The sequence below is a fragment of the Pseudorasbora parva genome, chromosome 7, assembly GCF_024679245.1.
Source record: "Pseudorasbora parva isolate DD20220531a chromosome 7, ASM2467924v1, whole genome shotgun sequence".
In the NCBI taxonomy this organism is placed as follows: Eukaryota; Metazoa; Chordata; class Actinopteri; order Cypriniformes; family Gobionidae; genus Pseudorasbora; species Pseudorasbora parva.
In genome coordinates this window covers 17,614,840-17,850,163 of record NC_090178.1, presented here as the reverse complement: position 1 = coordinate 17,850,163, position 235,324 = coordinate 17,614,840, and the positions used below count along the sequence as shown (strand labels likewise).

The window sequence follows — 235,324 nt, the reverse complement described above, 5'->3', positions numbered from 1 at the left end:
AAACCAAGACTGCAATCTAGCAAAACAAGGCAAATTATATACCCACATTACACTACCAAAAGCCTCAGTTTCTTATTTTCTTTGTTTCTTCTTCTACTTCTTTATGCATGTTCTTTATGCATCTTTATGCAAAGAAATGTTTTTTTGTTCAGTTGTTTTGTTCAATCGATAGTATCGCTATTATTTGCACTTTCAGAACAATATAGATACTATTTAACATCAGCGGTAGACATTTAATTATCTATGCACACTGTGTTATCTGCAGGGTTTATAATAACAGGACTTGCATCTTGCTTCCGGCTGTGTATAATTATATTTGCAAAGGTGTTCAGTTCAACGATAATGTTTTGTGATTCCATACAGGAATTCCAGGAGCCTCCTATCACACACTCTATTTAGGCTGTTTGAGCCCGCCTGGTCCTTAAAAACGACACTGAGCTCTTCGATCTGAATCAAAGCCCCAACACTGGCCAGAGATCAGCAGGATGATGAAAATATCTATATAACCCCCAGAAAAAGACAGTGAAGGATGTTCTTGATTACAGAGGATTGCTGAACTTCCTCCCTAACCCCTGAAAACCAACACCTGGTGTTGCTGCAGCTGTAATGTATGATATTAACACAGACACTCACATACTTACATAGAGCACCAAAACACCTAGATTTCCAGGAATGAGGAAATGATACTCCCTTTGCTGTGATGTATACCTGCCAATGCAAACTGCATCAGTGGAGAGTTTCTCAATGAAAACCCACTGTGGGAGTAAGGGGATCCCTCTGCGCTAATAACGGAAATTGCATGGATAATTTGGAATAGGCTTATGTGCTAGAAGGTAATACTGTATTTAGGAACAAAGTGAAAAGGTTTTAACAGTTGATGGTTTAGCGAGCAGTGAGAGAGTAATTGAATCAGAAGAGGTGGGAAATGGAAAGAATAAAGCTTTGAAATTCCATAAATCTGACTTGCCACTTTTGCCTCACTGTTCACTCAGGAATGAAACAATGCACCGTTCGGCTTTAGACAACTGCATACACATAGTGTCTCAATGCAAATCATTGTATGTTGAGGTGTTTGTAGTAGATGTTCCCACTGAGCTCCATCAAACCCTTAAATACATTAGCTCCTCTAGAGGGTTTTTTGCTGATTTTAACAAGCGCAGTCGTTATATCCCATTAAAAACCTCAGCAGGGGTGAGCCGAGGGAACCGCACAACTCAAATCATAGTGGGTTTCTAGAGAACTGACGGAACACACACAGACTTGTGGCCAAGATATCTGTGACAGAGAGAAGGACAGTGATTATAGTTCAGATTGTAGCATCAGTTGTATATTCTGTTCTTTGCATCTGCTTAACTGATAAGAGGGCACTTACAGAGCAGGTTCAATGGAGCTATAAATGAGTGGAACAGCTGTGAAAGAACTCTGATTGATTCAGAAGAATGATTTATGATTATGATTTGAAAAGCCCATGTTTCATGATGCTTGACCAAAAGCTGTCCAGAAGTTACAGAATAAGCTACAGGAAAATAGGAAAAGATGTAAAGTGGCCAACCACAGCTTGATTTCTTTTTACATTCAGTTTAGGGGTGGGTTTATCTGAAATAATAGATAATAATAATAATAATAATAATAATAATAATAATAATAATAATAATAATGAAAAAAACAATTTTAAAGAATCTTTTGTGCATTAAAAAAATGTAGGTTAATTTACTTTAAACATTACTTTAAAATTAATTTATTTATACATGCTTAAATAGAATTAATTCTATACATACGTTATTACATTAAAATAATAAATAACGGCATTACAAAAATAAAAGTAATCTGGAAAAAAATGGCAAAACGTTTTTGATTTTCTGTCATTTCACCTAAAATGAGGACAAAAACAGATTATTTCGCAGCATGAAAACAAAGCAGAATATACAGTTCTGTCTGTGAGCATCTTGATAATTTGGTACTAAGTAACCAATTCCAAAACTCTGAATATATTTCATATATTTTGATAACCTGGCAAACCATGGTGAACTCATCAACTTGTTCTTCATAGTGCTCATAATATCAACATTGGTAAATTGACTGTGATGCTTCTATGATTCATCTTCTGACGTGATCATACAAAGTGTTTGCACGTGTTTGGCGGGGAATAATCAAGCCTGCTAGCACACGAATGGGCAATGCAAAAAATATATACAAAACAGAGAATGAGACAGACTGTGGATAAGGAAAAGGACAACCATCCAGACAGCGTAAACTGAAGGGGGAATAAGACCTGCTTTTAAACTTGATTCTTTGAAGTAATCTTGCACAAATTGTATTAATATATAAATACATGACTTTCTGCCAGACAAGAAGCTTATTGGCAGTTATCTGAATGTCATAATGCATAATGCATATGGTATATTATTGACTTCTGTATTAGCATTGTGTGTTTGTAAAGTGTGGTGTTTGAATAGTTGTTTTATTTTGTTTTGTTTTTTATCTTAAGCAAAGAATGTGTTTCTATGGGTGTTTATGTGCTTCTGTTTTCTAAATGCAAATGTAAAAAGTTTTCTAAATGCAAATGTAAAAAGTTTTCTAAATGCAAATGTCCAGAGTCTGAATGTGAGTGCTTTATATGGAAATCTTATATGCACTTAAGATTTAGCAGAACAACTAAATAACTTGTAAGCTCATCCAACAGGACCCTGGCTGTTAACAAACTCCTGACACCGAAGCGCTGAAGGCAGCAGACTAAGCATCAAAAATCACAACCAAAAATGGAAGTCAATATCTATTTATCCTTTCATTGTAAAATGTTGAACTTGTTTCAAGCCACTAACTTGACAACTCCTATATGTCAACTTGTACACCAAGTCTGGGCCAATAACGGAGCAGAATGACTCACTGTGCCAAATCAGCGTGTTTGCTTAGGAACCATTTCTGTTTAGTTTGCATTAGCTGTTTGCATGCTTGAAGTGCTCTGCTCCTCTCTTGTGTATGTTGGCAACTTCGCCTTGAGCACAGGAGGTCATGTCTCTTAGAGAAGTCTGTCCAAGTGTCTCACTTTAGCAGCAGTCTTGGTGGGCTTCTTCTATTAAGATGTGGACATCCTTATAACTTTCAGCATAAAATTCTTTAACAGGTATTCTGCTTTGGAGAAAAATAAAAATAAATTTAAAAAAAAGATTTCTCTCGAGGGAAATTGTGGCTGGGACCACAGTTCTGGTTGTTTGAAAAATTGTCCATGACCTAAAAACTGATTCCCTTACAAGAAAGTGCCTATATAATCTAAATAAATGCTTTAACATTTTTTATTAAAATTTTACCATTCAAAAGTTTGGCTTTTCAGCTTTGCCATTACAGGAACAAGATTACATTTTCAAATAGAAAAATTGTTATTTTAAATTGTAATATTTTTACTAAGCATTTGCGAGCATAAAAGACTTATTTTAAAGGTCACGTTCTTCGCGATTCAATCTTTCAAACTTTAGTTAGTGTGTAATGTTGCTGTTAGAGCATAAATAATACCTGTAAAATTATAAAGCTCAAAGTTCAATGCCAAGTAAGATATTTTATTTAACAGAAGTTCCCTTTCAAAGCCTACAGCGAACGGCCGGTTTGGACTACAGCAGGAAGTGCAGGGATGTAATGACGTCACTAGAACCGTTTGTCGACTAACCCTCCGCCCACAAGAACACGCAAAAAAGGGGGCGTAGTCTTGTTGCTCTCCCACGTGGAGAAGAGCGCGCATTCAGCGCTTGCATCTCCCATAGACAGTAAAAGAAATGGACACAGCGACCCCATTGACGTCAACGGCGAAATAATGAAGTCAACCTAGGGGCACTCACTTCCTGATGGCTGAGCAAACTGCGCCGGCTCAGACTTAGCTTGAGGATGTAGTTGTGACGTGAGCCTCCTGTCTGACAGTTGTAAGTCTTCTAGTAGTTGTGGAAAGTGAAATGTGAATCACGTTGTTTAAATATTTTCTCCCGTTGCTTTTGGCTTCTCCCCATTCTTCTCCCTTGACTTTATCAGACTTTATGTCTCCACCTCCCCCCAACTGTCTCATAGACAGTAAAAGATTGCCTGCGAGCGTCTCCTCAGGTCTATACGGTAATTTCTCAACTGTGCGACAGAGTCGCGTTGGTTATGACGCAATCGTTAGCCTATTTTTACAAAAACAGCTTCTGCGGGGCGATAGTGTAAGATACAAGGTAATGGAGCCTTTTATGCATTGTCGTGTTTTTTTAGAAATAAATAATGGACAAATGGAGTCTTTAAACGTCTCAGATGTAAAGTTATTCACTGTCAAAGTGACTCAAAAATGAATGGGAGTCAATGGGATGCTAACAGCAGGTGATGGCTTGGTTAGCAATGGCAGCCCCTAGGGGTGGAACGCTTTCCGACCGCTAGATTACCCCCTTGGCATCTCCCCATTATGGTAAGCGAGGCGGGACCTTTCCGGCAAAAGTGCGCTAAGCTGCTGTCCAATCACAACACGGGAAGCGCTGGCCCAATCAGAACTCGTTATGTCTTTCTGAAGGAGGGACTTAATAGAACAAGGAAATCATCAGGCCGTTTTTAGGACAGAGGAAACAGCGCTGTACAGATAAGTAAATTGTGTGAAAAATACTGTTTTTTTACACGCGAAACATGAACTCATGTTATATTGCACACTGTAAACATAATCAAAGCTTCGAAAACACGCGAAGAACGGGACCTTTAAAAACAAAAAAATGACCAGCGTTTGAACTTTAGTGTATACATATGTTTGCTTTGCTGCTTGTATATGTTTGCTGTATAATGAAACAGTAGCCTGACCTTTGACCCATTTGGATGTGTCTAAATATTTGCTGTCAACAAATTCAGTATGGCTAACCCAAAGTTATCTTCCAGCTAGTTTACAGGGGAGAGGGGGGCTGGTTAAGGAAGAGGCACCCTATAAATGGCTCTCTCTGTCTGGGAGGAAGCTCTAATAAGCGATGGAAAGGTGAAAGCCTGCTGAGATGGTTTATGACCATGACCTGCATAAATAAACACCTGACTCTTTAATCTACTTTGCCTTCGTTGACTCTCTAAGGATGCCCATGAGCAGCCACTCAACACAACACTCACGTTGCCTTAAACTCTTGCAAATGGTCTTCTTTAGCATATAGATGGAATTATGGATTAGCAGCGAGTGAAATTCTGCCACAAGCTGTTGGGTAAGATGGAATCTGGACCACAGCTAGACCAGCTCTATACCAGCTCTAACCATCATAAACCAGCCTAGTTTATGCTGGATTTTTCAGCAGAGTAGTCATCTCTTAAGTAGGTCTACATTGGCCATGACTTCTCAAAACAAACGCTAGAGCTGCAATATTCAATAACAGCATAAAGCAGTTCAACCTGGATCATGAAAAGATGACTTTCTTTGACAAAGAAAAGAACCCGCTATGCAAGTAATGTGTCACAGTAATATCCCCCAAGGCCAGTCCCTTTGGACACTCCAAAGACTCTGTAACAATTTATGAGTCCTGTTAGATATGAGATGATAATTTTAGCCTCACAGCAAGTACAGATGCTATAAAAAACAGAGAGGTGGTCCTCATTTAGGAGATAAGAGTTTAATTCTGCTGTGCAAACAGATCCTACTCGCCTTGTCTTGTGTTCCGTCTCTTATCATTACAAATACAATAAATAAATCATCCAAATGTGCGGAAATGAAAAACAAAACAAACAATACACCTCGTATTGACAAAGAGAGCACTCAGTATGATCATTGTTTGAGGCACATTGTCTTAAGTTGAAGGGTGGAGGCCACAGTCTAAAGCAGTGAGATCACCTTTTTCTGTTCAAACTTGACAGAGAACATCACAGTGCTGTGAAGGGTGCTGATGTGAGCGTACATTGTGGAAGAATGAAAGGCAGACCCATTCCCTGAGTTTGATTTGGACAGAGATTTAGAAATCAGAAACAAGGGCAATACCTGAATGCATGATGTGACTTATATAAAGTCAAATCTTGCAAGAGGCAGTTCTGCCTCTTTCAAAATTTTAATCTTTAGTGACCCAGGACTACTCTCATTCACTACCCTCCTCTTTCATTTTTTTAAAGTTAGACATCAATCATCTTACTATTCCTCAATTAATTAATTATAAACAACATAACAAGAAAAAAAGCCTGTTTTCCAATTCATTTTTTGTAAAAATAAAAATAAAATAAAATTGTATAGGGTCGCTAATGACCCAAGGTGTGTAAAAGTGTAATGTATTTTTTTTTTCTGGACAGCAATAATTGAATCTTTGATGACTGAATAAGTGCTATTCACCTTTATTCCACAAGGTGGTGATTTCTGATACACAATGATTCATTGACGTTTCAAACACAGTTGCTGCACTGCATGCAGAAAGCAAAAAAAAAAACAAAAAAAACAGCGAAATTGAATAAGCTAAATTTGAAGTCTCAGTTATTTACTGCAGAGCAGGTACAGAACAATATTTGTGTCACTGTCACTTGATGGTGGATATGGTGAAGAAGGTCTCAGCAATCAAAATATTGGTTTTGAATATGTTGAAATTTTAGTTTTGTACTGTCTTTATAAAGTATCTTCTTATCAAACTGTTTGTACACTTACAAAGTTCTCAATGCTTCGGTTTGCATGCAGGGCCCCTAATTATGCTACCGTGTTAGTGTGAGGCTATTTTGAGCCTTGTTAGTGGTATTAACTAGCGATTTAATTTCACTTATACCCTTTGCCCCATAGACAAGCGTTATAAGCTAATCTGTTTTTAGATATAAATCTCTTTACATTCGATTTTCATGGAAATGCATCCCAGAGAACGATCTACTCGGTAACCATGTGTTAATTACACCTAGGTTCATTTCTCACTGGAGTTGTCCTTTAAGGCCGAATGCACGGATCCAATACACTGGTATATACATCTGATATTCTCCCAAATGTTTACATTCACTTAAGACATAATCAACTTTGTCATGACAAAAAAATGAACATCTTCCATTTTGCTATAAACTGTAAATCATTGTTCAAAAAATTCTGGGAAATCACGGAACTTTATGTGACCCTACAAGAGGGATTCCTGATAGGCTTTCTGCAAGAACCCAAACACCTTTTAAAGAAGAAAAAAAAATCATCCACTCATTTTAAAAGCTGCTACAGAAACTACTTTTGACTTTGAGGACCTTGATAGAAATGTAATGGAGTAAGAAGTACAATATTTGTCTTTCAAAAGTAGTAAAGTTTAATTCATAAGTTTCCAGAAAAGTGGAAACTGTACTTAAGTGCAGTACTCAAGTAAATGTAGGTTAGTTACTGTCCACCTCTAAATGTAAAAATAGTAGGCCTAGTTCATTCTTTTTCATTTCTTTTATGTCTTTTACGACTTTTTATTTCTAATCTATGAATAGTTATAGCAGCCACATTTATGATTTTAGCCTCTCACACACACACACACACACACACACACACACACACACACACACACACACACACACACACACACACACACACACACATATTGGTCTATGTGGTTTACAGGGACTCTCCATAGGCGTAATGGTTTTTATACTGTACAAACCGTATTTTCTATCCCCTTACACTGCCCCTGCCCCTAAACCTACCCATCACAGGAAACATTCTGCATTTTTACTTTCTCAAAAAAACATCATTTAGTATGTTTTTAAGGCCATTTGAATTATGAGGACATTTGATATGTCCTCATAAACCACATTTATAGTGTAATACCAGTGTAATACCCATGTAGTTATACAAATTTGTGTCCTCATAAACCACATAAACAGGCTCACACACACACACATATACAAATAATTCAGAAACTGAAAACATTTTCTCCACAGAAAGTCGAGTTTTGCATGATTTGTAATTCCCCCCAAAATAATCTAATAGATGAAGACAAAAGGGAGCTTGACGTCAGTCACCCACACAAGAATCTGCATAGATGTGCACGCAGATGTATATGCGTCCTTTTGACTCGCAGACCCCCTGCTCGCGTGTTTACCGCATCACGTACATGGACACAAGTGCCAGTGATGTGGGAACGGAACCGAACCACAATAAAGTCGCTGCTTGCGCTATTGTGCGCTCGGTGGAACGAATCAGTGGAAAGCCCCTTTGAATTCTGGACATAAACGACTCATTGAATTGTCAAATAAAGATTTATTCAAATCCAATGATTCATCAAGTGCTGAACGCTTTCTCAACTTCACTTTCTCCGCTCCATCGTTGCAGACAGAGTATGATGGTCCCTCCCATATACGAAACTCTTTGTGAAAATCTTGTTGGGACTTTTTTTTCCTCCCTTTCCCTTAAACGTCAAGTGTAATTCCTACCAAGGGCTTCGTCTCTGAGCTCTCCCTGTCTTGAAGGTGGAGCAGATATGAGAAGAAACGGACTATCAACCAATCCAACAGAAAAAATCTGAGATGAAGTAACTTTTAGACGCTTACTGCTTAAATATCAATCATCTGTTTACGGATAGAACAGCTCCATCAATCGAATGATAGCAGGTATGACGCTTTTCATCAGTTTTTTAATTTTTTATTTTTTTATTATTATTATTATTAAACAGGTTAGGCCTATAACTTTGTGCATCATTCTAACATTTAAAAATAATAAAGTGTCATTGTCATGATCATTCAGAAGCATCTTTAGTCTAATAATGGTTAAAGTTTCTTTGAAAGATGGGCTATAATGAAAAAGTTTATTTTCATGAGAGTTTAGGGAGTTCATGAAGTTGGGAGAAAACGCTTTGAATAATTTGTGTGCATAGCCTATATTAAAAAAAGTAAATGTAGAACTATATGACGGTACATCAGGAATGATAATTATAGCAGTTGGGTACTTGAAGACCACTGATCTAATTAACCCTTGCAAAAAATACAGATGAGGTCTTCTTTGGTGGAAACCATGTTTAGCTTTTGTAAACAAGGGAGATGATGACCCCGCATATAACTTTACATTGTTGGTGTAAATATTCATGAATCCATGGATGATTGACAGTCGTGAGAAGACTTGCACTTCTGGCAACTTTGAATGAATCAATTAGTTTTGAACTTAATCTGAAATGGGACCAATAGCGCCACCATTTGGTTGATCAAATTAGTTGTACAATACACAAATGTACAAGATTGAGATTTCTGTGCCTTGTAATGGAAAAAGAGTTGATGCTAACATGAAGGGGAAAATTTCTGCTTCAACTATAGCAATTTTTTTTTTAAGACCACTAATCTTAGCATCTCTAGATGTATTTATACAGAGAAAATATCATTGGAAACATCACAGTAATATTTTTGAAGTGATGGAGGAATGTCAGGTTGCAGTTGCTCATTTTATGAAAAAAACAAGAAAAATCTGTTGATTGAGAGATCAGACCATATGTCAGACCAAGTTTGCCTAAGTCTGTCGGGTTGCCAACTGCTTAAGGCCCGAACTGTCTGCACATTTTCCATCATAGTCTTACTGGAATTTGTTTGGACCTCAGTAAGTGCTTACCTTCTCACGGCCTACTCCAGTAGGGACACATCTGATTTGTCATTGCCTGAATCCATAACTTTCTTGCCACACATTCATGCACACATATTTTCCCCTCACACTTCCTCTGAGGCTACACAGTATTGTCTGTACAGATTGATTCTCATAGACAGAACGGCTGATGCAGATAATCCACACCGACGCCATGTCAGGGAAGTGTGAGGTGGGAGGAGAGGGATTCCAGCTCTGCAGGGGAAAATGTACTGAATCAAGAATGGAGTAGCAATCTATATTTCAACCCCCACTCTCCATCCTTAAACTGGCTATTGATTAGAAAATGTTGCTACAGTCTGTGTTTTCCTTGGGTAGTGCTCAGCAATCTAACATGATGAATGTGTGAGAATGGTAACTGTGAAATGCTTGGGAGATTTTTTTCGTTTTTTGTGTGTGAATGGTGTTCATTTCCGTCATGCTGCACTTATACGTCCACATTTGCTTTGTAATGCTGGTATAATTTTGAAATGTAGTAATTGTATCACTGCTAATACATGTTGTTCATCCCTTAAAGGACTAGTTCAACCAAAAATGAAATATAATTCCATAATTTACTCACCTTCAAGCCATCCTAGGTGTATATGACAATCTTCTTTAAGACGAATACAATCTTCCAATCATTATAATGGCAGTGAATGGCAGCACAAAATTTGATGCCCAAAAAAGTGCATCCACCCATTATAAAATTAATCCACACAGCTCAGTTAATAAAGGCCTTCTGAAGCAAATCAATAGGTTTTTGTAATAAAAATATCCATATTTAACACAATTATTATAATGTCATTTCTTCATGCCAGTTACACTTTTTCCGTAAGTTGAATGCGAAAGGCAGTCTGCCGGAAGCTAAATAATATTTTACATTATAATGTGTTAAAAAGGGATATTTTTCTTACAAAAACCCATTTACTTCAGAAGGCCTTTATTCTGAATGTCTCATATTGCTGAATATTCACAATGTGCAATATATCACTGCTGTCCATGCCAAAGCTAGACTGGGTAAACCCAGCCTGATCTGCCGACGATTAGATTTCTCAGTCTGGAAACCTGTACATTCATTTCTACGGCTTCTGTTACACTTTTGCGGGAACCAATCACAGAATGGCTTAACCACCTGGCATGGTATTGGCGGGGTTAATATGATGACGGATAGAGAACCACTCTTGCGGTCTGATTGGTTGAAGGACTATCCAATTGTGCACAGAGTAATGTGAATAATGCTCGTTTATCACGCCTCTTGTGCAGTAGAAAATACAGAGCAGACTCCCCAAACCAGTGTTGCCAAATCTGTGGTTTTCCTGCGGAATTAGGCTACTTTAACACTGTTGCCATGGGCAGTTTTTCAAGTCTGTGGGTTAAAGTGACCCCAATTATGTTATATTTAGCCACAAAAATGCTAATTTTAGCAGGGAACCTGGGCAAAAAATATATATTTTACCCCCCGGAATGCTTTTTTTTTTTTTTACCAGGGAAACTGTAGTAAAACTGACCCCAGAAGACTTTGTTTTAATACTGTATATAATAGTAATTTGGTGCAGTGTTCACCTTATCTTATCTTATCTATCCTAAAAATATCCAGATACGTGGATGAAACTTACAGGCCTTAAAATATAATGGAAATGTATGCAATCTTTAAAAATTCATGGAATTCATTATTTATAGTTATGCTCAGGTCAGTGCATGACTGCAAAAGTCATGGAAATACATTGTTGAAAAGCTTTTCAAAATGCTTTTCAAATCACTGCTTTGTTCCCACTATTCATGTGCATGATTTATGAGTTTCGCAATAATTTGTGTGACTTGCACCAAGCACTTTTTCATCCCTGTGTAAATTGATGGCCTGGTGGAAAAATAAAATGCACTCATATCTAAAACTTTTTCAGTTAGAGATGTTACCAGATACACAAATGAATGCAGAGGTTGCTGATTAGATAGCTTTGCGTATCCATATGTGTGTGGGAGCACGTCTGTTTAGTTTATCATGTGATTTTATACTCATATTTATTGGCAATAGCACCAATTGCGTTACCATCCGCAAAACCCAAGTATATACTTATTACTGACTTTTAGCAAGACAGTAAGAAACGTTTCCAAACCACTGACTCAAAAAGCTCTGACCCACTGGGTCAATATTCTTACAGTCCCCACCGCAAACCTCCAGTCTCCACAGGCAGCATCATTTCCCTCTAAAAGCAGATATTTTCTGACAGCAGTCGTTTAAGGACTAATTTTTAAATATGAGCATATTTTTGCATTATCATTTGTTTAGTCTCTAAAGTTAATGCAGCAAATTTGGCATTCAACAATTATATAACTATTTATTTAGTAAAAAAGTTTTGTAATCTGTGGGAATACTATAGTTGATTTAACAGGGACATTAGGATTGGATCTAAATATCTGTGGAATGTGGCGATGGAGAATAGGGTTTACTGTATATACACTCACATACTCTAGGGGTCTTGAAATAGTGCTCCAAAATCTTATTATTTGTCTCCCCCTAGTGGTCATGACTGAATTAAAGGGGTAGTTCACCCAAAAATGTTGACATTTCTCACCATCATGTTGTTTCAAACCTCTAAATCTGTTGAACACAGAAGAAGATATTTTGAACAATGTTGGTAACCAGACAGTTGACGGCACCCATTGTATTTTTTTCCTACTATGGAAGTCAATGGGTGCTGTGACTGTCAAATGTCTGGTTCACCAAATTCCTTAAAAAAAATATCAGAACAGAACACAACAGAAAAAAAATACATAATTTTGGAACAACATGACAGTGAGTAAACAACATTTGCCTTTTTTGGGTGAACTATCCCTTCATCTGTTCCTTATTTCGGTGCTTCCAGCCCTGCTCCACCTGGAGGCCCCCTTAATATTATTTTTGGATGTCTTATTTATCTGACACACATTTCAGGTCTCTACTAAAGAGCTGATAAAGATAAATCAGGAGTGCTAAATAATCAAGACATCCAAAAATGTGCAGTACTGAGACTGGGACCAGGAATAAGGTCCATTAATTTGTAGGACAGTCTGTTAGAAATATACGGCATGCATATTGCATTTATATTCCAGGCTAAATTATATAACTGATACAATTAAATAGTGGCGGGAAAAATGCTATGCAAGGTTAGAAAAATATGTGCATCTACAATAAGCACTTACTATCCTGATGATAAAATTTACATCACTTGCACTGTATAGGCGTAGCCTAGAGTGCGCATAAAAAAAGAAGTTGGCCTATACTTAAGGCTTTAGATGACTGCAAAGTTCATCTTAAAGTAAAAAATTGTATCATATTATAAAAAGAATAGAAATAAAGTGCACAAATAAATATCCAATATCAACCAATGCTGATAAATAACAACACGATATGTTCTCACATTTTGGCTATGATTGTCCTGTGCTTCTGTAAGCAAAGCTTCCCACTGGTTTTGATTGAAACTTGTGCTACATTGACATTTATCTTCTTTCCTGTTTACTTTATAAACTGTAATCACAAGATTCTGGTAGCGGCCGCCCGTGCCTTTACAAGAGAGTCTAGTTCCGCCTTATAACATAGGATGTAGTTGGACTTGCGGTTCAGATAAATAGGGCTGGGCAACAATCTCAAGCTCCTCCGATATTTCTCGTTAAAACTTCTCGTTTTTGACTTCTAATTCATGACCAGTGTTTTGTATTGCTCGATCCTCTGCTTCCCCATTCGTCAATATGTAATGCATTGGGAGGGTACTCTTCCGCCGGAACTAAACTTGTGTATGGCTGTTACTGGAAGCTAGTGATTATATATTATATTATAAAGTTATAATTATTTTTCCTACAAAACAAAGTGCATCCCTTCACTTCAGAAGGCCTTTATTAACCCCCTGAAGCCATATGGATTTATTTTATGATCGATGGATGCGTTATTTTGGGCTTCAAAAAATGGTACCATTCGCTCCCATTATAAAAATTGGAAGAGCCAGGATATTTTTTTTTAATATAACTCCAATTGTGTTTGGCTGAAGGAATAAAGTCATATACACCTTGGATGGCTTGAAGCGGAGTAAAAAAAAAGGATATTTTTTTATTTTTGAGTGAACTAACCCTTTTACTATATTTGAGGTGATATTGATTCTCCTTTTCTCTTTCTGTCTGGTCTAGGGGTCTCTCTGCAATGGGCCCGGTACCCTTAATGCTCCTACTTTCCATCTCAGCGCTGGCTGTGCTGGTGTCTGCAGCAGTGGACGATCCCACAGGTGACGATGACTACACCTGGCCACAGAGGAAAGTACCACTGATACAAGAAAAGCAAACGGTGCATCTAGACAGTTCCGAGTTTTTGGCTAAGGCGCAGAGCGAGCTCCATGGGGTATGTGGCATTGAGTGCCAGCGGGGTCTTCCAGAACCCAGCCTGGATGATCTGGAGCAGCTACTGTCCTACGAGACCATGTACGATAACGGAACGCGCACGCTCACCACCGTCACGGTGCAGGAGCTAAACGGGAGCGAAGATTGGGTGGGAGGGTCTCGGCCTCGCTCTCGCCACAGACGAGAGGTCTACGGCACGGATACGAGGTTTACCATCGCTGACAAGCAGTATTCCATGAAGTATCCTTTCTCCACATCTGTGAAGATTTCCACAGGTTGTTCTGGAGTGCTGGTGTCCCCCAAACATGTCCTGACGGCCGCTCATTGCATCCACAATGGTACGGACTACCTAGATGGGGTACAGAAACTCAGCGTCGGCGTGCTGAAAGAGCGTTCACGCGGGAGGAAAGGCCGGAAAGGGAAAGGAAGGAAAGGGAAAGGCCAGAGGAAACATGAAGAAGAGGAGGAAGAAATCGATGAAAATGGAGAGATTGGAGAGAAGCATGAACGTAGGGGTAAGGGCAAAGGCAAAGGAAGGAGGAACCGTAGTCGCCGCAGCACCGTGTCTGAACAGCCCTCGTTCCGATGGACGCGGGTGAAACAGATGCAGGTGCCGAAGGGTTGGTTCAAAGGCATCTCGGAGAACATTGTGGCCGATTATGACTACGCCATCCTGGAGCTTAAGAGGGCGCAGAAGACCAAGTACATGGATCTAGGCGTCATCCCCTCGGTCAAGAAGCTGCCCGCTGGACGTATCCATTTCTCGGGATTCGACGATGACCGACCTGGCAACCTGGTGTACCGCTTCTGCTCTGTGTCTGAGGAGTCCAACGACCTGTTGTACCAGTATTGCGATGCAAAGCCCGGCTCCAGCGGCTCTGGTGTCTACATTCGCCTTAAAGAACCTGGCAAGAAGAAGTGGAGGCGGAAAATCATTGGCGTGTTCTCGGGTCACCAGTGGGTGGATGTTAACGGGGTGCAGCAGGATTACAATGTGGCCGTACGAATCACACCCCTAAAGTACGCACAGATCTGCCGCTGGGTCCATGGGGACTCTAGCCAGTGTCGGGGCACCTGAGAGACCCCATCAGCGGCCAGCCTGACTGCCTTTGTCCCGGCTCTCACCAACCCTTGTGCCTCCCATTTGTGCACTACACACAACACTAGAGACTACCATTGAACTATTCCAAGCTATTTTGATACCTTAATTTATTTTATTAGACAACTTTTGTTATGAATCTGTTAGAACGAATGTATTTCTAGATTCAGTTGTCCTAACGAGAACTAATTCTGTCCTAAACTGTTGTTTTGAATTAGAAAATGTACTTCAGTCAGTGTTGTTTGCTATGGGAGGCATTTGTTTTGTCTGGTAATCTGTCTGGATACCTTGAAGTAGAAAGCTAGATCTGACAAGTAGACACAAGAAAAAAAACTTTTTTTCTCAGAGAAGCAGCTTTGATGTTTGTTATTTTCTTTTCAAAGAACACATTTGAGTATCAATGTGCTGGTGTTCTTTGAAATTCTTTATTCTTGTTATCACGGTTATTGTTATTATTAAATGTTATGAGTGTGTGCCTTTGATAGCATAAACTGTAACCTGTCTTCATGGGCTTTCATTTACAAACGTTTCTGCCTTTTGTATCTCAATCCAGGCAGTTAGTTGGAGGGTTAAGCTTCGGATGCCCTTGTTGACTTTTGGTGCTAATTTAAGTTCAAAATATAAAACATCTGAGGACCTATCGGAGTAACAGCCTACTGTAGAACTGTAAGTATGTATTTAATGTAAGGCTTGTATTATGAGTTTCATATGATCATGTTGTTCTTTAAAACAAAACACAGGGTTATTTAAATTTAGATATGATTGATGATAAATATTGTAATTGTGAATTGAGAAAAGCAACACAGCTTAATAGGAAATATACATTGAAAATCTTAATATAAAATTGATTTTTCAAAATCGGATTGCATATTTTTTTTCTTTTGTACAACTTTTTCTAAATCTTTGTTATTGAGGACCAAATAAACTTGAGATTTATATGTTATTGGTCTAAGAGGACACAATTGTGTGTTAGTGTGTTTTTTCCATGAAGCTTACATAATCTAACATTTACTTTTTTCAAGTTTGCTTGTAATTTAAGATTTAAAAAAGAAAAAAATATAATAAATTGGCTTGTATGTATATGTATATATATATGTGTGTGTGTGTGTGTGTGTAAAACATTTAAATGTAATGTATATATTTTTTACATATGAATTTAATATATTTTTAAACCATAATTACAATTTTATATATATATATATATATATAAACAGGAAAATATACCGGAAATATATATTTTGCATTCGCCTTTTTTGTTTGAGCTCTCCTTGTGAAAACAGACACAGTGGACACAGGTGGGCAATTCTTCCCATCAGTTTATTGCATCTCAAAGGGCTTACATGCACTATGTAGGGGTGTCAAATATGAATCAATAAATCAAAATAAAATTTATTTCAAGGGAACAGACACTGCAAAAGAGAGATCCAAAGATCTGCCTTTGTCATTTTCATGAGACCTAACGGGGAGAGTGAGTTACAGAGGCTCGGCGATAGTCAGACCTTTCTGTAGCACTGTTTGACAGTGACCTCCTGAAACCTTTGACAAAGATCTAAGTCTATCATTGCTAACGAACCTACACCTTATTACTATCAGTTATTTTCTTTTAAGATATCTCCTCCACACTCCATTTTGCTGTGCAAACTACAGTACCACCACTCACCAACAGAGAGAGCATGAATCAACCGTATAACGTATAACAAACAAGAGTCAGGGTTCATAATGTAGTATGAGAGGGCAAGACTCAGAACCAAACATGTGAACGGGTTCTTCTACAATTATACAAAATAACACTACATGTACCATCTTCAGTTTGGATTTCATACAAGCACAAGTAACTATGAGACTCAAACACAGCATATCACTGACTACAACTTTAAAATCTTGGGGGCTTTTTTTTTTGTGTGGAAACATCACCAGTTGAACAAGTTACTGTACATATTTGTTATTTTAGATACTGCAAAAGGCCTTTCTCAGAGATCATCTGAGATTTGTAGCACTGAGATCAAGTGGAATTAAAATCCAAATTTGCTGAGGTTATCCATGAAGGTTAACCTCAAGATTCTTGCGATATCCATAGAGTATGTAAACAGTGAACTGACAACGCATTGACTATTAAATTAAATGAAAGAAATTTAAACCAAAGAATCAAAAAATATATATATGAAAAATAATATGAGTTAAAATACAAAAATTACATGTAATCACCAAAAGGTTATAGAGGAGCCTAGATATGTTATTAATTTATACATAACTCATATATATATATATATATATATATATATATATATATATATATATATATATATATATATATATATATATATATATATATATATATATATATATATATATTCATATTTCATATATTTATATTTGTAAACAAACATGTCAGTCGATGATGGAAGATGACAATATCATTTCGTATAATCCGATTACCAGGTTCACATCAATTAGTTGTCCACAGATAAAAATTTGAGCAGAGGAGAGACCTTTTCATCAATAAGGATAATATACACAGTACCTTCTGCAAATGATACATTGCACACTGCTCCAAAACTAAACATACAAGAGAAAGCGCTTGAACAACCTGTTTAGGACCTCTGACCCCGAAAGGGAAGTCCTAGAGGAACCAGAATTAAAGTTGAGGGGATCAACACACACCCACACACACACACACACACACACACACACACACACACACACACACAGACATCCTTCATTTCAGACTTAAACATTGGAAAAAGCTGACATACATAAGAATCTTTTATAATATTTAATTTTCATGTGTGTTTTTTAATATAATTTTATTCTGTTTCGGTTCAAAACAAAGGATAACATTGAAATAAACACGTCGTCATTTTTTCTGTTTTCTCTACGATTCACTTCACAGTTTGTGCTACAACATGACACAGGAATTTCTGGGTGGGGTAAAGTGGGCGGAGTTTGGACTGGGAGGGCGGGGTCAGTGGATATCTAGCTGCAGGCTCCTCAGGCGTCTGGGGGTGTAAACAGACAGCAGATCTCTCACTGGAGCTCAGTCTTTGAGAAAACAAATACTGCAAATACAGCACGGAGAAAATGTCATGTTACTAAGTGATTTTGTGCCTCAATTAAGAAGTCCGTAGTAAGACATTGATACCTGGAAAATTATAAGAAGTCCTTGATGTTGAGATCTGCAAGTGGGTCCTTGGTGGCAGGTTTTTTGGGGCTCTGAGCCGCTGGTCCTGGAGACAACTGAGGGGGGAAAAGGGAGGATGAGAAAGAGTAATGGCATTTGTCATTACAGAAATACATTAAATTATAGAATAGAAAAGTAATTTTAAATGTAAATGTAATTATTTTCCCATAGTTTTTGATCAAATAAATGCAGCATTGGTGAGCACAAGATTAAAAAACAATCTTACAGACTCCATACATTTGAATGGTATAGAGTATAGTGTTCATTTTTCCAGTTTTTTTTTTCTTTTACATTTATTAGTCTATATTTTTAAAGTGCAAAATCAAAACAAACATTCTAAAAGTTATGAACAGGGCTGTCAATCGATTAAAACATTTAATTGTGATTAATCACATGATTGTCATGAGTTAACTCGCGATTAATGATAACTTAATCGCACATTTTAAATGTATCTTAAATTAATGTTTTAAGTTTTTAATATTCTAATCAACATGGGTATGGATGAATATGCATACTTTATGCAAATGTCATTTATTATTAGTGAAACCATACTCAACAGAGCATGAAGCCTACTCATGAATCAAAGGTCACAGATGTTTTTCAAAGAACTTGTTCATGTGTCTTAAAAATCAGCTTAAAAAGCTTAAAAATTCTGAATAAGCAGTGATTTCTCTCATATAAGAATATAAATAAAGGGAGTTTTTAGGCTGGCAGTTTAGTTCGGAACAGGACACAGTTCATATGAAAAATTGGTAATGTGAAAGCTGTCATGTGGATCTGGGAGCGCACAAGTACCACACTATACCTGGAGGATGTTGTAACGAGTAGGAATATAGTGTGGCCACTTTAAGAGCTGGAATATAGTGTGGCCACTTTAAGAGCTGGAATATAGTGTGGCCCCTTTAAGGGCTGCGCACTATCTATTGAACTGCCTGTATTTTGTGTGTGTGCGCCGAACTGTGCCGCGATTCACGTGAACAGTGTGAGAAACACGGACTCTGGAACGCTCTTGTTCAGAAAAGTAATCTGCGTATTTGTTTTAGCCGACTGTAATGTATTTAGTTCAATAAAACACATGTACTGTAAGTGGTGATGGTGTTAATGATTTACCTCGGGCACGAGCGAGAGAAAGTTTGCAGTGCATCGCACTCGGACTGCAGAGAATGTGCTCAAGTGTAAAAACGCACTTTTATTTCGACCTGGATTCTAATAAAAGTTAAACTTTTCTTTTCTTGTTTGCTACTGCATCCTTTACGTCTCAATTTCTCCAAATACGAGCTAGGTCACGGATCAAACTGAAAATGCGTGCTGCATTAATCGCACATTAATAAAATTAGTGCCGTTAAAATTAAAATTGCGTTAACACGTTAATTTTGACAGCACTAGAATTTCAATATTAATACAACAATGTGAAAACTGTTCGTTGAAAATCTGATCTCCGAAAATAATAATTGTCATGTACATTTTTCACTTCTTATTTATTATCATTAAACTAAAGATAAAAAATAAATAAATAAATTGTTTACAATATTTCCGACATTAAATTAGTGAGGTTAAAGACACCATTAAATAAAAATCAATTTCCGAAGGACAAAATCAGGTGCCTCGCTACATTACTTTCTTATTCAACAAGTCGTTTCACTCGCAAATACAGCTCTGGAAAAAATTAAGAGACTACTTAACATTGAAAAACCAATGTTAAGTGGTCTCTTAATTTTTTCCAGAGCTGTATTTCATAATAGGAAAGAAATGACTACAGCAACCATTTCATGTCGACTTTCAACAATGTTTGCATGTGCATTTTTGTGTATGTTCTTTACTGGTGCTCCAGGTGTTCCTGTTGCTGCTGGCCCTGTAAATGGTGGTCTCATCATGGGCTGACCCATCATCACGGACTGAGGCATCATGGGAGCTCCTGCTGCTGGGGGCTGAGTAAAACAGGACAAGTAAAACATCAATCTATAAGTGCATACAATAAGTGCAAAATACAAAGATTTTTTTTTACATGTTAAAAAGTGGCTTCTCACCATGCCAAAGCCAGGCTGTGCTCCCATTGGTGGTGCCATTGCTCCAGGTGGGGCGGCAGCTCCTGGGGCTCCAGGGGCGGAGCCAGACTAAACACAATCAGAAAAGAAATATGATAAGTGTGGTGTGACAGGCAGCCGGGCGAGGGACCGCGAGAGCGGGCCGGTGATTAATGTTCACGAGTGCCAGCTGCGTGGCACACCGGTCTCGTCTCGCGGCCATGTGACGGGAGCATATAAGGAGGAGCAAGGGCTGCGGAAGAGACCGGTAAATACTCAATAGATAAATACTCAAACCGCTCGCGCAAAAATAATGATTAATAACATGCTCACGCCATCAGGACACGCGTTTTGCATTTTTCCTTGAATGTGTAGGCTGGTATTTTAAAGTTCTTTACAGATCGTGTTGCATTGAGGATTAAAATTACAGAGACAATTACTTGACTCTTCCACTCAACAGCAAGTATGATCAGAATATATATAAAAATTAACTGTTTTGCATGCATGCACAGCGAAACTAGGATAATTAAGCATCACATTTATGAAAAGATGATTTATTAATCAATAATTACTTAATACTATTTATCAGTTCTACAACTACACAGTTTAGAACATCATCTATATACAATAATGATCATACATTATGACTAGCGCATACGCATTATAAATTAACTCAGAGATCTGTATGAATGACATTGCCATAACGATCCACCATCCAGTACGTATTCGATCTGATCCAGCAACGTCATCGTGCTACAGGCTGCAGCGAGGGGTGTCTCGCTTTTTTAGACAGTTTTATTTCGCTCTCATTAAAAGCATCAAAGCATCGGTTACACTCACAGTGCGGATTAATCGCGTGTGTGAAGACTCAGGATCTATTAAAGAAAACGCAGGCAACGCAGACACTCATACAAAGCGGAAAAAACGCTCGTTTTTGATCCGTTAATGTATCTCTCACTTACAATATGCAATCTCACTGTTTGAAGCGCCGCTGCGTCAGACAGAGAAAAATGCCTATCAAACACGTGCTGTCATGAATAATTAAGCGTGTGCTGTCATGAATTAAGCAACGCGTCTTCTTATAGGATAAACATTTACATTTAATCATTTAGCAGACGCTTTTATCCAAAGCGACTTACAAAAAGGGGGAGAGTAATAGAAGCAACGAAACAGACAAGGCCAACAACCTGTAAGAGCTGTAAGAAATCTCAATTAGCACAGTTCACAATATTTTTTTTTGAATAGACATCTACAACAAAAACTCACGTACGCAAAATGCCGAACACTGGATTTTGATAGCTATGATAAAGACACCCAGTCTCATGAATAATTATGAGACAATAATGAGTCATCGCCATACTATAGTACAATAAACGTCACAACCTATGACGTTGATATGAAGATGAATTTAAACCAGGAAGTTGAAGCTAGAGCAAAAAGGCTTAAAATGAACTAGTTGTCACCCACATTTAAAACTAACAGATGGTAGCATTGTCTTCCATGATGTTCAACACACATACTTCTGTTAAAATCTCAAAAAAAATTGTTTAGGGTTTCATGACCCTTTAAGAAGGAAACAGCCATTACCATCGGAGCGCCAGGTGTGCCCCAGCTACTAGGGGCGACCTGAGGGGTCCAGTTAGCTCCTCCCGTCAGCTTCTTCTCATTCCACTGGTTGTCCCTGTACAAAATAAATAGCTGTCAGCCAACATAATGTGTAAATCATTCATAAACAAAGCTCTAGGGCCACACAAAGTGAACATGATTAAACTGGGCTCCAATGGAGAGGGAATCAATCAAAATGCCATAACGGTCCAAATGAATTGTCAATACGGGTCAGGTTGAGTAATTGACGCTCTCAAATAGACATTACGCATAAGTGACAAGATTAATAGGTGTTCCTGAAGCAACATGGACATAGAGACTCGCTGACACTTACTTCTTTTGGCTTCCCACTCCCAGGTCTACAAGAGAGGAAGAAACAAGATAAGTTTGAGTCCGCATCATGGTACAATGATTCCTACATAATCAGGTCCATCATACATACTTCCGACCAGATTAGCGAGTGAAGTGTCCAAGTCTCCTCCAATAGGTTTAATTGGTTGGGCAGCTGCTACGGGCACCAATGTTGGTGCCATTGTGGGTGCCATGGTTGGAGCCATTGTCGGCCCAGCAGTGGGCACAATCCCAGGTGTCAACGGCATGCTCGTTGGAGCCATAGGGGTCCCGCCTGTGCTCTGAGGTGTTATGGCTGGCATCAGAAGGTCTCCTAATCCGTCAAACACTGCCATTGACATAGAGCAGGTTGGGTTAATATAATCAACATGGATTGGGAGGATTTTAGCCTAGAATTGATTTGGATATATAGTTTGTCAGCAATCCCATAATATACTCGGGCAGATGTACTGTAACAGAACAGGAGTGAAACAAAAGACAGCAACTATGAAATAAAATATACACTACCATTCAAATGTTTGGGGTCAGTACGATTTTTTTTAATGTTTCACTAGTCTTTTATGCTCACCAATAATAGATTTATGTGATAATACAAAAATAATATAAATATGAAAGAATCCAAAATAATCAAAGATATTTGATATTTGACTTTGAACAAAGACATTTGTTTTACTGTGTTTCACCCCCCTCTCTCTTATCAGTGGGGCTGTTTGGGATTCCTAAAGACAAAGAGATGTTGAGGGCCTGTATGCCAAATGGTGCCACACCTGTAGTACAGTGGGGGAAGTTTGGTCTGATTGGTCAGTTTGAATGTCTCAAGGTTTCAGTCACATGGTCAAGAGATGGATAAAAGAAGATTGCAACTGTTGATCGAGGTCTTTTTTCTCTGACGCTGTCTTTTGCTCGGGCTGTCGTTTCTAGGGGCCTTCTTTGGCTCTTCTCTTTGCTCTCTCTTTTTCTCTCTCTTTCTATCTCTCTCTATCTCTCTCTATCTCTCAGGTAACATTCTATACATGCTGGGTACGATTAATGGTATAAATTTTATCATCTCATTCATCTATTTTGTAACTATTTTAAGTGTAACCATAACCGGATTTTGTCATTAAATTCTTTCAATTATAAATGATTTGCTAACTAGTTTTGATTTGGTATTGACTTTAAAGTGCTACCTATTGCAATACAATATAGTCACATTAAAGCAACGCTCTCCCACATATTTTGCTATTGTAACTATGCTTGTTTCCGTCGTTGGTATAAGTTGCAGTGGGTGGTTATAGACAAGAAATGTACAGTTTTCTACCATCACGCTGATAACGTTTCTTTAGTCGTTCGGCAACCCTGCAGTCAGAACCACTGTAGGCGATCCACCCTTACAAATACATAAATAAAAGCGATAATAATGTGAAATATTACTAATAACCATTTCCTATTTTCATATATTTTAAAATGTATTTTATTCCTGTGATTATATTACTTCAGTCCTAAATGTCAAATCATCCTTCAGAAATCAATGCTAAAAACCAATATGCTGATTTGGAGCTCAAAATAAATTTCTTATTATCAATGTTGAAAACAGTTGCGCTGCTTAATATTGGAAACCCTAATTCTCTGATGATAGAAATTCCAAAAGAACAGCATTTATTTGAAATATAAATCTTTTGTAGCATTATAAATACCTTTACTGTCAATTTTGGTTAATTTAACGCTTAATACAAGAAAAAATTAAGAATACAAATCTTTCTGACCCCAAACTCTTGAAAAGCATTGTATATATAAAACATAAAAATTGAGATCAACACATTTATCATAACATTCATGAAGTATTCAAAAGTGACATCCAGGGGTGTTTACTTCATGCATTGGGAAGCCAAAAACTGGCAACACACATTAGCACGTCTTTATAAACGGGATTTTCATTGCATTACAATATGGTTGGACACATCATGTCAGGCACCAAAGAAAATATCCTCACTAAAGAACTAATTGTACCAGATTGGGAAATGGGCTGAGATTTAACACCTCCCAAATCAATGACCCAAAACTTTAACCCTAATGAAAAGGTTTTGGGTCTTCAAAAATTGTAAAGGTGCACCAAGCATTTTTTATTTTTAGCTTAAAATGACTTCCAGCTATTTTTCTAAATAAATCTAAATAAATGAAGAAATGTCACTTTTTAAAATGTACACACTAGAAAAGCATGAAGAATTGACAACACATTTATAAAGTAGCAGATACTTCAGTATACTCATTATAAGTGATTATTTCAGGAGCTAAGGTTTGCACTTTTTTCACATTATATGTTATGTTAATAACCTTTTATATGTTTGACAATCTGAAAAAGGTTAAAAAAAAGCTAGAAAATGGGCAAAAAAAGTTTGGTCTGTTACAATTTGACTTTCTTGATATTTTGCATATGAGTATGGAAGCTTGTTATAGCACAAAATAAACAACAAAACCGGTTTTACTTGTATTTTTTAAAAATATTTTAGGTCCATATGTGTTTGTGTTACGTCGTGAATGTGAAAATGAACTGCGACCTCCTCTGTCTGCTCTATTCATGAGCTCGCCCAGTTGAGACCGCACCCATGCCTAGCTCAGTGACAGTTCCTCTACTTGTTGCACTGGGTAAAGGATACTGAGAGCCAGGCTCTCATTGGCTAGTTGTTAGCCAATAAAAGTCAAGCAGCTTAGCTTGTTGAATATTAATGAGAACTGGCTGCAGGCTTTCTATACTACGCTAGAATGGCTTGAAACAAGGTAACCAAGGCATTTTTTCCATGGCAGAACTTCAGACATTACCAAAAAAGTAATGAAATACGATGGCAGGGCAGCTTTAAAAAGATAATTGCAACTTTTTATCTTCTTTTCTCGCAATGCTGACTCAGTTTTGCGAGTTATAAAGTCAGAATTGCTTGATATAAAGTCGCAATTGCGAGTTTATCTCTCAGTTCTGACTTTTCTCACAATTGCGAATTTATATCTCACAATTCTGACTTTTTAATACACAATTGCGAGTTTATATCCCACAATTCTGACTTCACGTCTAACAAATTCTACCTTTAGATCTCGCAATTCTGACTTTATAACACGCAATTGTGAATTTATATATTGCAATTCTGATTCACAATTTTGAGAATTTTTTTTTTTAAATATATATTTTACTCTGTTGTGGAAACAAGCTTCCATATGTGTGCTATTTACATCAACAAATAGACTAAAATGATTGAATATGATATGATGAAACTGACAAAAAATTTTTAACAATGTTTCCATAAAAAATAAATTAAAAAATACTATGACTAGAACAACAAATACCACTGATAGATACATACACCTATGAAATATGTATACGATGGCATTAGTATCTGAAAAACATATTTCTTTGTAAGCAAGCATTAGGCTCATTGGCATCAATATGAAGTCCAAAATCCCTGTCTACATAGTGCACCTTTTATGAAAAAGCATTCCGGTACAGTACCAACAACACTAAAGCAGGCAATTCATTCTGATGCAGTAATGCTCAAGATCTGTAAAATGGGCGAGCAAGGAAAAACTGCACAGGGAGTTCAAAGGGTAAAGGGGGTAGCAGTGGAAGAACAAACAGTGCTAGAACATTCAAAATTCCCAAACCCTTTGGTGAAATCGGGTACAGTGATACATGCCGCAAAGCCCTGAGTTCTCTCGCCAACTCACCAATCGCACAGCAGGAGCAAGCAATGAGCCAGATCAGTGTGCAAGGAGAGAGTTATCAGAAACAAAGTGCAGAGAGAGAGAGGAGGAGAGAGAGAGAGACGTGACAGAAGAATGGGACAGATGAGAAAAGCAGTATTATAGTAAGAGAGCAAGAAGAGACAGAACACAAAAGAAAATGAAAAAGGAGAAAAAGCACAGGGAGAATGCATTTTATAAGCACTGCCACATCCTCTCTGTATTATTTAAAGGAATACTTCACCGCTTTTTGATATTAAACTATGTTATTCCCTTAACTAAAACGAGTTGATACATGCCTCTCTCGTCTGAGTGCATGCACTTAATCTCTCTGACGCGCGGTGACGATCTGATAGCATTTAGCTTAGCCCACTATAAGCCCAGTTCATTCACTATGGAACCAAACTGAGATCAAGTTAGAAGCGACCAAACACCTCAGATCTCCCCCTTCCTCTCTCATATCTGTCAATAGGGGGGAGAGGGAGATGTAAGGGAGGAGGTTTCAGCCGGGACTTTTTACTGCGCCGAGTCGAAGTACTCTCAAAAGTGCTATTCCGCCATACATTATAGTTCTCCTTTTTAATCCACTTAGAAAAGCGCCACGTTTTATTTTATGTCACCATACTAGGTCGTTCAACTTTTCGTGTAACTGTATTTAAATAGGGAAAATGTGACGGTGTTTGGTCGCTTCTAACTTGATCTCTGTTTGATACCATAGTGAATGAACTGGGCTTAGTGGGCTAAGCTAAATGCTATCAGATCGTCACCGCGCGTCAGAGAGATTAAGTGCACGCACTCAGACGAGAGAGATATGTATCAACTGGTTTTAGTTAAGGGAATAACATAGTTTAATATGAAAAATCGTTGAAGTATCCCTTTAAGAAGGTCAGCAGAAACAGAAGTGCTCATGCAAGATGAAAGTGTGTTGAGAAGCAAGCAAGCTTGAAAATGCCACGCTGTGTTCAAGAGAAAATAAAAACAATTCTGGCAAAAAGGTAATTATCTATGTTTAAGGTGAGAGTATAATAATCTGTTAAAAACACCTGGGGATCATATATAATTTGATTTCTCACCTGACGTATCAAAGCCACTAGAGGGTGCTGCGGAGACAGGGGCGCTGTCTGCCGCTGCTGGTGTGGCAGACACCGGGGAAGTGCCAAAGGCATCGAAATCTGACTCCAGCAGGTCAGCTGGGGCTGAGGCTGGCACTGCTGCCGGGGTTGGTGTAACCGTGGGGGTGACCGGTGAAATTAACCCTGCAGACATTAACAGGTGAGATGCCAAAAAAAGTCTTAAAGGGTTAGTTCACCCAAAAATTCTTTCATTAATTACTCACCCTCAAGTCGTTCCAGACACAATGTCATTTTCTCTCTGAAGACCCATAAAACGTACTAAAGACGTCGTTACAAAGCCCATCTCACTACATTGGTTCTACAATCATTTTATGAAGCGACGAGAATAGTTTTTGTGCGCAAAAAAAGGTCCCATGGCATGGATTGTTTTATTATTTTATAATGTTTCCTGAGGTGTACTTATATTGTTAGTATGTTTTTTACATCAAAAAATGTCATAATTTAGAAATAAAAGGCATTTTTTCTATACTAATATTAGCCCTCTGGCTTGAATGCTCTGTTTCAAGGGGCGTGTCTGCTGTAAGACAGCAGTGAAAACACCCACTGCTGTAATTGGCTTACATCTGCATTTGAAATTGTTCGGAGGGGGCGTGGTTTAAGCAGGAGCAGCTGCAGCGCTGCTGCCTGCCAGTCCAGGCAGAGACAGGGAGAGCTGGGTAAAGATTGCTGAGGAAGTGTTATTGTACAAAGTTGTTGAGAGCGCTGTGTGTGCGCACATTTATTTTGTTTTTATCTGAGAACTCTGAATAAACACGAGTAAACTTTGCAACGTTATTTCTCTCACAAAATTCTTTCACCGCAGCTAACAACAAACAAACACGACATGAATACAGTAAGAGCTTTTGTTGAGCAGCTTAACAGTAGTTTGGACAAGATTCACTTGATTGGCTTGATTCACTGATGCATCAAGACGTCCAGACTGACAGTATTAAACGATTTAGAATGAAAGTCTGTGTGAACTTGAATGATTATCTACACATCACTGATCCTAGATCAGGCATTAATGAACACTGTTACTCACTGTTTGTGGCGGTGCTGTCGAATCCATATGGTAAAGCCTGTGCTGACATCTCGACTGATAAACTGAATCCATTCTCTACTAATTCTCTGGGCGGGCAAAGCAGAGGAAGGGGAGGAAACCTTTCCTGGTATGATGTCATAACAGGAGAATTCAAGATCAGCTCGTCTGGTTAATGTTTTTCTCAAAGGCAGAGAAAGACAGCCTGAACTCGTTTTACACCGATCAAAATTTCTAGCCACTTGGGGACAATATTCAGGCTAGGGGAACTCATATTAATGTTAAAAAACCTCATAAAATTAAAATTTCATGCCATGGGACCTTTAATGAATCAGCTTATCGATTCATGATCCGGATCAACTGCCAAACTCCGAACTGATTCGATACACTGATTCATAACGGTTCGAAGCCTTACGGTTCTAAGTGGTGTTTTGAAATCGGCCATCACTATATAAGTCGTTATTTTGTTTTGGGGGTTTTTTGCGCACAAAAACTATTCTCGTCGCTTAATGAAATCATTGTAGAGCTACTGTAGTGATATGGGCTTTGTAACGACGTCTTTAATGCCTTTTATGGGTGATGAGAGAGGAAATGACACTGTGGTCATTGGTTTCAACAAAAATATCTTAATTTGTGTTCAGAAGATGAACGGAGTTCTTACAGGTGTCGAACAACATGAGGGTAAGTAATTAATGACAGAATTTTCATTTTTGGGGGAACTAACCCTTTAATAGTTAACATCAAAACATGTTTTTTCTCAACTAACTAGTATTTAAAGAATATATTCTAACTAAGGCTATCAACAGATTAAATGTATGTTTATTGTTTAATATACAGTAGGGTCCAAAAGACTAAGACCACACACACACACACACACACACACACACACACACACACACACACACACACACACACACACACACACACACACACACACACACACACACACACACACACACATTTCTATATAAAGTTTTCATTTAAGTAATTTTAGTACTTTAATAATTAAAATTATTTATTTCCTTTAGTTGCTAAGGCAACATTTCTAATATTTGTTATTCATATATTTTTATTTTAGGACTTAAGTACTATTTTAGTTGCTAATATATGCATATATATATATATATATATATATATATATATATATATATATATATATATATATATATATATATATATATATATATATATATATATATATATATATAATTCATATTTATACATAATACTTATATTTCTATATTTAGCTTTATTCCAAGTACATATTTTAAAATTGTTTTATTTAACCATAACTATTATTTTATTCTTAATTTATTCATTTAATCATTCTAATTACAAATTATATTATTGGCATAACAATTTAAGTTACAATTACAATTAAAGTAACAATCTAGCATTATTTTATAGAAAAAATTGAATCTTAGTGTTTTATTATTATTATTATTATTAGATACATTTATACAGTTAAGAAGAAAAAAAAACTGTAAAAATAATTGTTAATATTATTATTACTATTAGGTAACAATATATATTTAATAACAAAGACAATAATGAACAAAGACTATTAAATATTATAATCAGGATTTGTGACCTCACCTCCAAGCAGGTCACAGGATGGTGCTAAGGGAGCAGCGGACTGGGACTCCCCGGTGGTGTCACCAAATGTGTCTGTTCCAGAGACGTCCGTCCAACAGCGCAGCATGAAGGAGGAGAAGCATTAGTCAGCCTTAAAGCTGCATACACACTGAGAGAGGGGCAGATGAAGAAAGTGAGCTGAGATCATAGAACAGGCCCTCACAAACACACCGCTACAAACACAGACACATGGATGTGCATTGTTATGATGTATATATACACATGACAGGTACAGCATACAAACACACAAAACTCAAACACACCAAACAAAAGTCTCTCTTATCAGACACTGACAAAACAGATAGAAGAAACTACCTTCTATAACTGAACAACTGGGTAATATGAAACATCTGATGTACATTTACCAGTTCATACTTTTAAATATCTATGCTATGAAAATGAACTAGATCAGCACCGACATTGTGCAGTCAGATGCAAAAACCAGATCATAATTCACTGCAGAGGAAGCCTTTGAATATGAATATCTCAATATTTTAAGCAGTTCCTCTGGTCTTCTAGATTGGTGTTTTTTATGAGAGTTTAGGAGACACACCAAGGAGGTCCAGCACAGGTACAGGCTCGGCTTTAGGAGGGGAGACAGGAGCGGCGGGAGCAGCAGGTGTAGGAGCCACTGGAGCAACAGCTGGAGCAATAAATGAGTCTATATGAGAGAGAGGGAGAGAGACATTTGAACATAATGTTGCTAATACAGCAGTTTATAACACTTTAATGTGCCACTGTGAGGTATAATGAAAATAGAAATGCATTGAAGAACATCAACTAAATACATTACTAATTAAAGGAGATAATGAAGATTTCATTTCTGGTTTAACATTACTCACCTTCATGTCATGTTAAACCTGCATCACATTCATTAAGGACAATTTCTGAAGACTGTGCTGGTCTTTGTCAAACAGTTGATGGACCACACTGAGTTCCATAGTATCATCAAATAATATGATAATATAATAATAATTATTGGTATTTAGTTATACACCAATCAGGCATAACATTATGACCTAATATTGTGTTGGTCCCCCTTTTGCTGCCAAAACCGCCTTGACCCGTCGAGGCACTAGACTCCTGAAGGAGTTCTGTGGTATCTGGCACCAAGATGTTAGCAGCAGATCCTTTAAATCCTGTAAGTGGCGAGGTGGGGCATTAATGGATCTGACATATTTGTTCAGCACATCCCACAGATGCTTTGTGCTCCACAAACCATTCCTGAACCTTTTTTGCTTTGTGGCAAGGTGCATTATCCTGCTGAAGAAGGCTACAGCCGCAAGAGAATATAGTATCCATGAAAAGGCTGCACGTGGTCTGCAACAATGCTTCGGTAAGTGGTACGTGTCCAAGTAGCAGGACCCAAGGTTTCCAGCAGAACGTTGCCCAAAGCATCACATTGTCTCCGCCGGCTTGCCTTCTTCTTATAGTGCATCCTGGTGCCACGTGTTCCCCAGGTAAGCACAGCACACACATATGGCCATCCATGTGATGTAAAAGAAAGCTTCATCAGACCAGGCCACCTTCTTCTATAACTCTGTGTTCCAGTTCAGTTCTCATATTCATGTGCCCACTGTTAGAGCTTTTGGTGGTGGACAGGGGTCAGCATGGGCACCCTGACTGGTCTGGGGCTATGCAGCACACAACAAAATGTGATGCACTTTGTATTCTGACACCTTTCTATAAGAACCAGCATTAACTTCTTGAATTTATCCAATTTAGGCTTCAGTAACTTGTCTGTTTGATCGGACCACATGGGCCAGCTTTCACTCCCCACGTGCATCAATTAGCCTTGGCCACCCATGACCCTGTCGTCGGTTCACCACTCTTCCTTCCTTGGATCACTTTTGATAGATTCTGACCACTGCAGACCGGGAACACGCCACAAGAGCTGCAGTTTTGGAGATGCTCTCACCCAGTTGTCTAGCCATTACATTTTGGCCCTTGTCAAACTCGCTCAAATCTTTACGCTTGCCTATTTTTCCTGCTTCTAACACATCAATTTTGAGGACAAAATGTTCACTTGTTGCCTAATATATCCCAACCACTAGCAGGTGGCATGATGAAGAGCTGATCAGTGTTATTCAATTCATCCATCATAATGTTAAGCCTGATCGGTGTATAATTATATAGTTATTATTAATTTTAGATTTATTGTTTATTAATACCTTTATTATTCAATATATGGATATAAAAAAATAAGACCACTTAGATGCTTTTATTTCATTTTTTGTAATTTCATAAATGTTCATTACAGTAGTAGTTTTTAGAAAAATATTAAATGTTATTCTTAGTATTAATAATAACAATAATGTGGTTGTTATAAATTCATGATTTATTTCTAAATTGATAATATAATAATAATTCATGGTAAAATACAAAACATGTTACGTTTAAAGAGAAGCGTCAGTCACTCACCAGAAAAGAGATCACCTGTCACATTGGCATCAGGCAATGGTGAGGGCCCGCGTGAGACAGCAGGAAGATCTTCCAGACCAAGCCAAAGCAGAAAGAGGAAGTGAAGGATGAAATGTAAGAGAAGAGACATCAGTAAGGAGCAGAAACACGTAAATAACACAGAGTCGTGCTTTTGAGGGTGCAAACATGCACAAGTCCACGTTCCACTATGAGGACAAACCAATACGGAGTGGGGCAAAAAACAGATGAGAAAGAAGGTGAGACTAGAAGAGACGAGACGAGACGTTCAAAAGAAGTATGGGAATCAACTCCTGTACCTGCACCAAATAGGTCTACGCTAGGAGTGGTTGCTTTGGGCTCTGTGGAGGAGCTTTGCTCAGGCATAGAATCAAACATATCTATAAACAAGGACACACATTTGCATTACGCTTCTAGTCAGTGAATAACATGATAGCTTCAAGTGAAAGAGAGAGAAAAAAACATTTTGCTTAGCTTGCTTTTTTCCATAATCACTTTGAACAAGTAGCACAAAAGACAATTTAATCAAGTCTACAAATGTAAATGCAAGCCGCAGCATTCAGATTATGGTCAAAAAGCTAGAAAATGATTGCAGGACAAATGTGGTCACTGCAAATCCTGGATTTTGACAGATTGCAGTGCAATTTTAGAGGCCAAGTGTGAATCAATGACATTGACCACCCCTATTGATGTACAATTATATATACAGTATATATAGTTTATACATAACAATTGATATTTACAATTATAGCAAAAGTATTATATACCATTTTACAAATATTTATCATATTTACATTACCATTCAAAGGTTTGTGTCCAGTGAGATTTTTTCATGTTTTTGAAAGATGTCTTATGCTCAGCGAGGCTGGATTTATTTGATCAAAAATACAGTAAAAACTGTAATATGGTAAAGTATTACTGCAATTTAAAAAAACTGCTTTATATTTTAATATATTTTAAAATGTAATGTTTTAACTCTGTGATTGCAAAGCTGAATTTTCACCATCATTGCCCCAGTCTTCAGTGTCACATGATGATTAGAAATCATTGTAATGTGCTGATTTGGTGCTCAAGAAATATTTATTTTTATAATATTAATGGTAAAAAAATAATAATATGTTTAATCTTTTTCTAACATTTGGAACGATGCATGATTTTTTTGTATTATTTGATGAATTCTAACAGCATTTATTTGAAAGAAAAAATATTTTGTAACATTATGATTTGAATATATTGATTATATTGAAAATTATGAATATCTTTACTGTGACTTTTGATCACTTAAATACATCCTTGCTGAAAAAAACTTTTTTTAAATGTATTTATCGTGTATTCTTCTGAACTGAAAAGGTGGTAAAGGTCACAATTCACAAACCAAAATGACCAAAAAATAAAATTGAAATCTAAATGAGAGAAATAAAACACAGATCATCTTAATAATGTTGGGGAACTAGCTTAGCAAGTTAATATGGTCATAATGCAGAGTTAAGCAAGGCAGAGGCAGAATTACAGCAGGAATATTACCACTAAAGAGGTCTAAAGTTGGCGGGGCCACAGGCTCAGTTGTAGCAGATGCGGTGGTGGTGGTGGTGGTGGCAGTAGCGGTGGGAGGAGAGGGGACAGCAGGGGCCGCAGTTGGCGAGATGCTCGGCTCTGCGCTGGTAGGGGACGCTGTGGCAGCGACACTATCTACCGGCTTCATGGCAAAGAGGTCCAGCTCTGGGGCAATGCTTGAGCTCCCCTCGGATGTGGCCCAGGGGTCTTTATTAGGGAGGGGTGGGGGTGAAAATGGAATGGGGAAGGTTTGTTACATAACAAACACTGCAAATGAAGAAGAAACACACTGAAAGCTCATAACTTCAGCAGCACTGAAGTCAAGGAGAGAGAGAAAGAGAGAGAGAGAGAGAGAGAGAGAGAGAGAGAGAGAGAGAGAGAGAGAGAGAGAGAGAGAGAGAGAGAGATGGATTTTACCTTAAAAAGTGCCCTTTAAGACACCATTAACTTTAGTACTGCAACCAACAGACTAATTAAAAGGTAGTTAAAAACTGTCACGTTTGGTTTTGGGTTTTGCTTCATGTTTATGTTTTCATGTCTTTTATCTTATAGTTTTCTTAGTCAAGGGCTACGCACGTAATCACACCTTAAAGGGTTAGTTCCCCCCAAAATTTAAATTCTGTCATTAATTACTCACCCTAATGCCATTCGACACCCGCAAGACCTCGGTTCATCTTCGGAACACAAATGAAGATATTTTTGTTGAAACCCGATGGCTCAGAAAGGCCTTCATTGACACCATGTCATTTCCTCTCTCAAGACCCATAAAAGGCACTAAAGACGTCGTTACAAAGCCCATCTCACAACAATGGCGACAATCATAAAATGATTGTAGAATCACTGTGGTGAGATGGGCTTTGTAACGACATCTTAGGGCCTTTTATGGGTCTTGAGAGAGGAAATGACATGGTGTCAATGAAGGCCTTTCTGAGCCATCGGGTTTCAACAAAAATATCTTCATTTGTGTTCAGAAGATGAATGAAGGTCTTACGGGTGTGGAACAACATGAGGGTAAGTAATTAATGAAATAATTTAAATTTTTGGGTGAACTAACCCTTTAAATAGGGCACTTTATGAGTGGACAGCCTTTTGCTGCTGGTGTCTGAATCCATAGTGGACATTATCGAGCACTCTTTCAATCCCATAACACAACGCAATAATAAGTAATACAACTGATGTACACTTAATGGCTAGGTAATTCCCTATAATTCACTGTGATGTTCACGCTGAAATAATTCCTTTTTCTTCATTTGACCAGAAGACGGCACCTGTAACAGGGGAATCCTTCATCCATCCATTTTCTAAACTGCTGAACCAATGTGGGTACTACAGCATAAATTCATACAGATATAAATACTTTATAATTTAGTTAGGGTTTATCCACACTAGTTTCCATGACAAAAATGGAATGGAATCCATGATATAAATCTTTTCATTACTACTGGAGCTGCCAGTTTGCTAAGTTTCAAATGATTATTATACAGCAAGCACTTAGGCTGACAAGCCAGACCCACATCAAGATGTTTGATCTGGAAACTCACCATTGACAGGGCTCAATCCGAGGGAGGAATAAACAGTTGTCTTTCAAACTCCCTCTGCACGCAATAGGATATCGCTACAACCAACCAGAGCAACATGACGCGGAGCTAGTTGATAGATTAAACATTCGCCGTATCCGGTCGGCAAAACTCCGAACACATCCTGCCTTTTTAAGAATGACTTCAGTGCCGTTCTTTGTTCTTTTCTCAGAGAAAAGCTTAACTCCCAAGTCTTCCAGAGTCACGGTCAAAGCTGATTCGAAAGACTGCCGTTCGCCAGTTTCTGTGTTTACTAGTAGCACGCAAGCGCAACTCTGCTGTCATCATGTTAAGCCCCGCCCACCGACTCTAGACACGATGTGATTGGCCTGACCAGAGTTTGGTTTTTACAGCTTAGAACTGTATTGAGAGTTGCCAGACGACACTCGTGGCAGATAAGATTTGCTACCGCTAAGGTGTGTCTAGATTTCTAGGCTAGCACACTCTGTGTCCGAATTTGCTCAATCGCCTTCATTCACTCCTTCAAGTTGACTATATGACTATATTAGTGGAGTAATATAGGGAATAGTGAATGGAGGTATAGGGGGCGAATTCAAACACAACCAAGATTCCTGGTTTTGTTATGCGATTCCTTTGCTCCACATGGGATCTTGCCATGTGCTTCCTTTGTCATGTTATGTGTTATGTTTTGGTTGTTCTGGTCACGGGTTTCAGGTGGGTCTTTGTTTAGTCATTAGTCTTTGTGTATATACAGCCCTCATTTAGCATTACTATTGTCTCTTGTCTAGCTTTGTTTGTTAGTGTAACCACTGTTGGTGAGTTGTTTCAGGTCGGGTCTATGTTCAAGTCTGTTTATATTTATGTTCTAACCAAGTTCAAGTTTTAAGGCCTGATAACTTTAAAAAAAACTGTAAAGATACCTATATTAGCATCCACAACAGCAGACGATTTGTTCTGTTTATTCTAAGTGTGTGCTTGTCTGCCGCTTTAAATAGCAAGCTCTTTACAGCAGGATGGATTCTGATTGGCAGTCAATGTTTTTATCGTTCATCAGCTGGATAAAATCATTCTGAAAGTGATTCAAACGATATCGTTTGTCTATATCGTTTTAACTGTGGTGTGAATTCTTCTATTCTTTAATATTGTGAAGAGTTTAAGAACTATATTTTTATGGTTATCTTTATAGTTATCGTCCTTGGTGGTCAAAAACAAGGAAGTACTGTCTGGATGTCAAAAGTTGCAGATTTTTAAGGTCCTAGCAGTAATGTGGAAGCTAAATTATTTATTACTTATTTATTTCAAAATAACAAAAACTACGACTTTATACAGCATTGTGTTCTCTTTCTTGTTTGTGTTCTAAAGATTCAAACAGTTGTGAATCAGTGAATCGATCAATGATTCGGATCGCATGCCAAACTGCTGAAATCACGACACTGGCGATCCGAATCATTGATCGATTCACTGATTCATAACCATTTGAATCTTTATTTGAGGTTTGAACACAAACAAGGAAGAGAAGACGATGCTGATTAAAGTCGTAGTTTTTGTTATTTTTGGACCAAAATGTATTTTTGATGCTTCAAGAGATTCTAATTAACCAACCGATGTCACATATGGACTACTTCGATTATGTTTTTATTCCCTTTCTGGGCATGGACAGTATAGTGTGCATACACTTGGATGCGCTCTCGGACTAAATATAGAAAGTATCTTAAACTGTGTTCCGAAGATGAACGAAGGTCTTACGGGTGAGGAACGACATTAGTGTGAGTCATTAATGACATCAATTTCATTTTTGGGTGAACTAACCCTTTAGGTGTAACTTTGCATGCACATGTCCACTTATTCTAACACTAACCCTTCTTTTGACAACAGCCACATGCCGAGAAGCAAGAACGAGATCTGCCGTATGCCATCCATTGTTGTTTACGGTGTTGCTTTCTTCTTTGCACGAGAATGACGGCGGTCGCTAGACCATGCCTATCATAAGGGTACTGTTGGCGATGGAAACACAAGCCAGATCAGGGTTTAAGGTCGCAAATCGTACTGAACTGAACCGTAGTGCTCGGTGGAAATGAACCGTGATGAGAGTTAGTTGACGTGTAGTAGTTGCAAAGGAAAGACAATTAGTTGAAGTAGTTGCAAAGTATTATCATTTCTAAAGTGGATTATCGAAATAAAGTGTAACATAAAGTTACAATAAAAACAAATATAAGATAAGGTAAGGTAAATATAGGGTATATTTATAGCTGCATTATGTAAATAAAACCAGAAAGCTTTTGCTCTTCAAACTTCATGAAAATAAAAGTCTAGGTTGTTAGAATGAATCCCTGATATTAAAAATATAAGCTGGAAAGGAAATGAAAATAAGTTGAATTATTAGTAAAGTTAACATAGCAGAAAGTAAAGGCAAAAATCATTTTCTGAAGGATTTTGATTTGTTTTTAAAACATCTAAACATCCTTAAAACAAAGTAAATTTACATGAGAAGCAACACAACATGCATTATTAATACTTATCTTCAGAGAATATATCTTGAATTATGAATAATGAATTTTTAAAAAATATACTTTAAAAAAAGAAGAAACCTATATGCCTAAAGAAGAAACCTAAAATAAAAGGTTTTAGAAAAAATAATCAAGCCCAATAACCTACAGTTTTTCAGTTTTTTTTTATGTTTTAAGGATGTGTACATCATTTTACTGCAAAACAATACCAAAATAATGATTAAAAATGATTTTTGCAACGTACGGAGAGAAATTATCAATTGAGCCTGCAAAGAATGGTGTATGTGTTCAGGCAGATCACAAACAAAATGAGTTTGCTGTATTGTGTGGGCAAAAGCAGGATTAATAGCTGAAACAATACAAACAAAAAGCGCATTGCATGCACTCTCTCTCACACGCACAGACTGCTGACCATAGAAGTTGTTAAACGTCATCCATTCAAGCTAGGGATTATATTACATTTTATATCAATCCATACATAAACACACACACACACAGAAATAAAAAATAAAAGAGCAGGGTACTAAAGGATCTTGTGTATGGATGAACACCCACCAGATCCGGCACATGCATCGGCAGCAGCTGCTGGAGCCACACCCTCGCTCGGACCATCACCTGGGGAGGGCGCAAACGCGTCTGGGCCGAACCAGACCAACAAAACCCAACAGAGAAAAAGAAACGGGGATGAAAAGGCGACAGAGAGAGACTTCTACAAGTGAAGAGAAATACTCTATACAACCCAAATGGCAGTAAAATAGCCAGTCTGGGCTGTATACAGTTTATTTCAGTGTGTCCACACACACACTGAGGGAAATGAGTCAGCCTGCGTGAAACATCCTGTCAATGCCGTTAAGTAAAAAGTGAGTGAAAAGTGTGTGGCTTTGACAGCATTGCTTCTGTTAACTAAAGCCAAGCCGGTGATGAGCACTGTGGAATTTGATATTTCAAACCCCATCGAGACCTGCACGACTCGTTTTTGTGATTAACCGGTAAGAATGAATTCATTTATTAACCGAGAGCAAAAAAAAGCTAGGGTTATCTTTAAACCAACTGCTCATTTAATTAGAGTAATATCAAATGACCAGTCTGCACAGCTTTGTATGAAATCAGGATTCAGTTACTGTTATGGTTGCCAACATCCACATATTAGGGAATTATCCTGCACTTGAAGGAACTGCTTTAATTCAAAACAAGACTTTTGGGTTACATTTTATTTTAAGGTGTCCTTATTACAATGTATTTCTACATTGAAATACTGAGTAATTAACAATATGTACAACATGTTAGAATTAGGCATAGGGTTTTGTTTAGGGTTAATTGCATGCAATTATGCATAATTTATAGTTTACAGTTTCGCAAATACACTAAAATAAATATATTTGTAAAAGTTATCACTTTTGTTTGTACAAATGGGAAATAATTTGGATTAGAACGGGAAAAAATATCATAAGTGTTCTGTGTCTGTAATGTTGTATGAAACCTCAATAGACATTAAACAAACACTTTTTTTGTGTGAAAATAGGCTCATTTTCCAACTCCCCGAGAGTTAAACAGTTGAGTTGTACCGTTTTCGAATCCATTCAGTCGATCTCTTGGTCTGGCGGTAGCATTTTTAGCATAGTTTACCATAGAAAATTTAATCTGATTAGACCGTTAGCATCTCACTCAAAAATGACCGAAGACTTTTGAGTCTAAATAGGAATAGTTTTCAGTCTTTGGTTTTTTGAAAGTGGAGTATTCCTTTAATAGCTGCATCAATATAGTTAACTGAAACTAAAACCACCAAAAAAATATTTTAGACATTGACATTACATTTGTTTTTGCAATCAAAGTGGTTTCATCTGAAATGCATTTTAGTACTTCATTTTTTTATATACAAAAGTTGGCAACCATAATAAAATTCAAAAAAATTGTAATTGGTTGGTTCACTACAAATTTAAACACATTACTACCACATTTTTTGCTGGCAAAGTGGAGCTAGATTTGAGCTGGCCTGGGTTTAAACATTTGCATGGCATGAAATTCGACAGTTCAAGGTGATCTGAAGTCTCTTACTTGTATAATCAGGGCTGTACTGATGTGTCTGCTGTTAGCGATCTAAAGTGAGCTAATCCTTAGCTGGTAGGCCTAATAATACTTCTGTTCTTTTCTCCCTTGGATTAATCCTATCTGCTTGTATTGTTCTCAAAAGCGTCTATCCTGAAAAAATATGGTCCAATGGTCCAGTGAACTAATTATCTTCTACCTACACAATATTGACTTCAGGCCACATATGGGAAAAGCCATGAAAAATATGGCAAATTATGTTTGCCAATAAGGCAAAATAAGTTTACTTTAATACAGTAAGTTATTGACAATATACTGTACCTTCATGAAAAGCCATCATGTGTCCCAAACCTAACATTTACCAAAAAGTGATTCACAAAACAACCGATGAACTCCCTGATAGTTAAACCTGGAGATGACCTGACTGACCTCCAAACAGATCCATGTCTGAGACAGTGGCAGCGGGGGCAGGCACTGGCAGCGAGGCAGCAGCTGCTGGTTCGGCAGAGGGAACCGCCTCAGAGAGCGGCGCTTCAGAGCTAGCGGCAGCAGTGGCAGGAGCAGCCAGAGAGTCTGGAACCCGACCACAGCCAAGCCACAGCCAAACCAAAGCATTCAGGAAGACAGAGGAGGAAAGAGAGAGGCAAGGAAGGGATGAAGACAGGATGAAAGAAAGCTCAGATGAGGTTTTTTGTGGAGAGATTTTAGCAGAATGACTTCATAAAGCTGGATAAAAATTTTAAAAAAAGAATGCTGATTTGGACAGTAAAAAGTTTGTTCAGAAAGTTCCTGGTGGACAAGGCACAAGGGTGTCCTGCCCATTCAAATTTTGAAAGGATTTTCCCCCCAAAAAACAAAATAATTGTTAATGATTAGGTTGCTAAATTATTATAGAAAAACAAAATAACACGTTGGTTTTTGTATGCTACATTTTAAGTCTCGAAATCCTGATTAGAACACTTATGTATATGCAATCTAAAAATAATCTCTACTCACCCTCACCAAGCAGATCTGACACAAAAGCCAAAAAACAGCCAGGAAGAAAATGGAACGGAGTGAGGAAGAAAAGAAGAAGATTGTGTTAGATGAAAACAGATGTTTGAGCTCTCCCTGGATCAGCTGATAACCACATTTTTTCTTTCTAAAGAAACTGCAGCTTACAACTGAGACTTGACAAGCTTGGGCAGAAAAGCAGAGAGGGAAAGACATTTCCAATTAGTCTGTCATTATAACTCATTAGAATGCCCACTCAATATATATTCCCCTAATTGGCCTAATTTGAGCAGAAAATGGTTAATGCAGTGCAGCTCAATAGACTTAGTAGTATATACTGGAGATATGAATGATGAACACTGATAATAACTTTCAGTTTTTTAGTTTTTTGCACAACCCTAACCAGAAATGTGATCAGTTTACCTGCCCTGGTAAAACAATATGAAAGAATGTAATAAAAACACTTTTCAATCCAGTGGTGATTGCTGGTGAACATGGCTTATAGCAGCGATAGGACAACTTCAGCTCACCTCCCCATGATGCTGCAGGAGCCGCCGAAGCCCCTGCGGTTGGAGCCAACAGATCAAAATCCACAAGATCATTAAAGCCGCTACTACAGAGAGAAAAAGACAAGCGAGAGTAATGCAAATACAGTAAAGGCATATCATAGATGATTCTGTTTTATTATAAACAGACAATTTACTTGATGGTGATTGTAGCCGGTGCTTTCGCAGGCTCTGCTGCAGTGGTCTCAGGTACCGCGGCTGCTGCAGCAGTGGGCTCTGCCGTTTTGGAAGGGGTACCAGCAGGCGTTCCATTACTTGTTGGTGATCCTTTCTATATGTGATATGTTGGATTTATCATTTATTCAATTTAATACAATAATATTAATTATTTTGTATAATACTGTATAGTATTATATATAATTCTATATGGTACAATGCAAAAGTTTGGGGTCAATACATTTTTTTAAAGAAATTAATATTTTTTACTCAGCAGGGTTGCATTTAATACATCAAAATTACTGTAAACACCATACAAAAACACTTCTTTTGATTTTTCTTTTCATCACAGAATCCTGAAAAAACATGCATCACAGATTACACAAAATATTAGGCAGCACAAATATTTTCTACATTAATAATAATAAGAGTGGCACATTAGTGACACTGAAGACTACTGGAGTAAAGGCTTTAATTCTGCGTTTTAATCACATAAATAAATCACATATTAAACTAGAAAACAGTTTTTCTAGTTTTCTAGATTTTTTTATTCATTAAAATGGTAATAATATTTCATATTTATATTTACTATTTTAACTGTATTTAATCAATTAAATGCAAACTTGGTTAGTTTAAGAGACAACTTTTAAAAAAATATTCAAAATCGTACTGACCCTAAACTTTTGAATGAAAGTGTAAAACTGCATAATTCAGTAGTCAAAATTTCATATTACTCACCTTAGTAGGTGACCTTGTGGTAGGAAATGTAAAGAATGTGAGAATGTCTTTTTAAATAACTTTGACAAAACATTAGACTCAAAAAGTTAAATAATGGAATTATAATCCATGAATCATTTCAAACAGCAAGCAAGACATTATGCATTAATGAAAAATAGACAGTCTTATTGTCCAACTACTCAATTGAATGTTTTTGTAGGAAACAATCCAAAATAAATCCAAGTTATACAAACCTAAAAATGACACTGTTTCTTTTAAATTCATATATTATCAACAGCTGGCATGCACTGGGTAATATGGGGTGTTCAGTGACGATACAAGTCGCATGACACTGGAATGAAGTCTACCAAATACAAAATCGATCAATTCATATTGAGCAATCGATCAGTTCTAGGTTAGCACTGCTAGTACTGTATATGTATGTTAAGTTCAGTCCAGTTCAGCTTGTACAGAGTGAACTTAATTATAAAGCTGGACAAAAAAATAAGTCATTCTATAGAGAGAGGGAACTTCAGCATTTTAAAATGCTGAAACTTAAAACTAAAGTTCAACCATCAGTCTATAGAACTGTGAAAACCACAATGACGACAACATCACCATTACAGTACAAAAATATAATTGTTTAAGTACAAGGGAATTCTGACAAAGATTCTGTAGAAATACTTACTCATCACTGTTAACACAAGGAAAGGAGGGACAGTATTAATCTTTGTATAGATTTTACCAGCAGTAGAAAAGCTTCATCCATTCGAGGTTAAGAAGAGAGACTTATTTTATTGCTTCATATTATTTCGAAAACTTTAAACACTTACACTTTCTTCCCCTCAAGCGTGTTGAGATGTGTCTCCAGAGATTCCAGAAGACTCTCAGGGGCCTACAAAGCCACAAAACAATGCATTGTTAAAGTGACCTACCAATAAGGACACAGTTTCAGACTACAAAACACAAAAGACAAAGTCAAGCTGATAACAGTGAATAAAGACAAGCAGAGGACAAAATATGCTAAAAGTACTATAACAGAGTTTTTACCGTAACACAATAAATGTATACAAGTTGATAAACTTAAGAAAGTAAAAAATTCTCCCTGCATGCATGCTGGTTTGGATACAGAGTAGTGTTTTAGTTCTTGGTCCCAGTGGGGCCCACAATGCACTGCAGCATGCGTTCACTCATGCATTCAGGCACAACAGAGATTCAGAGCACATTATTGGTTAGACATGCCACATAATCGCAGATGGGTGTATCTCGTGGGTAAAAATGTCATGCAGTTACAGCTAAATAGGCCAAACAAATACATATATATTAAAATAATAATCTGGTCCATTGTTGTGGTTAATTCATGAATAAGAGGTAAATAAAAAGCCTTGGTTCCAGGGTAATATGATATGATAGGAGGATCTATTGATTGTCTAGGTCTTGTAAAAACACACACATCTAACAAACATACATACATGACATCTAATGCCACAAACCCTTTACATCTCTAAAATCTTGATAACTAAATATTGTTTGATCAGGCCAGGAAAAATATCATCATTAATATCATAAATTCAACTACCTATCAGGTACAGATAGAGTGGGGTGCCTTGTCAGATCTGGTGACCCTGATGTCTGTAGGTGTTCACATAATACATCATTTTGTAATATCTGTACAAAATAATAATAATGTAAATTAACAACAAATGTATTGCTGAATTTGATGCATGAACAACAATCAGAATGGTAAAACAAACAGAAAAAATATTACAAATGTATATTATATTGTTATACATTTACACTAACTCCGCCCATAGACGTCTGGTTGTGGAAGACAGTAGCAATAGTTTATGGTTAAGGCGCGTATCAGAGTTTTGTCGCAAATCAACCCAAGTTTGAATCAAGTTTGCTGAATTTGCTAACTGCCTTTTTCATCACATATCAGATTGGAAAGAAGAAAAGTAGAACTAAAGTGACTAACGTGGGTTAAATAATAAAGTGTTTATCGGTTAGGGATAGGTGTGTGTGTGTGTGTGTAGGGGGGGGGGGGCATATATAAACATATATTTACTGTCCCAATAAGGCAGCGTTCCATTTAATCATTTTAACAAATAAGTCGACGCCTTCTGAGCGTCCCGAGTTCGAGTCCCGACTTGTGAACCTTTCCAGATCCCGTCCCCCTCTCTCTCTCCAACCTTGCTTCCTGTCAACTAACTGACCTATCATAATTAAGGAAAAACGGCAAAAAATGTTTTATAATTTTAACAAATATAATACTTTACACTCTAAGTTTTTATTGAATACCGTTTAATGTACAACAACACTGATGTGCAAAAATCAATGTATAGTATATACATATAATCTGCCACTATTTATGAGTATAGCATCTAACTACTACAATTATACACTTATTGCAAAGAAAATGCTATTCTTACATAGTGTAAATAGAACCTATCACTATTTTCACTTAGTGTTAATAGAATCTATTGCTACTTGCACTTAGTGTTAATAGAATCTATTGTAATTAAAACTTACTGTAAATAGCATCTATCGCTAAGCAAACATGCTATTTTCACTTAGTGTAAATAGCATCTATCGTTTAGTTTTACAACTGCCAATAGATCAAAGTAGCATATTATTTCTTGACATAAATAACCTGTTTTACAGCACCACTTACTTGATGCAGCATTTCAACAGACTCTCAGGTCACGCACATGATGAGATTTCTGTAGGTCACTGATTTTTGACATAACACCAGTTTTTATTTACCTGAATGAGCAGTTTGATATATATTATATTAGTTTGATCAGTATTAGGATATATATATATATGACGGTGAGATGCCACATTTGACCAATCAACATAGAGTATTGCAAAGTATAATTACCATACATAATTCATACAATGATTCCATCAGTGGAAGCTAAACGAATCCTTCATGGTAACACTCTCAGACAATTACACTGGGGTCCTAGCAGACAGATTAGTGAGAAGTGCCGCAGAGAATTGAGGGTTCAGCTTAAGTGCTGGCGCAATACACTGATACACTAACCTCAGGCATACCTTCCACATCTCTCACCACCTTTCCCCATTCTCTCTGTCATACAAACACTAACACAGTTTCAGACACTGTCATAAATACTAACAAAGGAATAATGAAGATGAATTTGCATACAATTAATCCATTAATAACCCTGTGCTATATAACGAGCAGATAACAGTGATCCTTAAACAGTGTGTTAAACACAAACGTGTGTGCTGTGTCTATATAGCTCCTGTAAGACATGAATGCTTTTTTGTTGAAACGCACGTTAACAACAAACAATCAAAAAAACGCACAGCTAAAAAATTAGTGTGAAAACATTTCTTTTAATTTCTAATTGTACTGAGTGGGAATGTTTGTATCAGTTTAATAAACAGGAATGGGCTTTTCTGAATTCAAACTCAAAATAATATTTCTTCATAGCAGCTGAAAAACAAATAATCTGCATTTGCATCTACCAAATGTAATAATTCTGTTTGGTTGTGTAAATTGTGATTGCATGCACAACTGATCACTTAAGGATGCAACAAACCTGCAAAATGCAACTATCAAATGATTTCAGTACACTCGAGTCCTTTAAATGGGTCTAAGAGACTTTCTAGGAATAAATTGTGTGAGAACATTAATACGCCCTGTTTAATTTAATCAAATTTCTTGAGCTACACAGCTGCGCATCCCAGGCCAAAACCCAATTACAACCACTGCCAAATCCAGAACCTAGGCAGTCATGCACGTCTCCCTCCAGCACGTCCTGAACTCCGTCGCTGATCCAGAGTCTCTGAAGGGAACCATCCTGCCCTGACATCACGCACAGCATGCTTTTAGAGTAAGCCTTCCTGTTTCTGCCAGCATTAAAAACTCTTCTATTTTCATAACAGAGCTTCCACAACCGCAAAACAATTAGAACCTTCTGTTTGCAATCTTTGAAAGCTTGAATTTGGTGTTTTCCATGAATAGAGCACAAAACAGGAGACTGAAACTATTAAAAAAAAAAAAAAAAATTTTTATTATTTTTAATAAATGTAAAGGTGACACGAGGGTGGGTATTTTATGGCTAGTTGTTTTTAAATAATATTATAATTTAAAATATTTTATTTTATTTTATTTTATAACCTATTAATGTCTCAATGCACTATTGCATCAATGCACCTATATATATAGGTCCTTCTCAAAAAATTAGCATATGTGATAAAGTTCATTATTTTCCATAATGTAATGATAAAAATTAAACTTTCATATATTTTAGATTCATTGCACACCAACTGAAATATTTCAGATCTTTTATTGTTTTAATACTGATGATTTTGGCATACAGCTCATAAACCCAAAATTACTATCTCAAAAAATTAGCATATCATGAAAATGTTCTCTAAATGAGCTATTAACCTAATCATCTTAATCAACTTATTAACTATAAACACCTGCAAAAGTTTCCTGAGGCTTTTAAAAACTCCCAGCCTGGTTCACTACTCAAAACCGCAATCATGGGTAAGACTGCCGACCAACCCTGCCCAGAAGGCCATCATTGACACCGTCAAGCGAGAGGGTAAGACACAGAAAGAAATTTATGAACGAATAGGCTGTTCCCAGAGTGCTGTATCAAGGCACCTCAATGGGAAGTCTGTGGGAAGGAAAAAGTGTGGCAAAAAACGCTGCACAATGAGAGGAGGTGACCGGACCCTGAGGAAGATTGTGGAGAAGGACCGATTCCAGACCTTGAGGGACCTGCAGAAGCAGTGGACTGAGTCTGGAGTAGAAACTTCCAGAGCCACCGTGCACAGGCGTGTGCAGGAAATGGGCTACAGGTGCCACATTCCCCAGGTCAAGCCACTTTGGGCTACAAAGAAGCAGCACTGGACTGTTGCTCAGTGGTCCAAAGTACTTTTTTCGGATTAAGGCAAATTTTGCATGTCATTCGGAAATCAAGGTGCTAGAGTCTGGAGGAAGGCTGGGGAGAAGGAAATGCCAAAATGCCTGAAGTCCAGTGTCAAGTACCCACAGTCAGTGATGGTCTAGGGTGCCATGTCAGCTGCTGGTGTTGGTCCACTGTGTTTTATCCAGGGCAGGGTCAATGCAGCTAGCTATCAGGAGATTTTGGAGCACTTCATGCTTCCATCTGCTGAAAAGCTTTATGGAGATGAAGATTTTGTTTTTCAGCACGACCTGGCACCTGCTCACAGTGCCAAACCCACTGGTAAATGGTTTACTGGCCATGGCATTACTGTGCTCAATTGGCCTGCCAACTCTCCTGACCTGAACCCCATAGAGAATCTGTGGGATATTGTGAAGAGAAAGTTGAGAGACGCAAGACCCAACACTCTGGATGAGCTTAAGGCCGCTATCGAAGCATCCTGGGCCTCCATAACACCTCAGCAGTGCCACAGGCTGATCGCCTCCATGCCACGCCGCATTGAAGAAGTCATTTCTTCAAAAGGATTCCCGACCAAGTATTGAGTGCATAACTGAACATAATTATTTGAAGGTTGACTTTTTTTGTATTAAAAACACTTTTCTTTTATTGGTCGGATGAAATAATTTTTTGAGATAGGAATTTTGGGTTTTCATGAGCTGTATGCCAAAATCATCAGTATTAAAACAATAAAAGACCTGAAATATTTCAGTTGGTGTGCAATAAATCTAAAATATATGAAAGTTAAATTTTTATCATTACATTATGGAAAATAATGAACTTTATCACAATATGCAAATTTTTTGAGAAGGACCTATATCTATATATATATATAAATATTTAGTTTTCATTTTAAATTATTAATTATTAAATAATCACAATAAAAAAAGCAAAATTAATAACAAATTTGCTATCATATTTAGTCTAGATTAAGCTGTCAATAAATAGTGGTTTTTTTTTTAGTGATGAACATACATTTCTATTGGTTTGTTTCTATTATTTCTAAATAATATTTGTTATTTTGTGTGTGGGTTGACAGACGCCACAAACACAACTGTACCTACAAAAAAAATAAAAACTTCAAAAATACAAATAATTTGAAAGAAAAAAGTAAAAATTGGGTCACAAATTTAAAGAATGTAAAAAAAATGTAATACAGAGAAATAATCAAACTTTCGCACAAAAGGCAAAAAAAAAAAAAATCAAAAAACAAAATAAATAGCTTTTCCAAAAGAAAAACATGCAATTTGTGCTTTTAATGTTATGGAAACAGTTAGGGGACACTAAAGTGTTCCATATTCATGGAAATTTACTGAAATTATCAGACATATTAAAATTGTTTTATGCAATTTGTTTCGCTGAATATATTAAATGGGTCTTAATCATTGTGGAAACTCTATTCTTGCTGATTCTTCACCGGGATGCAAATGTGGCTGCAGCTTAAGTTCTTGTCTCAGACAGCAAGCATTGCTGCTACTACGCTCATGATCCTTCAGTCACATCCATGTTCACTCTGAAATTAGATTTTGTGTGCAGTTTATTTAATGAGCACTAATGAGAATTGGCTTTTGCTCTCTCCTCAGCTGCAGGATTTCCCAAAATGGAAAGTACCACACACTACTCACACTCTCAGCCTGTGTGATCAATCTGCACCGCTGAAATAAGAAGACAGGTACAGAATCTGTCAATCAGCCGGGGGGCAGGACAGGATGGATCCATGGAACACACATCCTTCTGACAAATGCGTCATCATGAAAAAACAATTAGCACTTATATGTAGCGCATGGATGTCTATGACTGGCCCAACCCTGGAAAAGGGTAACAACTTCTCAAATGTCTAAAACTGCTGGAATTTCTCGGATTTGACACATGCAACACATATTAAGACAACACCACAACACTGACGTGCATTGTTAGTACTGATGTGGAGAGTGTTGGAATTTTGAGCAACGGAACAAAAAGGCGGGAAATGCAACTTAGACAGAGCCTTACCTGCGTCAGTTCAGGAATATCGTTTTTGTCAATTCCCACTTGCTGTTGGGCAAAAAGGAGATTATATGACACAATCTATGAACCACAAACGCATTCTTCACTGAACATTTTATAATTACATGGTTTACCTCAGCAATTTTGAGGAACTCTGAGACTCTGGTCATTCGTGTCAAGAATCTTTTATAGATTTCCAATGCGTCTTTGCATTGTCCTTTCTTCATCTGGAAAAATTTCTCTAAAAATGAAATCATAGGAAGTCATATAGTTGTGTAAAATCTTGCAGACTGTTAAATATGCCATCTTTGCAATCTGAAAAACAACATTACTAAACATTAAAGAAAGACTTGCCTAAAAGATTAATGATGCCATCATTGTAGCAGGCGTACAACTTGATCAGATCCTTGAAGAGCAACAGGAAGGCAGCATTGATCACCCCGTTCACAAGATCTTTTGGATGAACCTGAAACAATAAAGCAAGAGAATAAGAATTAAAGCTATACTCCTAAAAAGAAAAGTTACAAAAGGAGGATTTCACAGCAATGTCATTACAAAAACATTTCTGGTTACTCAAAGAACCTTTCAGTCAACAATTTTAAAAGAACCATTTGTTTCTTATATAAAGAAACTTTATCCACTATAAAGAACCTTTTGTACAATGGTTCCATGGATATTAAAGTTTCATCATGGAACTATCAATGCCAATAAAGAACCATTATTTTTACGTGCAAGTCAAAGAAATGTTTGTTTCTACAAGCTGTAAATATATTTATTCACCAGCAGTCAAAATTATTGCGCCATCTTACAGCAAAATTCTTTAGTGAACATTACTGTATTACAGTTAAAATTGTAAAAATATCATTAAAATGACAGTATCTCACAGATTTGCTAATGTTTGTCCTGACTAGACGTGATGCTGGTCAAGTTTGAAAGCTGTGAAACAGTATCAGGTGTTAATACAGCCTGTGATGATGACAGTAAGCAGACTCACGTCAAACTCCAGCAGAGCATCGATCTGACTCTGCAGCGTGGGCATGCCTTTCAAGAGCTTGTCTGTAGACATTGTTCTCATCACACCATCAGCACTGAGAAACACACACACACAATCACATGGCATCCAAGAAAAAGAAGAAGAGTCAGATTTAACAATAATTCTTGGGTTAAATGTTAAGCACCATTATTGTCATTTTTGTAGGCCATGGAACATAGGCACATTGATGTACATGCTTTGGGACTGTCCAAAATGTGTGGGATATAGTGCTAGACGTTTTATATAATGTAATACAATAACAATAATACAAGGATACATTTTCCCAGGCATCCTGCTCTTTTATTGGTGAATGATAATTCTCAACTCCCTCTGAGTGAAAAAGATTAGAAATGTTGGCTAGCTGTCATGAATGTTACAAAGAAGATATTAGTTCAGTATTGAAATTTGTCAGATCATATGTTTTTGTAATGTGTTTTGAATTCTTTCTTGATAATAAAAAACTGAATTACACACACACACAAACACACACACACGCACACACGCACGCACGCACGCACGCACACACGCACACACACATCAATCAATCAACTTTATTTATATAGCGCTTTTACAATGAAGATTGTTTCAAAGCAGCTCACAGTGTTAAACAGGACAATATCGCAACAAAATTTGATTTGGCTGTACAGTCGTTCTGGAGAAAACTGTGATGTTATCAGCTCATTTTAATTTATCATAGAGCGACAACGTTGGCAGATGAGTATTATAGTTTATAGAATTGAATAAGACCTAATTCATTAATTTTATTTGTATATTTAGTTGAATAATTTGGATCATAATTTTAGTGTCCATATATAAACATGGATAGATATTTAACATGAAATACATTGGGACATCTCAAAGTATAAACCTTTAAAAATTTATTTGTCATACCATATTAAAATGAGGTAGTGATTAAAAATCGTAGGTAACTACAGCGCCTAAAATACATTTTCATACATACATTCGCAATACATGTAACCTAAAATGTTGACGAAAAAGTCATGAATAGGTTGGCATCTACCATTTATAATAAGTAATAAAGCAAAGCCAAATATGGTCAAATAGAGAGTTCCGTTTTCAGGGAACATGAATACAAATTTCTTAGAGAATTAATGGGCACAAATGTACATTTTTTTGGATGTGTGTGTGTTTGAGTTGTTAGCCATGATGAGCTGCCATTGTGTTTGGGATGTCAGCCAATTTGTATGCTGTAGCTTCTTTATTGTGTTTGCAAAGAGACCTTGATCACTAACATACAGTATAGGCAGCCCTTGAGTAATAGCCCATTTTACTTATCATAGGTCTTTCTCTCTCTCTCTCTCTCTCTCTCTCTCTCTCTCTCTCTCTCTCTCTCTCTCTCTCTCTCTCACACACACACACACACACACACACACACACACACACACACACACACACGCACACGCACACGCACACGCACACAATAGTTCCAAGGGAGCAAGAAACCCGGCGAAAATATGTGCTTTTCTACAGAAGCATCACAAAGCTCTTTTCTGGGACTTGAGGTTGTCCTTGAGTTCCCAGCATCCCACTCAAATCTGTTACTGTGCAGTAGTGTTAACTCGGGGTACAGCCGTGTAGCAGAACATTCATTTACCCTTTCTTCACTCGACCAAAGTCAAAAGCCATCTGTCTGTATGCAAACGCCTTCTCGTTCAGATACCTGCTGTAGCGTCTTATAAACGTTGACATGTCATAACCTGAAACATATACCCAGTGGGCATGACAAAAAAGGTTGAATGAATAAGAACTGTCAACATTTGTTGATTGATGAGTAGTGCAATTCATTTTCGCTATCACTTCTATAGTGTTTTAATGTTACACAAAAATGTTTTGACTGGCAGCTCCCGTCACAGCATGAAATATTACTTACCATGAGAGCCAGTTTTGTCCAAAAAATTACTAAGATTGAATAGGGTGTTCCTGGAGGCCAGGTACTGGATGAACCTCTGGGGAAAAAAGATAAAAATGCAATCTTTTTCATGCGCATTAATTATTATATTTACAGCACAAATGGAACTATAATTCAGATTTGAGACAGAAGGCTACAATTTCAATACTGCACTTGATTAATAAAAAAGGTCAGCAATTAAAAGAGATACATAAGAAATGCAGAACTGCGTATGAATAATTCAGTTCAGTTCAGTGAAGAAACAGAATTCAATGCTTCCTAAATGATATCATCATCTCTTGATTAATCACTCAGAACTTACATTAAACCTTTGAGTGGGAGTGAGTGAAAATATGGAAATAATGCTTTATCAAGAAAGGCCAGCACACTCACTGCATACGAGCAGGGAATACAGCCTTCATTTACAGACACATTTATGCAGCTTGACACATTTAATGAAAAACAGTAGGCAAACAAGACTAGAGAAAACAGGAATGAAAAGCAAATAGGAAATCAAATGGAAATGATTCACTAATGAAAATAATTAAAAATAAACGTACTGTACGGTTCAATGCACGGTATGAATACTTAACTGGAAATAACAGTTGTCTTGTTTTCAAGCCACAGTCAGTAAAAATATGACTATTTCGTGTTTGTATTTTAATTTCTGAAAAAATATCTTGAAATTGCTTTTTTATGTCTTGTTTATTGAGAATATATATCAATATATGTTGTTAGATTTATGCTTAAGACAAGAAAAAATATAGATAGTAGCACATTATTTTACGTACATTCTATAATACAATAACTGGGTTATAACTAGGTACTAACCCTGAACCTAACCCTAAACCTAACCTTAAAGGGTTAGTTCAATCAAAAAATAAAAAAATTCTCTCATTATTTACTCAGAAAGATATTAAAAACATTGTTAAAATAGCCAATGTGACTCCAGTGGTTCAACCTTAATTTTATGAAGCGATGAGAATACTTTTTGGGCGCAAAAATAACAACTTTATTCAACAATTTTGTTCTAGTCTGTCTAAGTATCCAACGCAGTTTCCATTGTAAATACAGCACACGCATGCGTCATGGTGCTCACGTGAACAGCATCGGCTGCCATAACTCGAAAGAGCTGCACGGAAACTGCGTAGGAGACTGACACACATTAGAACTAAATTGTTGAATAAAGTCTTTATTTCTGCGCCCAAAATCTCATTGCTTCATAAAACAAAAATTGAACCACTGGAATCACATGGACTATTTTAACAATGTATTTACTCCCTTTCTGGGCATTGAAAGTGATCATTAAATAGCTGTTTATGGAGGGGTCAAAGAGCTCTCGGATTTCATCAAAAATATCTTTATTTGTGTTCCAAAGATGAACGAAGGTCTTACGGTTTTGGAAGGGAGAGTAATTAATGACAGAATCTTCATTTTAGGTTGAACTATCCCTTTAACCCATTTAGTTTTACCAGTACTTTCAGGTACAAGTACATGTGCTGTAAACTATTTGCCCAAAAAGTAAGAAACATATCCTTAGTTTAAGATATATTGAGATCTTAATAAATCTTAATACTTAATATCCTCTTAATATATATTCTGTACAGACAAGCATTATTATTAGTACGATTATCATTATAAGTCTCAATTTCTCAATCTCAAGTCTCGATTAGATATGTTTTACTGGAAAACAAGACAAAACTACTGATGGATAAAGCAGTTTATTGCATGTTTGGTTTATGAATTCTGGTATAAAACTATTTATTTTATTCTTTTCAAGGTGAATTTTGGAGGGTTAAAATATTAAGATTTCAACTAAAACACAAATCAGATCTATCCCAGCATTACATCATCTCATTGTGCTGTGCCTTTTCAGTTCTGCCAGTCAGAGTTTAACTGATGTGTCAACTGATCAATACAGAAGCTTTTGGGAAGATGACGTTATATAATGTATCCAACAGTCAGGTCAGTTAGGTCAGACTACTAACCAGTTCAAATATCCGACTGCCAAGGTGCACTTCCCTTGTGTATATAGAAGCACAATGCCTGATGTTATAGAACACACACCCTACATCATTTTTTTCTTCCAGACTGTGACCTGTCTGTCCAGCTGCACCTCTGTCTCTCCTTACGTTGATATCCACAATAACGAATTAAACATTAGGGGGAAGATTATGAAGCAGTGCATCTGTCCCTCAGACAAAGTAGTCTTGTCAGGTTGCATTCATAATTGAGCAGCACTCTCAAACTAAAATATAGGAAAATGAGCTCATCTACTATATATTATTGTTATGACATATATTATATATTGTATGTCATAATGTATTTACCATCATTGCTTATTCAGCAGAATGAAAGGCAATGCTTGTAGAAGTAATCAACACTCTGCATAACTTTACATAATACACTTACATAATAACATGCACATGAGGAGACCATCACTTTTAGCCATGGGTGATTTTTTGGAGCTCTCTTACTCAAAATGAAAGTGTTACCACAAGACGAACAAATCATTGTGATCGTATTAAAATGCTAATATATGGACTCATTAACTAACATGAAAAATCTGAGAATGACAGTTGAATATATGGATAAAGATATCAAATTAAATATGTCAAGTTCATGTAGGAATCGAATACATTACTGGTCAAGAGTTTGGGGTCAGTAAGAATTTTTTTTTTTTTATTACATTTATTCAGAGAGGATTTATTAAAATGCTCAAAAGTGATAGTAAAGAATTTTTCATGGTTTCAAAAGATTTCTGTTTCAAATGAATGTAGTTATTTTGAAGTTATATTCATAAGAAATCCTGGAAAATATCAGCATGTTAGAATGATTTCTGAGGCATCATGTGACACTGAAACCTGGAGTAAAGATGATGAAAATTCAGCACTGCCATTAAAGAAATAAAACATTTTAAAAAAATAAAATAAAATTAAAAAAAAAAATTAAAAAAAAAAAAAAAAAAATATATATATATATATATATATATATATATATATATATATATATATATATATATATATATATATATATATATATATATATATATATATTTTTTTTTTTTTTTTTTTTTTTTTTTTTTTTTTTTTGTAATTATATTTCATAATATTTGATAATGTCATAATGATTTCCTGTATATTTGATCAAATAAATGCAAAAGCATAAGAGGAATCATCATTCAAAAATTCATTCATTTTTTATTTTTATAGTTAATTAATAGTGAGAATTGTACCCTAATCTAAAGTGTGACCGAAATGTTTTGGTGAATTATTATTTGTTTGTGGAAAAAGTTTATTTGAATTAATATTCATGCATTTGCCATTCCATGACGTCACAACCAGCATGTCCATGTGCACACTTCCATAATTGTCCCCGCCACTTTTTATAACAGTGACTCTTATTCATATGCAGCCAGCCCGCATATTCAGGTATGTGGCTTCATATTTATTCATTATTATCCCTTGTAGCTGCACATCTCTGAATTTCTATCAGTTCCTCTCAAGCTCTCAATTCCTTCCCTCTCCATTATCGTTCATTTTTCTTGCTCTTTATCTCATTCTGCCTTCCACTGCCATCTGCCCTTTCACTCGCCGATGTCTCTGTCACCGCACAGCGTCAGCCTTGACTGAAAGAGTAAACTGCGCTTTCAGAAAGCGAGAGCGAGAGGCAGAGAGAGAGGGCTGAAGCATCTGCCCGCCTGTCTGTCTCTGCTCCTATTGTGAAGCCTGATGGGTGTGATAATGGTGATGGAGTGGAAGCAGGAAGGCTTTGAGTGCAATAGGTGTGGGTATAAGCTCCTCAGAAAATTGTTAAAATTTAAGGAAAGGCTTAACAAATGCTTGTTTTACTGTTTACGTAGGATAAATATTATGCCGACCTTGCATTAACATCTTTCAGTGATGAAAAACATCTGCACCCCAAGCTAGAATCAATTCGAAAACCACTTTTAAATTACAATGGTGAGACATTTAATATATTCAGAGTATTCTGCAATGGGAATTACGTCTCAAGTTAGTAAGGTATTTTTCACAAACAACAAAAGACTATCTGTTTTTGTGTTTAAGTGTTTAAGTGCCATTAATATAAAATATAAAACTTTGTAATTGAATATATTTTAAAATGTATTTTTCCTGTGATTGAAAACCTGTATTTTCAGCAGCCATTACTCCAGCCTTTAGAGTCAAATGATCTGATTTGGTGCACAACGAGTTATGTTTCTTATTATTATCGATAAAAGTTGTTCTGCTTAATACGATTTGTGGAATTGTGACACATGATTCATTTTTTAAGGATTCTATTATGAATAGAAATGTAAAAAGAACAGAATTCATTTGAAATAATCGTTAAAAAAAGTTTCCCTTTTGATCAATTGAATGCATTTTTTTGAATGGTAGTCTACAAAACCACTTTAAGAAAGAATGCATATTTTGTCTAATTGGGATAGTTAGACTTGCATGGACTGAATTGATCTCAGTATAAGCACTGCACACAACTATCCATAACCTTACCTGATGCTTTGTCTTCATATTAATGTTTCATTCAAAATATCATGACATTGCCTTGAAGCTTTTTACCTTACAAGTATCTTGTAAATAATACCGCAGTGATCAGTTGCTTGCTTCTTACCTCATTGCCATGGACCATCAGGTGGTGAGTGGCGACCAACGCCTTGAAGACCACTATCCAGCTAGCATTGCCTGCTCTCTCAAACAGTGTATCAGCCATCTGGGGAATATTGACATTGGACTCCTGGGTTGCCTGGATCAAGTCTGTGAGGGAATATGAAATGCAAACTAAAGACTTAACTTGAACTCAACAGTTTAAAAGCAGTGGGCATAACACACAGACCAGGACAACGGGGTAAGAATAACACACACCCGGTTTCTGAATTGTGCTTAGCATGCTAGCAACTGAAACATTTAAGACATTTAGGATCAGAGAGCAAAACTATGAGAGAGTTCGCAAATCTCTTGAATTTATTATAGTTAGAATTCTCATAATAATAGCTATAGTTATTATAGACATATAGTATCCATAAAGAATGGCATAAATTCAATAATTGCAGATATGAAGGGAAGAGAATGGGTGATTAATATTACAGCGCTGTTATAACTTTGAATAATGCAGGGTGATGGTAACTGTGATGCAACAGTGCATGACAAAGCAGCTCTTTTGATTTGTCATTCAATGTGACATCTGACAATGCAGCAAAATATGCTAAAAGAGAGCAATAAATAGACATGAGAGAGATGTATGAAAAAGATATAGATAAACAGACAAAAAGACAAACAGATATTCAGATAGTAAGATGGAAGGCAGAATAGAAGACAAATGGACAGAGTTGGAGAAATAGGTAGTTAGATGGACAGAAAGACAAGCTATTAGATAGTTAGGCAAATAGAGAGACTGGCTGACAGAGAGTTGGATTGGTAGGCTGTAAAACAGATAGTTGGAGAGTTAGAAAGACAGATAGTTAAATAGATAGAATGATAGTTGGATACTTACAGTTATATAGACTAATAGACTGTTAGACAGACAGACAGCTGGATAGTTACATTTACATTTACATTTAATCATTTAGCAGACGCTTTTATCCAAAGCGACTTACAAAAAAGGGGAGAGTAATAGAAGCAACGGAACAGACAAGGCCAAAAACCTGTAAGAGCTGTAAGAAATCTCAATTAATTAGCACAATACACAATTATTATTATTTTTTTTTTTAAAGACAGACATCTACAACAAAAACTCACGTCCGCACAGTGCCGAACACTGGATTTTGATAGCTAAGATAGCTACAACCCATTAGGACTAAGGCTGTTGCCACAGCTGTTGTCGTTAATGCAGATTCAGTGGCCCAATGGGTTGGTTTTGTATTCTAGCTAAACGCGCAGCAATAGCCATCTACAACAAAAACTCACGTACGCAATATACAGAACACTGGATTCTGATAGTTATGATTACTATGTAACACACCCGCCTGAAGGCGCAAATCCGGATGAGAGACGTAGATATGATCCCGGAGTGTACGCTTTTGGTCGTTGCTGTGGTGATCAGTAAGTGCTATTCTGTATTGGTCAAGTGCAAATGGAAAAGATGTGTCTTAAGATGTTTTTTAAGAATGGCTACAGACTCGGCAGCACGAATTGAGATCGGCAGGTCATTCCACCAGGTAGGAACGGTCCAGGAAAATGTCCTGTTAGTTAAATGTTAGTTAGATTGTTAGACAGAAAGATTGATAATGTAGACATAAAGATAGTTAGACACACAGTTGGTGATTTATAAAGTTAGATATACAGACAGATACAGTAGACAGTTAGACAGACAGACATAACGACCATCAGACAGACGGTTAAATAGACAAAAAAAGGCAGAAAGGAAGACAAACAGATAAACAGATGGATAGACAGAGATAGTTAGACACATTGTTCAACAGATAGTTGGACAGATAAGTAGGTATTTCGGTAGCACTTTCTTTTACAGTCCTGTACTGTATGTACAATAACCCCTGAACCTACCCCTAAACCTAACCTTAACCCATGTAGTTTTATTACCAGTTCTTTCATAGGTAAGTACACTGTAAGTACATGTACTGTAAGTGCACTGAAAAATAAAGTGCAACTGATATTTCTCTTCTCTCTGTCTATATTTCTCTTTAAGAAATGTTATTGTTTACCACCATCATTATTTTTAAGTCACCATAATGGTGATCAGTCTTCCATTAGCTTGAGATCTTGGACCCTCTGTATTCCTAATCATATTTATGTTCTAGCCAAGTCAAAAATGTGACAATTTAAAAAAAAAAAAAAAACACCTGCTAAAAGTGAAGCAAAACATAAGTTCAGCAGCACAGATAAAATCAACAAGTATCAAGAAACTCCACAGCTTAATATATTCATGCCGCACTACATGCTCGGTACATTTACATGCACTGTAGAAATACAGTATGATGTTGTTTGTTTACAGTAAATTGTGTTTTCCAATACTGTAAAATCACAATAAACCATATTTTTATGTGCAATTAGCAAGCAGCAATCTTCGCTCTTGAATCCAACGCGCCCATGTTAAAATGCCCAACTTCTCTGTAAACTTTTTTTTTCAGCCTGGTACAAAAATTGATTTGATCAATACAGCTAATGTTGCCCTTCATTATGACTGGGAAGGGGGTGAATTTTTTTTTATAACTAATAATAAATTATATTAAGCGTTAAGGTTCTGCATAATAAAGGGTGTGGCCACTTGAGTGGCAGGTGGATTGCCACTATAGATGAGCTAAGTGGGCAGGGTTTCAGCAAGAAGGCCCCTCAGCTCCACCCACGTCCTGCCTCTTTGCCAATTTACAGTTATCAGGGAGTGCCAAGATGGTGAACTACCGACTTTAGGCTTCAAAAATACTCTTCAGAAACCTGTCTCTCACATCACTCCTGTTCCAGGACTCCATTTCCCATGATCCTCCCTGTCTCGCACCTGATCGCACTTCCTCATCCTCTCTCCCGCTCTCCCCGGATTCCCTGCACCCGGTCTTTGTCATTAGCACACCTTTATGTTTGGACTCACTCCCTGCACTCGTTGTCGGTTCTAACGTTTGTATAGTGTATGTTGATCTTGTTTATTTTGAAGTTTCTCTCCAGCGTGTTTGATGTATCTGTTCTGAGTTCTGTTATTAAACAAACCCATTTAGTTTGGATGTCTTGGATCTCTCATTGCCTGACTACAACCACACGTAACACTATGGGTGACGACACGGACACTACATCCATTTTTATTTATTTTTTACAGTCTATGACAGGAAAAGTCCTACTGTGAAATTACCGTGAAAGTAATGCAAATAATAACCTGGAATATACTGTAATTTCACATGAAATTGTTTAACAGATTTTGATTATAATCTAATTAAGAGACGTTGAAACAATGACTTGCAGCCTCATCTCCCATCACACAGGAAATTATATTATAGGGCGGACATACACCAGGCTATAGGATGCAGTCACCTTGACTGAAAGAGAAAGGGTACACACACATTCATGTATGAAATTCAAGATGAGATTACATAATCACATAGTACACGTAATAATAGCCCTCCCTCTAAAAAGGCTTAAAAATCCTGGTTTGACACCTTAAAGCACATTACTGATGGGATGAAATTTGAGGTCAAATCCACCTTGAAATGGTCAACATAAGAGACTTACAGTACAGGCCAAAAGTTTGGACACATTACTATTTGTAATGTTTTTGAAAGAAGTTTCTTCTGCTCATTAAGCCTGCATTTTTTTGATCAAAAATATGCAAAAAAAAAAAGCAAAAATATTAAGTAGCAGAACTGTTTCCAACTTTGAAAATGATTTATCATATTATAATGATTTCTGAAGGATCATGTGACACTGAAGACCGGATTTATGATCCTGAAAATTCAGCTTTGCCTCACAGAAATAAATGATCATTTAAATTATAATAAATTGAAAACCAATTATTTTAAATTGTAATAATATATCACAATATTACACTTTTTTCTGTATTTTTGATCAAATATATGCAGGCTTAATGAGCAGAAGAAATTTCTTTCAAAAACATTACAAATAGTAATGTGTCCAAACTTTTGGAGTGTACTGTACATTTTAAAAATCTTACCAACCTCACACTTTTAAATGACATACATGGCATGTGTATACAAGTGGTCCATTGTGGCTCCTTAACATCATATTTCTTCTGTATATAATAAACCAAATGGCTTCTTAATGAGTTTGGTAATAAAGCAGTTTTGTTCAGTCGCAAAAACTTTGTAAGATGTAAAGAATCAATGCAAAGAGGCAGAAAATCTTCTGATGTACCAGGCATTTTGGGGGGCTTTTACTGGGGAATTATAAAGCAAGGCTGTGCTTGAAACAAATTATAATCACATATGAGTCATACTGTAATAAAAGTTTGAGTTTTGTGCAGTAGGATTTCAGAGGACACAGTATCTCTGACTTAGCCTTCGCTTCCTAAATTATTTACGGAGAGTGATGAAAGGCTGTGGGTGGAGAATCAGTAGTAGAGTCAGATATGACACATCTCACGGTTCTCACTACCCGGCAGGAATGCTAACACAAAATCAAATAATCAAAACTTAACAAATAAACACCTTGCTAAGACGAAGCGCTGTACACAACTGATATCAGAGCACAGCAGTCAAACAGCAAACGTCCAAGTGCACTGCCAGCTCATGTAGCAGGCTAGAAAACTACCCTGCAGCCTCATGGCCTCTGATGTGCTCCCAAACTATAATCGACCATCAACTTGGCCCACAGGCCACTTTCCCTGTTCAATAACAGGACCAAATTACAGTATCGATAGCAGATCCATCGGCCACACACTTTTGTTTTTCTATCATGGCGGCAATTTTCATTGACGTTTGTTTTCTTATTGAGCTATTAATAATCAGCTATTGCTTCCTATGACCTTTGTAACTGATGTTAAAAGTTGATGTCAAAATTCAAAGTCTATCTTAGACAGGCTAGGATTTTTGCTTTTGTCCGTCTGCTAAAATAACACAAAGACAAGCTTGTTTCTTTTAGCCACAATTGAATAAAATCTAATTTAAATTAAAGTATATATAAAATAAATAATTATATTTATCTTAAAGGGGTAAATAATTTGGGAGTATTTATTTGCCAAATACAGTTTTTTTTAGAGTATGGCTTTGTATGACATCATAAAGGGGCAGAATCCTTTGTATGGTCATGAAGGGGAGGCTAAACCCCTTGTCTCTTCCATAATCGGAGCATTAATCAATATTTATCCTATATTAATTAAATTAATGATTTCGACATAATAACTGATTGATATATTATAATTCACACTTGTTCTCTAAAGTTTGTATTTGATCCCTGAGGAGTGGCTAAGGGTCTGGCCCATGCCAGGAGCGCAGTGTTTACTCATTTACCCCGGCTTCCAGAGATGAAATATGGATTTGTCTTTCATTTATATTATTTTCTTTTACTGAAACACTAAAGAATAAGATGAGGAGAAGAACATATTGTATGTTTTGGAGAACTATGTTGTTTTCAGTTGACACTCCACCAACTCTAACCTTGGAGAACCTGTGTATCTGTGTATGTGCGCTCGTATTCTTTGTAACGAGTCAGTATTGGAGGTAGATTTTGAGCATCCAGGAGATTTCTAGGCAAGCTGGCGCCTGCTTCCGACCTGGAAGGTCATTAAGTGCCTAATTTCAGGGATGAAAGCATCAACAAGTAAACTATGGAAACGTGCATCTGATTAACTGACCATTTGTGGAGATTTACTGTCTATCTATTTTCTCTTAGCCATTTAGAAACAATGTAACATAAAGCTAGACCTTGGAAAAGAGTATAATTGCTGTGTAAAGTGTATGTTTGCAGAGAACACGCGGCCTAAAAACTCCTTGTGAGACTTGAAGCTGGCCACTGAAGAAAACATTTTTCTTTAATTAATCGCACTCCTGTTTCTTGGTCTTCATTTTTCACAACTTGGGCCCTAAACTGTGTTCCCTAACAGGCACTTCTCCCGGATGAGCGTGTGCATTTCCTAAAAGCATTGTTAACCAACTATTGTCATAAGTTCCATTGTTATCAAGATAGTTAAATGAGTCTGTTTCCCGAAACCATCGTTCCAAAGAACATTCGAAAACAGCACTGAAACGTGTGTGGTTGCAACGACAGCTCTCCACCTGTGGTTAGAAGCAGAGTTTCTTGTTTGCATGACATGTGGACTTAATAAATCCTTATCTTTAGCAAAATAAGCAAGCTGACATTTAGTGCAATCAAATTAAACAAATGTCACTTATGTCTTTTAAAAGGAACACTCCACTGTTTTTAGAAATAGGGCTTATTCAACGTCTTTCCTACATTTAGATATGTGGGCAAATGCATTTTTGTCTCAGTGCATGCATTGTTTTAGTGTGGCAGGGTTGCTTAGACATTTGTCACTTAGCTTAGCATAATGAATGGAATCCTATGTTGCCAGCTACTAGCATGTCCAGAGTAAAAGTGATCCAAAAAAAAACCCCACCTAATTACTTCTTGTGGCCTACGTATTCACAAGTACACATAGCGATGCTGATTAAGACTAGGCAGATATTGACTCAGGACTATATTATAGGGAAGCACGGACGAAGCACTGCTACTTGGGCACAAAGATATCACGGCTTTTATCATCACATCCTTTGGATGTTGAATGATCGCAATGTGTTGCGTCATACCTTTTTTGAAGTGTGCGCATATGTGGACGTGCTCTAGTATCCTACGTAAGAACAACCATTTGAATCTGTAAAATAAAGCAAAATTACTGAGAAAAAATGAGATAGTTCTCAGGTGACATGTTCATAATTTAAAGCAAAAAAAATCTAGCATGAATTTGATCCCAAAATAATTCATTAAAAGCAGTGATTACTCCACCACCTGTGTGACATCATTAACCAACGTGGTTGAAACGACAGATTTGCGACTATACGGTTTCGGGAAACAGTCATGACTAGTTGATTTCTTCAACAATGCATTGTATGGTAGTTAAGCAGTGAATTACGTCGTTGTACGGGAAACCCATTTATAAATCATACAGAATGAGTTTTTTTTTGATAAGGTAAAAATGCAGAATGTTTCCTGTGATGGGTAGGTTTAGAGGCAGGGGCAGTGTAGGGGGATAGAAAATACAGTTTGTACAGTATAAAAACCATTACGCCTATGGAATGTCCCCCATTTCACAAAAGCAAACGTGTGTGCGCGCACGCTTGTGACTTTTAGCCCCGTCTGCACAAATAAATACATTTGCCAAAAAAAACATTGTATTGCTGAGAAGATGAAAGAAAAATATGACAGTTGTGTTGGCTGCAATAAAAAACTGTCAATGTGAATCCTAAGTTTCAGATTTTTTTCAGATTCAGTATTTATCATTTCTACTAATAGCTCGCTAAGTGTATAACTTTGCAACTTTATGCTAAGTAATGTTATGTTCGCTATATTAGGCAGCTACGTGTGCTAGTAATAGATGCTTCATGAAAACATAAACCAAAAAATGTATAATTAAAATTAAAGATAAGGAGATAAGGAGATAAGGAGTCGCTTTTCAGCCCCTTGAGGTCCCTCAGTTCTCGCCATTGTTGGAAAGCCACGCCGATATTTACTCGCGTTTGATATCTTTGTTTATCAAAAAAAAAATTTTTGCATAGCCTTTTCTTGTACTGTCTTCCTTTTTTGCCTTCTCTGACTGCAAAACCCGGCACTGTGAATTTTGAATGCTCTTTTTCTGCCATTATTTTGCCTAGGTTTCGTGCCTCTTAAACTGCTCAAATCAAACGGGTGCGCGCATGTGGGCAGATCCTGTAGCAAAAGCGGTGGTAGCCATAGGAGCGAGAGACAGTGACAGTCGCCAAAGCCAATCACTTGTTTCGTCCCAGACAAAAATAATGAGTGGTGTTTATTGCAGATTAAAGAGTCACTAGATTTTTATACTCTCTTTTTCAGAGTACTACATTTTAATTATTTATTGACATATAAAGAAAGCTTAAACAAATTTGTATATGTGTTAAATTCTTACCTAACCTACCTTTAGTTCAAGTTCAAGTTCAAGTTCAAGAGTTTTATTTGTCACATACACAGTTATACAGAATACAACCGGCAGTGAAATGTAAACAGGTCCGCTCCATGGACAGCAAATAACAATTAACAAAAAAAGCACAATAAATTATAAAATAGGAATAGGATAAAATAGGAATAAGATAAGGTGCTATATATATATATATATATATATATATATATATATATATATATATATATATATATATATATATATATACATATGTAGAATTATGAATAAATCAAGTAAAAGAAATAAGAGATGTGGAATAAAATAAGGGAGATAAAGTAAACTGGAGACTATAAAAATAAATACGTGGATAACAGAAGTGCGGAGTGTAATGTGCAAACAGCATTATAATGAGTAGTTACATGGAACACAAGAATAAAGTGCAGTGCAATATCAGTATGTGAGTTTGTTAGTACTGAAGTGAGGTGAAGTCACATGTTGTTAAGTGACAGCGTTCAGGAGTCTTTAAAGGTATATTAGTACATAAAGTGTATTGTACCTAAAATTAACAAAAGTGTGCCTTTTGAAAAGGTACCACCCCAGTTACAGCTTTTGTACCTTTTTTTCTGAGTGTAGTAGTTCACATTTCAATCAGCCATCTCAGCACTTTGAGCAAACCAAACCCCAAATTCACAACAGTCTGGTCTACCAGTTCATAGTTCACACCCTATTAACGCACCGAACAGTTTCAGATGCGCATAAAGTGACCATTAGCAAGATAGAAAGCCCAAGAACACGCACTTCAATGTTAACCTACAAAAGCATTTTCACCCAGACTGTAAATGCCATTGTGGTGTAAATGCATGCCGAGATCACTTCGACAAACCAGGCACCAATATAACATTTGTCATGTGTTAAAATGCCCTGAACGGTCCATCGCTGAGCCAGTTATTTTCACTCCTCTAAAGACACGAGTAGGAGGGGAGATAGACACGCTTAAAACGCCCGTTTCCCTGGCAACTGCAGCACTTAGCCTGGCGTCAGGAAACCAGGTCTCCTTTGTTGAATATTAAGACACGGCAACAATTAATTAAGTAATGTATGCAGGCAGTGAGCGAGACAAGAGGCCAGTTAAAAGCCCGTTAGCAGTGAATATCCTCCTAATAAAACAACTAAAGAGTGTACAAGAAAATCCACCACCACATCCACTTGATCTAACAGCAGCTCTGATAGGGGTTGTGACTCAACACATTGTGACATTATGCGCAAAATACTCTTGAATTTAATGAAAACACTTTAGTTTGAAGGGCAAACCATTCATTGGACGGTTAACATTTAATCATTAAAAGATCCTAAACAAGATATTAATATATTATGCATTGTTTTGCGATCGCATTTTGAGAACCGTTCCGTAAGCTCAGTCAATTACCTAGCAGAATATGTTCATTTAAGGTCATTTTAGATATTAAAGATTACAATAAACAAACAAAAGGAAATCCTATCAACACTTCTGAAAAAAAGAATACTTGCAAAAATCTGAAACATTTTATTAGCAACGTTTCGGTCTCATGACCTCCATCAGGCATAAGTCAGGCATCAGTTATGCTTGATGAAGGTCATGAGATCGAAACATTGCTAATAAAACGTTTCTGATTTTTGCAAGTATTGATAGTGTGCGGGATTTCCTTTTGTTTGTTTATTGAGATTTTTGGATCTGGGTATCCTTCGTCCTACGCACCTATCTATTAGCTACAGGTGTGCGATGGTAATTGTGCACTAATAGATATTAAAGATTAAAAACATGAAAATATATGAGCAATATATTGATCCTCATTCACACATATTTAAATAAGGACACGCTATTAAAACATATTAACACTTAAACACATTTAAACACATTAAAATAAACTATAATATAATTAGCATCGAAAACACTTTCCAATAAGTCAAGTAATTTACATAACATTTCATTCATGTAGCATCATTAATTGGACTTAAGTAAATATTATAATTTAATGTGGCTCTTTAACTGAGGTTACTTTTTATGTACTTGGTTAAACAAAATATTGCTTTCACAACAATGTCTCTTGCAAATATCTATATGTAGGCATACATGCTATGCCTCATTATGTACTGGTTTGCTAGTTCCTGTGTTTATTGTCATGTTCATAAATTTCACCTTGATTGTTCCCATGTGTATCTTCAGACATCACTGTTAATTATAAACAAGACCTCACCAATCAATACCTTGTTATACTGAACGATGCTTAACACAGAACATATTGGCTAACAATACACAAGAGCAAACCTGGGGCCCAGTCTTCGTACCTCGCTTAATACATATGAGATGATCTGACAGATCCCAGATCTTTTAATCCTGATAACTGACCTCTGGCTAATGTGGTTCTCCAAACGAATTTGCGGATTGGATTAAAATATCTGGATTAAATTATCTGAGATCACCGTTAGTGTCTGTGTTCCCTTAAGAGGGCAGATGCATCGATACTCGAAACCACGATCAACAATGCAGCGATTGGCTGGTGTCAAGACAACGTAATGACATCATATAATTAAAAAAGCCGCCTGGCAAAAAAACTTGTCAAAGCAAAAAAGAAGAAGAAAAAACACGATTTTCTGGACCTTTATAAGGAAACGACCAAACCAACATTAAAGTTAGATCAATTAAATGTGCACTGTTTTGATGAACATGATTCCCAATTATTTAGGTATATTCACGATTTTGTAATATGTACACACTTTGCATTTTTATTTCAATGTTGTAATTTCATTTTTAATTTAATTTGAAGCAGATTTTTTATGTGACAGTATTAATTAAAGTTTCTTAACGGTCGAGATCAAATTACCTGGCTGCATCTCTTGAGCTGCATCAAGCCACTCCCATATTATCCGTCATCATTAAAATTAATGCACGGCGGAGATTAAAGGTGGGGTAAGTGCTTTCTGGTAACCGTTGTTAATATTTTAAATCACCAAAACAAACACGCCCGTACACCCAAAAGGGTATCGGCCCTATTTTGATAGCTCCGCCCCACACATACATAACCCAGGCAACGACTGTGGCAGAATCTGTGTGTAACTAATCCAGGTTGAAAATTCAATGAAAAAAGTCACCCCTTCCATTACAAAAACACAAACCGTTCTCCTGAACAACTCGATAGAACACGAGCCGACATTCCAGCTAACGACAGATTACAGTTATGACCAGATTAGAGTTATAGCGATCACAAAAACACAAACCGTTCTCATGAACAACTTGACAGAACACGATCACGACAGTCCAGCTAACGACATATTACAGTTATGACAAGACTTGTCGGACATATTTTGTGAGCTGATGCTTGAAGCACACAGGGAGGAGATTTAGATGCTCCATACGGTGTGAAAATGAACGGGTCTTTATCATCGCTGAAGTGAGCCACAATAGGATCACAAATGGACAAACAAGCGAACATGACACACGAGCATAGTGAAGCAAAAGCCAGCATATATATGACTAGTTCTCGGCTAATGTCCGTCCTGTGTGACTCGTGTGTTTTGAATAATGTTGTGCACTGAGCCTCTCTTCTCACCATCATTAGTAGACACGCCCCTTACCTGCTGATTGGCTACAAGTTTGTTATTCCACTCGGCCCGAGTCATTTTACTAAAACGGTTTTGAAATAACACTTACCCCACCTTTAACTGCACAATGGCCCTCATTTATCAAAAGTGCGTACACCAAATTTCCAGCGTACACCTTGCGTACACCCAAACCCACGGTGACTTTGAGATTTATCAATATGGACGTTGGCATACGCCACGCTCAAATCCTACGCCAGCTCAGGAGGTGGTGTACGCACGTTTGAGTTAGTGGGAAAATGCGCAGAAAAACAAGTCATAACACCACATAACGCACTGACAAGATATGCTATATTATGACCCACTGTTAAAAACCACAACAACAACATTCAGTGTTTATTTTTTTGCAACATAAACGTCAATGTTTAATTTGTGTGACTTTACCAAAGCGTTTGATTTGTAGGCATATGTATTCCTCCAGTCGCGAGCCTGTGAGCTTTATCTGATGTTTCAGGACCGCCTGGCCTGGCAGCTGCGCACGGACTGGGACTAAAATAATTCAGACTGACAAAATAATAAAAATGACATTCTTCTTTTAAACAATAATAAAATCAATAAAAGCGACATTCTTCTTCTGAATAACAAGCGTCATTAAGAATAATAATCATAATAATAATAATAAGAAGAAGAATCTTACAAATTGTCATGCGATTATTAATGTGAATGAATGGTAGTACTCCACATCACATCATCATCACTATTGTACACCCCAATACATGTGCCGTGATACGAAATTAAATGCTAATTGTTTCAAAACGTGCTGTAAAATAATGCATTGTGATGGTAATTTATTATCCAAACATATTTAAACTGCTGGAGTGCGCTTCTCAACCTCCTAAGAGTACTCGTAATTTGGGTCCATATTTTGTTTTTGTAGGTGCCTTTAATCCCACTCTTTAAACTCCCAAATAAAACAATTTCGTTTTTTGTTTTTTTTCACTTCCCCGGTGATGGTCTCGATGGGCGCGTCTCAATCATCTCACTAGTCCACTAGTCAGGGCACTGATCAGAGAGTTAGCCCATTGACTTATGTCCTAATCAGTGCCCTGACTAGTGGACTAGTGAGATGATTGAGCGCGCCCGATCTCCACGTCGGAGAAGTTTCGCTTCTTTGCCGTCTTCTGTTTGTCCATGACGTAAAATGAGGGCGTGGGAGAGGCGGAGACTTGAATATATAGGGGCGTGTTATTCTAATGACGATCGTTTTCAGCCGCCGCATTTATCAAGGGCAAGTATTGCGTACACCTGGATTGCAGAGGTGCGCACAGTTTCATAAATCAGGCGGTGAGAGGAGTGTAAGCATAATCTTACGCCAACATATACGCCCGTTTCTACGCAAGATTGATAAATGAGGGCCAATGGCTGACTCCCTGATCAGTGCCCTGACTACTGAACTAGTGAGATGATTGAGACGCGCCCATCGAGACCATCACCAGGGAATAAGTGAAAAAAAAAACGAAATTGTTTTATTTGGGAGTTTAAAGAGTGGGATTAAAGGCACCTACAAAAACAAAATATGGACCCAAATTACGAGTACTCTTAGGAGGTTGAGAAGCGCACTCCAGCAGTTTAAAGCTGTTTGGATGATAAATTACCATCACAATGCATTATTTTACAGCACGTTTTGAAACAATTAGCATTTAATTTCGTATCACGGCACATGTATTGGGGTGTACAATAGTGATGATGATGTGATGTGGAGTAAGATTCATTCACATTAATAATTACATGACAATTTGTAAGATTCTTATTCTTATTATTATGATTATTATTCTTAATGACGCTTGTTATTTAGAAGAAGAGTGTCGTTTTTATTGATTTTATTACTATTATTGTTTAAAAGAAGAATGTCATTTTTATTATTTTGTCAGTCTGAATTATTTTAGTCCCAGTCCGTGTGCAGCTGCCGGGCCAGGCGGGCCTGAAACGTCAGATGAAGCGCACAGGCTCGCGACTGGAGGAATACATATGCCTACAAATCAAACGCTTTGGTAAAGTCACACAAATTAAACATTGACGTTCATGTTGCACAAAAATAAACACTGAATGTTGTTGTTGTGGTTTTTAACAGTGGGTCATAATATAGCATATCTTGTCAGTGCGTTTTGTGGTGTTAGGAATTGCTTTTCGGCGCATTTTCCCACTAACTCAAACGTGCGTACACCACCTCCTGAGCTGGCGTAGGATTTGAGCGTGCCGTACGCCAACGTCCATATTGATAAATCTCAAAGTCACCGTGGGTTTGGGTGTACGCAAGGTGTACGCTGGAAATTTGGTGTACGCACTTTTGATAAATGAGGGCCAATGTGTGTAAACCTCCAATACCACTATTAAGTAATTATTCCATCACAATTCACAATTAAATCTGTCAATCAAGTGACTGTGTCTATAGTATTATACGCAAATTTTACAAAATTTTAAAATATTATTTTCAAATAAACTTTTATATTTATTACTATTTTAAATTATTATTACCCCTGGTTCAGTAATGAAGTCTTGTTATAAAGTAGCAGTGGCTGGGACAGATTTTAAGTATCACCTCAAGATGCAATCTAATCCTGTTTACATGAAAAAAGCCTGCTCCGAGCAGGTTTAAGCTTATGGACCTGTTGCTATGACAGCAAGTCCATGAGCTTTGAAGAACCAAACAATCCGAAAGCAAGCCAAATCGTCTACAATCAAATCCAGCTAACTGAGTTAGCGAAGTACGAAGAACAGGCTCCTGATAACAAGGCAACTGAACAGGAACCAATCACAGTCCACAAAATTTCAAAATAAAAGACACATGAGAACAGAATATAGACTCAATAACTGCATGCAAATAATCTGAAGAGAGATAGATATATATTCTAATAATGAAATGTGCAATTACATTACAATGTATATTGCTTGTGTAGTGTTACACAGTATGCTCTGTGGCTGGGGGAGTTCTGACGAGGTAGGTGTCCATTTACTTACATTTAAGTGCATTCTTTGTTAGTTACAGAACCAGAATTGTTAGTAGCCTAATATTGCAATATCACAAAAACAGGCTGGCCTATATGTTATTTGAGAAATATTTGGATGTCAGAATGCTTTGTGAAGTACAGTATGAGTTAAATATCATGTGACAGTTGTTTAGAATTAGCATGCTAAGATTAGCATGCAATTTTCATCTGGTCACATCGTTGTACAGGTTTACAACGATGTGACCAGATGAAATTGCATGCTAATCTTAGCATGCAAATTTGCATTACTCTCTCCACTTTACCTTTCATAACAAGCAATTATATCTGTACATGCTAATGCTTAATGGTGTAGTTATCTTCTTGTTTTAGACAGGTTTTAATATCTTTGCATAATCTTTACGAACATTCCCCTTGCTCAAAGATGCTAAGCTATTAGCTACTTGTTTTTACTTAAATAATTTAGCCATCTCCATTAAATAGAGCTATGCAAACGGATGCTGAAATGAATAACAGTTTTAAGGTAGAGCGTTTAAGTAAAATGAGAGCTGAATTAGTGTGCTGAATGTGTGTTTTGAGAGCAAAACAGTCATATTCCGCTGCACATGAATGGAGCATGAAAAGCTCTCTTTATTTATAGTCCTCTCCCTCGAGCAAAAAAAAAAAAAAAAAAAAAAAAAAAAAAAAAAACTGAGAGATTGCCCATGTGCCCTCACTGGCAAGCAGCGTGGCGACATAGCATCCAAGAAGAAACCAGCGTAAACCAGCCTGTACAGGAGAATATCTTCCTTTCTGTAGTGCAGATGTGATTTCATGCTTCTATATCATGTTCATATATATATAATCATGATTAAAGCAATCGTTAGAAAACCTGACAACCAGGAAATATTTTCACATTTTACAAATAGTAAATCACCCTTAGCTTGTCTTGAAAAACGATTCTCATTACAAGACAATTTGCTAATAATGTTGGGAAAAAGTCAAATAACGAGTCTGCTCTTTAGCCACCATATAAAAGGCCCATAACTCAATAGTTTACTGTGACAGATTTTGCTTAAATGTGTTGAAGTGTGATTTAATCAAAAGATTTTTGCATTAAATTAAATCCAAATGGACCCTATATCATCCTAATGGACAAAATCAAGTCTCGCCCTACATTTTTATTTCCATTCGGAAATGCATAAAATAATACATCTAAATATAATGTCGGCACACTTTTGCTACCAAAAATATATTTTTCATCTTTCTTCCAAAAAGACTTTATCAGACTGAACTGTGCTCAAAATGTCATCTTTTTGGAGAGAAGATCAATATTTTAGGGAGCAACTTTGTGTCAACATCAGGTTTTAATAATTTATAAATTTGTGCACCTGTATTTAGGGATGCACCAGTATTATTAGCAACCTGGCCGATACTGATAAGTCAATAATTATTTTGATTTTAAGCCCAATTACTAGATTAATTTGTCTAAATAAAACACTTTTTTAAACAATTTTTATTTTTAATGATGCAAGTGAATGTGTTTTAAAGTGTTAATAAAATGTTTAAAATGTTTATTCTTATTTAGAATATAAAAATTATAATTACAATATTCATTTACCTAAATAAACAAATACAAAAATACAAATTTATAATACAAAAAAATGATTTATTTTATAACAATATTAAAAAATGTATTTGTCGACAAAAAAATCGAACTAATTGTTTTAAAGTGTTATTAAAATGTTTTTTTTTACATTTTACATTTTCAGTTTTTATGGATCTTTAAAGGAGAGACGATGGTAAAGGTAATCTTAATGTAAAAATAGAGGGAATGAGTAGGCTAAAAACTAAAATCTAATATTGAACAATAAATGAAACAAATGGGGATATATCACACATCCCTACTGTATTATTTATTTTTGAATGTGTGTAACACTTACTCTGAAATGAGCCACTGTACAAAAGCAAAACAGCTTGCAAACACGCTTTATGTTGACTGAGCATCTCAAAATCAGATAAACATGAATGTGCTATTATAATCTCTGTGCTCTATTTTACCTCTCCAAACTAATCTGTAGTCCTTTGACCTATTCTAACCCCCTTCCCCTTCGGAAAACCTAATCTGTCTCCGGCATGACACGTATAATCTCAATCTGTTTGACTTCTCTAATGTGAGAAAGAATCCTGCGTAGCCTAATCTTTAATGGCAGACCTGGTCCGGTTCCTTGCACCCTGCACCGTCTCTTAAAGGCTCCTGGGGGCCCACCAGACAGATTACACAGAAAACACATCTCTCTTGCATTATTCATGGCACAGCGGTGTACTAACAGCACCCATTGATGCCATGTACATAACTGCCAGTGTGATTGTAGCCTGATTAACCAGGTGCCAAATTTAGCACATTCACCACTAAGCAAACTGCACTCCAAACATCTGCGCAGTGAATGGGCAGAAGAGTCTCGCTACACTCGAATGCAAATATGTGCGCGTGCTTGTAAGAGCAGCATAAATGACTCATTAAATTAGCACACACAGTGACTAATGCACAATGAATATTGCTTCAAGGACGCGGTGACCTCTAAGTCAGCTGTGCTGGGGGGGACTTGAAAAATGGGAATGGACAGACTATAAGAATAGAGTGAGGTGTTAGTTCTTTCTTTTTTTTCCTGTAAGGGTGTCCCTGTCCAGGATGCTGAAAACACTCTGCCAGCCCACTACGCTTTGCCGTGATTGGCCGAAAGCCGCGTTTTAATACTGTGACATCGCAGCAATGCTGATTTCTCCTGCTGAGAGACATCAGTGCAGCTTTCACTCCCTTACTTTCACACACTGCAGACAGAGTATCGCCAACATTGCACCATTTGATTTGTAGTTGCTGAAAGAGTTGGAAAGAAAGAGCGAGCTAGAGTGAGACAGACAGGAAGAGGCAAAAAGAAAGAAAAAGAGAAGGATCGAGTGAGAATGATTCACAGAGCACATTTAAGCCAGGATGCATTATTTTCTTAAGTATATTTTAAGCTAGTATAAGTTTTACGAGTATTAAGCTGTAAGAGAAGCTACTTAAACCAGCACTTCGGTTGAAATGACACACTGGCGGTTTCAATAGCCTCTTAATTTTTTTTGTGGCACTCAGGTGTGGATTGATTCAGAATGATTTCCATCTCCTTAAATCCCTCCCGATTAGCCTGAGTCAGTCAAATATCTCCCTATGGCCTTTAGACAAAATAGATCTTTATCATTATACTGCTGATGTTTGAAACTCAAGTGTGAGTTAGAGCTTGACACTCTGCCCAGATTGTCTAACCCCACATGGTCATTCTACACCTAGTCACTAAAAATAGCATCAGCAAACACTGACGAACCAGATGCCTATGAATATGTTTCATTACTTGATTGTTCGACTCACCTATAAATATACATAGTACAGCAAACATGCATCCAATTAGAGATGATAAACAAAGCAAGCAACATATATAATCAGCAGCCAATGCAAACAATGTTTTCATTTCATTTGGATAATTAAGCATACTAACATTACTAACATTTGCAGCTTTTTCAGCTTTAAAATGCTGAAATAACAGTTCAACAACACTGGAACTTTTCCCGGTTTGTTTTACTCAGCCTTTGTGCGTTTTTGTCAGTCTGTGCATTAGTGGTGGTTAAAGTTTAGTGATTCTTTCTGTAGGTTACATCAGTACACCAGTAGATGGCGATAAGTGACTGTCTTTACGAGTATTTTATGAGAATCATTCAATCAACCAATTAGTTTAAACCAAGCTTGCCGATGTCTTGAAAAGTGAAGCCAAAACGTCTCTATTGACCCCCAGGTGGTTGATCCTGGTATAGCTAACAAAACCCACCCTCTCCATGTATTCTAATGGGACGCAAGATAAACTAAACAACCAAATTACACTTCAAATATTTTTTCCCCACAGATGGTTTCTGTCATTTTAGGTAGTTTTATCATGCTGATTTAAGTTTAAGTGTTTATTTTTTTAAAAACTATGTTTGGTTTTTGTTAGTTATTTAATGCTATAAAAACAGGGGTGTGATGTCATGATTGACGGCTTCTCTGAGCAAAGTTGTCACTGAGGCATCAACAGGCTTTTACCAGGATTTTCAGGAGGAGATTGGAGCTTTAGCTTTAATGTTCATTTCCATAACTACAGTGCGGGTGGGGTTTTGATATCGCAGCTCTACTTCCTGCTCTCTACTGAACAGACTCAGGTCCAGAGTTCACTACTGAGGAGACACAGGTCCCAAATCAGCGAAGATGTCAGTGCCATATTCGGACATTGGCAGCTTCACTTTTCTTCAATGGAAGGTAGTGAAGGGCTGTCATCCATTTTTTTACAGTCTATGGTTAAACGCTGAATCCTTTGGGAAAGAAACAAGTGTCCGTCTTGTTGAGTCGTTGAATCATTCACTCAATCAATTTGTTCACAAACATCAGTTGTGTCTGAATGCTTGGGCAGCTGACTTGTTTCCATGCTGCCCTATCAGGCAATGACTGCAGGCACAAAGGTACCTCATGAAACTGATTTTGGGCTTCATTTAAAACTATTTTCACTGGCGGAGTAAAAACAGACACTGGCAGTATTGTGTCTAAAAAGTAAGTTAGGCAATATTAAAGGGGAGCTATTATGCTAAATTAACCTTTACGTGGTGTTTGAACATAAATGTGTGTTGGCAGTGTTTGTACACAACCACCCAATAATGGTCAAAATCCATCCACTCCTCTCCACAACTTTTTTTGAATCCCCATAAATCATAAGAACAAGCGTTTCTAGCAAATGTTTATTCCCTTTGTCAGAGCATTTAACAGCAGCAGTCAAGTAAGAAATGTATTTTTATTAAAGCTATTAAATCAAGAGCAGTGTTCTTTTCTCTTTTTACTTTTGTTGTTTTATTTATAATAACAGCATATTTAGCTCTAGGCATTGTTATTACGTTGCTTTCACTTTAATACACAGATCTAATGTAGACATGTGATTTATTTCCCTGATTTATTTATTTTTTACATAACCTTGTGTGTATTTGACTTGTGGGACGTGCCGTCTAACCTCCAGCTTTCTGTGTGCGTGATTCCGATGCGTGCACTCAGAAAATCACAAACTTTCATGATGATGAACAACTGCAATGTCACGTGAGCGTGACCGTGATAAAGAGGATAATCAAAACCAAACAGATGTTTTAGTTTTTGGCAGAGTATCCAAGCTATGAGATGCACAGGCCCTGCCCTCTTCTGGAATGTGGGTGGGGAGTAACAGCTCATTTACATTTAAAGATACAAAGCCGTGCATGTGTTTCCTTCAAACTCAAAAATACAACATGATATAGTAAATGGTCTGTGGGGTATTTTGAGCTGACACTTCATAAGACGTACATTTTGTAAAAAAGGGACATAATTGGTCTTCTTGTTTATCTAATTTAAATTGAATAATTTAAATTCAATAAATTCAATAATTCAATATTCTGTTGTACTGTTTGGATCATGGCTACTGCTTCTGGTAGGCAGTTCCAAACACAGGCAATGCAATGTTAAAACACCACAGTGGGGGGTTGGAAATCTCAGAAGTGCTGTGAAGCTAAAAGTCTCTGACTATTGACTACTAAAAGTGTATAAATAACAGATTTTTGAGTGTCCAACAGTGATACAAGTGGTTAAAGTTACGTCGGGTTTGCGGTGGGTTTGGTGATGGGTAACTGAGAATGAATGGGGGAAAGTCACATTGACTGATTGAATATTGTGTTAATGTGATGATAACTAAAAAGTAATTAAACAAGTCACCCACTTAGATAACAACACTTCATGTCACATCACTTTCAAACTTGGAAACACAATCTGTGAGGGGTTTTAGTGAGCAATCAGTTTGGTGAAAATGTGTCAAAATTAAGTATAATTTGAACATAAATTTACATTAAAAAAGGACTTTGCCTCCTCATTTCTGAAAATCGTTGTACGCCACAAATCAACAGCACAATCAACCTAAGGACCCAAGCAACCTTCCTGCTGTTCAAACTGACTATTCTGTTTTTATTCAATGTTTGTTATGTCCATGTAGCAAAATGCAAGTTGATTGCATTGTTAATTTTCTGATTTTCAAAATCAAAATACTAAAAATGACAATTATGCATACATAAGATCTGAAAAGTCAAGACGAGTTACATTGTTACCGAAATGAGTGTACATTACAAAATGGGAGGTGAACTAATGAGTCAGCACATTAAAGAGATTGCTGGCAAGGCAACTGAACGATGAACGCTGCATACAATATAATACTGAATGATTTAAAACTATAAATAAACTCATATTCAGTGCAGGAAGATCTCACGGATCGAAACCAAAGAAAAGCTTTTTAAGCATGTGAATTTGTCCTGAGCACTGCAGTTGAATTGCTTATCTCTGCTTTAATTGATGTGCTCTGATTACCCATGCTCCTCTGAGACAGATGTGGGTGTGTCACAGCACTTAGGAGCTTGGGACACCTGCCACAAACACAGACCTTTTGTGATGCTGATCAGGACCGTTTGAAAGCCATTGATTTAAGAGCTCAGATAGAAACACAATGTGCCATATTTCAAAGAGACACAGTTTACATTTCCACACGAGCCAATTTTAAAAGCTTTTCAAATACTATATTTACTTTCAATATCACATGCACTCAATGCAAAAAGCTTGTTGAATTGTGTTCGTTTTGTGTCCAATTTCTGCTAATTCCTTTTACTACTATAGAGGTCTGAGTAAACAACATGCATATTTGTCAATCTGTATTTTTTTCCCCTACATGACACACAATAAGACATTGAGTTCTAAACTTTGATAGAATATCAAAGCGTTCGAACGTTGGTATCAAATGCTTCACTTAATGTTCTTGGTGACATCCTCACATCCCTTGACCTATGAATGAGGCATGTATAATTCAGCAGAGGTGAATCTGAGAGGCAATGGAAGTGTACTGGGGCTGCCGAAACAATTCCACATGCTACTCAACCTCATTTGGAGGTGGATTACTTTAGTCTTTGAGTGCACTTCCTATGCTATCAACACTGAATAATGTACAGTAAACTTATAGTTAGTAGACAAAAGGTTCCAGAAAAGAGTATGTTAAAATACATTGGCATTCAATATCTGCATGTGTGTGTGTGTGTGTGTGTGTGTGTGTGTGTGTACTATACATACATGATGCACGTACACATGCACACGTATACGGGTTGAAAACATTGGTATATGTATATAACTGTCTATATATTGCTGAAAATCTATTATTGTCCTAACTATATTGCACATGATAGATAGATAGATAGATAGATAGATAGATAGATAGATAGATAGATAGATAGATAGATAGATAGATAGATAGATAGATAGATAGATAGATAGATAGGAGCAAATAGATAGATAGATAGGAGCAAATAGATAGATAGATAGATAGATAGATAGATAGATAGATAGATAGATAGATAGATAGATAGATAGATAGATAGATAGATAGGAGCAAATAGATAGATGATATATAGATAGATAGATAGATAGATAGATAGATAGATAGATAGATAGATAGATAGATAGATAGATAGATAGATAGATAGATAGATAGATAGATAGATAGATAGATAGATAGATAGATAGATAGATAGATAGATAGATAGATAGGAGCAAATATGTATTTTATAGATGCTGTAAGTGTACTCAGTGTTGATTTGCATATCTATCTATATCTTATGTTTCTATCCGTATTTTTCACACGTGTGTGTGAGAGATCGTTATATTTATCCATATATATAATTTATCAATTTAGCTATGCGTTTCATACCAAATAAATCAAATTACTTGGAAGAGTGTGTAATAGTCTCCTTTTCAGGCCATACAGTGGACGGAAGCCATGTTCTCCGTTCACCCAGATAGCAAAATCTTCTGGGCCTTTTCTGGATTAATCTGGCATTTGTTTGGTTTATGTACGATTTTGGCAAATGGATGGCAACCCTGAAGAGTTCCGGAATCGGTGGTGGGGCAGCTGGAGGTGGTGGAGGGAGGGGCATTATTTTATGGCTTTCTTCTGGCAAATATGAAACATGCCAGATTCAACGTATTTTTCAGTTACTGTTGTGGGAGTGATTGTGAAATTATACCCTCATCATATGATTGATATATATATATATATATATATATATATATATATATATATATATATATATATATATATATATATATATATATATATATATATATATATAAACACTAATGGACAAGGTTGTCTTTGTCATAACTAAATTGCACTACACAATTTAATTTAATAATACATTAATTTTATTGAAATCTTTATTTCAGTATTTAAAATGTGTATAGCTAGGGTCTGACCATAATTAACTTGACATAATAAAATAAAAAAATAAAAACTGATACATGATATTAAAAAACGAACTTAGTAAAACATTTGTGATTTACCCCTTGACCTTGCTGCCGCGCCCTTTTAAACGAGTCGCGGACACTTCTCACCCCCAGTACCAGGACAGCGCTGAGGTAATGTGTTGCTTAAGCTAAACTTATGCTTTAATTTTAGTTATTATATTAACTATCGTACAAATAGCTAGTTAATTATATTTTATGTTGTATGTGGTAATTCCGTGTAAACTGGCATTATGAGAAGCATAAACTGTTCCGTTTTTGAATAGTTGTACCGTCAGCAGTTAACGTTAGGTTAACTGTTAACGTTAGATAACATAGCCTGTTCGCATCTTCACCAAACCGAACCCGTTTCTCTGACCAAACCAATGTTCCTGTTCATTTCCTGACAGAGATTTCACCGGTGACTGCAAGAGCCAAGTAAAAGTAAGGTACGTTGTATTTTGTATGTTTTTAACTATTGTTGCTTTTTTTTGTTTCTTTTTTTTGTGCGTAGACTATGTAAACGTCTTTTATCTGCTAAGTATATATTTTTAGCACCCTAATGAACATGCCCTCGGCACCAGGCAGATTGTCATGCAGTTTTAGATGACAGGCATTTGATGAGAAAATTGCATATGGCGTATGGATAGGCAGTTTATTGGTAACCTATAATATCATATGCACATTTTTAGCGTATTTAATGGTTGTTTGGAGAAATCTGTATAAAAGCTACTGTATTCACACTACATGGCGTGGTCAAAATGGCTCCTTTTCCCGCTGCATTCTGTCTTGCGGACATTTTCCCGCTGCATTCTGCCTAGCAGACATTTTCCCGCTGCGTTCTGCCTAACGTTAGCAGACATTTTCCACTATTTAAACATTTCTTGGGTCAAATTATATGTGCCATTCCTTAATATTCACTTGTGAGTGCATCTATAAGTATCATTATTCATTAAAAATATTAGGATGCAAGTTATTCAAGTTTTGAAATTTCACATTTAAAGAAATCTAGTGTTTGATCATCATATCTAAATATTTATTAGAATGCAGAAACAAACACCCCTACATCTTGGATGTAAGCAGATAAACATCACATTTTCATTTTTGGGTGAACTGTCCTTTTAAAGGCCTAAATGAAATTTAAGTTTAAATGGCATTGCCTGTCTTTACTTTGTCTTTTAAAAAGTCTTTTATTTAAACTCTGAAACCTTCCATGATATCTTTGTTTCTTTCTAGAAGCCATTCGGAGAAATCCTGGATGCAGAGAATCCACAAACCAGGAGGTGGAGCAATGGTTGAGGCGTTGGTTGTATTTGGCTGCTGATCGAGATGGGGGTAGAAGGAGGAGAAGCACTGTCCTCCACCACCAGCGACCCACCAACACATAGTCAACCAGCGTCACGCACACACCACACAATGTCAGGCACACACATACACATTCTACTTTCCACCGTTTCTGGCCACACTTTAACATACACTACTGTTTCGTTCATATTTGTTGGTTTGCAACTAAGTGAAGACAAGATTTGTGTCAAATTTAGGTCATGTTTGTTTATGTTGATTGAAAATAAACATACATTTTCAGCAGTTATGGTTTCCTGGTTTGATTTCTCTTTGAATTGCATGGTTGCTGTTGGGCACAGATATTGAATATGGGCCAAATTAGTTGTTTTATGTAATCTGGCAGAGTTGTGGCATGTACTTGGGAGACATCTGGCTTTTCAATGGCAATATTATGGCATGAATATGGGCCAATTTAGGGTCTTCTGGCTCTCGTCTGGTAAGGCATTGGTGTTTTTCCGGAAGCTTTCTGGCATTCTTATGGCAAAACTGTTTGGGCCTGTTTTGGCCCTGCATTCCTGGCGGTATGATTGCCAAAACTAAGAACAGTGTTTGGGCCATAAAAGGCCCGGAACAATTTTGCTATCTGGGCATGTCTCTCTGCTCAGTGACAGACACTGTGAAATGAGGGCCCATTAGTCACAGAGCAATTTCATATCTCCATTTCACAATACTGACACGACACCAGCACCACAGACCTTTCTAACCCATCCAGTGGTGTTGGATGACCTTTGAGGAATGATGATGGGCCATTACGTGAATAAGTGAACAGATGGTGTGGGTATACTTTGATAGACATAAGGCAAAGAAAGGTGTAATCTTAACCTGAACCAACTTACATTCGAGATGTTTCTTTTTAGGTGCCATCACCTCGTGCGTGGTCGCTTTACACACCGCACGAGCCACCTCGGATCCCGTGAGGCTGTACTGCGCCGCGGCGATGCGGTCCGTCAAAGTCTGACCCGACATCTTTCTTCTCTCGCGGAATCAAACGCCCTTACTCCCGTAGAAAGAGACGCGTCGAGTTGCTCCAAAGCGTCCAAAAAGGATGAGGCCCTTTAAAATGGATTCTCGGCCACAGTTTGCGATATTAATATGGTGTTATTGGTATCAAGACCAAGCTTAGATGAAGTCTTTACCGTGGATGATGAGCAACGGTCATACCTAAGGAAATACTAAACATACAGAGCGAGACTTCGTGTTTACTATCTTATAAATTTCAGGTCAACGCCTGCGCTGTGTATTCCCCTCGTGGGGATGCGGGAGATGCGTAACGAGTATTTCAACCGCAAATAGTTCTTCAAAAGAGAAAATGGTGAGCTTGAATAGTATGAAAGACAATTTTTGTATAAAGTCATAAAAGGTATTCCTCGTTATTTCCACTTTGAATTGGAAGAGGATGTTAACGATGATGCTCTCGGCTCAAACAGTCGTCCTTCTCTCCTCCTCCAGATCAAGGATTAATCTTCCCGACAAACCCCGCTGGATGTGCAGTCGCCCGAACCTTCAAACGGCTTGCGTTGTTCTCCTCATCTCTAAAAAAAAAACGCTCGCCTGACTTTTCACTCACCCTGTGGCTATGTCCAGTTTTGGACAATTGCTGAACAAGGAGGATGAAACCCAGCGATAACGGGAAGCCGCGGTCCCTGCTGGACTCAATATTTATTTATTTGTGCTATCACTCCGCCCACACTCATGAGTCAGGTCACACGTCATTAAAAACCCAGATTGCGTTTTACTATCTGCGCCCCACGTAAATGTGCTGTTTTATTGCTATGGTAACTAATAGTGGTGATTTTGACTCCTTTAGGAGAATCGAATCTTCAGTCAGTTCACCCAAAATATCCGTTCAGGGGCTGTTATGCGTGCCTAAAAAGTGAATGTTCAAGAATGTGCAAGCATCATCGTTTTCTTCAAGTTGCTCCAACTGCTTGATATGACTTTTATTAGGTGATAAACACAAAAAAATTAAGTAATAATTCATGTACTTACGTCATTTTGTTTTTATTCTCCATTCCTTTTATAAATTCATAATCTCATTATCTTTTCATTATGGCTTTAGTCAGAGTTTAACGAGAACTATTCAATCACTAAACAGATTCATTCAAAACAACCATTTAGGCTATGAACGAATCTTTAAAGTGAACGAATCGTTCTCTAGTTGAATAGTTCACAAACCCACCTGAGTCCTGACACATTGCAATAAACCGGGTTCACACAACACATCTCTGGTTTAAAATAAATAAAGGCTTATTTTGTTTTTTTCATTTAGATCACTGTTTAAATAAATAAAATAAAAAAAACAGCTGTAGAGCAAGTGAGCATGTGTGTTTTATTTCCTATCTCTCTCACTCTGATATTCAAGACTTTTTTCCATTATGGCTTTGATCATTTTCAAAGCAACATTAATTTTAACTATCCACACAAATGCATGGTGTTTTTCTTAAGCGAAAGGTTTTTTGTTGACAATTGAAATCTAACCCAGAAGGAAACAAATTTTAGTGCAGGTTTGTTTGGTTAGTTGAGATATAAGGGTCTGCTACAAGACATGAGGAAATTCAATAATGTTTTAAATTCACATGATATGTCTCTTTTATTAGGCATGTCACCACAATATGGAATGGCACAGTATAATCATACTATCCTATGGGCTTAAACAGATTAAAGAATTCATCACAGCTGGCCATATTTACAAGTAAAAGAATTTAAATTAAATAGTAAAGCTTTTGGGGAAAAATACATTAATTAGAAATGCAAAAAATTTACAAACTTCTTTTTTTGTTGTTCCGTTTTTTTTTAAAAGGTGAGGTGTTAGTGTTTTTGCTTAATCGTTTCACGTTTTGTTTATGTCAGGTCACGTTTTGATGAGTCCCTCAAGGAAGTCCTTCTCAACCATTTCCTCAATGCTCTGTCTGGCCCGGCTCCAGAAGACTTTCTGGCTCTCCAACTTGCCATCCTTACTAGGGAATGGGCCGTCTCTGGGTGTAGGGCTGTGATATGGTCCTGAGCGGCTGTTGCCTTTACTGCTGAACACCTGACTGAGAAGGTTGAAGAAAGGGAGGAGCTGCTCCATGCTGCGGATCACATAAAGGGTGAGCAGGAGTTGTCCGGGCTCCCAGGAGAGAGTGCGTGTGGAGCAGTCTTCCTCTGGATTTTTCTAGAGTTAATGGAGACATTCCCATAAGGGTAATGAACATCCTATGTTTAGAGAGCATTAGCAAATCTACTGAAAAGTCTATAAATGTTATAGGTCCTATGCTAATCATGTGGAACGAATCTCTATTAAAAAAAAGGCAACAATTGGACAGAATAGATTTCCATAGATTAAGTGTATATTGAGTTGACTTTCTTGTGCTTGTATTACCTTAGCCCTTTTTCTCAACAGCTTGGCCAGTCTGACAACATAGGGCTTGAACTCTCTCTGATGAGTCCCCTGTCTGCGGACCTCCAGACCAGAGTCATCCGAGGCTTCAGGGACAAAAGCCCAGCGATACCTGTGGCACAGTGTATTATTATTTCCTTCAAATTAAAAATGCTCAATATTTGTGATTAAAGGTGCACTATGCAGGATTTTTTTGCAGTAAAATATCCAAAAACCATTAGGCCAGTGTTATATATTTTGTTCAGTTGAGTTCTTACAATATCCCAGATGTTTCCAACTATTTGTAAATTGTGAGAATATTGCTATTTTAACTAAGGAGCCGGGACGTCTGAGGGAGTCGCCTGTCAATTGCATCATATATGTGTTACCCTCGGTTTCTGGGGGTATTTGGCAGAAACGCTTTACTCTTACTGCAGTGTGAAGTGTCACAGTAGCCGCAGAGCGAACGCACAGAATAACGTCATAACATCATTTTAAACATACTCAAATGTATCTAATATGATAAACAGAGCTGTGTTACCTCATACTCATGACCGGAAAAGCGGAAATGGTGAGCGGCGACTGTGTCCTGTCATAATAAAGTCCCGTCGCTCGCGAGCCGTGTGTTGCGAAACAATCGCTCCAGTGGCCTTGCTCAGCTCCAGGGCCGTGCACAGGGGGGTGGCCAGAGCCCCTGCCCCTTTGCCCTCATCGGCTAAGGTGCCCCTCTTGCCCCCTTCCCTCCTTCACCCTCAGAGGATTCCCAAAAAAGTGTTCTGTTCCGCTTAAAATCCACTAATTCCGCTAATCCGTTCCGTGTTTTCCCGTTCGCTCCGCAGCATCGCTCAAAGTCTGCTGCGGTGTCCGCTCTTTGTGGAGACGGCAGTTAAAGAATGTTGTCCCATGTACAGGTATATTACAAACTACAATCTACATTGCAGAGAGTGATTGATCCGCAGAATTAGTAGTTTGTTTGTTTCAACAGTGCAAACATGGATTCAAAGCTCCAGCATGCCAGCGGGTAAATCGTCATACTGTTGGCTATACTGAATATTGCTGACAGTTTGTCACTCTTTAACTCCTGTAAAATAGATTTCTGATTATAATCAATTTTACGAATTCATACTAGTATCTATAACATACTTCATATTTATGATATTTTATTTAGACCATACTAATCATATACACAATAAAAATAGGTAATAAAGGCTATTATAGATATAAATGAGTTGTATCAGGGTATGTGTCTAAAGCACACCCTAAGAAAAATGTGCAACGTTCTCTAGCAACGTTTGCATTATTTTCTGTTTATTTTGATTAATAAGATAATTAACCATTGTTCAGTAAATCAAATGTTAATATAAAAATATTTTTAAAATACAGAAACAAATTTTTAAGTAAATAATCTGAAAACATTAAATGTATAAGATCCCATAATACTTTAATAACGTTTTATCATTGCAACAACTAAATATATTTGTATTATATGATTATTATCATATTTTTATTATAAATCTGATGTTACCTCTAAAATGGACGCCCAACTTAAGATATTTACCATCTGAATCTTAACAATGTCATGTCAACAAATGGAAGTCAGTCAGCTGTTTATCATCATGTTAAATATGCCTTTTATCCCAAATACCATACTTTTACATATTCTTATTAAAAAGAAAATGTAAAATGTGTTATCAAAAAACTGTTGCGTATGATTTACATAAAAATCATAAACAAGACCTTTGTCTCAAAATATATTCAATAATTCTAGTGATTCTCATTTGCTACTTAAATCTCCAATAAAAAATTAAAATAGAAAAGAGATCAAATTAGCCCAGAATCAACTTTTTGGAAGAATAATTAGAACAACATAAATTTAATTAGCACTAAAGCTTAAAAATTGTATTTACAGTATGATTGTAAAAGGTTTGTTATTCATTCTCTATATTAAGATCATACTCAATCCCCTTATAGTTTTTTTTTGGTTTGGGCCACTGCCCCTCAAAATGTCTGTGCACGGCCCTGCTCAGCTCCTTCAACATTCGCTCCCGCTCTGCTTCATACTCCAGTAACGTTAAAAACCGCATCCATGAACATGATTTCTGCTCGAGTCCTATCCTGATTTCACCAGCTGTGAGGTGAAAACCACATGTCCCAAGATTCGGAGCACAAACTTGGCATCATCAAACTACGCCTTTGTTATGAATAAGTGCCCTCTAGTGGACAGAACATGTACATAGTGCAGCTTTAATTTGATCAATAAAGAAGACTGATATAATGTAAAAGGATGAATGGTTTTCTCAGCTCTGAACAGAAAGGTTGAAATAATAACCCAGGATTCTGTTTACCTAGGGTTAACTAAGTTTCACACAGCTCAGTTACCAGTTAATCCTGGGTATGCGTACGCAGCACTGTACATTTCTAAACCCTGTGTTATTGTCCTTATTTGTGTCAATGGACTACTTTTGTAATAGATGGAGGCACTTTTTTGGACTTTAAATTATGGGCTGTCTTTCACTGCATTATAATGCTTGGATTAGCCAGGATTAAATTTAACTCGTCTGAAAGAAGAATGTCATATACACCTAGGATGGCTTGAGGGTGAGTAAATTACAGGATCATTTTTGGGTGAACTACCCCTTTAAGTTGTGTTTAATGTTTGCTATATTCAGGAAGTGTACTTTCTTGGAGCAGATCAAATAAAAATGGAATTCATATCTGACTGCTTTTATTCATTGACAAAAATATCGAATCGAATCGTTGACATGATAATATCTGCACTGCGTTCTTCAGCCTTGACAAAACGTTGCAAAATGTTTTTTACAGAAACGGTGGTGCGTTGAACACCCTGTTCTGATGCCGCAGAAGTTGCAACTATGGCAGCTGAAAAGGCCATTCTTCATGTTCTTTTTGAATAATATTTGGAGCCTGATGAAATCTGTATAAATTCATGTTTAATACTGCAAAATAAGCTTGATATTACAGTCACTGCCCTTGCTGGCCAGAATAAAAGAGTGAAGGGATTTGTCGAAACTGTGGTTCCTAGTTATTGTCATCCAACATTTGCCTCGCATTTCAGGATGAAAAGACAAACATGTCTTCTAATATCTTCAATTGTTGCATAAACCGAGCTGCAGCGGACAGATTTATAAACAACTTTACTTGGACCCAGTGTGCGATCTGTCTCTTTAACACTGTGTGGTTTATATAAATGTTGCTGCTGATTGGGCTGACATTTTTGACACACCCACTAAAAAAAGAGAAAATGCATCTCAAACCATGTTGCACACCGTTTTCAGGAAATACGGCGTTCAACCCGGAAACCGTAGCAAAACGTTGCGCACCGGTTTGAGCTTGAACGATACACACGCATAGTAAACACACACCCAGAGCAGAGGACAGGCATTTTTTGCTGCTGCACCCTGGGAGCAATTGGGGGTTAGGTGCCTTGCTCACTTGTGTATAATGTGATTGGAAGAGAGTGCTGTTGAATGCAGGGGGCATTTCCTGACGGTACTGACACTCAAACCCATGACCTTCGGGCTACAAGTCTGACTCTCTAATCTTTAGGCCACAACTGCTTTGAGTTCCATCCTTGTACTAAAATACATTTCAAACAATTAATGTGTAAAAACATGTAAAAACACCCACATCTGGAACTGAGGCAGACTCTCAGATGGCAGAGCGAGGGCCAGGTCCAGCAGCTTGCAGGCAGACAGGTAGAGGTTGAGCCAGCGCTGGCTGTTGTAGGAGGTAGAGAAGCCATTGCCCCCTGAGTATGTTGTCTCGAGCCCTGCAACCGAGGGGGCTGAGGTCCTAGAGAGAGGACAGAGACCACATTCATCCGTATTCAACATGTACAAATCGCCTAAGGTCTTAAATGGAGCCAGATTTGAATTTTCGAGCAAAAGACAAAAGCTAAAAAAGATTTGATAAATGGATGGATACCTGGTTATGTCCTCATCTGCAGTGAGTTCTTGTTCCATGAGTAAGAACACCTGAACCTGTGGGAAGAAACAAACAAGCCTAATAAACATGTTTGATTCTAAACTCACCTAAAGGATTATTAGGAACAACATACTAATACTGTTTGACCCCCTTTCGCCTTCAAAACTGCCTTAATTCTACGTGGCATTGATTCAACAAGGTGCTGAAAACATTCTTTAGAAATGTTGGCCCATATTGATAGGATAGCATCTTGCAGTTGATGGAGATTTGTGGGATGCACATCCAGGGCACGAAGCTCCTGTTCCACCACATCCCAAAGATGCTCTATTGGGTTGATATCTGGTGACTGTGGGGGCCATTTTAGTACAGTGAACTCATTGTCATGTTGAAGAAACCAATTTGAAATTATTTGAGCTTTGTGGCATTGTGTATTATCCTGCTGGAAGTAGCCATCAGAGGATGGGTACATGATGGTCATAAAGGGATGGACATGGTCAGAAGCAATGCTCAGGTAGGCCGCGGCATTTAAACGATGCCCAATTGGCACTAAGGGGCCTAAAGTGTGCCAAGAAAACATCCCCCACACCATTACACCAACCCCACCAGCCTGCACAGTGGTAACAAGGCATGATGGATCCATGTTCTCATTCTGTTTACAACAAATTATGACTCTACCATCTGAATGTCTCAACAGAAATCGAGACTCATCAGACCAGGCAACATTTTTCCAGTCTTCAACTGTCCAATTTTGGTGAGCTTGTGCAAATTTTAGCCTCTTTTTTCCTGGTTTCACAAATGCTTTGCTGCATACCTTGGTTATAACAAGTGGTTATTTTAGTGAAAGTTGCTCTTCTATCAGCTTGAATCAGTCGGCCCATTCTCCTCTGACCTCTAGCATCAACAAGGCATTTTTGCCCACAGAACTGCCACATACTGGATGTTTTTTACTTTTCACACCATTCTTTGTAAACCCTAGAAATGGGTGTGTGTGAAAATCCCAGTAACTGAGCAGATTGTGAAATACTCAGACCGGCCCGTCTGGCACCAACAACCATGCCACGCTCAAAATTGCTTAAATCACCTTTTTTTCCCATTCTGACATTGAGTTTGAAGTTCAAGAGATTGTCTTGACCAGGACCACACCCCTAAATGCATTGAAACAACTGCCATGTGATTGGTTGATTAGATAATTGCATGAATGAGAAATTGAACAGGTGTTCCTAATAATCCTTTAGGTGTGTATAAGTATTATAATTTGATTCAATAAGTATTCCTCTCCAGATTCTCCTTGGGAACTTCTGTTATTTCACCATTAAGGCCAAGAACTTAAGAACTTAACCATTAAGGCAGACTGATTTGTGAATTGTTGCTTGTGATTATTTGTAACATGTAAATGTGTAAGGTGTCATATCCTCACCAACTCAGTGATCATAGTGGGCCAGAGTGAGGTCAGGTGCTGGGGGGACATGCGCAGTAGCAGCACTCTGAAGAAGAGGAAGACCTGAGCATGGAGGATGGGCACTTGAGGGAGTCGTAGGCTCTCCACAAGACGCTCTGAAATTACATTGCATGAAATGTTAAGGACTGTGTATACCAAGTTGAGAATCTCATCGACAGCGGTCACATTTTCTCTGAAACAGAAGAGCAATAAATACAACAGATTTTTTTTATCTACTCAATAGTGCAGCATGACTCAAGTGATTTAATTATCACCCTTTAATAGTATTTATAACTCCTAACATTAAACAGGTAGTGTGACTATGAGGAACAATTAACTCAAAAATGTTCACTGGTGTGCAGGCGTAAGGGATATTTAAATTAAATCCATACAACTTTCTCACATGCCATTGATTATCTTCTGAGTGCTGTTTGAGCGTTAGTATAGGTTGCAACTAGCCTGACAAGCCAGACCCTCATCAAGATGTTTGGTTTGGAAAGTCACCATTGACAGGGCTCAATCCGAGGGGCGAGATAAACGGTTGACTTTCAAACTCTCTCTGCACGCAATCGGATAGAGCTAAAACCAACCAGAGCAACGAAGAAGGCGAAGCGGAAAAACTCCGAACACAAGTTCCTTCAGTGCCGTTCTTTGTTCTTTTCTCAGAGAAAAGCTTAACTCCAAGTCTTCCAGAGTCGCGGTCAAAGCTGATTCGAAAGACCGCCGTTCACCAGCTTCTGTGTTTACAAGTAGCACACAAGCGCAACTCTGCCATCATTATTTTAAACCCCGCCCACCGACACTATACACAATGTGATCGGCCTGACCAGAGTTTGGATTTTACAGCTCAGAAGTGTATTGAGTTGCTAGACGACACTCTCTGCCAATTATATTTGCTGCCGCTAGGGTGCGTCTAGATTTCTAGGCTAGGTTGCAACTCCCGATTTTGAGCTTATTATGTGTGTTAAATAAATAGGCTCCCCTCTACTTTTTTATGCATTAACTTCCCTCCATCTCATTGACATCATTGCTTACATTGCACTACTAACACTACTTACTATTGTCCACTACTTGCAGTTGGGATCTGTATAAAATACAGTTTAAACATTCTGAACAGAAACACTACTATGAAATGAGCATTAACCGGTTAATAACGTTATTTTATCGTCTTGTTCAAGATTTTAATTTGGCAGTCAACCAATAATTCGGAACACTTCCATAATTACCAACACAATCTACCAAGAGCACCGCAAATTAGCTTCTGGTTTAAGACATGCTCTTTTGGGCGGTAAATAGAGTCGCAAAAAACTGTAAATTGACAAGCGCACACCCGATTAATTTAAATACTCTCCTCCCATAAATGTTGTGTCTACAAATGCATATGCAATAAGGTCATTCACAAAAATAATTGTCCACACCTTTTCAGTGCTAATTTTTCACTAAATATCTTTAGTAAATCCTGACAGTAGTTTAACACCAAAAGGGGGTTTGCTTAGGTGCAAGCTGTTAGTACATCTTGCCCATAAAACACTCTTCTCTGCTCCTCAAATACATAAAACATTACTTATAGACAATGTGTTTTAAATAAAGAAAAAAACTGTCGCTACTTATTCAAAAGAAAAAAAAATCACCCTTGTACTGCAAACAAGCAGAGACAGTCTCCAGTTCATCATAATTTTTGTCATCCTAAACTGTTTTTTATTTAGTTATAGTCTTGTTTTTGTCATTGAAAAAAGGTTGTAGAAGAAAATTATTTGTCAACGAAACTAACACTTACACTAAACTTACTTATAGTTATATAAAGGTCAGTTCAAGCTCTGGTATAAAGTATAGGCAAAATAAATCAAATAAATAAATAACCAGTATTTTTTCCAAATCAAAGCGTTTTCAGAACGATAATGTTACAGAAGGAACACATGAACAAAAAAGTTAAAATACTGATTCTGCTCTGATTGAACTGATTTTTTCCCGTTTTTAGGACCTGAATGACAGTAGCTGTCAATTAACTGAATTTGAACATCGTACGCATGCTTGCTGCCTGAAGTTTTCATACAAGTCGACTCACTTCCCTCATCTACTTGAGGAACTCGAGCACACTTCAAATTGAAGATGAGGATTACCCCGAGGGGAAGAGCTCAGGGAAGTTTGCAAGTGTGTTTAAAAGCGAGGTGGATCGCTACCCCAGAAACTTACAGGAAAGTGTGTTGGGGCAGGTTGGAACTAAATTCAGGACACTGGCCCTCCAGGATTGTACAACCCTGATTTTAAAACCAATGGATTTTTATTAAGTTGCTCTTATGTAGCATATATGTTAGTGTCTGTCTGTACCTTGAATGTCTGGCAAGTACTTCTGGTATTGGTCCACCTCACTACTGTAGATGGTGAAGGCCAGTCGTTTGAGTAGCATGGCTCTCTGCTCAAGCTCTGCATCTCGATTGGTGAAAAGACTCAGAGAGCTGCTCTGAGCCACGGCAACTCGGGCTGCACAAATACAAAATGTTAGCAAGATCCTCTCTACAGCACTTCCACAAAAGCATCAACTTGATGATGATGATAGAGCAATAAGATGGGCGCAGCTGGAAGGCTAAGTAGAAAAGGGAAGACTCACTCATCAGGTCTCTGAAAGTGGTTTTGTCATGAGTCATCAGGTGGTCTATGATTGCTCGCCAGCTGAAAAAGAGAGATGTGGTCAGCTACAGGTCACACTGCCCTGTGAACAGCAGTATAACCACTGCGAAAAGGAGAAAGGACATGTTGTGCTGTAAAGGACTCACTGGCTGACGCAAGAAGAGTCCATCTGGAAAAATGTATGGTCCATAAACAGGTCAAAAGCTTCTTTCTTCCAGGCTCTCCGGGTGTACTGATATCCACTGAGGCTGCTCAACAGCTGGATACATGCACGATAACTGGGGGCATTGTGAGCACTGGCAAAAAGAAGACAGAGCAACAAGATCTTGATCCCTATAATAACTTAAAATTAGAAAATCCAAGACACTAAAGCAGTTTCAGCAACTTTGTGTCCGATTTATTGTCAATTCCTCATCTTCTGTCAACAGTGTTGAATTTTGAAGACTAAATACCTATGGTTACGCAGGTAGGGCACAACGTAATGCATGAGGTTGACCAGCAAAGGGATCACTCTCTCTTTCTCATCACTGTAGAAGACCATATCTAATAGATGAGCAAGCACCTGCAAAGACACCCATGTAAACATGAGCACGATAATTATATTCACAGAAAGCCAAACAACACAACAATGAAAAAAAAAAAAGCAAGTTGAGACAAGTAGGGCAGAGCAGGGCAGAACACGACCTCTGGTGAGCTGTAAATGTTCCTGGTGTGCTTGATACCAGTGCAAAATTCTAATTTACAAATGAGATCTGGTGATCCAGTTGAGGTAGATTTTGTCTTGTTGTGTATTTAAAGAAGGAAAAGAGTTTGCATGTGACATTCTGTGTTTACCTCAGCCAGCAATGTGAGAGCGTGAACACTGTACACAGATGGAGTGAAGCTGGAGGCCTCCATCACTGTGAGCATTAGATCTGAAACACACATACTGTTAGTGAAAGACTTGCCATACCAGCATTGAGCTGTGCATGCTAGCAGGGGTCGATGCACATGGGCTATACCTTACATAAACACAGACACACATAGTCTCTGACCTTCTACATCTGCCTCCAGACTGGCCCCTTCCACCATGATTTGAGGGGAAGGTTTGACCTCCAGGTTTCTCCTCAACCACGTGGTCTGTTCTAAGGATGAGCCTGCAATCGTTCCAATGGCCTCTACAATCTTATGGGTCACATCCTGGAGAATCATGGTTTAATGAACATTTAAAATGAGACATGTAGGAGAAACAGCTGACACTCTTAACAGATGGCAATGCCATTGTACTTTAATGTTTACATTAGTACTGTAAAATTCCCATATTTATATACAATCACCTAAAGGATTATTAGGAACACCATACTAATACTGGGTTTGACAGGCCACGAAGCTCCCGTTCCACCACATCCCAAAAATGCTCTATTGGGTTGAGATCTGATGACTGTGGGGGCCATTTTAGTACAGTGAACTCATTGTCATGTTCAAGAAACCAATTTGAAATGATTTGAGCTATGTGACATGGTGCATTATCATGCTGGAAGTAGCCATCAGAGGATGGGTACATGGTGGTCATAAAGGAATGGTCAGAAACAATGTTCAAGTAGGCCGTGGTATTTAAACGATGCCCATTTGGCACTAAGGGGCCGAAAGCGTGCCAAGAAAACATCCCCCACACCATTACACCACCACCACCAGCCTGCACAGTGGTAACAAGGCATGATGGATCCATGTTCTCATTCTGTTTATGCCAAATTGTGACTCTACCATCTGAATGTCTCAACAGAAATCAAGACTCATCAGACAAGGCAACATTTTTCCAGTCTTCAACTGTCCAATTTTGGTGAGCTTGTGCAAATTGTAGCCTCTTTTTCCTATTTGTAAAGGAGATGAGTGGTACCCCGTGGGGTCCTCTGCTGTTGTAGCCCATCCGCCTCAAGGTTGTGTGTGTTGTGGTTTCACAAATGCTTTGCTGCATACCTCGGTTATAATGAGTGGATATATTAGTGAAAGTTGCTCTTCTATCAGCTTTAATCAGTCAGCCCATTGTCCTCTGACCTCTAGCATCAACAAGGCATTTTCGCCCACAGAACTGCCACGTACTGGATGTTTTTCACTTTTCACACCATTCTTTGTAAACCTTAGAAATGGTTGTGCGTGAAAATCCCAGTAACTGAGCAGATTGTGAAATACTCAGACCGGCCCGTCTAGCACCAACAATCATGCCACGCTCAAAATTGCTTAAATCATCTTTCTTTCCCATTCTGACATTGAGTTTGGAGTTCAGGAGATTGTCTTGACCAAGACACCCCTAAATGCATTGAAGCAACTGCCATGTGATTGGTTGATTAGATAATTGCATTAATGAGAAATAATCCTAATAATCCTTTAGGCGAGTGTACTGTGGTATTAGTAAGTGGTATTGATATAGTGAAATGGTATTACCATGGTACAATGTCCAAAAAAACTAATACAAAGTAACTATGTCAACAAAATATGGCATTTGTATGTAACGGTGGAGACTTTGGAATTAGAGAAAGGTCACCTGTAGCTCACGCTGGTCCTTCTTGCTTTCCAGGGTGGGATTCTTTAGGATAAACTCATTCAATACTCTAAAGAAAACATAAAAATGTATTTGTATTGTAATCTTATAAGTGAATTTACTTAAAGGGATCCCATGGTGTTGAGACTAGTATGGCTTAATATAACATAAATGATGTCTCTTACTGAATTATGTAGTAGAAAACCCATGAAAGTCTACATTATTTAAAAAATCGATTTTATATTTGGACCATGGGCGGCGCCATTTTGTTTGCGTTCTAGGTTGATGACGTAGAGTGGTTGCACTCCTCAATCAGCTGGCGCTACCCGTAGCTATTTTTACCACAACGCAACTCGAAAATTGTTTCAGAGTTAAACAAAACCAATTAATTGCTTTGTAATTGTACTTAAAACACACTCAAACATACATGTGCACACAAACTCACCCACACAAGTCACAAACAGATCAGCGGGCGTGCACACACACCTGAGAGACTGTGCTGTCTCAATCGAGATGTTGGGCTGCTCAGTCTCCACGACAGGGGCTGAACTGAAATCGACCCCCTATACCCTGAAATAGGGCATTATTTGAAGGGACGGCCATTTGTAGTGTTGTCCGACATCATAGTGGACATGTTCGAGTGCACTCATTCAGTCTCATGTTGCACCGCAATAACGAGTGTACAGCCGATTTACAAACAGCTGTCCGACTTCACGCACCCAAACATACATGTGCACACAAACTCTCTCTCTCACACAGACTCACACACACCCCAACAGATCGGCGCGAACACACACACACACTCCCCAACAGATCGGCGCGAACACACACACACACACACACACCCCAACAGATCGGCGCGAACACACACACACACACACACACACACACACACACACCCCAACAGATCTGCGCGAACACACACACACACACGCGCTGCGTGCGCGCATACATAACCCTCAATCCCTGTGTTGATATCATAGATAGACTGTTGATATGCAGTAGATTAACTGTAATGCCTAATGTATCCAGCAGAGGGAAATATCTAGGTAGGACGATGGGATAGGGTAACGTGAGGAAGAGAGGCAGGATGTTTTGGTGATGATGCATGGGATTGGTTTGTGCATTAAAGTTTGAGCACAAGCTCAGCGAATTAACCTCAATCTTTAAACTTTCACCTTTAAGACACAAATAACATTAATTACTTTTGTTCACTAATACAACTTGAAGGAGTGAATGAAGACGAGTGCGTGAAGTCGGACAGCTGTTTGAAAATCAGCTGTACACTTATTGCGGTGCAACGTGAGACTGAATGACTGCACTCGAACATGTCCAGGACAACAGTACAAATAGCCGTCCCTTCAAATAATGCCCTATTTCAGGGTATAGGGGTCGATTTCAGATTCAGCCCCTGTCGTGGAGACTGAGCAGCCCAACATCTCGATTGAGACAGCAGTCTCTCAGGTGTGTGTGCCCGCCCGTCGATATGTTTGTGACTTGTGTAGGTGAGTTTGTGTGCAAATGTATGTTTGAGTCAGAGTTTCCGCTAGAAAAAAATGGTGCCGGTCAAAGTGACCGGCAGAGGTATCGTTTTCCGGACATTTTGATGATATGCCGGTCAAAAACTCCTGAAACTGAAAAAATGACATAGGCTAATCAGGCAACATGTTTATTAGCCTAACTTTCAAATAGACGGAAAAAAACATGAACGTCCGATTGGCGTCAATCAACCAAATTTTCTTTAACTCATAGGCGTCATTTGCGGGTGGGACAGGTGGGACATGTCCCCACCACTTTTTTTAAACATCTTTAACCTAACTAATACAAACAAAACATCTCGTTAACTAGAAGAGTATCATTTCATTCGTTTGTTAAATAAGAGGCGATCGCTCGTTGCCGCTGTTATCAGTGCTGCAGATTTCTCTCGCGGCTCAGTCTTCACACAGACGAGCGCTTTAATCTAACGCTTAACGCCGTTGCAGAGACTTTCTGTTTGTTCCGGTCAGATCACGAAACAAAATGCACAAAAACTGTTCCTGCTCTTGACGTACAACCACTGATGGTATTCGGTTTTGATGAGAGAAAAAAATAGGCTAGGGCAGATTAGAAACGAGAACTTCTGACAAGTTTAACAGACTAGACCAGTGATTAAGCAAAGTGTGCAAATCTATTTGCCTTTATTCACGTGAAAAATCTTGGCACAACACTATTGTGTTTAGATGCAATAATTAAACGCAATTAATACATTTAATTATAAACTCAGTATGTCTCATTTAGTTGGTAACATTTAAATTGGCCACCGTGTGAAATGACAAAATCATATAATAGAATATAACATATGATAACTGTCAGCAGGTAAGCACTACAAGATGTTTTTGAAATCATTAGAGAAAACGACAAAATTACTTATTCACAAAATTGCGAGTGTGAACAAGTGCTACCTGTTTAAAATGTGCTTGCACCCGATCATATTCAGTAGAAGGTAAAAAAAAAAAATCCCTTAAACTTCAACATCCCGCTCATGCCGATCGCCGTGATCATCTGTATAACGCTGGTTGTTTACCGTGTGTGTTCTGAACACTGCACTATATGCTTATTTAAATCTTTTCGTTTCTACACATATTAGGCTACATATTCCTCATGTCTGTGAGGCAAGCCTGCCGAGTTTCAGTTTATTTGAGACGCGCTTCAGTTCATGAGCAATGAAAGCGATGGCTTCAGCGACCTAGTCTAATTATTTATTTCTTATTTATTAAATACATGCAATTAACCAAAGAAACCTTTATTAAAATTAAGAGACAATTTGTACAAAACGAAAGAAGGCTTTTTACAAAACAAAACTTAATATTAAACTAAATATAACCACCAAAATCATTTCTAACCCACTTGCATCTTTGCACTTATAGCCTATCATAATCAGATGAAATCTAAAAATAATATTATAATATTTAAACATAAATATGAAGAAAAAAAAACATTGTTTAATGGCTACAACAAGTAGGCTATAGTAAGCTACAGATTTATGTCATGTCTGAGCTGGATTTGAACGAACATCATTTTACCGGTGGGTTCATGAGCGCGCACCTGCGGATTATTGAGCTGATCAGTGATCACACCGGCTCCGCTCCGCTAATTAGTCATTACAGGCTCGTTCTCGATACTACACGGGCAGGGCCGGTCTCTCGGGTGCATGGGCTCGGGTAGGGTTGGGCTTTATTTTTTTGAGCCGATCTACGCTCTAGTTCTGGCGAAAAATGCCTACTCTGCTTCGCAGGCTGTGGAGAATTGCAATCCTCCATAGCCACGGAGCGCTGTCATGACAGCGAGGGCATCACGTCACAGGTTTACGGTATCGATAAGAGGCAGTTTTAATCTGACAATTTGACCGAAAAGATTTCATTTTGTCGGACATTTAATTTTTTTCCCGGCCAATGTCCGGTAATTACCGGACAACGGAAACCCTGGTTTGAGTGTGTTTCAAGTACAATTACAAAGCAATTCATTGGTTTTGCTTAACTCTGAAACAATTTTCGAGTTGCGTTGTGGTAAAAATAGCTACGGGTAGCGCCAGCTGATTGAGGAGTGCAACCATTCTACGTCATCAACCTAGAACGCAAACAAAATGGCGCCGCCCATGGTCCAAATATAAAATCGATTTTTTAAATAATGTAGACTTTCATGGGTTTTCTACTACATATTTCAGTAAGAGACATCATTTATGTTTTATTAAGCCATGCAAGTCTCAACACCATGGGATCCCTTTAAATATGGCTGTGCTACAATTATTGAAAAAGAACTTACCCTAATATGAGAAACTGTCCTGGAGCAGGCAGACCGAGCTGCACAGAGTCCTTCAGCAATGCCAAGAGTGATGGCCAGCTATCAACCAGACTAGACACCGGAATACTAATAGAGATGAGACAAGAGCAGTGAGACTGTAAGTAAGAGTTATTTAAAGAATACTTTTGGCATATACTGATATTACTATAATTAGTCAGTTCACTTACCTCTGCACATAGGCATAGAAAAACTGAAGCATGCAGACCTCCAGGGAAAGATTCTTCTGTAAAATTAAGAAAGGCAAAGGGGAGTCTTAAATCTACCTGCAAAACCAACAGCAGTAATTGACAATGACTGGAGAGGAATCACGGCAGTTGTCAGTATGATCTAAACTATACCTTCTCTTTAGCGATGGCTGGGGGCTGCTTGAGGACTTCCTTCACTGTCTGTATCACAGTCTCAGTTCGCATGGCACTTACTGAACGAACAAGTTCCACAAGGAGAAGTTGTTCATCACTAGCTGTAGGAATTACCTAAAATACAGACCAACACAACTGTTTTTGTAGTCTCAGGGTACAAAACTAACAAATGACTTCTGGTGTAGTTCATACCTTGTTCCTGGATGGAGATTTAGCCTGCTTCCTTTCATTCCACACATAAGCAATAGCAGCCATGAAGTGAGCTCCATGATTCATTGAGATTGGGCCCAGGAGCTCTAGAATTTGCTGCCTGAGATTCTGTGAACAACAAGTGAAAAACGAGTTAGCCTAACACCTAGACTACACGCAGGACCAAAGCGCAGTCACTACATGTCTTAAGTCATGGTACCTTTGTGGATCCAAGGTTGATGTTGGACGTGGAGCAGGCAGAGGCTGCAGCTGGCCTGTCAGAACTATCAGCCAGATAAAGGACGCCCCACAGCAGGGTTACGGAGGACATGATGGTGTGCAAGATGGAGAGAATGCCTGCACGGGCCTCTGCAAGGTGCTTCTGATCTACATTCGCCTGGAGCTGAGGATTACATGCATATAAGCATTTAGAAAAACGAATACTAATTCAAAGCCAACACCTAAGCACTGATTAAAACTGGGGGGAAAGTGACACCCATTAAATCAATATTATATATACACATTTATATAAAACTAAATAATAATATTAATAGTCTTTATTAGTCAATCATTTATTCACTTTTTTTATTATGTCCATTATATTAAGCATTTAAAAGACAACACAAGCATGAAACACTAGCTCCCTCACCTGGTGATATTGTGATGTTGGGTCTAGCAGACAATAATGGATTATGGCTGTCATTCCTTCTAGTACAGTTAAAATTAGGTCAGGAGGGATACACAATGCCATCCACTGAGGCCTGGAAATATACACACATACACATTGGCTTTCCCCTCATAAACAAAGCAATGCTTCACACATTTATAGTATTTATTTTCATTTATATTCCCTAAGCCCACCATTATAATGCTAGGGCAATAACTAAAGAATTTATAGCGAGCAGCGCCCTCTTGTGGATATAAATGAATATACTAATAACATAATTTTTTGGTTGCTGTGTGAGACCTGTTTGAAGACATTATGACATTTTGAAGATTTCAATACAAACAGCTTTGTGAACTACTGTGTTTTTGCCTTACTTCTCTGCTAAATAATTAAACTGGTCCAGTACCTGGTGTCCGTGAGGCCCGTTTCGTAGCGGTATTGCTGGATAAGGTTGTCAAGGTTTTTGCACAGCTGAAGCGTAACAGATGCAACTACTCGCCGGAGCACTTTTCTCATGTATGGCAAAGTGGCTGTGATAAGGCCAATCCACTGTGGGTGCATCTTGCATGCATGATGCTGATGCAGGGCTCGGATCACAGCACACAGAAACATGCCCTGAGCTGTAATGGGTTGCCCATGCAGGTATTGCAGGGAAGTCATGGGTTGTTGTGGGTTGACATGCTCTACCTCGCCTCCAATCAGTTCAAAACCAGCCCCGGGGCCATTAGGTCCGCCAATAGACCCAGTTGATCCCGGACCTCCCTCTCCACCCTCATCCACTGGGATCATCACACGGTGCTCCAACACCACCAGGCTCTGAAGGAGACGTAAAAGCTGTGACTGTATGGCGCTGCAGTTGTCCAACTGGTCCTCTGACAGATTGATGACGCTGTCCTCTGAAAGGCCCTCCTCAACTGCAGCCACATTGGTGCCACGGGCACGGTGTTCATGCCACTTCTGTACACTAAAGATGGTGGAGAGCAAACAGTGTAGCACTACCTTCTGCACCTTGCATTTGGACAAAACGTCACAAATAAAGCTTGCAAAGCCCTTGGCTGAGCCCCCAGTGACCTTAGCAAGCTCACTGAAGAGCAGTGTCAACACCTCCACACTTGTCAGCTGCATGGCATGGTTGCCTGCCAGGTCCTGTGATGTGGCGGCCACATGGGCCGAGTAATAGCTGCGCAGAAAATAGAGGCAAAGGGAGATGATGATCTCCAGGAACATGGCACTTCGGAAGGAGTGGGAGTGCGAGTCCTGCGGGATGGGACAGTAGAAATCCTTGCCCATGACAGAGACGCGATGGCGTGCTAGCAAGTTCTGCAGAAGAGAGAGCTGTGGTGTGTATGTGTTGTTTATGCTGGTGGTGGAGATGGCGCTCACAAATCCTGCAGGTGAAGCACGTAGCATGGCTGCAATAGCAGTGAGCGCATGCAGAGTCCGAGAGGAGTCATAGAGCTGAAGATAGAGCAGCACATGCTGGTATAGGGGATGGATGTTAAAACGAGGTGACCCAGAAGTGTGAGATCCTCCCACCCCACTAGAAGCCCCACCACTGGGTGAACCTATATCACTTTCAATCTCAGAGACTTCCCCTTCCCCACAGCTGTACCAGTTCTCCAAGTCAAGACTGTCACCAAAGAAGATGCTGGGTGGGCGGCTCTTCTCAGCCTGGTTGGTCTTACGTCTGTCATCATCTTTCCTCTTGACCTTCTTGATTTTAGGCTTGGCCCCTGGGGATTTGTCCACCAGACGCTCCATAATCTTACCCTTTAGGCTGAGCTGGGTGCTGCTGTGGCTACGCTTGCGGTGCTGGCCATCTACTTGGAGACTCTGCTCGGTAGCAGTATTGCCACCAACGTCTGGCAGTGCAATGATCGAAGGGGAGGAGCTATGCCGAGCAATGCCTTCCCGACGATCCTCTTCCCCTGAAGCATCAATTGAGGTCACAGCCAGGAACTCCAAGGTTCCCCCTGCAACCAGTTCTGGGAGCGTTCTAGGTTGGGTGTTGGAGAAGGGGGCAAGGGTGATGCACGGCCCATTAGAGGTATCGGTGGATGAATTAGAACTGTCAGAGTCTGTCTGAATCCAGGCATCGGGAGACGATGGTGTCTCAAAGGACTCTTTCTCCACCGCTTGCACCACTCTGTCTACAAGCTCAAAAAGCACAGCAGAAACTGCCTTGTGCAAGGACTCCTCCTCTAACGAAACAGACTGACAAAGCACAGGATCAGATATATTAACAGTGCTGCCACCTCCCTCCAGTTCATCAAAGCTGCCATTGTCTATAGTGGAGGACTGAGAGCCACTCGAATCTGAGCTCTGGTGCTCCCCCTGCTGATCAGGAGGTTGATATTCGCCACACAGCTGCAAGTTCTCACTACTAAGGCTCAAGAGAGAAAGACTGTCACTTAAAGGGTTGACTGTCAGGCTAAAGGGTTCCATATCATCCAATGGGAGGCATCTGCCATACGCTTGGACTCCTCCTGCACAGGAGACAAAAATTTGATAGCACATTTGATAGCAAATATTTATTTTGATATATATAAAAAAAAATTATATATATATATATATATATATATATATATATATATATATATATATATATATATATATATATATATATATATATATATATATATATATATATATATATATATATATATATATATATATAGATGAACCCTCTTACTTTCAGTATAGCCCATATCCCTCATGTAAATGGGCTCAGAGGACTCTTGTTCCAGTGGGTTGGGAAAGACCTGTGTCCAGTGACGCTGTGCTTGAACCCGCTGTATGGATACACGGTGAGTTTTAGGGTGCAGCAGCAAAAGCAGTAGAGGTTCAAGAACACGAGCTATGTCATGTCTCTGCAAAACCTGGTTCAACCAGGCCCTGCCAACAGCACTTGCAGAGCCGTCCCAATAACTGAGGCTGTCTAACATGATAAAAAGAGACCTACAAGAGGAAGAGAATGGTGAGGCGATTTAATGATTAATTACAGTGTCTCAAGATGATTCTCCCAAGCCATATTTGTTTTTGCATAATTAGACTCTATCTCACATAGAAGTGCTGTTACCTGTCAAAGGTCCGATTAAAAGGGGAGGACTTGGTGATATTCAAGTCCCTGGTTAGGTGCCAAAGAACTGAGAATTTTACATGAGCCTCCATGCGTATTCTCTAAAATAAAATGGGAATGGGAATATGTGAGAAAATATATGTGCATGTATTGTTGTGCAATTCTTGTTTGTGGAGTTCTATGCATACATGACTAACCCTGTCCCGATGCATGAGCTTCTGGCTGATGACATCTTCACAAATGCTGGGGGAGGGAGCCAAATTGTGAAGCTGGTAAAAGAGCTCCACACTGCGCTTGTGGTGCTGGGGGGTCTCCTCTCCCAACTGATCCCATAAGATAAGGGCTACACTCTATTGGAGAGAAGTGAGAAGTTGATCATGATAGAAGTAGACAATTCAAGAGAATGAAAGTAAGCGAAGAAATAATGCAAACCTTGAAGAAACCTGTTTTCTCTGCAATGTACTTCAAGATACCCGGTGTGAGAGGTGGTCGAATCACCACTGCAACACGCCCCTGGCTTGGGCTCATTGGCTGGCCCGAGTCTGGACTTGCCACGCGCTCAGCTGTCACCATAGCTACAGACTGTGTGAGTCCGACAAGGTCCATGACAAGTGAGATAGCTACTGCTTGAATACTGAAATCAGCAGCTGAACAGCATGCGTCCATCAGGGTCTGAAGCCACACCGCTGGCTGAACACTCTCACCTGTTAAGAATTGGCACAACACAAATGTGACATTTCAAGTGTGAAACTAACCCTTTATTTATATAAACGATCCTCTAACTGCCCAATATTCCTTTGTATTGAATGAATGCATAATGCATGTGGGGGTGGGGGATATTTTGCTATCATGTATTTACGGGTTGTATATTAAAGCAATACATATATTAGTTTTGTTTCAAGGTGGCAGAGGCAGTCAAGGATAACAATGTCCAGCAGGATTTGTAATAACAAGGTCACAACTTAGAGGAAGGTGTCTGACAGGCTGACCTTTGGCACACACGGTTAAGAAACGGTAGCAGAAGGTCATTTTTACCTGCCTGCTCCTCTTTAGTGGGTGAGGACTTTAGGTTGCCTTCAGCAATGTAAACTGGAAAACTGGAGCACTCCAAGAAAAGCTGGCAGGCAGCAGTAAATGCAGCTAGACACTCCATCTGCCCAGAAGACATCTGCTCATCAAAACCACTTGGCCATGTTTTATCAGCCACCACTGTTAGAGAGTCCATCTCTGCAGTGCAGCTCTTTCCCTCCTCTGCCTGACCACCAGGAGTGATGTAAAGCATCACTAGGCAAGAAAGGAACTGCTGGAAATGTTCAAGACAGCACTGCATCACTGGCTTGTCCTGGGGCTTACTGTGGGCCGAACTACTGAGCCCAGATTTGGGTTTAGTTTTTGGTTGGATGGGTACATCTTCAGGACTGGACGCATCCTCCTCAGGGTGTGGCATCTTATCAGGTTGCTCGCCACGTTCAGCCTGGTACTGGATGAAATCAGTAAATCCACTCTCTGACAATCGGCTGCTGGAAGCATTGTCGCCATCATCAAATACATCTGTGCTCCCTGGGGCATCAAGGGTGACTGGTAGGGCCTGCGCAAGATAGGAAATTAAAAGGTTTAATTCTCTCCAGCATGGCATACAAAACACAGTATATTCCGAGATGATTATCATTTCCTTCACAGAGATGGTAAAAATTTAAAATGCTGAGCTTTTATCTTTATATTATTCTTCTTTGTTTCCTCTGCAATTAAAATATGGATTTTGTTGTTTGTGATTTTATTTTTTGTTGATTCAGAGTTTTTAGAGTCTTATTATTCTTTCTAAATGAATTTATTGGTAAACTTCAAGAATTTGACATCATATTTAAATATGATATTTAGTAGGGTTGGGGGGAAAAGTCCCAGGAAATCAACGTATGGAGGTGCAGGGAGAAATCACATATATGCTGTAAATAAGAGCAGAGAGAAAACTGATGATAATATTGCCTCAAAACAAGTTACATTTATAAGTCCTTCTTTCATTCTGGACAAGACTTTTTTATACTTTCATGCATGAATTAAGAAAAACATTATCTAGATTTCTTTAAGATTATTTTTATTACTTCAATATGATGCTAAAATTGAAATCCATTTTATTTTTACAAATTTTAGCTTTACCTAAAAGTTATTTAATTGTCCACGTATGTGAACACCATGCAATTAAGGCGTAAAATGGGACAAAGCCACAGATGACAATATATAGAACATTGTGGTTTTTTTTATTATGGCATGTTATGCTAATATATATCATAGATGCAAGATGCATCTTTTCCAGATGTCGATTTTAAAAAATGTCGTTTTTTAAATCCCTATTTGCATCATGTTAACGTTATATTATCATAGTGACTGTAAATCTGCAAAGAATTCAATGCTTGTCAAGCGAGAAGTGATTTCTTGCACAGAACACAGCTCTCAGTCCTACACTTTAACATGAAGCCCTTCTCATCACGCTGTGGGTTGGCTATAAAACATTCAGACATCCACAACTCAGGGATTTCAATCATAGAACCGTGTAGCAGTGCAGAGCCAGACTCAGGTGGCAAGCAGTGCGCTGTATAAGCCCCAGAGGAGGGAGAGGCGAGAGCTTGAGAGGTTGAAGGCTATTTTCACCTGAGTGGAAATGACAGACTTTTGGGCCTCAGAGGCTAGACTTGGCTCCCAATAGAGAGAGGAACTCAGCTGTGCATGAACGTCTCATCCCTATTCCCTTGCTTACCCTCCCTGCATGCTGGCACCATCCAGGGAGTCTGGCATAATTTCAACGAAGCTTCACTTACGGTAGAGACACATAGTCACAGTAAGGTAGCAAACAGGTCATTGGGGCGCCAACACACACAACCCGAACAAACTTATGTTAGTAGTCAATCCGGGAGGACCATTCTGTCTACTGGACCCAGAGCAGGGAGTCAGTGAAGGCATGTACAGTGGGAGACACACACCATCAGGCAGAAAAATTGTTGTTTTCAGGCCAGTGCTTGTATGGCAAACAGGCCATATTGGCTTGACTTTAACAGACTAATGCTGAAGGGACTGCTTCCAAACACTTCAAAAACAATTAAGAGACATTCAAAGTTTACAGAGTACTGTTGATATTGGCAGTTAAATAAAGTGCTGGGTGATGTACAAAAGTCAGAGAAGAAAGCGCTTTAAACTTTGAACAGTTAAGTGAAGGTACTTTTAAATCTACACTACATATTCCCTATGTGGAATGCCTATACAAATTGTACATGAAGCACAGGGCAGAGATAAGAGGAACAGAGACTCGAGCTAGGTCTCTGTGCATTGGTGCCAGTTTGTTCCCTTAGTTTGGCTTGAATCAACGCTTCTAAAAGCCACTAAAATTCAAATTAGATTATCTTACTTTCATTTGATTTATTTCTTCAGTTACCAAGGGAACCCCTATAAATGGCATTTACAGTCAAACCAAAAATTATATTTTTGTACTACTGGGTGCAGGACACTATAGTTCATGTATGTAAGAGAGGATAGCAAAATAAATTGTGACATATTATACTCAAAAAAATCTTCATCCAGTGAACAGCCATTAAAATGGATACAAAATTGGGAACCAAAGTGTTGCTTTTTTTATTGCCAATGGGACCTTTTACACCAGATTGAAAAAAATTAAGCATTGCTTGGTAATTGGTATTATTTAATTGTGTACTTAAATTCAGGAGCTGACAGCTGATTGGATGATTGTAATCCAATATATACCTTTCTATCAAAGTTATCTGACATTATCAAGATTAATTTGTTCTGACATAATTTAATTTTGAGTTCGTCATATTTTAGTTCCACTTTCTAAACTATAGCGAATAAACTGATGATGTGAGAAAAGGTTGAAGGTGTCTGAATAAATTTAGGTTTGACTGTAGTAACATAGGACATTTTCAAGATAGCAATAAACAGCAAGAACAATTTTTATAACTGATAAAATATTGTTTAGAGCTTTTCAAGACTGTGGGGACCCTGCATACATTATGCGTTACCTTAAAGCTACACTGTGTAGCTTTTTTAGTTTATTCTTAGCTAAAAACACTTACTTCTTTCAAAAATATATGTGATTATTAATGTATATTTACTTCTTTCAAGTAATAAAAGTATTCTCGTAAATTCATATTATGCCATTGAAAATACATACGGCTGAGGGGTTCGAATGCTGGTCGCCATGTTGCCCCTCCATCTTGAAAGCACATTAGCCAAAGAGGGACATATCCATAAATTCAAGCTTCGCCTTTCGCATTTTAACACTCGATGGCACCGTGTTGAATGTGAAGAGGGGGATTGCTTGAGACTGCTATATGAAAACCTGAGAGCCTGTTTGAAAGTCTGTTCCTACAATGTAAACTTTGCCTTACGCTAGTGATGTCGTACAATATACAGAATAACAATAGCACTGATAAAAGTTACTTTACTAAGATTAGCTTGCATTCATCTGGCAACCTGGTAGCTGATGTTAGCAATGAAATGGTAAAAAAATAACGAAAACATAAAACTATTATTCATTTTACATATACGTCATAACCTACACGTTAACTGACAAATTAAATAACTGCAAATTATAATAGTTTTCTAAAGTAACCTCATAACTTGAAGGAACACTCATGATCGAGGTCTAACTGGAAGCCATGTTAATCTTGGACTAAATCGACCACCGTAGGAGTTCAAATGAAATCGGAATTGAGAGGAACAGAAACTAATATTCACTGGATTGTCATATACCTTTTCACCGCTAGATGTGGGAAAATATCACACAGTGTAGCTTTAAGCTTATAATGTCTGTTCTGTTAAAGATGTGAATTATACAGAAGTTCAGTTAATTGTCAGGTTTGGGGTATTTATTCACTGAACATGTTTGAATCATTTGATTGTCTGCTCTCACCATTTTCTCATCTTTGTCTCTAGTGGAAGGGGTAGTTGCGGCAGAGGATGGACCAGAGGGCAGTGCAAGGGGTGACACCAGAGGGGGCTGGACTTTGCTGAGGATCTTCGAGCAGAGGCGCAGGCAGTGGGTGAGCTCTCTGAGGCCCAGAGCCTGCAGGTGTGTGGTAAGAGCGGAAACCATTCGCAGCAGCAACTGAGGTAGATGCTCTGTCTGGATCTCAATATACGTCTCCTAGAGAGAAAAGGACACCGGGAGAGATACATGAGGGAGGCTTAGTTCCATGTAAACATTAAGACAGCTGGATGTCCATTCCTACATCACATTCACTGCTATACATTAAAAGTGATGGTTAACAAAACTGAAAAATATAAAAGAACCATTTAGGATTTATGTGTGGTGTAAAAGGGAGTAACAAGCTTTTAAATTAGTGAGCTCATGCAAGTTTATGGTTCTACCTTCCGCAACATCCATAGATAAACATGATGAATGTTTCTTTTAAATAATTATATAAATGCAAGATGTTAGATATAACAATAAATATCAATTTAATAGAACAAACAGGCTTTTTAATATTTGTATTATTCCACTTGTCTGGTTCACTGCATTCCAGACCAGAGGGTGTGAGTGGTGTGAAGCTGAAGGGGCATTTAGTTTTGTCTAGAGCCAAAGTGCCGTTTATTTTTTCAACGCGAGCCGGGAGCAGGAAACTGAAAAACCTGGAGATTACAGGCCGTTAATGGATGTTTCTGGAAAGGTAGCCAAAATATTAGAGTGAAGTGAAGGTGAGGTAAAGAAGCAAGTAAGAGCAGTACTGTACCTGGCAGATAACCCTCATGCTTCTAGTAGGCTTTGAGGAAAGAAAAAGAGAGCAGAGATTTTCAGACAGACAGAAGCGAGCAGAGCAGAGGCCAGAAAACACTTCAGAAACCCTGACTGGTTCATTCACAACCAGTGTCTGAGAAACTTAGACCAAGATGATCTCTGAAACTTTCACAAGGACATAAACACACACATAAAAAAATTGGAGAAAATGCCTAAACAATGAGGCTAAGACAAACCAAGTGTCACTAAAATGTTTAAGTAGTTTAGTTGCCTATAACTAAAGAGGTGGAAACATCAATGGAGATTAGACCATCTAAATCTCAGCATGTTTACATACATTCGTCCATTTCTAGCTGGCATAAAGTCACTTTCTTATGGATAATGGGGATTAATAAAGCAGGAATCTGAACATTTCAATAGTTTATTATCATATCTAAGTGTAAAGTTTACCAACCAAAGACACAATGTCCAATAAGAAGTCCACCAGCTCACAGAACTCAACCAATGAGCGTGCTGATGTCTCAGAGCTTATAGTCTGCCCAGGGGTTTGACTGCTCTGAGTCCACCTACAAAAAGAGAATGAGGTCAAGAAAGAATGGACAAAAAAATGCATTATATTTTTCTCCCATTATCCTACACAAACCTGCAGCACTCCTCAAACCAGTGTGCAATATAGTCCCACATGTAGTAGGGCTCAAATGAATTAAACAAGAGGTTGGCGGTTTTAATGAGCTCTGCTGTTTTCTTGTTTTCTCTGAGTTTGCTGAAAAAGCAACGCAAAAGATAAAGCTGAAAATACTGTCATTGAAAATATTGAAATATTTGTAAGAACTGCATAGTTATAAGAACCATTAGTGAGACAAAAGTAGTACAGACCTGCTAAGTTGAGTTTGGTCTTTGCTGAACTGGTTTTGGTTCTGAAGGTCCAACTCAGCGCGGCACTGAGTGTGCAGGGTGCGAAACACTTCAATCAGTACATCCTCTAAGATTGCTGGGCCTAAATAAAGCGGACAAAAGCATCAAAGCAATTCTAAGCTCTTTGTGCGAGTCAAAGCATACCACAGACATCATGTAGTAATGGCTGTACCCAGCTCAGGCTTGTCGAGAAGGCTGATGAGAATGCGAAACGGCTTTAAGTCGTGCATCAGGATGCTCTCCTCCTCCCCTCCTCTAGCCTTACCCTGCAAGATCCCCACCATGGCCTGCAAACAGACACAGACACATTTAGGGATGCTCAGACTTAAAGAAGCAAAAGTTCTGCGATAAATGGCTCATATTAAATATACTTAAAGGGATAGTTCACCTAAAAATTATCCCATAATTTACTTACCCTCAAGCCATCCTAGGTGTATATTACATTTTTCTTTCAGACTAATACAATTGTCAATTGAATACAAAATGTCCTGGCTCTTCCAAGCATTATAATGGAAGTAAATGCCAGTCTAAAATGTGAAGACCAAAAAAAATACATCCATCTATTAAAAAAGTAAATCTACATAGCTCCACAGGGTTAATAAAGGTCTTCTGAACCGAATCAATGTTTTTTTTGTGATAAAAATATCCATATTTAAGAGCCAGGACATTTTTTTATTAACTCTGATTGTATTCATCTGAAAGAAGAATGTCATATTCACCTAGGATGGTTTGAGGGTGAGTAAATCGTAGGGTAATTTTCATTTTTGGCTGTACTATCCCTTTAAACCAACTGTTTTAAATATTATAAGTAAATGTATCATAACTTTCTAATGTACATTTTGAAAACATATACTCATTTTGAGCTTTGCTTAAGATTTAACAGTGTTCATGATTAAATTATTAGAGTACTTAAAGTTGCAATGAAATGGAACTAGCGACAGATCCTTTTTCCATATCATAACATAGATCAGAGCATAAAAACTTGATGAAAAGAAAATGAATCAAATGCAAGGTGGGGTTAAGCAGACTAAATGATTGGACAAGTCTGGCATCACCAAAGTTTTCACCCAGAAAATCAAGTTATGAACTTAGGTAATAATAATAATAACAACATTCACAATAAGATCTATATAACATGCATTTACAACAACAACAAAAAAAAGAAATAAGAGTGATTTTTTTCATTTTAAGACTTTAAAGATTGACTTTAAAGGGTTAGTTCACCCAAAAATGAAAATTCTGTCATTAATTAATTACTCACCCTAATGTCGTTCCACACCCGTAAGACCGACGTTCCTCTTCGGAACACAGTTTAAGATATTTTATATTTTAGTCCCAGAGCATATGCAGTCTATGCACACTTCACTGTCCATGTCCAGAAAGGGAATAAAAACATCATCAAAGTAGTCCATATGTGACATCAGTCGGTTAATTAGAATCTCTTGAAGCATCGAAAATACATTTTGGTAGTTTTTGTTATTTTTGGACCAAAATGTATTTTCGATGCTTCGAAAGATTCTAATCAACCAACTGATGTCACATATGGACTACTTGGACAGTAAAGTGGACATGGACAGTAAAGTGTGCATACACTTGGATACGCTGTCGGACTAAATATAAAATATCTTAAACTGTGTCCTGAAGATGAACGGAGGTCTAACGGGTGTGGAATGATATTAGGGCGAGTCATTAATGACATCAAATTCATTTTTGGGTGAACTAACCCTATAAGTGAGCGTTAGATGATGGAAAATGTAATACAAAGCCAGGTACAAATTGTGCGATTAATAATGGTCCCTTACGATTATTTCTGTCAGACTGTACAAACATGATCACCTCTGTAAGCTAAGTTGTCTAATGTCAGACTGTACAATAATTGAGGCACGCTAAAATGGATGCACGCAAGAAAAGTCGTACGGAGTTCTATATCATCAATCAATGATGCGTTCAGTGGCAGTGACCTGCATTACACGCGGGATTCAAAATGGTGGCTACAAAGAAATCACTAGCGCTCATTTTGGTTATAGTTTGTCTGGAAAAAAAAGAAAATTTGACAGTTGTCGTAGAAGAAGTCACACTGCAGGACTATGCATCTAATCTTCTGCCAGAATTTCATCTGAGGTAAAATTTGATCGCAGCGGTCATTAATCGGCTGCCGGTGAACATTTCAAACTAACGATCAAAGAATTCAGATTTTAGCCTAGGATCAGAGGAATCTTTTAGGATGAGCAAAATGTGTCTCAAGACAGCCAAATCGTGGCCAAAAATCGCACCATGTGTATCCGGCTTAAATGTAATTAAAGTACTCGAGATGGATTTTCCCTCTGCATTACCATTGAGAAGAAAAGTTCTGTGAGTTATACTGTGAATGCCTTTGCAAGTGTGTGTTTCAGCTCTTTAGGGATTTCACACTTGTTCTAACGCATGGCTGCACAGACAGAGGAACAGACGGTCCCTGCAATAACCTACTTCCCAAACAAGCGAGATCCAACAAGTGGCCCAAACCAGATGGCACGCAATCAAACAATTCCCCTTCCAATAAAACAGAGAGGAAAATGCCAAAAACAAAACTCCCCCTGCTAAAGTCCTAAACCCAACCCCAGGGGAACCAGGACATTTTAAAAGCATGGCCCTGAAAGGCTGTCTGCACATGCATTGGGACCAGTGTCTCACTGCAAGCTAAACCATGCATACGGACCACATGGAGAAAAGTGAAGACTCACAGAGTGGCCTGTTGACAAAATGTGTGCATGCACCTGTGCACCACTGCAGACATAACAAAAACGGCTTTATCTTACAACAAAAGCAAACTCAAACTCCAAAAATGAAAGCGAACTTTTGAAGTTTCTATGACGCTTTTGATTTCTCCGTTTGGACATTTTTGCTTAGAGTACTGTGAACAGCAGAGAAGTCCAAAACAACAAAATTAGTCACATCAATCTATTTTAATTTGTGACAAAAAAAGTACATTTAGATGCTACATTCAAAAACATGGGTGAAACTCTGACTGTTTGGACTCATGTTCTGCTTTGAACGTCTGACCTTACCTGAACGAGCATGTCCTTGGAATAAGTGTTGAAGTAATGTGTGACGTGCTCTTCTGGATTACTGAGTCGAGTGCTACGAGGGCCTGCTTGCACACCATTGTTATCAAAGCCTGAAAACACCACCAAGCACACAATCAACACATGTTCATGGATATTAAGTTTTCCTAAGCACTTTTAATGACTTGGGTACAAGGAAATAAATGAGGAAGTGTTTGTGAAAATATGCTAAGAGACTATAGACTTATAGTTGTCACTGGTACTGTGTTCATAACATACACGTTCACTTACCACAATGTTCATCCACAGCATATGGACAGCAAGTAAGAGACAAAATCAGGTCAACCAAAGCACTTAACATACATTAAGTCAATTTAAAATTCATATTACCAACCTGTCCAGACTGATCATGTGTCATTTGGTTCTTATTAAAACTTAAGAAACCAGAATGGAATCCTAATGTTAAACCAATTGTTTCTAACATTTGGTCCATTTTATTTAGCTTAAATATAAAATGCTTTGCAACTACAAAATGTATGTCGTTTTTGCGAAGTTGTGAAATTAAGTACAGCAACTAGTTAGATATAATTGTTTGGTAATTGTGTCTTTAGTGAGCAAATAAGCTAATAAGCCGTTTTTCAAGGAAATGTTGAAATACTCAGCTTGCTTTTTAGTGCTAATGTACACTACCTTTCAAAATGCAGTTAACATTAAGGACATGATTACAAAAGTACGTCCTAGAATCTACTATCTTTTTGTTGCTAAAAAAGCACGTTTCCCTTGTGATGTTTTAATACAAATATATTTGACTTTTATACAGCCAGTTCTGGGGTATGCTAGACCAGTATGGAGTGGATTACCTAAAGGTCTCTCTGATGAGTTAGAGAGGGTTCAAAAATGTTGCTGCCGTATAATAGGTATTCCGACATCAACACTCACATCGCTGAGTGAGAGAGGTGACGAAGTTAAGAACAGTTCATCACCAATGTTTGCTTTTGTTTTAGCCCAAGAGTAAAATAAAAAGACATTTTCTTGTATCCCACATGCTCTTAAATTGCTTTACAAATAACTTGTAGGTGTTTGATTGTATGATGTCAATATCTGCAGTTTTTTCTCTGTATTTGGTCTGAATTACTTCACAGAATTGAATGATAATATTATTATGCTAGAATTATTTGACTTTACTTGCTTTTAGCTTGTTTTAAACCAGGTATATAATGTTGTTTCTGAGTATGTGTTATGTTTGACAAATTTCAGGGTTTTATGCTGCAATATCCTGCCTTGTCAAACCTTAAATAAACCTAAACCTTCAAATTTGGGGTCAGCAAGATTTTATTAAAGAAATGAATACTTTTATTCAGCATTAAACAGATTAAACATGACATTAAATACATTTTCAACAAAATATTTATAAGAAATGTCATATCTTTTGAAAACGGGAACAACACTAAAAAGGGTGGACGGCATACAGTTTGTGTGTGAGGTGTGGATATCTCACCCAACAGCCAAGCATAAAGTCTACGGTTCAGGGACATGTCTCTTCTTAGAACCACATGAAGTGCTGCAGACAGAATCCTGATCATGTCTGGACGTGTTGCCTGAAATGAACAGAATACAGTGTATTTCATCTAAGTATTATTCATCTTTCCATGTCAAAATACTAACTTTTACATTTTTGTGACTAGAGAATAATCAAATCTACAAATTTCTGTTCAAGGTGAAAAGGTAACACTGCCACCTGAGATGCAACACAGGAAGGACAGCTGGATTTCATAAAGAAATATAAAAAGCATTCCATTAACATTAAATCAGCATTTTTGAATCAGTTCTGTTACCTGACTCATGTGGAAGGGAAAGCAGAACAGGATGAGATCCAGGGTGCTCCTCTGCACTAACACACTGGAATCCTGCACAGATGTGCTGACTGCTTCCACCTGATGAAAACACAAAATCATGATATAAACATCACGCTCCATGTGGTATCCAATAGAGCCATTTCTATATTGTGATTCATTCATTATTAAAGGTTGTTTTGCTTGCATTTTGCCACTATTGATCAGTGTACCATCAGTTCGATGTCACTGCCGATGATGTACAGCTGGTCCTCCATGGATAGTTTTCGGTTAAGGTGCAGTAGGACGAAGGTCACTCCAGGCAAACGCACAGCAGGGCTGGTTAGGATGCTGCCCCACAGGGCACTGTAGAAGGCCGGCTGTTCCACAGCTGCCGCCACCTTTTCAAGCAGGGTATTGGTCCTAATGTTTTTATTAATCGGTATAAGTCAATATGTAGATACGATATATATACACATGTAAACACACACACACACACACACACACGCACATATTTAAATATCTCAGCTGATATTGGATATTTAATTGAGCATGCTCAATAGCTCTTTTTATACATTAAGATTGCCTTCATCTAAAACGCTGATAATTTAATAACACTATAAATTTCTAAATGAATGTCCATGCATATGCATTTAAAATTATTGATTTTATTTTTAATTGTTTTAATTAATTAATTTATTTATTTATTTATTCTTTTTTAGGATTGTATTACATAATATACACTACTATTCAAAAGTTTGGTTCAGTTATTTTTATTAAATTGATCAAAAGTGACAGTAAAGACATTTACACTGTAAAAAATAAAATAAAAACTTCAATTGACAAGGAATCCAATTTTTTTTTTAAATCACATTTTCCACAATACTCTTTATAAATATTAAGCAGCACACATTTTCAACATTGATAATAATAAGAAAATAATTTTAAAAAAATACCAGGAATAAATTACATTTTAAAAATATATTAAAATAAAGGTAACACTTATCGGGAACACATATTAACTATTAACTACGACTTTTGCCTCAAACTCCTAAGTTACTGCTTATGAATAGTTAGTATGGTATTTTTTGTAGCGTTTAAGCATTGGGTAGGATTAAGGAATGTAGAATAAGGTTATACAGAATAAGGCATTAATATGTGCTTTAGAAGTACTAAAAAACAACCAATATGCTAGTAATATGCATGCTAATAAGCAATTGAACCTTAAAATAAAGTTATAAAATAAAATATTTTATCTTAAATTGCAATAATATTTCACAAGATTACTGTTACAGTACTAATATAATACTACAATAGTATACATATTTATTAAATGTGAAACAAGCACATTCTAGATTAAATAAATATATATTTTACCTGTCATAATACTCTGAACCCTCCTCCAGACCAGGCATTACACCGGTCAGGAGTCCTTGCAGGCCTGGTTTAAGAGTTTTCCCCAAGGGCAGGTAGTAGGTCTCATATAGCCCAAGTAATACTGGCTTCACAGACATAGCAGCATTGGATAGTAAAGGGAAAAGTCCAGAACTGAGGGGAAGGAAAAGGATGATGAATACACATTTTAGGCACTAAAAGTCACTGCAGCAGAAAAATCAATCTTGCAATATCTCTACCTATAAAGGAAAAGATCCTTCGCCAGGCGCTTTGGTCCAATGATCTTGAAGATGATTTCGTAGGTCTCCAGGGCTTTGCGGTGAACCCCGCTGGGCAGTGCCGGGTGGAGGCATTGGGCCAGGCGCTTTCCAATGGTCAGTTTCTTGGGCACAACCTGATACTTGCCATTGTTTTGCAAAACCTGTGCACCAAATACAGAAAAAAAAGATCAGTAAAGCAACTGCCAGGTTTGGAACTGCTGCTAAATAGGATCACGGACATGTAGAAAAGGACCTTGTTGAGCTTTCCGAGTGCTGAGATCAGATCAGCCCATTCGCTGGAGTACTCAAAGTTTTTTAGGGCCTTATCTACCGCTGCCACATAGTTCCTGTACTTCGAGTCACCGAGGAGTTCCAACTCCTCTGCATTCATCGTCCTACACGATGGGACTAAAAGCCGATTCCGAGGTCACGCAAAAACATCACACCTTCAGTTTAAAGGAACAAAAGTGAAAAAATGCACAAAGGTTAAACTCAATCAATAGGAATGCATTCAATGAGTAATGTCACAGGGTAGATCACATGCTTGATGATGGAAAAAAAAAAAAAGAGTTCACACCCAGATTCCAGTATACTCAACATTAAGCTCAACCGAATGGTATATTTTACACTCAACCAAACACAGCAGCCCATTAGTGTTCAAAAGAGCTCACTGTCACTGGTGAAGAGATGCTGTGGGAGGCTGTTGAATTATTAACAGGTGTGACTCAGTCGCAGGTGAGACACTTTAATCTATAAAGGGCAAATAATAACAACAAAGCACTGACTGGAAGAAAAAAATACTTCCACATTTTACTTCATTCTAATCTTTTATTAACAGTTATGTTATGAATTATAAAAATAAAAATGTTTCATTGGGGTGACAGTTCACCCCCCAAAAAACATCACTTTCTTACCCTCATTTTGTCACAAAGCCATATGAATGGCCATATCAAAGCCTCAGTCATTGTTTATTGACATTTTCCACACAAAATAATTGATGACTGAGGATGTCGTTCTGCTTAAATTCTTATTCTGTTTTCTACAGAACAAAGACAGCCATATAGAAAACATGGGGGGGGGGGGGGTGTAAATGATGACAGAATTTCCATTTTTGAGGGAACGGTCCCTTTAAGATGCATCATAACAGCCCAGTGTTTACTCTATCTGAAATCATACCAACCAAAACAAATAAATCAGATAAACCCTTTTAAATCGAACACTCATTTCAACTTGACTGATTTAAATAAAAATAAATATCCAACACAATTCACAGAGCATCAATGCATGTGACAGTCTGGTTTGTGATTTCCCATGATCTGCTGATGGGGGGGAACAAGGAACCATTATGTGATGAGAAGGCCCCTCTGAGGTCCTCGAAAACGTTTAGCAATTGTGACAATGATGAATATGTGGTTCATTGTAAACGTATCTTTAAATCTCTTCCCTTGGTACGATACCTCCCCCACATGTTGAGAATAACCATCGAAACACGATCAAATGTTATGAACACTGCTAACTGCTAAGCTACTGTAAGCTCGTTATAGTGCAGAGGATTCTCTCCATTGAACCGCTGCTTACCGTTGTCAGTCGACGACGATTTTTTGAAAAGGTCTGAGCTGTGAGAGTCTGTGGGGGCTTGTTAGTCTTGTAGGCAAGCGAATGTATGGATGTATAGATGGATGAATAGGCTGTGAGCGATGTACGGTCAGGTGCGACGTCGGTGGGTAAACTGACAGCAATAAACGCTTTCCCGGACTCCGCTGGTGAGATCACATATCTGCTTTCAGTAAAACCATCTATTATAAAGATGCGTTAATATTGGCATCAGTACAGGTAGCGTTGACACTCTGCGGATAAAACCATTTTGATTAAAGCCGTTGACAGGTAAAAATGTTTTGCTCTGCGCATGCGCGAGCTGTTCCTAGTTAAACAAAAATACGTCACTCTTTCACAATAAAAGTTCCCGTAATGGCGTCACTTTGTATGTAGCAAGCGCAAGCAAATCCCGGAAACAAATTTCACAAAAGCGATTTTCGAAAATAGGTAAATGAGGAAAATAACATTATTGGAAGGGTGTTTCACGTTTTGCTCTTCACTATGCACATTAATCTTGCAAACTTTAATGTTAAATATACTGTGTTTAAAAAAAAAAGTAAGATACAGGCAAGTTATATAAGGACACTGAACTATAAATCCATATGGACTATAAACTGAATAGTATGTGACGTTACAAATACGTTTAACACAAAATAATTATCTTTTCAGCCTGTATTAAGATTAAATTCCATATGCTGAAGTGTTGTTGTTTCTTCCATAAGTTACGTCTACATCACCGAAACTAGTAATGTAGTGTGTTGCCAGCTGATGGTGCTGTGAAAATCAAAACAGAAACCACTGCACCCAACGTAGCGCACTTTTATTTTCAATACAAATCTTATTTTTAAAAACGTCAGTCACACCAGCAACTTTCAAGATTATTTATAATCAACTGTATTATTTATCCTTGTTCTTTAATCCCAGCTGCATGCTAGAAAACGTAAGCAATAACGTTACATTTTACAATAGTGAAGCTGGCATTGTCTGTGATATGTTTATGTTAGGCCTACAAACCTGTATGGTACAAACTTGTTTTCCTGTATCTTGAATTCTGTCTGTCATAGCACACACACACACACGATAGATATATATATATATATATATATATATATATATATATATATATATATATATATATATATATATATATATATATATATACACACACACACACACACATACATACATACATATACACAGAGCTCCCTGAAAATGCCAGCCATTAATTTCCTGTAGCTGTAAAAATGGCGCATACCCTTTCACCTTTCATTGTGTACTTTTTAAAATCTTTTTTATGATTTCATTTTAAATACTTTATGATTTCAGTGTATTGACATTTAGTCTGCCTGTTTAGTTATAGCCTAGTGTATTAATTATACACACCAGAAAAAAAAATCCCTGAGCATGTTAGAATCTTTCTATCCAATGTCAACTGACAAAGAAAAAGAACATTATCTAGTTAAAATCGTTCTGTTAATGACACGTCATTGTGATAAACCGCCGTTATAAAACGTTCCAGTGATAGCTGCTGTCTACGTGCGTAAACAGTGGGCTCTTGTCCAAACGGATAATCAAGTTTAACGGGCCACAGAGCAAATTACTTCGGGCCCAAGTTCACTTTAAACCTCGGGTGTCAGCTATCTTATAAGTGCATAATTATACTTCCTGTACCAATTGGAGTGGTGTTTATAAGAAAAAGCAATTATTTGTATATCACTAAAACCAAAATATCTACTTGCAAAACCATGCCCAAAAATTGTAGCAGTAGATGAGTATTTTCATAACATTTCAAATTTTTGTTTTGTAAACCATCAGACAACCAATTAAAAAAACAAAAACATATCACACAAAGGCAGTAATGGGGGGGAGGGGAAGGGATTTTATTTTTTTTAGGCAACCAAATTAAACAGTCTTTTAGTATATTCCAATTCTTTCCAAAAGGGCTTTCAGTTTTCATTTCAAGTGACACTTAGGAGGTTGGGATAAATTCAACGCCAATTGTTTATGATAGCCAAATTTAGGAAAAGGACTTTTACACATGTCATTAAAATAATTTACTTCTTACTTGAAAAGGTTAAAATGTAATCAATAATTTCTGGAGCTTCAAACATTGGCCCGCGGAGGTAAGACCAATGATTTGATGCAAATGCAACTCTACTTTATGGACTTATAACAAAAGGGGAATATATAGATATATAAAAAACAGATTTTCTATTTGCATAGGCAACTCAAAAACTGTATAAAAGTCCCTTTCAATTTCAAAACATGTTTTTATTCCATCTTTTTTTTACTTGCACTTAAAGCTTGTTCTGCCCCTACATGGTGCATTATACAAAATAAAATTATTATGTGCAAGATCACTGGCAACAAACCACACAGTGCAGGGGTTTTGACGCACTATAGGCAAAATTTTCTCTTTTTTTCTTAACAAAATATTTTCTTCAGCATTTGAAAACAAGCCACGTCCTTAGCGTGACTTTTACATTCAGTGTTATTACTAAAAATACTTTATCTGCAGGTTTCAAACGTTCCTGCACAAATGTACAATATGCTACAACATTTTATACATTTCATTATTTACATGGCTCCATTACACACATCCAAAACTCATCAGCTTTGTTTTGTCATCTTTAAGATAGCTATTAATATCACGTTCTGCAAGAGGTAGTTTCCACCACGCATAACTAAGTGGGAAGGGGTGCTTCATCACATATCCACAGTTGAAAGAGCAACATTGTCTGAAACTTTTGAACACAAATGAACAGCAGTGCAAGAATAACAACAAGTGAGAAAGGGCAGTGTGTGTGTAAAATGCCGGCATCCTGCCTTTTTTTAAAAACAAACAATGTAAACATGTCCACACTGGACTTGCGCCCTATTTCTCAGTTCTCCCGTGCCATAATACACACATTACATAACATAATGCTTATATCAAAACAGATCCCAAAGCAAACAAGGTTATGAGACAAGACCAGAGAAAAATCCATCCTTTAGTCTCGTGTCATAACCATCCTCCGCATATTTGCTCCAAGATCGTTCTAAAAGTACAGCAAAGTTTTAAAAAAAAAATCCAAAAATGATTTGTCAGCCAAAACCTCGATATACGCTAATGCCTTACCCAATGATTTATGGCACTTGTAACCAGATCTGGATAAACAAAGGGGGATTCCAACAGAAAATTGCTGATTACGTAGCTTTGGTAGACATTAAAAATCACACTTAGTTTTCTAAGCTATAACATAAGGGATGCAAAAAGTAAAAGTTTAACGCAATAGAGCTTGTGAACCTTAATGACTTTCAACACCTATAGTGCAATGCGCACAGCGCCATTTAAAAAAAAGTACAGGTGTTGAAAGCACAAGGTCCATTGTGCCACCTCATTAAGCTTGAGGTTAGTTATATGACCTTTTCATTTAAGCGTGCCCCCCTCCATATTCTGTTTGCTTAGTTCTCCATGCAGAACAAAGTCAAGTGGCTTTTACTTCCCAAAAAGCGAAATGAAGATATACCTGGAAACGCAATACGCACTAGAATGCTACAAATGCTGCTGTGCTTAGCACCAAGAGGTTTCCGCCACTCCCCGCATGATTAAAACTCAAGCCGAGAGTGCGCATCAAACCTCAGCAAGCGAAAAACAGAACGCGAAATATTAGAAAGGAAATTGTGTGAGTTGTCTTGACATCTACTCCTAGGCCTGGTTGAGAAGAAAAAAACACTGTCACAAACAGCCATCAGAAACAGAACAAAACAAAACAGGAGCTTAACAGAGCAATGAGTTATTAAGGAGGACATCCAGTTCATCATGTCGTCATGGCATACAGCTCTGCTAAAGAGTTCTCGACCGCCCCTTAAGGCCTCAATGACGTAATAACTAGTGTAGTGGTTTTCTTTTTAAAAAAAAAAATAGGTGAAGGACATTTAGGAGAAACATCTGCCTGCCAAATGGTCATCACCTTATTAAGACGCAAATCTAAAAATAGCTGTAAAATATATTACGCCGCTGAAGCATTCAAGGGGAGGGCAAAAATCCAAAGCGGAGCCTTCGTTCATAGATTGGCTTAAGAGAGCAGCAGTGAGACCTTGTTATGCCTGAACCTTCAGAAGGCTCTTTAACTGAAAGGTCATCATCTCACGATGATCGCAAGCACCCATTGGAAGAGACACCCAGTGGCTCGGGGGCTTGGGTAGAACACTTGGGGATGGGGGCTCACTAAACTTGGCTCCAGCATAGTTCTGACCACACTGAGCTGACAAAAGTTTGTTCAGATGGGACACGGTCCCCTCCCAATTCTGATCATATGGTGTGGCAAACCGAACCGAGGCGTTCTTCTTGTCTACAGACGCGGCCTGCCGCGCCTCAGGAGACCAAGAATAGCCAGTGCCCTTCTCACCCCTGCGATAGCTGAGGTGATGGGGCACCCCTAAGGCTCCTGAGGAGGCGGAATGCACCACGCCATTCTGGTCTCGACTTCTCTGCTTGCCCCTTCCAATAGGCTGGCTCTTCTTGGGCGCTGGGCGATCTGGAATGTTGTATCTCTCACCACCTCCCATACTGCTTTAACTGGATGTCACCTAAAGACAAAGGAGACACCTTGTTCAATCAAAAGGAAATGAATGCACATTCACAAGGACAATGTTAAAGTGTACAAACTGGTTTAAAACAAACTTAAATGAATTGTCAAATGCCCCAGTGTTGCAGACTGGCAATAACAAAGGGCTACGTGCAGCGCGAGGCTCCACCCATCCCCCACTCGCTTCCTCTGCTTACCTCTCTGTTGTAAAAAAGTTGAGTGCTTGGTTCTCTTCACTTTTTAATTTCTCTTCACCAATCGGGCTCCAGGTCCTCGAAGTAGTTGATCTACTTCTCGCTGCACATATAAGTCCAGCAAGATCTAAGGTTTTCATGTGCCAATGAGCGTTGTTTTGTCGTGTAACCGAGTTGAACATGAATTCACCTCGGCGCACGGTGCTCTAGAAGCCGTGAATCTAACAAAAGAAACATAATTTGTTTAATCTCAGTTCAATTTATTTATACCGCATCTAGCAACATTCATGTTTTCACGAATATCCCATATCTAACTAAACCATTTGTTTGTGTGTAAGAGTAAATAAACTGTATATAATTAAATTAGGGTCAAACAAAGACAATCTTGCATTGAAAATATTGACATAAAAAACAGACCTAACTGAAATGCGGAATATTTTGTGGATGTGGTGTTACATAAACAACATCTAATCTTCATCTGTTACCGTAAAACGGTCGTTATCGACGAAAAAGTACATTCTCGGCCATTTCGAAATTGCAAATAAATCTTACAACGGTTTAATAAATACTTAAGATTTGAACTTTAAAAAATAAGGTATTAGGTCATGTTTTCTGGCACCGTACCAAAACAAAAGACTCTTGAACGCAACATGGCGTCAATACCGTCGACGACTCCCTATGTCTTTAACTCAGTAAAAAAACACTTACCGACTTCCTCAGGCTTTGATGGAAAAAGCCCTTCGTCTTCCCTTGGTCTAGTATGTTAGCTGTAGCTGTTAATGGAGAAAATATTTCCCGATATGTGAATCTTCATAACAATCCGAGGCAACAGTGGAATGGTATTATTCTCCTCCAGTTTGTCTCCGTCTAACAACAAAATGGAGCCTCAACAAAGCATAAGTACTTCAGGCGTGCGTCGTTCTGGCCAATCAGGGAGAAGCACTGTCGACGTGTGACCAATAGGAGCGATGAACACGCCTGTTGCCACCCTTTCTGCGTCACTGAGTGTTATGCATGTTTGTGGGGAATTTTGGTTTTTCCGCGTTACTGTAATAGCTCGAAGCCTTAAAAAAATGTCACATGGTTTTCTTCCGGTTGGTTTAATCTCAAAATGCAAACACTTGAACCTAAAAACCATGATGTCATATATTCGAAAAACGCATAAGGGCACAACATATAACTAAGTGTATGTAAAATTCTGTGAACAAAGACATCCAATTTGCTTGTTTAAGAGAGAAGTTTTGTGGGAAATATATTTAAATAAACACAAGTAAACAAAGGCTCGACTTTCAAACACATCATGTTGCGAAAATGATCATATGGGACAACAACAGAATTTTGAGTAGTTACATTCTGAAGCCAGAATGTTAAAATGCATATTAATAACCTAATAAAATAATCTTAGCAGGCATTGCCATAGTAATGGTGTGAGTGGGAATGGGATACAGGAAATACTTTGTCTTTAAAACCAAGTATATGATGTCATTTGAGAAGTAGCCTATCCCACCAGCTGCTGGCATGTGACAACAAGTAGATAAAAACCTGTGAAGTGGTATCTACTGCCAATGACAATGGAATGGAGAGTGTTTGAAAAGCTACAGAAAAAAGGTGTTGTTTTGGGGGAGTAGCTAGCATCTTCATAAATCAATGAATGGAATTAGAGGAGGCATATGAGCCATTTGGTGTTCTTGAACAAATGTCTACTTAGATTGTTTATTGTGCTGTACCTCAACAGAATGTTCAACAGCTGTTAGAAGTTATATAAGATGTTCTCTGTTTTTCTATTTCCAACCTTATTTCTCAGGAAGTAACTTGGTGTTTCATCAGAACCGTCCAAAATTAAACTAATTGGATTAAAACAAAATTTAAACAGGTTTATTTGATATAGTCTAATTACACAACAACTAACTGCACGTGGCTTGCTGATTAAAACGAATGATTCCCAGTGAAATGATCATATTCCTCACAACTTCGAAAAATCCTTTCGTGTATGCCACATTCGGTCAGACATTACATAAATATGTGTCATGGAAGGAAGGTTTTCTATTCACTTGCAACAGAAAATAAATGTGCTATGAGCATATTATTTTTCTGTCTGCTACATTATTCACTAATCCCAAGTACATTTTTACCTACTGTTGAAATATGTATCTAGAAAGCTCAGTGTGATAGCCTAAGTATTCAGCTAGACAAAACTGACAGTCAGTCCATGAAAAGGTATAAATATAAAGCCTATAACAAACACTTATAGGGTTGACTGCCAAAATAAAATAAAAAAAACATCTACATTTAACCAGGCTATGACACACAATTACATGTTTTGGGTGACTTACTATATTTTACAGACATACAATCGAGTTTTTATGATTTGTCATAAAACAGATGTGACAATTGCACTTACAGTTTAGAGAATGTTAAAACTAATTAAATAAATGAGCTGAAAAACTGTACTTTGCACAAACTTTTGCTTAAGTTGTGGTGGTTCTAAACATTAAAAAAGTTTTCAATTCCTCTTTAAAATCCCCACATCTGTAGCTCATACTCCTGCTTGTCCCACAAACAAACCTGTTGCATAATATGGCACTTGCTGGCCTGTTTAATCAAAATCCTTATTTGGTGACGGAAGTGCACACCCACAGGATGCAACCTTGGGTTAAAGCTTTCAGGGGGGCTTGGCCTAAGTTTGTATCCTATGTTTGGAAAGTAGGTTAGGTTGGGTGGGAGGCACTTGTAGGTCACACACATGATTTGAGAAGAAGTCAAATTTCCATATTCGGGAAGAAACATGTACACAAGAAACAATACAATACTTTTATCATGACACACACAAAAAAATGTATAGTGTAAAGTATATAGGCCTATGCATATCTGTGTGTTATATATATTATGCTGCAAAAATGGAAGTAAATAGTTCATGATCATGACAAAAATGAAAAATTCCCCAAATCTGTATGAGCTTTCTTCTTTTGAACACAATAAGATATTTTAGAGAATGTAACCAGACAGTTGATGGTAGCAATTGACTTCCAAAGTAAGAAGTGCTATGAAAGTCAATGCTACCGTCAACTGTCTGGTTACCAACATTCTTTAAAATATCTTGTGTTCAACAGAAGAAAGAAACTCATACAGGTAGGTGAGTGGTGAGTAGGATACTGAGTAGCCTAGTAATGATGCATTTTAATTTTTTGGTAAACTCCCCTACATAAAAGATTCACAAGCGCCACCTGTTGATTAAAAAATAACGCTACACTCAATATGTAATAATAGCTAGTAAAAATAACATTTTAAATATATAAAAACATTTATTTTTCCTCCGTATGGATATTGGATTACACTATAGAACATCAAGATATTTCTTCCTTTATTAAATTAGCCTATTATTAAAAGTAGCCTACATTTATTTAGCCTATAACTGGGAGCTTAAAAATCCTGATGTACACAAAATGTACTTTCAGAATAAGCAATTACAGCGATCTTAATGAAAATATACAAATTTGGGGACAGTTACAGTGAGAGTTAACCAACGTTTTTTTTTTTTTTTTCTTCTTCTCCATATGCCCCAATGTGTGAATTACATTTTCACATAGGCCTATTGTGAAATAAGTTAGCAACAGCATGAGGAAGCTGTGGTAAAGAGAATGTTTCAGCATTTATTACGCGATTTTTATATTGTAATAATTATATAATTCCTCTTTGGATACTTTGGGTATCTTAGAGACGGCTGTTGCTTTCTTCGCTCAGTAATGGTCACTTTAATCTGTAACCTGCATCTCTGCTCGCGTTGAATACATCACAGTTCATAACAGCTGCTTGGCAGGACATGATACTGAAATGTTGGTTCTCACTCTCTCTCTCTCAGTGGAGGTGTGGCTCTCATGTTTTAATCAGTGGCAAACTGCAGAACGATCATATTTGTGAAAGACAATAACTGGATTTAATACTCTCTTCCAACGGCAAAACACAAAGGTAAGAACTAGTTCATTTGATCAATGTGTATGCCAACTGTGAACTGAAACAACTCTAATGGGTAAAATAAGGAAGGGGAGAGCAGGGGCGAAAGTGCCATTTTTCAGAAAAACGCACTTTTATAAGAAAATATTTGGACAGAGATATACATTTGCTCTGGTCAATAACTCACAAGTGTGGTCTATCAATAGCAGGTGGTATTTTGTACAAATGCAGAACGACTACAGTATAATATCACTTTGAACATAAGATGCAGATTGTTACTTTTGACCCCATCAGTTGGGACGAAAGTAAAGGTGGGTCAAAAGTAACACAACAATATAAGCTAGATTGTTCTGTGTTACTCTTGTTTTTATTAAATATGCCTGACTATGACCTTGTTAATGTAACTGCAAACATATTTTGTAGCTAATTTATCTTTGCACAAACTTGTAGGTTTAGTATTTTTTTTGTGCAATTTCGATCTATTTGATCATTTTTTTCTTCAACAATATGAACAATATGAAAATCAAATTAGCATAATGCATTATATATACAAGTGGGACAAAAGCAAAAGTAACAAGTGTTACTTTCGTCCCGACAGGAAGTCCTGACATTTAAACACGATTTACTTTTATACTGAAAAACTCTGAAAAGACAGACCTTCGTGATGTGTAACAGCAATAAATAATCGGTAGATTGATCATTACTGTGACACATGAAACGAGAAACACAACTTGTAATTAGAAAAAAAAGTACCGCTTCAGTAATTTACTTTTCATACTCGAAAACTATATTTCGGACCCAGCCGTGCATGGGAAACGATGACGAAATCACATGATTTTTGGCAGATCCATCAAGGGTTGCGTGCTGAACGTGGTGTCATAGCTTGGAATGCAAATGTAGTCAGGGCTCTGAGAAAATCGCTTTGTTACTTTCGTCCCGCGTTACTTTCGCCCCGGTTCTCCCCAACTGTATTTTTCTTGTCCTTATTTGTAAGACACCTAAATAGAAGTATGTTATAGATCTTTTTACATTTCAATTGTGTGAGAGTGTGAAAGCTTTAATAAGGATGTGTTTGTGACTCATACATTTTATTGCCAACAGTGTAGGTTTAAAAAAAAAGAAAGAAAGAAAGAAAGAAAGAAAGAAAGAAAGAAAGAAAGAAAGAAAGAAAGAAAGAAAGAAAGAAAGAAAGAAAGAAAGAAAAAATATACAGGAAAATAAAACTCACATTTGGTAAACCACCACAGGTGAAAGTGGTTATAGGAAAAACTCACAAGAATATTTTTGGGAGGAACAAAGACTCTACGGGGAAGCCATTGTATTAGAGCGAAGAGTAGTGACTTTAACTGAACATTTTTTGACATTTCCATTTTTAAGAACACTATAACACAAAAAGATGGCGTGGAGCTAATGCGCTTTGGGGTGAAAATGTGGAAGGATAAGAAAGAAAAATATATTAGTGCTTCCTTTAAGGAAATTATGAAAATTGAGGGAACAATGAAAAGAGAGCGTGCTGTTTAATTGATTTACCCAGAGCATGTATCTGCTTTCTGGACTTTCCACTACTAAAAATATTTAAGTTAAGAGAAATTAAAATGTCTGAGGACAAAATAAAACAATTCTAATAAAGCCTGTGTGGTCTTTTGACCAGCAGAGGGCAATCTGCAAATCTCTAGTCTAATCTATTGAACAGCTTTAGGTCAGATTTAGTGAGTGGTTTATAGACCCATGGGACAGGCTGATTATTTCACATTAAATATCATCACTTCTCTTCCAAATCTAAGCCATGCAGCCTGAATAATGCCGTTTTATTTATAGAATATATTAGCCTAATAAAAAATGTTGCTTGGAGTCATGTTTGACTTTTAATTGGTTAAAATGGTTTAATTCCTCTTAATCATGTCAAACTCCAAAGTCTTTCATGTTACCATTTAAAGTGGACTAATGAAGAATTTGAAATATTATCCACTGTTTTTTTCATCGTTCATCATGTACTTTTAATAGATCAATTCTGTCCTGGGGAAATGGAGAATGGACTGGAACAAGATCAAGAAGCTACTGTGCTTTATTTAAATGAAAGTACAACAACCACTTCAACCACAGGTATAGTTCTATTTCAGATTTTCTATGGTCTCTCTGTGATTGTGACATTTCTTTCTTTGTTTTGATCATTTTTTTAATCCATTTTTTTAAACAAAATTAATTTGAGGTCAGTAAAATTTTGGTTTACTTATATTCAGCATGGATGAATACATGTGATAAAAATGGACAGTAAAGATGTTTACATTTTTATAAAAACTATTCTATTTCAAATAAAATCTGAAAAAGTTGCATCATGTTCCACAAAAGTATGAAGCAGCACAACTGTTTTCATCAATAATAATATTTTTTGAGCACTATCAGCTACCGTCATGTGACACTGAAGACTGGAGTAGTCTAATGGCTGCTTTAAATTCAGCTTTCATCACAGAAATCCATTACATCTTAAAATAGATTCAAATAGAAAATAGCTATTTTAAATTGTAATAATTTTTCACATGACTGTATTTACAGAATTTTTGATCAAAAAAGCACAGCCTTGCACATAAGAGACCAAACATAAAACAATCTTACTGACCTCACACTAATTTAAATAATAATAATGAATCATTGTTTTTCTTAAAAAAGCGATTATTTTGAATAATTTTGATCCTGAATTGTTGCAGATGCAAGCTTGTGCAACAGCCTACAGTGCTACATGGTCCTGAGCCCAGCAGAGAAGAAAGCTATCAGCTCAATATGCTTGCTAGCTGGTCCTGTGACTTTCCTGGAGAACATTTTGGTCCTTTTGGTCATTGCAAGCTCCGCCACTCTGCGCAAACGACCATCATACCTGTTCATCAGCAGCTTGGCACTGGCTGACACTTTTGCCAGCTGTTTCTTCACCATCAGTTTCCTAGATTTCCATCTTTATAGTAAAGGCGACAACGCTAGTACGTATCTGTTCAAGCTGGGTGGCGTCACAATGGCCTTCACGGGCTCTGTAGGAAGTCTGTTGCTGACAGTGCTGGACCGTTATCTTTGCATCTACCAGGCTTCCAATTACAAGGTGCTATTGACACGCAGAAGGGCCAAGCAGGCTATAGTATTATTATGGTGTGTAACGATTATCATTTCATTCCTTCCTCTGATGGGTTGGAGGTGCACAACCTGGTTGGATCCTCCGTGTTCCCGTCTTTTCCCTTATGTGGATCATCGCTATCTGGGCTGCTGGACGGGCCTGCAACTTGGGGTGCTCTTGCTTATCATGGTGGCTTATGCCCTCATCCTGTGGAAAGCAAACCGGCATGAAGCAGCTATGGGCGGATCAAAGTTGGGTAGGCTGAACATAAAAGGACAGGCTCGAATGCGAATGGACATTCAGCTCGCACGTACCTTCAGTCTGATCCTCCTAATCCTCGCAGTTTGTTGGCTGCCTGTCCTGTCCTTTATGATGGTGGATGTCATGGTGACCCTTACGAACAAACAACAGCGTATATATGCTTTCTGTAGCACACTCTGCCTGGTGAACTCGTGTGTAAACCCGCTCCTATACGCGCTACGCTGTCGAGAGCTGAGGGGAGAACTGCTCAAATGTTGCAAGGCATGCAGGGAACGCACTCTGCGAAAAACTCATAGCCAAAGAAATGAAAATAGTTTGGATAAAAGGGACAAAGATCATGGAGTGAGTGATAGCAATCCAGATACTATTTCTGAGAGTGTAGACAACCAGCAAAACAGCATACACAGATTATAAAGTCTTATTTATTTATAAAAGATTTTGTTCCCCAGTCTCTTCCATTTTGCTGGTCAGAAGCTGACATATTATGCAAATGTAGATCTTCTTTATTATAGTAGGCCTTGCATGATATCATGTAAAGTGTGGTAAATAATAAAAATATGAAATGAAGATATGAACATCAAGAAATTAAAGGAACATACTATAGGTGCTAAATAATAAGACTATTGTGATCAGCTTTTGATGTATAATGCTGTTTTTCCTTTCTACAGAGTGAAATTACCTACTTAAACTCAAAACAGCTGAATCACTAGCTACATGTTGTCCCTCCCAAGCATAAAACATGCCGAAATATATATATAGATTGCATTGTGAAACAAAATACCTTCAGTATTATTGATGACAAAAACTATGGCAAAAACTTCACCTTCCTTTTTGATTGATTGTATATTATGTAATACACACTTTCTGCCTTCATCACCATTCTTGGCTGTATGTCTTATATTGCAAAGAGTAATTAATATGATAGGCCTACACAGTATATTCTTATATGTTGCTTAGAAAGAGTCTTCTAATAATACAAAATGCTGTGTAATTAGTGTAATCTTATATTAACTTCTGTTTAAACAGAAGGTCTTCTGCATTAATATAATAGTATGTTAAAAGAAAATACTGTATGCTATAACTCTAAATTACTGTTACATTATTTAAGAAACTACACTGAAAATGTTTTATTTTTGTCTGCTTGTTCAAATTGCCTAATTAAAATTGCTATTCATTTTGTCATAATTTGATTGTGTTCAATCCACTTAAATATAAGTCAGATGGAAGTTTATTATTACCATTTGTGCTGAGATAACATGAATGATTTGTGTTGCATTAACTGAAACTGGGTGGGGCTTGTTCCCAGCATGCATTGCATATGGCTAAATCAAGAGAGAGGAAATGTTGTTATTTTATATACAAAAGTGTAATTTTGTGTATTTTTGAGCAAGATGAGAAAAGGGGAGACTTCATTGTGTTGAATAGTGTTTCATATTAAATTGTGCTGGAATTATTAGAATTTAAATTACAGTGGGTGACTATTGTGGAGAAGAGAGGGCATTTGCGGCTGTGGACAAAAAGAATTTATGTCAGTACGGCTTTACTGTATAAGAGCTTTTAATGCTTAGCTCTTAAGATGCTAATGTGTACTTCTAGCTTCTAAAAGTTTGACATCTAGGTACATTAAAAATATGTGAAAATGAAGTGAATGAATCATGTCAGGGAGTTAACTTTGAGCCTACATAATTGGGTCACTTAAAACATATTCATTCCATGATGTTGATGTTATGAACAAATTATGTTTGTTTAACTTAATTGATTCATGTGGGACCGAAGAACACAATTAAATCATGTTCAATCCAACAAACTTTATTTTTTCAGTTTGTATAGGCTACAATTCAATCTGACCAATGATACTTAATTAAAAACACACTTTTCCTGGATATCAACCATCTTGATGATACAGCACAGTTTGAGGAGCTTTTCAGGCATACAGTAAGGAATGTATTCCTTCCTTGTGAGTTGAAAGACTACTTTGGGGGATAACACAAACAAACAACGTGCAAATCGTCCAGAAATGTGGTTATTGGCCAAATAAACTCAATAAATATTGATCAGAGTCATATGATTGTAAAGCACCAATCAGGATTAAGCTGTTGGAGGAGTGGAAATTGAAAGTGTCACACTTTTCCATAGTGAACTATACTAATCAAAGAGGAGTTTAGGTAAACTGAAAGAGTCCAGTGAATGTGTTAAGATGTTTAAATAAGAAAAATGAATATTGACGAAAAATAGCAAATATTATACAATATAAAAATATTACACAAAATGTATTTACATTCTATGTTTGCCTAGGGGTAATCATTTATAAAAGGTATTCTTTTCTATGCAAATAGCCTTAACATAAAAGTCGGTGCAAGAGGTCTGTTTAAACAGGAAAAGGTAACAATGGCAAGCATAAACCTGAGTAAGTATAACTATCACTTTCAATATTAATAATCGTTGTGTTTTGGAGCAACACATCACTGGAAAGTAACTATGTTAAAAGAGGGCATACAAATAAACCAACAATCACAGGTTGGAACGATTACCGATGTTGTATATGTACTTAAAATAAAAACAATAACTTACATATAGATTATATTTTTGCAATAGAATTTGAACCACGTTAATGTTTGCGTTGCCTAGTAAACACAATAAAGTATGATTTAATGTTATTTGAGAAAAAACAAACTTGTTTATAACATTCTCCCCACCCCATCTCCTCCGTAAATGGTACAGTCCTCGGCTGTGTCGGTTTAGCCTTTTTGCTACAAATCTGGCACTTGGTATTTAAACCGGTGTGTGAGCAGAGGGGGGGCCGCCGAAATCGTGCGAAGCTCAATAAAATCCCCGAAAAAGTTGAAATAGAAAGGGATATCGACGCATTTTATTATAAAAGGGGTGTTATTTTACTGTCGGTATTGTTTATTGTCCCATTAAATCAGCGATCATGGCTTGTGGCGCGACGTTGAAGCGATCTATGGAGTTTGAGGCCCTTCTCAGCCCGCAGTCCCCCAAGCGAAGGAGGTGCAATCCTATACCGGGGACTCCGACTACTCCTTCCCCGCAGAGATGCGGTCTTCGCCCGTCAACAGAGAGCCCGGCTCACTCGATGTCGCCCCAGTCTATGGGTGGAGAACACAGGCTAACTCCAGGTGAGATAAAGGCTTGACTCTCGCCATTTAACGTCGGTTTGTTTGACATGGAGGAGGGGAATGGGGGGGCTGTTTAATTTCAGCTAACCAGCTAACGTTAGTGGGCATTTGAATTTCAACAGTTAATTGAATACCCCTCGAACTGCTTTGAGTAAAGATTTTAATGTGTTATGCTGTTTCTTAATGGATGATATGGTTGTGGTAGGTAGTTGGTATGTAGTTAATTATGCAGTTTGGATGAATAGCTGTTTTGAGCTCGGCTAGCTAGGCTGAAAGCGGCCGCTAACGTTAATACATACTAGCTGACACAGAGCTTCATTTAACTCCCGTGGCTTAGTGTGAACTAACTCACGCATAGTCATCGACCATTACTATCGAAAACAATACACATGACAATGTCTTTCTACAAACGCCTGGATGGTGAACGTTTATCTCCGTGTACACAGCCGGTTAGTTTATCAGCAGGCTTGAACCAGTATGTCCAAACAAAGAGGAAAGGTTGGTATGTGCGCAAGGGGAACGTAGTTTGGCAGTATTTCTTTTTGATTTACCAATTTTCTTTTTTTTCTTTTTTAACAATTAACGAAAACAAATATTTTAGTTTTGTGTGTGCAAATATATATACAGATATAAAACAGGCAGAAATGGTCTTGAAGTAATTTGATAATTAACATTATTAATTTGGTTGAAGCCGTGTGTGTTTTATGTAGTCTGTATAACGTTACTTCCACTGCTTTCATCCGAAATGTATGGACCCTTGGCGAACCCGCCCAAATCCTGCTGTTTAGCGCATGTAAAAGTCATAGCTTTCGTCACGTTTAAAAAGACGCCAAACGGAATGATTTTATATAGGCAATAATTTTATATTCTTATAAAGTTAAGAACAAACTCTAGTGCTTCGTCATCATCGTTTATTTCTTAATTATAGGCGCTGAGTTTGCCTCTCTAGATTGTGAATATAAAAAAATTGGTTTGGATTGATTCGTAATAATTGCATTAACAATTGTTCCTATAGTAGACTATTTTCCCACATGGAAAGAACCTATATAAACATATATGTTTTAATATAGGATTTGATATAGGTTTTTAATATATGTGACATATATAAAATTGGCCGTTTTCCTATATTATATGTACATATATGTACATATATGCACATATATGTACATATATGCACTTATATGTGTGCATATATGCACCTATATGTTCACCTACACTGTAAAAAAATGAATTACAGTATATTAATGTTAATTATAATTTATTAAACTGTGGAAAAACGGATCAATTATGTTAAATTACACATAAAACATTAAATTTTCAATCAAATTTATTTTACAAACCTGCTGTCCATCTACAGTAATTTACTTTTAAAATATATGTTTTCTATGTACAATAACTAAGATATTATTTATAAAAAAGCAGTAAGCACATCAATTCAAAAACATGTTTGCATATTTACAGTATTAATATTTATTTGAACAGAACCACTCACAACTTCAACCTCTAAATTAAGTAGGCCTACTTGTACATAAATAGCAACCTTTACAGCCAATTTCTGTTAAATTTACAAAATATTGTACAGAAACTACACATTTACATTATTAGTCATTTTACATAACACATATGTCAAGTTACTTCAGTTGTAGGAAATACAAGCTTAGTATATAATTTAGAATATGCAAAAATATCTACATTAAAAGACAATTATCTTTCTTTTATACTGTCACATTGCAGTTATTATTTTATACATGTACAATTAAATTTTATCCAAAGCAACTTACAAATGAAGAGTATGGAAGCAGCAATAAGTGCAGTGACAATTTTTAGTTAGTCTAGCAGTTTTGTTAAACAGAAAAGAGCTAGTTTTATGGGTCATGTGTTCACAAAAGAATGCATCTTTAGTGGTCTCCTGAAAATGGCTGGAGTTAGTCAGGTTATTCCACCAGCATGGAACAGTCCAGATAAAGGTCTGTGAAAGTGATTTTGTGCCTCTTTGGGATGGCACCACAATGCGCCATTTGCCTTCACAGCGCAAGTCTTCACAGTGCATCAGCAAACACTGATGCCAGTGGCTGGAACATGAGCTTGGATGAGTTGTGTAGCATGTTTCGATAGGAATGGCCTGATCATCCCAATGCTGTACAAGGAAAATCTAAAGATCGGGCAGTTCTAGCAATGTGGTCTGTGAAGATTAACTGATCAGTTATAACACAAAGGTAGGGCTGGCTGAAACCACGAGCACTTCCGTCTTGGCGAGGTTGAGTTGAAGGTAAAGGTCATCCAGGTGAAGGTCGGAAATTTCCATCAAGCAGGCTGAGATGCGAGCAGCTACGGCTGATCATCCGCTGGAATGAAGGGTAGAGAGCTGTGTCAGGATAGCAGTGATAGGAAAAGCCATGTTTCTGAATTATTCTAGTTGCAATTATAACAAAATACTATTCAAAACAGCTGCATGATAAGATGCAAACAAAGAATTTGTTGAATGAGAAGAACAGTGCCCTTATTCCACACCTGCAATGCTCACCTGCTGTAGACCTCCAGTCTTTCCACAGGACCTGAAATCACACAAAAAAGCATAAAAAAATAATACAAATAAAAAAATAGGACTATTACATTAATTAAAACATGACAGCATGTTTTACTGAGACCAAAAACCTCAACCTAATGTGATCTGGAAGCTGAGCTAAATTTACAGTATTTATAATTAAAGTAAAATTATATTACTTTGACTTAACGTTAGCTGCATCATATAACTCTCTAGGGGTGTAACGTAACTGTCCAATCATCTGGATCGATGATAATATAATATATTTTCATTTTTCCAGATATATATATATATATATATATATATATATATATATATATATATATATATATATATATATATATATATATATATAGGCCTATAGTTAATCGATAACGTTAGTTCATTGTTTCAAAAGTATATAATGACGGTAACATAACTACCACATACAACCTTTCAAACTTTATGAATAGCTAAGTTAATCTTTCTTGGTTAAACAGATGGAAAATTGAAAGAGGCCTGAACTGCTATAATTTTCAGTGTTTTACTCTCAACGCCAGTTATGTGACTGAACAACGATTAGAAATGTTAACAACAGCTTTAAAACAACCAACAACATCAATGTGCAGCCACACGATATAAATATGAGACTCTTACCTCAGCCCAGTGATCGGTTGATATATGGCCGCTGCTTGTCAAAAGTCGCTGTAGTTGCCGAGACATTCTCGCTGAAATGGCGCGTTATTTTTCCTCACATAGTTCCGAGATCCTGCTCACGGCTGCTCAAATCCAGTTAATCTCACGACTCACTTCACGAGTGTAGCTTAGCCTAAAATAAAATAAAATCACCCGCTAACATCACTGTAACGTTACCTCTCCGCAAACTGTTGTGGGCGTGACTAACGGAAAATTAACCGGCAGCAAATTTGAAACTGCGTCACGCGCGCGCGCATGCAAGCACACGCACACACACACACACACAGCTGCATTTGCAACTGGATTTGGAAACCCATCAAATGTACATGAATAGATGTGGTTAGGAAATTTAGGGGAGAATTAGTCAGTGCAAAAAATTATCAAAATTAGCTTCTTTTTTTTGTTTGCAAGGTTAAAGGTTAAAAGATTAGTAGCTACAATCCAATTTATAGTTAGACTAATATGTATAGGCCTAATGTACAAATACTATTATTTAGCCTAAAACAACTCACTAACCAACACATTATCTTAAATGGTAAGTAAAACATGTTGAATGACTGCTGATTTCTGTAGTTAAACATTCGTTTACTTTTTTCTAATTTTACAGAAAAAAATCTGTAAAATATTAATCACACTTTTATGTAGGCTAAAATTACATATTATTCTGTAAAAATCCATCTTTAAAAAAAACAGATGTAATAGGCTACCAGAATACAAGCAATTCCTGTAAATTTAATAGTCGAAATTTAAATTACAGCGAATATCTGTAAAACACCAGGCATTTCTTGTACAATGAAAAAACAGGAAAATTCTGTAAAAACAAAAAACAAAACAAATAATACAGACCATAACCTGTAAAATTACATTGAGCTATGACCGGATCCTGCCATGAGCTGAGACATATCTTGTATATATGGCTTATATGTGGATATAAAGAAGCAATACAGGAGACCTATATGGCCTGATATGCACATATATGCACCTCAATTTTACCTATATGTGGAATATATATGTGCATATATGCAGCATACATATTATCATATATGTACATATATGCAGCATACATATTATATATGTGCATATATGCAGCATACATATTGACATATATGTGCATATATGCAGCATACATATTGACATATATGTGCATATATGCAGCATATATGTACATATAAACTGCATATATGTTTCATATATGCGCATATATCCTCATATAGGTTCTTTCCATGTGGGTTGGAGGAACTATTTGGTGATTAAAGGATAACCAAGATGAAAATTCAGTACTATAAATATGTTCAGACGAACTTTATGGTTCTATTCTCTCTTCCTTCACACTGGTCTTCCATAGAACTACGATTTGGCGGCACTCACAGATTATTTTAAGTGACTGTTTAAAAAAAAAAAAAAAATTGTTCTCGTCTTGTATTTTATGGTGTTTGATAAATACCAGAGAATGCAGAAACATGAAAATATTATTTGACCTTTTCCCATGACAAGCAGGTTAGAAACCGCACAGACATTGACCAAAAATTGTTACCGGAAGCTAGTGACAATTTATAAAGAGAAAATATGGATTGATCGCTTTTATTCCGAAGGCTTTTATCAACCCCTTGGAGCTGTATGGATTACGTTTATGGTGGATGGATGTGCTTTTTTCTCTTTTTTTAGGCTTCAAAGAACAAGGTACCATATTCGCTCCCATAATAAAGCTTATGAGGCAGGATATTTAAAAATATAACTCAGATTGTGTGTTTTTGAAAGAAGAAAGTCTCGTACACCTAGAGTGGCTTGAGTGTGAGTAAATTATGGGATCATTTTCATTTTTTGTTGAACTAACCCTTTAAGCGTTCAATCACATGGACAAAGCTTGCTGTAGTGCACCTGCATAAGTAATGATTATGAATGCGTCTGAAAAAAACAAAGACTGTCTGAACACTGAATAAACTAGTGTTTTCTGAATCCCTTTCTATGATGCAGTTTCTTATTTAGAGAGAAATGCATGTTCAGTAAAACATGTCATGCAGTAAGTACTGTACTAGTTTAGCTTCTACACGCCGCGTGATCACTTCGATATGCTCACATTTATCTAGGTTAAAATTAATGTAAGGCTGAGCAGCTGTGTAAAATGCCTAAAGTTAAGCTACTATTTGCGTGTTACAAATAATCCCTGTTTGATGTTGATGAAAGGGAAATATTTCCTGCTTGAGATAAACCATAAACATTTGCAGTCTTCCTACGAGTCTGGACTTTAGTAACTTTTTTTGAATTTTGTAAAACCGCTTTAACTTTTGGGAAGTCTGTTGCGGGGCTTGCTTCAGTGCAGGCTTGGCAAAAGTAGGCATTGAGGGGGCATATCGACCGCAAAGTGAGCTCTAACATTTCTGACACCTAAAATGAAAAAGCCATGTTAATGGTCTATCCATTGGACTGCATGACTTGAACATTTCCTATGGAGGATTTCCATGACTAATTAAAATTGGGTTAACTAAATTATTGTTGACTAAAGTTTAGTCTATTAGGGGGCAGCCCTAGACTGGCTAAACCCAGCCTGACTTTCGCCCTGCAACTCACTCTAGAAACCTGTACATTAATTTCTACTGCTTCTGTTACACTTTTGCAGGAACCAATCACAGGCTGGCTTATCCACCTGGTGTGCAATTGGTGGGTTTAACACTGACAGATAAAGAAGCGATGGGTCACTGCCCGTTGATCACCCCCCTTTGAATCTGATTGTTTGAAGGACTATCCAATTGCATAGTCATTTGAATAATGCTCGTTTATCACGCATTTTGTGCTGTAGAAAATACAGTGCAGACTCCCCAGACCAATGTTCAGTCTTAAACTGAGCTTTTTTATTAAACTATGCAGTGTTATTTTACATTTGATTACTAGAATAAATATATAAATATATACTTTTTGAGATTTTTTTATATATATATATATTAGGGCCGGGACTCGATTAAAAAAAATTAATCTAATTAGAGGCTTTGTAATTAATTAATCGAAATTAATCGCATTTTAATTGCATATAAATATTTGACCTGAGAACAATGAGAAGTAATTTTTCACATGTATTTTTAGTATACCATTGAATAATGACTGAATACATAAGCTTAATCAACAAAATATTGTTTGTTTATTTATTTCAGTCCAGCAGACCAGCGCAATGTTTGCCATTAAGTTTAGCAAAAGCATATTTGTGATATTTGAGGCTCGATGTGCTGCGGTGATACGCAAATTCCTTGTTGTATAGCTTGCACACAACCATGCTCTTGTCGACGCTTCCATTCTTTTGTTTTTTTAAAACAAAATTTCCCATCCACGGGGCCAAGCAAAGCGGTCACTCATGGTTTGTTGTTGTCGTGACTCCGGAGCGAGCGCTAGTTGGTGTTCCAGTATAATCGGTCCGTCGAAACTCGTTCATTGAAAAATGTTCCGCGGTGCAAAAATAAGTGTGGTTAAATTTTTTTTTTTTCCGTAATTAATTAACGCGTTAAAGTCACGTAATTAATTAATCTTAATTAACGCGTTAAAGTCCCGGCCCATATATATATATATATATATATATATATATATATATATATATATATATATATATATATATATATATATATATATATATATATATATATATATATATATATATATAAGCAGTATCGATAATAGTAGTAATACCGTTAAAACCTTAACGATAGCCATCCCTAATCACGAGTGCAGGTAAGCACATATGTGCCCCGAGTAGGGCTGCACGATATATCGCATTTTACATGAAATTACCCGAGAATTTCTCACCCGAGAATAATATCATCCAATAATATTATAGTTTATTTCGACATGAAAATGTGATAACAACCATATACCGACGTGTGTATGTGTGCGCGTTCGTTCTGCACGATAAATGACGTGCTCTGCTTTTGTGTTTCTTTCAGCTCGGGCTGCTTGAGCTTATGCTTTTGTTCTTTTGGCTTTTTGGCAATGACGAGTCATTGATTTAAAAAAAATGTCTCACTTTTTCAAAATACCTCATTCGAATATTTGATTTTTATGAGCCCAAATATTCGAATACAATATATTAATAAAATGCCCATTCCTATACTGAACCATGCAAATGTACTAATACTAAAAGTTAATATTAAATATTTATACCTTCATACCAAATCATACCTTGATCATACATGTTAGGTCATAGTTCATTAACTAAAGTTAACAGCTACAACTTTACAATTTAAAAATATATTAAATGTTAAAATTAACCATCTAACAAGGAACAATACTTTCACAGCATTCATTAACCTTAATGTTAGAAATGGAATATTATTGTACGCTTAAAGATGTCCAGGCATAGACACCATATCCAAATATCTACAAAAATGCCTTTGGTTTGAAATTAGATGCATGCATTTTGTATACTATATAGTGTCATTTAAACACTCTGTATTTGCCAGCTAACAAGTAATTTAGCTGGGGTATTCAAGTAAAGTAGAATAATAATTTACGTTTAAATAAATGCGAGCCAATTAAATGATTGTCTGTTTAGCTTTGTTTATATCAAGTGATTTGGGACAAGGGTCAAAGTAAATTTTGTAGGCACCATATAGAGCCATATTTCAGCCCATGGAATTACTTTGGTGTACTGGGTGGTTAGGACTTTGCATGACACTAGCTAGACAAACATTGGGAAAATCATTGGTTTTGGTGGTGGTGTTTTTTCTTTTCTTTTTCTTTTCTCCCAAGCTTGGCGATAAGCACCATTGTTAAAATGACAAGGATGGAATGTGACTGCCCTTAAAGCCCACTTCAGGGTTTAGTAGTCTTGTCTTTAACCAACTGTCCCTTGTATTTTCATAGAATAACCTTCATTATCCTCATTTAGGTTTGTCTCAAGATTTGCACATAAAATGGCACATTTACATGTTTTTCTTTTTATTATTATTATTATGAGTTGGTGTCTGATATTTCAATCCATATGAGGTTGCTTGACCCTGTTTGTGCTGTTATAAGTCATTCACATTCAAAAATGAAAGCTTTTTGCTTCAGAATAACGTCTGTAACACACCAAATCCTAAACAAAACCAATCAAGCTCCCTGCAGGAACACACACCCTGGTCTTGAGCCCCTAGCTTGAGGGCACTTCCTGCCAGTTTGGGACTTTAAATCCCCTCCTCAAAGCCCTGACAGTGTAGTGAATAAGATGCCTCAACTCTACACCCACTTAAAGCCCCCTCCCCCAGTCCAGTTCATCCCACACCTCCATTCTAGTTGTATTGTCCCTGTTCTGTGCTTTTGAGCCTTGAAGCGCTCCCCATCCTCTCTCAGGAAGCCGCTGTGATTGATTGCTTGGTTTGACCATATAAGGTTACAGTTGCTAAGTAACCTGTTGGACCTAGTTTCAGCATTTGGCAGCATTTGATAAAGACAGAGGGATTTACCTGTCATTCAAGGGGGCTGGCAACTGGCATTGCCCATTGACTTAGTGTGTGCATCTTTATGTAGCTGCATCTTAAACAGATTATTGCATGATCTGTACTTAATGGGTTAGCTCACACAATTTAAATGTATTTCTATTCAAAACCATTTAGACTTTCTTCTGCAGTAGGGCTTTAACAATTATTTTGCTAGCGAGAAATATTTACGAAAAGTGTATTTTAGTCAGAATCATTGCACTTTAAAAAAAAAAAATATTTTGAATGTTGTTCAGGTCTCCTTTTAGAACAATTACTTGTGCGTGTAACATTCATGCATCCTCACATGTATGATCAATTCCACAGAAAAATATGTCCAAAGGTACAAGGAAAAGAAGAAATAAGAAAATCATTGCACTTCTATTCTATTGTGCTCGGTCTGCCTGACTTTGCAAGATTAATTTCTACCATTAACAGATAGTTTAACTAAACCATTAGAAAGTATGACGTAACCCAATAAGACTTCAAATAAGGATACAATAAGTTATGAGGAACTTGAGGAAACCGCGTCTCAAACACCTAAAACAGCGGCACGCACGTGACACGACAAGCAGTGTTAAAATATGCTTTTGTTTGAAGCGTGTAATATAAAACATTCTCCTGTTTAGATCAACTTGGGTCATGCACTTTTCCGCTGCAGTCCTAGACTGTATTACAGATGCCTTGTCCATAGAAATGCATTGTTCACTGCTGTAAAGTAATGTGACTGAAATATGTTTTCTGTGCATAGTGCGCAGATGCAATAAGCATGTTTGATTAGTTGTTACAGGCCAAGTCTCTAGAACACAAGAAAATAACTGCTTTTACCAATGCATTAGTGTTGTCAAAAATATCGATATTTCGATATATATCGATACTGGAATATCTGAAACGATACGATTCTCAGTTTTTACAGTATCGATATCAGCTGCGCTCTCCTCTCTGACCGTCAGCGAGTTGACACACACCAGCATATTCTCACTCAGCCCAGTTAACCTCTGAGCACGGCAAACGCGCGTTCTGCTGGACTTTTTCCTCATGACAGTGTGTTAGTGTGTGATCGGTCTGAATTTCGCGCGGGATTGCACATAAATTAATTCTACTAATCCCCGCAGATTTCGTGCTCCACATCTGAAGCGCACACACACACAGCCTACCGTAATAAAGCCGCCTCTGACATGATACAAGTGCAAACATTTGCTTCCTTTTCCAGCTTATTATTGGTCAAATACACTCAAAGAATTATCAGTGCACATCTGGAAGAGTATTAACGTAAACGCAGTCGCAAACAGTTCAGGAAGAACGAGTAACAGGATTAGTGTTTAGGATCCGTGCGTCTGTTAGTCTTAAAGGGACCGCAGTCATTTGCTATTCAAACTACAAAAAGACAAACGATCAACTGCTCTTGACTGATCAACTTGTGTAACTTTAATAGTTTCATCTGTACGCTATTGAATTTTTTTACAAAGAACATTATCCAATGTTGTTTTAAATGTAATTACTGTGCATTTTTTTATTCAGTTTCTTATCTGAATGTTAGAGTTACCTGAAAAAATAAAACAGTCTATTTAATTTGTATCTTCTATTCTATTGCATTTATTTGTGCTATTGTTTGTAATCTGTTTATTTGTTCTTATTTTATTACTGTTTACTCGTCTTTTTAAATTCAATTTACCATTAGAAACCAAGCTTTCTTGTGCTGTGTGTAAGCTATTGCAACACAATTACTCCATTGTAAAAAATACATTGAGATAGCAAACATTTGTGAGATAATTTTAATAGTAATTGATCAATAATTGTTCAAATCAAACCGATGCCCAACCCTAAGGAACATGCTGGCCACATGAATTTTTAGTAAAAAATAACAATGAATAATAACAAGTTCTGTTGTCATATTAAGCATCTTATTTTATTTATTTATTTTTTTTTTTACTGTGGTATCGATTTAGTATCGATATATCGATATTTTAGTCTGATATCGTATCGAAGTCATAATTTTGGTATCGTGACAACACTACAATGCATTAATTGGGCTACAAATCAGACCTTTTTCACAATATCACCTTTTGTCTTTCATTGAAGAAAGCCATACAGGTTTGGATCAACATACCGGAGAGTAATGGGAAAACCATTCCCATTTTTGGGAAAGCTGTGCCATTAAGTCTGGTTTATTTAATTTTTTTGTCTGTTTTGGACGGAAACATTTCAATCTAGATTAGCAACGCTGTTGTCAACATGTAGTACCGTTTTTGTAGGGGAATCCTAGAGGGCTGCTTGGTCTCATTTACTAAGCATGCGTTCACAAATTAGTGCGTGAAATGTGCCATTTTAAGATTCAACAAAAGTTTTCTAATTCAAAATTTATGGATAGGAAAAAAAATACAGAAACAACTGAAACTACATGTATGCAAAAAGCACTTTCTCTTTACGGCCTTAGAATTGTTAAGTTGTATTTCATACTAACACGACTAATTATATTGAAGTATGTTGCATTATAGGGGTGTAAGAAAATATCGATACACGTGAATATCGCAATATTATGTTTGGCGATATTGTATCGATTCTCAAAAACGCTGTATCAATATTTATATATTTATTTATTTACATCCAAGATTCGTGGCTTTGTGTTCGGTTTAAACCACAGACTGTATAACACCCAACCGCTAGATGGCAGTGTTATCTCAGAACGTATAACTGACGCGGAGCCGGAGAAGCGCAAGGTGAAAGTGCGCGCATCACTAGTGTTTAGATTAGCAAACCCAGCTCTCAAGACGATAGAATTATTCCGCTCTTGCAGTATACAGAGCTGAAGTGTGGACTCATGTTGGCTTCAGCTAAAAAGAAGCCACTAAGGAAATCGACAAGAATCATTTTGTTTGGAAAATAGACTATATATTTCGTCATATCGCCTAGGGCTGGGCGATATGGCCCAAAAAAAAAATCCCAGATTTTTTCACCAAAAATTCGATTAACGATTTAAAACGATTTTTTTCCCCTCCTACTTAAAATCAGTCTGCAGATGACAAAGAAATTGTTCAAAACAAGTTTTAACTTTATTTTGTTTAGGTAAAATTAAATATTTGCAGCTTGGTAGAAGTGCCACCTGGGGTGCAAAACTTTCAGCATGTGAATAACCCCCGACTATTCCACAGTATAAATGGGCACCATATCTTTTGCAATATACAGTATACATATCAAAGGTTTATGAATTGATATGCAGATAAAATTAACTTTTATTAACAACAGTAATGTGCAAAAAAGTATAGGGAAAATTTAAATGTAGCCTAATGCTCTTATTAAATATAGATTAGCATTGTTCTTCAATAGTCTCACACTGAACTGATCGACAGCTTCAGTGATTATTAAAGGAGCTCTTTACTTTACTGTAATTTAGTCACAATTTGAAGAAAAGTTTAGTTTTTCCTGAGACTGTGACTTCGTACTTTCCATACATTAGGGAGTGGAAATCGCTAATAAATCAATAAGTGCTCTTCTGCTGGTTATAGTGGTGGGCATTTCATATCTTTTTTAAAATAAAAATGCTACAAAATGGATTACACATTTAAAAAAAATAAACTAAAAAAAACATTCGACTATTTCTTTCACAAGACCCCTTTAAACTTTTAGTTTTACAAACCATCACATTAAAAATAACATTACAATCGGATATCTAGAGCTTTGAAGTGCTGGAAATAAGTGTGAAGCTCTTGAAAACCATTGGAAAGTGCTGGAATTTCAATCTCAAAAGGTTGTACGAATCCTGAGATAAATAATGACAACAACAACATTAAATCCATGTGGTTTTACTACAGTACAATCGTGGTAAATGTTGGTGTTTTGTGACTGAAACCCCTGACCTTCGCTCAGCTCTGTTTGATCTGATATCTGTGGTTTATAACAGAATTGTGCGCCGACCGCTTCCACTAGATCACAGTAGCGATGGTGTGTTGATTTAAACGGTCTCTCACTGGATCACCAGCGCTGTGTATCGTGTCTGTCACGAGATTGGCCCGTGTGTGAGCTCGCGCTGCGTTCGTGTCAGCGCAGTTTTAAATGAGTAGCGCCTAGCGCGGTTCCGTTCAGACTTCAAACACACTTTGCAGCGGGGTATTGTTAATTGTTCTGTGAAAAACTGAACCAATTACGAATGACACGGTATGTTGTTAGACGCGATCCTTGTTGTTTGTGTACCTCTGTGGCAAACGCGCGCGGCGAGGGCTGAGCCATTACGGGAGCTCAGAGGGGAGCGTCGGCGGATTTGAAAGAGAAAACCGATTTTCATTCACAAAAATCGTCGTAAACTAAAAACTCGAATTAATTCATAAAATCGATTTATCGCCCAGCCCTAATATCGCCCAGCCCTAGTTACTAGTATGCCTAGTTGGACCTTGAGTAGCTGTTTCGGGTGTTTTTAATTGGGGTTGGAGCTAAACTCTACAGGACACCCCTGCTCTATTGTGATAAACCTACAGGACCACAACAACTCAAGTGAGTCTTTGGTTCTCATATACTAATTTCTAGTGTAAACCCGTTGTTTGGTTGCACATCCTCATGACACCTCTTTAATAGCCTTTAAAAAGCTGTGTGTTTATACAAACAAAGACCAATCAGATTAGAGCTGCATTGTAAACACAGGAAGTCTCTTCTGCAGTTTAGAAGTTTCTCTTCTGTGTTAGGTTGTCGCCACACTGCTTGCTTCACTGGAATTAGGGCTGGGACAACGAATCGGCACGCATATTTTGACGCAAAATATGCGCGTCGATTCTTCAGACCCAAAACGAAGATGGCGGCGGTGGAGAGTAGTAGCAACCATAGATATACATAATAAAGTATATTATGTAATTAGTATATAAGTATATTATTTATTATGTATATCTATGGTAGCAACACGAGTGGCTCCTCAGACTTTCAGAAGTGCAAGGCTTGTGTGTTGGCGTGCGGCGTGCACGGAGCAACTAGCGCTCTTAACACGGAAAACTGACTGCCTGCCAAAATGGCGGCGCTTAGGCTGCGTGACGTCAACCTCCGGCGCTCTACAGCAAAGGCAACGTCGGCAGTAGCCTATATTGGCCATACATATCTATGGTATTGACTGCAAAATAGGCTACAGAATATTTCGTTCTGTGTTGACAGGTTAAATATTTCAAAATCGATAATTATGTTGTTTTTTTATTATTACAATTAGACCTATATCTGCATTTATGTTAACCTACAGACTTTCAAACATGAAAGTGTCATTTATTAATATGTATTTGTGTCATAATGACATAAAAACATCTTTTCCTATATTATATTTTGCCTGGAAGTGCTGTCAACACGCTCGCGTGTCACATGAAAGCTAGGCGTCTCTTCTATTTGAAGCATGCACGTGTTTTCCGTGGCAGTGTGCAAGCTCTAACCTGTTAACATGGGAGCCGAAATAAAAACGGATACGCCACACAGCCAAGACGCTCACGGCACGCTTGCAGTGTGTCCCCGGATTTGATTAGCCAACTTGTAGATATTTAATCGATGGGCAAAGACTGTAGGCTGAGTTGCATGCATAGAAAAATGCATAGAAAATAGTATATTGTGTTTTTGTTGTTGGTTTATATATATATATATATATATATATATATATATATATATATATATATATATATATATATATATATATATATATATATATATATATATATATATATATATATATATATATATATATATAATATATATATATTATATTTATCAATTAATTGCACAATTTTGCTAAAAAAAGTGCATAAGTTCCTGTAGAGATGGCAATACACATTCTCCTTTTTTGACATATAAAGGAAAAGCATGTCGTCAATGTCTTCTCTCTTGCTGTATCAATCATCTGTCCTCAGAGATGGTCAATTTCAGCTTGTGCATCAGTGTTTCCCACACATTGACTAATTTGTGGCTGTCCGCCATAGACTAAAGGAGTGGCTCTGAGCCCCTTCTGGTTTGTGGTGGGGATGGACAGGCTGACAGATGAGGTCAGACAGGAATCTCCATGGACTATGATGTTTGCGGATGACATTGTGATCTTTTGTGAGAGCAGGGAGCAGGTGGAGGAAAGTCTAGAGAGGTGGAGGTTTGCTCTGAAAGGGAAGAGGAATGAAGATTAGTCGCAGTAAGACAGAATACATGTGTGTGAATGAGAGAGAACCAAGTGGAACAGTGAGGTTACCGGGAGAAGAGGTAAAGAAGGTGCAGGATTTTAAGTACTTTGGGTCAACAGTCCAGAGCAATGGAGACTGGAAAAGAGGTGAAGAAGCGTGTGCAGGCAGGTTGGAATGGGTGGAGAAAAGTATCAGTTTGTTATGTGATAAAAGTGTACCAGCAAGAATGAAAGTAAAGGTGTACAGGACAGTAGTGAGACCAGCGATGTTGTACTGAGGAAAAGACAGGAGGAAGAGCTAGAGGTAGCAGAGCTGAAGATGTTGAGGTTTTCTTTGGGAGTGACGAGGATGGATAGGATCAGGAACGAGTACATCAGAGGGACAGCAAATGAGATGTTTTGGAGACAAAGTTAGAGAGGCCATGTTGAGATTGTTTGGACATGTTCAGAGTAGGGCTGAAACGATTAGTCGTCAATAATAAAAATTGTCAACAAATATCTTTGTTGTCGAGTAGTAGTTTGATCTCATGTGACATAATGAAAGGGCCTGCAATATCGCGATTTGACTGCTACAGTGCTGTAAAATGTGATTGTACACCTTAACTATTTTTCAATTAAATGATATTAAATAAACTATATTTTAATTTAGTAATATTTATTGATTATTTTGAGATCTTTTGGTACTAAATACTAGTTTTGCAATAATTATGATCCATTAATGACCACTTAAAATATTTTTCTTCTAATATTTATATTTTTTATATTACAATTAGTGTAGTAATTAAGGTTAAAATAGAGAATTCCAATGCAAAGAGGCAAATTTGTCATTTTGTGGCCAGAAAAATAATTCCTAAAAAATATAAATAAATAAAAAATACTGTATCCTAAATTATGGATAATTAAGTTATATATCATATGCTGAAGGAAATTTCTGGAGTGTTAATGATTAAAAGAAGAAACGACAACAAGAACCGTACAGAACCGAAAACCGTGACATGAACCGAACTGTGGGTTTGGTAACCGTGCACCTAAAACACAATCATCCGTTGCAGTTTTCATCAGTTTTGTTTTTGGTATTTGTTCAAGTGTATATTTTTTTAACAGACTGAAGTTCATTGCCTTTATTGTTTTTGGTTGTTTTGTTCATGTATTGTGAATATTTCAAATGTTTTCAGTGTTAATTAAATGGTCTTTATAATTAAGTTTATTAATCGTTGAAAAGGTGTACCTGCATTATTATGCCATTATCATTATTTTAGATGAAAATGGTCTCAGAACGACTATTATCGCTTATTGCAATAATTTCCTGAGCAATTTATCGAGAATTTTTGATAATTGATTAGTTGGCAGTAGGCATGTGCCGATATCAATTTTTCATGTTGCGATTAATTGATGACGTTTTATCACGATATACGATATTATCACGAAAGTTAAATAAGTTGCAAAAAAAAAAGTGTTGCCATAGCATAACGGCTTTAAGAACTATTTTTGTAAGAAAAAAAATAACTGAATGTTTAAATACAATAATGCACCAAAAATATATACAGCTCTGGAAAAAAATTAAGAGACCCCTCATTGAGAAATCAATGTTAAGTGGTCTCTTGACTTTTTCAGAGCTGTAAAAGTAAAATTTTCAAACAGATTAAAGTGCAAAAGAATTAGGCTATAAAGAACAACAGGTAGGCTTACAAATTACAATAAGGTCTCATTAGTTAATGCATTAAAGGGGGGGGGGGGGTGAAACACTCAGTTTCAGTCCATCTCATGTCAATCTTGAGTACCTATAGAGTAGTATTGCATCCTTCATATCTCCGAAATATGGGCTGTACCGAGTCTTTCCGGAAAAAAACGAGCGCCCGGAGGCGTATCGTGGGCGGAGCTAAAGAATGATATATGCGCAAAGCGGTGACGTCCTCAAGCGTGGAGAAACCCATCTCAGCTAATAGATATGATCCAGAATCTAATTCGGAGGCTGAAATAGAAACAGCAACAGCAGGACGTCCATCTCTTGGTAATGTTAGTTAAGAAATACTGATCATTGTTAGTTTTATCTTAGGTCCTTTAAAAGTTATTTTGATTTTGATTTTAATGTTATTAAAAAGTAACTAAGAAATTAACATAATGATTCATTCTTTATAAGTATTTTTCATTGTCAGTTTGGTAATATTGAATGGTAACATGTTAACTAATGAAGTCGTATCTCAAAGTTATACTGAAAAATAACAAATAATTAGAACAGTTCTAATTATTAGGGTTGTAGTCCAGATTAAAACATAAAAAATGTTTAAATTTGAAAATAAATAGCCTATTAAGTCTTTAAGTATTTGGTGCTGTGATGAACAACATTGAGATTACAAAAACGAATGGCTGTTTTAAAAACTACACAAGTTTTTTTGTTTGTTTGCTGGTTTCCAGGGTAACCGGCTTCATTCTGCAGTTCATCAGCGCCCTCTGCTTTCACTGAGCGGCACTTCACCAGCGCGTCTCCTTCACCGGTTCAGTCCGTCTATGGTTCAGTCATGTGCAAACGCACGTTGGGCTTGTTAATATCTGAGCGCGTGTCCCTTTGAAGCAGAATACAGCGGTGTTGAGCATTTATATGGTTGATGGGCAAAGTATTCTTGAGTGCATTATAAAAAAATTATAAATTGTTAATAAATTATTATTTACGATATTTTAAAGTGCCCACGATAACAATATCGTGCATATTCATTATCGTGATAAATCGCATTATCGAAAATCGGCACATGTCTAGTTGGCAGGTTATTTTTGATTAAAGGTGCACTATGCAACTTTCCGTCCACTGGAGGGCGCCTATTCAAAACAAAGGCATAGTTTGATGATGCCAAGTGTGAGCGCAGTATCTTAGGACATGTGGTCTTCACCTCACAGCCGGTGGAAAATAGGACTCGAGCAGAACTCATGTTGATGGATGCGGTTATTAACGTTACTGTAGTGTAAAGCAGAGCAGGACCGAGTGTTGTGGACCTGACTCGCTCTCTGGTAACCAAGCAACGTAGGGACTGACAGCTAATAGCTAATCATGTAAGTTAACATTATCATATTTGGTTGTGCCGTATCGTTGTCTCGTGTTGGATTCTTCAGTAACCGAACCGTAGTGCATTGATTAAGTTGAAAATAAGTGCTGCAGCGAGCGAGGAAGTTGATAAAACAGGGAATGGCTCCCCGGTATGGCAATTTTTTGGATTTAAGTCTGACCGTAGTTTCGTCTGCAAATTATGCAAGACCTTCATCCCCACCAAGATTGGTAATACCCCTAACTTTCCTTTCCTCTGACTCCGCTGAATGCGTGCCTTGTCCGTTTAGGGAGGTGCTTATAGGTTTATACTCAATGTGCTCGCCTTTGTGCAGTTCTATGACTCGACATGGTGAGGTAACATTACTCTGCATCAGTGCCTTAATGACAAAGCATTTAAACAGTACAAAGGAGTCCAATGGAGGCACTGCACCTTAAAGGGATAGTTCACCCAAAAATGAAAACTTATTTATCTGCTTACCCCCGAGGCATCCAAGATGTAGGTGTGTTTGTTTCTTCAGCAGAACACAAATGAAGATGTTACACTCGAACCGTTGCTCGTATAACGCATGCCAATGGGGTCTAATTAGAATTAAACACACCTACATCTTGGATGCCTTGGGGGTAAGCAGATAAACATCACATTTTCATTTTTGGGTGAACTATCCCTTTAATGTTAAAAGATAATTGTGTTCATTGTGAATTTCAGTGTTTTCCATGGTTGCGTTGACATTTCTGCCTTTATAACTGAGGGAATTATAATCATAGGAAGGTTAAGTTAAAGGTCCCATGGCATAGGTTGTTTTATTGTTTTATAATGTTTCCTGGGGTGTACTTATATTGTTAGTATGATTTTTATATCAAATCATGTCATAATTTAGAAATAAAAGGCATTTTTTCTTTACTGATATTATCCCTCTTTTTAGAATGCTCTGTTTCAAGGGGCGTGTCTGCTGTGAACTTCAGTGAAAACACCCCCTGCTGTGATTGGCTGACATCTTTGCGTTTGAAATGAGATTACGCGCGGAGGGGGAGTGGTCAACTTGAATGATTAGCTACACATCCGAACTCACTGATCCCAGATCAGGCATTAATGAACACTGTTACTCACTGTTTGTGGCGGTGCTGTTGTATCCATATGGTAAAGCCTGACATCTCGACTGATAAACTGAATCCATTCTCTACTCATTCTCTGCGCGGGCAAAGCAGAGAAAGGGAAGGAAACCTTTCCTGGTATGACGTCATAACAGGAGAATTCAAGATCAGCTCGTCTGAGCTCTCATTTTCTCAAAGGCAGAGAAAGACAGCCTGAACTCGTTTTACACCGATCAAAATTTCTAGCGACTTGGGGACAACATTCAGGCTAGGGGAACTCATATTACTGTTGAAAAACCTCATAAAATAACAATTTCATGCCACGGGACCTTTAAAAATAAGTGTTTTAATGTAATATTTTTCTCCTGGTCCTATTTTTTTTTATAAATAGACGTTTTGGACTATAAAGGTAAGAGTGAAATGTAACTTTCACTCCAGTTGTTCTGTTTTCAGTCACTAGCCTATTTAACAGATTTTCTTTCAAACACTGAAACTGTTTGGACAGCCACAGAAACAGTGTGTTGTATAAAGCATAATTATAAGGCACGCTATTGGTTTGCAGTTGCTACGCATGTAGTCATCATTCTAACGCCTCATTTCACACTATACAATTTTGACACCGCAATGCAAAAGCATTGTATTAAAAGCTGAGCTAACCCAGTTTCTAAATTACACGTGAAACGAGTGAAATTTCACACCTCTACACCTTGAGTTTCCCCCCCCTTTTTTCCCCTCCATCCTTCAATTCGCACTTATTTGTATATAGCTTTTCACAATACATTGTTTCAAAGTAGACTTAACAGAAAATGCATGTAATGTTGAAAATCACTTTAAAATTGTAGTTGAAGGCTAATGCCTTTTAGAAGGGAGGAAACTCTGAGCTCCCCACCCAAGATAAGTGATGCAAGCACAGATGTGCCCTGGTGTTTTTGTCCACCCTTGAAGCTTTAAATGACCTACATTCAGGAATCTGAGACACTACACCTCCAAATACTTATTTGTGATGAATTAAGACTGTTATAGAAGATCATTTTAAAGAGTTTGACTCCTGGAAGTCATCCTGGTTTCTAATACTCTTGAGTCATCTGCTGGTGTTAAAGATTAGGACGGGGGACTAAAACCAACCCAGATTTTCCAGAAAGGGGCACAGGAGGATTCTTGTTGCATTGTTGCCCTCCGCATTGCAGTCCCAGCTACCAGAAATAAGTCTGACCCTCCACAAAGCCAATCGAAAGTAACCTGCGTCCCACCCCATGCTACGTGTGTAAGTGACGTTGTCAGTTAAATATTTTTTTTTTATTCTCTCTCCAATCTTTCACCACTCACATTGAGATGAACAAAATACCATTGTGGTTGATGGTAAAACTGAAATGAAACTTATTTCTTCACTCTATTCATCATGTGACCTATGCTGAAAGCAGGATATCCTCTATGAATTGTGCACTTGCTAAAGTAAAGCCAGTGATTGTGGTTTCTCTTCACTTCATTTAAGGTTATTGAAAATTGGCCCTAATATACTCATGGCAAAGTTAAAATACTTGAGCAGAGTATACTGTTAGGGAACATCCCAACACCTCCCATGATGCTGAGTGCATGCTTTTCTCTCAATAACACAGACGCATAACAAAATGACAGCGGTGAGAAAAGATAAGAAAGCATCTGATAAAAGCAATGTGGACATGTTTGCGCCATCTTGGCAATTGTGTATTTAAATCGTCACGTCACCTTATATAGCATTTCATAAACTAGATTTCTTTAAAGCAAGTAGCTTCTACCAGTGTTTCCCAAACTTTTTTCTGTCATGGCCCCCTTTTTTCTAAATTTTGTGGCGCCCCCCGCATGCGTTACACTAGGGGGGTAACGGTACAGATTGCTAACATTAGTTTTTAGGTACAGAAATTAAATAAAGTAATCAAATGTAAAATAACTGCATATTTAACTGTTTAAATTAATGGTTAATCCTTATTAAACATACATAAGCTATTCAATCAAGAGCAGTGAGTGATGTAAATGGACTGCATCTATCTTTTGTTTGACATTAAACAGAGTAAAGGCTACTGCCCCTTTAAGACCTAATGTATGACAATGCATCGTCTTTCTCGACTCTATAAAGTTCACTTAAGGCAAAAACAGACTATGTCTGCTTGGATACTCATCAAGATGGACATGTTGACATACTTTTTGTGAGTTTGTCCGTTCAAGCGCAGCACTTGAAAAAGAACTTTATATTTGTGTGCTGTGAGACGTGTGCCCGCTTTCCAGTGAGTGCACAGAGACGAATCTCACAGTGCACGTGTGAGTTCTCATTCGCGTCTTCTGGCTCTACACACGGGTGATGACGGCAAAAACGACTGGTCATATTCGAACATACAGCAGCACTCGCATGCTTTGAACAAAGTTTACAAAGAGAGATCGTTTTGCCCACGTTTTTCTTTTATTATCGCTGTTGTTTTAGGGTATAGCTGGTACGTATCCATTGACAGAAACACACAAAGCATTATTTTCAAGTTACATTCCATATTATAGGTGCGTCATCAGATGTAAGATGAAGCGCGGTGCAAGTGCGTACCGTCACATTTTACACGGCACCCCTGCTCTCGGCAGACAACACCCCCGGTTGGGAAACACTGGCTTATACTGTAGGGCTGCATGATTTGTGCAAAATATGTAATTGTGTTTTTTTAAACAAATCAAGTGTGTTATAAAATTAAGATATTAATGACTTATAATAATAATAATAATAATTTATTATTATTGCTAAATAAAAACATTTAACTAAATAAATGGTACTAATACAATAAAATGTTCATGATTAACACATCAGATTTTCACATCAGATAAGGCACTAGGTGCATCTACTAATTACGTAATTGCCACGGACTAATTTGTAGTTTGAAGGTGTTTACGGAGTTACATTTTGCCGAAAGGTTTACTTTTGCAAATTGTTTTAAACTCCTGAAACAAACTACTAACTTTGTTTTAGCCTAATTTGGTTTAAAAAAAAACATCACACCAGTTTGATCAAGTTTATTGGGCCTTTAGGGGAAATTAGGAATGGGCTTTTAAAAAAATATATATATTGTTAGAATTTGGGCTCATTAGTTTTCAAGTTTAACGAGAGAATAAATATTAGGATTTGCAAATGTACACCACAAACTTATTTATATCTTCACATTAAACGACTTTAGGGTGTAAAAAGTATTTAGGGTGAAGAAGAGTGAATCGGAAATTATGCTGATGAAGAAAACCGTTATATTGCAGAATGTACATATTTGAATCATCATGTGGTTATCTTGTTTATTTTGTTTCACATGTTCATGTGGAGGAAAAGAATATCCACGTGCTTGAGTGAAAGTTGAATCTTCAGTCTGATAACAGGCTGGGTGCAAAGAAAATGCACTCTGCCGACAAACGTTGCAGGTCAGATAATGGTGTGCTAAGCGAAATTTCTTACAGCGTTTTAAGTTTCGTTGAGGGAAACTGGTTTAAGAACCGAAAACACAAAGCAAGCGTGTGTCTAGTCTTAATCATTTTGCTATCTCATAAGTTATCTTCTCACTCAAGGGAACAGCTGTGCTTGCCTGCATTTATCAATGCAGTGATGCACTCGGTCTTTCCTCATTAGACTGGTTTGGATTTCATGTGATTTCATTGTGATATTTATGATAACTGTTTCACCCAACAAGGTTTCCACACGACATGTTGATCTATTTGATCAAAAGTAACTCCATTTTGTAAGGTAATTTACTCAATAATTACAAACTTTGCTGCTGTGAGTTTGTTTGCATGGATTTCACTGCATTGACGTCCAGCAAAGTAACATGTAGCAACATTTGAATAGTATTTTTATTTTATGAAAAATTATAGATTGAATAATATTCGACTCTTCATGCACACCCCTAGGGGAATCTTATTTTTATTTTTTTAACCACTTAATCTCGATTTGTCTTCCTTTGACCCTAACAGAGCAGATCTTCCAGAACATTCGTCAGGAGTACAGCCGCTATCAGAGGCGACGGCAGTTAGAAGGGGCCTTCAACCAGACTGAGCCCTGCAGCTCCACTGATATCCAGAGCTCCAGTCCCGCACTCACCTCCCCCAGCTCTCCCACAGGTCAGTCCACTAAAAACCTCATGTCCATTGAGACGCTCAAACTTTTTAAAGGCCAGGGCTGCCCAATCATGTTGGTTCAGATCCAACCCTGCTTCAGCACACGTCTGTAATGTTCTTAAATATTTTTGATTGGCGTCGAAGCTGCTTTTTGCTGGACAGTATATCTCTAGGATTGTGTATAAGCAGTATATCTCTAAATGTGATTTTCATAAAAATTAAAATCGATCAGTCAAATTATATACATATCTCTCTCTATCTCTCATATATTCAGCATTGATATGAATGATAATTTTTCTTGAAACAAGTTGCTTATTAGCCTGCATATTACTGGCTATTCTTAGTACTTATAAAGCAGATTAATGCATTTTTCTGCATGACCTTATTCCAAATCCCTTAATCATACTCAATACCCAAACTTATTAAAAACTAGCTTTACTAACTATTAAAAGTAAATTGGTAAAATTCGTAGTTAGTGAGTGAGTGTTCACCATAACCTGTTACCATAAATATAAATAATACATATAATTAAATTAAGGCTGTCAATCGATTAAAATATTTAATTGCCATTAATCGCATATTTAGAACTCATCAGTTCTAAATGTACCTTAAATTAATGTTAATCAACATGGGTATGGAAAAATATGCATGCTTATGCAAATGTACTTTTATTATTAGTGAAACCATACTCTGAGCATAAAGACTAGACATGTATCAAAGGTTATAGATGTTTTTCAAAGAACTAGTTCATGTATCTTAAGCCAAAGCTTAAATTTAGAATAGGCAATGATTTCTCTCATTTTTAGAATATAAATAAAGGGAGTTTTTACACTGGCAGTTTAGTTCAGAACAGGACACCTAAGAGCGCACCAGTACCACACCATACCTGTAGAAGATCCATATTACACGAGAAGGAATATAGTGTGGCCCCTTTAAGAGATGCGCGTTCCCTATTGAACTACCGGTTGTGTGTGTGTGTGTGCGCGCACGCCCTCAACTGTGTCGGGATTCACGTGAACAGTGTGAGAAACACTGACTTGGGAGCGCTCTTGTTCACAAAAGTAAACTGCGTTCTGTTTTAGCCGATTGTAATGTATTTAGTTCAATAAAACACATGTACTGTAAGTGGTGATGGTGTACTGTAAGTGGTTAATGATTTACCTCGGATATGAGCGATAGTGAGCTTGCAGTGCATCGTGCTCGGACTGCAGAGAATGTGCTTAGTGAAAACGCACTTGGAGTCTAATAAAAGTTAAGCAGAAAATATGGTAGCTTATGTAGGCTATAACTGCACTTGTTTCAGAGTAATGTTATTGTTAACCTTTTTTTCCATATTAATGTTTGCTGCTGCATCCTTTACGTCTATGGCTGATCTCAGTTTCTCCAACTACGGGTCATGCATCAAACAGAAAATGAGTGCTGCGTTAATCACGCATTAATAAAATGAGTGCCGTTAAAATGAATTTGCGTTAGCGTGTTAATTTTGACAGCCCTAAAATAAATAAAATAAAATAAAAAAGCCTTAAAGACAAGTAAATCTCATTGATTAAAACTGCACAACGATGCGATTGAAAGTGTTTTAAGATTTTCAGGTGTTCCAGTACAAAAACTAATCAAATGTAAAATAGCGCTGCACTTTAAAACAAGTATTTTGTTGTTTGATGACCGTTAATATAAAGATGGCAGCATGAATATTGGTGCTGATGTCACTTTAAGAGCTGCATTGATCAAATGTACTGCTGTCTGTTCAAGGATATGTTCACATTTTTGTGCGTAGTTTCTCTGTTCAGTATGAGACTTTCTTTGCACACGTTTTGGGTGTGTGTATGTGCGTGCAGCGCAGAAAACAGTGCATCTTGCTCTTGAATGGTTTGAAGTCATTAAAACGCACACAAAGGAATCGATCAAATGATTTCATAGGAAGTATCCGATTTCAGAATTGGAATTGACTTTTGATTCCAATTCTGTTAGTGAGGATGAGAGTAACAGAAAAAGCATTGAGAGAAAAAAGCATTAAGAGAAATCTTACCAACCCTAAACCTCTGAACTGTGGTATTGATATTGTGAACTGGTCAAGAATGGATATTCAGAGAGTTCTTGTGTTTTTAGGTGCCTCATCATTGAAGAAGGATCAGCCACTGTTCACACTGAGGCAGGTTGGCTATTTGTGCGAGCGCCTTATCAAAGATCACGAGGAGAAGATCCGTGAAGAGTACGAACAGATACTGAACACAAAGCTTGCAGGTACAACAAATAGCAGATTCCACACAGTGGTGTGTTGGCTTTGAGTTTTTTGTGCTACATCATCGTGTTTTCTGGTTTCATCACTGTCTTATGTTTGTTTATGGCTGATTTGTGTTCTTAATGTGCTGTTTTACTTCCTTTTCCCCTTAAGAACAATATGAGTCCTTCGTGAAATTCACACAGGATCAGATTATGCGACGATATGGCGCCCGGCCTGCAAGCTGTAAGTATATTAACTTCTATAAGCAGCTAATTAACATTCTGTCTTAACTGAAACGCGCAAATTTATTTTTAAGTGCAATGACTGAATCATTGAAGTACCATTTTTGTCCAAATGCTGATTATTGTCTCTTTATTTTCAGATGTGTCTTGAAGAACAATATAGATGGTAATAGCTACCTCTCTGCAGGTTGCTATAGAACCAGCCCCCTTCGTTTCACTTGAAATTTCCTCCTTCCACTTGATTCTTTTTATTTTTTCCTCCTTTAAAATGCTTGGGTGCCATGGTCTATCCACATTTAACTCATTTTTATTGCTGAACTGTTACTGATGGCCCAACACCAAACATGCATATCTAGATGCATTCTAAGGAAGTTTAATCTGTTTAAGAATTTGTTGGAAAAGATGTCAAACTACCGCTGTAAAAAAGCTTGGCTGATGCGATCATCTCTGTATAATGTAATGTGACTGACCTGCAGCAGATATACCAGACTCTCCCTCTATCCTTCAGTCTGTTTTTTAACTCCCAACTTTTTTTTCTTTTTTGACAAAATAAAAGATCTGTGATAAGTCAACATTTGTTTCGATTCTGTTCTTTCTTGCAAAAAATTTGTGATGAGCTTGTATAGGTTTGTTGTATATCAGTTACTTAGAGGTGGACATTGTCATTTTAATGGATTTAATAACAATGCTGCACTTAAGTTGTTAAACCTTGGAGAAAAAAAAGGTTAAATCTCCATGAAAGTCATTCATGGGATAAGGTGTACGTTTTCTAAATCAAGTCATTGTATTTAACTGAAATTTCATTCTTGTTTGAGTATGCCATTAAAGGGATAGTTCACCTAAAAATAAATAGTCATTTACTCACCTTCAAGTTGTTCTAAACCTGTATGAATTTCTTTCGTCTGTGGAACAAAGGAAGCTATTTGGAATAATGTTTATAACCAAGCAGATCGCGGAAGCCATTGACTGCCATGGTACACACTCACAGAGAGACACAGACAGTGGTTGTTCATTTTTGGGTAAACTATCCCTTGAATAGCTCACTTGTTGTAAAAAATTCAGTGAATAACATTTATAATTCTGTTCCCCATATAAAGTTATTGAATGGCCCTAGAAGACTTGGAATATAGTGCATGCGACATGTAAATTACTATTTTATTCTTTAAAAAAGAAAGCTGTGTATTAAAGGCTTGTCATGTTTGGTCACAATTTGTCGGTGTGAAGAAAAAAATATTTTTGTAATGTTAGACAAATTGTCCATTTCAAAATAATGTTTTTCAGTTTAATTATTTGTGAAAGATTCCTGAAAAGGAAAAATGTAATTTCCACATCACAACCCCATTTTTAATATTGATAAGTGTTTCTTGTTCCAAATCATCATAGAATGATTTCTGAATAATCATGTAATACAGAAAACTGGCGTGTCACAGCTTTTCCATCACAGGAATAAATGACATTTATATAGAAAACCATACAAAAACGAATGGGATCTCATACAGGCTTAAAAACAAATATGAGCAGAATTTCACTTGTCTGAATTGTCTTTTAAGAAACCCGAATGGTTATTATAGTAGAAATGGTGCCATCTAGTGTTCATAAATAATGCTACCATTCTCTAAATTAGTTTATGTATTTTCAAATATTTTGTCTATTTATTAATGTTTAATTGTCAGTGTTTATAGTATAGAGTTTCTGACGTGTATAATCAATCAGACGAAATGTTTAAAACCATTGCATCACGTGACTTCAGGTGTGGCGGTTTGCGGAAGCTCAGGTAAAGAGTCTACCACACTTTGGCGGGTCAGAGGTTGCTTTTTTTGAACAAAAGTAAACATAAAACTATCCTGCACAACCTCCATTTAGCAGCAAGAGGAAGGAGCACTGGAACCGGAAAAGCTGGATGAAGTCTGTAATTATCGTCCAGGGAAAGCGTCTTCGTCTTGTAGCGCCTGGTGGTCACACGACTATTTATTGTTCATTTTTAGTATTTTTAAAACAGACTTTATTACCTTATTATCATTTCAAATAACCAACAACATTAATGAGATCTGTTCGACGCGCGCTCCTCTAGAAATCTCTTGTAGCCTCGCGTGAGAGGTGGATCAAAAGAAAGGGTGAGTTGAGTTATTGTTTTTAAATTGACTATATTCAAACGAGTTTGGGGTATAAACAGCACTTATGCAAATAAAAGGCACCCAGTATATTTGCTTTTTTTTTTTCTTCTCATAAAGTTTCTAAAATGAAAAGTATAAACCTCGTAAATTATTCCATACAGGATGAGTTTGTTTATGCAGGAAGAGCCAATAACTCCGGAAGAGAGAGCCTCTCAAAAAAAGCATGTGAAGCTAAAATCTAAATAGCTTTGAATTACATTTTATATTTCTTTTAAATTTGCTTTTGATTTATTGCAATTTCAACGATTATAAAGAACTTTTATGATAGCCTAATTAAACAAAAAACTTTTTTTGGTTTAATCATTCTTGTCAATTATGCTAAAATGTCTCTTGATTTGCATTTTTAAGCGAAATGGGCGATAATGACATCGAAGAGCGAGACCCTTTTCCAGTGGAGGGGGATGACGAAGGTGGTTTTCAAGAAAATCCAAAGAGAAAACGTCGCAGGGTAGAACAGCTACATTCTAATGTTTCTAAATGGATGCTTCCCGAAGAGTTACGGGAGACGTATTTGGAACGAGCGAACTGCTGTCCGCCACCAATCTTTATCATCCTCATCAGCTTAGCGGAGGTACTATCAATTTTTGTTTTGTTTTGCTAAACATCAACCTTTGCACCCCTGGAATTTTATCTTTTTGGCTCTCTGATGCATTTGAACTGTTTCTGTCACCACTACTGTTTATCTGATCCAATGGCCAGTCAGCCGAAACCCCCTATTTAAAACCAGCCAACAAGCTTTGAGAACAGCTACTAAGACCAGAAAACATTTTAGACTGGTTGTATAATCCGTTAGCAGCAGCCAGTACATTTCCATTAATTTGTGAACGTTTTAGTTGGGATGTCTCACCATGAAAGAACTGAGATTCTTTTGAGCTTAGCTTTCCACTTTTCCATTCCTGTGTGGCAAGTCTTAGCCACACTGTTTGAAAAGCCATATTCATCCTTATTTCTATATGGACATTCCTTAAAATAGACTTCAATGTAGAAAAAAATGGCTGTATAAAATAGAAATTGAATGTCTTGGTAATGAATAAACTTTGAGATCTTCAATTAGGAAGAGTCATTTTTAATTTCTCTAAATATGATATAAAGACTGCTAAACCAACATATTTTCTATTGTAACCTGAACTCTTTCTGCTACAGTAGGCTATAGAAATTAAGGCATTTTGACACACTGGGCTTTTTGGCAACTGGCATAATAAAGTCATTGATGTAATGTTCTGTCTCTCAAAACTCTTTTCAATCTTTGACAGTTAGGAGTGTTTATCTACTATGCAGTATGGAAGCCTCAGAAGCAGTGGATAACTCTGGGTGTAGGGATCTGGGAAAGTCCGCTTACCTATAAGCCTGAACAACGTGAGGAGGCATGGCGGTTTGTTTCCTACATGTTTGTACATGCTGGGTAAGGGGATTTGTTTTGCTACTTTTCTTCATTTTAAAATGACTCTGTATTTTGAGATGTGTGGTTATACGTGAAAGTGCTCAATGAAAACTATTTATTTAGCCCCTTGCCATCCCGAATGAATGAAATAATAAAAGTAAATTTAGCCCCTTGCCATCCTGAATGAATGAAGAATAATACATCAAATTGATTTCTGGATCAGACTTTTGCCCAAAAATGAAAATGATGTCATTAATGACTCACCGTAATGTCATTCCACACCCGTAAGACCTCCGTTCATCTTCGGAACACAGTTTAAGATATTTTATATTTAGTCTGAGAGTGTATGCACACTTTACTGTCCATGTCCAGAAAGGGAATAAAAACATCATCAAAGTAGTCCATATGTGACATCAGTTGGTTCATTAGAATCTCTTGAAGCTTTGAAAATACATTTTGGTCCAAAAATCACAAAAACTATGACTTTATCAGCATCAGTCTTCTCTTCCCGGTTTGTTTTCAATCATCAAATAAAGATTGAAACGGTTGTGAATCAGCAGCCAAACTGCTGAAATCATGTGACATTGGCGATCCCAATCATGAATCCATACACTGATTCACAACCGTTTCAATCTTTATTTGAGGATTTGTCTATATTCAAAATATATTTGTTTATATTCTATATTGTCTATACTTTCAGCCTTGTGGAGGTGTACAGTTTTGTCTCTAGTGTCTTTGGACAGCTCTTTGGTCTTGGCCACGTTAGATTCTTACTGATTGTATGGGGTGGACAGGTTTCTTTATGCAGCTAACGACCTCAAACATGTGCATCTAATTTAGGATAATAAATGGAGTGGAGGTGGACATTTTAAAGGAAAACAGGTCTTTGAGGGTCTGAATTCTACCTGATAGACAGGTGTTCAAATATATATTAATAATCACGGTTCAAAATTCACTTTTTTTGATCACAAGCCTATCTGGCTGGTAACATTCTTCTAGTACTTTTTAAAGTTGCTAGCCAATTGGAATTTCCACTAGCCAAATCTTTTTCCGGTGAAAATAAGAGAAATTATGAGTGCCACTAAATGCATTTGATAATTTTATTAACATTTTTGGCATGAAAAACACATTTAAATTACACAGAGGTAAATTAGAGTACTCAAGTAAATTACAGAGCTTGACATTATGCCATTTCATGTCTTTGTGAGCAAATGAATCTGTCATTCACTTGTCTGAGTAAAAAATGTGCTTGTCTGGAATTATTTTTATTTGTTTTCTAATTTGTGTTGCAAATATAACTTATTCTGAAACAACATTCTCACCAGTGTTCAATCAGCTTTGACATATTTTAAATCTGCATATTTGTGATACTTTTACCTTTTATAAAGGGCATTTTTTCCTTAAACTTATTAAATATAGGCTATGCTTTAGCTTTAATTTTATTTATTTATTAATTTAATCTAGAAATTAAATTAGAATAAGGCACTGTATAATAAGGGATGTTACCAATCAAATTAAATCATTTAAACAAACAAATAAAATACAACTGCATTAAATAATGTTATAAGATTGTGTTAAATATGTTTAAATATACAAATAAGAAATGTTGGAAAGATGAAACTAAACCAACAGTAGGTGGCAGCAGTAACCGTCTTAATAAGTGAGTCACTGAGTCATTTAAACGATTCATTCAAACGGATGATTCATTTAAGAATGAGACATTTGTTTACGAATAAGTATAATTGAATCTTTGATTTAACCGATTCATTCAAACGCTGAATTGTTCAGTGACACACTTTTGCTGTGAGATGTGTTATGGTTCTGCAGTGATCTTTGTTTGGAACTATTTTTGCAGCTGAAATCTAACAAAAACAGTCAGAATCTAAAATGTAAGTGACTTAATGTTAAAGCGTTAGTTCACTCAAAAATGAAAAGTATTTCATTAATTACTCACCCTCATGTCGTTGGACACCGGTAACACCTTTGTTCATCTCGGAACACAAATGAACATATTTTTGTTGAAAGCTGATGGCTGAGAAAGGCTTCAGAAAGGCCTCCATTGGCATTCAGTATATTTCCACTGACCCACTCACAAGACCCATAAAAGGCACTAAAGACGTTGTTACAAAGTCCATCTCACTATAGTGGCTGTACAATAATTTTACCAAGTGATGAGAATAGTTTTTGTGCGCAAAAAAAAACAAAATAATGACTTTATCCGCCAAGTTATTGTCTTCCGTGTAGGTTTCGGACGTGAACTCACGCGATAGTGGCTCCTCTCTTGGGTCATGTCTAAACGGTGGAGCTGCGTCATATTCTCAGGCATGCGTCAAGTTCACGGCAATAACTTGGTGGATAAAGTCGTTATTTAGATTTTTGTGCGCACAATAACTATTTTCGTCGCATTGTAAAATGATTGTACAGCCACTGTAGTGAGACGGACTGTGTAACAAAGTCTTTAGTGCCTTTTATGGGTCTTGTGAGTGGAAATGTACTGAATGCCAATGGAGGCCTTTTTGAAGCCTTTCTCAGCCATCAGCTTTCAATAAAAATATCTTCATTTGTGTTCCGAAGATGAACGAAGGTGTTACGTGTGTCCAATGACATGAGGGTGAGTAATTAATGAAATCAATTTAATTTTTGGGTGAACTAACCCTTTGATTCATTTTTTATGGAACTGTCATATGAAATCAGTGTCATTTTCAGTCGTGATGGTATTCAGAAAAACAGCATTCTTGATTCTGTCATGTTGTTTAACTGTAGGCGACCATATGTTGTTATAAATATAAAAAACTCCACAATTTGTAACATATTTTAACCGTGTGTGTTATTGGGTTTCTTTGTATGAGCTTTTGTCAGGATACGGTTGGGCAAGTGAAATTCTCTTTCACTTGCCCCTTCAAAAAATCCACTTGACCCAGTCAAGGTTTCACTGGAAACTGTGCGCAGCCAATGGCCGTATAAAACGTCATCTCGTAGCATTATGGCACCGTGTTCATGGGAAATGTAGGAAGTGCTGCCAGGGAGATAAATGACCGAAACAGAGCCTTATGTATCATGCATGTAATGCCTCATGCATCACTGGCCAAACTGGCTAGTGAGTTTTTACTAACACCTGGCAAAATGATTTTTAACCTGCATTTGCCGGGTTGGCGGGTTTTAATTTAGAACCCTGTATATAATATATGACCATCTTTCTTCATTTAGGGTGGAGCATATCCTGGGAAACCTGTTAATGCAGCTTCTCCTTGGCATTCCCCTGGAGCTGGTGCATAAGGGCTTTGAAGTGGGAATGGTTTATATGGCTGGAGTCCTCGCAGGTAGGTTTTGTGCATTTTAGTAGTTCTTACTGTAATACAGTATACAATATCTCACATTTCATTGCAATATTTGTTTGGACTGCAAACAGTGCAAGACCACACTAAAGTTGATTGCATACTACAAGTATTGCATTTGGGTCTATTGCAAATAATTGCATTTGGGCTGGAATTTGGGTCCATTTCCAAGTGGGAGAACTTGCAAAATAGCAGGATGTTCAAATACTTATTTTCCTCTCTCTCTCTCTCTCTCTCTCTCTCTCTCTCTCTCTCTCTCTCTCTCTCTCTCTCTCTCTCTCTCTCTCTCTCTCTCTCTCTCTCTCTCTCTCTCTCTCTCTCTCTCTCTCTCTCTCTCTCTCTGTCTCTGTCTCTGTCTCTGTCTCTGTCTCTGTCTCTCTCTCTCTCTCTCTCTCTGTCTCTGTCTCTCTCTCTCTCTAGAGATATATATATAAGAGATATAACCATGTAGACTAAATTGTTACACATTTTGCGTTCAGGTCTGTTTTGTCCCGAAACTGTACTGTATGCAATTATGCTGTTTATTTATTTATTTTAACATCTATTAGTTAGATTTAGCCTCTTTCTTACACTTACACACCACTGGCGCTGAATTTTGTTTATAGACATGCTCGGATGTGCACACACAATAATTATGAAATTAAAATAAAATGACAAACAAATTATCTTAGTGTGATTGTACAGCAAAAGTTCATAGACCAAATAGTCAAAATTTTCATACTGGAAATTCTCATATTATATGTTTTTATAAATTTAATCTAATGATCTATTCAAATAAAATTTCTTATAAATACTGATAAATATATATTTTTCTTCTCACATTACACTGGGTTTTGCTGTAGATAAAAAAGAAAAGAATTTCTCTATATTTTTTAAATTAATAAACAGGAATAAAGTAATGAAGGTAAATAAAGTAATTGCATGGTGAAAACCTGGTAACATTCAAAACTTTAAAACCTTTAGACATTCATTCATTAATGAGAAGTTCCTGATTTTAATATTTTAAGTTGAAAAAATATTATGACTGTTTTATAATTTTGCTGTTGATCCAGATCTTCATATTCTCATGGAATGTGTGTGAATCATGCTCTTTCAGGCTCTCTCGCCAGCTCCATCTTTGATCCTCTCAGTGCTCTTGTGGGTGCTTCTGGTGGGGTTTATGCCCTCATGGGAGGTTACTTCATGAATGCTGTGGTGGTGAGTAGATTTCAATTATATTTGATGCGATACATTAAAAAATATTCAGATTATACTGTATACTCAAGTATCTAAATCAAAAATGTTTTCTTTTTTCCATAGAATTTCAAAGAGATGAGAGTTCTTCTGGGAGTGTTTCGCATTCTGATAATTGTTTTGATTGGTGAGTCAATCTTCACTTTTCACTCTACTATTGGTATATTTTTTGACATCTACTTACTTTTGATGTTTGGATTAACTAAGCATTTTGTTGAGACCCATTTCATTTTTTTTTTTTTTTTTTTTTTACAGTTGGAACAGATGTTGGATTTGCTATTTACAGAAGGTTCATTGTCCATGATGCTGCCATGAAGGTGAGACAATATCATGTATTAAAACCTGAATACTCATCTAGAATGATTTAGACTATAATCTTAAATAGGTTTTACCTCAAGAATTCACTCTGAATATAGTTTTAAAACTTCATTTTATGATAATATTTATTCTTGTATTTTTTGGTTAGGTCTCTTTTGTGGCCCATATTGGTGGTGGTGTAGCAGGCATGACCATTGGTTATGTTTTTTTCACCAACTACGATAAAGCACTCCTCAAGGACCCACGCTTCTGGATGTGCATTGTGGGATACATTGCCTTCTTCTTGTTTGCTGTCATTTTCAACATCTTCCTGTCCCCAGCACCCGCGTGAGGAGGACGGTTGAAGTCATGCATCAGTTCACAATGGACAATCATGGCTTCTTAAAAGAAGCAAGTCTCAGGTCAATATAACTGTAAGACAAGAATCTTAAGGCCGTATGCTAATACACCATACATGTCTAAAGTGAATGTAATTTTTACGGAGATTTTACATTCACATTTTTTTTTTTTGCTTAAACACATCTCAAGTAATGTAGTTTCTCAGGAACAAAGAAATGTTTAAAATTCATATTTAGATTTTTTTATATTTTTTTTATTTCAATTTATTTTGTATTCACAAAATTGAGCCCTTTTCAAGCTGGCATATAAATTGATGTTATGACTAAACAAACTAAGCTCAATTTAATTGAATCTGATTGATTTGAAGGGAGCCGGAAATTAGCTTTGTGGTCAAAAAGAATATACTTGCCATGTAGTTTTTTACTTAGAAATTTTAAATATAATTGTAATTTCTTACTCAGAATATTGGAAGTGTCTTAATAATACAAGTAGAGGGCAGCACTGATCAGCAAGTGGACAGACCTCAACCTGAGGTCACAACAACGTAGATTAAATGTGGTATTGTATTGCATAAGCTATTGACCTATAATCAATAGGAAATGTGTCAATTCCATGCTAATGACAGACATCTACAGTTGTCCATGATTATCATATCATTGGATTATCATGATTATCATATCATTTGTGTTTAGATTGGAAATGTGGTGGAAATGATCACACTTATTTTTTTAAGAATAAAATGCACTAACATTTGAAACAATCAATGTGTTCGTTCAAGGTTAGTCGTTAATTGTATTCATTTTCTTTTCTTATATTCATTTTATGTACAGGGGCCTATTGCACAAAACTAGGATAAGGGATTAAGCCAGGATATCTTGGTGATCCTGGCTCAATGTATCCGCTAACATACATTTATCTTTCGTTATCGTTATTGTTCTTGGTGTGAGTGTATCTTCAGGATACGTTTACATGCCAGTGGTGTACTAAATTTTGCATACAGATGACAAGATCACCAATATATCCTGGCTTAATCCCTTATCCTAGTTTTGTGAAATAGGCCCCTGGTATATTCTGGAGTTTGTGTGTGATGTAAATGCTGTACTGTGCAGAATAGCTGAAGGTAAAATGAGTTTACACATAAAAGCATCCCAAAACAAATGGTGTCCTCTGTCCTTCTGTTCCCTTTGTTCTAATTAGCTGACGGTAACAGCCAAAACAGATCATTAATTGCCAGCCAATATGGGTACAGTGTTTGTGCCAGTCTAAACAGAACATCCCAGGTATTTTCAGTTCACAAAAATCAATTTTCATTACAAATATGTCTGAGCTACTATGATATTCATGGCACTTAAGTGTTCACTTAAGTCTTTCATACAGAGTGTTTACTGGAAGGAAAGCTTGTTAAAAGGACCTCTATTGAGTTTGTTCTTCTTAAAGCCGCACTTGGCTACTTTTGCTCTCGGGGTCCCCCTACAGTTTGGAAAAAATAATGTCCTCAACTACTGTCGTAAGATCTGTCATATGCCGTAAAGCAGTCGAATTTTGTAGTTTTTTTTGTTCTCGGGTTACTACCCGAAACCCGAAGTTGAAAAGTACGATTAAAAACGATACAGACCCCATCAGGCTATGGCAGACGTGTCATTCAACCTATTGTAAGTCGATTTATCATCACAAGAGTCTTAAAAAATATATTATGAAGGTTGAAAAGTTACCTAGTGCTGCTTTAAATTAAACTTCAGCCACATGGCACAAAATAGTTCACTGAATGTTAAGCATGTTTTCATTAAGTGATCCTATTATACTATTTATATAAGGACCTTATTCTAGTCCTCAAACTTTAACTGAATATCTTACACTATGTATTCCATGCATTTTTCTGAAATGTCTTACACCTGATGTGACCTGTAAGTCCTCAACGGGCATTTGAGGATGCGCCGAGGTTGCTTTGAGGCTGATTTTCCACTCTGCTGACCAGTTACATGGTTTGGGAATCAAATCAATGTGCAACATGCCCACTCCTGGAATAATTTGTATTAATCTAATTCTGGGCTATTTTTAGATCATAATTGACTGATGTCTGGGGCTGTGTATTCAACTAAATGTTAATCAAGAGTTCAGTTATTTGCCAACTAACAGAAATGCTGATCGGGCACCACCAGGGACGTTCCCCCTAACAGATTGTTCTAATTTATTTTTAGATGTACAAATACATGTACATAATCTGTGTTGCCTTTCAAAATATTTTTTTTGGAAGAAATTAACACTTGTATCCAACGAAGATGCATTAAATTAATAAAAAGTGACAGATTATTTTTTTTCCCAGCTGTTTTCAAATTGAAAATAATAAGAAATGTTTCCTGAGAGCCAAATCATCATATTAGAATGATTTGACACTGAAGACTGGAATAATTATGCTGACGAATGACGAACAGGCCGACTTCATCTGCAAAACTTGAGCAGTCTGGTTGCCACAACGTGTGCTATGACAAAGCATTCCCCATTTCCCTTATCCGTTACTGGGTGCTGCAGGTCATTTTTGTGTCTCTTTTTCCTATTTGTAGTGGAGATGAGTGGTACTTGGTGGGGTCTTCTGCTGTTGTAGCCCATTCACCTTAAGGTTGCGTGTTGTGGCTTCACAAATGCTTTGCTGCATACCTCGGTTGTAACGAGTGGTTATTTCAGTCAAAGTTGCTCTTCTATCAGCTTGAATCAGTCGCTCCATTCTGCTCTGACCTCTAGGATCAACAAGGCATTTTCGCCCCCCAGGACTGCCACATACTGGATGTTTTTCCCTTTTCACACCATTATTTGTAAACCCTAGAAAAGGTTGTGCATGAAAATCCCAGTAAGTGAGCAGATTGTGAAATACTCAGACCAGCCCGTTTGGCACCAACAACCATGCCACGCTCAAAATTGCTTAAATCACCTTTTTTTCCCATTCTGACATTGAGTTTGGAGTTCAGGAGATTGTCTTGACCAAGACCACACCCCTAAATGAATTGAAGCAACTGCCATGTGATTGGTTGATTAGATAATTGCATTATTGAGAAATTGAACAGGTGTTCCTAATAATAAACAAATTGGCCCTTGTCAAACTTGCTCAAATAGTTACGCTTGCCCATTTTTTCTTGCTCAAACTTGGTCCGATCACACAGACGAGCTACTGTAACTCAAATTGCTCAAGAAGTTAATGCTGGCTATGATATAAAGGTGTCAGAATACACAGTGCATTGCAGTTTGTTGCGTATGGGGACGACCAATCAGGGTGCCTATGCTTACCTGTCCACCACCGAAAGCACCAACAGTGGGCACGTGAGCATCAGAACTGGACCACGGTGGAGCACCAACTGGAAGAAAGTGGCTTGGTCTGATGAATCATGTTTTCACGTTACATCACGTGGATGGCCGGGTGCTAGGTGCGTTGCTCACCTGGGGAACACATGGCTCCAGGATGTAATATGGGAAAGAAGGCAAGCTGGCGGAGGCAGTGTGATGCTTTGGGCAATGTTCTGCTGGGAAACCTTGAGTCCTGCCATCCATGTGGATGTTACTTTGACACGTACCACCTACCTAAGCATTATTACAGACCATGGACACCCTTTCATGGAAATGGTATTCCCTGGTGGCTGTAGTCTCTTAAAATGGTTCAGGAATGATTTAAGAAGCACAACAATGAGTTTGAGGTGTTGATCGGCCTCCAAATTCCCAAATCTCAATCCAATTGAGCATCTGTGGGATGTGCTTAACAAACAAGTCCAATCCACAGAGACCCCACTTCGCAACTTAAAGGATCTGCTGCTAATATGTTGGTGCCAGCTACTACAGAACTCCTTCAGGGGTCTAGCGGAGTCAATGCCTCGACGGGTCAGGGCTGTTTTGGCAGCAAAAGGAGGATCAACACAATATTAGGAAGGTGGTCATAATTTTGTGTGTGTGTGTGTGTGTATACGTATATGGATGCATTATGGTCATTACGTTCTATGATAGACATATTGACTAATCACAACTTATACAAATCTCTGTACAGTATAAAGATGTGTATGTAGAGAATATAAATACTGAACTAAGCTCAAAAAGTTAGTCATAAGAAAAACTGTCTAAAAACAAATTGTCTTCCAAAAACACACATACTCAAATAATGTTTGTAATATATTTTGTGACAATTCCAATAAATGTTTTCTTTTGTTTATAGCTCAACAAGAGCGCAACTTATATTTAGGACAGGAAAAGGATGATGTTTAAACGCATAAAATGTTTAAAATGGAAAGATTGTTCCCCCTTAAGGGAACATGAAAGGCATTCAAGCTAACCTGATGTGCTTCTCTTTTTAAGATACCAAATAATATTTAATTTAGTTATTCATTAAAATCATGCCTAGTCTGAATCAAATTGTGTAATGAAGAGACTCACTCACTTATGTTAAATAGGGCTTGCCCGATATGCCCCTATAGCAGGCCGGGGATGAAATCAACCAACAGTGTTAGTGAGTGTAATGGGGTTGCACCATTGATTTCTTTTAAATGGAATAAAATATCTCCACAACTAGCAGAGACAACTTAATTACATTGGGCTGGACCCAGCAGAGTATGAAATCGGACATGACCGATTGATTGCTTTCCAAAGTATTGACTATTAAAAGTAGTCCCAACATGTTGCCAAATGCCATTAGAAGCATTGTGCTAAGCTGTGATCCCTAAGATAACAATAAAACACTTTTTACTTTTTTCATTCGACATTAGGCTCATAATATCAGTCATTGTTTTTGGTTTTAAGTCGTTAAAAGAACCAACAGGCCTTTATTTCTCTTTACAAAACGTGGAAATAGTGTTGCATGCGTTTTTAGTTCAGGCTTGCTGCGCCGCACAGTTTGGATATTTTTGAAATTCAGCAGAAAAATCATTCTATAATGGGTGAGAACTATAAACATGCAAGACCATCTACTGTGATTAAGTGCGTTTGCACAAGAGCATGAATCGGGCAGAGCCTTAAATCATACAGAAGGGGACTATCGTTCCACAATGTTTTATTTACGCATGGCATACACAATCAATTTAGTGTTCCCTTCATATGTATAGTGGAGCACTGGTTATTGACGCACTGACATACTGAAGCAGTGCGCTTGCCAACAGACCCCTGCACATTTGGAAACCTTCTTTTGGTGCCAACAGAGAGGAAAGAGGGGGGGTCACAAAAGTTCAGGTGATGTGCTGCGTCAGATGTGCAGGGCACCAACGATTTTTAAATATTTTTGGCGGCCTCGTCGCGCCTGTATGACCCGCAGGGATTTAAAGCAGCAGCATTCTGTCCATACTGCTGTAAGGTAAATGATCAGCTACCACATTGATTTCTCCTGCATCCCTATAAGTTGGCACCAAAAAGACCTGCTTGTTTAGTTTTTAGTCGTGAACGAACGATAAGCAGGATGGCATAAGTCTAGCTTATTGTACTTAACAAGGAGTAGGCGTCGGAGTAGCTTTTGAGACACTTTTACAATGAAGACTTACTTCATTTTCTCACTCTTTGTTTAAGGTATGTCAGAGCTTCAGTTTATTTACATATACTTTACTTTCAACAAAAAGATGCTTGACAGCAATGCATTGATTGACTGTATTAGCACTGCATGTTTGCTTGTTGCTGTAATTATACCTAATATAGCCTATAGGTACTTAAGTTATCCTAACGTTGAATCATTTACTCATCCACAAGTTTTATTGAAATAAACTTGTATACATGTCTTTGTTCTGCTGAACATAAAGGAAGATATCATGAAGAATGTTTGTGACTAAAAAGTTGTGGTGCACCATTGACTTCCATTGTATTTTTTTCCATACCATGGAAGTCAATGGTGCCCAGTGACTGGTTACCCATATTCTTCAAAATATCTTCTTTTGTGTTTAGAATAAGAAAGAAACTCATACAGGTTTATAATAACTTGTGGATGAGTAAATGATTATGTAATTTTTATTTTTTGGGTAAAAATTTTTTTTTTTCATTATTTTCATTTCAATATTACTTTTATATTTTTTATATAAAATTTTAAATGATCCCTTTAAGTATATATATTTGAGTAAATACAATGAACCTTTTTGAGAATCGATAACCTTTATTCACATATTATTTAAAGATTTTGTAAGCATATTGGGTAATTGTTTGTGTTTTATTTGTGAAAAAGCAGTGAAACATGCCAAATTGTGCTATTTTCATGATTTATCACATTTTTGTGTGGTACAGATACAATAATATTTTGAGTTTCTATTTATTAAACCAATTTCCTTCAAAGTATCAACTCAAATTTTTAATTTCAATAAACTCAAAATTAAGGCAACCATGTTACTTACTTTTTTAAGTTAAACCAACAATATTTTTACAGTATATATATATATATATATATATATATATATATATATATATATATATATATATATATATATATATATATATATATATATATATATATATATATATATAAAATCACATACCGGAGATGCATAGATCTTTGCAATGGGGAGTTTATGTTTTAGTTTTCCATACATGTTTTGTCTCTTTGAAAAAAAGTTGCACCTTTTTATGATTTATGCATTTGTACAAATATACTGGGTAACTATTTTTTTCTTAGTTTAGGAAATCTTAGCTCTTGGAAAATGTTTATTCAGAAGAAGAAAAAAAGGGACAGTAATGACTATGATAATAGTTTGGTAGTAAATTAGTTTTATTTTTTAATGCACTTTATTTTTTATTCACATAAATGCTACACACAGTCCATTTTCCCGATTCTTCTCTTAACAGACTCAAAAATGCCAGAGTGAAAATGGGAGACTGGAACTTCCTTGGCGGGATTTTGGAGGAGGTGCATATCCACTCCACCATGGTGGGGAAGATCTGGCTGACCATCCTCTTCATCTTCCGCATGCTGGTGCTTGGGGTGGCGGCCGAGGATGTGTGGAATGACGAACAGGCCGACTTCATCTGCAACACTGAGCAGCCTGGTTGCCGCAACGTGTGCTATGACAAAGCATTCCCCATTTCCCTTATCCGTTACTGGGTGCTGCAGGTCATTTTTGTGTCTTCACCTTCGCTGGTGTACATGGGCCATGCCCTCTACCGCCTCCGAGCCCTCGAGAAAGAGCGACAGCGCAAAAAGTTGACACTGAGACGTGAACTTGAGGCTGTGGATGTGGAGATGGCGGAAGTACGGCGCAAAATAGAACGTGAGCTCCGGCAGATCGACCAAGGGAAGCTGAACAAAGCTCCGTTGAGGGGGTCCCTTCTCCGCACCTACGTGGCTCACATAGTTACCCGCTCTGCCGTAGAGGTGGGCTTCATGACCGGACAATATGTTCTGTATGGATTTCAGCTAAATCCGCTGTTCAAATGTGAGCGTGAGCCTTGCCCGAATGCAGTGGATTGCTTTGTATCTCGACCCACTGAGAAAAGCGTCTTCATGGTGTTCATGCAATGCATAGCTGCCATCTCATTGTTTCTCAACATCCTGGAGATCATGCACCTGGGCTACAAAAAGCTTAAAAAGGTCATTTTGAACTACTACCCACAGCTAAGGGATGATCCTGATGACAGCTACTATCCCAACAAGCTGAAGAAAGATTCTGTGGTCCATCAGACGTGCATTGGCACCTCAACTGGCCGCAAGGCCACCATTGCATCTGCACCCAGTGGGTACAACCTTCTGCTCGAGAGACCACCTGATGGAACCGTCTACCCTCCTTTGATTAACCCATCCTCTGCTTTCTTGCCCGTTCAGGGTGATTTACCAGCTAAAAACGGTTCTGATGGACCAAAGTACTTGCAGCACAGTCCCACAGAGCACAACAGCAATTCCAACAACACCAGCAGTGACACGCGCTCGCCACCTTGCAACTCTGTCACGCCGCCGAAGCAAGAAGAGGGGGAAGATTCTGTCCACCCTCCACCTCTGCACAAGAAAGGGCAGGAGTCCAAGACGTCAGACTCATTTAGCCATCCCAGAGAATCTTCTCACTCATCATCCGGCGTGGGAAAGAAGCCATGGAAGGTCAGCGCGCCGTGGAACTGCTCAACGGTTGTAGAAGGCAACGGCTCAGACCTGGATTCCCTTGAAGGAGCTAAAGCCCTCTGTCCCTATGCCGCTGTGCGGGCACGTTCTTCGTCTAGGTCTGATTCCAAGCGGAGCAGGCCCACCTCTCCTGATTCAATAGAAGAATCCAGCTCGGAGTCACGGCATAGTCCACGAGCATCCCCAAGCCATCGCGCCTCATTGGCCAGCAGTTCCAGTAGCAGACGAGCTGCTCCCACAGACTTACAGATATGAGAAAAACTCATAGATGGTAGCCATGTAATTTTTGCAGTTCTAAATTGACGGGACTTGAGCAGAGTGACTGTAAATTAACATTTACAACTTTGATGTTGGCACAGAAGCAATCTCAAGTTTTTTATTCAACTTTATAAAGCAGTGGCTGTCCTTAATGGATTGTTTACACTCTCTTCTTTTATATACATATCGCTTGAAATATTGAAAATAGTAGTATGACTACAATACAGGACAACGGATTGTACGTTTGTGCATGTGTATGCCTTGTTCTCATCTGAACATTTCTCTTTTTGAGTGCTTCCTGCATCAGAAGTCCAAATTGTGTAATGGTAAAACAAACAACAACACAATTTCAAAAAATGTAGTGCTGAATTAGAAACAGCTGAAACAATCTTCAAAAAATATGATATTGTAACAATAAAATAAAAATGTCTATCTGCATGTCATATTAGGCTACAGCCAAATAAACTGATCTAGCTAGATTGAACCTTTCTTTGTGAAGTCTGTCTTTTCTAAGCATATGGACAAAGAGCATTTCTGAATTAGATTTCAACTAAATAGCAAAAGAAGCAGAATAAGTAGGCCTAAGGAATAATTCACGGCCGTTATAGAAAATAATGCACACCCGAGGTGGTAGCTAATGCAGCTACGGAGCGGGCGCACATTATTTTCTAATAATTCAACAGACTGGAGTGAATTATTGAGCTTATTTACAATGTTTACCACACTACAAGGCATTTTTCAGATTTTGTATTTCAAGACATTTGTCAGGTTTTTGCCAAATGCTTTTGTTTGTGTAAGATTAATTTCTTAAGCATATCATCCCACTCCTCCTTTAGTAATTCAAAAACGTAATTTTAGAGCTAGTTATGGAAACTTGCGCCAGATACAAGACTAATGCAATTACTGAGATAAGTTCTGAGAACGTTCTGGGAAGGTTAAGGGAGACGTTCTATTTACGTAAAGAAAACTTACCTGGCTAACCAATAGAGAACGTTAGGATGTCTGTTCAGGGAACCAAAAATTAACTGGTCATTTGTTTTCATTCACTCCTCCGAGTGGTTTATAATCGAGTAATGTAGGGATGAGGGTATGCTATACTTGGACGATTTTGAACACAGTCTGTGCACAGCACTTGTTTAAGTGCTCACAACGCCATCTACTGGACTAAAGCCTATATAGTTGCTATATATCCTTGAACATATAAACTTTGACTTGAGCTATTTTTTTGTTTTGTTTTTGTTGTTGTTGCTGTTTTATAAAAAGAAAGCATAAACGAATAACAAAACAAAATCCAACTACTCAGTTGAACCAAGTTAACTATAAGCACAGTTGCTCAAATGAACTTCAAATCAAGTCTTGGATGGCAAACCTTTACTAGGATTATTTTAAGAAATCTTAACAGATCCCACCATTGCTTAGTAATTTTTAATTGTGTCCTATAACGACAAAAACGTCATTCCAGTGATAAATAAATGCATCTAGCCAATGATCTTAACAGGCAACAATGGATGACAGTATACAGTTATAATAAGAGAAAGGTGGGAAGGAACGGAAGTAAAAATAAAAAAAAAAGAAGAAGAAAATTCCAGAGGCAAGAAATAGAGTTATATAATTTTTAACAAATCATTGTCTAGTTCCACAAGTTCGACACTTTTTTGTTATCGATTTATTTTAGTTTAAGTCACAAAGGTAATTATTCAATTTGGGTATTAGCCTAATGATAAAAATGTGCATTTATGAATATAGTATTTTGCCATCATCGTTGCTAAAAAACTAAAGTGCAGAAGTTTTGCAATTTGACGTAATAGTCAGTAGCATAGTTGTACAATGGTTGTGCATATATTAGTAAAACCGAACATTAACATCTTGGCTTTAGTCTTACCTTAGCCGGATACACGATTTATGTGTGGCACCAACATATTAAACTGTTCAATAAAGTTTTGAATGGTCTAAAATTTAAAACTAAAAAGTCTGTTTTAATTTAATATGATTTTTTTAATGATTTAATATGAACTACCATATTTGGAATGCATAATATTGAAATGGTATTAGCCTATTAATGGATTAATACAAAGTGTCAGTGGTCACTTTGGTAAAACAGGGCTGATATCTTGTTTTAGAAAGGGCAGTTTGTTTAATATCCAGGGCATAAAATGTATCCGCCCACTTTCCCACAGGGAAAATTGAAAGGGATAAACATTTAACATTTACCAACAATTCTTTATCAGCATTTTAAGATAAGAAATACCGTTTCAGGTGAAAGGTCGGGAAAAAAACACCATTTACACGAACCCGTTTGTCAGGTGACCACCAGGCACATGACTTGGAACGAGCCGCCCGCATTTCAACAGCTCAGTAAAGTGACACTTTATTTAGCCAATCAGCATACGAGCAACGGGACGGCCGCCCAATTACACGCGAGTGTCGATTTTAAGTGGGCGTTTCGTCGAGATGGGGAAACACAAGAGACTGAAGATTTAAAGGAGAATCCGTAATAAGTTTGCTTCCATCCATTTATACTATAACGAGGTTTTATGTTGGTTCTCTCGGCATTTATTTTATGCTGATTATATTACTAATAATCGGCCGGGTTATATTTTAAAGGGGTTGGGGAGGGGGGTCAACATGTCGATCCAGTACGAGGCACCGCTGGCGGACAGCTACGGGGTGGCGGACTCGTTTCCCAAAGATTTCGGATATGGAGAAGAAGAGGGAGACATTGAGGACAGTCCCAGTCCCTCCGACAGCAAACCGAGAATCCTTCTGATGGGATTAAGGAGGAGCGGAAAGTCCTCCATACAAAAGGTAACGTTAGGAGGAAGAGATTTTATTTAGACAGTGTACGTTCTTTCCCCCCTGCTGACTAGCCGAGCGAGTTAGAACCGGGTCAGAGCCGCCCGGGCTGCCTGGCTGTCACTGCACGGGCAAGATGACCACCCAGAGTCGTTACAACCAATCCATTTCTTAAGCAGTGGTGGATGTACGGACTTGGATGCCATACAGGCCTAAATACATCACATTCAGTCAGCTGGCTAAGAATAGCATATAGAAGATGTCCTATGTTCATGTTGTGATAGCTCACCCGGCATTGATGTGGCACGTGATGTCTTATAACAAAACCTGAAATGCTTATTCATACATCCAGCATCCCCCACCACATCCTTTCAGCTCTCACACATATGTTTAAAAATGGTTTAGTTCATTCTTAACCATGACCCCCCCCCCCCCCCCCCCCTTAACTATTATTGCGCATAATACTGTATAAGCAAATGCTATTAATTGGGTAGGGTGCATGACATTTGAAGACATTTAAGTGCATCTCTCATGTATTACTCATCTTGGTTAATGTAATTGTAAGTGCACTCAATAATGTTTTGCTAATTAAAAAACGTTGTACACAAAGTAATCAACAGCGATTTTGAAAAATACTATTAAAATTATTAACAATTATATGGGATGAAGTTGATTCAATTGATTGGAATTACTTCTACTGATAATAAAAATACAACAGTCCTAATTCTAAAAGTACGAACAGTGTCGCAACAAACAAACAAGCAGTTCCTTTTGGTTTGACGAAACAAGTCACAACAACCTAGAACTTCCACACCACCAATTGAGGATAAATGCTGCATCATCAAGCACTGGACATGAACACATGACAGTCACAAATGCCACAAAATGAAAAACACACACTTGCTCCGGGAAGAGAATTCATAAGCAGGCATGGAGGGAAAACACAAAAACAGATATGAGGCAGCAGTGCCATGCATCCACACCAGTAGGTGTCAGCAGTGAGCAAATTATACAATGACCTTTAGGGTATATGAAAGGGTATTATAATATGAAATCTGTAAAATTCTGGTTCCAAATGCCAGCACGTAATTTACGCAGTGCGTAAGTTACACAGTTATGTTTACTTCGTGGCGAACACAAAGTGTTTTTTCTTTGGTGACTGATGAAATAAGAATGTAAACTTTTAGCACTACGGAAACAGAAAACCCTTTAAAAATGTTATATTGTTGAATTATATCTTTTGGTTCAAATAATTTTTCTCAGTTTCGCACACTTGGCATCAGTATAATCTAATGATCAAGTGCAGACTTAAATACAATCAAGCAAGAGTGCAACTTTAAAGTGCCCATAATTACCTTGGCTTTAACATTTAAGAGTTTTGATCAGAGGCCTCTGAGACATAAGCCTTGCCACCAATAAGCTCCTTATGAAGCATGTGACTAGGCTTTTTTAGTTTGATTTCACAACTGCTGGTTGATTCAATTACTTACCATTTGGAGGTGAGACATTTTGAGAATGCTGATAATATTTTAAAAATCTTTTACTTATCAGGTGGTGTTTCACAAGATGTCCCCCAACGAGACCCTCTTTCTGGAAAGCACCAACAAGATCTATAAGGATGACATCTCCAGCAGTTCCTTTGTCAACTTCCAGATCTGGGATTTCCCTGGACAAGTGGATTTTTTTGATCCTACCTTTGACTACGAGATGATTTTCAGAGGAACTGGGGCCTTGATATTTGTCATCGATGCACAGGTGAAATTGGGAATTCAAAGCCTTGACTCTAATAACTGTACACACCCATAACATGCTTACCAACAGAACAACATAGTGATGCATACGAATTTGAGATGGCTGGATTATTTTGTGAATTCTTTTGTAATTGCAAATACTAACCAGTTACAGCTCTGGAAAAAATTAAGAGACCACTTCACATTGAGAGGATTGGTGGAATATTATGGTTTTAGTTGTAACTTCTATTATTTCCAGATAAAATTGGTTTTGTAAAGATTGTGATTAACTGCAGTTGAAATGGGTTAATGGGTGTAAGTAGTTAGATTATTACAATTTTGCCATTGTGTCCAGACATGCTAGTTTCATTTAATTGAATTTTGTCTGTCATTGAGGCTTGGCTCATTGTATTGCATTGGCTTAAGGAAAAAATTGGCACATGATTGGCTTTGTGTTTCTGCTGATACAGAGTCAGTCAGTATCTTCTCTCAGCACATAAGTGTTTATTCTAGCTGAGCGGTATTTGAAAGGATATGGTTGATTCGACCACAGATTAGCCAACCTGATAACTAATAGAAGTCTCGACTTCAACAGTGTTTGATATCTCACAAAAGATGCTGTGTTGTTGTGTCAAGAAGAGCTGTTAATGTTCTTGTCTTCTGCTTTTTAGAAGAGACCTATTTTTCTAATTTTGTAATAATGTAAAATGTCATTTTCAATTTGTTTGGTAGCCTCAAGTATAGCTTTTTTGCTAAACCTAGTCAGCTTCTACATTGTACAATGCCATACCATACAGTCATACCGTTTTGTATGTTTCAAAGGATGACTACGTGGAGGCCCTTGGTCGACTCCACCTAACAGTGTCACGGGCGTACAGAGTCAACCCAGAGATCAACTTTGAAGTGTTCATCCATAAAGTTGACGGCCTGTCTGATGATCATAAGATTGAGACCCAGAGAGATATACACCAGAGGGCTAATGATGACTTGGCAGATGCAAGCTTAGAGAAATTACATCTCAGGTAATCATTTGGGAATTCAAAGCCTTGACTCTAATACCTGTACACACCCATAACATGCATACCATACGAGCGACCACGATGTCCACGCGATTTCTCCCGAGAGAAAAATAATAATCTGCAAGCTCGTACGACAGCAAAAATTGCACCGTGTACGCCCGGCTTAATGTGTGAGTATGTGGAAAGGATGTTTCTAATTAGTTTGATGTTTTCTTGTAAGGTGCTAAATCAGAAAGCCTGTTAAGTCAGAGCCACTCTAGTGTTGAATAATGGATTGATGTTAAAAAGTGGTTTGCCAAGTGATCGGTGGTGTTTAATGGGCTCGGTTAAATCTCAGTCATTATAGGCATTCGCAAAAATGAATTTTGTTATGGCTGGATTTGATTACTTGTTTGTTTGTTTTCTGCTGTCTTCACTAATGCTTTAGAATCTCCTGGTACTCTTTACTAAAAGTAAAGATGAATACACCGCTTTCAAATCTCTATTTGTTTAGATAATGATGGGTTATCTGAATACATTTTTTTCATTTACATTTGTATTATTTTTCTGTATCAATGTACATATAGCATCTTCAGATGCTCTAATCACCTTAGTAAACAAACAAAAAAAGATTGTTTGTCTGGCTATCACCAGATCAAGCTCAATTTAAGATTGAACATTGGTCTGGGGAGTCTGCTCTGTATTTTCTACTGCACAAGAGGCGTGATAAACAGAGGCATTATTCAAATGACTCTGTATGCAGTTGGATAGTCTTTCAACCAGTCAGACCACAAGAGGCAAGATATAACGACCCATCGTTCTCTATCTGTCATCGTGTTAAACCCTCCAAATAACGTGCCAGGTGGATGAGCCAGTCTGTGATTGGTTCCCGCAAAAGTGTAACAGAAGCAGTAGAAATGAATGTACAGGTTTCCAGACTGAGTTGCAGGGCGAAATCCAATCGCCAGCAGATCAGGCTGGTTTACCCAATCTAGGTTACTGTACTTTTGGGAAACAATAAGGCCACAAATACCAAAAAGATATTTTGGTATCTGTGAAGGAATTAGCTCTTTCACAAATTCAAGCCATACTGGGAAAGCAAGAAGCTTGTTTTCCTTCAGCTCTGTTCTGCATATCAAGTCAAGCATACAGTTCAAGGGGATTGAGTGGTCAGTGCCTCATAAACAACAGGCAAGGGTGAATTGCAAGCATACTTCTAGAAGTATGCTTGCAATTCACCCTTGCTTGATGCTCACAAAGCACTGACCACTCGGGCCCCTTAAAGTGTACATTTGCCATTCATTTTGCAAATGAATGTGGTTTTTAGATTTATACTCTTTCTCAGTTGTGTCTTGGTGTAATAATTGGCAGCTTCCATGTATTACAAGGATTTGTATTGCTTATTATATTTGCAAAATAGAACTTTGCACATCAGACCTGTCTGATATGAGAGGATATTTTATGAAGTTGGAGGCTGCTGTCCAACACTGCAGAGCCTTTAAGCTACTTCTGTTCTGGCAGATTCTGCTGTCTTTTGTCTCTGTAACACTTCTCTCCATTTGGCAACAGATCTATCTGCAAAAACATTGCATTTTTTTGTCCTCCCAATATATAGCTGGTCACATACCTTTTTTAACCAAGAAGTGGGTTTAACTGTTCTCACACACACAAACATATGGATGTGAGATTGCAGTTGTCAGTAGTGAATGATATGAGAAACGTTTCTTTAGCGACCCTGTAATTTAGTTGAATAGTTGTGCAGTTTTGACCTTTGCAACTAGTCTAATCTGTGAGGTTGACCAGCGAATCTAAGAAAAGCATCACACTGTAATTGCATCACTGTTCATTTTTTTGGTAAAATGAGAATTAGGTATATTAGCTGTGTTAATCTGTCAGATGTTTTGTTTCTCATTCTGTTTTCTTTTGTCCTCTGCAGTTTCTATTTGACCAGTATATATGATCACTCCATCTTCGAGGCCTTCAGTAAAGTTGTCCAGAAGCTCATCCCTCAGCTCCCCACACTGGAGAACCTTCTCAACATCTTCATATCTGTATGTATCTCCACCTCAAGACCCCAATATTTCTAGATGGTTGCACCTTAATGAATTTCAATTCCCTCTTTGGTCACTACCTTATTGTCATGATGACGAATATATAGTGTTGTTGTTGCAGTGGAAATGGCTCTCCATCTCTGATGCAGTCGTGCTCATGCATGTTTTATTATGCTCTCAGTGCTGTAAGATCCCATTTCAAACCCTGCAGGGCATTATGCAATGTGTGAATGTGTGTTTCTCTGCTAATAGAATTCAGGGATTGAGAAGGCCTTCCTGTTTGACGTCGTCAGTAAGATTTACATCGCCACCGACAGTTCACCAGTGGACATGCAGTCCTACGAGCTCTGCTGCGACATGATTGATGTGGTCATCGACGTCTCCTGTATTTACGGGTCAGACTTTGTATATGATTTCCATTTGCATATAGGACTATCTATATATCTATCATCTAAATTTAACTTCTGTAAATGGAAGTTGGATCTAGAATTGTGTAATCCAGTGTTATATTCCATTTTATCAATACACATTAAAACCTCTGAAATAATTTTATGTAACAACATTTCACCATATACATTTCTACATATTGTTAAAATCTGGCCATGGTTGTACCCTTCATTAAAAATTAATTCTTTTTTTTTCTCTTAAGAAGAGGAGCTCACGTTTTCCTAACATTATTTTTAGCATGTTTTTTTGAGTTCTGCATTGTGAGTGTATGTTTTGATCATGTAGATTAAAGGAGGATGGCAGTGGCAGTGCATATGATAAGGAGTCTATGGCCATCATTAAACTCAACAACACCACAGTGCTGTACCTGAAAGAGGTCACCAGGTTCCTCGCTCTGGTCTGCATCCTAAGAGAAGAGAGCTTTGAGCGTAAAGGTACGCCACGGCCATTCTTTTATATTTGTGTCTTTTATTCTAGCTGCAGGTCTTCGGTTGTTTTTAATTATCCTTTTTGTGCCACAGGATTGATAGACTACAATTTCCACTGTTTCCGGAAAGCCATTCATGAAGTGTTCGAAGTGGGTGTTTCCACCTCAAGGACAAGCAACCAGCCAACTGGCACCCCTCTCATGAAGACTGTTGCCTTAAACGGGACCCCCAGGAGCACTGTGTAGATAGGAGGCGATAAAGACAATGATGAAAAGTGTGGAGATGATGGAAAAGGTAATAAGAGAGAGACTACACGATGGGCTGCATTCTGAGTATGCTGACCATTACTGCTCCCAAAAGCTTTATAAGCAGAAGCAAAAGAGTCTGAAAGTCATTAAAATAAACTTGCTGCAGTGGGTGGGGCAGAAATGTAACATGGGTAAGCTTGCAAAGCTAAGATGGATGGAAGGGAAGAGGCACAAAAGAGGGCGGAACACTTTTTTTGTGACTAAAAGGCATTAACAAATTGTTCCTCAAGAGAAGACCGCAAACAAGTAACAAAGTGCAAGTCACTGAGGAAAAAAACAAAAGCACCGCAAGAAACCTCTCACCCTGTCAGGCCAAACCGCCTGACAACTTGGATGAATGCTGTATGCTGCTGGTCACTTAACACAGTAGCCAAGTTTAAATACATACCTGGTTTACTCCTCAACACATGAATGTGGCAGACTTCTGTGAAAATTTGTGGTGCACAAAATTTATGAGTGTATACTTCTGAAGCCTTATGTAGAGTCTGATGCAAGCCCCTAGTGCACAAATGCACACTCGGTCACCCAAACAACCCATGTATTGTGTATGAAAGGTTACTAAAGGGATTGCAATGTGGTTATAATTGGTCTTGATTGTGTGTGTGTGTGTGTGTGTGTGTGTGTGTGTGTGTGTGTGTGTGCACATGTAAATGTATGTATTTAGTGAAGAGGGTGGGTGGGTGTTACATATGCACTGGTTCAGGGCCCAGATATATTACAAAGTCACATGGGAGTGTTTGATAGTCTGAAGACTGAGAAAAAGTTATACCGTTCCATTTGACCTCTGGGACACTGTGATTGCACTTAACTTAGAGGATGTCAGGGATCCTAACTAACAAAATTCAAACTGGTATGCTGTACGGTCGCCCTCCAGTTGCTTTATGGCATCCTTGGCGTGTAGCTCATGCAATCCGAGGACATTGTAGGACGGACCTTAATTACTTACATTCCGGTTCTGAGGTGCCAATGCAGTTGTGCTCCCATTTATAACTCACTAATCTTTGTTTTCACTCTTCTGATCACCAATCACCATGATGTTTTTGATTCAGAGAACATCTGCTGTAAAATTAAGATATTAAGGACAGCTGAAGTGACAGGACATTTGAATCAGTTAAATCCATCCCAAGCATGTCCGTAGAGACGCTTCATATTGTCTTGCAATCAGCTCTGTCATTTATAATTTAATTTAATAGAAACTAAATTAAATATCAAGAACAGACCAACTGATCTTCAAGCCTGCTTGTGATTTTCTTGTTTCTTAGACTACATATAGGACACAAATTATCCCTGTCTTGCGTTTTGCCAAAGGTGTTATTCACAAGAAATAAAACATGTACACACACCGGAAACAGTATTCATGTTCTGTCTTTGACTTGGCCACACACACAAGATGGAGATACTTGTCTTGTAATTATTAAAGGTTTTTAACTGTTTATGCTTAAATTGGACCGGTTAGAAGGACAGTTGCTCAAGGGAGAAAAATATAATAAAATACACAAATGTACTTCAAGGAACAGTTAATTTAAAAATGAAAGCTTTCTTGTTGCTCAAAGCAACATGGACATGACAAGATTAGGATTTTGATCATTAGGAAATTAACAAACTTAACAAAATAGCTCAAATGTATGTCTTGAATGAAATATGTCAGCTAAATGCAGAAATGTAATTTCATTTATTTACGGTGTCGTTCCTAAAATGTAAAATGGACACTTTTACATTTTACACTTTTACAAACACAGCCTGAGACTGATTGTGCTCCATAATCTCGTCAACAAACACTACAAAACTAGAAAAGTATCATAATAGTAGTCCATATGACTAATTTGTGAATCATTCACTTGTGAATCATTCAAAGTCGTATGAAATCTTTGAGCGCTGAACAGACTATTCATGTCCTCGATATTCACAGAGAATCTCGCGCCAATCCTCTCGTTGGCGGGTTTATCAAGTGACCAACCTAAGTGACGGTGCACGATGCCTCGACTACGACCTTCGATGTTCTTTTAAGCGAATTTTCTAATATTTTTAGCCTGTGCTATTTTTTTCCACGTCTGGGGCAACATAAGGGTGAGTAAATGCAGACGCTCATTTAAAATTAACCACACGCCCACGATTAAGACACTCGATCAGTAATAGTGTCTGATTATGAATTATTGTATTTTAACTTTAAATGAATTATTTAGAATCCCGTGTTATTTTAAACGGATATTTTTTTGAACATTCACATTTGAACATATTGGCAGTTGGGGGCGCCAGAGCACTGTAATTAAACGTATTAAACTTTCCAAACGAAAACATGAGCTGGATTGGAAATGTCATACATACCAGTACCATATTAATATGGCAGTACTTGTGGTGGGGTGAGCGAGGCACAACCTTGTAACATGGTGTAAAACTTTCCACACATGCCAGCTTGACAAACTTTATGTATCTTCTAGTTGTCTTATCAACACTGTAGAGAGAGAAAAAAATCGGCTAAATGCAGAAAACTTTGGGAGATACCTGAACATTTATTAATTAATTTATTATTATTATTGATTTACTTTAAGTACATTTTTTTATCTTTTGTTTGTGTTCATTAAAAAAATATGCTGTTCTATTCTATATGTTTTGATTAGATCAGAGAATATTTTAAACTGTCATGGCAGCTTGCCCCTCACTTAAATTGTTTCCCTATGGAGCATGCTATCACATTTAATGTCCTTTCTTTCGGGGGAAAATCAAGAAAAAAACTATACACTGTATTAATGAAACAAAACCTCATAATTGGACTAGACGTGTGCAGTTAACGTGGGCAGAAGTAAATACTCTGAACCCTAAGAGTGGATTTACACAAACTAAGAATATCAAAAAGTGTAAACTTGTCCGCTCTCCCCCTATTATTCCGGTGCTGAGGTAATGTTATGTTCCAAGCATTTGAATAGCCTACCTCAAGTTCCTTTATATTTTGTTTCCTTCATTTTAGGTCCTTATGAACAAGTACAAAAAAGCATAATTAAACAATATAGACCAACACTGTAAACTGCAGTATAATAATGATCTAGGGCATCATTTTTATTTCTCTGATTGTTAAAACTTAATTTAGTTCTATAAAAAACCTGACACTAGCTAAGGCACCATTACTTTAGCAGTCTTGTTAAATACGAGCTTGAATAATGCAGTAACATCACAAGAAGCCAATAAAAGCAGATACGCCTCGCAGCTACTGTCATGACTCATTATGATTGAGACCCCCACATCAACGCAATTTACTGCCAATAAAACACTGACAGCATTTCTGTCCACTTCATTAAGCTTCTAATTTCTTGTAAAAATGTTGCATTAATCTCTTAAATGGCTACTGGCTTGGCACACTTTCGAATTTTTGGCTAAAACAAGCAGCCATGCAACTTGTGAGTTAAACAAATCATATCGATTAAGAGTCAGGCTTAGATTAGTAATACTAATAATATTATTAAAATGGAAAACTATCCACCATATTCTTTTACTGACCACAGTAAATTCAAAACAAGCACACAGAGCTAGGCATGGCTTTTACCTTTTTAACCACAATTTTTAATTTACACTGTTAACCACAAGGCCTAATTACCTCACAGTGTACAGTTTTATTAAAGCAATATCACATGTTGCAATTTTTCTGAAGTAGACTACTGAATATAAGCACAATATAATTATGTTTAAGTTGTTATCTACTTAATGATCCATTAAGATTAGCCTTTAATAGTGAGTTGAACTCAATAGATATGTAGACCCATTTTGTGAACTGGACCAATCAAATTCACTCAAAATATCAGACTAAAAAAAAGAACGATTTGTCCAATTATCTGTCAGACAATGTTGCTTCTCTTACTGTATGCTATGCTATTTAATTGTTTGTAAGTATATTATTTGTAGTGTATGTAACTATTGTACAGTAGACTTTAATTATGCTACTGTAAAACCATGATACAATAATATCTGATGTCCAATAAACATAAGCTTTCAGAATTAATAATTTATTCTATTGTTGTATTGTACCAAGTTATCACCGTTGTTACATAACAATTGCAGTAGGTAACTGAAAACTGTTTACCATGGTCATTTTTTTAAATACAGTCATTCAAAGAAGGCCAAATTAAGTGGGTTTCTAAATTCCTTTATAAAAAACACTAATAATCAGCAAACATTATTAAAAATGTTAAATGTAATGCATATTTTATTTTCAAGTATACTGTTATCTTTATGCTTTTAACATGGCACGATGATGTTTCGAGTCTAATAGACTATTCAGTCAAATAAATTTTCTGAAAGAAGTGTTTGAAGCACGTCGCTTAGAAATGCTGTTTTGAATCCACTAGATGGCGCCAGTGCTTATGAATTAGACCTGAACAACTTTCTCTCGCTTTCTCTGTGCCTAGTTATTGTTTGTCTTGTCTCTCTCTCACCCTTTCAGCGGCGACCAACATGCTAATGAAATGTTAACATCACGCACTTGTACAATGAGGGAGAAACCAGCATGATGTACAACTGTAATTTGGCTGAATAGCAGCGGCTGAAATTGCTTTGCTTTATCAAAACTGACGCGGCCGCACACCCCCCTCCGCTCTCACACATTAATGACCAAACTAATAATTGGGAACGCTTACCGCTCTACACCTCTGCCCGACCGCAATGTTGATGCGATGGTGTTACAGTCTGAACACCAAAGCGCCTCCAACTTTTCTGATGGCTCTGCTAAGTTTAGAAAGTGCCACACAGGATTTGAGAATGATAGACATTTGTCAGCTGCGCGTTGTCTTTTATGTTGTGTCACCGTAGGTGTGCGTTTGAAGCAGATAATACTCTCGGTTCTTTAAATAAAGTGACGTGACTTGAGGAAACCGCACCGGTTGCCATTTCACCAGGTGCTGGTTATTTTTTACATCAAGACAATGCTGTCTGGCTGCTCTGCGACCTGAGCGAGATGTCCTGTGAGGAGAGATCTGTCTTACAGGAGCAGCGCTCTGATTGTGAATTAGGGACCTGATCCGCTGTCCTGTCCTACTCTGGTATGGATCAGAGGAAAGCAGTAGTCATACCTCAGCACTGTCAGGGCCCTCTTTTATTAGAGCGCTGCTTTGCCAACAAAATCCAACACCAGACAGCCTCTAGTCATGACAGTAGGAACGGGGGGAGGGGGAGGGAAAAAAGGGGAAGTAAGGAACAAGACAGGAGCGCCGGTCGGATTCTGTATTTTTTTTTTTTTGTGTTGGGCCATCAGAGCGTGTCGAGCCGGGGCAGTCAGCCAGCAGCCGGCTAATGGGCAGCGCTGGGTCGACTGTGACTAAAGGAACAGCGACAGATGCCATTATCTCAGCCTCGTGCAAATACAATGTCCTGGACAGCTCAGCCCAGTGCCAAAGTTGCGTGTGCGTGCTTGTTTAAACTTAATGGAACACGATGGATCGGGTAATCGCCGACTCTAGAATGCCCCATTCTTCTTCTCGCCTGCCCTAGACGGTGTAGACGAGACACGTCGCTCAACTCGCCCGCTCCTCATTGTCTATTCGCAGGCATCATGAAAAACATATCGCCGGCCTTCCGCCCTCATCAGGCTCGGTTTTAAAACATGTTCTTCTCGCTTCGCCAGGGAAGTTCTGGCGGTGGGGTGGAGAGGGTGCGACCCAGGCTGCGAGGAAAGATTCATTAGGCAACATTTTTCGAGGGTATAACAAATGTGGTCCATTCTCGCTTTGGTGCAGTGATGTGGGACAGCTATATGGCTGTTGACAGTGGATTGGCACCCATCAAACCATTTGCTGGAGTCTCCAGTCAGACGTGAAGCTGCCGAGACTAACCAGAGAGGGGAAGAACGGGCATATGCATTTGAATGCGGTTCCTTTTGCCCTTTTTCTTCCTCTACTTCCTCTTCCTCCATAGGCAGTGGCAGATGAAATGACCAGGCTGTTTTTTCTCCCCAAGTCTGCCTGCCACTCCAAACGACTGCCTCTGTCTCCCTTCTCTCCCCCATCTCTTTTGTTGTCTTGTAGGTTTTTCCTGACACTGTCGAACTAATCAAAGACTTGAAATGTCTCCTCCTCAAGTAACTCATCCAAAAGTCCCATTTCTCTCTCCTGTCCTCTTTTCAGTGTCTCGTCGGCTCAGTACTCCTGCACTAGTGAGTTGGCAGTCCATACCAACACTACCGATGATGGTGACAGATCATGGACATACAAACCGACAAGATGATCACTAAGATCTCACATTCTTATACATCTTATACAGCTGCAATGATAGGTGGTCCAACTCCTACACATTCTCTCACAACTGTTGAGAGAGACGGGTCATGGTTTGGCTGGTTTGCACGGTCTCTTGGCTGTTGCTGGTTGATGTCGTCAACAAGTGAATTTCTCCACTGACAGCCATTAAAAAGCATATTTTTTTGCAAACGACTTGTATATTTTTAATAATTCATTATATCATACCACAGGGTTGTTAAATGCTTGATTCTGATTGGTTGACGAACATTCTAAAGTGTCCAGATATTTTCCAGTAAACGCACTGCTAAAGTATTTCCAGACGAGTCTTTCCATATCACTTTCATCAAATGATTTGATTCTAGTCCACTGAATTATTGAAAAAGAATACACACCTGCTTCGCATCATGGCTGCATTATAACCTCGTGTGTGCATTATTTTCCAATAATTCAACACCCTGTTGTCAATTATTGTAGATGTTTTTAGGTCCCCATCTGATCTAAAATCACATGTCAGATTATCTATTTCAAAAATGAGAAACCAAAAAAGGATGCCTTATTAATTATATACTACCATTTAAATGTTTTGGGACGGTACGATTTTAAAATAATAAATTCATACTTTTATTCAGCAAGGGTGCATTAAATTGATCAAAAGAGATAGTAAAGACCATTATAATGTTACAAAAAACATTTTTCTTTTGAACTTTCTATCCATCAAAAAATCCTGTCGGAAAAAAAGTATTATGGTTTGCAGAAAAATTAGGCAGCAAAATTGTTTTCAAAATTGATAATAAATGTTACTGGTAAAAGTTCCTCCTCAGAAAGTCCCTGTTTGTGATGTAGTACTTTTACAAAGTTCAGGAACTTTCGGGGGTGAGACTTAGGTACTAATTTGTTGAGTTCATGCAACAATTTTGATTGGTTGACTCTGAAGCATTTTATTTAAACCACCATTTCATATATATATATATATATATATATATATATATATATATATATATATATATCTATCATAAAAGTATGTTGTGGTACGTACAGGAAGAGTTGTTTACTTTTCAAATATAAAATGGAGTTTAAAAAATACAACTGATGGACCGATGACAAGGTTCAGGCTTTATTAAGCTTATATGCGGAGGGCAAAATCCAGCGGGAACTGGGAACGCTATGCAGTACTTTAGAACGCAATGGAAACGCAGACAGCAACAGGTCTGGGGGGGAAAACGTTCCTGGGACAATTTCAGTGGAAATGTGGCTTTAGAATGATTTCTGATAGATCATCGTGACACTGAAGACAGGCTGATGTACTACATATCTGACACACAGCTTTTCGCATATGGTAGGGAAATAGGCATATTCGTGTGTGCTGAATGCACTTGTTTTTCCTTTCTACTACCTTTCACATCACAGCTCAAGATAGTTGCTAGTGAAGCTATAGTAACTGCTATTGAGATGAAAAGAAATTCGGGCTTATGGTGTAGATTGGTGAAGAATGTGGGTTGTATTTTACTGCAGTGTAAGAGTTGAGGGCAGTACACACTGTGGTAATAAATCCCACAGAAACCACATCTCAGACTGTAACACCTCTCAGACGGTCAGGAACAGCACGGTCACTGCCGGGGCACTCAGCTGATTCCCTGAGAAATGTGGCCTACTCAAGCAGCTTTAAATGGCACACAGGAAACAGGATGCTTCTGCTCTCAGCCCCTTCCCAGTGCTCTTTTTTTACTGGCCTGTGCTGTGCTCGTTTATGTGTTGTGTATGTCTCGCCATATCCGAAAATAGAGAAAAGTTGCTTCAGTTACTTTGAAGTGTATGGCAGTAAAGGTTCATTGTCACAACGTGCGAGAACGGTTTACTTGGAGTGCGCTAAATCTCGAACCTCGAACCAATCACCTGTTTTAAAAAAAATGGTGAACAGAGGAGCTTCTGCTTGCAAAAAGAGAACTTGACAAAGCTCGCTATAAACCCAGATTCAAGATTGGCTTTTTCTTTTTGGAGATGCTGAGAGCTGAGGGTTTTGATAAATTGTAAAAGTAAGACGCCAACAGAGATGGCATTTTTATTACTCAACAGGCGAGTAAGGTATTTTATTGAACTGATAAACTGCCAAATGTAGCTCTCTAACAGAGTTCATTGTAAAGCATTATCTATTGTGAAGGGTAATTTCTTTTTGTTGTAGCGCTGTGCAAGAATTTATTTTCAAGGAAGTACTGTGTCTATTAATGGGTATAGCTACAATAACGTCTTCAGCTAGTCAGCTTGAGATCCTTTTCATCTAAACTGGTTATATATCTTAAGTCTATGTTTTATGAGCCATAGGACAACCATATTCATCCGCTAGAGGGCCAAAAGTTTCATAAGTAACGTCCCAATTCAGAGGCTGCATCCTTCAAAGGCAACGAAGGTCAGCCCAAGCATTGTTAAATGGACGGTCTAGTCTACAGAGGATTGTTCTTGTCGCCAAGAAACTGTGACAGCTTCCGTTGATGAGTTGCAGTAACGTGGCTTTTTTAACGTTATTAAACTGAAAACAAAACAGGGTTCACAAACTGATGGTCGATAATAAAGAGTAAAACTATAATCACATATTAGTAAGAAATAAGTTTTTTATTTAGCCTTTATTTAATCAAGAGAGAACCTCACTTAAATTTAAAAATCTCTTTTACAGGAGTGTCCTGGTCAAGATAGGCGGCCCAGAAATACAAATACGCATAACAAACAACAACATACAATAAAATATTAATAAAGGTACAGCCGTAGAAGCATTTGCAAATCACTTAATCTTTCTCTAGTGCACATAAAATTACTAAAAGACACCAAAGGATTTAGCTGCTATTTCATTTGAAGATAGTTCCCGTCCGAGGGGGCAGTATATTTTAAGGCAGTTTACAATTTAGTTCTAGCAGGAGGTACATAGAGATTATAATAAGATTGTGACGTACGTTTATAAGTGTAATGCGGCAATTTCTTAAAAAAGAATCCTGTCTTCACAGGCGCGTAATTAACTCTGGGGTTGGCAAGGCCATGAAGGATCCATCTGTTGTATCCTTTATTGCATCAGAAATGAAGGATGCATTTAGAGGCCGCATTTGAAGGAGCCTTTGAATTGGGACAGCCTTCGCCGCGGTGTGACGCAATCAACCTTTGAATGCAACCTTCGAAGGATGCAGCCTCTGAATTGGGACGCAGCTATTTTGTACCATTTAAGTTCTTGAGAGATGTAAATAAAAATTAGTATTAAAGGAATATTCCAATCTCAAGTTAAGCTCAGATGGCAGCATGTGTGACATTGTTGATTGCAACAAAAAAAATTTTTCTTTTTCTTTTTTTTTTTAGAAAAGCAAAAATCAAACTATTCTGTGAGGCACTTTAAATTCAATTAGCATTTCCTATTTTAATTTTTTTGAAGATTTAAAAGCAAATATTTTGTTAATACTTTCATTACTTCTGATAGCATTATATGACAATTTGATGATTAGAGGTGTTTATTATCATTTTACTCTCATTTCAGGGCTAATTTGAGTTTTCGTGGAGAAGTAGTTGGATATACATTAACACAAAAATAAGCATTTTCACAGTAAAATCATGTAAACACATATTGTTTATGTGTTTTGGCTATTCTATTGAACCAATGAGTATTTTAACAAAATGGATTGGCCTAATTCACTTGTTTTGTTTTGTTTTTAATGAAAAGAAAGACAAGGGGAAATCAAATGGGCTTATAAATGTAAAAATAAAAGTAGATTGCTGTCGACGGCAATAGCCTTGATTAGCATGCCGACCAAACCTTCCATTCTCTCTCTTGAATCCAACACAGATGTGACTTAAAGTGCAATTCATGGACTGGCCGTTAGAGACAGGCTCCAAAAGGAAGTCAATCCCATAGACCTATAGACCGTCTAACTTTACAGCAAAAAAAAACAAAAAACAAGATGTTTACAGCCTGGTACAAAAAGAGGTTTTGGTCTATATAGCTAATTTTTCCCTATATGACAACTGTGAGGGGGGTGAATTTTTCATACTTCATCCATTTAAATTATATTATGCCTTAAAGTTCTGCTAAATTAAGGGCATTGCTATGGCATGGGCCTCTTTGCCCATTTTATTGTTATCCGGGAGTGACGCATGTTGACGTGCTGCCAAGATACGCCCACTTTTGGACTTCAAAAATGCTCTTGAGAATGCTACTGGTGATGTCATGGATACTACGTCCATATTTTTTTAAAGTATGGTGCCGACATATAGCGCAACTGAGCCACCGGCGACCCGAGTTCGATTCCCAGCATGATGTCCTTTGCCGATTCCGTTCCCTTGTCTCTCCACCATACGCTTTCCTGTCAAACCTCTACTGTCCTATCCAATAAAGGCTAAAACTGCTGTGAAAATTGTGAAAAATGTGGAAAAAAAAGGCCTGAAATTAAACCTGCATCCCCAACATGAGCACCACAGCTCAACATGTCAGCATCCTGTGTCCTAACCGTGGCAAATGACAGAGACATTGGTGTTAGTGTGCCACTCTCACTCCGGTGAGTCCATCAGCAGATTTTATCATCCCAAAGATTATAATTGAGCAGCCAGTTGTGCAAGGATCTCCAGCAAACATACCATTCCATTGATGCTCTTTTTGCAGGATTTAAAAGTGATGACTCCCTCGTTTTTTTTTCTTGGGGGGGGGGGGGGGGGGGGTGTTTGCTGCAACTATCAGGCTTAAGACCTTCGCAGAATGACGAATAGAGAGTGCGAACGACTGTGGAGCAAGAGAAGTGACAGTTGGAGACCTGCTGCTGTGGGCACAGTGTGCGTTTGAGAGTGCTTACATAGCAGTGAAGCTGCAACCTAAGCAAGAGCAAAGGACGGAGAGAATTACAGGAAAGACTGACTGCACAAATGAAACATACATCACGGAAAACAAGCGATGTAAACACGCTGTGAGGATAAAAGTATGTATGGAGTCTGTTGGAGAGACGGTATTAGTCCAAAGCTGGAGTTCATGGGATGTAGCAGGCCACACGAAGAGAGATGTTTTTGGAGATATACTTCCTGCTAGATGGCATTAGAGTTACATCACTTGCATAAAGAACTTTATGTGCCATTTTTTTTCAGCTTGCTTCTTGATCGCACAAATGCTCGCTAAATCAAGTGTTTTGCCGCTCGTTTGTTTTTCGAGCTTTGGATCTAAACCAGTAGATTCCCTCGCAGCAATTCTCATTTAAATCTTCACCATTGTCCAAGAAACATAAACTGAAAAATATAAAACACAAAAGAGCCATTATTCTCTTTGGGTGAAGGTGATGTCTCAAGGATGTTGAATAAACTTGCTGGTTTATTGTGTTTTATTTTTTTCCTTTTATTTCTATGATTAAAAAAACTTCTTGGATTAACCTTTGATGTCAAGCAAAGTTGTGACCTTGTCTTTCAAAGTTTCCTGGTTTTGGAGCCTTTCCGCTGTTTTCTCTTGTCAAGGGCAATCACAGCATTGTGCCAACACCTGTGGTGATGGGGCGGTTTTACTGTGTGAAAACATTTTGTACTAAGAGCAAATCAGACAGGACAAGCACCCCTGGCTATTAGCTTTTAATCCTATGGCCTCGTTTCTCTCTCGCGCGCTTTCTCTCTCCCTATTTTGTCTTTGTATTTCTTATATTCTTTAGAGTTATGCTGTACTATTTCTGAAATAAATTGATATTCAATTTCTCTTTAGTTCTGTGATATTCAGTGTTTTGTGCTATAATGTTAAACAGGATTTCCCCTCAGGTAAAGAACATCAATGGGATGTGGATGTTGTATTTTGAAACCATATTCTGGTTTCATTCTGCTGGTGTAGAGCCGTAACTATTAAATTATTATTCCCATTGCTGGGTGTAATGTGTTACAAGTAACAACTGCTGTGTAATCAAGTCGCTTTTTGGAAGTAACGTGGTGTTTTAAAATCACACTATCATACCTCACTTATGTTTTCAAATATAACACATATTAATGTTCTATATTTAAAAGAGTACTATTGTGAAAAATGATTACAATTTATAGGACTTTTAAAGGCAATTCTAAGGCCTTGTTAATATATTAAAAATTTAATTTATGGCAACAAAAAAAATGGCAAAGCTGAAATTTCAGCATCATTACTCCAGTCTTCAGTGTCACATCCTTCAGAAATCATTCTAATAAGCTGATTTGGTGCTCAAGAAACATACTGCTTAATTATTTTTGAGAAAACCGTAATACAATTTGTGTAAGGATTTTTTTTTTTTTTTTTTTTTTGATGAATAGAAAGAAGAGCATTCATTTGAAATCTTTTGTGATAAAATATCTTAAATATCACTTTTGATCACTTTAATTATTTTTATTTTTTCAAATGTAGTGACTCCAAAGTTAAACACACACACACACACACACACACACACACACACACACACACACACACACACACACACACACACACACACACACACACACACACACACACACGTGTCCATGTGGATATAAATGCAGTCCATTTACCATAGAAACTCACACAGAAGAAGGGGGTCCTCATGGAGTCAGGTGGACTATTTTAACAATGTCTTACCTACCTTTCTGGGCCTTGAAAGTGGTAATAATTGCGGAGGGGTCAGAGAGCTCTCGGATTTCATCAAAAATATCTTAATTTGTGTTCCGAGGATGAACAAAGTTCTTACGGGTTTAGAATGACATGATGGTGAATCATAAACGGCAAAAGTTTATTTTTTGGGTGAACTAACCCTTTAAGAGAGTATGAAAAGGAATAAGCTATTTCTCTGTGCTCCATCTATTGCCCATGAATAAAGGCACATTTAAATGTAATTGTCTTTATATTGCAAAGGTAGCAAATAAGTCATGTCTCTGCATACCACAAAAAAGTGTTTACACAGACCTTTTAATTCAGAATAAATGCTTTAAAAAATTTTACACACTTGTTATGCACAGCAGGAATGGCAGATCTGATGCATAGCTAACAGGCAAGGGAGTGTTTTATTTGTATTTTTAGTGACACAATATTCACTCTAAAGAAATGGTGCTAAATAGCTCTAAAAGTGGTTAATTGGCTTGTAATCATAGGGGAACCCCTTTAAGTGCTATATAGGACCCATCTTTAAAGGTGTTATACAGCACCTTTGTCAAATGGTGCTATGTAGAACCATAGAACCATCCCATTCTACTACTTAGATTTTAGATCTCCACTCTCAAATGTTTACTATGAACGGAAATTTACTACAATGGCAAAAGCTGTTCTGAATCACTTTATGCTTTTCTTAGGTCTTTCTTAGGTCAAAAAGTGTAGTTTCTGGCATTGAAAGTGTTAAATAGCTGTCTATAGAGGGGTCAGGAAACTCTCGGATTTCATCAAAAATATCTTCATGTGTTCTGAAGATGAATAAAGGTCTTACAGGTTTGGAATAACATGAGGGTGAGTAAATAATGATAGGATTGACATTTTTGGGTAAACTAACCCTTTAATGGAAAAGCGTTTTCTTTTTTACAGGTAATTTTACTCTTTAAAAGAGTTTACCTTTTGCTCAATCAAATGTCTGACATTTTTTATTTTGTTTGGAACATGAGCAGTCTTCAAATCTTTGGTAGACGCTCACAAGAGAACATTTCGCTCTCTTCCTCTCGGATGTATCTTACTGATGTTTTTCTTCTTCCACAAGTAAGCTGTAATTGCTGTGCAATTTGCTTTTTGGTTCCTCTCGCAATTACATCCATTACTCTTTGAGTCACAATGTCAAAAAAAAAAAAAGGTGGAACATGAATGAAATTCAGTATATGCTTATTGCTAGATACGATAGGCTTTTAAGTCAGCCTGGTACATGATGTGTACACTTACAAATTGTGTGCTGCCACCTTGCCTGTTTTATTTCTTTATTGTATTACAAAAGAAATTGTTCACTAATTCGGTTCTCAACTCCGTCAGACAGAACATATTCTGTCGTTATTCTTTGACATGAAAGGAAACGTATTTTAGCAGGATCGCTGTTTAATGTAGACTATATGATGTGTACTTATATGTCAGACAGTTAAATGCAGTTTCTCGTTCTTTGTGCAGCTGACAGCTGTTTTTGAAGAATGCTTGTTGCTTGTTTTTCAGTGATGTCTAATTTGTGTACTGACGGTCTAGTTGGGAGGCACTGGTGGAGCCTGTGAGTGGTTGATGTCAGGGAAAATGCTGTTTTCATAACTCACAGGCTCAAAGAATGAACTGAGGATGTGTTGAAGGGTTCTGATAAGTGCTTCATCTTGGTTTTTAAAAGCCTTTTTTTTGCAGGGCTGTGAACAGAATGAGAGAGATATGGATAAAAAAATATGCAGAGCAGAAAGAGAGAGGAAGAGGGGGTCTGGTTTAGTTTTGTTCAATGAGGAAAGTAGTGGTCTGAAACGGTTTTTCATCCTGAATGTCATAAAAGTATGTATGATTTGAAATCAAGATGATTTGTACCAGGAGTTCAGTACCCATATTATGGTTTTTCAAATATAATATATAATATAATAAATTAGCCACCCCTCAACTTATTCTAACCTACCCGTAACTTGGTAACCTCTAAGAGTTAGTTGACATGTAGCAACGTTACTTATAGTTAGTCGAAGTTTATTATTATTAATATAAAGTTAAAAATTACAACAATAACTCATAACTCACATCACTAGCACAACTAGTCATTGTATATTCTTTATGCACACAAGAACATGATTAGAGACTTAAGTAAGTTTGTGGCCTTGAGGTTTTTATCTTTTAAAATGAGTTGAGCAGGATTATACGAGGAAGTTTTGATATCATAATTTGTGGTTTTTAACCATGGTCACCTTTTGAATTAGGCAAAAAGCCAGAATTTGAAGTCAAGTCACATTTATTTAGCACTTTATATCAAAGGAACTTTAAAAAGAAACTGTAAAATTAGTAAATTATAAAACAACAATATACACTGTAAAAAAAATAATCATGTCTCCAATTGAACATTTTCTACTGACTGATCACATCTATATTTTTAGTTGGCCAAATTGAATTTCTGTGATTTGATGCAATTTAATTCACAGAAATTAAATTTGGCCAACTGAATTTTTTTTTATGTGATCAGTCACTAGAACATTTTCAGTTGAAGACCTGATTTTTTTTTTACTAGCAAGATTTGCCCCACAAAGTTCAAATCTTTTACTCGCTCCTGTCAAATGAAACACACGATTACTGGCCTAATTAAATGGTGTTATTTAATGACACAAACACAGTCACCTCACCTCTTTACTGTTAAAGTCATGTGGAGGTATGTCATATAACTTCACATCACTTCAACAGTAAAGAGGTGAGGTGACTGTGTTTGTGTAACAAGGAAGATGTGGGTTGGGGGGCATGAGCCTATAGGACGAAGGTCAAAGGGTGCAAAGGGTTTAGTAAGGGGTGGAAGGTAAAATACAATTAAAACCAAGCAGGGAGTCAAGGGGAGTGACCTAGGTGAGAGTACTGTGTGTGTGTGTGTGTGACACATAATGAAAGGTTGAACCCTCCGCCGCAGAGATGGCATACCAAATCAACTCACCCTGGGAGAGAGAAGCCACAGCGAGAGAAGGAGGAAGAGAGAAAAGGAGGGAGGGGGAGCCAGAGAGCGTGGTTGCCACGGGGCTGAGTGACAGAAATTAATAATTAGTGACAATGATTGACAGCGCACTCTCCATCTGCGGCCCGCCGCTGCCTCCGAGCGCTTGCCTCCGCCGGCGACCGCGGGCACAATGAGCTCCAGCGGGATTCTGAGAGACGCTGATGATTGACAACTGCCTCCTGGAGAGATGGGGACAGCCAGTGTGTAGGGGTGACGTGGAGAGGGGAGCGAGAAGGAGGAGGAGGAGGGTTGGTTTGGGAGGCTTGTGGTGGTGTGTTGGGAAGAGTGGAGGCGGTTTGGTCAGGATGGAAAACGAGAAAGCTTACCTCAGTGCCAGCCTGACTCGACCCACCTCCTCCCGGTCCACAACACAACGCAGCCGTTATGCAAAGCAGTTGCGCTTTCTCCGGGGAGGGGGCTAAGAGCGAGAGAAGAAAGAAGCAGAAACAGAAATAGAAGAGTTTTGCGTGAAAGGGAAGGGTCAGTGAAAATTAGCCAGCTGTCTGATGCTGATTTGTCTCTCAGAGCTCTCCTCCTTCTGTATCATTATTGGCTATTATTGTGCAATTATTTCGCCTTCATCTTATCGCTAATCTCAGTAATTGTACAAAGCGAGAAAGGCTTAAACAAGCTTTCATTACAGACATTAATATTGTTTCATATTCATATGAATAGATTGTCGCTCAGCTTTCTTTCTTTCTTTCTTTCTTTCTTTCTTTCTTTCTTTCTTTCTTTCTTTCTTTCTTTCTTTCTTTCTTTCTTTCTTTCTTTCTTTCTTTCTTTCTTTCTTTCTTTCTTTCTTTCTTTCTTTCTTTCTTTCTTTCTTTCTTTCTTTCTGCATGCCATTAGCTGTCCTTCAAAGGCTCAATATTCCCATATTTTGTGTTCAAAATCAAAGGGATGGAAGATCATGTTTTATTTTAGTTTTGGGTTGTACCTTTTAAGACCAGTGTTGGGTAACTTTCTTTAAAAAAGGAATTCATTACTAGCTACTAATTACGTCTTCAACAGTGTAATTAGTACTACTGTACACTGTATAATTACTCTCTCTAAAATGTGTTGCATGACTTACTAGCTACTAATTGCCTTCTAAATCCCATATCAACCTTGCCTACTTAAACAATTCAAGGACTGCTTTTTTATTCTTTTAAATAAATAATTTAAAATTACATAAATTATTATTGTACTGGAGAAGGGAGAAGGTTACATTAAAAACATACATTTTAACATTAGGCAAAACATTTTTAGGTTAAATCCACTATTTTGTTGAATTGTTCTGTAATACAGTATTTAATGTAATTACATCAGAAGTAATTCCAATTTAACAACCAATTTAAAATGAATCCCATTCATTACTTTTCCAAGGAAAAAGTAATTAAATGACAGTAATTAATTACTTAGAGGAGAACTGGCCGACTGATTCAAGCTGATAGAAGAGCAACTTTGACTGAAATAACCACTCGTTACAACCGAGGTATGCAGCAAAGCATTTGTGAAGCCACAACATGCACAACCTTGTGGCGGATGGGCTACAACAGCAGAAGACCCCACCGGGTACCACTCATCTCCACTAAAAATAGTAAAAAGAGGCTACAATTTGCTCACCAAAATTGAACAGTTGAAGACTGGAAAAATGTTGCCTGGTCTGATGAGTCTCAATTTCTGTTGAGACATTGAGATGGTAGAGTCAGAATTTGGCATAAACAGAATGAGAACATGGATCCATCATGCCTTGTTACCACTGTGCAGACTGGTGGTGGTGGTGTAATGGTGGGGGGTGTGGGGGATGTTTTCTTGGCACACTTTAGGCCTCTTAGTGCCAATTGGGCATCGCTTAAATGCCACGGCCTATACCTGAGCATTGCTTCTGACCATGTCCATCCCTTTATGACCACCATGTACCAGAGCATTTGAGCGGAGAGTAGCGGTAATATTTCCTCCAGAGCGTTGAGCGCATTTCTGAAAATTCCGCTCAACTCACTCAGTCTGCTCAGCCGCTCGGTCAACCCAGAATGCCCTTTGGTGATATGCTAGTTCGAGAATCTGTGAAATAGCTAAGTAATAGTGGAGCAATAGTTTAAATATTGTTTTAACAAAATTGCAAGCCTTATACCTAACTGCACAGTAAAAATCTAAGTTAAGAACGAGCAGGGTGAAGAAATTGAAAGAGATTGTGGAGAGATTGTGAGAGTTAGCAAAGATTCCTTTTGGAATCTAAAGCGGCAAATTTCCGCTTGTCCCTGGTTAAGTAAATCGTGGTCACGTTTAAATAATTTATTCTCTTATTTTATTAAAACTAGGCAATGGATTATACAATGTGGCCACGATCTAATTAAAATGAGGAAACAAATTATTAAAATATGCTGACGGGAACTATTTTTTTTATGCAATCATCATATCAGTGTAACTAAAAATAACCTATAGCCAATTTGAATTGAACAAAATTGTAGCTCATGTTTTGTTTTTCAGTTAGATAAGGTTATTAAACCACTTTATTATAAAAATATATATATATATATATATTTATTTACAAATTAAATATAAAAATATTTTTAAAAATCTGACCTTCATAATTGGGTAGGCCTATAATTTAGATGTAGGCAACAGTAAATGTACGCTAATATTACATGTGCACATTTGTTCTTTACAGAAAAAACAACCAATCAAAGGGAGACAAAGATTTTTTTTCCTCTCCTGCATCCCCCGATTTCCCTAGTTCTCTGTATCAAATACAAGGAAGAAAGAATTAGATGACGCATTTTTTAAGATGGTTTACTTGGATTATGAACCTCTCACAAAAGAGGAACGAGAGGGTATGCATCATTTTGTCAGCGTTGCCCAGCGCAGCTATACCACACCGGGCTACAATACAGATGATACTCTGATGCCAAATGCCCTTAGCGATATGGAAGGCAGACTTCGAGAGCTTTTGCAGTTAGGAGATGGCTTTGGACTTACTTTAGACATTTGGACAAACAGAAGAGGACACAGGTTTCTGGGTGTTGTGGCAAGTTTCATTGATGAAGCGTTTGGTCGCGTTTTGTGAAGTCCACATGTTTTTCTTCTTGTGTGTGTATGTTTAATGTAGGCTGCATGCTTGTTTTGCAACAGCGAATGTTCACGGAAATAAAATAACACAAATCAAATATACTTTTTTCAGTTATTGCCCTTTATGGGCAAGTTTGCCAAAGGGCTGGCATATTTTTTTAAATTGATAAAGTTAATTTAATGTATTTAAATGAATAAAAACTAGGCTACAGACTGTCACCTCAAAATAACTTCTTGTCTATTGTGGCGAGGTGAACGAGCGAGGGACATGGGAGGAGCGAGTGAGACCGGGGACGTGATTGAGAAGGAGCATCACCTGTGAGCCACACCGGTCTCGAGTCCTCTCATGAGGGAGTTCGGAGGTATTTAAGGACGAGCGACACCAGTCAAGGACGAGAGAGGTCCAGGCCCGGTGTGGCTCGCAGGTGACGCTTCTTCGCAATCACGTCCCCGGTCTCACTCGCTCCTCCCATGTCCCTCGCTCGTTCACCTCGCCACATCTATTTATAACCACTGTATTTGATACATTTATTCAATAAAATAATTCCAAACAGAAAGCTATAAGCCTACTACAGATCAATTTCATGTTGGAGTGGGATCTGAGCGGGATTTCTTTCACCGGTGAGCATGAGTGGTTCATGAGCGAAGCGTTCGTCTGGGCCGTGAGCGATTGAGTGGATCGCGCTGGCATTGAGCGGGATATTGAGCGGAGCGTCACACCGCTCCGCTGGGCTCACATGCTCTGCCATGTACCCATACTCTGATGGCTACTTCCAGCAGGATAATGCACCATGTCAAAAAGCTCGAATCATTTCAAATTGGTTTCTTGAACATGACAATGAGTTCACTGTACTAAAATGGCCCCCACAGTCATCAGATCTCAACCCAATAGGGCATTTTTGGGATGTGGTGGAACGGGAGCTTCGTGCCCTGGATGTGCATCCCACAAATCTCCATCAACTGCAAGATGCTATCCTATTAATATGGGCCAACATTTCTAAAGAATTCTTTCAGCACCTTGTTGAATCAATGCCACGTAGAATTAAGGCGGTTCTGAAGGCGAAAGGGGTCAAACACAGTATTAGTATAGTGTTCCTAAAATTCCATTAGGTGAGTGTATAATTTAATTTTTTTTTTTTTACTTTTATTTATTTTTTGTCTGTCTAATATGTAAAAATGCAAAACATTTCTTTTCACATCAAATTATGTTATGATTTACATAAATCCGTATTTTGCATCACTTGCTATTACTGCTGGTCGCTAAATGTTTTTATTGTAAATGTAAATTTATTGTAAATGATGTATTAAATGATAGCTACTGACATCTTATGACACTCTTTCACTGCTATAACTAAAGTGTTGCATTGGAATTTGCACTAACAGTAAGCCCCGCCTTCTTTGATTTGATTGAACGTCTCACTCATTCTAACAGTGACTGTTAAACCGTTGAGGCAGACCAACCTAAAAATTACACTTTTTTTTTCATTTCATTAACATTCAAAGTTTTTCATTGTAATTTCATTTATTTATTTATTCAATCAATTCTTTGATTAATTGATAATAGCTTTGATATTTGATAATAGTTTTAGCAGTCTGTATGCAACATTTCTTCTATTGGCGAATCAGCAGTGTACATAGAACAAAAGTCATTTAATTAAATTGTTCAGCTATTTGTTTAGTTCATATTCTATTTATGCAAGAATTTGGCATAAACAGATGAGAACATGGATCCATCATGCCTTGTTACCACTGTGCCGGCTGCTGCTGGTGGTGTAATAATACCACTTTTTCTATGCTCCTTAGTTTTTTAAAGACAATCTTGAACAAATATAAAACATTTTGGGTTTTAAGGATAAAAGTCTTTCGGATCAAATTCAAGAACTGAAAATATAATGTAACTGGTATTAAAATACCAGAAAAACACACACACACACACACACAAAAAACACTTGTTTTATATTTCTAATGTATTCGCAATTTGATCAGGTCACAATTTAGAAATAATTGTGAAAGTAATGGTCTGCGGTTGTGAATAGTGGAATGTCAGTCTTAATGGAGCACTATCTGTTCTGACATCACCATGCAGCAGTTCATATACGCACATCAATTCAGATAAAAGAAAAACAGCCAGACGAACTCTGACCTGTTGCACCCTCGCGGGGGCGTACAGGTATCCGTGGCCTGCAGAGGTCCGGTGTGTGGAGAGAATAGCCCAGTGGAATTTATCCACTGCCATGCGTGCTTTAGCCTGCTTTGACATGGGCTACTCTAATACATTCCAGCACAACTCCAGCCTGGAAAGAGGTCTCTAAGGTTTAAACACACACACACACACACACACACACACACACACACACACACACACACACACACACACACACACACACACACACACACACACACACACACACACACACACACACACACACACACACACACACACACACACACACACACACACACACACACACACACACACACACACACACACACACACACACACGCACACTTGACCTCAGGGGAAGAAAACCGGATTGCACAGCAGAGATAGTCCTGCTGGGAAATGATTCATATCAGTGAACATTATTGATTTTTCCAAAACGGGCAATTTTTCCCCCCTCTGCCTTTGTTGTGTCTCTTTCTATTTTCCTCTCTCTCTCTCTTCCACAGCAGGTTACGCATCTGTTGTATTCTGCTGTCAGATGTAGAGAACACCTGTCCATTGTACGATTATCTTCATTTTTTCTTTTCTAGAAGAAATACAATGGAGAAACCTGAATGTTTTACTTCTCTTTTGTAGCATTGATACATTTCACCAGATCATATTTCGTAAGGGGCATTCAAACCCAGAACGATAACTACCGGTAGAAGGATAACTATATTAGTGTCCACACCAGCTGAATACAGTTCTGTTTTTTCTAAGAGTGTGCTGAAATTTTATTGCCTCCCGGTTAAAACTCTTAAACTTTTTTAAGCAGGCTGGATTCGGATTGGCTGTCAATGTTTTTATTGTTCTAGTGTCCACTTCCCTATTATTAGTATTTGAATGATTATTAAAACTTTATTATTATAGTTATCATTATAATTCCTTGTTGTATGTGAACAAATATCCATCCATCCATCCATCCATCCATCCATCCATCCATCCATCCATCCATCCATCCATCCATCCATCCATCCATCCATCCATCCATTCCATCCATCCATCCATCCATCTATCCGTCCATCTGTCCGTCCGTCCGTCATTAGTGCTTTCAAACAGGAAATGTCCCCATGTAGTTGCATGTATTTTCTTGACAACAAACACACACTCTAAAAAATGCTGGGTTAAAAACAACCCAAGTTGGGATGAAAATGGACAATCTCAGAAATAGGGTTGTTTGAACCCTGTGAATGAACCCATTCAAACAACCCAATTTCTGGGTTTGTCCATTTTCATCCCAACTTGGGTTGTTTTTAACCCAGCATTTTTTACAGTGCAGTATCCGGCTCTGCTTGCTTCTTCTCTTTTTACAACTGAGTCATGAAACTTTCCAGAGAATCTGTTCTTATTTGCATTTTCTTTTTCTCCATCTTTCCGTCCCTCTCTCCCCTGGACATCATCACCCCTCACCTCTAAAGAAACACACACACTTACATATAGAGTCCGGTGCACATGTGAGCTGACAGCTGGCTTCCGCAGGGCCCAGCAGGTGCGGTGACAAGGCCCCAGAGGCCCCTGACTCACAAAGCCTGTGTGTGTGTGTGTGTGTTCGCTTGACTGATAGATAAAAGCCTGGACATTTTAGTTGTGTTTTTTTTTTTAATCTACAATGCTTTTGTCCTTTACACAAACATATTTTCTTGCAGTTTTTCCCCCTAATTCGCAGTTTATCTCAGTGACACGTGCGCTACACCCGGGAAGAAATACGCACTGTGGAAAAAAAGTTTACTCCATTGTTCTCTTTGTTTTTCCAACTCTCTTGTGTACGTTTTATGTGCTCCTAAAAGTAGAATTAAACCGTTTTCCTAACACACTGGAGTTGGCACCAAAATAAATAGTTTAATTCGTATCTATGGAAAGTAGATGCTTAATTATCTTGATCTTTGCTTTGACGCTCTATTTCTCTCTCTCTCTCTCCGTAACATGGCTGATATTGGTCAGCGTGGGATGTCTGCACAGTATGAAGTTGAAAGGCACCGCGCGGGCACACACACACCTGGCTCACCGGCTGCCTCTTTGGTCTGCGTCACCTTTTGTCAGGCTCATGTTAATTAAGCCCCGTCAACGACAAACACACGCACACACATGCACTCTCACCGGGGTGCCTTTTAATGAGCCAGCCATTTGATAGTTATAGACACCAAACCAATGTGCTTGTTTTATGTCTTGATGTGTCTGTGTGTGTGTGTGCTTTCCGAAGAAGAAGAAGACGAAGGTGAAAAAGAGGTTTTGGGGAAGATCAGCTGATTGGGGATTGTTTAAGGATAAATACGGAATCTGTCATCTTTCTTTCACTCTCTCTATGTCTCTCTTTCTCTCACTCACTTCTCCTTGTTTTGCGTCCAAGTGAGCCGTGACTCTCCCTTTTCAGTGAGATGAAAGACGCCCGGCACGGGGCTTCCAACAAAAGTGCCGGCAATCACAAACAAACCTTCAAATGAAGAACATCAAAGGCGCTGCCCCAATTGTTAGCCTCTCGTGTCCGGGGAAAATTGGCTCATTAAGGCCAAAAAATGACATTGTTTACATTAACCGAGGCCCCTGATTAGATGCAACCATGTTTGTTATGTTGTGTTGTCCGCCTTCCCTGTTTCCGCTACCAACAGGCCACTTCAGCCCGCCGCCCGCACAATCGTTCCTTTGAAGGCTTTCTCATTGCTGATAAAGAGAGAAAGAACGGGACGACAAAAAAAAAGAAAGCAAAGGAGAAACGGATAAACACGGTCACAATTGCAAACGCATACAGAAGGACATGATAGGCCCATTCTCTCGGTTTCTTTATTCCAGCATCAGTTTTCTCTCTTTAGGACTAATTAGCTTGCCTGTGGAAAGAGTGGCGATTCGAGAGGACAGTTCGGGCCGTGATGGATCTGTTTGTGTGGTAATTGCACCGATAAAGAGTGGGGTGTTTTTGGATGGAGAGAAAGAAAAGGAAAAGACCACAGCGGTGCCGTTGGCCCGGGCTCATCTTGTAAATGAAAATAACCTCGTGTTCGCAAGCTGAAATGGTGGCTAATAACTGTACGGAGCGGGTTTTGAGTGTAGGCTACGCAGTCATGAAGAGATGCGGTATTGGAATCTTTTTATGAGATGCAAGTCTTGATGAAAATCTGGAAACATTTCAAAAAGAACAGTTGCATAAAGGGATAGTTGTCAACATTGACTTACTTACTTTCTTGAAGACATTAGGCCGAATATTCAAGCTGCTGTTTTCCACACAGTTAAACTGAATGGACACATTCCAACATATTCAAATTGTTTATTAAAGTCAAATGTGGAACGATGCTTCTTCGTGTGCCACATTTGAATATGCAAATGCTAATGAGATCAAAGAGCAGAACTCTTGGTGAACTAACCCTTTAATTGCAGTATCGAAAAAGTGTCATGATGTTCTGCACTTCCTTTATTACAAATATGTCATCTTATGCAGTAAAATGTGAAAATATATTAAACCTTTTTTAGTAACACTACAATAATGGTATTTTTTTAACATCTTTCAACAATTTTCATCATAAAAAGAATGCGTTAATTATCATGCACTGGCAATGCACAACATTTTTACAGCATTGTTAATCTAGGCAGATTCATTTTATGTTCAAAATACATAAAATTATGATTTATGTAATTTATAAAGAATTTTCATTATTTGTGTTAGATATTAAATGATATACGTATATGAATATAATAATAATAATAATAATAATAGGCTAATAATAATGATTATTATTATTATATAATTCAATTTGAAATAGTACAATTATATACTGATATACTCTTAATTATATACAGCGCTAACCACTGAGCCGTGCAGTCAAACCAAAATTTATTCAGACACCTTCAACCTTTTCTCACATTATACGTTCATTTGCTATAGTTTAGAAAATGGTAATAAAATATGACAAGAACTCCGAGTTAAACTGTGTCAGAACAAATTCATCTTGATAATGTGAGATAACTTTGATTGAAAGGTTTGTAATGGATTTTAATCAACCAATCAGCTGTCAGCTGTTAAATTTAAATATTAGATGATACCATCAACCAATTATCAAGCAATGCTTAATTTTGTTCAGTGTGTGGTGTAAAAGGTCGCATTAGCAATTAAATAAAAAACACTTAAGAAAACCATGGTCAGGCCAAAGTGTCTGAATAATTTTGGTCCAAAATATTTCTATTTTACTTGTAGTCCACTGTATGAAGAATCTTTGGGTATAATATTTCACAGGTTACTTTATTTTGCTATCCTCGCTTACATAAATGAACTAGTGTCCAGTACCCACTAGTCAAAATTATATCTGGTGTCTGAATAATTTTTGGCTTGACTGTACATAATATACATAAATTAATAAATGATTTCATGTTAGCTATTGCATTAACTAATGTTAACATATAGAACCTTGTTGTACTTTTTATCCAAGTGTAACAACTCATAACTGCAATTTATTCTGTATGGTATTTAATGTGAAGTATTTATGAAGCTTACTCTCATGCCCGAGTAGGGGGTGAGACAGGGCTGTGTACGAGAGAGAGAGAGAGAGAGAGAGAGAGAGAGAGAGAGAGAGAGAGAGAGAGAGAGAGAGAGGGGAAAAGAGTGAAGAAGAACTGTACTGCTAACCACACTGTGACCTCCTAACCCTTCCCTCCCTTTCTCTCCAGGCTCCCTCACCTCTGCGTTCTCAGGGAGAGTGACCTAACCTGAAAATAATTACAACTACTGAACTGTCACTGCACCCTCCACCTCATCTCCAGCCCTTATCGCCAAAAACACGCACCCCACAGGTCAGGTCACCACATTAGATCACCCATACACACTCACACACCCCTGCTCCACAAAAGTTCCTGACTTCCATTAACATATTTTCACTTTTGCCTGTTTTTCAGTCCACACTCTTTCTCTCTTTATTCCCGCTCCCCCCCTCAGCAGGGCCCCCAAAACGGTCGTAATTGCCTTTTAAAATAGTTTAGCATCTCCCTCAGAGAGCAGAAAAGTTTCCCCAGTATGGCACTGGAGGAAGAGTGAGTTGTTTTGCGGCGCTGCCGTGGAAACAGACACGAGAGGAATTGAAATGATCTTGACTTCTGACCAGCTTCGTCTCCTGGGGTGGGAGTGTGTTTGGAACAGGATAGAAGTGCACACTATGGCTTCTCTTCACTGTTTAAAGACTTGTATGGAAAAGATAAATTGGTTGTGGCAGGCTGAGAAAGATGCATTGGCTTTTGGGTTGACTGTAATTCCAACTCATGAAAGTCATTTTAATAGAATATATTTTGAATGCATTTTTGTTTCAAACTTGAATGATTTTGCTTGTTTTTCATGATTGAGATTACTTTTTTTCACTGGTGTCTGACAATAGGTTTGGAATCAGTCCATCTTTATGCAGACAAAATGACCACTTTTGAAGGAAGTTTTAGTGGCATCTGAATTTTTACATCCTCTTCGGTTGTAACAGTTGTTAGAAACAGTTGTAAAAGAAAACAAATCCCCCATGATGCTGCTTTTTTAAAATGCCATTATTCTACAGTCTAAATTTATTTTTACAAGCATTATTGTTTAGAGAAAAAGGTTCAAACCTCTGTACATTGTATAACTTTTTAAACATCTAAATATAACATATTCTTTATAATAGGGACAAGAAAAGAAGGGAAAAATTATTACGAACCAAAGAAAATTAATAAATTTTTATGTATTCATTAATTATGTTTTTTTTAAATTATTATTATTGTTATTATTCATAACACTTTATTTCAATGGTGCACTTTATGCCCGGTACACATTGTGCAATTTTGGGCTGTCCCAGACGAAAGATGACCAATCATGGGGATTTCTGTGGTCTACGTCTACTGACTAGCCAATTGTTGCCTGACTGCAACATGAAATGGGGTCTTGATCAACGCGACATAGTGCTAAGACTTATACGTCAAGCTCCATTTCCAAAATTGGCATGTCAAGTTGGCTTCTTCATGTTCAGAGAGTGAGTTGCCATGGTCACTTACATACCCTGAAAGTTACCGAAAGTTGAGGTTCTCTGTATATAATAATATAAATAATTAAAATGTATAAAACTTCCAGTGTACGTGTGGACTAAGCCTAAAGTGCAAATTAATCTTGTTCTATTTGTTTACCGCTAGTGCATTCTGATGATGTTTTACACTGTCTCAAATTAAACCGATTAGTTCAATCAAATTAACTTTTATGAGTATTTCGATCTTTCTTTTTATTTTGATTTCACAAAACTTTCATTGTTTTGACCTGTATGAACTTGTTTCTTTTAATTTAAAACAACCCAATTGTTGGGTCGGTGCAGTTTCAACCCAACTTGGGTTGTTTTTAACCCAGCATTTTTTAGAGTGTGATAATTTTAAATTAAATACAAATATGCAAGTTCTGCTTACTTAAACTTTAATTTTAACTTTAAAAATGTGATGTAACTGATTACGGTTTTGTGTTCTGCCAGCTTATTCAGGTTTACAGTGTGCCCAAGTTTATTAGATTCATGTTGTGCAGTGGGATTTGTAATGATCTTATTGGATTGTTGAAATCGATATCGCTGTAGCAGGCAGAAATTCTACTAACTATATAGGGTGACAAATGTCTCGTTTTTCCCGGGACAGTCCCATATTTTAGCTTTATTTTTAGTGTCCCGAATGATTATGATTAAATCATGTTTTGTCCCGTATTTCTTCTTTCCTAAATTGTCTTTGCTAGGTGATCATATGAAAGCGAGTAGCAGTCTTCTGTCACGTGAGAACAGCCTAATCAAAGGCAGAATATCTCAAATGACCAAATTACCATCCAATCATTATTCATTATTGATTAACTCGCAGTTAGGGAAGGTGGGATATTAGAGAACGCAGAGAGGATCAAGTCAAATGCGAAGATGTCAAAGAAGCGTGTGTGCACATTTGGTACCTTCAAAAAAGTTTATAAAGTTACGGGCAGTAAGAACTCAATGTGGTATCGCTGAATGACACACCAGAAGTGCTCTGACAGAAGACACACAATCCCGAATTCAGTTCTCTTTGCGTCTGAATGGTCAAATGCAGTTTACAAAATGTATACAAAATATAATTGTCAGTATCGAAGCATTCGGCCTTAAAGTGACAGCTGCCTAAAATACCTGTCTGTGTTATTAATGATAAATCAAACAACAAAAAGATGTTAAATACATGTATACATGTTAAACCTATTGTACCTGAAAAAAGTAGTTTATTTAATTTATAACGCTATCATATTTGTCCTATGTAATTTCCCTTCTATGTCCATTTTTTATTTAACAAAAATAAAATAACTGTATGATATATATTGTTATCATGGAATAAAATTTCTCATATCATGAAATATATGACATTTTGGTGCCTGTCCAGCCTGTCCTGTATTCCACCATGAAAAATTGAGACTCATTAGAGTATTATTTGAGTATTAGTAGACTGTCTGCTTAATATCTGCTAACACTTTATTTTGATGGTCCCACAACAAACATTCTATAAGTAACTTCACAATACAATGTTTGTTAGCATAGTTGCAAAGTTATAGTTAGTAGAATGTTAGAAAGTGAACCACTGAAATAAAGTGTAACCCTATTACTGTTATAATTCATGTTTATGATAGTGAGGGATATTTTAGTTGTATTTCATCAAATTAAAAGAAAAAGTAATGAAAAAGGCAAGTAGGAACTTTCATGTGATTAATTTTTTCCCCCAATTTTTTTTTTTTTGTGTGTTTTTTTGTTGTTGTTGTTGTTGAAAATGAATACCATGTAAAAACATGTTTTAACCCATGTCTTACTGACATCTAATTAAGTAATGATTGCATAGTATTTATTTGTAAGGATAATTTGGTAAAATATTATTCCCAAGGCATAGGAAATCTATGGGATGGAGAGGACCGGTGAGCCAGAGAAAAGCAAAATACAGACTTACAAAAGCTCCCCGAAGAGTGTTTTATATATTTAATTGTTTTGCACGGTAGTGTCATGTAGCCCTAGGCATCAAGCGTCTTTCACTCCTGGGAAATAAAGGAAAGCGTGTGGTTAGAGGAAACCCAATTGGGATATTGATAAGAGGCTGAGAATCTGCTCAGAGGAGAGAACCTTATTTGTATATTCACTTCTCCTTTCTTCTATTATGAACCACACCTCAGAAGCTTTTGGATAGAAATTATATTCACCATAATGCAAACAGTGAAATTCGCTTTTGTGACTCAAAATTACTTAAAATTGCCATATTAAATTTTGGGAAAGCCTCCCAAACCAAGCCATACCAACTGGAATTTAAATCCAATTAAAGTTGCTTGATTATTGCATTGTTTAATCATGTAATGAAAATTATATTAATATTAGTAGTACAAAAAGCATGTTTTTTAACCCCCTTAAAGGGTCTGATTCATTTAAAGACATATGATGTGAAATTTGTAATCACTTGTTTGAACTTTTCCACTTTTACTAGACAAGTTAGTAGAGCAGCCATGGAACAGAGAGAGGAGTGGAGGTGAGAAGAAAAGTCTGCGGAGAGGGGATGTGGACGAAAAAACAGTACAGACAGGCAAGTGTTTTATCGAATCTGTGGTGTCCACAGAATCGGCTAACTCACTTAGAGGGCGTCTCTAAAAGCATTCAGTGTGTGGAGCCCTATGGGCAGTGTCACTCTCAATCTACAAAACAGAGGACCGGAGGGGCTGCTCTTTGAATAAGAAAACTACTTTTACAATACAGATGGATTATTTCATCTCTGACTGGTCCCTCCTGAGACTTCAGCCGCATATTTGGGGGGAATGAAAAATAGGGCTGTGAATGTGTGTTTGGTCAAATCTGATATCAATATCACTTTAGAGAGATTATTTCCCCATATATGCCTCTCAGAAGCTTTTCACTCCGCTTGACTCGTGGGGATAGAATTTGCTTCTAAATTAAATGCGACGGTCGAGGGCACCACATGAGGTCTGGATTCCAGGACATATCATATAGAGTTGCTCAAAAATCTAAACAGACTAAAAAGGAAAAACACCACGAGCAAATCTGATCTTTCGGAGCAAATCATTTAACTTAATTGCTCACTTTACGATTCAGTTTTTGAAGTTGTTTGAGATTTTGTTAACTGACAATTCATAATTTACTCACCTTACTCCTGTATGACTTATACTTTCTTGCGGAACACAAAAAATTAAATGGGGTCCAATGTTGTTTCTGCCCCTATTGACTTTCATTGTATGGACAAAAACTTTCTTCATCTTCTTTCGCGTATGGAATGACATCAGGGTGATTAAATGGGCGAACTTTAATTTTCCATTGGAATATCTCTTTAAAAAAACGTCTTCATTGCACTATATTTACATAATCATCACTTTAGGCCTCGGTTAAGTTTGATTAGCACCATATAAAGAAAAAAAACAAAGACGGACACTTATCAGATGACGGTTGTATTGCATTGCTAGGCTTCCCATTGATTATCCCACAGGATCCCTCCAGGGTTTGCTAAATGGTGTCTGTGTATTGCTATTACGGGGGTTACCAATTATTTTCCCCCTGAAATTAAGGGCAGTGACCCTAATATGAGGCCACTTAGTGCCTGTAATAAGATGATAATTGAGTTTGATGATAGACCCCATCCCCTCCCTCACAACTTCACAGCCCTATTCATGCTAACTGCCAGTTCTTCGTAATGGATTACAGTGGCATTACTTACATTTATCATTTCCTGCATGATAGACTGTGTGTAGAATATGATAGGAGGAGGAAGAGATAACACCCCAGATCATCTTATTTCTCTCCGTTTCATTGTTCTGTTTCCTCTTTAGTGCCGTTCCTGAGCTCCACTCCTATAAGCTGTAATTGCATATGCACAATTCCCTCAAGACTTCAAATTAAAAGAAAGTTCTCCATCCAACCATTCATCCATTCCTTCTTATTCTTTCCCGGCCCTCTCACACATAACCTGGCCTGGGGACAGCAAGCTTATTTGAACAGAGCCTTACATTTCCCTATCCAGCTTTGTGTTACTAATAAGGAGATGCACATACACATTCACTGAATTGACTTTCATGCCAGGGTGCCCCTCACTGGATAAGACCGTTCTCTGTCATTTGGGAAGATGATCGCCAAAATGACTTAAGAATGTTGTGTTATCAAAACATTATTTAGAGCTGTTTGTTTCCATTTAAAATTCATGCATTTGGCCTGCACTTTTCCCCCAAAATGATTTACATTGAATTCAGGGTAGAACTTAGTAGTAACCAGTTATTTTTCTCTCCATTGTTTACAGCTGATCTTACTTTTTAGAGCTTTCTTTCGTCTAAGTAACATAAAAGAAAAGAGTTTTGGAAAGGCTTCATTCTTCCGTATATGTGATCCAAGGGCTGTAACTGCAGAAAGGCATTCAAGGGATTTTTGTGTGAAATATTCCTTTAAGCAACCCAATACTACAGGATAGTATTCATTCACGATTTAACACAGATCCTAAAAGATAATAATCCTCTAAGAGTCTATTAAGAATTATATTAACGTTCAAAAGTTTGTGGTGGATAGGAATATGCAATGCTTGTTATGAAGACTCACCAAAGCTTCATTTATTGGTAAACAGTAATATTGAAATATTAGCATATTACAGTTTAAAATTAGTCCTTTCTATTTTTATATATTTTAAAATGTATTTTATTGATGGCAAAGCTGACTCTTCAGCATTCGTCACTCTTGAGTGTTACAATTAATCTAATATATTGATTGTAGCTGTATAAAGTTATTAATTTATTTAAAAAAAACTGAGCCCAAACTTTTGAACAGTAGTGTCTTTTTGGTTTATTTTGTTTTCAGAATTTCAGCCTTTCCAGTAGTTTAAAGAACAGGTCGGACATTTCAGTAAATGTTATCTTTTAAGGCTTAACAGTTACTCAAATGATTCTGAGACTAAAGACAAACGCTCATTTGAATTAAATACAATATTGTTGGCCTGTTCTTTGAATTTTGATTCAGTTGCTATAGGCAGAATTGTCCTTAACTGTTTATACAAACTTTAAATCTTGATGGTTGTGATTCTTTGTCATGGACCATAAGAACCTTTTTGGTCGTCAGTTTGAGCCATTACAAATTTCTACATTTCAATCACAATTGAGAAGAGAAGAAGAGAAAAATCAGTGAATCAAATCCCTGAATGTTGAACTTTGAAGAACGTTACCTAAGAGGCAATTGTTAGGTGAGACAGTTCTAATCTGGTCTGCATTTGCTTACCGGGGCTTATTGCCTGACATAAGAAGAATAAACAGAGCCATATGTGAAATCAATTGTTTATCAACTATATGTTACTTTAAATGGGTTTTAAATATTAATACAAAATGAAGTAGAAGCTAAAGTTCAAGGATGTTTGATGTAAATGTGCCCTATAGTGTGATTTTCATTCTTCGTCATTTGTGAAGTGTCTCAATATCTGGTGCCAATAAGTTTTCCACTGCCATGAAGAAGCCAAAATAAGAGTGGCTTTGAAAATGTGTGGTTAATTAGATCATAATGGCCTCATCAATTAGGAGCAAATCATGGCTTGGCCTGGGCTGGACGTTTTAATGAAAAGTTGAAATGGGTCGCCCCTCAGGGCACCAAGTGTCCAAATCTGCTCTCCCGGTCATCATTTATCACTCTAGTACACCCACAGACATCCTTACTCGTTAAAACCCAACCTGGCTGAAATTGACATATTTATTAGTCTATATTCTTGCAGTGACCCTTACGTTTTTAACATATCAAGACACCTCGACGGTTTCCAGAAGCTTCTCTCCCCCGTGCAACCTTGGAAAAATGCTTGTCAATCCTTGATAAAGTGCTTAAATAAAATCATTATTTGACTTTATTGATGTTTTTTTTGTCCCCATGCTAGGCTCAATAGGTTATTGTGGATTCTGCCAAATGGGTCTGGGAGAAATCATTAGAGTGGGCTGATGTGATTTACGTCCTTGGTAGCGAGGGGCACCCAAATGATCTGCCTCTCAATCGGCATCATCAATCATGCAGAACCAGCGGGCACCTCAGGCAGCCAGCGCTGGCGTTGTGTAGGGTGGGACAGATATGTGTGTGCAGTTGAGGAGTTTGATGACAAATATGAATGTTTGGGTTTGTGGGGCAAGACTGGCAGCATACTTGGCATCGCCCATGTTTGTGTGTGTGAGAGAGCTACTGTGTGTATTTTCTTTGGCAGAGCGCCATCTTGGCTTGTTATTAGTGTGCAAACTGACTTAAAAGACATCCTAGCTCCCAATACCAATGCTTCAATCGCATCAATGCATCATTACGTCAATGCATTGGCAATTCATACTCGGTTCCTTTTTTTGTGTACACAGGATCTACTTTTGTGGAGTTTTACGACCTGCAACTTCATCAGCATTGTGACCAAAATGATGGAAGCCAATAGAATAAACAACAAAAGTGCATCAATGAATCAATGCCAGCATACAGCAACATCAATCTCTACAGCCCATCACAGGTTTATAAAGACAAACAGGTAACACTTTATAATAATGTTGGATTTATTAACATTACTTATAGAGATAGTTCACCCAAAAATGAAAATTCTGTCATTAATTACTTACCCCCATGTCGTTAAAAACCTATACAATCTTCGTTCATATAGTTTTACACAAATTAAATTATTTCTGATGAAATCCGAGAGCTCTCAGACCCCTCATAGATATTTAATGAACAATTCAAGGCCCAGAAAGGTATTAAAAACTTTTTTAAAAATAGTCCTTGTGACTACTGTAGTTTATCCTTAATTTAATGAAGTGGTGAGAATACTTTTTGTTCCAAATAAAAAGAAGACTTTATTAAACAATTTCATTCTAGCCTGTGCCAGTCTCCTAGTTTACGTTGTCTGCCGCAGTTTACATTGCAAATAATTCAGCGCTTTTGAGTTCTACGGGCAGCCGATGCTGTTCACGTGAGCACCACGACGCATGCGTTTGACAGGGCCGGAAACCAAAATTGACATTGAGGGGCATTTCACCATAAGTTCACCATATACATCCCCCCCAATAATTAGAAATGCCCAAATTGTGCCCGCCCCCAATATTTGAAATTCTTGCACTGCACTCCATCACGCGGCTCTCTGTATGTTAGGATGACAAAAAGGTTTAAAAGTAAAAATTTTAGTCTGGTCTGCCTCAGGTCTAACTGACTGGTCTGCCTGGTCTGCCATCAATGTCAAAATGACTGAGATCGCCAATCAACTCAAAGTAGACGGGGTTTACGTTCTCTTTTGGCCCGTGCACAGTCTACAGAGGAGAGCGTCAGTCTGTCACTTAATGCCATTGCGGGACTCTATTCTTTCCGGCTACATCACAAAACAAAATGCACACAAAAGTGTCCATGCTCTTAATATACAATCATTGAACATCTTTAATTTTAATAATAATTAAAAAAAAAAACTATGTAAGGGTGGATTAGAACCTGTAACCTTTGACACGGTTTACAAAAACTTCACTAAGGAAAACCAGACCACTGGTAGTTGAATAAACTACCTGACCACTAAGGAATTCAAGTGTCAACAGCGGATCTATGTATTTATTCACTAATGGGAAGAATCTTGATAGGGAAGAATATTGTGACAGATTAACGATATATTTGATGCAAATTGATGCAAATGTTATTTGCAAATAGTCCCAAAATGATTATTTCCAACAAGAAAAATTGTGCTGCCCCCCCAATGTTCAAGACATGGTTACGGCCTTGGCGTGTGATGATGATGATGCGGGAGCAGCTCTGTTTTTACAATGTAATCTGCATAGGAGACTGACACAGGCTAGAACGAAATTGTTGAATAAAGTCATAATTTTATATGTTTTTGCACATAAAAAGTATTCTTGTCACTTCATAAAATAAAGTTTGAACTATTGGACTATTTTAACAAAGTTTTTAATACCTTTCTGGGCATTGAAAGTGTAAATTAAAAAGCTGGATTTCATCAAAAATATCTTTGTTTGTGTTCCGAAGATGAATGAAGGTCTTGTGGGTTTGAAACGTTAGGGTGAGTAATTAATGACGGAATTTTCATTTTTGGGTGAATTCAATAGATAATATAAAATAATAAATCCTTTAATGCATTTGCAAACATTATTTTATTCAATTTCAAGTTGTATAAATTAACATCAGTTATTATATGAAAAAAGAACAATATTTAACATTAAACAATATATATTTATAAATTACCATTAAAACTTAGGTAAATGCTGTTAAAATTGTATTACAATTTAAATCAAACCTTTATCAACATATTGACTAAATATCCTTGACTAGGAAAATAACGGTCTTCCTTTGAGGCTCTAGTGCTTTCTGATATTAAAAACGACTGATATAGAACTTTTTCTGATATAGAAAAAGTACATGCTGAAATAAAATATAGCGGCCATTACAAAGGCTGGATGTCTATCATTGAATAATTGTTTCAGTTCGTCTCACACCATTATTGTATGGCTGCAGAAGACTTGGAATACAAAGCAAAAATGTATCGAGCCTTTTTGTAGCGAAAAAGATCTATGTGAAAATCCACAGAACTAAATAATAGCAGGTTTGGAATGATATGAGGGTGAGTAGACAAGGACAGAATTGTTGATCGGAGTCAGTTTGTCCGAACTGTTCCTTTAAGTGGTGTCCTACAGGCCTTCAAGGGATGGTTTTTTGGAGCTGTCTGTGGTGCTGATGTCAGTGGGAACATTTGATGGTGCTGACTGGACAGCTCTGGAAAGCCAAAAATTGCTACATCCACAAATAAATCTTACAGGGCCAAATACCTAGTTGTTTGCCAAACGACAGAGCTGGATATCTCAGCAAGAATAGTGGCCTATAACAAATTCATTATTAAACTGCAGACTTCGGATTACAGGAAACTTATAATGTAGATTAAAATCATAAGACCCATTCATCTCATTGGTACAATCACCAGTGTTAAGAGGACCCGAGAGATCCAGCTATGTAATATAAAGCAGTTTGCATCACGTGACACGAGCAGGATGTCTATAATTTGATAATATTGAAGCGGTACCGGCTCAGATAAATCTTTGCAATAATGTCAGACGCAATTGTGAAAACCTTGTTCATCTCTCTTTTACATGCAGCGTGACAATGGGTTGTGAATTACGTGGCCGTGAAAGTGGCGTAAAATCGCTCGAGTGTTGTAATTAATAAAAGCCCTAAAACCTGATAAACTGCAGCTTAATGATTACACGACTAATTAAGGAGGGCGGATAAAAGACATCACGGTGCTGCACGGACCCGATAACCCTTTAAACAAGCCGTCTTTATCCTCGCCGGCGCGCTCTCTATATTAACCGCGTGAAATATCACATGAAAAGAAAGGAAAGGAGGGGAGTGGTGGAATTAGCTGGGTTGTATAAGCAATTATAGGGGCATGGTATGTAGCTAAGCGCACTAATAGGTATGTAGAGGAGGCATTATTCAATTAAAGTGGCGGGATACAGTGCGAAGGAACAGAGATGCGGTGACAGCGCCGGTGTCTTCTCCTTATGAAACAACCTATTTAAGCTAAATCAACTCCCACTTAAGAACAGCTGTAATAAGCACGGAGGAGACGCGCGGTGGCCCGCGGGGCCCCATCCGTCATGCTGTAATACCCAATCAAAATGAGTGATGACACCTTGCGCTGTGCCTGCCGCATCCCCTTCTGTAGCATTACCCTGCTCTTTCTCTGCATCCAGTTCCTGCTTGAACGCCGTACTTTTTGAACGTGTTCTCGGAAGTCAGTGTCGGGTCCCAAGTGCTCACGTGAATCAGCAACTCTGCTTTACAAATACCGCTTTAATCGAAAGTCATCTCTTTTAAAGGTGCAATGTGTCGTATTCATAAGTATCTTTTGACAGAAATGCAATATAATATACATAACTATATTCACCCAAAGGATTATTAGGAACACCATACTAATACTGTGTTTGACCCCCTTTCGCCTTCAGATATGCCGGCCCATATTGATAGGATAGCATCTTGCAGTTGATGGAGATTTGTGGGATGCACATCCAGGGCACGAAGCTCCTGTTCCACCACATCCCAAAGATGCTCTATTGGGTTGAGATCTGGTGACTGTGGGGGCCATTTTATTACAGTGAACTCATTGTCATGTTCAAGAAACCAATTTGAAATTATTCGAGCTTTGTGACATGGTGTATTATCCTGCTGGAAGTAGCCATCAGAGGATGGGTACATGATGGTCATAAAGGGACATGGTCAGAAACAATGCTCAGATAGGCCGTGGCATTTAAACGATTCCCAATTGACACTAAGAGGCCTAAAGTGTGCCAAAAAAACATCCCCCACACCATTACACCACCACCACCACCAGTCTGCACAGTGGTAACAAGGCATGATGGATCGATGTTCTCATTCTGTTTACACCAAATTCTGACTATGCCATCTGAATGTCTTACAGAAATCGAGACTCATTAGACCAGGCAACATTTTTTCAGTCTTTAACTGTTCAATTTTGGTGAGCTTGTGCAAATTGTAGCCTCTTTTTACTATTTGTAGTGGAGATGAGTGCTACCCGGTGGAGTCTTCTGCTGTTGTAGCCCATCCGCCTTAAGGTTGTGCGTGTTGTGGCTTCACAAATGCTTTGCTGCATACCTTGTTTGTAACAAGTGGTTATTTCAGTCAAAGTTGCTATTCTGCTTGAATCAGTCGGCCTATTCTCCTCTGACCTCTAGCATCAACAAGGCATTTTCGCCCACAGGACTGCCGCATACTGGATGTTTTTCCCTTTTCATGCCATTCTCCTTGTAAACCCTAGAAATGGTTGTGCGTGAAAATCCCAGTAACTGAGCAGATTGTGAAATACTCAGACTGACCCCCGTCTGGCACCAACAATCATGCCATGCTCAAAATTGCTTAAATCACCTTTTTTTCCCATTCTGACATTCCGTTTGGAGTTCAGGAGATTGTCTTGACCAAGACCACACCCCTAAATGCATTGAACTGCCATGTGATTGGTTGATTAGATAATTGCATTGAGAAAGTGAACAGGTTATCCCTATATACTCCTTTAGGTGAGTGTATGTTTTCAGTGGTGTATAAAGACCTTACATAATGAACTGTTATGTTTTTATTACCTTAGAATGAGCCATTTCTATCTACATACACCGCGGGTCCCCTTACAGTGAAATCCCCATTTTGCGCCACCATGTAGCCCTAAACGGACAAACTTCTCTACAGAGCGCTAGACTCTGCTCTCCCCGACAACAACATTTTTGTCCTGTCTTGGCCCCCGTAGCTTCTCTATGTGCTTCGAAAGGGAGGGGTGAGCGGTGGGTGATTACAATTCACAACCTCACTACTAGATGCCACTAAAATTCACATGACTGGCTATATGAAGCAGGTTTATTTCTGTGACTGTAGACCCATCTAATGTCTAAAGGGAGTAAAGCTGTGGGGAAAAAAAATCACGTTCTGCTGGACTTCATTTTGCTCTTGAGGAAGAAAGTTAATGACTGTTAATGAACCAGTGTTTTTGAATGAACCACTCCAGTAGATGATAGGTGTGTTCACCTTGAAAAGACGCTGCGCAGACCGATCAGTGTATGACATCAGAATACCACAAGAACGATTAGAGAGCAGACAGATCCGTAGGCTGATCCGGATGTCATACACCGATCAGTCTGTGCACAGCTGCTTCAGGTCGAACACACTTACGCTGAATCCGAAATTACCCCCATCACCCCCGCCGCTCGTTATTGCGGTGCATTGTGGGATTGAATGAGTGCCCTCAATAATGTCCACTATGGTTTCGGACACCACTACAAATGCTGTCCCTTCAAATAATGCCCTTTTTGAGGGTATGGGGGGCAATTTCGGATTCAGCCTTGGTCACTTGTTTAGTACAAAGTTTCCTTTCTGAATGAATCAGTATTTTTTTATGATTTGCTTCAATGAATGATTCAGTGAATCTTGTTTATCTTCTGAACGAATCATTTTCGTAACTAATTGCTTGAGTGAACTATTCAGTAACTCGCTAATAAAGACTTGTTCACTTCCTAAATTAATGAGTTGCTGAATTCAGAACTGCACACTAGCATAATATTTTCCACATAACTTTCTATGGCTATGTTAGTATGCAATTCTGAATTCAGCAAGAGTTTTAAATGAATCATTTGAATAATGACTAACTCATAAAGACAGCCACTGGTCACCACTTACTGGTGTAACAATGTAGAAAGAGTCCCTGAAAAACCCCCACCACTAATAACACAGACTGACAGCCTGTTTGGAACATGCAAAAACTTTTGTATAAATGAACTTAATTTTAATAATGAAAACACGAAACCAAAACAAAATATTTCTGATTAACTCAGACATAGCAAAGCAGCAGACATGAAATGAAGCTCATCTGGGGTGTTTGAAGAATATTCAAAAAAAAAAAAAAAAAAAACTGTCTTCTCTCATTTTCTTGTTTGTTTTTGCCTTTTCCCCCACCCCGCTGCCTCCCACTCTCTCTTTCTCCCTCTTTCTTTCTTTCTTTCTTTCTCCTCATCAGTGCATAGTGCTCAGTAATGACTCCCACTGTGGCAGCGGTGCCCCTTTAAGGCTGGGCCCCCCTCCCCATGCATTATTCATCAAAATCAAATGAGGGAACAACAGGAGCAAGAGACATGGTGCATGCCACTTCCTCCTCAACTCCCCAAGGTGCCCTCAGCCTGCTGGCCCATCTCTCCCCTCTCTCCACTCTGGCCTAGGGGTTTTGGGGACCAACTTGGCACCCCTTTCATGGTTAATTCTAAGGACAAGACTTTTCTCAATCTCCCCTGCCCTCTTCCTCTTCTCATTCTCATCTGTTGCACACCACAAAGGTGCACTTTTCCTCATTAAAAAGTTTCACTGATTCACACTTGTTTAAAAAGCTGTTTAAAATCATGTCCACATGAGCTGAAGACTCCAGTCATATCAGTAAGCGGTTTTATTTTACATAGGGCGCTTCAAGGGGGTTGCCATTTTGAATCACATGACTAGTTGAATACTACTTGAATTATCTCAGTAAATCCCCTGTTTTTGGGTACTCTTGCTTGCAGAATGAATTCATTGTGGCTAACTTCTGTATCGGTTAACACTCTTGCCTTTAACCTATTTTTATATGCTTGCCTGACGCTTTACATATGATGAGCTTTGGGTTTAACCATACGAGTTCTTAAGGTCCATATGTGATATTGGACTTTGAGATTTGGGGGTAAGCCATGTCTTCTTTAAAAGTTTGGCCTCAAGTATAGGGAGCGACTGGATAAAGTAAGCACATATTTACATCTTTATCTATTTTAGCTCATGTTTTTGCCTTGAGGATTACATTGAAAGTGGGTTGAAAGTGCTGTTAGTGACGTCACATCTTTCACACACAAAACAGTTTGTAGAACTTAGAAGATCCGCTGTAATATTTGCATGAACACGGGAGGGGGTTGATAGACCATCCTGGTGCTGTTGCACAATGCCGGTACATTGATTACTTCAGAGAGAGAGAGAGAAAGAGGGAGGGGGGGATGATTTGATGAGTGTAGTTCTTGTATCCCCTGCTGTTAAAGGCTGGTATGAGAGCTGAACATTACCACCTGGGGCAACCTGAGTTCTCCTCTTAATACAATCAATTCAATCTGCTGCTTTAATCTAAACTCACCTACACCTTTAACAATTTAAGCTGTGTTCAGACTCTTTTCAAGGCAATGCTCTTTACACTTAGCTAACATCTTGTGTATTGACATCTTCTATATGGATATACAGTCTTAGATTCTTACTTTTCTGCAAAAATGGTGAGTGCTGCTTAGCTGTGAATGTCGGCACCACAATTCCAGGATGTTCTAATCTAGGGTGTTCTGGGAGGTTGTTGGTTCTCGCTATGGCTGTTCTGAATTTTGTGTTCTGAATAGTTAAAACAGTTTTTAAACAGTTTTTATTTTACTTTCAACTCGTCTTTTAAATTATATTTAGATATATTATTTTCACTCAATTATTTAGTTGTTTTATGTTTACTGTGTGTCTTTTAATTTTTCAATGTATTAATAATGTGTTATTAATGTGTTTTAATGCTATTGGCATTTTCGTGTTTCCTGAAGCTGAGCGGTTAAGGTTTAATATTTTATGATATGCTGTACCTGTCAAACGTTTGGAAACATTATTATTATTATTTTTAAATGTTTTTTTTAAAGAAACCCCATATGCTGACGCATTTATTTAATCAAAAATACCGTAAAAACACGAATATTATGAAATATTATTACACTGTAAAAAATTATTTAGAAAAAAGTTACCTGGTTGCCTTAAAATGTTGAGTTCATTGAAATTAAAATTTTGAGTTGATACAATGATTTTTTTTTTAGATTTAACCTTTATTAAAATATTATTAAAAGATTGTAAGCATATTGGGTAATTTTGTGTGTTTTATTTCTTTGGCAGTGAAACATGCCAAATAGTGCTATTTTCATGATTTATCAAATGTTTATGTGGTTCAGATACAATAATATTTTGAGTTTCTATTTATCAAACAAATTTCCTTCATTGTATCAACTCAAATGTTTAATTTCAATAAACTCAAAATTTGAAGGCAACCAGGTTACTTACTTTTTTAAGTTAAACCAACAAAAACCAACATTTTTTTTGTACAGTGTACAAATTAAAAGAGCTGTTTTCTATTTTAGTATATTTTTTTAATAGAATTAGGGACGATACCCTCGTGTCATGATTCAATACATATCATGATACTGTACTCACAATACGATACTATTGCAATATTCCAATACATTAGGTGGTTAACACAAAATGTACTGTTGATTAAAATGCCAAATTTGGTATTATAATGGAATGAAAATGAATAGCCTTGGACTTGGTGCTGGTAACCTAATGCACAGGACAGTGGTGACCCTAGAATACAAATTCATGATTCTGAAGCTGAAAATGCTGAATTATTTTAGACACTGTAACTGACTAGATATATTTAAAATAATGTAGGCCACTTTTTACTGGAAACATAAGACATTTGGCATGCTCAGGACCCACAAATATTCCCCCATTGCATAATTCAATATTATAATCAACATTGTATATAGTAGTTTAATGTAGCACTAAACCTTTATTTTGGGTAAACTATACATAATACAGATTGTCATGATCCACGATACATTTTGTTTTATTTTTGTATTGCAATATATTGTGACACCATATATTGTTACACCCCTAGAAATTATTCTTGTGATGGCAAAGCTGAATTTTCAGCATTATTACTCCAGTCTTCTTCAGTGTCACTTGATCCTTCTGAAATCATTCTAATATGCTGATTTTGTTGCATGATGCTGAAAATGTTTTTTGAGCAGCAAATCAGCATATTATAATCATTTCTGAAGGATCATAAGACGTCGTAATGGTGCTAAAAAAATCATCTTTGTCATCACCGGAATAAATACATTTCACAATATTACTGTTTTACTGTATTTCTGATTAAATAAATGCAGCCTTAGTGAGCATAAGACTTCTTTCAAAAGGATTTAAAAAACTTTTGACAGGTACTGTATATAGTTGACAGGTTGCTCTACCTCTACAAGCCACAAGAGTTGAAGTATAAGATGATGGCAGATGAGTTATGTGCTGAATTTGAATACTTAAAATAAGCAATTTGTTCAGATCTTTAAGCTTAAAGGGTTAGTTCACCCAAAAATGAAAATTCTGTCACTAATTACTTATGTCGTTCTACACCAAGACCTCCGTTCATCTTTGGAACACAACTGAAAATATTTTTGTTGAAATCTGATGGCTTAGAAAGGCCTTCATTAACCCCAATATCATTTCCTCTTTTAAGACTGTCTTGAATTCTGTATCTGGAAAATAGTTGGGGAGAAAATGTGTGGACAACTATATTTACTACTGCTCATACTCAAAGGTTTAGTTCACCCAAAAATGAAAATTCTTTATTAATTACTTACCCTCATGTCGTTCGACACCCGTAAGACCTCTGTTCATCTTCGGAACACAAATGAAGATATTTTAGTTGAAATCCGATGGCCCAGAAAGGCCTTCTTTGACACCAATGACATTTCCTCTCTCAAGACCCATTTAGGCACTAAAGACATTGTTACAAAGCCCATCTCACTACAGTGGGTCTACAATCATTTTATAAAGCGACGAAAATAGTTTTTGTGTGCAAAAAACATTACTAAATAGCGACTTATATAGTGATGGGCCAATTTCAAAACAAAGATTTGAACCGTTATGAATCAGTGCATCGAGTCATGATTCCATAATAAATAAAATGATTGTAGATCCACTGTATTGAGATGGGCTCTGTAACGACGTCTTTAGTGCCTAAATGGGTCTTGAGAGAGGAAATCACATTGGTGTCAAAGAAGGCCTTTCTGAGCCATCGGATTTTAACTTAAATATCCTCATTTGTGTTCCGAAGATGGACAGAGGTCTTACGGGTGTCGAACGACATTAAGGTAAGTAATTAATAAAGAATTTTCATTTTTGGGTAAACTAAACCTTTAAGTATGAGCAGTAGTAAATATAGTTGTCCACACATTTTCGCCCCAACTATTTTCCAGATACAGAATTCAAGACAGCCAAACTAGAACTGCCACAGGTTCTCAAGTCTCCTCACCTGAGTTAGATGATCTGGGTCATGCACAGATACAGCGCTGTATATGCGGCCCCATCGGCAGGGTGTGGGCTATAAGTGGAGCAGAATTGGGTTAAGATGATGACAGTGGCTTAGACTGAGTGATGTGATGGGTCTGTCAGCAGGCTAATCTGACTCTAATGGGTCTGACCTGTACAGGACCCATCTGGCCCCCAGGACCCCTCTGATTGGCTCTATTTATTATGGGCTAGAGGGCCGGGGACGGTTTGCATAGTCATTCCACTTTCAGTTCCAATTCCTGGAGTCCTGATGAGCTCTGCCCCCCCCCTCCGCCTCCTTGTTTCTCCTTCGCTCTTCTCTCCTCCACACCTTTCTCATCATCTTTTGTTTCTTCCTAATGGTTCAATTAAAGAGGTTAATTCAGAGACGGCCCTCCTCAAATCAGCTCTCATCACCTTCCCCTCTTCAGCGTCCGGACCGCCGCACACAGCCTGCATTTATTATTCATCCCAATCAAATAAGAGCAAAGGCGGGCTGGAGCAAGCTGCTTTTCTCCCCGCGCCCCCTTCATCCTGCCATCTCTCTCCCCTCTTTCCTCTTTGGAAGAATTGGCTTTTATTGAGTGAGTCGGCATGCATTCTCTCTCTCTCTCTCTCTCTCTCTCTCTCTCTCTCTCTCTCTCTCTCTCTCTCTCTCTCTCTCTCTCTCACACACACACACACACACACACACACACACACACACACACACACACACACACACATGCACGCACGCACACTCCCGGACCCCCCAGCTTCCCACAGCCCTTCCCTTTCCTGGAAAATGAGCAATTCTCTCATTGTAATAACGCGCCTCTGTCATCGGCCCATTATCGGCATGATAAAAGATGAAATATTCGCGGCGGCTGGCCTCCTAACCTGATCTGGGCGCGATATTGGAGCTTTGGAAAATGAGTTTTATCTGCTTTAATATACTCCTTGGCAGACTGACCCTTGAAATTAAACATTATTACAGAGCGGATATTTAAAAAACCGGGGCCACAAATTACATCAAAATGAAAATATTAAGGAACATTAGGAATATATCAAGTGGCGCCGAGCTGGATGTGGGGAGCGGTGGCTGGGGCGCAGAAGCGTCGCCGGTGTCACGGCAACGAGAGAGGGGAAATAATAACAATTCAGCCAGTGCCGCTGTCATGTGTCGGGATAAACTAATTATCCTCTCCGACACTCTCATCGCCAGGCTTTATTAGGAGACGGGGATCTTGTAGAAGTGTGTGTGTGTGTGTGTGTGTGCGTGTGAGTGCTTTTGTAGAACTCCGTCAGGTGTGGGGTTGTTGACACCCTTTCCGCCTTATCTTTTCACTTTTATAAAAACTTTCAGACTGACTGAAGGTCCTCGCGGTGAGGGTCTGTTCCTCAGTTTGATCTGTTTAGCCGCTGAAGGACGTAAACAAAGTACATGCCGGTTGGATCCGGAACTCAAGACAGAGTCTTTCTCCAGCCTTACAGGTGATTTGTCATGTGGTGATGGGATGATGTGCAATGCAATAAAATCCCCGAGAAAATGCGATTTGAATAGATTTCTGACAGAGAGCCTCCTCGGGATGTAAGGATAGAGGGATGAGCGAGCGTTCGCCCTGGAGGACAGAATTAAAAACTTTTACTTTTGGCCAGGCCTGTTTTCCCCCCCTTTCTCTTATCTTTTGCGGTTGTATCCCCTCATGTAGCAGGTTCCTTTTGGCATCGCTCGGTGATAGAAAAACGTTGAGCCAACGTTGAATGAGTATTCTGCAGCTTGCCATCTTGGAACGCTTTGCATGCAAATATACACACATGTTTCTAGTTAAAAAAAGTGAGGGATTGGAATTGGCTGTTATCATCACCAAAACATCTAGTAAACATTGCAGATATATTTTTTTATAGGGTTTGGAGAGCAAAGTGACAGGGAACCTACTGTTGAGCCGTCAAGTGAGTGATACGTGGAAGATCTTCCCCAAGTGAGTGATCGCAGAACGCATGGGAGAGCCTGTGATAAGGAGAGGGACGAAATTAGCATTCGTTCCAACTTCCAACCAAGGAGAGAAAAATAAAACAGAGAGACCAAATGACTAACTGAAGGAAGACTAACCGCAGGGGTTTGCGACTGGAAGGGGGGGGGGGGGGGCAGTGGAGAGAAAAATGGATCTCCTTTCCTCCCACTCTTTTTCTTTTTTTCTCTCTCTTTCTCTACCACGCTCAGGCACTTGATTCATTATGCTGATATACACAGTATTTGCTTCCTGAACGGGGCTCCTTCTTTCCCTCCCCACTCTTATGAAGACACACACACACACACACACACACACACACACACACACACACACACACACACACACACACACACACACACACACACACACACACACACACACACACACACACAAAATAGGTGCCGGTGCCATAAATATAGCAAATGACAGAGCCTAGCAGCAGAGCAAGGTCAGCCACAGCCCCTGATGACAGTGCTGTGAGCACCGCAGTGCGTTCTTGTTAGAAATACACACAGATAGCTCATTAGCAAGGGCCCCTGAGGCCCCCAACCTCTTGTACTCACACACACACATAAACGTAATATATACTTCAGTAATGTAAATAAACATACTTACCCTTACACATACAGCAATACGCATACGGAAATATAGCCACAAATTAACGACTTAATGCTCGCACAGACTGACTGATCGTGAGTGAGACGGAGCGAGAGAGAATCAGGGAGTTTTGACTCGACATGGCCACCGCTGTCACTAGATAAGCGTTTCTCTGTGAGGGTGTCATGTTTACATTGGCACCCAAATACCCTGAAAGGCATTATGTCAGCACACTAATACACACATGCAAACACATTCCTCACTGTCACGGATATGCCCCCCGGCTGGCAGTCTTTTATTTACCTTTTTCCTCAAAGACACACACAGAAAGGTGTGCATGCACACATCATTTGCAACTTTTTCTCTTGAACTTTGTAAATCAGTTGTAAATCAAAGCTATCACATTAAACTGCAGTTCACAAAGGAGAAGGGTGTTTTTGAAATAATTCTAATCATGATGTTTGCAGATCAAAATAGACTCTTGTTTTAGCTCACTTTTGGCACATCATCTTTTAAAATCTGTCACCTTGAATTCTGTGAAATTTATTCACTCGCATTTTTCTTAATAATTCTGTTCATTTCCATACAATGAAAGTAAATGGTGACCAAGGCTGTCAAACTCCAAAAATGTAAATGTGATAAAAGTGGCTCATGTTCTATATAGTCTTCTGCAGTCATATGCAAACTTGAATAAGATTTGTGAGCAACTTTAAAGGACAACTCCGGTGATAATATACCTAGGGTTAATTAACACATGGTTACCGAGTAGATCGTTCTCTCGGATGCGTTTTCATGAAAATCGAATGTAAAGAGCTGTATCTCTAAAAACAGATTAGCTTATAACGTGAGTGTATGGGGCATATAATAAGTCAAATTAAATCGCTATAGTTAATACCACTAATAAGGCTCAAAATAGCCTCACACTAATATGATAGCATAATGAGGGTCCCTACATGTAGACCGAAGCATTGAGAACTTTGTAAGTGTACAAACAGTTTAATAAGAAGATACTTTATAAAGACAGTACATTACGCGTATACAGACAGGAGCCATCTTGAAAAACAGTCTCGACAATTCGAGCCACGAACGCTGTGCTAAGTGAGCTGATCGATAGGAATTAAAGTTTGTGAAATCTAATTACATGAATGCATGAATTATATCTGTTTATTAAAATATTATGGTTGACTAACTACAAGGGAAAAAGGTGTCCCATATGAGATTCCAAGTCCCAGTTCATCAGCGTTCGTGGCTCGACTTGTCGAGACTGTTTTTCAAGATGGCTCCTGTCTGTACGCGTAATGTACTGTCTTTATAAAGTATCTTCTTATTAAACTGTTTGTTCACTTACAAAGTTCTCAATGCTTCGGTTTGCATGTAGGGACCCTCATTATGCTACCCTGTTAGTGTGAGGCTATTTTGCACCTTGTTAGTGGTATTAACTAGCGATTTAATTTGACTTATTCTAAGCGCCATACACTAGAATTATGGTAATCTGTTTAAAGAGACAAAACTCTTTGCATTTGATTTTCATGAAAACGCATCCCAGAGAATGATCTACTCGGTAACCATGTGTTAATTACCCCTAGGTTCATTTTTCACCGGTGTTGTCCTTTAATTACTTAAACTTGAGGTATTTTTCTCACACAAAGCAATTACATGGCTTCAGAAGACTCCAATCATAGTGTAATCTATCTGTAGAAGTCAAATTGTTACTTTTACGGGGATTTTTTTGTTGTCGTTTTTGGAACTTTCTGCTCCAAACTTCCTGCTAAATGGTGCTTATTGTGTTCCTCAGATCAAAGAAAATTAAAGAAGTTTGGAAAAACATTGGGGTGAGTAAATTATGAATTAAATTAACTAATTAATTAAAATATTCCTGTGAACTATATTTATTTATTTATGCATTAATACTGAGATATGGCTAACGTCATGTACAGGGATCATCAAAATAAGTTTTTTTATTGTGCTTGTAATGATTATGGTTGAGTCTTTATAGGTTATTATAACTTACATGTTTGGCATATCAAACCTGATTTTTGGCTATTTTCATTTCTTCGTCTGTTTTCATCACACAAGGGCTGCTGTACCGCTAACACACCCACTGAGCAGCTGCCCTCGGGCCACTTTGGCACTGTGTGCAATGTCGGGCACTGAGACTTTTACTCTCTCTTTCACTTTCTCTCTCCCCCTCCCTTTCTCTATGGGTGTCAGTCTGGCCCCTGGCCCGTCAGACAGGCATTGGGGTGTGACGGACGGCCCAGGCTCCTTCCTCAACCCCCTCCTCTTCTTTATCCTCCTCACCCCACGTGGCCTGGCACCCACCACTGACCATCCGGCGACTCCTGCCAAAGGCTGCCTTCCACAAACCCCCTCCGAAAATGTCCCGAATGACTTAGGCCTCCTGTTCTTTATCACTGAACAATTAAGATCATGTGATTAATTTACCTCTTATTTAGCTGAGAGTTGGTTCATTTTAGAAATTCAGTGCAGAAAAGTGCAGATATTCAGAACAAATAAAATATATTTACTTATAGTTAATGAACACCTTTTAATTTTGACCTTGTATTGTGTCAAAAAAGGAAAAAAAACATACAATGGCAGTATCCATAATTCTTTAGATTTTATCCATATGCCAAATTGAGCTATAAGTGACCAAATTGATAATAGATAGAAGAGAATGGCGTTAGCTGTAACACTTTTTATCTAAGTGTGATTGATTAACAATGGAAGTTTGAGTCCTAGATCAAGGTAGATACATTTGTCTATTACAAATACCAGTATGATTATATTGATATAAAGAATTCCTTTGCAAATGCAACAGGCCTTCTGTCTGCTGCAGTCTTTTATCTGTGGGCCTATGTCATGATGAAAAAACAAGAATACCTTAAATAATATAAGTCATTTAAATGAGTATTACAAATTCTCTTTTCACTCCTCGCTGACTGTGATAGAATAGTGTATATAACATTTAACAACCTGATCTCACAGATTTCCGTGAACTCAACATGGACCCTTAACTCAAAAATCCGTGGTAGTTTCACGGAATCGCTGAAAATTCCGTGATGGGTTCACGGAAGGGATGCCTATGTATATCAATGACAGGCAGCATCCGTGCTCCACACACGGATTCCCTGTTCCAACACCTGATATTCGTCAGTTTGATTCAGTCAGCATAATTTATTTACATTTATTTTAATTTTTATTCAGACACGTTTTGAACACTTAACTCAATCCCTTCACTAAACCTACCCATTTGTGTATTAGGAAAAAACAGCATACAACAGGCAGATACACAGATACTGCAGGCACAATTTATTCACAAACTACAAATATTCCAAGTGTTCCGAGGCCAAACGATTGATTTGTGTGAAGAAAATCCCCAAAAGCGATCAGTAACGTCGAGTCCATCCGCCGAATGTTAATACATTTCAAATATTGCCGCCCGAAGAAACGTCAGGTCAGGTTTGAGAGCATTGGCTGTTGTGTCCCGTGACCAATTGCGTCATTACGTCAGCTTTGATTGTAAAATGCCATTGGCTCTCGTGTGTCTCAGTCGTAACATTTATCAAAAAAGACAGTAAAGACATTTGTAATGTTGCAAAAGATTTATTTTTCAAGTAAACACTTTAGAACTTTGTTCACCCCAAAATCCTGGAAACATTTTTTTTGTGTGTGTGCTGTTTTGAACATTGATAACAATAAGATGTAAAAAAAAAAAAAAAAAAAGTTTCTTAAGCACCAAAATCTGCAGAAAAATTTAGAATTGCACATTAATAAATTGCATTTAAAATATATTAAAATATAAAACAGTTATTTTAAATGGTAAAATATTTCACAATATTGTGTTATGTGAGTTTTTTTTATTATTATTTATTTTTATTTTTTACAATATTACAATAGAAGAAAAAGATGACAAAAAACAAGGGCAAAGGGGAAAAAAGGGGAAAATACATGATGCCAGTTACTCGATACACAATCATGACTTTGAATGTAAAGTTATAGTATATAGCAGGTATATCTAAATGTTAAATACATAAATTATATATACAATCTACTTCAGTTCAAAATATGAAGTGGGCATAAGAAACTTCTTTCAAAAACATAAAAAAAATTATACCAACCCAAAACTTTTGAACAATAGTGTATGTAGTGGGAATAACAAACATATTATTTGCCTTTTTACAATTTTACTTAGCATACATTTATACACAACAATGTTGTCCTAAAAATTGATACGTTTTTTCCTTTGCGTTTTTCATGTACAGGCAACCAACATTGTCAAAACAATCACCGTTCTCACAGATCTGTAAAAACAACTAAAAAAGCTGTATTATCCATGCCAGGCCATAATTGGCAATGTCACTTTGTAAAGAAACACTACGATAAGACTGAATACACGTGACATCACCTTTTTCGAAAATTCGCATTTTTGTAGTGTACACGGAGACAGTAACTGTACAGATTTCAAAAACGTGCACTTTGATACCCGTTTTCAGGCCCTCAAAATGCCGTTGTCATAAATGCCCCCGAAATGCTTTTTTACACATATATTTGATAACAATGATGTATAAATGACCCCTGACTTCAGAAGGGTCTTCAAATAATTGTGGCTGTATAATTGTAATAATCCTCCAGTCTGCCTGCATCCTTTCTATTCTCTATTTATGCTCTACCACAGCTCTTGCGTAGATTTCTTGTGTTTCACTTCACAATCCCACATTCCCCAGACTATGAGTGAAGGTGGATCTCTCTGTCGTTCCCTGGGAGGGTGACGCGATGGGGTGACAGTGTTTGGAAGGAGGAGAATGCTACTGTGTGCGTGTGTGTGTGTGTG

At 37.7% G+C, this 235,324-nt stretch overlaps 9 protein-coding genes and 2 long non-coding RNA genes across 13 annotated transcripts; 7 read left to right on the top strand and 4 right to left on the bottom strand.

Moving 5' to 3' along the window:
- The first annotated feature begins 8,241 nt into the window (after nt 1-8,241).
- Nucleotides 8,242-15,908, top strand: prss35 (serine protease 35). Its single transcript, XM_067449596.1, has 2 exons — nt 8,242-8,508; nt 13,664-15,908. Exon 2 carries the CDS (start codon nt 13,677-13,679, stop codon nt 14,946-14,948), a length of 1,272 nt encoding a protein of 423 aa, XP_067305697.1. The 5' UTR covers nt 8,242-8,508; nt 13,664-13,676; the 3' UTR covers nt 14,949-15,908.
- Nucleotides 15,909-17,729: 1,821 nt separating this feature from the next.
- On the bottom strand, nt 17,730-82,529 carry snap91a (synaptosome associated protein 91a). The gene is made up of 29 exons (XM_067448383.1): nt 81,690-82,529; nt 56,644-56,786; nt 51,997-52,072; nt 51,721-51,823; nt 50,067-50,160; nt 49,427-49,538; nt 49,207-49,313; nt 49,079-49,120; nt 42,971-43,032; nt 42,826-42,831; nt 42,159-42,171; nt 41,402-41,535; nt 41,229-41,311; nt 40,702-40,716; nt 40,135-40,278; nt 38,215-38,295; nt 33,585-33,821; nt 32,360-32,440; nt 32,043-32,111; nt 30,175-30,282; nt 29,583-29,654; nt 26,909-27,091; nt 22,219-22,455; nt 22,111-22,135; nt 21,759-21,852; nt 20,175-20,261; nt 19,968-20,075; nt 18,109-18,203; nt 17,730-18,025 (listed from the first exon to the last, which is right to left on the bottom strand). Exons 1-28 carry the CDS (start codon nt 81,817-81,819, stop codon nt 18,117-18,119), a joined length of 2,733 nt encoding a protein of 910 aa, XP_067304484.1. The 5' UTR covers nt 81,820-82,529; the 3' UTR covers nt 17,730-18,025; nt 18,109-18,116.
- An 883-nt stretch (nt 82,530-83,412) lies between these two features.
- dop1a (DOP1 leucine zipper like protein A) lies at nt 83,413-117,986 on the bottom strand. Of its 3 annotated transcripts, none has more exons than XM_067448379.1 (38): nt 117,642-117,986; nt 116,317-116,509; nt 116,043-116,224; nt 115,786-115,956; nt 114,642-114,831; nt 114,412-114,510; nt 114,075-114,174; nt 112,580-112,689; nt 109,705-109,819; nt 109,494-109,614; nt 109,261-109,380; nt 109,072-109,183; nt 108,613-108,642; nt 107,793-108,026; nt 103,910-104,462; nt 103,307-103,578; nt 103,072-103,224; nt 102,875-102,975; nt 102,488-102,753; nt 100,202-102,281; nt 99,778-99,889; nt 99,349-99,531; nt 99,132-99,257; nt 98,919-99,053; nt 98,748-98,803; nt 98,542-98,646; nt 94,744-94,810; nt 93,257-93,401; nt 93,057-93,136; nt 92,675-92,784; nt 92,369-92,518; nt 92,203-92,264; nt 91,923-92,075; nt 89,574-89,710; nt 88,157-88,212; nt 87,860-88,024; nt 84,215-84,344; nt 83,413-84,007 (listed from the first exon to the last, which is right to left on the bottom strand). In XM_067448379.1, the coding sequence occupies exons 2-38, from the start codon at nt 116,452-116,454 to the stop codon at nt 83,705-83,707; spliced, it is 7,422 nt and encodes a 2,473-aa protein (XP_067304480.1). In that variant the 5' UTR covers nt 116,455-116,509; nt 117,642-117,986; the 3' UTR covers nt 83,413-83,704. The 3 variants fall into 3 exon arrangements, with proteins under 3 accessions (XP_067304480.1, XP_067304481.1, XP_067304483.1); XM_067448380.1 differs by having other exon boundaries at nt 112,580-112,662; XM_067448382.1 differs by lacking the exon at nt 108,613-108,642.
- Nucleotides 117,987-119,518: 1,532 nt separating this feature from the next.
- Nucleotides 119,519-123,303, bottom strand: pnrc2 (proline-rich nuclear receptor coactivator 2). The gene is made up of 3 exons (XM_067448378.1): nt 123,133-123,303; nt 122,428-122,645; nt 119,519-122,231 (listed from the first exon to the last, which is right to left on the bottom strand). Exon 3 carries the CDS (start codon nt 122,208-122,210, stop codon nt 121,743-121,745), a length of 468 nt encoding a protein of 155 aa, XP_067304479.1. The 5' UTR covers nt 122,211-122,231; nt 122,428-122,645; nt 123,133-123,303; the 3' UTR covers nt 119,519-121,742.
- A 2,892-nt stretch (nt 123,304-126,195) lies between these two features.
- On the top strand, nt 126,196-131,140 carry cnr2 (cannabinoid receptor 2). Its single transcript, XM_067449595.1, has 3 exons — nt 126,196-126,390; nt 128,380-128,478; nt 129,081-131,140. Exons 2-3 carry the CDS (start codon nt 128,400-128,402, stop codon nt 130,148-130,150), a joined length of 1,149 nt encoding a protein of 382 aa, XP_067305696.1. The 5' UTR covers nt 126,196-126,390; nt 128,380-128,399; the 3' UTR covers nt 130,151-131,140.
- A 1,354-nt stretch (nt 131,141-132,494) lies between these two features.
- akirin1 (akirin 1) lies at nt 132,495-158,935 on the top strand. The gene is made up of 5 exons (XM_067448377.1): nt 132,495-132,873; nt 155,754-155,900; nt 158,007-158,141; nt 158,293-158,364; nt 158,504-158,935. Exons 1-5 carry the CDS (start codon nt 132,669-132,671, stop codon nt 158,512-158,514), a joined length of 570 nt encoding a protein of 189 aa, XP_067304478.1. The 5' UTR covers nt 132,495-132,668; the 3' UTR covers nt 158,515-158,935.
- On the bottom strand, nt 134,501-137,322 carry LOC137082847 (uncharacterized). Its single transcript, XR_010906415.1, has 3 exons — nt 136,055-137,322; nt 135,385-135,428; nt 134,501-135,218 (listed from the first exon to the last, which is right to left on the bottom strand). It is a non-coding gene; the product is annotated as an uncharacterized lncRNA (long non-coding RNA).
- Nucleotides 158,936-160,131: 1,196 nt separating the features above from the next.
- rhbdl2 (rhomboid, veinlet-like 2 (Drosophila)) lies at nt 160,132-168,288 on the top strand. Its single transcript, XM_067449594.1, has 8 exons — nt 160,132-160,477; nt 160,886-161,108; nt 161,791-161,939; nt 165,126-165,238; nt 166,350-166,450; nt 166,553-166,613; nt 166,742-166,803; nt 166,953-168,288. The coding sequence occupies exons 2-8, from the start codon at nt 160,890-160,892 to the stop codon at nt 167,133-167,135; spliced, it is 888 nt and encodes a 295-aa protein (XP_067305695.1). The 5' UTR covers nt 160,132-160,477; nt 160,886-160,889; the 3' UTR covers nt 167,136-168,288.
- Nucleotides 168,289-172,551: 4,263 nt separating this feature from the next.
- Nucleotides 172,552-175,747, top strand: gja9a (gap junction protein alpha 9a). Its single transcript, XM_067448375.1, has 2 exons — nt 172,552-172,672; nt 173,930-175,747. Exon 2 carries the CDS (start codon nt 173,952-173,954, stop codon nt 175,446-175,448), a length of 1,497 nt encoding a protein of 498 aa, XP_067304476.1. The 5' UTR covers nt 172,552-172,672; nt 173,930-173,951; the 3' UTR covers nt 175,449-175,747.
- Nucleotides 175,748-177,899: 2,152 nt separating this feature from the next.
- rragca (Ras-related GTP binding Ca) lies at nt 177,900-185,560 on the top strand. The gene is made up of 7 exons (XM_067448376.1): nt 177,900-178,256; nt 179,796-179,999; nt 180,797-180,996; nt 182,909-183,023; nt 183,276-183,418; nt 183,756-183,904; nt 183,992-185,560. Exons 1-7 carry the CDS (start codon nt 178,077-178,079, stop codon nt 184,141-184,143), a joined length of 1,143 nt encoding a protein of 380 aa, XP_067304477.1. The 5' UTR covers nt 177,900-178,076; the 3' UTR covers nt 184,144-185,560.
- Nucleotides 185,561-185,939: 379 nt separating this feature from the next.
- On the top strand, nt 185,940-213,819 carry LOC137083649 (uncharacterized). The gene is made up of 3 exons (XR_010906567.1): nt 185,940-186,273; nt 209,934-210,056; nt 213,723-213,819. It is a non-coding gene; the product is annotated as an uncharacterized lncRNA (long non-coding RNA).
- The last annotated feature ends 21,505 nt before the right edge of the window (nt 213,820-235,324 follow it).

Coding starts and splice junctions, on each gene's coding strand:
- dop1a (XM_067448379.1), bottom strand. CDS start 116,454: ATGAATGCAGAGGAGTTGGAACTCCTCGGTGACTCGAAGTACAGGAAC. Junction 108,027..108,612: donor GCATGAGGGTTATCTGCCAG/GTACAGTACTGC, acceptor TTTTCTCTCTAG/GAGACGTATATTGAGATCCA. Junction 104,463..107,792: donor GAGACAAAGATGAGAAAATG/GTGAGAGCAGAC, acceptor TATCTTGCGCAG/GCCCTACCAGTCACCCTTGA.
- gja9a (XM_067448375.1), top strand. CDS start 173,952: ATGGGAGACTGGAACTTCCTTGGCGGGATTTTGGAGGAGGTGCATATC.
- akirin1 (XM_067448377.1), top strand. CDS start 132,669: ATGGCTTGTGGCGCGACGTTGAAGCGATCTATGGAGTTTGAGGCCCTT. Junction 132,874..155,753: donor AGAACACAGGCTAACTCCAG/GTGAGATAAAGG, acceptor TGACCCTAACAG/AGCAGATCTTCCAGAACATT. Junction 158,142..158,292: donor ACTGAACACAAAGCTTGCAG/GTACAACAAATA, acceptor TTTCCCCTTAAG/AACAATATGAGTCCTTCGTG.
- rhbdl2 (XM_067449594.1), top strand. CDS start 160,890: ATGGGCGATAATGACATCGAAGAGCGAGACCCTTTTCCAGTGGAGGGG. Junction 161,109..161,790: donor TCCTCATCAGCTTAGCGGAG/GTACTATCAATT, acceptor AATCTTTGACAG/TTAGGAGTGTTTATCTACTA. Junction 166,451..166,552: donor ACTTCATGAATGCTGTGGTG/GTGAGTAGATTT, acceptor TTTTTTCCATAG/AATTTCAAAGAGATGAGAGT.
- snap91a (XM_067448383.1), bottom strand. CDS start 81,819: ATGTCGGGTCAGACTTTGACGGACCGCATCGCCGCGGCGCAGTACAGC. Junction 56,787..81,689: donor TAAAAAGAAACATCTCGAAT/GTAAGTTGGTTC, acceptor ATTCCCTCACAG/ACTTGATCCAGGCAACCCAG. Junction 29,655..30,174: donor ACCTGTGCTGGACCTCCTTG/GTGTGTCTCCTA, acceptor TCTCTGGAACAG/ACACATTTGGTGACACCACC.
- prss35 (XM_067449596.1), top strand. CDS start 13,677: ATGGGCCCGGTACCCTTAATGCTCCTACTTTCCATCTCAGCGCTGGCT.
- cnr2 (XM_067449595.1), top strand. CDS start 128,400: ATGGAGAATGGACTGGAACAAGATCAAGAAGCTACTGTGCTTTATTTA. Junction 128,479..129,080: donor AACAACCACTTCAACCACAG/GTATAGTTCTAT, acceptor GAATTGTTGCAG/ATGCAAGCTTGTGCAACAGC.
- rragca (XM_067448376.1), top strand. CDS start 178,077: ATGTCGATCCAGTACGAGGCACCGCTGGCGGACAGCTACGGGGTGGCG. Junction 183,024..183,275: donor TTCTCAACATCTTCATATCT/GTATGTATCTCC, acceptor CTCTGCTAATAG/AATTCAGGGATTGAGAAGGC. Junction 183,905..183,991: donor AGAGAGCTTTGAGCGTAAAG/GTACGCCACGGC, acceptor TTTGTGCCACAG/GATTGATAGACTACAATTTC.
- pnrc2 (XM_067448378.1), bottom strand. CDS start 122,210: ATGGGAGGTGGTGAGAGATACAACATTCCAGATCGCCCAGCGCCCAAG.